This window comes from Hyperoodon ampullatus (genome assembly GCF_949752795.1).
Source record: "Hyperoodon ampullatus genome assembly, chromosome: 2".
Taxonomy (NCBI): domain Eukaryota; kingdom Metazoa; phylum Chordata; class Mammalia; order Artiodactyla; family Ziphiidae; genus Hyperoodon; species Hyperoodon ampullatus.
Genome location: NC_136915.1, coordinates 46,555,130 through 46,838,587, shown reverse-complemented (window position 1 = coordinate 46,838,587; position 283,458 = coordinate 46,555,130). Strand labels below are relative to the sequence as shown.

Here is a 283,458-nt window from a genome sequence, read left to right as displayed (position 1 = left end):
TCAATTATTTTGTCCATTTGTTTTTCTCTCTTCTCTCCCTCCTATTCCTTCCCATTACAAATGCGTCTTGAGGGCAGGGGTCATGACTGCCTATTCTTGGTAGTCTCCTCCGTGCCTAGCTACAGCAGGCACTCAATAAATATTTGTTGGATGAATGACTTAGTAAACAAATAAATGAATCAACTGGATCTTCAAAGATCTAGAGCCGTGCTGTCCAATACAATAGCCAGGAACCACTTGTGGCTATTTAAATGTATATAAATTAAAAGTGAATAAATTTAAAATTCAATTCCTCAGTTGCACTAGTCACATTTCAATCGCTCAATCTCTACATGTGGCTCGTGGCTACTGTATGGGGTATTTCCATCATTTCAGAAAGTTCTATTGGACCACGCTGCTCTGGACAACCTTAAAGGCAGAGAAGGTGGACAAGGGCATTTGGAGCAGAGGGCACAGCATGGACCCAAACCTACAGGTGAGAGAGAGCATGGTGACGCCGTGCTCTGGAATGAAGAAGGGGGCACATGGCTCCATCTTTGCACAACCCTGTTTGCTGTTAGAAAGTTTGGCCTAAAGTAGAGAAGAATGTCAGAACTGGGAGAGTCCTAAGAGACAGCTGGTCCCATCCATTTCTCTTGGAAGTGGAGAGTGTGGCCCAGAGAGAAGATACTTACTCAAGGTCACAGAGAAAGTCACATGGATGGGGCGGGAACCCAGGCCTCCTGACTCCCAGTGCCTCAGGAGTCAGTTTCCCCCGACCAAGTTCATGGACCCTTCTCCCCTCCTTCCTGGACCCTCTCCCCCACCACAGCCAGGCCACTGAGCCTGAAGAGCACCCCAGGCCCGTCCTGGTCCTTGGCACTCACACTGGCTGCTTTTATTCCTCCTTAAAACATCACAAACCCTCCCCCTCCCCCGCCCCAGCGTCTGACCCCTAGAAATTTTAGACATTCCAAGGAGAATAGCTGCTTATAACCATTTGCTAATTACGTGTATGGATGTCAATTAATTCATTTAGCTAATTACCCACTCGATGGGCACCACGCACCAAAGAACTGTAAAAGACAGGCATATGGTGAGAGAGGGGGCGATGGTGCTCACTCAGCATGCAGGGGTGGGGGAGGGAGGGCACCAAGGCTGCAGCAGCTCCCCACCCCCAGATGAGAGGAGGGAGGCAGCTTAATGGCTGGGGGGACGGAGCTGCTGCTGCCGCTGCCATAAAGCATACTTACGGCTTTCCACTAACAGTGCTGGGAAAACACATGCGCACACCCACACACACTCATGCGCACAGAGAAGCACACGTTCATATATGCACATTTCCGTTTACACACACACGTGCTCACAAACACAGCATGCACATATCCATAAGCACAGTACACATGCACGCACGTGGACACACACACACACACGGACACGTGGGGTCATGTGGAATGAATGCACAGACATTTTCTTCAAGTCCTACCTTCATTGGAGGCTGGAGGGTGGGAATTCTCTCTTACTGCACCCAACTTTAATGGAAAGCACTGTGCTCAGCCCTTCCACATAAGTTATTTCATTTAATCTTCACATAACCCCACAAAGAATGAGCTATCTTCACTTCACAGATGAGGAAACTGAGGCTCAGAGAAGCCAAGACACTTGCCCAACGCCACACAGCTGGTAAGTAGCAAAGGTGAGGCTAATCCCTACACCTCCATGACCACATGCAGCAGGGGTCAGGGGAAGGGAAAGGGGGGGTTTCTTTCTTTTTAACATATATTTTTAAAATTTATTTATTTTTTAAAATTTATTTATTTATTTATTTATTTTGGCTGCTCCGGGTCTTAGTTGCAGCACGTGGGATCTTCAGTTGTGGCATGCGGGATCTTTCAGCTGTGGCATGCAGACTTCTTAGTTGTGGCGTGCATGCTGGATCTAGTTCCCTGACCAGGGACTGAACCCTGACCCCCTGCATTGGGAGCGCCAAGTCTTACTGGACCACCAGGGAAGTCCCAGGCAAGGGGGGTTTTCATCTGTTTGCAACTGGTGGAAACAACCAATTGTTTCTTGGGAAAACAACCTCTTTTAGGGGGACCAACTGCTTAAGGAGTGAGGAGAACGTTTGTGCCACAAAGATGAGAAGAAAAATTGAACACTGATGAGAAACAACATTGATGGGAGGAGAGGGAGGAACACACTTGGGACTCTACCACAAATGTCATTCTCACTGGGAAAGGGATCTCCTGTCATCCTCAGCTTCGTCCCATGAGTCTGCTCTGAGGCCACCTCTGTGCCAAGCCTGGCATTCGGGACACAAGGTAAAGATCTGAGCTCACAGCTCGGTGAGGCAGACAGAGGGACATAGGCTGTCACCAGAAGAGCAAGCATTCAACCTGGCTGTCTGGATCGAGAGTCCAAACTTTCCCCATGTTCCATGCTCCCTCCTTCTTCCTGCATTCCAGGGGCTGGGCCCCAAGGCGTAAGATGAACCCCTTGACTCCCTGCAGAGGACTCTCGCCTCCTCTTTCAGGCCTTCTCCCTGAGGGCCTTCCCTGGCCCTTCACACCCTTCGTCATCCTCATAATGATGGCAGGGTTTGGCCTACCCCACAAGACAAGAATGAAAGTTTCTCCAATTTTAGGGAAAAACAAGAAAATTCTCCAACACCCCTCTTCCAGCGTCTCCGTTTACCAATTCTCATGTCCATTGACCAAAGTAATAATAGGAGACCACAGTTAGGTGATTCATTTATCCACCTATTCGATAAACACTTCAGAGAATTCCTCTGGGCTAGGACTGTATGGTTTCAAACACTCTTTTAAGCCAACAAACAAACAAAAACTTGCAGCTTCTGCAATCTCTATCAGTTAAAAGTCTTTCTGTTAGGGTTTCCCTGGTGGCGCAGGGGTTAAGACTCTGCCTGCCAAGGCAGGGGACATGGGTTCGAGCCCTGGTCTGGGAAGATCCCGCATGCCACGGAGCAACTAAGCCCGTGCGCCACAACTATTGAGGCTGTGCGCCACAACTACTGAAGCCCAAGCGCCTAGAGCCCGTGCTTTGCAACAAGAGAAGACACCGCAATGAGAAGCCTGCGCACCGCAACAAAGAGTAGCCCCCACTTGCCGCAACTAGAGAAAACCCGCGTGTAGCAACGAAGACCCAACGCAGCCAAAAATAAATAAATAAAATAAAATAATTTTTTTTAATGGTTAAAAAAAAGTCTCTCTGTTGCAAGTGACAGAAAATCCAACACAAATTTCAGCAGAGGGAATATATTGTCTCGGATACAGAGAAGGCAAGGGGTACCGCAGCTTCAGGCACAGATTGATTCAGGGGTTCAAGCAACATCATTAGGACCTGCCTCTCTTTGTCTCTTGTTCTTAGTCTCTCCCGTGTGTGTGTTGGCTTTGTTCTAAAGCTGCACTTGGTGACAAGCTTCTCTTCCTCTCAGATTCTAGTCCACCAGGAAAGAGAAGCTTTTCCAAGAGCTCCTACAGAAGCACTGGGATTGGCTGTGCTTGGATGGGCTCAGACACATGCCCATCTCTGAACCAGTCTCCACAGCCAGGGGGATGCCATGCTCAGATTGGCTGGATCCAGGGGTGGAGCTCCAGCCAAACCTCTTGAACAGAGTAGGGACAGGTAGAGCCCCAAATGTTGTCAGAAGAAGGGGGAAAGGACAGAGGACTAGGAGGCAAGCTACCAATACCCACTACAATGTTCTTCTAAGTCAAGGGTCCCCAACCCCTGGGCCACGGACCGGTACCAGTCCATGGCCTGTTAGGAAATGGGCCACACAGCAGGAGGTAAGTGGTGGGCGAGCAAGCAAAACTTCATCTGTATTTACAGACGCTCCCCATCGCTCGCATTACTGCCTGAGCTCCACCTCAAGTCAACATTATGGTAAGTTGTATAATTATTTCATTATATATTATAATGTAATAATAGTAGAAATAAAGCACACAATAAATGTAATGCACTTGAATCATCCCGAAACCATCCCCCGCCCCCCCCCCCCAGTGGAAAAATGGTCTTCCACGAAACCAGTCCCCGGTGCCAAAACGGTTGGGGACTGCCGTTCTAAGCATTCAAGGTCAGAAGGGTAGGAAGTATCAGCCTCGTTTTGGAGCTAAGGAAACTGAGGCTGAGAAAGGAGATAAGCCTAATAAAAATTATCCAGTGAGTAAGGGATTGAGCCAGGATTTGAACCAATTCCTCTCACTTCCTCCTTGAGCCCTTCCCCCACAAACAAGCACCCGGCAGCACTCTCCAGGCATCCAATCTACAGTGAATCACCTTCCTCAGTTCTGCTGTCCGCCAATCAGGAGTCTGGGCCACCAGGGCCTCCTGACTGCCTGGGAAAGGTCTCCCAGGCTGGGGACTCCGTGAGCGGCGCCTGCTCCAGCCATGGGGCACCCCCCCCACCATGCCCCTTTGCACTCACTCCAGGACGGGCAGAAAGCCTCAGCGCAACTCTCCCCAGGCTTCTCTCCGCCCAGGTGTGGTAGGGGACAGTCCAGGAGGGCAGGACAAAGTGGGGCCTGTTCTGGCCATAACACGCCCTTTCCTGGCTGCCTTCCCCGCCCTGTCTCACTCTCCTGCTCCCCTCCCTGCTTCCTGGGGTCACCTCTCAAACAGGCTTGCCTTCGAACCCTGGTCTCAGGATCTGCTTACAGGAAAATACAACTTAAGGTGCCCCCATTCTTCTATAAAATTAGGGTACAGGACGCCTGAGGGGGGTTGGCTAAATCAATGATTGTCAAATATGTTTTTAGTAGAATGCTTTTTCAAATGCTCTTCTTCTCTGTCTGGCTTTCATCCCTCTCCCCCTCCTAAAATCCAGGCCTCTCCCCGCGCCACCCCTCACCCCACTGAGTTTCAGGTGTCCCACAACCCTTTTTCTCATGCCGGATCTTAGTTCCCCGACCAGGGATCGAACCCGTGCCCCCTGCAGTGGAAGCGCGGAGTCCTAACCACTGGACCGCCAGGGACGTCCCTCCCACAACCGCTTTTGAGTCTTGTGAATCCCTCAGCCCCTGGCATCTTCTCAGTCAAAGGCATTTTCTTCTCTGCCAGGTCACGTGCTGAGGGGAGGCGGAAACGTTGGATCCCTTGGTGAGGGAGGGCCAGAGGGAGGGCCTGGAAACGGTTACAGTTCACTCCCTCCCCGAGCATCTAAAAAATCACACAAATTCCACACCTCAAAAACTGGCTTCTTGTCGAAAACCCTCGCTGTGTCTACATGTTCTTTCTGATAACATAACTCTGGCCTAAGTATGCTACAACAACTCTCGTGCCACTCACTGTGGAAACCTGTACAAAATCCTCTTACGTTACCCCAGAGAGTGCCATGCTGCAGGGTCCAGGCTGGTTTCGCCCCCATCTTCCTGAGGGGACGGGAGAGCTCTATCTTTCTGTCTTGTTTAATCGGCCTCCCCACCCTCTCCCTCTCAAGGGTCATCTTCCCATCTTCCTAGGGTGTATTTGGAGATAGAAGTTATCCATTATCATATGCTGTATAGCAAATCACACCAAACTTAGTGACCCAACACAATACTTTATTATGCTCCCAAATTGTCTGGGTTAAGATTTCGGGACGCTGGGCCATTCTCACTTGGGTCTCCAACGTGGCTGCAGTCAACTGAAGGCTTGACCAGGCCCAAGGATCCACTTTGGAGTTGACCTGCTCCCACAGCTGGCCGGGAGTGCTGGCTGTTGGCCCAGGGCCTCAGCTCTGCCCCATGTGGGCTTCTCCACGGGCTGCTCGAGTGTTCTCACGGCCTGGCAGCTGGCTTCCCCAGAGCAGAAGAGCCAAGAACCCAAGGCAGAAGTTGCAATGCCTATTGTGATCCAGTCTCGGGAGCCACATGGTCACTTTCATCTTATTCTGTTGGCCACATGGGGCCAGCCCGGATTCAGTGTGGAAAGAACCGCACAGGAGGTATGGGTCAGCAGGCCATCTTGGAGGCTGGCTACCACAGGATGCTTCACTGGAGGCCTGTCCACCCCCAGGCAGTCTACACTGCCTGCTCCCTGAGTTCTGGTCCCGCCCCGATGCACCCCTCCCTCCACAACCAGCATCCTGAGTCCCCGGACCACGAGACTGTGGTGTCTAGTAATGTGTACTCAGGCAGCAGAGGCACACAGGCCAGAGCAGGAAATGTCTCCAAAGCCCACGTCAGGCATCGCTGTCATGACACTCATCAGCCACTCCCCTCGGCGCTCCTCCCTGTGAGCAGAATACAGGGTTGCTTTATGTCGTTTAGTTATGGGATAATTTGATATGCAGCGTCAAACAGCTCACTCCCCCTGTCTCCAAAGACACTGCATTTTAAAGCGGTGATTCTGCCCCAGGCTGACCAGGTCCACGGATATCAGGCTCCCCGCAATCGTATCATTCAGATGGGGCACCCCTCCTCCCACGCAATGGAGAACAAGCAAGAGGAGTGGAGAGGGAGGCCAAGAGTGTTCGTTCCAACACACCTTCAGCCTCGGCTGCAAGGGGAAGTGCAGACAGGAGGAGACACTCCTGCAGCCCACACCCACACACCTGGGCCTTGTTTTTCTCCACCCCTGTGCCCAGCTGCCCATGCACAACCCCAATTCCTGTTGCTTTTTCAAGCAATTGAGCCCTTCCTCCTCTCCCCTCCACCCTCGCCCCAGGCCTCGAGACAGCATCTGCAAATACGCAGGGCCTGGCTAAACGAGAGCCTGCCATGCAGCCTCCACTCTTGGCAACACAACGAACCAGCAGAAGCTGGGACATTACAGCTTGTTCCTGAGCTTACTGAATGAAAGTGGCCGACTACCCTAGGAACCAGCCCTGGCAGTGGGGTGAGAGGGATAGGCTGGAGGGGCCGCAGGTTGGTGGGGAGGGGGTAGGAATTTTCTATTCCTTGAGTTTGACCACACCTGGAAGGAATAGCATCAAACTATTTTTAAGCCCAAAAGGGGATTTCTTGGGAGGTCACCAGGATAGCCCACGGAGCAGGTAGAATCTTGGCAGGGGCCTTGGGAACTAGAACGTAAGCCAAACTTTTAAGAATGAGGATGTCTGGGGAACAGGATCGTGGAAGACATACTTCCTCCATACTGTTTGGATTTCTTTCTCAGTAATCATGTATAATCAACAAAAATAACACTTCCATTTAGAGAGACAAAAGCTTTGAAGCAAAAGGAGTGGGACGCCCAGAGCCCCACAACCTGTGCCCTGACTCAGCTCCCATCACAGGGCCTTGGGACACCTCCACTGCCTGATTGCTCAAGATCCCCCAGCTCAGACCTACTGTCAAACGCTAGAATCTGGACCTGTTCGGGGTCTGGGCCCAGCCTCACCTGCCCTGACCTGGCCCAGGATGGCAGCCAGAACCTCGGGGCCCCACCAGCACCTCACATGCCCAGACCTGGCCCCACTGCTGATCTTCTGCCTACTGACAAATGATCCTGCCCTTCCCACGAGTTGTGACTCCTGAGCCCATCCATCAGCTGCCCAGCCGGTGCAATCGGAGTTTAATGATGTCATGACAGGAGTGATTACAATTGTTAATTACCTTTCAGCCATCAGCAGCTTCTGCAGGCCCTCAGCCATGTAGCGGCTACCACGGCCACCCTGTGCCTGCACAAACCTCTCCTGGCCTCATCGACCACCCTGCTGTGTTCCCAAAGGCCCTGGGATATGGGGATGGGCATTTCAGAGGAGGATTTCAAGGCACCAATTTGTCCCCCAGACCTTGGCACTCCGAAGGCCTGAGCGCCTTCCTCACTGGTTTAATTGATCAGGGTCCTGAAGGGAAACACTCACCACATCACTATCTGCTCACGGTCAAGGGCTCCTCACTGCCGCAGCATAAAGTCTAAACCCCTTAGCTTGGCATTTAAAATGTTCCACAAAGGAAGGTTCCTGCCTTCCTCTAGTTCCACCTCCCATTACTCAGCTCCACACACCCCACTCATAGAACTGCCAGCCACGCCACATACTTTGCCAACCCCAGGCCTTTGCCTATGCTGTCCCTTCCACCCAGAAAGTCCTTCACCCATGGCTCCATGCATTCAATTCCTACCTGTTCTTCCGGGCCTGCCTCAATGCTAACTCTGCAGGATATAGTCCAGATCCTCCCTCCCGCCCCAGGCCCCAACCCCAAGTAATTTTGGCCTCCTGGGATCTTCAGAAGCACTTCACCTGACCCTCCTTTCCCACACATCAACTCCCCGGTGTAAGTGAGGTATGTGTCCATGTCCTGTCTCTCCCACAGCAGTGAGCGCCTCAGGGCAGGGCCTCAGCACCCAGCGCAGGGCCTGGCGTGGAGTAAGGGCTCAGAATCAATGGATGGGTCTTAGAGCTGGCCCAGGAGGGAGGAAATAAAAATGGCCCAGAGAAGGAGGCAGCATGTGCCACTGCTTCCTCTTCAGGGGTGCTGTGCCCACGTCCAGGCCCTCACCACCTAACACAGGAGTAATGGGCCGCTCACTGGTCTCCCCGTAGCCCACCTCCACCTCCAGCAGCCAAAGCAAGCCTTCAGCTGTGAATCAGGTTCCGCTATTCCTTGGCTTAAACAACCCCTAAAGGATAAGTCCCTTAGTTTAGCCTTCAAGGATCTTCACGGCCATAGCAGGTACTTTTAGTGCTGCCTGAACGGCTCACCGCCACCCCTCTCCTCTGAAGACTACACCTCCACACACGGGCCAAGGCCATGAACACCATGTGTGTCCCTCACACCCTCTCCCCCAGTCACAGGTGACAGGGCCCCACTGGACCTACCTGGTCCAAACTCAGCCAATTAGATTCTCTCTCTTCCCCTGGGAACTGAAAGGTATATAAGTGCTTCAGAGCCATGGGGAGGTTATCGTCCACTTGGAGCCCAGAGAGGACGAATGAAAGGGAGGAGCATGAGGAAGGGGCAGATGAGGGGTTCAGAGAGACAAAAAGATTCCAGGAGGCTTTGTAGACCACGCCCATCCCTCCCCCAGACCCAGTTCCATTGGGTTCCAGCAGAGGCTCCCATCTCCTTAAGCACTGTCCTTTTCTCTCACGCTGGTTTCTGTTAAATGCGTAAAAGATGGAGGAAAGTTTGCTCCTCCAGACATGTACAGTGTGGAACAAACATCATATGTATTTGGAAGAAATACTCTGAAAAGCCATCTAGGGAGCAGTAGGGATGGGGTGGTGGGGATGCTGCCCCCTGAGCGGCAGGTGAGAGCATCTTGCTGCTTCTAGATGCGGTCTGCAGTAGGGGTTCCAGAGAACCAACCATCTCCATTTCAACCCCAGCCCTGCCACTCACTCACGGTGTAGGACTGGACCAGCTCTCTCTAGCTTCATTTTCCTCATCTGTAAAACGGGCATGCTGATAAGAACAGTGCCTACCTCAAGGGGGTTTTGTGAGGATTAAGTTAATATGTGGAAAGCACATGGTAGTGTCTGTTTAGGGTAAACACCAAGTGTTAGCAAAAGTGGGAGAAGGTGTGGCTATAAAGTGCCTGGAGTCCTGAGGTAAACTCAGGTGTGCAAATTTAAGCCAGGATCTGGGGCACAGGTGAGTTTGAGAAAAAAAGAGCTTAAAGTGGATTATTCACCACCGCGTTCCTGGGGGTGTCCTGGGCACAGAGCAGCCCAAGTCCCTGCTCTCACACAGGTTCCATTCTAGAAGGGGACAGGCAATCAACAAAGGCCCTGCAGATGAAGACTACAAAGACAACAGCAGCCAGGAAGGTTGGGTGGTGGGGGCTGAAGGGGGATGGCTGGAGGGCTTCCCTGGATCAGGCAGGGACTGAAAAAGGACTAACCACTCCAGGCACCAGCCATGCAGAGGGAAGCTGGCAAGGAGGGAACAGCAGTACCAAGGCTGGCGAAGGTGAGCAAGCTGTCTGTGAGAGGGCAGGACGGGGCAGAGCCCCCGGGCAGGCAGCTGGGCAGGGGCACAGGGAACAGAACATCTAGTATGGATTCTGTTAGGCTCTTTGCTATAAAGCAGGAACAGAAAGAGCCTCGTCCATCTCTGCCTTAACCTGCAGTCCATCCCACTTGCTTATGAACAATTTTGGGCAGTTCAGTTCTCTTTCAGGAAATAGGGGAGGTTCTGAATGGAGCAAGGGACTAAAACCAAGGCAACAGGGGCAAGGTACCCAGTAGTGGGGCAGGCCCCTCCAAGACTCTCTTCCTCCAAACTCAGCCCTTCCTAAAAAGGGTCCACAAAATCCCATATTCACCCAGAGCCCAAGTCTGGTTAACCTGCTGCAAGAAAGAAGCTGAGAGAACTCACCTTTGTCCTGTTTTCAGCAGGTCTGCTCCCTCAGTGACCTCTAGTGAGGAGAGACAGGGGCACTGGTTTGGGAGTCCAGCAGACTGGGTGTCAGTCCTTGCTTGGCCACTTGTGTGCCAGATGCCCGGGCAAGTCTCTCAACTGCCCTGCTGTGGAAAATTGGGGTGACAGTTCCTGGGGAAGATGAGCGGGCCTTGCACACCATGCCAGAAGGTATCCACCTCAAAAGACCCATGCTAGTCGTCCTATTTTCCCTCCTAGGGGACAGAGTCAGTGGGACAGCATCTTCTCCAATCTGAAGAGCAGTGATAGCTACCCCTTGATGAGTGCCTTCCGGATACCAGGCACATGCTAAAGAAAAAAAATAGCAATAAATACGTTAAAGAAAAAAAAAAAAGAATGAGTGACAAGTGGAACAGTTTTACCACTGAGCGGGTCACCCAATCTGGCACAGAGTCCAGGATCTGAGGGATTGTGACTTTGGTGAAGGAGAAACAAATCAGGGTTTTTTTGTTATTTTTTTAAAATAAATTTATTTATTTTATTTATTTTTGGCTGTGTTGAGTCTTCGTTGCTGCGCACGGGCTTTCTCTAGTTGTAGCTAGCGTGGGCTACTCTTCGTTGCAGTGCACGGGCTTCTCATTGTGGTGGCTTCCCTTGTTGTGGAGCACGGGCTCTAGGTGAACGGGCTTCAGTAGTTGTGGCACGTGGGCTCAGTAGTTGTGGCTTGCAGGCTCTAGAGCACAGGATCAGTAGTTGTGGCACACAGGCTTTGTTGCTCTGTGGCATGTGGGATCTTCCCAGACCAGGGCTCAAACCCGTGTCGCCTGCATTGGCAGGCAGATTCTTAACCACTGCGCCACCAGGGTAGTCCAGGAATCAGGTTTTTTAAAGCCAAATACCAAGCACTGCTTGCCCTGCTTGAGGAAAGCAAGGCCTCTGAACTGCCTGCAGCATGGGCTTGTCAGCAGGCATTTGCTGCGTGTGAGGGGCCCATCTCAGGATCATGGCATCTGCTGTGCACAGGGCATACCGGGTCTGGGTTATGTGGCCCAGTAGGTCTGCCCCACTGTCAGCAGGCCAGGTGGCCAAGGCAGGATTTATCACCCTGTACACAGCTCTTCATGCATTATCACTGATCCTCAGTGATAACCCCACAAAACACAGCTTCTTATCCCCATATTAAAATGGGAAATTGAGTCCCAGAGAGGTCAGGGATTCCCCTCCCCCCAAGGTCACAGGGGGGCTTAGATTTGAACCTAGATCTGTCTGGCTGCAAAGTACATAACTGTCACATCAAGCCACAGAAATGCCAGTTCTGTAGGGATGACAAGCAGACAGTAGGCAAGCTAAGCTCAGAATCCTCAGAAGTTTGAGGAAGAGGGGCAGGCAGGGAGGAACAAGGCCAGAATGCTGGAGCCAGGGTTCCCTCCCAGGCCCCTGGGTCGCTGGGAGGCTGCACCAGGCTGGCCCAGGGAGAAATGTTGGATTGCTCCCGGACTGCACCAGCCTCCCGCCTCCCCTCAGCACGCCCCGCAGCAGGGGGTGATTTTTCAACCCGGACTTTCCAACCTCACCCCTCCCCGGGCGGCCAGACACCCAGACCCGCACAGCCCACCGCCAGCCACCCCTGCCTCCCTCCTGGAGCGGCTGGAATTCTGCAGTCGCTCTGCAGACACCTCCTGGTGGAAACAGCTCATTACGGGATGGGGTAAATGCGCTAGAACATTAGCTTAATAAATCAAGCGCTTCCGGAGCCCCGGAGCCGCTGCCGGGCAAGGCTGGCCCCCGCCCTCCCCCCATCCCCCTCCACCCCACCCCACCGCCCTCCGCCCACCCACCCCTGCCCCGGTGCCCACCCACCCCTGCCCCGGTGCCCACCCCCTCAGAGTTGGAGGAGGAGGAGCCGAGAAGCCTGGGTGAGCAGAGGGCTTGGGAGCTCGGTGGTACTGGGTTTGAATCCCGGGGCTGCCACTTGGTAGCCTGCAACCCAGAGTCAGGAAGGGCCTCCTGGAGCCTCAGTGTCATCATCTGGACAATGAGGCAGTAACGGGCCCTATTGACGGAGGGCTTCTATGAGCGGTGCCCTCCAGCTGCGTGAGATCCAAGAGGCCATTTCATTTTTCAGAATGGTGAGATTTAGAGCACGTGGCCGGGTTATTTCCAGTCCTGCCAACCCTCTGCCCAAGGTCACTACCAACCCCCTGGCACCCACCTCTGCCCATAGAGGGTACTCTACAATGAAGAGAGACCTGCAAGGTAGCCAGGTCCTGCAGGGTGGCTGGACCTGCAGAGCAACAGGCATCACCTCCTGGGTGCCCAGCAGCCTGGCCACCCTACCAACTCCACCCCCTCCCAGACAAGGAAACCCCAACCAATGGTATAGGGACTGCCAGGGACCAGGAGCCCCAGGTTTCCTGTAGCCTGCTGCCCCTGTGTCCCTGCTACACACCAAGGCCTTTGCAGTCTCTGCTCCCTGCCATGATCCTGGGGCAGTTCAAGGGCTGGCCCCAGCTGCCTTCCCTTCTAGTCCTGGCTCAGATGTTAACCCACTTAGGGCCTTCAGAGAATCCCTCCCTCCCTGGACCTCAGTTTCCTTCTCCGTGCAAGGCTTAGCCTAGAGGATCCTAAGAAGGCTTCTGCTTGCCACTCCCCTCTCCTCCCCGCTGGTCTAGGCAGGGAAGGCCGCACCTGAGCTCCTTAGCAAGGAAAAACCACTGTCTAGAGAGCTAATTCCTCCTGCTCTCTGTGGGGTGGAGAGAGGGCTAGAGCCAAAAAAAAAAAAAAAAAAAAAAAAAAAATTCTATTACTAGACCATCTATTTGTCAACTCCTCCCTCCCCATTGACTTAATTTTCTCCAGCCAGACCCAGAGTCAGAGGAGGCAGAAGGAGTGAGCCCGCAGGCCCAACAAGGGAGGGAGAAAAGAGAACTGCAACTGCAACAGGGAGGGGGGGGAGAGGAAGCCCGCAAATGGACACAGGGATCAGCCTAGTGGAGCACATCAAGCCAGGAAGCCTCATTTGGGCCAAGAACAAACAAGCAGCACCAGAGATGAGGAATAGTATTCCTGTGTGTCTAGCCCTGCCCAGGGACTCAGAGCAGCATCGCTTCCTCCAGGGAGCCTTCCCAGATCTCCCAGTCTGGGTTAGGAGCCCCCCTGGGCTCCCACACCCCTTTGGTTCCCCCAACACCATGCTGATATGGTCTGTTAACTTTCATTTATGCAACAAATATCTGTGGAGCATAGTACATTCTGGGCTATCTACTGGGGATAGAGCAGAAAACAGAGACTACAGCCTACCAGGAAAACTGATAATAAAATAAGTATAAACCCATTTGGATTATCTATTGCTGTGTAACAAATCATATCAAACCTTCCTGGCTTAAAATAACAGCAATCGTTGTCTTCCCTCTCGGGATTTCTGTGGGCAAGGAATTTGGAAAGGGTACAGCTGGGCTGTTCTGGCTCAGGGTCCCCCGTGTGATGTAGTTAGACAGCAGCTGAAGATGGAACAGCAGAGGGCTGAGCAGCTGGGGGATAGCCAAGCACCCTTCTCTGGACTTCTCCACATGATCCCTACATGTAAAGAGTTTGGGCTTCCTCACAGCATGGCAGTTTTAGGGCAGTCATGGCAGCTGGCTTGCACCACAATGAATTCTCCAAGAGAACAAAGCAGACATGCTTGGCATTTTTATGACCTAGACTTAGTCGTAAAAATAATGTCACTTTTTTTTTTTTTTTAAGATTTAAAATTTATTTATTTTTGGTTGTGTTGGGTCTTCGTTGCCACGCATGGGCTTTCTCTAGTTGTGGCGAGCAAGGGCTACTCTTCATTGCGGTGCGCGGTCTTCTCCTTGCGGTAGCTTCTCTTGTTGCGGAGAATGGGCTCTACGCACGTGGGCTTCAGTAGTGGACTCAGTAGCTGCAGCATGCAAGCTCTAGAGCACAGGCTCAGTAGTTGTAGCGCACAGGCTTAGATGCTCCGTGGCATATGGGATCTTCCCGGACCAGGGATCGAACCCATGTCCCCTGCATTGGCAGGCAGATTCTTATCCACTGTGCCACTGGGGAAGTCCCCAATAGTGTCACTTCTGCCACACTCTGTTGGTCAAGGCAGTCATCAAGGTCCACGCAGGTTCAAAGAAAGGACACACGGACCCCATCTCTTGATTTGATATTAGGAGGGTCAAAGCCATATTAAAAAAGGAGCATATGGGAGGGGATTATATTATTGGAATCATTTTTGGAAAATACAATCTGCTACAAAACCCTGTTTGAATTAAATAAGATCACCTCTGACCCTCCATTCACCCTTGGAAGTTAACTCCTCCACATTTCACACTTCTGCACATTATCCAGGGACTGACTTGTATTTCCATGATCACCAATTCCAAATTCTTGCTTTCGCTGTATTTGCTCAATTTCTGGACTATCTCACTGGCCTGTGGGTGCAGACTTTTGTCATAAGCCATGAAACTTGGCCAGAAACTCACCTGCTGCCTCCATTTCCACAAAACACTCAGCTACAACAAATGAGGACATGGTGGGCTTTGTTAAGGGTTAAGGAAACTGAGGAGTAGTTCCAGTGACTTGAAATTGAATATTAGACATCCCTGAGCATAACTGAAATTTATTCTTGGGGCTCTTCACTCTACAGACCTCACCCTATCTCTTATCTCCTCTCCTTTCTTTCTTTCTTTTTTTTTTTTTTTTTTCCCTGCCACACCGTGCAGCTTGCAGGATCTTAGTTCCCGGACCAGGGACTGAACCTGGGTCACAGCAGTGAAAGCCCAGAATCCTAACCACTAGGCCACCAGGGAATTCCCTTCTCCTCTCCCCTCTTCTCTCTTCCTCAGCCCTTCCTCACAACTCCATCCCTCTCCCAAATTTTCCCCAGGTAAGCTAAGCAGTTCTCCAAGACCCCTTGCCCTAAACTTGGCCCCAGGCATCCTTTTGGAGGCCCAAAGGGCCTTCCATTTTCAGAGCTGCCTTCCCTAGAAGGTAGCTGTGGATTCCATGATGCAGTGATGAATTTTTCCTCCATTACCCAAGCCAGGACCATCAAGCGGGACAGGGGCTCTAACAGGGAAGGACTTTATGTGCAGCACCTCATTTAATCTTTGGAATAAGTCTCTTCTGCCTAGTCTGCTTTCCTCACTGCACCATGAGTCCTTAGAAGCAAGAGCAGCACAAGTCGTTTGGGTCCTTGGAGCCCAAACAGGGTAAGCACTCAGGGAAGACTTATGAAATGACAGCATTTGGATGGCAATGCCACCCGGGACCAAGGGCAATGGTTTGCCAGAGCTCAGGCCTTTCATGCCAACCTGACCTCCCCATCCCCAGAGGACAGACCTGCTCTGAGGCAGGTGCTGTAGGCTGTCCTCAATGCTGGTTGTGGAGCCCCTGACAGGAAGACAGGCCAGGAAACCCAGCAGAAACATGTGCGAAGGACACAAGTAATTTCCAGAAGGAGAAGCCCAAATGGCCGACAAGTGCGTGAAGAGCTGCTTATACTCGCTAACGATGCAAGAAACACAAATTAAAGTGCTGGCACCTTACATTCATCATAGAGGCAAAAATTAGAATGGTGGGTAATACCAAGTGCTGGCAGGCATGCAGGAGGTAGATGCTCTCACATGCTGCTGGTGGGTCATCCTAGAAAGCAGCCTAACAATAGTTAGAGTAAAGTTAAGTAGGCGTGTGTCCCGTAAGGTAGGAACTGCACCCCTGGTGCACCCCCGGGTATGCCAGGGAAATGCTCACACAGGTCCACAAGGGACTCATCCATGATGTATACAAGGGTGTTTGTCAAGGAATTATTTATAAGAGGGAGAAATTCAAGGCAATGTAGGTGTCCATCACCAGGGGGTAATGAATGAGTAAAATGGGGTGGATGTATGCTCAGAAAGCTATAGAATAACAGGAGGCAACAAAGAGCTCTTCAAACATGTAGTGTTGAGTATGGGGGGGTGGGAAGGAAAGATACAGAATGAGACCTCTGGCACCCAAAACAACTCTACAAATTTTACAAAGATACATGTATATTTAGGAATATATATGGAATTCACTGGAGTGGGTGCTCATGGAAAAAAAAGATTGGGGGAGGGGACTGAGAATAGAGGGTGATAAGAAGGGAAAAACCCAACACATGTTCTGTATTTACTGTGAGCCAGGCCCAGTATTCAGAGCTGTGTATGTATCATCTCATTTTATCTTTGGAATATTCTATGAGATAGGTACTATTAATAGCACCATTTTTTTCAGATGGGAAAACTGAGGCTTAGAGAGATCGTTATATTGTCCAAGGTCACACCGTTGTGGAAGTGAGTAGAAGGGCCAGGTTTGGACCCCAGGCCTTGGCCATAGTGTTCACCTCCTCCCCGACCTCTCTGCCTTCACCCCAGTCCACGCTCTGCTGAACTCTGAATTCAGCTCCATGAGCCCGGCCCTGCCCCTCCACCTCGTGCTGTGGCCTTGGGGTGTGCACTAGGCTGCTGGCATTCCAACCCCAGCTTCCTTCAGACCCTGCCTTTCTGCTGTGTGTCTCCATACCCTGGGACTCCCCCTCCCTCCAGCTCTGGCCCCTCCAAATCCAGCCTCACATGAGCCAGCAAACAACACCCCTTGCCCCCCTCCCGCAAGAACGGATTCATTCCTCCAAGAAAAGCTCAGGTCAGCACTCTCTAGAAGCCAATGGCTCCTACTGCCTGTACACTGAGTCCAGCTCTATCCGGGTGTTCAAAGCCCTCCACAGTTGGACCCCGCTCACCTGAGAGCTTCATCCCCCATTATTCCCCTACATGCTTCTGACGCTGGCTCCACACCAGACCAAGCTTTCACACCCACCTTGAATGTCTTCGCTCAGCCCTTCTCTGCCAGTGGGACCCCGCAATCTGTAGGAACCACCTTCTCCTGGTAAGCCTTCCTGGGGCCTCCTGATGGCTTAGTGGACTAGAGTGATGGCAGACCAACAGGGCTTAGAGAGAAACCACGTGGCCCTGCCTCTCACCAACTGTGTCCTCCCTCTATCTCTCTTTTTTTTTTTTTTTTTTAGATGTTGGGGGTAGGAGCTTATTAATTAATTTATTTATTTTTGCTGTGTTGGGTCTGTTTCTGTGCGAGGGCTTTCTCTAGTTGTGGCATGCGGGGGCCACTCTTCATTGCGGTGCACGGGCCTCTCACTGTCGCAGCCTCTCTTGTTGCGGAGCACAGGCTCCAGACGCGCAGGCTCAGTAGTTGTGGCTCACGGGCCTAGTTGCTCTGCGGCATGTGGGATCCTCCCAGACCAGGGCTCGAACCCATGTCCCCTGCATTAGCAGGCAGACTCTCAACCACTGCGCCACCAGGGAAGCCCTCTCTATCTCTTTTGTAATAACAGCAACAACAACAAAACATTTCTCAGAGTCTTTTCAGACATGACAAATATGTGCTCTGGCTGCTTTCTTTTTTATTTTTAAAAATTGATGTGTAACTTACATGTACAGATTTTAACTTCAAAAAATTCAATGAGTTTTGACAAATACCTTCATCAGTTTGATAGTTTCCCTTCCTGAGTCACAGTTTCCCCATCTACAAAATGGGGTAATGTCAACCTTATAGGGTTGTAATAAAAGGGAACAGTAATAGGACAAGTGGCCAGCACAGTGCCTGGCACACAGCAGGCAGTCAGTAAATGTGTGTTACTACTATTCTTCACAAGCAGCTTGTACCCAGTCTTCAACCACAAAAACTTAAATGAGCATCTACTCTGTGCCCTGGGGATGTATGACCTAGAGACCCAGGGGAAATCAGAAATGGAGGCTACCAGCCTCCTATGGATTATTAAGCTATACTGAGACAGGTGCTGTGATAAAAAAAAAAAAAGCACAAGGGACAATGGGGTTTGAAAGGAGGAACCCAGTTCAGTTTGGGGGATCAAATAGGGCTTCCCAGATGGAGTAATGCCTGAGTGGCATCTTGAAAAAGTTAACAGTTGGGCTTCCCTGGCGGTCCAGCGGTTAAGACTCCACGCTTCCACTGCAGGGGGCACGGGTTTGATCCCTGGTCAGGGAACTAGGATCCCGCATGCCGCATGGCCAACAAAAGAAAAAGTTAACAGTTGAACGAAGATAGGATTCCAGGCAGAGCCAATGGTATGGGCACTGCTCTGATGGTTGGACGGAACACAGTGTACTGGGGGGACAGCAAATAACTCAATGGGCTGGAGTAATGGGAGTGTGAGGGTTGGGCTGAGATGAGTTGAAGAGGCCAGCAAAGGCCTTGAATGCCACGCAAAGGAGAGGGCTTGCCCCTCAGGACACCCAGGAGCCAACAAAGAGGTTAAGAGCAGGGCCACTAAGTGTATATTTTAGAAAGTCCTCACTGTGCCTTCTTCATTCTGCCTTGACCCGGTTTATTCTTTATCTACCTCAGTCTACAAGCTCCTTGAAGGCAAGAACCATATCTGATTTTTCTTTAGATCCTTTCTAGAATGAGGCAGGTAAATAAAAATAGTCATTTCTGCATTCCCAGGGCCTGGTTTCAAGAGGCAGGGTGTTCGCAACATGCAGTCCAGCCCAGGGCTCAGAAGCCTCTTGGGGCTCCCCAGAGACTGCACGTGGAAATCACGGCTCCTTAGGCCAGCACACAAGGACCACCTGGATCTGGCTTCCTCTCCAGCCACATCTCTCCCCACTGCCCTCTCCCCTTACATTTCAGCTACACCATCTTCAGTTTCATTAAGGGTCATGCTCTCTCAAGACTTGTGCTTGCCTGGGACTTTCCTGGTGGTCCAGTGGGTAAGACTCCACGCTCCCAATGCAGGGGGCCCGGGTTCGATCCCTGGTCAGGGAACTACATCCCACATGCATGGCACAACTAAGAGTCCACATGCCGCAACTGAGACCCAGCACAGCCTAAATAAATAATTAAATTTAAAAAAAAAGACTTTTGCTTGCCCATGCTGTTGCCTGTTCATGCCTCTTCCTGGACTGTCTTCTCCCTTTGCCTCTGTGTATCTGACCAATTCCTACTTCTCCCTTGGGACTTAGCGCAAGCGTCACCTCCTTCAGGGAGCTTTCCCTGATTTCCCCCCAGGTTGGGTGAGGGTTCTCTTAAGACCCCAACTGTCATTATACCACTGTGCTTCTGTGTGCTCTCTGCAGGGAAGGGTGGTCTTGTTCACCTCAGTATCCCCAAGGCCTGGCAGAACCTGACAGTGACAGCCTGTGCAAGTCCAAGGAGCAGGGCAGGCTCCGGAAGTCACATGCAGTATCACTCGGACACAAAAGATGCTCAAAATGAGACTGTCAAGGTGGAAAGGCCCAGATCACAGAGGGTCTCACCAGCCTGGGGTTGATCTCCAGGGCAACGGAAGGCAGGGCATGGACTAAAGCAGGGGAGGATGTGCTTTGTGGCTCAGAAGGCTTCTTGCAGGGGACAGTGTGGAGGAAGGCTCAGAGGGGCCAGTTTAGAGCTCCCTGTAGACCAGCAGGCCAGTAGATTAAGGTGGTGGCTGAGGGACGGGGAGAGAGAACAACTGGGAGAAAGGACCAGACTTGGTGCCTGATTGTTCGTGGGCGACAAGGGAGAGGAAGGAGTGAAAATGACTCCTGGTGCAGCTCCCCTCATCTCTAGGGAGAGAGGAAGGAGGCTAGCAGCCAGCTCTGACACCAGTCACCTTGGACACAAATAACCCCCAGGGACCCTGCCCCCGCTGCGCCGAGCTGCAGCCTCTGACAGTGCCCCCCCCCACCCTATTTTCCCAAGGGGTTGACTGGACCTTCTGCTGGCTCCTTGCCCACCGTTCCCTCCCGCAGGCTGCTCTGTGCCTGCCGGAGGGGAGGGGCGGCCGCAGAGGCCCTGCTGGGAGGGAGGATGGGCGAGCTGAGGAAACCAGCCCAGCAGACCCCCAACTGAGGAGCAAGGGAGAGCCAAGAAGAGAGGGCGTGACAGACAAAAGAGGAGGAGGAGAAGTACAGAGGCACCAAACACCGGAGACACAAGATGCCTTCCTGATCCTCTTGCCCACCCCCCCATTTTAGAGATGGGGAAACTGAGGCCCAGAGATGGCAACAGTTTAGGAGCCTAGAACTGAAGTTTCAGCAGACCCACACTCTTCTGTTGGAATCCCTCGGCCTGGAGCAGCCACCTCCACCCTAGCCTGGGTATAGAGCACCACAGCCAACCCCTCAAGTGGAGGGCTGGCCAGCTAGCTGAGCCTATGATTCAGTCCCCCTGAAGTCCTCATGGTATAGAGGGCTGGACTGAAAGACAGGGGGCTTGAGTTCTCACTCTGCTGTAGGACTGATTTCTCATCTGTAAAACGCCCTATACTGCTTCTGATAAACCTCTCTACAAGGAGCCACTGAGGGATGAAGGAAGACTTTGTGAATCTAAAAAAGCCACAGAACCCCAGGAGGACTGGGCAAAAACCCATGTCCCTTAGCAAGTCGCTCCCCTCTCCTGGACTCACTTTCCCCAACTGCTCAAAAGGGTGCTGGACTCATTGATCTTAAAGGTCCAATCCATCATTGGAAGTCGGTAGGATGCACCCACTGTCGGACAAAGTTTTAAATTCTAGAGCCAACATAAAACCTCACGACCGCAGAACTGGCGCTTGGAAGCCCTCTTCAGGCCTGTCACGGGTCACCGGGGGAATCACTGCCACCCCTGCCCAGGTACTACTGGCTCCGTCCTCAAGGCCCCTCGCCACCTCGGCTGCAAACCTACAGCGGTGGCCCCTAGGGGGCAGTGTTGCCCCGAACTTGGGCCGCCGCGGCTGCTGCCCCCGCCCCAACGGGCGCCGGGAGAATACTTGAGTTCTGGGAATGTTTGACACCCCCCAGCACACATACCGCCCCCCGCTGCCAGCCCCAGCCCCAGCCCCGGGGGCTCCCGCGCCGCTCGCAGCCCCGGTGCGGACTAGCTGCTGGCTCTCCCACCTCTCCCAGCAGAATACACTTCGCAAGGACAGGGCTTTTATTTTTGTTTTCTCGCAGGAATTGGGGTGGGGGGCAGGTATTGGTCTCAGGCTGCTCGCGCGGACTAGGATGTCTCTGTGCTCAGAGATCCGAACGAGAAATTTGTGGGGAGAGGGTGCTTGTTCTCCTAAGAACCTGTCAGCTGCTTCCCCCGTCAACCACGTATCCCTTTGATAAGGGGTTGGCGGGCATCCACCTCCTCCCCCAGATCCTTCTGCAAGGATCTCCCAACCCCGCCAGGAAGCAGTCCGAGGCGGAGGGTCGGGGCTGCAGGGTCCGATGTGCCCGACCCCACCACTAGCTTCGCCTTCCCCAGCTCAAGCCCAGGGCCAGGGGCCGGGACGCAGCCCGCGTCTGAGGGGCTTGGTTTGGGGGGGTGACTTCTGCTGCTAAGTACCCCCACCCCCCAGCCCCAGCTGCGAGCAGCAAAGTCAGGGTCTGGAGTGAAGACGGTTAAGGGGAAACGCAGGGAAAACCCCATTCAAGTTTGGTCCAACGGTTTAATGGAGGGGGGGGGGAGTAGGAAGAATTTAAAAGCCCCGAACCCACGAAACAGACTTTTTAAAAAATTATAATTGAAAACATCTCGAAGTAAGGGCCGCCAGGAGCGGGCCAGCTCCCCCCCCCCGCCCCATCCCCCTCTCCTGCTCCCCGGAGTCCGATGAAGTCATGATAAGTAGGCTGCAAAAAAAAAGGGGGGGGGTGGCTTGGAGGGGCTGGGGGCACCGGGGTCCCAGGCTGGGGCCCCGCGCGGACACAGTTTGGATACTATGGTTACGCGATCCGACCCAAACAGCGAAGGCGGACAACAATAGCGGCCGCCAGAGGAGGAAATTCCTTCCGGGGTGGACGGCGCGGGGGGAGGGGCGCCTGGCTGGAACGCCGAGGCGGCGGCTCGGCCAATCAGCGCGCGGCCGCCGGCGGTTTCAAGGTGCCCCGCGCCGCGCGCCCCCACCCCCTCCCACCCTCCTCCCACCCCACCCCCCCGCGCGCTCCGCTCGGGCGCTGGAATTGCTGAGACGTTTCCCTGCACGCGCCCGGGTAACCCTGCGGGGGCTGCTACCCAGGCCGACCCCCTCCCCAGCCCTTCTCCCCGCCCCCCTCCCGGAGCCCACCGCCCCGGGAAGACTGAGCGTTCCGCTGCTGGAGTTGCTTGCAGCTGAGGGAGGTGGGGGAAAAATCCCTCCAAACTACCCCTTTCTGTGGGGTTGGTTCCTGCACAAGCCTGTTTTCTATTTTAAAGCATAGAAAAGAAAAAATGAGAGAGGGAGAAAGGAGAGAGAGAGAACGGGGAGAGCGAAGATCCACCCCAACTCAAGAAGCCTGGGAGGCTCTGACCCCTGCCTGCCTGGCCGCAGGGGCTGTTACATAAGTTGGGTTATTGATATTGGCGGCCCTGGCCGGGCATCTGGCATGCAGAGGTCCAAGGGCAAAGCTGGCATTTAGAAAAGCCCCCCTCCAGTTACTGTTACCTGCTTTATACTGGACCAGAGGAACCAGGGGCTCCTCTCGGCCGGCGTCTGGGTTATTTATGTGGTGCCCATGAGGTGACCGTGCCCGCTTCTCCCCCCACCTACCAGGGGGATTCTGTGCCCAAGTCCCCCTCCTTTAGAAGCCCCGGGCTGGCTCCCGAGCCTCTTTCCTCGCCGCCAGGCCCTCCGCGGTGCCTCCTGCTCTCCTGCCAGCTACCCAAAGCCGGTATTCTGGGCAGTACGAGCACCGAGCTGGTCCCGTTCCTTTTTTAAACTGAACCAGGTTTCTGCTTTCTGGTGCCTCCTGAGCTCGGAGCAGCACTGGGATGAGGAGAAGATGCCTTCTTATTCATTGCCTACTGAGAGATTCACTTCTCTGGAAGGCTCTAACGCTTAAAAAGTATTTGCCTCTCTCCCCCACTGTGTCTCTCCCTCTCTTCATATATAATGGGGATAGCCCTAATTCTCCAGTTCCTCGCGTGTCTCTTTATAAATAAATAATGAGATTTTATTAATTATGCACGTAGAGTATCTGCAAGCAGATTGCTCTGTTTCTTGATGCTTAATAATATTTTTTTTAAAAAAGGAAAACCCTCCACACTGAAGCTGGGTATTTTGGTGGTTTTTTTTTTTTTTTTTCCTCCCTGCAAGCAAAAACTTCAAGGGGCCATATGTCCTCCAAGGAGGGGAGAGGAAGGCAGAAGTTGGGGTGTGCATGGGGTAAGAAAGGGAGGGATTAAAGGGGTCCCTTTGCAGATTTTCCAGGCAGATTGAAGGCGAATTTCAAGTAGCCTGCTCATGTTTGTGATTCAGCTGCTGGTCTGAAAACATACCAAGGTTCGCCTGGGCGTTTGTGTGCTAGGCTGGATGGGCAGCTGTTAATAGTAAACAGGAAACCAGCAAGAAGAGAGCTGGCTGCAGCCCAGTCCCTCTCCCAATTCCGTGCCCCACCTCAGAGCCCCCAAACCCCTGAGCTCTCAAAACACATTGGGTTTCTGCGCACTTGTGCATCAGTTTTTTCCTGGGTGCCCAACACAATTCCTGGCACATAGTAAGGACTCAACAAATATTTGCACGTTGAACAAATGGAGCTTGGAGAACATACCCGGGTGGGGAATGGTTGCACAGTGGCCAGGGGCTAGGTCTTGGGGCAGTATGCCTTGAAGGCATAAAAGTTGGGGCTTTAGTCCTCAGACAATGGGGGAGGGGCTCGCCCCTCCAGATTTCTGGTCCAGGAAGTGACAGAGCAGAGCTGAGCATTAAAAAACTAATCTGAGCGAGGGAGACCAGAGAGAGGTGCAAAGATACAGGCGTCATTAGGCGGAGTCAGTATGGCTAGAGAGAAAAGGATACGGGGGTAGCCTCCTACCTTTAGCACATGGAGATGAGGGACTGGGAGGGGTCAGAGGTGAGCTTTGATTCAAAACATTCTGGTTCCAGTTCTAAACAGCAAGTCTGCATAGAAATAGAGATTTGAAGGGTGCAGAGATGAAATGCAAGGATTGCTATAGAAGAGTCACCTTAGACTGAAATTTTAAAAACAGAAAAAAATAGAGACCCCAGAGGAGGCACATATAATTAATTGCCCGTCAGGTTGTTTGTCCAGGAAATTATCATTTGGGACGCAGAGACCCCAAGAGGATCAGGGGCTAGTCGGGGGTCCCACAGCAAGACCATGGCCCAGCTATCATATCACTCCACATTTTTTGTCTCCTTCTCAAGTAATTTGCCCTACACGCACCTCATAGAGAAACAGTTTTCTCACCCAGCCCAGGGCAGATCAAGCTTCACGACAAAAGGGTTAATTAAACTGGGTGTGTGTTGCGCAAGTTCAAAAATATTTTATTTTCAAGGGAGAAGTTCTGGATGCCATTTCTCCTGCCTGTGAGAGGTCTATATATCACCAAGGAGTTAAAACATAAAAATAAAATTGTGCTGGCTGAGGTTACCACAAAGCTATCAAGCTGGGTCTTGTTCCCGGAGTCCTGGCATCTGCTGTGTAATTTGGGGAGCACTGACTCTCCCAACCGTGGGTGGGGGCAGCTGTCTGACTCCTCTCTTTGTATCCTCCTAATTAAAAGGGACCAGGATCCCTTACCACATGTGTGAAAGGACGTTTCTTGCGCCAAGGAAAGGCAAGGAGATGCAGATGCTATGGGCACTTGAGATTTGGGGAGGGGGTACCCGGATCCAGCATGAACCCACCCCACCACTTCCCACCCATACCCCTGGACCGGATGTGTCATGACCTGCTGTGTGACCTGGAGCAAGGCTCTCAGTTTTCCCACAAATTAAGTTAAGGAAGGGAGAGGAGGTTGGTTGAAGATTAAGGATCCTTCTCGCTCTCTGCTTCTAAGATATGGGTCCAACAGGACCTCAGGGCTATCTTCCCTCGTGGTCTGTTGGGATGGAACCTCTGCCCCCATTCAGTCAACATGCCTGTATCCTGCCCCCAGTTCCAGTTGTGGGCCAAGGTCCAAAAACACAAACCACCTTTAGACCACAAAGGTTCCCAAATTGTAGACATGCCCAAGCTCCAATAGACAGTGTCTCCCACACGCAAATGCAGCAAAACCCTAGGTTCAGACACCATCTAGGCTGATAGGTCACCAAGCCCAGCTCACCTGGGATGCACATAAGCCCTCTACAACATCCCAGGCTAGTGTTTGTCCAGCCCCTGCTTGACCTCGCATGACAAGGAATGCACTATCACTTATGAACCCTAGCACAGTGTACCACTTACTGCGCCTGTCCACCACGAGGTCCTGCTAGTATTTCAAAGCCAGCATGTACCAGGATGGAACTCTTGATGTTGTGCTCGATAGACCTGGTCCTCTTCCACTTCCTCCCATGTATCCTGGCACAGGCAACTGGCACCACAAACTAAAAACTTAGGACTTCTTCCTGATTTCTCACTCCCCCTCCAATTAGTCAGTCCCCAAGTCCTGACATTCAGCCTTCTTACTGTCTCTTCAGTCAGTCCCACCTCCTCATCCCCACTGCCTCCTCATCACTCACCTGTATGGTAGCAGCTGCTTCCTAGCTGGTCTCCCTGTCTCCTGTTTAGTCCCATCCAAATTACCCTCCATGCTGCCTACCAGCGGGCTCTTTCTAAACCCTTAACCTGAATATGACACTCCTCTGCTTATAAATAAATGATGACTTGAGTTGCCCACATGACCAAACTCCAAAATTCCTTAGCACAGTATTCAAGGCCTTTCTCGATGTGGTCCAGACACAATGAGATCCCATCGCCTACTCCTCCCGGCAAGTTTACCTCACAACGCAGCCACACCGAATGGCGCGCTGTTCCCCGAACACACTTTGTTCTTTCATGCCAGTGTCTGTCCATGCAGTGCCCTCCACCTAGGACACCCCTCTCGGCATTGAAGAAAGAGATGAAAAGTACAGGTTCCCTGCCCTAGAGGAACCCACATTCTAGAGCTGCACTATCCGCTATGATAACCACTCACCATGGGGACCGATTGAGCCTATGAAATGTGGCTAATTCAAATGGAGGTGAGCAGTAAGTGCAAAATACACACCAGATTTCAAAGACGTATTATAAAAATAATAATAGTAATGTAAAGTAGCTTGTTAATAATTTGTTTATGTTGATTCCATGTTTGTCATATTTTTGATATTTGGGGCTTAATAAAATATATTAGTAAAAGCAATTCCATCTGTTTCTTTTTACTTTTTACAACGTGGCTACTAAAGAATTTAAAAGTACCGGTGTGCCTCCCATTTGTGACTTGAGGGGTATGTCTGCGAGACACTGCAGCCAGGAGTACAGACGTGGAAACCAGTGGTTTGAATGATGATGTTGGAGAGTGGCGATGGGGCGAAACAGAGTGCTGGAGGCCAAGGTGAAGGCAGCGCCCCCCATCTGATGGCGGTGAGTTTAGGCTTGCCAGCACGGCCGTGTCCTCAGACAGCACCTGGTCCAGCTGGCACACAAGGACAAGTGCTGGCAGAAGCAAGTGCAGAAAGGGAGGTAAGGAGTCCACTCAGAGCTCACTCAGCTCCCCGCCAGGCACTTTCTCTGGAAGCCATCCCTGACCCCCCTGTCATGTGCCCCAGCCTGGGTGAGTGCTCCTGAGGGCTCCCACAGCCCCTCTGCTTCCTTCCCGGTCACAGCACTGAGCAGTCTGCGCTGTCATCACCTCTGATGCGTGTGACCATTGCCCACCCTCCCCGCTCAGGCCTGAGGGCGGGCAGCACCTCACGTCCTCACAGTGGTGTCCCAGGGCTTGGCACGGGGTGGGGGGGGGGACCTCAGTGAATGTTTGTTGAAAGTTGAACGAATTCCTTCGTTCAACAAACGTCCATTGACCCTGAGCGACCTTTCCAACTACATCCTTCCACAACCCCACACATCCTGAAACGTGCCTTCCACCAACCAACCGTATGAACCCACGTTGCTGCCCAGAACAGTGACGGTGCTGGGTTTCACTGAGCACCGACCATGGTTACAGTACTAATGTAGGTTATCCTGTTTCATTTTCTCTATAATCCTGTGAGATAGATTCCCTATATCCCCATTTCTGTACAGGTGAGGAACTTGAAGCTTAGAGAAGTGAGGTGACTTGCCCAAGACCAAGGTCACTCGGTAGGTCTGGATGGAGCTGACTTTCACAAATCCACCCTCCAATCCCCAGGCCTACGGCCTAAGACAAGGCTCATGCAGGGTTTTCCAGGGACTATCCCGGTAGACTGCTCTTCACCCTCTCCCTTTACTTGCTTTCTCCTCCTTCTCCCTCTGTGTCTCCAGCCTGTGAGAAGGCTGCGTTTAATGCAGACACCAGCAGTAGGGAGGGCCCCTACCCCACACCCTGTGCAGGGGAAGTGCCTCCCCCCAAAGGCCGCCCAGGGCTGAGCACCCCACCCCCAGCTGAGGAAGGGAGGAGGGAGAGAAAGAGAAACCCACCGGGGCCTCTGGGGCACAGCCCTGAGGAGCCCCGGTGTTTGGTTTCAATTAGGAGGACAAATTCCAGGAAGCCAGGCCAGTGCTGGGGGCGGGGGGGTGCTCAGAGCAGAATGAGGAGGCCCCTGGAATCTGGCCGCAGGAAGAGGCTCCCTTAGCGTGAGGGGCCCACTGGGGAAGAAACCCGGCCCCCAGGGCCCGTTTGAGGTCCCAGTTCATGGCTACCAACTAACAGTGTGCTGTCAGGGGTGTGGAGAACATGGGTCAGGTGCCTGGCACCCAGTAGGCTCTTGTGGGCCCAGGAAGTGGGGGCCAGCAGTGCTTCTGTTCATGCTTACACTGTTCTACACGTTCCACCTCGGGTCGTGGGGAAGGGTGCCTGGTGGTGGACGATGCATCTGCTGCGTGGCAAGCTGAGCGCTGGGCCCTGGGGCCCCCAGATGACTGAAGCTGAGAGCTCGTGCACAGTCCAGGAGCGACAGGTACAAATAACTGCCGTGCCACGTGGCCGACATCAGAACAGCACCAAAAGCAAGGCTCTGGAGGCTCAGAGGAGAATGGAAGATCCAAGAGGGAAAGAACCTCATCTGTCCTGTTTTTGCTAGTGTCCCCGGCCCCTAGCATCATGTCTGGCACAGAGAAAGCACCCAATAGATAGTCATTGAATTCATGGATGAACTCTTCTGGGAAATCTCAGGGAAAGCTGCTTAGAAGAGGAGTGCATCTAAGCAGGGTTTTAAGAAATGAGTCAAAGCTTGGAGTCCAAGAAAGGGAAAAAGGGCATTCCAAGCAAAGGAAATAGTTGATGCAGAGATGAGGCAGCAGGGAGCACGTGGCAAATTGTTCATTGGTTCACTCATTCAACAAATATTGGGGCTTCCCTGGTGGCACAGTGGTTAAGAATCCACCTGCCAACGCAAGGGACACGGCTTCGAGCCCTAGTCCAGGAAGATCCCACATGCCACGGAGCAGCTAAGCCCGTGCACCACAACTACTGAGCTTGCATTCTAGAGCCCATAAGCCACAACTACTGAGCCCGTGTGACACAACTACTGAAGCCCACGCACCTAGAGGCCATGCTCCACAACAAAGAGAAGCCACTGCAATGAGAAGCCCGCGCACCACAACGAAGAGTGGCCCCTGCTTGCTGCAACTAGAGAAAGCCCACGCGCAACAACAAAGACCCAACGCAGCCATAAATAAATACATAAATATGTGACTCTTTAAAAAATATATATATATATTGATGTGGATGGACCTAGAGTCTGTCATACAGAGTGAAGTAAGTCAGAAAGAGAAAAACAAATACCGTATGCTAACACACATATATGGAATCTAAAATAAATAAACAAACAAACAAACAAATAAATAATAGCTCTGAAGAACGTAGGGACAAGACAGGAATAAAGATGCAGACGTAGAGAATGGACTTGAGGACACGGGGAGGGGGAAGGGTAAGCTGGGACGAAGTGAGAGAACGGCATGGACATATATACACTACCAGGTGTAAAATAGATAGGTAGTGGGAAGCAGTTGCATAGCACAGGGAGATCAGCTCGGTGCCTTTTGTCCACCTAGAGGGGTGGGATAGGGAGGGTGGGAGGGAGACGCAAGAGGGAAGAGATATGGGGATATATGTATATGTATAGCTGATTCACTTTGTTATACAGCAGAAACTAACACACCATTGTAAAGCAATTATACTCCAATAAAGATGTTAAAATATATATATATATTGATGGTGCACCTGTGACGGTCCAGGCATTGTGCTCTGCAGATGGCTGTGGCCAGACTGGAAGGGATGAGCTGTAGGAGGAGGCAGGGGCCAGACCGCAGTGGTAGGAGTGGGGGTGGGCTTGTGTGTTTTGTAAGGGAGTCAGGACTCTGCCCTGTACGGTATGGTGGGGGGGGCCCTGAAGGGGTTGATATCTTCTGGAAGAAATCATGGTAATATAGGACTAGGGCATGGGAGGGGTCCTACCATGCAGATGAGGAGCCTGAGGCTCTGAGCTATGTTGGCACTTGCTCAGGGACAGCTAGGTAGGCAGTAGCAGAGCTGGGCCTCTGGAGTCCCACAGCCCAGGGCTCAGCCTCCTGTACCAGGTCTCTCAGCTCTCCCCCAGTCCAGCCCCACCCTCAGTCAAAATCCTGGGACTCTGGCTCCAGTTGGCTAACTCTCTTTCTGGGTACCTCTCCTCCTCTCTCTGGACCAAAGGGCTTGGACTAAGGTAGAGTCTTCCAAAGTGTGGGTCGGGTCCACCCAGTGGGATGGGGGATGAGGTCAGGGAGGATGCAGACCTGGCCACAGACCATGGAACCTCAGCTCGTTTCCGGAAAGTTACTCCTTTTTGATTCTTGCTCCTAAGTCAAGGAGAAGGAGAAAAGCCCATTTTGAGGCTGGAATGTCTTTAACGCCTCTCTGATGCTTGCTAACCTCCCTTCATAGCAAAGAGAGAGGCTATCTAGCAAGCAAAAGTTATCTAAGCTAGAGCTGCTTTGTTTTCATTGAATTAATTCTTGTATTTACCTTCTGTTTTTGGAAAGCCAAAACAGAGTACAAATAGTTTCTTTTGTTAAAGTTTGGTAAAAGTGAGTTAATTGGGCTTCCCTGGTGGTGCAGTGGTTGAGAATCCACCTGCCGATGCAGGGGACACGGGTTCGTGCCCCGGTCCGGGAAGATCCCACATGCCGCGGGGCGGCTGGGCCCGTGAGCCATGGCCACCGAGCCTGCGCGTCCGGAGCCTGTGCTCCGCAACGGGAGAGGCCACAACAGTGAGAGGCCCACGAACCGCAAAAAAAAAAAAAAAAAAAAAAAAAAGTGATTTAATTTAAGTAGATGAGGTAAGAAGATACAGCAAAAATCATGGAGGCGGTACTAATGACCAGGCTTTAGGGACATCCTGGCTGGGGCACCTCTGACTCTTCAGTTCTGACATCAGCCATTTTTCGAGGAAACTTAGAGTTTAGGTGCTGCAGCACGCGGGAACACGGACCAGGGATCGAAACCGCGCCCCCTGCAGTGGAAGAGCGCAGTCTTAACCACTGGACCACCAGGGAAGTCCCCTGTTCATCTTTTTTACTTTTTATTATTTATTTATTTATTTATTTAGCTGCGTCGGGTCTTGGTTGCAGCACGCGGGATCTTTCGTTGCAGTGTGCAGGCTCTTCATTGCGGTGCGCAGGTTTCTCTCTAGTTGTGGCGCACGGGCTCCAGATCACAGGCTCAGTAGTTGTGGCGCACGGTATGTGGGCTCTTAGTTCCCTGACCAGGGATTGAACCCGCGTTCCCCGCACTGGAAGGCGGATTCTCAACCACTGGACCACCAGGGAAGTCCCCATCTTTTTTAAAAAGTGGGAGAATGGGACTTTCCTGCAGGTCCCGTGGTTAAGACTCCATACTCCCAATGCAGGGGGCACAGGTTTGATTCCTGGTCAGGGAATTAAGATCCCACATGACGTGTGTGCGGCCAAAAAAAATTAAAAACATAAAAAGGAGAAGGTAGGAATTTCACTGGGCATTTCACAATGGAATTAACTCTATTTACCGAGGAATTTCCCTCAGCACACTGCAATGCCAGCTGCAACACTCTGACCATGCCCTCCATGAAGGTGGGGATGAGGAAGGTAGCCAATCCTGAGCCATTGTCAATGTGCTTCTCATGATTCTGGGGGTGGTCTAAGGAGGGAACTGTCTTTCTGTGTGTCCCATCTACCTGGCTGATTCCTACTCCCCTGCTGGGGAGCCCTTTCTCAATCCCCCCAGTATCCCCCAACCTGAGTCAGGGCCTCCTGTGGGATTCCAGCTTCCTTAGCATCCCAGGCACCCTAAGTCATGATTGCCTGTGTGTGTGCCTACTGTCCCATAGATGGAGAGACAGTGCCTATGTTGTCTCTACATCCCAGCGCCCAGCACAAGGTCTGTAAAAGCAGATGCTCAATAAAGCTTTGCTGAATTGAAGAGGGTACTTTTTAGTGTGCATGGTGCTGACATTAGTTCCAATCTCTCTGGGACCTTTCATGGGATTACTTTTCCTCTGTTGAGTCTCCTGAAGGGAAAGCTGCCTGTGAAGAGTAGTGAGAGGCAGGGGAAATGTCAAGATGTAACATCAGATAGATGTGCGTTCAAATCCTGCTTTGCTGTTCAACTGATTTAGCTGAACCAGCGTATTGTTAAAGGGGATCCTAATCCCTACCACAGAGGAAGATAGGGCATGATGAATACAGGAAACAGTGTGAGAAGAGCAACATCCATGGGTCAGGGACACACTTGCTTATTAAAACATGGAAGTGTTAGAACTGTAGAAAGTGCAGAAAGCCCAGACATGTGGGGGAACTCATTCTGCCCAAGGGACTGAAGCAGGGAAAGCTCTCTACTTGAGGGGACTTTTGAGTTGGGCTTTGAAGGATGAATACGAGTCCCCCGTAAACCGAGGAAATTGAGATGAAAAGGCAGAGTGTCACATAGGGAGAGCACTCCCAGCCTCTACATGGAACTACAGCAAGAAGAATTTTAGTTAAGAAGAAAAAAGGACTTCTCACTCCAGAGCTTGGGGACAATTCTAGTCCAGATTTGACTAAAGGTGTAAAGTGGCCCAAGAAGGGTCAAGGGCCCCTTCATCATAAGTCAAAGGCCAACTTGTCCATCCCCCTATGGCTAAGCCACCCAATTACTTTGTCCCTAAACCTGCTTCCTTTGTGCTAGAAGGGAGTCCCTCCTTAAGTGAGGAGGGGAAGAAGAAGGAGGCTCCCCTCTGCTTCCTGGGTTTAGAGCCAACAGTCTGGGCCCAGGGCCAAGCAGCCCCCTTCCCTCCCTCTCCAAGAGCCTGATCCCCACACTGCCTAGCTCCTTCATTTCTCCCTGCAGCCTTGATCCAGGGCAGTGATACCAAATTGGAAAATAAGCCCCCTCTCCTGGGCCGGGGAGGGACAGGAGGAGGCAGGGCCCATTTTCTAGGTCAGAACGCCTTGTCCTTGCCCTTCCTCCCCCAGCCCATGTTTTTCAAAACTAGACCTTGGGGAGAGAGGGAGAGGGGAGAGTGTGGATGCTTTTGTGTGTGTGACTGAGTGTGTGTGTCTGTGTGGAGAGAGGGAGAGGGAGGGAGAGAGAAGAGAGCCTGGGAGTGTGTGTGTGGCTGTGTGACTGCGTGACTACGTGCAAGAGAGACAGGGGTGTGTGTGTGTGTGCGCGTGTGTGTGTCACTCCAGCAGCAAGCTGTACCTTAAAGGCACAGACCCTGCCTCTGCCCTGCTCCACTCCACCTCCACCCCAGCCAGAAACACCTCCCACCACCATCAGCTGGGAACCAGAGCCAGCCAGTCCCCAGTGACTCCTGCCGGAGAGAAGAGAAGCAAGCCCCACTCCTTGGCTGAGGCTTTGAGAGCTCAAAAACGGGTCCTAGAGGAGGAAGAAGAGAGGGGCTTTATCCCTAAGGAAAGGAGGGCCTCCCAGAGGACGGGGGGCTGGTGTGGGCGGGAGGCCCAGCTCTGGGCCAAGACTGCCTGGTTGAGGGTCCCAGCTCTTCACTTACTCAGGGCGGGGTGGGTGGAAGGAGGCCACAACCTCCACACTCTCTCACAGGGCGGGGACTCCTCGGGACAGAGCTGTGCAGCAGTCCCGGTTGGAGACCATGGGCGTATGGGTGGTGGCAGGACACCCTCGAGGGCAGGCGAGAACGCCCCCTCTCAGGTCAGGCAGCCTTCCTGCCATCTTGGCAGCTGGAGCGTGGAGAACCAAGAGCAGGGGTGTTTGTTTTCTTCCCACAGCAACCTGCCCCTCCCCCCATGCTCACACAGGGTTTTGGCTCCAAGGCAGGAGGTGACGGGTGGAGCACTGAGAGGCTAAGACCTGGTTTCTCATTCTGCCTTGGCCTCCGACTCGCTGCCTGACCCTGGACAGATCCCCTAGCCTCTCTGGGCAGCCGCTGCCTGCTCTGTGTAATGCAGACATTGGGTTCAGAGAATCTACCAGCTCTTCGGGCTCTGACATTCCCTGGTTCTGGGTCCTGTGACGGGCATCACGCGATGAGAACATGTCTCCATTGGAAGAGGATCAGAAATTACCCAGCCCTGAATCCTCCCGGCCCTATCCCAGAGCCACAAAAAAGTAGGGTGCGCTTAAGTGTCCATGAAAGTTTCCTGGTCCACCTCCTCCATTTCACAGGGGAGGAAACTGAGGCTGGGAGGTGGAGGATGAAGGTAATGATTTGCCAGAGATGTACAGGGACTGGGAGCCCAAGCCAGAACTGGAGCCCTGGTCCCCTGGTCAAAGGGGGTTCCTCCAGCTACTCCTACTCCCCTGAGCCCGAGTCACCAAAGAGGCAGCAGGAGCCAGGAGGTCGGGAGGTCCGGAGGAGGAGGAACAGCTGGGGGTGCGCCCAGCCGCCCCGGCCCCGCGGGCCCCTTCCGGCCCCTCCCCCAGCCTGCGCACTGTCCTGCCACCTGCTCCCCCGCCCGCCGGGAGGGGCTGCCTCCCCCCCCCCGTCCCCATGGCAACGCGCGCCCCGGGCCGGCCGCCCTGGCCTCCTTGCCGCCGCGCAGCCCATCTGGCCCCAGGCCCTCCCCAGCTGGGTCGCCTGAGGCCTCGGCCGCCTGGGGACCCTCACAACACCCCAGGGGCCGGAGACCAGGGCTGGAGCGACAGCACTCATACTACCCATGCCAGCACCTGGGCTGGCTGCTGGGTTCATGCTGATGGGTCAGAAGCCACCCTGCCCTGCAGGACCTCACGTTCCAGAGAGAACCCTCCCCAAAATATCCACCCAGTGTGGCAGGAGAGACAGCCACGGGATTAGAGGACGGCTTTCTGGAGCCAGCCACCCTGGGCTCAAATCCCCAAGTAGTGTGACCCTAAGCAATTTACTGAACCTTTTCCCCATCTGAAAAATGGAGGTGATCGTAGAACCTGCCTCAGAGGGTTGAGGGTTAAATGGTTCAATAAAGAAAAATACATGGAGTTAGCACTCAATAACTATCAGCTGTTGCTATTACTGCGGGTGGCAAGTGCAGCAAGAGAGAGCTGGAGCCCAGGGTAAGGGGCCTAACCCAGCCTGGGGTGGGGGGTGTGGGGATGGGCAGCATGGGTGGCTTCCCAGAGGAGGCCATGCTGGTTGGAATCTTAGGAAGTAGCAGTTAGCCAGGAAGCAAAAGGGAAGAGGGGCCAGCAGCAGCAAAGACAACGAGGTGAAAAATAGCAAAGGGGAGAGTGGGCGTGGGGGACGGGGGACTTACGAAGCCCCTCAGTGTTGCTAGAGAGTATAGAGGAGCTTGGCTTTTAGTCTTAAGGGCACTAAGGAGCCACTGAGGAGTCTGAACAGAGGCATGACATGTCCCTTGTTTTCTTAGACATCACTCTGGCTGCCATACATTCAATGGCTTGGAGGGGCCAGTGGTCCTTTTGAGAGATGGTGAGGCCTGAACAAGGGGAGATGCAAGCTCAATGGAAGGTGGGGACCGATTCATGGCTGTTAAGGAAGTAGACATGGCAGGATGGTGAGCTGTGGACCGATGCGGCTAGACAGGGCAGAGTTAAGGATGGCCATGGACACTCAGGCAATTGCTTTGGGCACTGGGAGGGCAGCAGGGCCAGAAGAGGGGCGGGTCTGGGGTTAGGGAGGAAGATGATGGGCTGTGAGTGTGGAACAAGGGCACAGGAGGTACTGCCCAGCTTGAGAACGTTTGACTTGGGAGCCAAGACACCTGGGCTGGAGAGACCAGCATGGGAGACATCAGTGCCTGGATGGTAACAAAGAGGCAGCAGGGGGTAAGGACACTCACCAGGCCACATCCTCTTGCACAGAGAAGAGGACTTTTGCTTCATGATTGAATTCTAAGCTTTGTTTCCCTGGGACCAAGTAGAATCTGACCAAAAGAAATTCAGAATTTTGACCCAAATTCTATGTGTGCCATTATCTCTTTCTGATGTTGTGGGGTTTGGGAGGGGCAAGAGAGTCCAAGGAGACAGCATGTAGTGCGGAGCTGTCCCAGCTCTGTCATATAGCAGCTGTGAGGTCTTAGGCAAGTCTCCTTGCCAGCTGGGTTTCCTCCTAGCTACCTCCCTTGCAGGGTTATTGTGAGAATTAAACAGGTTTCTGGACACAAAGCTCCTGGCGTGGCCTCTGGCCATCCTTGTTAAACATGCAAATTCCAGGAACTTCTCTAAGACCCAGGAGTATGAATTTCCATGGGGGAGGGCGGGTGGTGGGTCTGGGAATCGGCAGGCAAAGCTGACCCACCATTGGATCAAAGCTTCTAACTACCACCCCGGGACTTCCTTGGCAATGGTCCCTCCATAGGGCAGTCCACCCCTAACACTTGCGGCCTGGGGCAAGAGCTCAAATGGCAGGCCGCCTGCCAGGTTCCTCCTTCTCTCCCCACCTGCTTCCTCCCTTCTGCAAGAGTCCTTGTGTTCAGACCTGGGGACTCAGCCCCATGTCCAAGCTCACAGGAGCACCTCCCCTCCACCCCCACAAACAGGTTCCTTGTCCACCCCTCAGGCCTAGGGTTGCATACACCTGCAGCACAGTCCACTGGGAGGACAGACCCAGGTCCTGGGAGTGGGTTCAGGATGCTTCGGGCAGGGAATTCCAGATCCCAGGTGGGCATGTCCCCTTGGTCCCAAGTACACCTCACCTTGCAGGGAGGAGTGGGGCTGCAGGAAGGCAGAGGGGAGCCCTATATAACAGAGTTCAGAGCAGAGGCCCAGCTGCCCAGGTCTGCGGGCTTCCCTGCCTCAGTTTCTATCAGCCTTTCCCACCAAGGCCCTCTGGCCAGCCCAGTGGTTCCCAACAGCCAGATCATGGAGGCTACACTCATTTGTCCATCTGCCTGCTCCCTGCCCAGCTGAGGTCACCTCAGACTTTGCTTCCAGCCTCTGCTGACCCTGAGAAGTATGGGGTTCTGAGGCCTCCCACATAGCTACCTTGTGGGCCATCACAGCCTGTACATGACCAGTCCCTGGCTTGTCATGGGAGGTTCTATTATTGTTCTCCCTTATTTAAAAAAAAATTTTTTTTTAATTTTTATTTATTTGGCTGCATCGGGCTTTAGTTGTGGCACAAGGGATCTTCGTTGTGGCCTGTGGGATCTTTTCAAGTTGCGGTGTGTGGGCTCTTCGTTGTGGTGTGCACGCTCCTCTAGTTGTGGCACATGGGCTGTAAAGCGCACAGCCTCAGTAGTTATGGTGCGCAGGCTTAGTTGCCCCGCAGCATGTGGGATCTTAGTTCCCCAACCAGGGATGAAACCCTCGTCCCTTGCATTGGAAGGTGGATGCTTAACCACTGGACCACCAGCAAAGTCCCTGTTCTCCTTTAAAAATGAGGAAAGAGAGGCTCAGAGAAGGCAAAGGAGCAACTAGTATTATAGAGCACCTACTGAATACCAAGCATGAGGTAGGTGTTTTAAAGACATGACCACCCAATACGCCTGTCAGAATTATCCCCAATTTATAGGAGAGGACACTGTGGCTCGGGAAAGAGAGGTAACCAGCCCAGGGTCACCCAGTTGGTAGGAGGCAGAGTGAGAATTCAGACTCAAACTGGTCAGACCCCCGAGCCCAGACCCCAGGGATACATAGTAGGCCCTCAGGAAGTCTTGCCAAGAGGAGCTAAGGTTGATTGGAAACCTGGGCCTGCAGTCTCCTGTGAGGGCCACGGAATGTGAGGAATGTCCACCCCCAGGTCCAGGCCCTGGGCAAAGTGACCTTTGGGGAGATAAAGTCGAATTCCAGTACTCAGGAGACCAGCAGAGGCAGAGCTGGGAGAGCTGGGGTGGTACTGCCAGGGACCATGGCCAGCTGCAGCCGGGCACCGGCCCCCTGAGCCAGTAGTTACAACCAGGGCATGTGATGGGGGACACTGCTATACCCCTGCCCCTGCTGTTACCTCAGTTGGAATCTCCTTTCTCCTACTTTGCCAATGACACCTCAGTCACTATGCCTCTAACCCTGTCCCCAACTGTCACCTAAACATTTCTACTTGGAGGGCCCTGGGGAACCTCAGCCATAACTGTCCAAACTCACGGTGCTCCTTGACTTCTTCCCACCATCCTCCCTGGGAATGCCACCTCCCTGCCCCAACTTGGTTGCTCAGATGTCAGGGTGCTAGCCTTGCTTCTCCCTTCTCCTCCTCACTCCATCCAAACTCAATCTCCTAACATCTCTACCCTCTCCTTACTGACTCTGGCCTCCAGTCTCAGACCCTCCAACCCATCTCCCTGTGGCAGTCAGTGCAGAGTTGCCAGATACAGAAAATAAAAATATAGGACTCTCAGTTAACTTAGAATTTCAAATAAACAATGAATAATCTTCTTAGTATAAGTATAATATTGCATGGGACCTATTTATACTAGAAACAAACTATTTGTTGCTTATCTGAAATTCTGAAATTTACCAGGCATCTTGTATTTTACCTGGCAACCCTAAGCCAGCGTGTACTTCACCACTTAAAACTCTCCAGTTGTGTCCTGGGGGCAGAGAATGGAGAAAACTCCCATGTTTGGAGCATTTTTTCCCCACTGGTCCTTCTCTGCCAACCTTCAACTACCTTTCCATTTTCAGAAGTCACCTCCTCCAGGAAGCCTTCCAAAGAGTTGTAGACTGGGTTAGGGGCTGCTCTGTGCAATTAGAGGCCCCCATACTTCCCTTATCAGAGCCCTAAGTGCATTGCTGTCTCCCATCAGTAAGAGGTCCATGAGACCAGCACCTTGTCCTTTTGTTCACGGTGTTCCCCAGCCCCTAGCACCATGTGTGGCCCCAAGAATAACTGCTGTGGAACCCTGGCTAAGACCACTGCCTTCTCTGGGCCTCAGTCTCTCTAGCCAGATGAGACAAGTTCCTCTAAAACGGCCTGTGAGGCTCCTCCCAGCTCTGATGCCTGCCCATTTCGGCCACCCTGCATTTTGACCCTGGAGATCATGGGCAGGGGTGGCGTAGGGGGCAACTCTGAACTCAGCTGGGAAGACCTGAAGACCAGCCCCAGCTCTGCCTGTTTGCCGCCTCAGGCAAGTTCCCCACCCTCTCTCAGCTTGACTTTTCTCCTCTGCCAGGCTCTATGGAGGAGGTGGGGTGGAGATCACGCCGCCTGCCTGTAGGGTTGTTAGGAGGTTGAAGTCAGAGAGGTCAGAGAGGTAAGGCCTGCAGCACAGAGCCAAAGCCGGCACTTTGGAGGCCCTCAAAGAACACCAGGTTCCTGCCTGCTCTTCCCATTCAACTGGAAGACCTAAATGCCCAGGAGGGACTCAGGCAGTGGGGGCCGCAGGAGCTCCAGGGAGAGGAGGGAGGGAGAAGCTGAGCTGGGAGCATTCAGGCAAGACTTTAAATCTGGTCTTCAATTTATTTATTTATTTATTTTTAAAGGGCCTGAGCATCTTCCCTGAAAGACTCAGAAATCAATCCAGCCCAGCAGAGGGGGACAAGCTGAAGTCAATCAATCTCCCACTCCTTTGTGGGTAGGGGGTAATTTTTCAGCCTAAGTGGAAGGCAGGGAACATGTGGGTGTAGGGGGAGCAGACTTGGGAGACCTGGGTCCAGGGAGACACCAAGGTGGGGGGCTTTTGCAGCCTTAGAGCTTCCACAATCTCCTCTGGACTCCCCAGGCCACCCCAAATAAACATGCAGCTTGAGGGAGAACAGGGTGCTCACTGGCTTCAAGACAAGCTCATCCCCCACCGTCATTCCAGTCCCCTTTTGAGCGGTGGACCCAAGAGGTGGGGAATTACTGGCAGGCCCCGGGGCCACCCAGCTCTAGAACCCACTCTTCTAGTGCTTGGACAGGGCCTTCCTAAGGACACTTTGGGGCAAGGAGGGGGACGCTCCCTTCCAGGACAGTCTGGGGTTCTGGGGGGTGAGACAGCAGTGAGTAACTCAAGAGCTATGAGCCCCCATGAAATGAATTCTTGCCTCTGAACAGGAATCTGAAGACAAGGCTCTCTCATGCCACCTCCTTCTCCTCCATTTCCTGATCCCCGGCCCATCTCTCCCAGCCTCTGCTGAACTAGCTTCCTGTGGCCCATCAGTCAGGCCTGATCTGATCTCAAGACCAAAGAGGCAAGAGGAGGCAGGGAGGGAGGAAGAAAGGAAGGGAAGGAGGGAGTTGGCCTCCAGGGAACCCCGGTCAGCACAGCTCACCATTGCCACCACGGTCTCCTAGGGCTCCAACCACCCAACATGGCAGAACCTATTGTACAGGGGAGCAAACTCAGCCTCCAAGAGCCTCGACATTGTGACAGACACGCAGCTGATAAGGAGCCAGCCTTCAGCCTAGGTTTCCAAGGTGAAACCCGGGTGCTTCAACTGAACCCAAGGAAGAAGAGAGGCTCCCACATCCTGAGGCTGTGAGGCTTAGGTCTTTCGGGTCTGAAGCCAGTCTGAGCAGGCAGGGGGGCTGGACTGGCCAGTCCCTGTCCCAAACAGGCTCGGTGACCTGAGGCAAGTTACTTCACATTTCGGAAGATCCCTTTGTCCAGTTAAAATCTGTCCTGGAGTGACCTTTGCCCTCAAGGGAAAGCGGATAGGTTCCTGGGCTTTGGAACTGGACTTTATTTCAAATCCTGGTTCTGCTCTTTCCTAGTTGAGCGGCCAGGGACAAGTCACTGCCCTCCTTGACCATTACTGCCCATCCCTGTGAGATGGGGTGATGAGACCATTACATGGGGTTTTTGGAACATCGGGAGAGCACAGCGCTCAGCACCTTTGAGGGCTTTGAGGGCTTTGAGGGCCACAGCTGGTGGGCGAGGGGTGGAGAGAACCCAGTGAGAAAGCCTAGTGATTGTGATCTGTGGGACCCAGGCCTACCAAGTTCCCACCTCCTTGCTATGGGACCAGGCAAGTGGCTTTCCCCCCACAAGAGGCCAAAGCGCTCTTGGACCTGGGAGGGCACACTAGAGACTCATTTGTCTGACCTTTCACGCTCTTCGACCCTCAGAGAACCTAACGCAGTCCTGGCCAGTACACATCCATCCTGCTCTGTTCTTCCCCATGCTGGCCCAGGCTCTAGTCTCACCCTACCCCCAGAACAAAAAGGACATTTGACATTCTTTGTCCTGTGCAGACTCATTCTCTGAGTGTAGGACCTACCAGGCCTTGCAGCTGGGACCTGCCGCCTCCCCACTTCCCCCAAGTACCCCGCCCCCCCCAGTCCTGACCCAGCTCTCCCAAGAGTCTAGAGGAGAGGGAGGGAGGGAGGGAGGGAGGGTCCTTAAAGGAGCAGTCTGCTCTCAGAAAGTATTCCCCACCCCCACCATCAGAGCTGGCAGGAAGGAAACCAAGCGGGGGAGGGGGACAGGAGAGGTGTCCAAGGAGATTACTGGCATGTGACTTGTTTGGGATTGGAGAGGGGCCTAAACTGGGGCTAAAACCTACTCTTCTCCTGGCTCCCACCCAAGGGCTCTTTCCATTAAACAGTTTTTTTAGTATCTTTTAAAGGAAATGGTCCCAACCCTGCCTTGATTTGCTGTGTGACCTTGGGTGAGTTCCTTTCCCTCTCTGGGCCTTGGTCTCCCTTGTATAAAAGAAGAGAAGGAACTGGAGGATCTCTCACATGAGAGATTTCCTTAGCCAGACCCTGGCCAGGTGCTGGAATACCAGAGTCAAGTCATGCCCCCAGAATCTAGTCCTAGGATTCCACCGGAAAGAGTCACAAACTGACTTTTAAGGTAAAAGCAATATGTTTCCATGAAAGTAGGACCACCCCACCCCCATCCCCACTGCCAAATGGTAGAGGAGAACTAACCTCCCTTCCCTCAAACTGATACAGTCCTGTAAAGACCTCCAAAACTACCCCTGCCCCTTCATCTATCAATAGGCTTGAGAGACAAACAAACCGAATAGTGTTCTCCCTTTACAGAAAATAAGGCACACAGAGGACAGGCCCCGACCCGCCCTGGGAGCTGGTGTCTGGAAGCGATGCCTGAGCACGGAGCCCAGTGGGGAGAGATGGGCGATGGATATTCTGGTCGAGGGACCCAATGAGCAAGGGAGACGCACTGACACAACTTGCTGCGGTTCCTTTGGCTGGAGCTTGGGGTTTGCCGGAGGAGAGCAGAAAGAGAAGGCTGGAGGGTCTTGGCTGCCTGGCTTAGGAGTTTGTCCTCTGGGTGCTGAGAAGCAAAGGGGGGATTTTATGCCAGGCAGTGTTTGCTCACCACTGCTGTAGTGAAGGGAATGAATGGTGGGGGCCCAGGCAGAGACCAAGGGACAGCTGCACACACAGGTACCTTCTGACAAAGGGGCCCGAGGAGACTCAACACGCCATGGGGGAGGAGGAATGGAGCAATTCCTCCCGGGAAAGAGGGGAAGTGAGTGGGGAGATGAAGCAGGGGAGAGGAAATGAAAGATTAAGCGCATAAAGGCCATAAAGCTCAGAAACGTCCAGGCTGGATGGATTCCCGGTTTATAGATACGTTTATGTTCTAGGATGCCCAGCCAGGCCTGATACCCCTGCAAGAGCAGCCACCCAGGGAGGCAAGGGGACACGGGGCGGGAGGAGAGCCCTCATGCCGCTGTGCTCCTCTCTTGCCTCCTCCCCTTCACCTACCTCCTGCTCCTCCAGGCTGGCTGACAGCCCAGCTGGAAGCAATTGTGGGAGCCTCCAGCCTGGAGAGCTGCATCCCACAAAGGGCCCTGGGAAATAGCAGCCCGCACCCCAGACAGCCTGCAGCCCCCTCCCCCCTACAGCCCCCTGCCCGGAAATTTAAAACAACTGCTCTACACAGTCTTAAATCCTCCAGGAAGGAGCTGGAGTTGGCAGGAGGGAAGCATGAGGCTGGCCAGGGCCCTGCCTGGAACTCCCTCTCTCTCTGCTCCCACCCTGAATTCCCCCAGAAGACTACCTTCCACCTGCCCCCACCCCCAAAGTCTTGCCATGGGCTTCCCAGGTCCCGGGCTTCCTATGCTGGTGTTCATTGCAGGGTACCGCAGCTGCAGCCTGTTGGAATCACCAAGTAGGCTGTGAGCACCCAGAGAACAGAATGGTCCTGAGCCTGCTTGTCCCCAGCATCGGGTGTACCACAGAGCGAATGCACAGTGTATACATGCAGAATGAACAGATGAAGCCACCATGTGACCTTGAGCCATTGCTTGGCTCTTTGGGACTCAATTTCCTCATCTATCAGATGGGCATGATAACTTTTTAACCCAGTCTACTTTCCAGAATTGTGAGAGTTAAGTGAGAATCTTTATGCAAGATTTTATGAACCGCGAAGCTGATGAGTCACAATGATTCAATTCTTGCCTTCCTGGCCTCAATTTGCTCATCTGTAAAATGCAGGCCTGAGTTAAGTGCTAGCTAGGGTCTCTCCCAGCTTTGATATGATATTCTGAGACTTTCGCCAGTGATGAGGATGCCCAAACTTTCTTAGGTTCCTTAAATATCAGCTGGGTGGTAGGGGAAGGGAAGAGGGTGAGGTGACAGGGAAAGAGCCCTGCCTAGGGTTTAGAAGGGCACTATTTTAGTTCCAGCTTGGGCCCTGACTTGCTGTATGATCTTTTCTGGGCCTTAGTTTACTTCTCTGTAAAATGGGTGTGAGTGGACACAGGATGCCTGAAGTGACCTCTAGCACTCAAGTTCTATGATGACAGGACATTATCCAGAGGACAGTGGGGAGCTACTGATGGGCTTTGAGCAGGACAGTGGCATATACTAAGAGTCGTATTTCAGAGCACCCACTCTGGCAGTGGTATGGTTTATGCGTGGAAGGGTAAGGAGTCTGGAGTCTGAAGACCTGGACGGGGGCTACTACCTTTGCACAGGCAGCAGAAGATAGCAGCCTCTGTGCCTTTCCTCATGCCATGCCCCAGGCCTGGGCTGCCCTGCCTCTTCCCAATATCTCCAGCTTTTTAAAACTCACCCATCTTTAAGACACAGTTCAAGGACCACCTTGTCTATGAGGGCTTCTCAGATTATCTCTGATGCAGTTACTGAACTCCTCCTCTGCCATCCAGTTTCCTAGCTTTGCGTACCTTCATCATAGGATGAGTTTGAATTATTGGTGTGTGTGCGTTTGAGTACATGCATGTGTGTGCACTCTTGCCTGGGCTGTGAGCTCCTGAGGTCAGGGTGGGTGCCCCGTCCCTTCCCATATCATTTCCAGCACCCATCACATGGCTTGGCCCAGAGGAGGTGCTCAGTACATGCAGAGGACTGAGGATGCCAGAACATCCTACTCCTTGAGTCCACCTACAGGGTAGGAGACTGGGCTTCAGCCCCAGCTTAACTGCTAACAGCCCTGTGACCATGGGCCAGTCACTTCTCTTCTCTGGATAAAGGTCCCTTTTGGCCACATGGGAATTATCTCCATTGTTCATTCTCAAGTCAGGACTCTGAAGGGAGGGACCGTCCTTGGGCTTCTTCCCTGGCACCTCTCCTCACTCAGCATTTCCCTTTCTGTGCCCTGGATTACAGTGAGCTGTTACAAGTATGACTCCCACTGGAACGTGAGCTCACTGAGAACCTCACCCCTGGGTCCTGCACAGTGCTCTCTGCTCGCTCAGGGGGTGCTCAACAAGTCTGTATAAATGTCCACTGCTTGGTCCCAAGAGAGGGTGCCTAGTAGGATCTCCATAAACAGTGATGTGAGATCAAACGTGCACCTTTGCAGGAGGCCAGGAGCCTTCATTGCCCAAGCCCCGCCGCAGCCCTGCCTCTGTCCACCCACCGTCCTGCCCAGCCGTCCACCTGAGAGGTGTGGGGAAAGGGTGCTGTCAGGAGATGGATCTTCAGCCAGCCCTGCTCTGCCCCAGGCAAGCCCTGCTCGAAACTCAGCCAGAAACCCCTTCCCACTCCCCCACCCCCACGGGCTGGGACAGACCTCAGCCAGCAGGCCTCCCAGCTTTGATCAATACAGGGCAAGCAGCCAAGACGGCTGCAGGCTCCATCCTCCCAGGAGGCCCCAAGCTCAGCCGGGGTCACATGGGGGAGGGGGCTGCAGCCTGGCTCAGGGGCTGGGGGTGGGGTGGGGTGGGGCAGGGCAGGGGAGAGCAGGAAAGGCAGGCATCACTCACAGAATCATTCATTCCTTCACCCACTCACTCCTCTGCCCACATATGTTGTCCACAAATATTTAGTGAGCATCAACTATGCACCAGGCACTGTCGTCGGCACATGGGGACACTGTGAGGACAAGACAGCAGCTTTTGTGGAAATGAATGTTCTAGTGGGGAAGAGAGACAACAGATGAATGAACAAAAATAAGACGTAGTTTCAAAAGGTGATAAAAATAAAATAGGGTAGGGTGACAGATCGGGGCAGCATTGCCCATGCTGGCCAGGGAGGATGCTTAGCTGAAACTGGAGTGTTGATGAGATGCCCACCAGGTGGCTCAGATCAGACTCCCGAAAGCAGATGCTGAGATGGAGATTTGCCTGCAGGCAGCTTTTTGGGTTGCTCAAGGCTGGACACGTATGGGCCAGGGAGGGAGGCAGAGCAGAGTTAAGGGAGAAGCTGGGCTACGCTGCAGTCACAGCAAAGGCCTCCGCTCAACCCATGGATCAAGGAGCAAGGATAGCCTTTAAGAGCTGTCCCAGCTCCAGGCAACCAGGACGGGCCTTTGTACCCTCACACTGACCAGCCATTGGGTAGCTGCCCCCAGGAAGGGGCAAGACTTTGAGCAAGCCAGTTGTCTTAGCAGAGAGTCATTACCAGAGTTTCAACTGACAGCTGCTGCCAGCAACACTCTCAGCAGCTGGGGGAATGAGGACCTCAGCCCCGAAGGGAGACGTGGGGGGCACACCTCAGTATCCACTAGGCGGGCCAAGATCTGGAGGAAGAACATTCCAGACAGAGGGCACAAGTGCAAACTCCCTGAAGTGGAAGCGAGCTTAGCCTGACTGAGGCACAGAAAGAAGTCCAGCGTGGCCAGAGTGTGCCTGAGTGAAGGGGGCGTCACAGGACAGCAGTCAGAGAGGCAGGCAAAGGCCAGTCCAGAAGGGCCTTGTGAACCGTGGGACTTTATCCTAAGTGTAAAGCATCACCCCGGGAGGGCTTTAAGAAGAGAGCGATCTGATAATTACCTATTAACACTACCCAGGCTTCTGGGTGGAGAAGGGGAGGGCAGGGAGGTGGGCGGGGAGAGCAGTTGGGAAGCTGTGGGAGGGTCCAGGTGAGAGCCCCTGGTGGTTTAACTATGATGGGCAGGAGTAAGCTACTCGCCAGGACTGGGCAGTGCTGGGAAACTTCCAGAAACCTCTGGGGGGCGGGGAGGTTCTGAGCAACAGAAGTGTTGCAACTCAGAAGTGTTGCTATTGGCACGAGATAAAGCCACTGCTCATCCATTCGTTTATCTAAAATATGTATTGATTGGGCATCTGCTCTTTGCCGGGGACTGTGCTAGGAGTTGGGATTACAGCAGTGAAAAGTACAGCCATGGTTCTGACCTCACGATGCTTATCGTCTGTGGGGGGGGGGGGGGGGGTTGGGCGGGGGAGATGAGTAGAAGCCAAACAAGGAACTAATTGCTGTTGGGATCAGTGCTCTGAAGAAAAATCTGGATTTCCTCCTGTAAGCAATGGGGAGACACTGATGAACACTGATGCTTTAAACTTTTTTATGTTTTGTGTTTTTTTTTTTAGTCTACTTAAAAACAGTAGATTGTCCAAATCTTAAGTGCACTTCTTAATGAATTATAACCACCACTCAGATCAAGATTCAGAACATTTCCAGTGCCCAGAAGGCTCTTTCATGTGCCTCCCAGCCATATCACCTACAGAATAACCACTATTTTGATCTCTGTCACTACATATTCATTTTGTCCGTTTTGGAACTCCATATAAATGGAATCATATAGTATGTACTTGTTTGTGCCTGGCTTCTTTTGCCCAACATCATGTCCAAGGGTTTCATAAGTGTTGCTACATGTAGCAATTGCCTGTTCTTTCTCATGGCTATATAATATTTCACTCTCTCTATATGTACATATATATATACACACACACTATATTTTATTTATCTATTCTACTGTTAATAGACATTTGGGTCATTTCCAGTTTTTGGTTATTATAAATAATGCTATGAATATTCTTTTTTTAAAAAATAAATTTATTTCTGGCTGCGGTGGGTCTTCGTTACTGCGCGCGGGCTTTCTCTAGTTGCGGTGAGCGGGGGCTACTCTTTGTTGTGGTGCATGGGCTTCTCATTGCGGTAGCTTCTCTTGTTGTGGAGCACGAGCTCTAGGTGCGCGAACTTCAGGAGTTGTGGCACTCAGGCTCAGTAGTTGTGGCGCAAGATTAGTTGCTCCGAGGCATGTGGGATCTGCCCAGACCAGGGCTCCAACCCGTGTCCCTTGCATTGGCAGGCAGATTCTTAACCACTGCGCCACCAGGGAAGTCCTAGCACCAGTTTCTTTTTTTAAATACCCCTTTTCTTCTAATGAATTGTCATGGCCCTTTTGTCATAAATCAAGTGTTCATGTATGTATAAGCCTATTTCTGAGTTCTCTGTTCTGTATCATTGGTCTGATTGTCTACTCTGTGCCAATACTATATTGTGTTAATTATTAAAGTTTTATAATGAGTTTTTAAGTTCTCAAGTTTTGTTCTTCTCCAAAATTGCACTGTCTGTTTAGGTTCTTTGCATTTTCATATAAATTTTAGAATCAGTGTTAAAATTTAAAAACCTGTTAAATTTTTTATTGGAATTACATTGAATCTACAGGTCAGTCTGAGAAGAATCAGCACCTTAACAATACTGAAATCCCCAGCTATTCACCTGACAACTCTCTATTCCTTTAAACTCCATCTGACCCTCGGGCCAACTTAGATGCAGCTCCTTGTGAACTTTCATTGTACTTTCTATACATTTAGGTATACTGATATTGTGTATAAACTTAGTAGACTGCATAGTAAACTGATTAGATGTCTGTATCTTCCTTAAGAGGTGATCACTTTTTTTTTTTGGCCGTACAACATGACTTGTGGGATCGTAGTTCCCTGACCAGGGATTGAACCCAGGCCCTCAGCGGTGAGAGCATGGAGTCCTAACCACTGGACCACCACAGAATTCCCCAAGAGGTGACCTCTTGGACTACCAAGTCATCTTTGTATCCTAATACTTAGTAAAATACATAGTATATGGTAAGTGTTTAATATAAGGTTAAACACCTTATATTGAATGAATGAATGAATGAATGGATAGAATCCAAGTCACTTTACATCTCAGAGGTTGTCACTTTAATCTCTGCCATTGCCTTCACTCCTAATTCTGCAATCTGACCAGTTCATCAAAGTAAGGAATGAAGTTGGAGACAGAGCAGGTGGACAGCTCAACCGTTCAATGCCACAGCTAAAGATAGAACTCAAACTGTATACCCTACTGTCACTGAGTTAGTGAGAGCAACTCCATATATGGACCTCATATTAAAAATGGGGTGATCCCTGGCACGTTCCATGGCAGTTCTTAGCAATAAAGCTGCTTATCATTGATATGAGAATTATTCCTATTTGAATGCCTCATAGGAATAGGAATGAAACATTCACTGTCCCCTTGCTGTAGTCCTATCACTACAATAAAAGAAAAAAAAGTACTAAGTCTTCCAATCTATGAACATGGTATATCCCTCCATTTATTTAGGTCTGCTTTTACTTTCTGAAGCACTAATTTAAAGTTTCAGAGTAAAGGTTTTACACATATTTTATTACACTTATTCTTAGGTATTTGATGCTTTTTTATGTTATTATAAATTATATTTTCAAATTTCATTTTCTAATTGTTGCTACTGTAGAAAAATATAATTATTTTTGTATATTGTCCTGTATCTAGAAACTTTGCTAAATTTTTTTTATAAATTTATAAATTTATTTATTTATTTACTTATTTATGGCTGCCTTGGGTCTTCATTGTTGCGTGTGGGCTTTCTCTAGTTGTGTTGAGTGGGGGTTACTCTTCGTTGCAGTACGCAGGCTTCTCATTGCAGTGGCTTTTCTTGTGGAGCATGGGCTCTAGGCCTACAGGCTTCAGAAGTTGTGGTGCGTGGGCTCAGTAGTTGTGGTGCGCGGGCTTAGTTGCTCTGCAGCATGTGGGATCTCCCTGGACCAGGAATCGAACCCATGTCCCCTGCATTGGCAGGCTGATTCTTAACCACTGTGCCACCAGGGAAGACCTCCCTTTTGGTGTTTTTTTAAATGCTTATTGAATTCACTGAAATACAAAAAGTACCTTAAGAAGCTAACTCCCCAGGGTGAAGCAAAGTCCGTGTGAGTAGCTGGGCAGAAGACTTAGCAACACCCAGGCCTCCCAGGGATGGTTACACCATGCACATGTGAAGCCACTAGCAGGAATGCAGAAACCTCCCTTTTTACATGGATCTCTGAAAAGGAGAGGATAACTTGCTTAGCAAATGGACTATTCTTCTAGAAACACTAGGGCAGGGTGGTGGCCACATATCTTACTCTGCCCATTCAGCTTTCATTCCCCTTCTTTGGTGGCAAAGCCTGCTTTTCCTTTTGGAGGAACTCGCTCCACCTTCCTCTTGGTTTTGATGAGGCTGACCTCACGCTGCCTGGCTGATCAGAGCATTCTGTGGCCTTTGAGCACAGGGTTGGGGGCCTGAGGTGGTCACTTGATCCACAACAGACCAATGAGAGGAAAATCTGGGATTCTTGGCAGAGCTACCAGAAGGGAATGCTGCTGTTTTGTGGGACTTACCAAGCTGGAACCATCAATGGCCATCCTGGAGGCTTTTTAGGGAGAGCCTGTCTGAGAATGAAGCTGACACCAAAGGAAGCAAAGCCAAGAGTTAGAAACACATGCTAATGGTGATGTTTGAGGGCCTGGACCCAGCCAAGCCTGCTGCCAGAGCCACCCCTGGGCTTTTCAGCTACATGAGCCAAAAAATTCCCTGCTTTGGTTAAGCCACTTCGAGTTAGGTTGCTGTCAAATCCAGATTAAGTCACTAGGTGTGGGAATCTTTTTATTTCTCAAAAGTCACATTAGGAAAAAGCAATTAAACTGGTGATACTGGGGGTCACCACAGAGAGTCCCTGGGTGCCTGTGGGACAGGGCTGGGCAGAAGATTTACTTTCTTCATATCTGTCCAGTTTTATGCCTTTAATTTTTTGACAATTAGAATGTATTTTCTGTTTATCTTTGTTTTTGTTTTTTGGCCATGTTGCACAGGTTGTGGGATCTTAGTTCCCTGACCAGGGATCGAACTCGGGACCCCAGCAGTGGAAGCATGGAGTCCTAACCACTGGACTGCCAGGGAATTCCCTGTATTTTCTGTTTAAAAAATTCAATTGTTTACATTCAAGCCATATAGCTTGTTGTTGAAAGAACAACAGTAATAGTTTACTCACTTACCTAAACACATTTCCTTATTTCCAAGTTATATTATGCCATTTTAGAAAATTTGAAAATACCAAAATATTGTAAAGAAGAAGAATCAAAGCATCTGTAACTCTGCTATGGTTGGCATTTTAAGATATTTCTTTTTAGTCTTTAATTACTTTTCATGTTTTGTTGTTATTCAGTATTATTTAATACCTATAGCAACCCCATGAGATAAGAACCACAAGTGCCCCATTTTGCAGAGGATAAAACTGACCCTTAGAGAGGATAAGTGACTTGCTCACTTATTCAGAGCTACTAACTGGTGGATACATAACACACAGACACACACCTCACACACACATAATTTGAGGAAAAAATTGTCTCATACTATATAAGTAGTTTAGATTTTATGTTTTTCACTTAAAGTTATATTATAAATGTTCCCCATGACATTGACTGTTTCTTTAAAACATGATTGTTAATGACTGCAAAATATTCTCTGATATGGCTGAAGCATTATTACTTTTATCTCACCATAACCTCTGGCTATTACAACTGTTTCAATGTTTCTTTCTTATTCATTTTGTTGTGGTAAACTCTCTAGTATGTGAAAGCTGGTTTCTCTGGTTATCTGTTCAAGTTAATCCCCAGAAGCAGACTTACTGGGTCAAGGAACAGGAATTGTCTGCCACCCTGCTCTCCAGAAGGGCTGTTCCCAGGGACAGTCCCAGCAGCAGCCATGAGCGTGTCCTGGCCACCACATCCTCACTAGCATGAGTCACTATTTTACTCACCTGCCCACCCCCCCCATTTCCATGACATAACAAGTGTCCACCTTTGCACTTACCCTTCTTGTGTAGAATGTGAAAGGTCTCAGATACCAACAGGACAGCAGGCTTCAGAATTTCCTATTACTTTTGTCTTTATCACCTGCAGTTTGGTCACAGGTCCTCACTCCAAGCCTCTCCTCTAGGTTGGAAAGAGAAGACTCTCTCTTGGTTAAGAAAATCCAAACATAATTAAACAAATGGAAGAAGTAGTTGGGAATATACAAGACCATGAAGAGAGCAAGTTGCTAGCAAAGTGTGTGCTCAGGAATGAACACATCTAAATTACATTCCAGATAGAATCAAGATTTTAACATAGGGACTTCCCTGGTGGTGCAGTAGATAAGACTCCACGCTCCCAATGCAGGGGGCCTGGGTTTGATCCCTGGTCAGGGAACTAGATCCCACATGCATGCCGCAACTAAGAGTTCACATGCCACAACTAAGGAGCCCATGTGCTGTAACTAAGGAGCTGGCGAGCTGCAACTAAGGAGGCTGCAAGCCACAACTAAGGAGCCCGCCTGCCACAACTAAGACCTGGTGCAACCAAATAAATAAATAAATAAATATTTAAAAAAAATATTTTAACATAAATGATGAAATTGAAAAAGTGCTAGAGGAAAACACAGATGAATTATTTCATAACCTAGGGAGGGCAAAGACTTTCAGGCATGACACTAACCTAGAAGTTGTTAGAGAAAAATATAATAAATTTGAGAACATAAAAATATTAGGGCTTCCCTGGTGGCGCAGTGGTTGAGAGTCCGCCTGTCGATGCAGGGGACACGGGTTCGTGCCCCGGTCTGGGAAGATCCCACATGCCGCAGAGCGGCTGGGCCCGTGAGCCATGCCCGCTGAGCCTGCACGTTCGGAGCCTGTGCTTTGCAACGGGAGAGGCCACAACAATGAGAGGCCCGCGTACCACCAAAAAAAAAAAAAAAAAAAAAAAATTAAAATTTCCATGTGGCAAAAACTCTGTAAACAAAGTCAAAAGACAATATACATTATATATATATAATATATATATGCACTATTATAACTTATTTATAAACAAAAGTCTAATTTCATTAAAATATAAATAATTTTAATAATTTAATGACTAACAGACATAAAAGTAAATAAAGGATATGAACAAGCTATTTGCATAAAAACAAAAACAAATGGTTAATAAACACAGTAGAAAGATGAGCCCCTTACTTATAATTCAATTAATTAATGCAAATTAAAACAATGAGATACCAGATTGTCAAGATGGTCAATGAGATCCCAATGAGATATCAGATCCGTCAAGATGAAAAAGATGGCTAGAATGTTGACAAGGAGGAAAGCTAACTGGAATGTTCATACATACTTAGCGACTATATAAATGGGCATAGTAATTTTGGAGGGTAATTTGTTCTCCTATGCTATGCAATACTATGAAGCTGTTAAAAAGAATGAGATGTCCCTATATGTAATATGAAAAGATGTCTAGGATATATTGCTAAGAGAAGAAAGCAAGCTACAGAATAGTATATATAACATGAATTCATTTGTTAGAAATAGAAAGGATATATACATAATTTGTGTTTAGAGGTATATAGAAATATTTGGCAGGATATACAAGAAACTTCTACCTATTAGCTGTTACGGTTAACTGAGGGGGTTTAGGTGGGAGGAAAGGACAATGAGGACTTTTACTTTTCACTTTTTCTGTACTATTTGAACTATTTTTTACATCACACATATGTTTTATTTAAAGTATGTAAAACATGCATACAGGAATATTATTTTCCAAATTAAATCCTCAGTGGCTTCCTTCTTCCTTTAGAATCAAGTACGACCCTCCTAGCTAACTCCCACCATTACTCTTCACCATGTCCCCTACTCACCATGCTGCTTTACACCTCTGTGATTTTGCTATGCTGATTGCTTGTCTCCCATTCCCTGTTCCCCCGTCATCTGCCTGGAAACTCCTCCTCATCCTTTAAGACCCACCCAAGCACTTCCTCCTCTGGGCAGTCTTTCCAGATTTCCCATAATAAAATACTCACTTCCTTGTGATACATTACACATCCCTTTATTTTAGCTCTTATAATTTCCTATTAAACTTTATATTTGTGTCTGTCAGCTTTATTAGACACGGGTACCTAATATCTAAGCTTAGTTCACGTTTATAGACTGAAAAAATGAACACACCGCTTGGAGGGTCTCTGTTCCAAGACTCTTAAGTCTTTACTTGCGGTTCTCTCCCTGCCTTTCCGTCATGGTTCCCTAAAAGTGATACCTGGTCAGTGACCATCAGTACTATCTCTGCTGAAGAAAGCTGGATTAATGTATATGCAAAGCACGTGCACACACACACACACACACACACACAGAGAAATTCATATGTTTTAATTACAGTGTGATTCCATCCTGTGCCCGTAAACTCATGAAGCCCCCCACCCAGGGCTGACACCTTGTTCTAAGCAGGCTCTCTCTCACCTGTGGTACATTAAGGACCCTCTTCCTTTTTTGGGGGGGGTGATGGGTATGCAGGCCTCTCACTGTTGTGGCCTCTCCCATTGCGGAGCACAGGCTCTGGACGTGCAGGCTCAGCGGCCATGGCTCACGGGCCCAGCCGCTCCGCGGCATGTGGGATCTTCCCGGACCGGGGCACGAACCCGCGTCCCCTGCATCAGCAGGCGGACACTCAACCACTGCGCCACCAGGGAAGCCCTAAGGACCCTCTTTTAGCCTGGGAGCACACCCAGCCAGGGCTGTTGACGAGTCATAGGTATGTCTTTGCTGTTCTCAGACAGGAGTATGGGTGAGAAAGGCAAGAGTGTGTGAACCCCTCCCTTTAGGAGTCCAAGTGCTCTCTTGGATTCAGGGAGGACAATAAATGGGGGGAGCACCCTCAGAAGACATGCCTCAGCCCTCCAACTTTACCAAGGGACATTTCAAGAAACACCACAGGAAAATGTTTTGTTATTTGCTCTGTGACAGTATTTGAGTTTGCTCTCTGTGATGTCACATGTTGCAACCATTAGCATTTTTTTAAATCTTAAGCAACAGAAATAGACAAACGTGAGCCTGAAAGGAGTCCACTGGTAGGCTATGATGTGGCACGCAGGTGGACCATCAGGCCTTGGAGAGGACACCGTGGGTATAGTTCTGGAGGTCCCGGCAGCAGGAGCCAGCAGACAGCCTTCCGAGGTGTGTATCAGACATCTCTCTGCCTGGCTCACATCCTCTCAGGTTCCCTTCTACTGCCACTGTGGTCTTCTCTGCAAGCGTTTTGACCCAATTTGCACTGACAGTGCTTCATCTCAAAATGAGATGCACCAAAGCCTCTCACTTCCTGCCCCAAGCTTCTCTCAGGCTGCCACTTGTGGTGCCCGTGGGAACTTGCTGGGCATGCACTCAGGGGCCACCCAGGGATGCAGGGGTGAACATCTTTACCCAGTAGGGTCAGGAGTCAATGGACACTGGTGTTTCCCTTTACCCACCTTGTAGGCTGTTCTGAGACTCACATTCCACTCCTCAGAAGGTTCCAGTGGACTGGAGCATCCAACGTGATAACCTTTGGGTTAGATTTCTCTCCCCAGTTCCTCTCTCCTGCTCCTTGGAATCACTTCCCAAATATACTTCCTGCACAAAAGCCCTGCTCAGGCTCTAAGTTCAGGGGAGCCCAGACTATGACAAAACTTCATATTGGGGGATGGATGATTGATTACTTTGCTTGAGACAGGTCAAGGTTCAGATTCCAAAGCAAGCATTTAATTGTCCAGGCTTAGATCATGGTCCATCCTTTGATCAGAATGATGGCAGCCCCCCCCAAGACTCTATCCAGTGGTGGAGGGATAGTTTCCCAAAGCCAATCAAGATGGTTATCAGAAGAAAGGCGAGAGATGACCTTTCGTAAGCTTGCCTACACTACTAGTATCTTGAGGCACCATGTACGTACTATGTCTAAACCGAGCTCTTAACAAATCTTGGAAACACCCACACAAACCTTCTTCTGGCATTACCTTCTCAGTACATGGTATCACCATCCTCCCAGATGCCCAAGCCTGAGCCCTGGGAGGTTGCTTCATCCCCTCTCTTGTCCACCACAGCCAGTTCATCACCCAGCCTGGTATCCAACTCTGCCTCCTTACTGTGTCTTGACTTTCTCCTGCTCTCCAACTATCTCACTGTCATTGCCCAATCACCTCTTCCCATCTGCATAAGACTTCCAACTGATCTCCCTACCCTAACACACACACACACACTCTCTCTCTCTCTTTCTATCTCTCTCCCTCCTGCAAATTGTTCTTACCTATTAGAGTGATTTTCCTACGATACAGATTTGAACACATCACTTTACTGCTAAAAACTCTTGGCCAGCTCCCCACTGCCCTCAGGATGAAGTCTTGGAAACCTCATGGCACAATCTTGTCATGACCTGGCCCTACTGGCCTCTCCGTTGTCAGCCCTTGCCATCCCTCCTTCCCATACAGCTTCCCCTGCAGCCACACTGAACTACAAGCGATTCTCTCTCATCTAGTCCTGGTGCCTAGAATGCTCCTCTGCAAGAGTGAGGATTCTTTCAGCTGCGAGTAACAGAACACCTTGACTCAAACTGGCTTAAACAATCAGGAAATGCCACTCTCACTTGCCATGGAGGCAAGGTGGGTCCTAGGCACTATACAATTAGCAGCTCAAAAATGTGCAAGAGTCAGCTCTTTCGGCCTCATTTCTCTGCCACCCTTGGGAGTAGATTCATTCTAAAATAGAATCCTCTCCAGGTTGGAAGAAGATGGCAGTAGATTCATACTTCACTCCTAGACATGACAACATTGACAGGAAGAAAGAGACCATGCCCAGTGTCTCTTTATTAGGCAGTTGGAAACTCTTCTTAGGAGCCCCCTAGCAGACTCCCCCTCACCTCACATTGTTCAGGATTGGAAACACGCCCATTTCTAAACCAATCACCAGCAACAGAAATGAGGTTATAATTAGTGGAAGAGACAGGGGTGGGGGTCAACCTCCATGACTACAACACCTTCCCAATTAATGTGTCTGGCCAATTTATTTCAAAACTCAACTCAAGTGTTATCTCCTCTGGAAAGTCACCAAATAGAAACATTCTTCCTCTTATGTGTCTGTCACCATCACCACCACCACTGCTACCATCCTCACCCTCAGACTGTAAGCTCTTTCACAGCAAGAAGCGAGTTCTTATTTACTCTGTATCCCCAGTGCCTAGCTCAGGGCTGGCATAGGAAAACCTCAATTAATTTGTTGAATATTTCTGTAATTTAAAACACTCTATTCTTTTATTGGCCATACCATCCGGCTTGCGGGATCTTAGTTCCCCGACCAGGGATTGAACCCAGGCCCACGGCAGTGACAGCACAGAGTCCTAACCACTGGACCGCCAGGGAACTCCCAAAAACTCTATTCTTTAAATGAAAATGTATTTTACCATATACTCTCTCTACAACCAAATTTTTCCATTTAACAATACATTATAAAAATCTTTCCATCCTATTATATTGTTTTAAAATAGCTACATATATTTCATAGTATTGACACACTGTACCACAAATTATTTAACCAACCCCTGTGAGTCTTTGGTCATTTAGATTGCTTCCAGTTTTTCTGCATTAGAAACAATGTTGCGGTAAACTTCCTTTCACATAAATCTTAGCCACTAAGATAAATCCCATAGTTCCCTATGATAAATCCCCACAAGTGGTGTGTGGTCTAAAAAAACAAATGGTTGCAAATTCTTTGATACTCCTCCTATCAAGTTCTCCCACCTGAAATCTGGGAGAACTTGTGCAGCTTTAACCACTAAAATACAGCAAAAGTGATGCTATTTGACTTCTGAGGCCAGGTCATAAAGATTCATGCAGCTGGGCTTCCCTGGTGGCGCAGTGGTTAAGCATCCGCTGGCCAATGCGGGGGACACGGGTTAGAGCCCTGGTCCGGGAAGATCCCACATGCCGCAGAGCAAATAAGCCCGTGCGCCACAACTACTGAGCCTGCGCTCTAGAGCCTGCGTGCCACAACTACTGAGCCCACGCGCCTAGAGCCCGTACTCTGCAACAAGAGAAGCCATCGCAATGAGAAGCCCATGCAACGCAACGAAGAGTAGCCCCTGCTCACCGCAACTAGAGAAAGCCCGTGCGCAACACAAGCCCGCGCGCAACAACAAAGACCCAAGGCAGCCAAAAAAAAAAAAAAAGATTCATGCAGCTTCCACCTCGGAATTTTGGAAAGAACCCTCTCAAGACTCTCCCGTTTGAAACCCAGGTGACATATGGTGAAATGTCCAAGTCACACAGAGAGGCCACAACAATCCTAGCCAAACCTAACTTTTGAGTCATCCTAGCCTAGGCACCAGATGTGTGAGAGAAGAAGCCTCTGGAATATTCTAGCCCCAGTTGTTGGAGTCTTGCTAGCTGAGTCCCCAGACACCATGGAACAGAGGATGGCCATCCTTACTGTGCCCTGCCCAAGGTCCACAGAATCCCTGACTATGATAAAACAGCTGTTGTTTACACCACTAAGTTTAAGGTTGTTGGTTATATAACAATAGTACTCAGAAAACTGGAAATTCCTCTTCTAAAGAGCATACACATTTTAAAACTTTTGATTCTTTATTAAATACTTAATAAAATTTTACAACTCAATGGAAGAACACTTTTGCTTCCTTTGAGAAAGTGCCTCCATGACACAGGGGGGCATATGTATATCTGGGTTGATATCTTGAGCAACTACACCAAAATGCTTTTGATTGGGTTCTCTGGAAACTGACTGACCCTGACTTTGAGAGTTGTAGCTCAAGGTTTATTAGAAAGTGCTCTTAGAAGATATGCCTGTAAGGAAGGTAGGAAGGCAGGATTGGTCACAGGTATAAGCTGACTTGCAATGTGGCTGTAATCGAGGCCTCAGCTGATCCTACAGAAAGCCCTCGAGCTGAGATGGCCCTTCAGAGGTGTCCCAAATTGAAGCGAGGTAGCTGGGCACGGCAGCTCCACATTAGCCACCCCTGGGAGGGGGCAGACCATTAGGTGAGGACCCCTGCAGCAATATTTCAAGCAGCTTAGGATGGGTGGGTCAGCTTTAAAGAAGAGATCTAGGTGGGGACCAGAGTATCCACTACAGAGTGTCCCCTTGCACTGTCCTGATCCATTTGCTTCCGTGAAGTTTGACCCATTTGGGAATCACTTCTCCAAGATTCCAGCTGGGTTTGTTTCCTGGGAAACTTGAAAGAGAAGGGTTAGTAGGGTGAACTACAGCACCAGCTGTGGAAGTTAATCTCAAGACTACAACTGATACTAACAATCACTATTCTACCACATGATCTGGATTCTCCTCACCCGCTAATATCTCTTCTGGTTTAGGCAACTTTCCTGGTGGAGACCCAGACCCTCAACCATAAAGGGTCTGAACCCCACCTTACCACACTCTGCCTGGCTTGTTCATGTTACCATGAAAGCCAGGCATGTAGCACACAGGACGCCCCTGTGGATCCCCTGAGCGTGACACAGATTCTCCTCTGCTCCTACTGTTTAGCCATACCTCCTCCTGATGACCAGGGTCAACCACCTCTGCCAGGATGGGGATTCCTCTCCTTGCTGATGATCTTTAGGTCAAGGAGTTCAGAATAATCAGGCAGCAGCCATATTTGAAGTTCATTGTAACACTTCCTGTGTCCCCGATGGAAATGTGACCCCATTTGGGACCTCTAGACCCTAAGAGCAGGACTAAGAAGTTCTACTTGAAGGGGAAGGGGGGAGGGTGTCACTTTGGGTGAAGTAGTTCCCTGCAGCCAAAGTCAGTTCCCAGGGAGGCATGCTGTTGTGAGCTGTTGGCAGCCAAAATTCCCAGAAGCTGAGGGATGAGTGCATTGGTCCTGGAGAGGACATCTCAGTGACGCACCATCACAGTATCCACTGCAACATCTGAGATTCATTCTCCTTCCCAGAAAATGGGAATAACAATGGCTTATTGGCAAGGGTATTGGTGAGGAAATAATACTGTATATGTTAAAAATACCAGATTGTACTCAACAAATGTAGTTTCTATCCCCTTTGTGTCAAGAGCTCCATAAGTGATGTTTCCCTTTTTGCCTTGGCCAGTGAGGAGCTTATAGCTTTATCTGGTACTCAGTCCCAGCAGATGTATCATTCTTTTTTTTATTATTTATTTATTTATTTATTTATTTATTTTGCGGTATGCGGGCCTCTCACTGTTGTGGCCTCTCCCATTGGGGAGCACAGGCTCCGGATGCGCAGGCTCAGCGGCCATGGCTCACGGGCCCAGCTGCTCCGCGGCGTGTGGGATCTTCCCGGACCGGGGCACGAACCCGTGTCCCCTGCATCGGCAGGCGGACTCTCAACCACTGCGCCACCAGGGAAGCCCTGTATCATTCATTTTTATTCTCTTTTTATTTCCCTGGTCCTGCTTTCTTTTCTCTCTTGAATTAACCTCAAACACAATCCCTTTGTTGCAAGCTTTTTGAACTGGAATCATGTTTGCAAAGTAGCAGAGGATAAATAAATGCCTAGTAGAGAAACTTGCTGCTCTGAAGACAGTTCTTTCCCAAGAAGTAACAGTGCCTCACCTACAACACCGCCCCAGCACCTTGCTCAAACCTAGCCAAGCACTTTGCTACTGGGTCTTTGATTTGTTTTGGCATCTGCCAGCCAACTAGCACCTAGGCGTGGGAATCCCTTCACTTAGAGGGTGACTCACAGCTCTGACAAGCTGAAAAAAATTTTTTTAAATGGAGTGATTAGTGTTATCAGGCACTTCCATCGCTAAAGTCACTGCTGGTAATCTCTATTCCCACTCTCTTTCCAGAAGGAACCCTCCATTCACCCGCAGATGGCTCACTTAGCAGTCCCGTGCTGCTCTCGGAATTGACCTATGTAGAGAATAGAATGGGGCATATGTGGCCCAGATGTTGTGACTGAGCTGGGTCCTCCCATCCAGGCTATCCATTGGGTTTGAACCCAGCCCCAAGGCATTTGGGGGGCTCCGTCCTGGAGTCTGTAGGCTCCAGGTGTGCCTGGCCTTGTTTTCTGCCATGACACCCTTTCACTGTCTCCCAGGATAATTCTTGTAAGCAAACGCCTCCGTTTCTTCCCTCCCTCCGTAGGAGGCCTCGGAGTGCCAGTGGGGTGCCACACCTACTATTCTTGTTTCCATGTCACTATACAAGATGAACCACATTCATGAATAACACTTCCCTGGAACTCGCATCAGAAGACACTCTTTTGCTAAAGGACTTCACATGTTCCATTGCTCCTGGCTCCTGGCTCTCCCCACCACTCTCCCACTATTTGTGGTTCTATGTCAAGTTCGAGAGCTTGGGGTGTCCTGGATGAGCCTGGGTATTTAGCCTCCCAGAGCAGGGGTTTTGCTCCTATAACTTGCTTCCTCTTGCAATCACATCGTTGCCTAGCAAGAGTGAGCACCTGAGCTTGTTCAGGGAAGACTTATGGGCTAGGGCTCAACTTCTAAATTTTGGGTGATGATGCCAAGAAAATGGCTGGAGTCAGGATACCCAGGATCCAGTCCTCACCCTGCCTCCTGCCCGCTGGGTCACCTGGTAAATCATTCCTTCTCTCCAAAGCCAGCTTCCTTCCCTGGAAATGGGTGAAATAACACCCACTTTTAGAACAGCTGTGACAGTCAATGAGCTAACATGTAGAAAACTAATATCATCTAATAGTTCCTGATCACACAGCAGGCCAGGTACTTGGCTAAGCACTTATAGCTATTATCTCATTTAATCCTCCAACAAACCTAAAGAGTTGGTGTGACAACTTCTATTTGACAGACGAAGAACCCCAGGCTTACAGAAGGTCAATGACACAGCAGTAAGGGGCAGAACGAGGCCTCACACTTAGGCCTCTCTGACCCCAAAGTTAGAGCTCTTAACCACATAAGACCGGCCTTTACTCCCAGCACAGCACATATTTCATATATCTTTACTCCATTTTTTTTTTTTGGCATATCCTGTGTCCTAAGAGAGAAGTGGAAATGGTATTCACTGAGCATGTACTATATGTGAAGTGCTTTATATACTTTTCTCTAAATCTCACCCCAAAAGGATGGTATCCTGACCCCCATTCTCCAAATGAGGAAACAGAGACTCAGAGAGGTCAAGTAGTTTGCCCAAGGCCACACAGAGAAGAAGGGGTGGAGCTGAGGTTGAACCAGATCTATTGCGGGACTCCACGTGGTGTTCCTCCATCACATCCCACTATCTCTCAAGTAGGGGCTGTCTACAAGGCTGGTTACCTATGGGTATACAGCCTCTTTCTCTGAACCCACCACATACTGTCTCCTCATGCTTCTAGGGGCCTAAAACACCTCTTCCTGGGGCAAAACCGTTGTCTTCCCCCAGGGCCCCAAGAAGAAACTTTTAGACAGGCCTCTGAAGAAGGCTGATGGTGACTAGGGTCACACAGGGCAGTGAGTGGCTGCCTCAGAACCTTTCCGTACAGCAGGTTACTGGGAGGGGCAGTCTTTTGGCCCTGGGAGGGTCTCACTGGTCAGGAGGGGCACTGGGCAGAGGAAGACAGTGACTCAGGAGCCAGCTGAAGGCATTAGAAACAAATTGCTGACTTCCCAGTTTTGCTGTCAGCTGCCCCAGTGCCTAGTCCTGTTTATAATGGTAATTGGGGGTGGGGGGAATGTGTGTAGGCAGCTATCTGAGGGTTGAAGCTGAAGGCTTAAAGTTAGACTTCCTAAACCCACATCAACCTAGGAAACATTTACAGGAAAGAATGCCACAGATGGTTTGTGTGTGTGTGTGTGTGTGTGTGTGTGTGTGTGTGTGAGAGAGAGAGAGAGAGAGAGAGAGAAAGAGAGAGAGGGAGGGAGAGGGAGGCCGGCAGCAGCTGTGAGGCAGAACAGGGAGAGAGGGAGAGAGAGAATGAGAGAGACTGAGCAAAAGAGATAGACAAAGACAGAAAAAGAGAGAGAGAAGCAGAAGTTAAAAGAAACACAACAGTAGCTGGGCCAAGAGAGGACAGAGAGAGGAGGAAAAGATAAGCAGCAAGGGAGAGAGAGAGAGAGGAAAAAAAAGAAGACATATAAAAAGATAATTCATTTGACAAATGTTTGCTGAGCACCTACTACGTGCCAGGTGCTGCCTTAGGCATTGTGGATGCAACAATGGACAAAACAAAAAACCCTGTCCTCGTGGGTCTCTCTAGTGGGAGGAATAGAGAAACCCAGAGAGACAGGTAAAAACCCAGAGAAGCCCACAGAAAGACCAAGAGGCAACTGTATGGAGAGACCCAGAGACCGAAGAGGCACAGAGGATAGGAGTGCAGAGATGGAGAGAGCAGTGGAGCGCAGGACAGAGACAGAGCAGAGGGACGTGAAGGTGTAGGCTGGGAGTGCGGGTGGACGCACAGCATTCCAAGGGTGGAGAGGGCACAGCCCAGTGGACAGTGCCGAGAAGCCTTTCTCTTGCTAGCCTGCTCTGGGCTCCCCCTCCCCATTCCCAGTGTGCTTGGGGGCAGGTCCCCAGCCCTCAGTGAGCAGGAAGCAGATCTTGGGTTCCAGTGACATCAGCCTTGGAGACTGTGGGCTGCTCTAGGGTCAGGATCCCAAGTGTGACCCTGAGATGCCCAACAAGCACGTGTGAACTTCAGGTACTATCTTCTCATTATACGGATGGATGGGTGAACTGAGGCCCAGGCTAAAGAGGCAGGAGGGCTGCTGGGCTTCCTGGGTTGGGGGCAGTGCCAGACAAATGACAGAGTGCTGACCTGGGAGCCAGGGCTCCGTTTTTGAGTCTGGCTCTGCCTGTGATGCCTGGCTCTCCTCCTCACAGAGCGGTGGAGGGTGGGCTGCTACCACCGTGGAGTCTATGAATCATGTGAGAGTAAGTTTTGGAAGAGACCCGCGTTTGAAAGCCGGGACTTTGACAGTTGCTGATGTCTGTTTCCGTGGAAACGGAGCTCAGAATGGGAGAATGAGCTGGAGAGCTCTGCTCTGAGTGTCCCAGATAGCTGGGGAAGAGGGCAGCCACCACACCCTCCTTCATCTGTGGGCTCTGGAGTCCTCAGCGCCCCAGGGGCTGACCCCACGGGAGGGATGCCTCCCAGGGACATTGGACATTGACTGAACGCTCACTGGGTGCCCCGGCCCAGAGCCATGAATGACTCGGATGAGGAAAGCCTCTGGTCTACACAACACTCACCCTCAGGATGGACGTATTCTGTCTGAGCACAGATCCTTCGTTCACTCAACACACATGTAAGCTAGGTCCTGGGCAGCACAGAGGTGAACAGGACACAGTCCTTGGCTCCCTTCAGGGTCCACGGGTGCCTATGCTGGGTCCCAAGTTCTCACAAAGGCTCTCACAAAGTCAATGCAGAAGGTGCCGAAGCTCCCCGGTGCCCCTTCCTTGCACCATGCCACCCCCTCAAACTCCCGAACCAACTGTGGCACTCTGACCTGTTAGCTGTCCTAGGCATCATGCTGCTCCCTTGCCTGGAATCCCTTTACCACTGCTGGGCTGCCTAGCAAACTCCTACTCAACCTTCAAAGCCCCAGCTCCAAGCTTAGCTCCTCTGCAAAGCCCCCTCCACTAGACGGTAAGTACCTCGAGGGCCCAGTCCCAGTCTCCTCATCTCATTCCCAGAGAGGTTCCCATCTGTGTTGGCTGCTACCGTACCATCTTCTTAGGGACTTTGCTCTAACGTCATCCTGGACCTCCACTCAGGACCTCTGGCCTCTCCCTCTCTACTCCATCCTTCCAATCAGCATTTACACAGGTCTAGTCTCTCCTGTCTTCAACCCAAACACAGCAAAGCTCCTTACCCCGAGGTGCTGGTCTGTCTCTTACCCCCTCACAACCAAACTTCTTGAAGGAGCAGTCTGCACTGATTGTCTCCGCTCCCACATGTCCATCGCCATGATCTGGCTTCTGCCCCCATCGCTCCCCTAAAACTGCTCTCACCAGCCCACCATGCCCTCTACAGAGCGCTGTCTGAAAGCCATGTTCATGCACTCTGCTACTCAACCACTGTCAGGCATTCAACATCCTCCCTGCAGCACTGTCTTCCCTGGCACCCCTCCCCAGGCTTCTTCCCCACTGGCCCCTCTGGACAGGCCTCCTCAGCCTCCTTCACCAGCTCCTCTTTCATCAGACCTGCTGGTGCTCCTCAGAGCTCCATCTCCAGCTTCTCCCTGAGAGCACTTGTCCACTCCCATTGGGGTCCAAGGAAGGCCACCTCCTCCAGGCCACTGTCCCTGACCCCCCAGACCAGCTGAGCTCCACTGCAATATGTAAAATGCCTGTATCCTCCATCATGACACTTGTCATGTTGTATCATAAGTACCAGTGGAGTTGTCTGTTGCCCCCATAGGCTGCAAAGTCCCGGGGATCACGTCTACCCCTGGTGCCCAGGACACTGGTAAGCGACGGGCTGCAGAGCGAGACAGGAGCCAGATGGTGAAGGACCTTGAACTTTTTTTTTTTTTTTTTTTTTTTGCGGTACGCAGGCCTCTCACTGTTGTGGCCTCTCCCGTTGCGGAGCACAGGCTCCGGACGCGCAGGCTCAGCGGCCATGGCTCACGGGCCCAGCTGCTCCATGGCATGTGGGATCTTTCCAGACCGGGGCACGAACCCGTGTCCCCTGCATCGGCAGACGGACTCTCAACCACTGCGCCACCAGGGAAGCCCTAGGACCTTGAACTTTTTTACTGAGGACCTTGGACTTCATCCTGCATGAGATGAAGAGTTTTAAGAGAAAGAGTTTTAAGCACTGAGGAGTTTTAAGCAGGAGCGTGCCATGGCCACATCTGTGCCTTAAACGCATCTGTCTGGCTGTCAAGGAGAGGGCGGATGGTTGGGGGAGAGTCTGAAGGCAGGGAGATCCACTGGGGGCTGTAATCCAGGGCTGGACTGCAGTGATGACAGTGCAGGGAGGGGCTGGGGGGAGTGGACAGAACATGGGGTGCTTATTAGATACAGCTGACCAACCCTGGTATTGGCTGGGGGTGAGGAAGAAAAGGAGCAGAGATCCACTCAGGTTTCTGGCCCAGGTAACTGGCTAGGTGCTGGTGTGGTGTACAGAAATCGGCGCTGAACAGGAATCAGATAGGGAGAAAGAAGGAGTGCAGTTCTGGATACTTGGATTTTGAGGCACCTGAGGAACATCCAGGTGGGAATGCCTTGTAACTACACAGACATGGTGCTGAGAAAAAGCTCTGGGCCAGGTTCAAGAGTCATCGTCATGGAGGTCAGGTGTGGTCCATGCCATGTGCATGGCTGAACTTGCCCAGCGAGAAAGAGGTCAAGGACAGAGCCTGAGAGATGCTCATTTGCAGTAGAGTGTTTCTGTTTAGCAAACATCCACTCCCTTTCTGTGGGAGGCATACTCTTCCCTTCCCTACTGAGGCTGGGGTTGGCCATGTGACTTGGGAGGAGATGTGATGCTTGCATGGGTTGGCTTGGCCCCTGGTGCTCTTTTCACCCACTCCAAAAAAAACATGCCAGGCAGCCTCTGTCCCTCAGCCTGGGTCCGGGCAGGGGAGACCCACGGAGCAGGTTCAAACTGCACCCTGAAGCAGAGCCATTCAGTTGACTGCGGACCTGTGAGTGAGAAATAAACGGCTTTTATTATAAGCCACTGAGATAAGGGGGCTCTTTGTTATGTAACATTGGATTAGCAATAGCCTGACTAATAAAATTTTAAGAGGAGGCTGGAGAAAAAAGAATCCTTCAGAGGATAACAGGAGCAACAGTCAGAGGGGAAGGAAGGAAATCAGGAGAGAGCTGCATTCCTGAAACTGTGGTAGGAGCGGGTTTCAGGAGCATCGGGACTGCTGATGCTCCGAGGTCTGCACTGTTTGCACCACGCCAGTCTTCCTCCTGACAGGTTATGCTTGGATCACCTTAGCTACTCTTCCAGGCCTGAATCTAAATTCCAGATGTTGATGACTCTCAGAACTACATCTTCGGGGCAGGCTGCTCTCCGGGGCTCCAGGCTCATTACCTACCTGTCTCCTGGATGTCTCCATCTGGACATCCAATGGGCTTTTCAAACTCATCACATCCAAGACTGCCCTCTTCATACTCCCCACCCACAGACCTGCTCCCCCACCTGGATTCCCTGACTGGCAGCCCCGTCACCCACGTCAGAAGCATAGGAGTCATTTTCAGCACCCTCACATCCTGTCAGCTACGGAGCCCAGGAGACTCCCATCCATCAGCTTCTCTCCACCTCACTGGCCCAGCACCCCTCACCGCAGCTGCTGCTGGGTCCCTCACTGCATTCCACACTTGGCTCTTCCACAATGGCCCCCTGAGGGCTCTTTCTGAAGCAGAAATAGGTCACCCCCTGGTTAAAGCCCCTGCCGGCAGGACAAAGACCAAACTTCTTAGCATGACACCCAAGGCCCTGAATAGTCCAGCGTCAGCTGAATGAATTAATGAATGTCGTCCCTTCTGTCCGAAACACATCCTACACCTGCCCCCCACTGCCTAACTCCCACTCAAACTTGGCCCCCTCCAACTTTCTCTGACCACCTCCCACTTCATCCCCCCCCAACACACACATACACACACTGGGCTAGTTTAAATGCCTCCCACCATTTTTTTTTTTTTTTTTTTTTTTGCCCGTGTTGGGTCTTCGCAGCTGCTCGCGGGCTTTCTTTAGTTGCGGGGAGCGGGGGCTACTCTTCGTTGTGGTGCCCAGGCTTCTCACTGCAGTGGCTTCTCGTTGCGGAGCACGCGCTCTAGGTGCGCAGCCTTCAGTAGCTGCGGTGCGTGGGCTCAGTAGTTGTGGCGTGCGGGCTTTGCTGCTCCGCAGCATGTGGGATCTTCCCCGACTAGGGATTGAACCCATGTCACTGCAGGCGGATTCTTAACCACTGCGTCACCAGGGAAGTCCCGCCCCCCACCCTTTTTGGTGCCCCTTTTGAGGCCTCATGATATCTTGTATTGGACCCCTCTTGTGCCCTGCCTCATAGCTCTCAGCCCGGTTCTTTTTCCTCTCTCTTTTTTTTTCATTGTGGTAAATATACATAACATAGTATTTGCCAATCTTAACCATTTTAAGTGTACAGTTTAGTGGCATTAAGTATATTCATATTGTGTAATCATCATCACCAGAAATTTTTCATCTTCCCCAAATAAAACTCTGTACCCATAAGACAATAACTCCCCATCCCTTCTCCGTCAACCCTGGCAACCAGAGTTCTAGTTTCCATGTTTATGATTTTGACTACTATAGGCACCTCATATGAGTGAATTCATACATTTGTCCTTTTGTGTCTGCTTACTTCACACAGCATAATGTCTTCAAGGTTCATCCATGTTGTAGCATGTGTAAGATTTTGTATTATTTTTTCAAGGCTGAATAATATTCCATTGATTGGATATACCACATTTTGTTTTTCTGTTCAGCTGTTGGTGGACACTTGAGTTGTTTCCGTCTTTTAGCTATTGTGAATAATGCTGCTATGATCATTGGTGTAAAAATGTCTGTTTGAGTCCTGCTTTCAATTCTTTTGGGTATATATCTAGAGGTGGAATTGGTGGGTCACATGGTAATTCTATGTGCAATTTTTTGAGGAATCACCATACTGTTTTCCATAGTGGCTGCACAGTTTTACATTCCCACCAACAGTGCCCAAGGGTTCCAGTTTCTCTGCATGCTTGCCAACACGTTATTTTCTTTTTCTTCCTTCTATAAGAGGCATCATGACGGGTGTGAAAGTGGTCAGCCCATTTTGACTCCAGCCATTGCCTCGCTTGCTGAAGTATTACCCCACAGTACCTCCCCTCAGCTGTGGGAAAGAGCTCTTGTTTTCTGCTCCAGGGATTCTCTGATACCATGGCAAGAGACATCTCCTGAACGGCTGGGCATTCTGCTCCTGCCACGAGGACTAGCTATCAATAACTCCACCTGGCAGGCTCCTCTCTGCTGCAGAGACTTCCCTTCCCAGCCTGGAACATTCTCCCTTTGGTGGTTCACTCTCACATAGCCTTTAGAATTCAAACGTCGCCTCCACAGAGAAGGCCTCCCTGACTACTACCCCTTCCCCCATGGGATCATCCTATACTTGGCACAGTTTGTCAGAACGCGTTTACCTGTGTGCCTATGGAATTAACCCTGTCTTTCCCGCTGGGCTGTAAGCTCCAGGAGGAGACCACGATCATCTTATTCACTACTGTATTCTCAGCATCTACCACGATGCCCAGCCCATGCCAGATGTTCAGAAAGCCTTTGTTGGGTTTCCCTGGTGGCGCAGTGGTTGAGAGTCCACCTGCCGATGCAGGGGACACGGGTTCGTGCCCCGGTCCGGGAAGATCCCAGATGCCGCAGAGCAGCTGGGCCTGTGAGCCATGGCCGCTGAGCCTGCGCATCCGGAGCCTGTGCTCCGCAACAGGAGAGGCCACAACAGTGAGAGGCCCACGTACCGCAAAAAAAAAAAAAAAAAAAAAAAAAAAAAGCCTTTGTTAAGTGAATTATTTTATTCAACATTTAACACATTTTTATTGAGAACCTGTTCTAAAAGTGGGGATAAAACTCCCATGCATAGTGCTTAAATTCTAATGAGGGAAATAGGTAAGAAAAAAATAAACAAACCTATGTCAGGTGGTAATGGTTGCTATGGAGAAAAATAGAACAGGATAAGGAGTGGGGACAGGAGCCATTCCACAGAGGTGCGTTAGGGAGGGTTCCAGTGATGTTTGATCAAGGACCTAGAGGCAGTAAAGGAATGAGGGAAGCCTTGATCTGGGGGAAAGTGTCCCAGGCAAAGGGAATAGCAGGAGCAAAGGTATGGCAGGTGAGTGAAAACAGAGGCATGCTGGTCCAAGGCAGGGTGGAGGAGGCAGGGAGGAACCCTGTCACGGGACTGGATAGTTTTACTTTCAGAAATAAAACCACAAAACAACACAATCTAATTCAATCTTTTTTTTAAATTAATTTATTTATTTTTGGCTGCGTTGGGTCTTTGCTGCTGCGCGTGGGCTCTCTCTAGTTGCAGCAAGCAGGGGCTACTCTTCGTTGCGGTGCACGGGCTTCTCATTGCGGTGGCTTCTCTCGTTGAGGAGCAAGGGCTCTAGGCGCGCAGGCTTCAGTAGTTGTGGCTCGTGGGCTCTAGAGCTCAGGCACAGTAGTTGTGGCACACGGGCTTAGTTGCTCTGCGGCATGTGGGATCTTCCCGGACCAGGGATCGAACCCGTGTCCCCTGCATTGGCAGGCAGATTCTCAACCACTGCACCACCAGGGAAGGGAAGGGAAGCCCTCTAATTCAATCTTAAAGTCTGGCATGCTGAGCAAGGAATGTTCTTATTCTTTGTAGGAGCTCCTTCTTTACACTGTCAGGTACCAGGGCTCTGGCCTTTGGTGTGATTTCAGCCACCAAGTCATCAACATTAACGTGTTCTAGTCCTTTTCCTTTAATTACCTCTTTACAGTGTGCCTTCAACTGATCCTTCCAGCCACATTCAATTAATTTAGCTCTCAGCAACTCTTTGAGGCGTTCTCTTTCTCCAGTTTCTATCAACTTTTGGTTAATCGCTGCTCTGATCTGCTCATCTTTGTTCATCTTACTAACCACCATCACCGCGGGCGAGGGCCGTCCCTTCCCAGCGACAAAATGACCCTTGTGCTGACGACCGTCACCTACCACACTCTTCAGCTGCCCGGACCTAGACCCTCCATGGAGCCTTCTCCTTGTGTTCACGAGAATGAACTCCAGGCTGGGGCACTCTGGACAGGAGGTGAGGGAGGTGTAGCAGGAACCGGGGAAGGGGCGGAGCGTCAGCGTCCTCGCCCCAGCCATCCCTGGCACGATCTTGCTTTGTATATTTTTGTACTTCCCAGTGTCCCTGGCTCGGGGCTCAGCACATAGTAGGTACTTTCTAGACAGAACTAAACCCATCCAAGAAATTGCCTAAAACCCATTTTGCTACAAGGTGGCTCAGGACATCAGAAGGCATCCTCAGAAGATGTAAAAACACATTTGATTTTAAACTTAAATCCTCTTCCTTCTTCCTGAGAACCTCTCTGTTTGCTGGCTCTGCTATGCTAATAACATCAGGAGTAATCATCTTTTTCGAGTTACAAAATGTTACCCCAATTACTACCTCCTCAGAGCCTCCACACAACCTTCACAGTAGTGACTCTCCATTGTCCAGAGGTGTCAGAACCGTGGGCTCGGCCAACACCGACGGACAGCCCAGCAAATGATTCCCCATCAGTTCCCTCATTTAACATCCTCATTTCACAGACAGGCTCAGAGAGAGAATATCATCTGCCCAAGGTCCACCAGCGGGGCCCTGAGCCAGGCTGAAGCCAAGTCTCCAGGCCCTGGATTTTGCACTCCTCCCATGGAAGCCCCCAATGCCCTTGAGGAAACTTCTGCTAAAACTGGGGCTGACCAGCCTGGGCCTGAGCCTCTCTGGGCAGAATTACCCAAGGAATTGACCCGAGGTGCCTCCTCAAAATCCCAGGACCCAGTGGGCAGGAAGGGGATGGGCTGCATGCTCAGCATCCATTTGAACGTCCCTGGGCGCGGTGTGGGGGACAGTGGGGCAGCCCCCAGACTCCTAGCAGCTATGGGGAACACAGAAACAGAGCTGCAAGCCAGGGAGAGGAAAAGGGATCCTCTGTCATTCTTGGCAAGCACAACCTCCTGGGTTGAGCCCATGGACCTGAAGCCTCATTCCTTTAAGTGCCACCTTCTGGAGGCCTGGCCCCCACCAACCGGATCCCAGAGCCCAGGATTTCTGCCCCCCAGTTTCTGGCACCTGAGTGAACGAGTGGTCATCTTAGCCTAAGCTTGTAATTCACCTCTCCTTCCCCTCTTCCACCCCACCTGCCTGTCCCTCCACATTCTGGTCACTCAGTTACTCACTTGTTCTGTTCCTTTCACCACTGTTGCTGTACACTGGAGGTCCACAGGTGAATGATGATCATTCCCTGACCCGGAGGAGAGGCGCTCACATTCCTTTGGGGGAAATGCACACAGGACCACACCCATGCACAGAGGCCAACAGCAATAGGTCATGGTCAGGGAGAGGCAGAGGGGCCACCAGGGGATTTCTAGCCCAGACCAGGAGCCCAGAGATGGCTTCCTGGGAAGGCTTTCCCAGGCTGGATTTTAGAATATTAGAAGTCTGTCACAGGAAGAGCCTTTAGGGCAGAGGATTTCACACCAGTGTAAGCAACATGGCGTAAGGATTTCTGCCCAGATTATTACCCAGTGCCTAGAACAGTGCTTGGTACATAGTAGATGCTCAATAAACATGTCCTGAAAGAAAAAAAAGCAAGGGAAGGAAAGAGGGAAGAAGAGAGGGAGGGAGGAATAGAGAGAGAGAGGGAGAGGAAGAAAGAATGTGTATAGGGTGGATGTGTAAAATAGCTTGGTGTATTCTGGGAACTGAAAGTACAGTAGTTGCAAGCTGCTATAGTTTAGGCTGTGGGGCTGAGCTGGGGGTGTGGCCTTATCTAATCTTATTGTTGTTGGTGTGCATTTCTTATTTCCTTACCCGTCCCAGAGCTACTTTGGGGATGAGCTCACTTTTTCCTTTCTTGTTCCCCGTAGCTCCTGGTGCGTACATGGAGTGCTAACTGCACACAGGTACTGAACCTGTGCTGGGTGCTGGAGACACACAGATGACTCAGAGTTAGTTCCTGCCCTCCCAGCCCCCAACCACCTCTGGCTGGGGAGACAGACAGTAAACAAATGGCCACAACAATGGGCAGAATGAATGGAGAGCTATTCTGGAGGTTCAAGCAAAATGAGACCAAGCAGAGGGTTAGAGGGATGGGTTTTACTCCAGGAGTGAAAAGCCGGGAGGTTTTTATGGAGGAGGCATTGGAGAGGATGCAAGCCTTAAAGAATGAGCAAAGGAGGGGGCTGGGGTGGGAGGCACTCCGGGCCAGAAGATGTGGGGTGGGGTGGGGAAGGTGGGAACTGGGGGGGTCCAGTGGGGAAAGATAGCCTGGGGGAATGGATGGGGGACTTGGGGTAAGTGAAGAGAGAGTGATTGTGCCCAAATTTCCCAGGTCTGCCTGCCTATCAAGTGAGTCCTTTGGCTTCTCCAGAGAAAGTGCCATTCTGGGGTAGGGTGTTTGCTTCTGATCTGACCGCATTTTGGATCACTGTGCTAGCAACTGCACACCTAGTTGGGGCTGCTCAGTGGTCCTACTTCCTGGGAACCCATCAGCTCCCCTCTCTCCAGCAGGCTGGGAGGTTATGGCACCCTCCCTTCTCGCTCTGCCTGGGCCCTCCCACTATCTCTTTTAGGTCCACCATGAACCTACCAACATTCTGTGTCAAGCCCCAGCAAAGGGAAGACCACAAGGACAGAGAGCCTGGCACAAGTTCCCCAAATGCATGCCACACCTGCTCTGAAAGGAGGTGCTTGTCCTTTTTTCAGGGTGGGGAAAGAAAACTATAGAAAGGAAATCTTAGCATCATAGAACATCAGACTCTCAAGAGATATTAAAGATCCCCCTTCCCATTTGACAGGTGAGGAGAATGATGCACAAACAGATATACCTGTGTTGCAGCCCTAACTCTGACACAGCATGGCCAACTTGGTAGAGCTGTGATGCAGTAGGGCCAGAGAAGGGCAGTGTTTTCCTTGAGCTGGGACCTAACCCACACTCATGACACTCATAATTTGTGGGCCTTGCAGACCCAAGATGAGTCAGGCTTCTTGTGAGTCAGGCTGTTGACAAGCCATTCCTGGCCATTCCTAGCCCATCAAAAACAGAAGTCCAGGGGAAGGGTATGAGCAGGCCAATTTAATTAGTGTGGGCTCTAAGGTACCTTAAGTTAGCCCTATTAAATTAAACCGCCTGGGGGAAAAATAACTGTAATTATTTCCTTCTCTCCCCTATCGTTGTATTTCAACTCCCTCCCAACCTCCATGCTTCTCTCATTCACAAAACAACCTTTAAACTGGGAGCTAGCACAGACAGCCAGAGACTAGGGTTCAGTTTTCCTTTTTCTGCCCCCTTCCCCTTCCAGCGCTAGGTCCCAACAGAGAACACAGCGCGTCCAGAAGCGTTGGTAGGGCCTGGCTATATTCTAATTTAGGGAGGCTGCTACACTGAGCAGAACATTATTCCAAAAATGCACCCAGAGTCTCCTTCCTGAACCAATGCAGATCCGTTTGCTGCGGGGCATTTCTTTTTAAAGCCCCTTTTTCTCTCTTCGACAAATCAAAATAAGCAAAGTTTAATGGTAGTGAATTATACTTGATTTTGTTGAATCTAGTTCTGAGTTTCCCTACTTGAAACGTGTTTCCCCAGGACACTGACCTATCCTTTAATTGTTTGGTGCGAGGCATGTTAGGGGGAGGGGCGTTACTTGTTTATTGGAACAGCGCTGTTAAAAAAAAAAAAAAATCAACCTAGGCTAACAGTTTCAAGGCTCCCCTAAAGATGTATCCAAACAGGCAGCCAATCAGCGCTTACACAGCTTTTTCTGCTTGACTCTTTTAAAGAGACAGTGCCGACAGTGTTTTATCACATTTAAAGAGAACCGCGCTCTAAAAACAGTCTGAAAATGGGGGAGTCTTCCCGTTTGGTTGGTTTCTCGTCTTAAAGAGTCTCTAGTGAGGGACACTCAGTGTGTCTTCGGGTTCTCGCCGTGGGCAGAAAGGAGTCAGCAGCAAATAGCTGGGTCACTCTGCCAGCCCCCCCCCCCTCAATTTCCCATTGTACACCTGGGTCACTGACAATGGAAGCTTCCCCTCCCCCCACGCCTGACTCTCGTCCCCCGCTCCCCAATTTAGCTCCATTTATTTGAAGTTCGCAGATTTCTGTGGCGCGCATTCCGCGTAGCGAGGCGCCCAGGTGACGCCCCCCTACCCCGGAATGGCACCATCATCTCGTGGAGAAGCCGAGGGGCTAACTTGCTAGGGCGGGCAGACCTTGGAAATTTGGGAGCAATCACTCTCCGTTCTCTTAGCCAAAGTCCTCAGTCCCTTCCCCCAGGCTCCCCAAAGCAGTCCAAGGGCCATTTTCGCGCGACTCCACTTTGGGGTTTTCCAAAGTATTTTAATGATCTAGTAAAGGAACAGCCTCGCGCCTCGGCGCCGGCTCGAGCCGCCCAGTTCTCAGCGTGGAGCCCCGGGCCCGGCGCTCCGAAGCCAGACTGGGCGAGAGGGAGGATCGGGGGCGGGGCGGCCAAGGCGGGGACGGGTGGGAGTCTGGGGAGGGGGCCGAGGTCGGAGCCCAAGGGGAGGGCAAGCGAGGGGGAGGGGGAGATAAGGGCTGGGCCGGCGTAGGGCTGAGGCTGGGGGAGGTGAGGGGCAGATAAGGGAAAGGGACGTGGCAGGGGGGAGCCGGCGGTGCTCCGCTCAGGGGTCCGCGACCCCTCCCCTCCGACTACGCCGCAGCGCCCCCCCGCTCCCCAGCGGTCCACGCCGCGGAGAGCGCCCGTCGGACCCTCTTCTCGCGGGGGCCGGGGGACTAGAGCTCCCCTGTCCCGATTCGTGTCCCCTCCCCACATCTAGAGAAAACAGAGGCTCGCACACCCGGCCCCCCCTTCCCTCCCGCCCCCCACCCCGTTGGCCCGCAGGAGCAGGAATAGCGGCTCCTCGGTGGCGGCCGCAGCGGGGACTGCCGCGGTCGGGCGCTGACAGGGCGTCCCTCCCGGGCCGCCCGGCCCCGCCCCATCACGCCGATTGGCCGAGGCGCCTATCAATCACGGGACGTTGACGCCCGCCTTGCTCCCTCGCCCGGGTAGCCACGTTCGGTTGAGCTCCAAGTAGACCAGCGGCGGCGGCGGCGGCGGCGGCGGTGCCGGAGGAGCTGAGGGAGACGCAGGCTGAGCCGGGCGGGCGCGCGAGCGAGCCAGTGGGCAGCCGGGCCGGCGGGAGAGCGGCGGCGGCGGTGGCACCGGCACCCCAGGCCGAGCCGGCGCGGGAGGAGTTCCAGGGCGATGGGGCCGCGGCCGGGGCTGACGCTTTGACAGCTGGAAAGAGCGCGGAGCCAGCGCCTGGGGGGGAGGGAGGGGAGCGCGGCGAGGAGAGCGCGAGCGAGCGAGCGAGCGAACGCCGGGGAGGGGGCCGGGAGCGAGGGGGCAGCTCGGGAGCAGCCGGAGCGGTAGCGGCGGCGGCGGCGGCGAGGCTCGGCGCCCTCTTCTCTGCAAACCATGTTTGCCAAAGGCAAAGGCTCGGCGGTGCCCTCGGACGGGCAGGCTCGGGAAAAGTAAGCCCTATTTTCCAAGTGGCGGCCGCGCCGCTGCCGGGCTGCGGGCGGGTGGTGGGAGGCAGGTGGGCGGGCGGGGGCTGCTGAGTCCCGGGCCCCGGCGCCGCCTGCTTGGCCCCTTCCCGAGGCCGCGGCGGGCGGCGTGGGAGAGCCCATTGTTGGGAGGCGGCGGAGGTTGGGGCGTCTGGGGGCGCCGCCGGGGGAGGGGGCACTTGGTGGCCTTGGGGCGTGCCGGGCGCGGGGGCCCGCGGTGAGGGATGGACGAGGTCCCGCGAGCGAGCCTGGGCGCTCGCTCCAGCCGGGGCGCTCGCCGCGGTGACGGCACTTTGCCCACCGGGCGCGGGCAGGGGGCGCGTGGCTTCTGCAGCCCCGAAGGCTCCTTTTGTCCGCCCGCGGCGTGAGGAGTGCGTGCCGGGGGCTTTGTTCGGCCGGGAGCGCTCTCCCTTCCCTGCCCTTGGCCTCGCCGCCGGCCCCGCGCCCTCCGGGGCGCCGGGCTGGGCAGGGACGGCGGCGCCGGCTTGGCCCTAGGCTTGGGGGACAGTTGTTTTGGGGGGAGGTGGTGAGGGCGGCGCTTTGCTGCCCTCTCCAGAGCTCGCGGAGCACTCCAGAGTCCAGGACTGAGTCTCCCCGGACTCTCAAACGTGGGGAGAGGGTGGGTCGGTGGCAAGGAGTGGATTGGGAAAAGGAGCGAGGCTCGGGGGTTGGGTGGCTTGCGAGTTTGGGAGACCTAGGTGGGTTTGGTCCCGAAGCTACTTGGAAGTTCAAGTTCGGGGGCTGCTCTCCAGCCCTCGCGGCTTGAAGTAAACGCGTTTCCTCGTACCCACCCCCTAACTGCTCGTACCCGTGGCCCCAGGCAGGACCGAGCTAGCTGCTCACCTCTGGTCGGGGCCACAATGGGACAGCACGGACAGGGTTGGAGGACAGGCTTGGAGGCCAACTGGCAAGGTCCAGGAGCGAGCGCCCGGTGTGGTCTGACGCTTTCCCTCTCTCTCTCTGTGCCCGCTACCCACTTTCCAGGTTAGCTTTGTACGTCTACGAATATTTACTGCACGTAGGAGCACAGAAATCAGCACAGACCTTCTTGTCGGAGGTGAGTGGAACTCCCCCCATCATCCAATTTCTTGACACTCCTCCTCCTCCTCACTATTCTTAAAGCCTTTGTTTTCTGGAGCAGCCACTGTGGCCACCATTTTGAATTTTTATCACCTTTTGGCATTTATTGTTAGTTGGTCTTCACAGCCTTTTGGCTCTGGGAAGCCCCTAGCCCACCTCTTCTCTCTGCTCCTCTAAGCTGTCTCTGCTCTCTCCTTTCTAGATTCGATGGGAAAAAAACATCACGTTGGGAGAGCCGCCTGGGTTTTTGCACTCGTGGTGGTGGTAAGTTTGTGTGATAGTTTTGTGTGTGTGTTTGTTTTGTTCTGAGCCCCCGGCTTCAAGTGAACAAAGATGCGAGGCCTGGAGCGGGTCCCTCCATGCCTTAGTCCCCAGCGTTGCATAGAGCAGGGTGCCGTGGGTCCCTCAGGACTGGCAAAGGAGGAAGAGGGCAGACGAGGTCGGTGCCTAAGTTTCTGCCTCCTCTTTGCCCACTGTTGAAAACCCTACTAATCGTGCCTGGTGTTTGCCTAGAAACTCCGTACTTTTACATCTCACTCTGAGGCGCTGGGCATGGGCTTGAGAAAAAAAACCTGCATGGGTTTTTGTCAGTTCTGCACGTTGCTTTAATTAGAGGGAGTGGGGGTGGGGTGGGTGGAGGGGCACCAGGTCTGTTTTACAACTGGCCTGCCCCTTCCTTTTTCTTCTGTGAGCTCAAAACCTTGAGAGAGAAATCCATGGGGACCTTTTCCAGGCACCCTGAGAAAGAGCAAGAAGGGGCTGCCACTTCCTTTAAATATACTGATTCAGACCGACTGGACCTCCCCCCTCCCCCCACTGCTCTAAGTATCCCTAAAACCACCAAGTTTCGTTTTACTGAGAATCTGGCAGAGTGCCTGTAGTTGGTAGATGGGGGCTCTCTCTTGTCTGTGACCCTCTCCCAGGCCCCTGGGCCCTGTCCGGGTGGGACCACCGCCGGTCTGCTCCCGGGTTTGCAGCCCGCAGGAGGGAGGCTTGGGGTCAGCGGGAAGGAGTTGCTGTGAGTGTAAGACTTGGGTGTTTTGTGGGACCGATTGGTGGAGTCTTTGACATCCTTTTCAAAGGGAAAAGAGAGCAGAGTGGCTTTTGATATTTTGGTGAAGTTCAGGAAAACGGAGTGCCCTGTCTTGGGATCTTAGCGCGTTTACCTGACCGCCAGCTCGCTGGGGTAACTGTTTCAAGTGTCTTTGAAATGCACGGGGATGAAGTGTCTGTTCTAACTTGCACGGAGAAAATGAGGTTTTAATTGCTTTTGCCAACCTTGGAACTGCGGAGTTGGAGGCATTCGGTGGAAGGATTCTGTCTGTAGGAGTGGGTGGTAGGTTTTCTGGGGCAGCTTTTGGAGAGGAGTGTGGGGTTGGAGCTGGCGGGTCTGTCCACCGTGGATTTTGCAGAAATTTAGGCTTTTGAGTAAAAGTTACTCAGAAGGGACTGGGGAGTTTGTAGTGTTAGAAATCTTTAGTGTGTGGAGGAAGTTAGTCAGATGTGTGCAGCCTCAGAGCACAGAAAGAAATGTTCTCGAGCCTCCCTCTGCAGTCAGCAGAAGTCCCCGATTATCCTGTTCTATCCTTAATCCCCGGCAACTTCTCCAGCCTTATCTCAGCTCCGGGAAGTAAGAGTGTGTCATGCTGGGCTCAGGCAGTGGTGGCTCTGTGATTTGACACCGAACGTGGCTTTTGGGGTGGCAGGAAGTGGTGGAGCTGATCTGAAGAGGGCCAGGCTGCGTTCTTCACGCACCTGGAGTGAGGTGCTTGTCAGGTGACTGGCAGAGCTGGCTGTTTGTGATGGTGACAGGAGCACTGGTCTGGTAGTCAGACTTCCGCTCTGGTGCACGTTTTACCCTTCAAGCGGGTTCCTATCCCTGGGCCTTGGGCTCCCGACCTGGAGAGGGTTTCTAAGGCCCCTTGTTGATACCAGTGACTACCCTGTGTTTGTATAGGGTTTTACTGGTTGACAGAGGATTTGTATGTCTGTTTTCACACAATGCAAAGTGTTGGGGTGACCATACAAGAATCATGGAGGGGGGATAGGCAGGGAAATCCGCCCCCTTCCTTTTGCTGGACAGGTGGTTGTCTGAGGAGGGCCCTATTTCAACGTGAAAGAACGAGATACTTGGTTATCCATAACATAACCTTTGGCTAATTGATACATGTTCTTTGGTGGGCAGGGGAGGAATGGTTTCTGTATGAGAACACCTTGGGGGAGGGCCTGGTTGAGAGTCGGGTGGGCTGGCAGGAGATGGGGGTGTGGGCTCTGGGGTGAAGAACCTGTAGATTCCCTTTATCGCCAGAGTCACCCAGTTTGCTGTGCATATGAGTCATAGTCCTGACTTTGACAATTTAACCTTTTTATGAAGTGCAGCCATTTTGGGTGGAGGTGGGGGGTGGTAACAGGAGCACAGATGAGACAGGCATGGATTCTCATCCAGATTCCTGTCTGTCCCATCCGGGCATCGGTGGGTGGGTTACCCGAACCTGCTTGAGCTTCAGTTGCCCCATGTATAACGTGGGGATAAAATCACCTACCTTACAGCGCTGTGGTAGTTACAAGCAGTGTCATGGGCATGAGGCATCCAGCACATAGTAGGTGTCTGATGGATGAGAGCTGTTACTCTTATTACAAATGCCAGGCTGTCAGAGAGGTTGGGTCCATTTTGTTGTTAGGCTGAGTATGCCCAATGAAGGCTGGGAAGCTGGGATTGAGCCTTGGGGAGACGTGGTGCTGTTAGCACCGTGCATTGTACACTTGCTGTTGGGCACACAAGTAATAATTAGTAACCTGATCTTATTTTATTTTTCAACTTGCAGCGTATTTTGGGACCTTTACTGTGCAGCTCCTGAAAGGCGAGACACTTGTGAACATTCAAGTGAAGCAAAAGCCTTTCATGATTACGTGAGTAACAAATTTTTAATCCTGGCGATAATTGCAGGGTTGGATAACTTGAACTTCTTTAGTACCAAAAGCAAATACACAGCCAACTGGCAGTGGTCTTTGTTTTCTCCTTGCCTTTCTTTTTGTCCTGCCCACCTCCCTGCTGCCCTCGCCCCGTACTCTCCTCCAGCAGCGGTCTAACTTGGTGAAGGGTATTTCATAATGTTATAATTATGCAGAAGAGTGTAGATCCCTATCTGGAGAATTAAATGGTGTTATGCGGGGCTCAACCATGTGGGGTTTATGTTCTGTTTGGGCAGTCCCCTGGAAGGATGGTGGGGCTGAGCCTCTTTGGTGCTGGTTTATGAAGAAGTTGACCACAACCAAGAAAAATAAAAAGTAAATATGAAACTTGTGTTTTGGAGTAGAAGGTGTGTTTGAGTGACAATTTGGTGAAATAGATTCTTAGGTTACTTTCCAGGGAGCAATCTTCCAAATTATGTTTTTGGAGGGGGGTGCGTGTGTGTGTTTATGGCGGGGGGCTTGTGTTGTCCATTCAGACAGTGTGTACTTTGAGGTCCTTGGCTGGTCCATAAACCTGTGTTGAAAATGTTCTTGTGAAGATAGTTTCATCACATTGTAGTGCTTTCTACTCTATCATTCATTCTCCCTGGATGAGTTTCTTAAGATTTATGAAATGCTTATAAGAGAGATGTCTGCCACATGTCCATATCCCACCAAGGTCCCCTTAAAAAAAAAATTGGACTATAGTTGGGGTGGAGTCAGACTTACGATCAGATGAAACAGGTTAGGATATTCTGGGGGGGATGGAAGGGGAAGTGCCTGAAGATCTTCCCAGCCTCCTTTGCTTCCTGTTGGTCTTGTAGAAGGTTAAGTGTGTGTGTGTGCCTGTATGTGTGCACACACACGTGCACTTAAGAGGTGATTTATTGGATTTTGCACTTCTGCATGAGGTAGGAAGAAATGGTCCCAAAGCTCTAGGGCATGGAAGTTGGTTTTTTGAACGTCATCAGAGCCCACCCACTTGGCCAGGCCATCTGCATCCCCTGCATGCAGTTTGAAACTGTCCTGGGAGACCAGAACCCATTTGGTTGAGTTTCACAAGTGGTCGGATCCCATGCCACAAGTATCTTTCTGGTGAAAATTTCTCCTTGTAATATGAGGACTTAGAGACTCCCCTGGGGGCTCCCTGGTTTTGAGAATATTCAGTGCGATGAAATTTTGCTATGACTGTAAGGTTAATACCCTTGGAGTGGAATGCTGAGGAAATTGACCAGTTCTTGTGCCCTCTCCAGGGTTGAAAAAGAGAAGCTGCTGAATGGTTCTTACGGCCTGGTGAAGTTTTAGTAGTACAAGGTGAGAGGGCTGGTTCACTTGTGATGTGGTTCTTCTGGGAAAATCGGTGGTGATGATCACAGAGTTTCCTGGCGTAGAGGCTGAGTTACATTAGCCGTATAAAAATAGTTGGTGAATTTGACTTTTCTACCTAGTAAAAATCGTGTGTGTGTGTGTGTGTGTGTGTGTGTGTGTTTTAACCTGTGGATGGCCAATTCCTGTGTGGCCTGTATTTGACAGCTATGCAAAATGGTTTCATTTTAGAGTGGGGCGGGGGACGTACCTATTTCCAGTCACTCTCTTGATATAGGATGTCTGTGCTATCTTTCAGAGAAGTTAATAATTTTTAACTAAGTTTGCCTCTCTAGTACATGACGTGAGACTCTCTTTGGCAATTTGTGGTTTGGTCCGCCATCTTGGAACAGTATGGTGGTAGTGAACGTTTACATGGGTTTTCTTTCAGTGATTTGCTGAGGAAGGGCGGGAGAATTGTGTAGAGATTGCTGAGGTTGGTGTAGACATTTAGAAGAAGCTACCAAGAGCTGAAATCACAGTGACTGAGGCCCAGGATTCACAGATCTTGGGACCAAAACCCTTTCTCCTGGATTGGGATCCACTTGGTGTCATGTGGCCTGAGAGTCAGGTCATGTGAAAGGAGGGATGGAGTGATGAATGGGGATGGGGAGGGAACGTCTCTATTGTGAAGGAGTTAAGGGGGGTGGGTATTGAGTTGCAGGGGTGAAGGAGAAGCAATGGGAAAATGAAAAAATATTTAAGAAAATGAAGAAAAGGAACCCTCTTTTTCTCTTTGTCCTCCTCAAATTTTCGTGTGTTCTCTCCATTCTCATGGCTACTATCTTGTTCACCCTTATCTTTCTTGCTAGAGTTATTGCTGAAGCCTCTTTTTGGATTCCCTTCCTTTTGTCTGGGGTGAATGCCTCTCTTATCCGTCACGTCCTGTCCACTTTTCAGCTTCTTTGTGGAGGACCTTGGTGATAGTTTGCTGCACACCCTGATCACTCCTTCATCTCAGTGTCTATACAAACCACCTGTACAAAGCCTTTGTTGGTGGCTTTCCATGCGCTGGGCCCCTGTGCTGGGCACTTTAGCTTCAGGCTCTCATTTCAAGCTGCCAGTGGCCCTGGGAGAGAAGACATGTTGCTAACTCCATTTTGCAGATGAAGAAACTGAGGCACAGAGAGGTTATCATAGTTGTAAGAATTAGGATCCAAACTCAGGTCATAACTGACTCCAGAATCTGTGTTCCTAACACTGCCGAGACTTGGCTGCACAGGTCCATGGCAAATGTCACCCGTTTGCACCTATTCCTGCTAACTTCTCATTCAGGTTTGTCTTTCTAACCACAGCTTATTCATTTTTTCCATGCCAGAGACCATTCGTCTAAGAGCTATTCATTTCTGTAGCTCCCACAATACCTTGAACATAGTAGGCACGCATGCTAAATGAATGAAGGTATTAAGGAGCTATGGGTAAGAAAAAATACTCATTTTTGGGCATTTTGGTAATTTGGATAGCCAGTAGAATATTGGAAGATGTTCTTTTAGTGACTTGTTTTTGCTGGGTCATCTTGAGCCAGGTGATTTTAATGTGGGTTGACTAGTTACCTTAAATCCTTTTTAGAAGATAAAGCGGAGTGTAAATAAGAGCATGCGGTAACTGGCCTTCTGTTTTCAATCAAGGAGATTCAGAGATTCTCATGGTTTGTCCGTGCAGCTCAGATATACCCGCCTGGGCCTCGGTGGGTAGTGAGTAGTGAGTGTGTGTGGGGCATGGGTGAGGAGGGACTCCTGTGGGCCTGGGAAGGTCCTCATCTGGGAAGATCCTGGTCTCAGCTCTCCTAGCGAAGTGAATTTGTGTTCCTGGCCAGTGGTCTCCCCTTCCTGGTGGTGGGTCAGTCCAAGCCAGGCCACAGGGCCGGGAATGAACCAGGTGACTCAGCAGAGGGAGAGGGGGTTTAAATTTTCTCTGAATTGGTGAGTTTTTATTTGAGTCACAGTCTATTTTCCTCCACACACCTGGAAACTTCAGTTTGCTTGGCTTATTGTGTATAAGCCGGAGCACCCTGATGTTGACCACACGTAATGAAGAGCGATGCAGGGTTTGGTACCCAGAATGTACTTTTCTGAGAAATTGGTTTACCTGAAGTCAGAAGAGGCCAGAGGCCATGGGAAGAGGCTCTCAGGGACCCTGCCTGTGGTTTCCTTGCTGTTCCCCTCCGGCCAGAGCAGAGGTTCTCTGGTGAAGCCCTTGGGTCCCCTTGGATTCTCTTAGATGCCGAATGTCTGTCTGGTCCTGGCCTTTTGTGGAGTGGACAGTCCCGCCTACTGGCTCAGTGCCTTTGAGTTGAAGGTGCTGGAGAGCAGTGACCCTCACATTGCTGTACTTTTCAAAACGCTTTTTCAGTACATGGTTGTGGTTTGGCTTCACAGCTGCCTGTTGGTCAGGTTTTATTATTTAATCTCACTCCCATTTTACAGATGAAGAAACTGAGGCCTAGAGTTTAGATGGCTTGTCTGAGGGCATGTAGCCAGGAGGTGGCAGAGCTGGGACTAGACCCCACACTTCCAAATTCCACCTCTGAGCTTTTGACAACCCTCATTTGATACAGAACTTGTGCGAAACAGAGGGAAGATATTATCATTTGACCCAAAGTGTGCCCATGTATGGTCGCTGAAGAAATAAATTTAGCAGAGAATTAAACTAAAGCCCCTGAGAGGTGAATTGCAGAGTCACTGGCAGAGGTGGGACCTGGCCTCCGAGAAGGGAGTTTGTTATGGTGCGGTGGCTCTTTTGTCAGGGAAAATGTGATAAAAGCTATGGCCTTTCCTTCCAGAAAACGCATGTATCCCCACTAGGGAGACTTTGTACATGATTTCAGGAGGTTCATGGCTGCTGTCCCCTCTGTGATCCCCAGTGAAGAATGTGGGGTGCCAAGTGGATGTGGAGTCCCATGACCTTGGCGAGTCGTGGGCCTCACTTTCCCTGCTCTGAAGACCTGCGGTCCCTTTCAGGTCAGCCTCAGTGGGGCTGGCTCTCTTAGCCCTGTGCTCCCCCCAGCAGGACTCAGCTGACCCCCCTCCACTCCCAGCTGTGAGCCTGTGTCTCCAGGCAGGTTGGGTAAAGTCGGAAAGCGCCCCAGAGTCCTGGGCGTGGACGGGAGCTGAGGTATTTGTGGCTCTGTGGCAGGGGTCCAGCGTCCTTGGTGGGTTTGAAATAGCAAAGTGATATTTGAGAGGGCTCTCCTTGGATGTGCCGAGCTAAGGTTCCTTCCAGGCGGGGAGCGTCCCTGACTGCCAGAACCCTTTGGGGGCAGGGGTGTGAGAGGGTGGCAGCGTGGGCAGGAGCGGGAGAAGGCCGCAGCTGGGCTCTGAGGAGCTGGGGGCGTGCTCTCCCCCGCGATAAGCCGCTCTAGCTATCTGCCCAGAGGTCCTGGCAAGTTCACGGCGTTGCCTTTGGCTCTGACCCTTGGCACCTTGTGTGGCAGATTATAAAAACAAAACATACACACGGTTGCTTCCCCCCCCACCATTGGAGCTCAGACTGTGTGTTGTGGCCTTTCTTCGGGCTCCCACCCTGTTTGCTGCAGCTCCTCTTAACCCCAGAGGCTGCCAGCCTCCTCTATCGGTAGCTAATTAAACACTAAATGAGTAACTGGAATTGCTTTTTGCCAGAACCCGGGCAGTGTGGCCATCTTAATGGGTTTCAAGTGGCGGCAAGACCCCAAATTGCAAATCCTTGCCCTTTATTTCAAGGCGGGAGGTGGGGCGGGGGGAGCAGGGGGGACCCAAACAAAGTTTTTGGCAGTGGTCACTTCATTTGAACTCCAAGACCAGCCGTGCGCTCCAGTCTGTGCATAATGCCATCTTTGTTAGCTAAGCCTTTGCAGACTTGGACCAAGAGTTAGCTGTGTGCCATTCACCGCTCTGAGGGAGCCGGGAGACACCCAGCTCGATTTTCCAAGGCAAGCTGCTTCTGTAGCGGGGACCTCGGGCCAGAGCCTCCTCGCCCCTTCTCTTGACCTTCCCGCCTCTGTGGTGAGTGTGTGTGTGTGAGCTTAAGAGGGAGCGGTGGAGGGGAGGTGCGTGTGCTTGAGGGCCTGTCAGCCAAGATAACAGAAATGTTACACTAGCTGTAGCCTTTATAATAGTGTCTGGGGCTTAGAGTATTTAGAAAAATTAATCTTTTTTAGCTTGGTAATAATTCTGACCACGGCACAAGGGCATTAGACGATTCACATAAACTTCTTTAATACATGTTGCTGGGGGCTTACAGCAAATAGACAATGATGATTGTTTGTTTTTGATTCGCCAGGGTAATGGGGTTTTTTGTAGCCTTGGCAAGATGAGTTTTAGGAATGTTTCTCTCCCATGTTATGCTTCCCTCCCCCCCCTTGGGCCCTGAATCCTCTGGATTTTGAAGGGTTTGGGTTCTGACTGGTGGCTGGGATGCACACCTGAGTTCCAGTTCCTGCTCTGTCATTTCCTGGCAGCGTGGACTTTTGGAGCCTTGGTTTCGCCATCTGTAAAATGGGGAAATGGTGAATCCTTTATGGGTTTGTTGTGAGGGTTAAGTAGGATTATATATATAAAATGGTTGTCTCTCTGTGGCCAGTGCTTGGTGAGTTTGTTTCCTTTCTTTTTTTTTTTTTTTTTTTTTTTTTTTTGCGGTACGCGGGCCTCTCACTGTTGTGGCCTCTCCCGTTGCGGAGCACAGGCTCTGCATGCGCAGGCTCAGCGGCCATGGCTCACAGGCCCAGCCGCTCCGCGGCATGTGGGGTCTTCCTGGACCGGGGCACGAACCCGTGTCCCCTGCATCGGCAGGCGGACTCTCAACCACTGCGCCACCAGGGAAGCCCTCCTTTCTTTTTATATCCCCAAAGTTTCCCCCAGAACCTTTTAATATGATGGAGATAACAGCATGTTTTTCTGGAAGAGCAAGTTGACCCTAGGGAACTGGATACATTAATTTCCTGATGATGCCCTCCGGTGCCTGGGCTCCTCTGATGTGTCATGGAGTCCTCCCCCAAATACCAGTGTCTTGTCTCCCCACCCCCCAGACCCCTGCCAGGGACAGAGCAGGCGGTCCTGGCATAGGCTGGCACTGATAAATGCTCCCCTGTGACGTCTGTGCCCCTTATCTGTGTCGGACAGAGTGGTCCTGTCCCACTCCCGTGTGTGGCTGCCGCGTTGCTGAATGGGAAGAGCTTGCAGCTTGGCACGTGCAGAAACCTAGATGCAGATTTCGGCTTCACACCCCTTGTCGGCTGCGGGGGGCCGCCACTTTTCAAGGTCTGTTCTCTTGACTGTAAGGTGGGCACAAGGGTCGTACTTGCTCAGCCCACTGTGGGGGTAACTGTGAGAAAGGCATGGAAAACTGTCCAGGGAAGGTTTCCTGTGCAGGGCAGTGCTGTGTCAGTGTTTGCAGGGATGACCAGCCTCGAAAGCCCCGCAGTTGGGGGTCTTGTCTTTGTCCTCTTTTTTTTTTGTTTGTTTTGCGGTACGTGGGCCTCTCACCGCTGTGGCCTCTCCCGTTGTGGAGCACAGACTCCGGATGCGCAGGCTCAGCGGCCATGGCTCATGGGCCCAGCCGCTCCGCAGCACGTGGGATCCTCCCGGACCGGGGCACGAACCCGTGTCCCCTGCATCGGCAAGTGGACTCTCAACCACTGCGCCACCAGGGAAGCTCTCTTTGGTACATACGTTGCCCTGGGCGGCCTCGGGCCTCACTTGACCTTTGGATTGAGTGAGGAGTCCCTAAAAGGGCCCTTAAGGAGAAGGTGAGGAAGGGGTGTGTCAGCCATTGCAGGTCCACGGGAAGCTGGTTCTGGGTGCCCGAGGCCTTGGTCAGCTGGCCCCCAGACCAGGAGCAGAAGACACTGTTAAGTTTTTTTTCTTTCTTTTTTTTTTTTTTTTTGCGGTACGCGGGCCTCTCACTGCTGTGGCCTCTCTCGTTGTGGAGCACAGGCTCCGCACACGCAGTCTCAGCGGCCCTGGCTCACGGGCCCAGCCACTCCGTGGCATGTGGGATCTTCCCGGACTGGGGCACGAACCCATGTCCCCTGCATCAGCAGGCGGACTCTCAACCACTGCGCCACCAGGAAAGCCCCCACTGTTAAGTTTTGAGGTGTTGATTCAGTCCAGTTACTGAGTGCCCGCTCTGCTCCGTGTCCAGTGGATGAGACAGATGCCGCCCAGGATGTGCTCGTGTGCTTAAAAAGCCTTCTCTTTGGAGAGCCCAGGATGCAGAGCATCACGACTGGTTGTGGGAGGAGGTGAACAGCCCCATTCCCCTGTGGTGGCCGGGAAGGGTATTTAATGTAGTATGTGTAGGTAGCAGGGTTGCAGGTGGTAGAATTGGAGGTCACGTCTTACAAGGAGGTACCCTGAGGCCCAGAGGGGAAAGATGCCCCACCTGAAGTCATCAGTAGGACTCAAACCTGTAAACCGTATCAGATTCCATAACTCTTTCCTTTGCCCTATGCTGTCTTGCTGTACTTACAAGCTGTGTGAACTTGGGCACCTTAATTAATCTCTCTGTGCTTCAGTTTCCTCAGGTGGAAAATGGGGTTAATAAAGTATACCTGCCTCATGAGGTTGTTACAAGAATTAAATGAGTTTATGTATGCACACACACATTAAACATGCACACACGTGCACACACACAATACATATTGTGTCTGGTACAGCATAAGTGCCATAAACGTGTGCTATTGTTTTTTTTTTGTTTTGTTTGTTTGTTTTTTTAATTTTGTCCATGCCACGCGACTTGCAGGATCTCGGTTCCCTGACCAGGGATTGAACCTGGGCCACGGCAGTGAGAGCACTGAATCCTCACCAGTAGACCACCAGGGAACCCCCTGTGCTCTCATTCTTATTATCTCATTTCAGGCCTGGTATGAGTCTTGGCTTTCTGATGGCCGAAAGGGGGGACAGCAGCAGAACAACACTGGTGTGAGAGGTGTGCTCCTGGGATACGTGACCCACCTGTTGGTTGATTAGCACTCTGGACCCCTGGGTTTGAATCCACCTTCTTCAAGCAGCCGCGAGTGACTGGGGGTGGAGTTCATACATGCAGCCTCCAAACCAGCCCTGCTGCTCGTGAGGATGAAGTGCTGATGCGTGGACGCTCCTGGCCAGCACCGGCCTGTGGTGTTCAGTCAGTGTCCATTCCCTACTCTTGTAGCTGTTTCCCTTGCTCTGGGAATCTGGAACTTCTCCAGGCCCCTCTGACACGTCCCTGGTGTTTCTCCTTGGTACTTGAGATGGTTTTTTTGCTCCAGCCCTGCTGTAGAGCAGATGCCAACCTGGAATGTGGCTGCCTCTACCAGGCCTGCCAGGACCACCCCCAGGGGAACACCCACCTATTCTTCTGTCTTTCCGCCCCGGGAACTCTGTGACTTTTACTCATTTGCTATTTGCTGCCTGGAAGTAGAGGGATGGGGGTCGAGGTTGTATCTCTTCCTCTCCCTCTTCTAGACTGAAAGCTCCTGAGGGCAGGAGCCCTTATCTCCACCCCCTTTCTGCTGCCCCTGCTCCTGGGGCCTGTTGCAGAGTTTTGAGTAAATCCTGAGGGTGGTGAGCTGGGCTCCAGGCCTTGAGAAGCGAGAAGGGTTTGATCCCTGCCCAGGGATCAAGTATGTTAAATATGCGTTTTAATGGAGATGGACAAGTGGTGAATGGTAACTGTGAGTCGTGACCCGTTATTGCTTTGTGAAATCAACTTAGTGGGTCACGAACTGGAAATTACAAAAAAAAAAGAAACTCTGGGGCTTCCCTGGCGGTCCAGTGGTTAAGATTCCGCACTTCCACTGCAGGGGTCACGGGTTTGATCCCTGGTCAGGGAACTAAGACCCTGCATGCTGAGCAGAGCAGTGCAACCAAAAAAATCAAAACAAAACAAAACAAAAAAAGAAACACTGTATTGCAAAGAGTAAACATAAGCATTGTTTCGGGAAACTTCTGTTTTCAGCAATTTATGGGTGCCTATAAGTAAACATGTGCCCTGGGTTTTCAATGTAAAATTTGCCTTGTTGTGGGTCTCAGTCTAAACTTTGAAAGCCGCTTACCCAGAAAAGGCTGAAGTTGAATCTTGGATCTTATAGGCTGTGTGACTTTGGCCAAGTGGCAAGCAATTGCTGACCTCAGTTTCCTGATGGGTAATAAGGAGGGAGTCATTCCCACCTCTGAGGGTTCTTGGGAGAATTGATTCCCTGCCTTGCTTCCAGGTGGTGCCTGGTGGTTCCTGGGGACCTTTGCCTTTCGTTTTTGCTGCCGTATTCTTAGTTCATGGAGCCTGTGAGAGGTGCCCAGCAGATGCTTGCTGAGTGCTGAACAAGCAGTGGCTCCCACTTGAAGTCCGTTGCTTGTTTCTGCTGGGTGGCAGCTCCCTCTGCCCGTCTGCAGTTGAGGTGGCAGTGGCGGGGGGTAGTGGTGGTGGTCTCCAGCCCCTCGTGGTGGTTGTTTTCTGAACATCTGCAGGGCTCAGGCTCTGGTCGCAGCAACAATCTTGAGAATAGGTCTCAGGGCATCCTGTCTGACCCAGGTTGGCCCAGCCTTCCAAATTCCCTGTCCCCTCCTGGTGACAGCTGTTTGCACAGCTCCGAGGCGGGCTTTGTGTCCCCCGCTCTTTGTGTGTTTGGGTGAAGTGCCTGACATTTCACTTCTGTTTTACAGTCCTCTGACCTTAAGAAGCACAGCTGCTCCCTGTGGCCCCCGTCTGAGGCTTTCCTCTGATCCTTCTCTCCCAGTCACAAAAGGCTGTTTGAGAGAACAGGCTCTAGGGTGGCAGCCTTCCCTGCTGCCCGGGATGCTGGCTGCAGCTTTGCGAGTTCTTGGGATGGACAGAGCGTGGCTTTGCACACTGGCCCAGGATAGCAGTTGGCTGGTGGGCAGTTATTCCTGTGAGCCTGCTGCATGCATGGCCCTGTGCTGGTTGGTGATGGGACTAAGGCAGTGCCACGGACAGCACAGAGGATTTGGACTTGGATAACCGGGGTTCAGGTTCTGATTCTTTCAGGTGGCCTTGGTTAAGTCATTTGGCCTCTCTGAGACTTGGTTTATCTGTGATAACAAATGATGTGAAACAAGGCTTGGTTTTTTTTTTGCCTCTCAAGATTTATTTTGAAGCCAGGTGAGAGCATATAAGAATGGTTTGTAAACTGTGGTTTATTTCATATGTGAACAAATCATCAAATCATAGAACATATATCAAGAAAGAGCCTCTCAATTTACAGAGGGGGAAACTGAGGCTTGGGGTAGAGTGGTAGCAAATCTGTGACTGGATGGGCCCCTGATCCCCGTGGCAGCCACTGACTGTAGAAAACCTGCACGTGGGAGGTTGGCGCCTGGGTCTGCCTCTGTGCCATTCGGTAGGAGTTTGCAGCTTTCTTTGGGAGATGTCGTGGGCTTCCCTTGGCTTTGGCCGTGCGGCCAGTGCTGAGGGGGCAGACGGCTCAGTGGGCAGGCCTGGTGCCGGGCGTGTGCACGCGGCCGCTCTGTTCTGCTGTCTTTTAGAAGGCTTCCAGGAGAAAATGTTATCCTGTCTCTGGAGGCCCTTCCTCTTGGCAGTGCCCACTGGTGTTACACGAGCGGTTCTGGCCACAGCTCTGGGCGCAGGTTTCCCTGCGGGTCTCCGGGCTGCGGAGCCACTTCAAAAGGGGATTTTACAGCATGACAGGGAATTTCAGCTACCGTGTTATCTCTGAATTGGCCAGTTGATGGTTTCAGCAGAGCATTTCAGCATCGGGGAAGCCAATACAATTTGAGTTAGTCGTGATGGCTGCCACTTTAAATACCACAGTGACTTTCCGTCAGCGGGCTAACGTGCAGCACAGGGCATCGCAGAAAACCTGATCACTGGAGTGCTTCAGTCGATTCTGACCCCAAGCTACGGAAAATGAACTTAAATCTAGTGGGCTGTCGCCACGTACTTTCTTCGGCATTATTTTGCTAGCAGCATCTTTGTCAAAGGGAACTGGAAGGGAAAAGAGCAGGTACAGATCACCGTGTTTGCCTGTGGCCTCACCCGATTTGAGGGAGCAAAGATCTTCCAGGGGGAGTGAGCCGCTGGGAATTGGGGTGGTAGTTTCCTGGTGAGGGATGAGTTACTAAAGTACAGCATCGTGGTTTAATAATGATGACTCTCTAGTGAAGGAAACTGGTGTTTATTGAGCACTTACTATGTGCCAAGTTTTTATTTTTTTAAAGTGTTCTTATTCCGGTCTCACCCTGTTCAGGCTGGGTAGGGGACAGGACATTCCTCCCATTTCATGAAGGAAGAACTGATAACAACGAACAATAATTGAGTGCTAACTGTATGTCAGGCACCTTTCTAAGTGCTTTGGGTTTTATCTCATGTTGTCTTCAAAGCAGCCCCGTGGGTCAAGTTCTGTTTTTTTTTTTTCCTTTTAATTATTATTTTTATTGTTTTTGGCCGTGCTGCGTGGCATGAGGGATTTTAGTTCCCCGACCAGGGATCGAACCCATGTCCCCTGCAGTGGAAGCACAGAGTCCTAACCACCGGACCTCCAGGGAAGTCCCTAAGTTCTGGGTTTTTTTTCCTATTTTGTAGAAAAGGGAACTGAGGCAATAGAGGGATTCAGGAATGTTGAAGGTGTACTTAAACTAAAGTGTTCTGCACTGCTCTACCGTGCTGTTTCCCTAAGAGTTAATACCAGATTTGGCATCTTTGCTGCTTAAGTAATTGGTGACCCACTGCCCAGCCCTGGTGGGTCTAGGTAGCAGGACTAGGTGGGAGCGGTCCCAAGGGGGCAGATGACCTGAAGCCCTGTCTGTGGGTCTTGTGGTTCCTTATCGGTGCTGTGCTTCCCAGAGGCATAGGGGCTGGGCTGGTTTTCAGTGACCTCACCCAGGAAGGAGATATTTTGCTTCAGGCTCATCCATATACCTTAAGGAAGAGTTTCCCCATCTCTTCACTTTTAAGGCTTCCTTTTATTAATCCCCTACCACCCCGTGTGGACTCCGTGCTTGAAAATATTTCATTTACAAATAGATTATATACATTGTCACCATTAATTTTACTGAAGACATAGGAAAAAACAAGAGCTATATAGTTGCTGATTAGAGCATTTCATCAGCTCAGAAAAAATTGGGCATTTGGGATTTATTTCAGTTGAGGTAGACCTGATTTTGGTGTTGAATTAAAAAAAAAAAATCAGCCCGACTCCAGAGTCCGTGATGTTTTTGAGAGACCTGGCTGGAGTCCTCAGGCTGGGAACCTCTGACTTAACGTCGGTGCTTTCCCCACCTACCTAGCAGTGTAGGTGGCTCCTTCTAGCTGTGTGCTAGAATGGCCAGAGTTGGGCTCTGGTGGAAGAAAGGGCCTCACGTTCTCCCCTGAGAGTCAGGAGGGTTAGAGGTCAGAGTTTGCTCTTAGGTCATCTACCAAAGTTCAGGCAAGGCTCCCCTGTGAGAGAAAATGTGGGTTGGAAGATGGACACCACAGGTGTAAGCTCCTGGGTGGAGAGCTCCCACCTCTGGAGGATGCTCCATAGCCCCCACCCCTACACTCAAGTACCATGTTCCCTGCTGTTCTGAGCTGGCATCCAGTGGAGGAGATGGATGACTGGACTGTGAGTCCAGAAATCGTTCTTCTCAACCAAGCTTCCCCACTTATTAGCTGTAACCTTTGACTGGTCATTGTCTTCTTTCTGGGCCTCAGTTTCCCCATTTGTAGCATGGGGACAGGGAGGGATACAGAAGCGATTTCTGATGTAGCAGTGACCAGCCTTTATTGCACACTTACCCTGGGCTAGGCGCCGTGCATGGGCATGCCGTCTAGTCCTATAACTCTACAAGGCAGGGGCTGTTTTTATCCCAGTCCTTGGATGAGTAAACTTGAGGCTCCAAGAAGTGAAGTCATTAGCCTTGGTTATGAAGTCATTAAATAACAGAGCACAATTTGAACCCAGGGCCCCATTCTTAGTCTTGGAGCCACACCGTTATTTTAATAAACTTTAGGATGACTTTGAGAGATGAGGAACCTTGGGGGAAAAAAATGTTCTTAGAAAGAATTGAATCATTTCTGTAGAAACCCGTAAACGTGTGTCTTTAAAAAAAAAAAAAAAAAGATGTTAGTGACAGTTTGCTTCCCAGTGAGATGAATGCAGATAAACCTATTTTGACTGTTAACTTATTTTGTTGCTTAAAAGCCAGTGACATGTAGCGTTGAATTTATTTTTCTTCACAGCGTTTAAGTGTTTGCCCCTTCTTGAGTGACGTGTGTGAATCTGGGAATTGCCTGTACTTTGGGGATCGAGGCCGCTGCTCACACTTCAGGCTTTTGCCTTGAGAGGGGCGACTCGGGGGAGGATTTGTGCGGGCGCAGGGTGGAGCTGAGAAGTGGCTTCCAGCCACGCGCTTACCTGAGTTTCAGGGTGCTGTTGGAGCCAGAGCTCACTCCGAAGTTGGGGTCACGGTGGAGAGCTGATTGCAGGAGTCTCTGTGACTAGAAGCCTAAATATTTATTCTGTTCTGTCCCTAATGAAAACAAATTGTCAACAGTTGTTCAGTAACTGACTAAATTAAAATCTGTAATTAGTCAATTGGATTAAAGAGTTGGCACAACCTGATTGTATCATGCTGGTTAGGTTATTAAGAGAAAGGGTGTGATTTTTAATTACTGAATGCTAATTTTGACAGTTTCAAAGAGAAACAGACGTGTTTCTCCCCCCTTTTCCTAATTTTGAATGGTTTGGAAAGTAAAGACACTCGGTGTGTAAATTATGTTTTTTTGAAGGAAAATAATCCGAGAAGGCCCTTCTGTAGAGTAGAGGGATTTTAGTTAAGAGGCCACATTGGATTTGGTTGAAAGAGTTAGTTGGAAATCCTTCCTTTCTTGAAGGAAGGATGGCCCGGCGTTTGGCAGCTTTGCTTTTGCTTTGAATGAGAAGTTGGATTTCACATTCAAGCAATTCAGTCATTGAGTTAGAGTTCTTTTTAGTGTCTCTCCCAGTCTCTCACCTAAAGGGGGTTTTCTGACCAGCGTCCTGGAGGCGAGAGGCAATAGGAGACAGAATCCAGTGAGGACACTACTGTGTGTATGAAGCACAGTGGGACCGCAGAGACACCACCAGCACATGTGAATGACATCATCAGACTTTTTATAAAGTATTTTCTGATATGCTGAGCAACCCAGTGGGAGGGACAGGAGGAATGAAAGTTCTTACTGCTCTCCTTTACAACTGAGGCAAGTTTAGAGCTGGGGCAGGAGGTGCCCAGGTGTGGAGGGTCCAGGCGGGAATGGGCTGGGGGCTGGTGAGGGAGGAGGGATGCCAGCAGACGGGCAGGAAGGGAATTCTGTTAGGTAGTGGTTGGGGACAGACAGAGGCCAGAGAGGAGAGGGGCTTTTTGCCGGGGAGGAAGATGGAATCAGAAAGTAGGGCCTGTTTATGGATTTCAAGGTTCAGAAAGCCAGCCAGAGAGTTGAGGACGAATTGGGTAGGCCAGTTTTAAAATGGAGCAAGTCCTTCTTCCTGTTTTGTTTTTCTGGGGGATGCTGTGTTGTTGCCTCCGCTGCGAGGCTGGAATATGGGTTGTAAGCAGCCTCGGAACTGGGAGTGAGGTCTGAGCTGCTTCCAGCCACAGACCCCAGTGTATAGCCTGGATCCCCTCATCTGCAGAGGGGTCCTCCCTTCTCCCCCGCTACCTCCCAGCTCCTGGGAGTTCACGACATGGTCTGCTCTGTAAGGTGCTAGGCCCGTGGGTCGCGTTAACTGGAGAACCTCAAGCCTCAGAGGAGGTCTAGGGATCACTGCAGGAAGGCCACCCAGCCCTCGCTTCTCCTTCCCCAAGTTCTGGGGGCAGCGAGAGGTTAACCTCGGCCGCTGGGCTGCCAGCTCCTTGCAGCCCTTCGGGCAACCTCCCTGTCCTGGGGAAAGCCGCCCTAGACCCTGTGCGTCCAGGAGCCACACGAATGGTGTCATCGGTGTTGAAGCACAGGCTCGACTTTCTGCTGGCTGGGTTTTCCATGATCCTTTTTGGAAGCACCAGTTAACATGGCCTTTTTCAAGCACCAGTTTTCAAGATTTAGTATTAGAGCTGCTAGTGATCTAGAATGAGTCATTTTTTCTTTTTGTTTTTAAAGGAAGCAATTTTGCTTTTTGTGTCTGATGGATATGGCAGGGATGCTGGGAACCAGGGTGCAGAGAACTGGGTAAAGCCACCTGGGTTCAAATCCCTACCTGGTCCTTTACCACAGTGTGACCTGTGCCAGTTGCTTTACTTCTGAGCCTCAGTGTCCTCATCTGTAAAATGGAGATTGCACTCAACTTGCAGTACTGTTTTGCGGCAGTGGTGCAGAGTGCCCTAGGAGATGCCCGGTAAGTATTTCTGGAATGCCTGAATGAGAGACTGAAAGGTAGCCAGGGTTCTTGGGAAGGTATTCCTTCTTAGGGAGCTGTGTTGGGTATGTTTAGACGCATGAGTAAATGAGAGGAACAGAATAAAAAGCAGGAAGTATTTACAAGTGGTAGATTGGTGTGTGTTCTGAATTTGGAATTTCTCTTTCAGACGCAGGATCCACAGCCAAGGTTAAAGAGGTGGTGTGTGTGTGTGTGGGGGCGGGGAGTGGATTGTAGCAAATAGAAGAAAGGAAGTGACAGTGCTGGGAGAGAGTTTATTTTAAAAGCTTCCCCACTGATAGATTTGTAGCTCTGGGTAAAGAGGGAAGCTTGTAAAACTTGATTCATTTTCTTCCCAAAGTCTGTTTTTGGTGGGGACTGGAGGTGAGGATGGAGCTTCCAAGTGCTTTTAAGTTAGAAGTGTTTGTGTGTCTCCAGTGCACACCATGTGCAGGGCCAAGAGCCGTGTTCTCACCCCTGCTCCCTGCCCCCAGACCATCTTTCCCTTCCCGGAACGGAGTGCCGGTTGCGGGGCTGTGCTCTGGTCTCATCTAAGGATGAGCGAGGACTTCCTGCACTTGCGATGACTTCCTACTTCCTTCCTGGCCTACGCTGTCCAGAACAGATCGGATTCGCTCTTCTCTTTGGATTAGGAAACACACCCTCCCCCGTCCCTGCCCAGGCCTGCTCTGGAGACATGGACGAGCAGCTGGGGTGACAATTGGACAGTGAGGAGCTAGGGTGTGTCCTAAACTGTAGGTCAGCTGGGGTGACGATTGGACAGTGAGGAGCTAGGGCGTGTCCTAAACTGTAGGTCTGTGTGAGCTGTTCAGGAATGAGAAGCTCCTGCTCCCAAGAAGCCACTGCAGAAATGGAAAGGTGGCCAGCAGGGAGAGCTGAGGAGGTGGTGGACCTTGATGTTGGAAAAAAATTTTGGGTAGTTTGGAATGTTTCTGTGTTTGAAAATAAAATTTATGACTGTGTATTTCTGTCATTAGGGTGGAGTGTGAACCCTGAGACTTAGATACAGAATGTTGCCAGGCTATAGTTAAGGAAAGGAAGGGCCAGGCTACCTACCTCAGGGCCTTTGCACAGGCGTTCTCCCTGCTTGGAGCACCTCTCTCCGTTCTCTCTCTCCCTGGGGGATCCCTGTTCATTGTTCACATCTCAGTTTAGACGTCACCTGCTTTTTGTTTTTTTTTAATATTTATTTGGTTGAGCTGGGTGTCAGTTGCAGCAGGTAGGCTCCTTAGTTTCAGCACATGGGCTCTTTAGTTGTGGCATGCAAACTCTTATTTGCGGCATGCATGTGGGATCTAGTTCCCTGACCAGGGATCGAACCTGGGCCCCCTGCATTGGGGGCGTGGAGTCTTTTTTTTTTTTTTAATCTTTATTGGAGTATAATTGCTTTACAATGTTGTGTTAGTTTCTGTTGTACAACAAGTGAATCAGCTGTAAGTATACATGTATCCCCATATGCCCTCCCTCTTGAGCCTCCCTCCCATCCTCCCTACCCCACCCCTCTAGGTTGTCACAAAGCATCGAGCTGATCTCCCTGTGCTACATGGCTGCTTCCCACTAGCCATCCATTTTACATTTGGTAGTGTATATATGTGAGTGCTACTCTCTCACTTCGTCCCGGCTTCCCTTTCCCCCCATGTCCTCAAGTCCGTTCTCTACGTCTGCGTCTTTGTTCCTGCCCTGCCACTAGGTTCATCAGAACCATTTTTTTTAGATTCCATATATGTGCGTTAGCATACGGTATTTGTTTTTTGGGAGCGTGGAGTCTTATCCACTGCGCCACCAGGGAAGTCCATGACATCACCTAACTTTAAGAAAATTCTCACAATCATCTTTGAGCCCATGGGGTAGGACCTGTAAACTCGGGGGCTTGACACCTGCTGGCTTGATACCCAGTTCATATTTGTGGACTGGAAGAGTGACCAGGAAGAACCCCCGCCTCCCAGGGCCCTGTCTCTGTGTTTGAGCGGCTCCCTGAAGCCTCAGTGCCCTCAGAACATGTCTAAGTGTGGCTGCCTGCTTTGAGCCCTGGCCTTGGTATTTGCCTCTTTTTTTTTTTTTTTTTTTTGGCCACACCGTGTGGCATGCGGGATCTTAATTCCCCGACCAGGAATCAAACCCGTGCCTCCTGCATTGGGAACGTGGAGTCTTAACCACTGGACTGCCAGCGAAGTCCCTGCCTGTCTTTTCCGAACTAGGTTTTTGACGTTGATGGAGCCTTAGACGTGAAGTGTCCTCAGAGATGTGTGCAAAAATGACCAGTATTAAATTATCCCAACTTTTGCCAACATCTGAGGCCTCTCAGGCTGAAAGCCCTGTGACTCTTCTCTTGCCCAGTTTTTGCATTTTGTGAAGAGGATTGAGGAGTGGGTGGGCAGGGGTGTGGTCTGGAATCCTGAGCAGTGTTACTCAGCTGGAGTCTTAGGGGGATGTTAACCTCGGATGATGGGAAACAGCCTGGTTCTGATTCCTCTAACTCCCCCTGCTTATCTGCAGGAATATTTTATGATTTGACCCCCTGTAATTCAGGGTTGGTGGCGATTTTATCAGCCCACACAAGTCTACAGTTGACCTTTGCATTATCTGAGAAGACTTGTGTTTACTTAGCCACGGAGGATAAACAAGATTCCAGGGGGCGGCTCAAGACTTGGGCTGTGGTTTTTTGTGCAGCAGCAGTGTGGCTTCTAATTGCGAGTGGCTCTTATCTGTGCTTCAGGGAAGGTCTGGCCACACCCTGTCAGGGGCGGGGTGGGGGGAGTGCTTCTTTGGTTCCAAGCTGGCCATTCAGGCTTTTCCTAGGACATGAAATGCTCAGTCCCTTTAAATCACCCCTTTCTAGTAAGGCTATCATAACGATATCAGTTCAGGAGAACACTTTATCCAGAATCCACTGAGGGGTCAGTGCACATACTTGTTTTTCCCAGGTATTCATCTGGTCAGTCTAGTCTTTCCTTAGAATTGCTGGTGCCCCTGAGATGTGGCTCCAGACAAAAGGACATGGGCAAATTCTTTGTCCTCAGAGAGCTTACAGACTATTCTTCCCTTTTATCTGGGGCTCATGTGTTTTAAGATGCTAACCGAGCATCTTTAAATGGGAGACATATCCTGCAGGTTCAGATGGGCCTTTCCCCCAAGAAGGCACTGGAATGCATTCTAGCCTCCCCTCCGCTGCCGCCGCCAACCGGAAAACAGCCGGGTCACCCTTGTCTCCACCTGCCCCAGCCCCCTGTGTTGTGCTGGCCGGCTCTGTGATTTTTGGACTGGTCGCTTGAAGATAACTTGAGTGTTTGCTTCTTTGTCTGTAAAGTGATGGTAAAGGATACCTTTGTGGTCCCGGCATCTAGTGTGTGGCTCCACGGAGCCAAGCCATCCAGGACCTCGTCAAGGTGTGGCTAAGAGTTTGGAGAAAGTGATGATTTGATTGCACCTTGGAGACAGGAGAGGAGTTGGAACAAAAATGTTCTTGTACGGCTGTTACTCTAGTGAAAATTTTTTAAGAATTGGTTACTGGAAACACAAATCCACAAGGACATAAACTAAAAGAATGAAGGGTACGCTGGTTTTAAGGAAGCTTTCAGGGGTCTACGTTCTCTCCAACCTGAGTTAAATTTCCTAGGCTTTACCAAAAACACAATCCCTCTCCTTGCGGTTGGGGGCTGGGCATTGCAGCCAGGCCCAGGCCACCTCCGAGGCACAGGTGCCTGCCACAGTGCCACCCTTTCCGGTGAGTCAGTGAGTTTATCCTGGAATATCCCGCCCTGGGGAGGGCCAGGGTCACGGGCTGGGGCCACTCTGGGCCGCTGTTTCTCAGGAAGCCGTGTTGGCCCCATCCAGAACTGCATCTCAGACTCGAGATACACGTGGCTTCTTTCCTACTCCCTTTTTTCTTCCTGAATATGTTTTTTAACTCAGAGCATGTGTCACTGCAGAGTTCTTTTCACGAGGACAAAAGCTGGTTCTGATCCAGAGCCGACTGTGGCCTGATCCTTGGTCTGATTATTTGGCGGGGCAGTTGCTGGGGCTTGACCAAGGTGTAACTGGGACTCAGCGTTGGGCCAGTGGGTGGGGAGAGGTGAGGAGGAACCGTGAGGAGGTGGGGAGGAGCTGCCGTGACAGTGAAGGGAAGGGTCGGGGGAGGGGTGATTTAGCCTGTCCAGGCCACAGACAGCACCACTCCCCTCCGGAACAGCAGCATCTGCTGCTCTGGGTGAGGATCTGCCCCTGACCCTGACGCAGGAGCCACGGCCACCACCAGCTTGGCCGTCCAGCCCAGCCCCAGACCAGACCACACAGGAGGGAGGAACCTGGAGCAGCTCTCCCAGCCTCTCTCTGGTTGAGTGGCCCAGCTCCCTTCTTCCTCTTCTGGGTGCAGGCTCTACCACTCCTCAAGCCCCACTGTCCCCACTGCGAGCCTAGGAGTGTCCCACCCCAGGCCCCAACAAATGCGTGAGCCCCCAGTGCCTGGCGCACAGTCGGTACTCGTAAAAGTCTTGGTTTAAAACAGCGTGCGTGAAGGACTTGACGCGTTATGAGTGATGGTCTTTTGGGAGGGCGGGGACCGTACTGCCGCGTGTCGTGCCCGGCGCATCGCAGGTCCTCCACTCTTTGGGTGAATGGAGTGGTGTCCAGAGAAGCAGGGCTCTGGCGTGGGCAGCAGCGTGGAGGGAAGGAGCCAAGCTTGTTTGCGTAGGAGGGCTGTGGTCTCTGGAGGGGGCTGCTCCAGTGGCTCCTGGCTCTCTCCTCCTGTCCCTCCAGACAGCCTCCTGGCCTCACCCTTTTAACGGCCCCTTGGTTGGCTGGTTGGCTTGGCCTCCGTGTGGATGTCAGATCTGCTTTGTTAATGTAAAATGCGAGGGCCTCCTGTCTCTCCCTTTACTAAAATCAAAATCAAACCCAAATTGAAATAAAACAAATCAGGAGGTGCAAGGAAGACAACCCCGAGGTTTCCCTCACTGTGGCACTGAGAGCCAGACATTCAGGGTCTTTCTGGTCTGACCTTGCCCGCGTTTCAGATTTTGCCATCTTTATTGCAGACCTCGCCTTGGTGCTTGGCACGTTCACCGTCACTACAGATTAATCATTACAACCTCCCAGTGAGGTAGGCAGTGGTGTAAAGGGGAAAAACCCCAAAGGACCAAGCACGTGGGATTTTCGAAAGCATCTGAGGGTGCAGAGGGGCCCTGTGTTGCTGGTGAAAGCCCCCGCAGACCAGAAAAGCCGGCACCTTGCTCCTACCATCTTGCTCCTGTAGAGAGAGTATCACGTCTGTCACTGGCTGACACTTTGAGGGTTTTTCTTTTCTCCAAATAAATAATTCTTTGTCTCTCTTCAGGGTGGCAGATCAGGGCTGGAGAGAGGCAGCCGATCAAAGGCAGCCTTGCTGACTTTGAACAAGTGGGCTGAGGAGGGGGTCTGGACAGGGCGGGGAGGGGGACGATGACGAGGAAAACCAACACACTGCAGAGGCAGGAGGAGTGACACCTGAAGCCACCACCTCCTAAAACCTGTGATCATGCATTTCTTGCCTGGGGATGTGTGAGTGAACTATTAGGCTCAGTGGAGAGTTCCTTCCTCAGAGGAGAAAGCGGGCTCCCTTTTCCTGTCCCTTTGTCTCTTGTCGCCTTTGTCCCAGCCCTCCAGCTCTGAGGCCTCCCCTCCCCCCCCACCCCACCAGGTTCCTTCCTTTGTGCCCCCGCCACTCACCAGCGAAACTTACCTCGGGCCTCCAGCCTGCCTGAGGCCCCTGCCTCCCCTGCTCCCCATGAAACAGAAGTAGCTGTAGGTCCTGGCCTGGCTGTCATCACGAGGACTCCAAGGAACCAGGCGGGGGCCTTGGCCCCCAAAGGTGGTGGTTAGTTTTGAAGGTTGCCACTGGCTGTTGGCAGCCCCTTCGGAGGGAACAGTGTTACTGGGGGCATCTTCTGCCCTAGTTAGAGCGGTCTGGGGCTGCAGCTGTAGCGGGGGGACCCTCTTCCCTGGTGAAGCCCTTCTTTCTCCTGCTCTGAGTGGTCTTGGGCCTTTTCACTCATGAGTTCTGTGTGCAGCCCCTAGAAATAAGGACATGCTGAACTCTAAAAGAGCGGAACCTACACTTCTGGGTACGGAAACACCCACCTTTGTTAAAAGATTGTGTTAATTATCTTTAAGCAAGCGTTAGCAATCACCTGGGGGGGGGGTTAAGCAAAGATTGGGGGAGAAAAACTGAACATTGGGGAAAAACTCTATCCATTAACTTAATTTGCTGAGTATGTGGGAAAGGATGGGCTTGATTCTGTTTTTCATGATGAAAATGGGAACTTCAGCGTTTGGTTTCTAACCTGATGGCTTCCTGGGTGGTGTGGCCCAGCGCAGGAAAGAGAGAGGGGCCTGAGGCCTGCAGAGGGGGTCGCTGGAGTCTGTGTGCATCTGTGAGGCAGAGGAGAACTGTGGCTGGTCAGTGTGGCTTTGTTGTTGCTGGCATGGTTCTCCCTACTTAGAATGTTGGAGTTCCTAATTTAATTACACGTGTTTAAAATATGTCCTAGAATGCGTAAATTTAGAAGTATTGTATTCTGCCCTCAACTTGCATAAAAAGTATTTTTCTTAGTTTTCACATGCATTTTTGGCATCAGGTCCTAAATGCTGTCACCAAAGCCACTTTTTATCTTCTGACCCACCTTTCTAATGTGTATCATCCACACTCCATCTCAGTTGCTTGAGATAACGTGTTTTCAAATTTACTTATGATTTCTGTCGCTAGGAATTTTATCCGAAAGCCACAGGGACCCATGATAAAGTTAAGACAGTTGAATTTGTAAGATTTGTCTCCTAAGTTTCTGTTGCTGGAAATGCTCCAGCAGATAGGAGACCCCAGTTCTGATGCTGAAGAGTGAGAGGGGGACACCCTTCCTGAGCGTCCCTGTGTGACCCTGATATTTCTCTGAGCCTCATCGTCCTCCTCTGTAAAAAACAGAGGATAACAGTGCCTAAGGCTCGCTTCTCAGGGTTAAGTACGTGAGGAACGCAGGACAGTGCCCTGTATATAGCAAGCACTCAGCAGATGCATCGTTGGAGGTTGGACTGGTTGGAGCACTCTGGCCCTTCTGGTTTATAGAGTGACTTTGAGGGCTTATCAGGTGAGGCCTGGGGGCACCCTTGTGGGGAAAGCCGGGATGGACCGTCGTGTGTTTTGGGAGTGGGAACTTTCCAGGGGAAAAGGAACGGGGTTGCAATTTCAGCTGATGAGAACCCAGTAATGGGGTGAGGTGAGGCCTGTGGACCCCTCTAATCGTCCCTGTGGCCTGTCCTCTGGCATTCCCAGAGTGGAATGTTTTAAAAGTCCTTGGTTTGGGGCCCCTGTGCCCAGGAGGTAAGAGAAGCCTTTACCAGTCTGTAGTTGGGACTCAGGAAACATTTAGGCTTTGTTTTTTAATGATTTTTATTTCAAAGCTGGCATTAGCTTAGCTGGAGGTGTAATAGGCGCTGGGTTCTGCGTGTGCCCACAGATGTCTGTCATCATTGTTGTGGTCATTGTTTGCCATCTTGGGACTGCGGGTGACAGATGACACTCACACCCCCCAGTTCTTGGTTGGGATGGAAACTCCTGGGATGGACAGTGGCCTCGGTGTGTGTGTCATGCGTGCCCAGGTTTACGGGGCAGATTTGCATCGCCATTTGTCAATAAGTCCTGCTTTGAATATCCACCTCTGATGTGCCACTGGTGGAGGAGCTGGGATTCCCAATTTAGACGCTGACGGTAATCTGAAACTGAAACAATCAGAAGTGTGTATCTCATGAAAAAAAGAGGGGGGTTATTAACAGCTCGGGCAGGAAGTTGTCACCTGGCTGCGACTTTCCAGGTGGATGGCAGGGGTCCAGACTGAGCTCATGTGGAGGGTGCCACCTTGAAGCCAGTTTTCCCTCTTCAGATTATTGTATTTCGTTGGGAGAATTGGCGAAACGAAACGGAAACGGGCGGTGTGTTTAGTTACTTTGCGAAGCTTTGAGCGATGCATCCCTTCTTCCATTTGTGAACTTGGTCCCTGGGTTAGCTGTTCCTGGCCCCAAAGTGAGAAAGTAAAATGGAGAAAGAGGCTGGCAATGGTAAAATCGGGATAAACTTAATTTCAAAAGACTAAAGGTCTTACGGGAGGGGGTGGGGGACAGGGGCCTGTTTCTTTTCTGAATGGGTAAGGCCTCAGGGTCCGTGTGTGTGTGTGTGAGAGAGAGAGAGAGAGAGAGAGAGAGAGAGAGAGAGAGAGGGAGGGAGGGAGGGAGGGAGGGAGAGGGAGAGAGGAAAGAGAGAGAGACTGACAGACAGCAGAGACAAACCTAGAGACCCAGAGCGAGGGGGGGTGGCTAGGAGTGGTGGATGGCTCAGGCTGGGGGGAGGGGTCACTATTTGCATAACTGTTGCTCTTCGGGATTGTGATGGGGGATGGGAGGCTAGCACAAAGGCGCTTTCCTCCCTCTCCCCTCCCTGACCCCTCCTTTCCCTGCCCTGCTTCTTTCCCTTTTCTTCCCCTCCATCCCCTCCCCTGCCCCTTCCCATGCCAGGCCCCTGAGCCTGGTCAGCACCACCTATACCCCCACTAATGGCACAGGGTTGGCCTTGCTTTTGTTGCCCAGTGGACAGGGTTTTACTGCCCCGTCTCCAGTTGCAGGCAGGGCTACCGCAGACGCCTGTCAAGTTAAGATAAAGTCCAAAAGGAAGGCCTCTGGCTGTGCGCGTCTCTCTTTAAAAGGCTGGTGCTTTATAAAAACGGTTTCTGTGTGAGCTCTCAAGTTCTTGCCCCCATCATCTTTTCTGCCTAGAGGCTGGAGGCTTTTGGAGGGAGGCCATGTCTGGTGTCCCCTCACATAAAGTGGTTTTCCGGGGCTATTTCCTGTGACCCACAGCTTGATACTTGCTGGAAAGGAAGGGGGCTGGTAGCTGGGCTGTCCCGTAGCAGCTTCAACCAAGCCTCAGGGAATCCCACAAAGATGAGGTAGAGACCCGTGTACCAGCGTGGACGCGAGACTCATCCCTGCAGACCCTAAACAGTAGTATCTGGTGGGTCCACCACGCATCTTTGCTAAACCAGTAAACGAATGGGCGCATGTCGTGTGACCCCCAAACAAAAATAAATACTACCTAGCAGTTTGTCATCCACTTCTGGGCTTTTCTGTTTAGCATGTCTGTGTATCAGGTGCCTTCTGGGAGGCCCGTCTCCCTGTCTGGGCCTCAGTTTCCCCATCAGTAAGATGGTGGTGATATTTCTTGGTCAGGCTGTCATGAGACTCAGCTGAGATGCCCCATGATGATTATTGCCATAATGCTGAGCACATTGAGCCCTCCAGGCTCTGACCAGAGCGTCCTCCCCGTCATCTGGGGACATAGGGACAGAAGCAGGCCCTGAACAAGTAGAGAACCACGTGGCAGAAAGCTGCTGGGCAGTGCGGGAAGATGACCTGAAGGGGCAGGCTGGGCCAGCATCCTCTGCCTCCCTGTTTGTTTTGCCTCAGGACAGGGTTATCTGTTGTGAGGTCAGACTCCTAGGTTGTACTGAGGAGGTAGGTGCCTATTGCCATTGACATCTCCCCGGGGGTGCCCCCTCCCCCACCCCATGATTGATCTTTGTACTTATGCTCAGTTTGTGGTCCTTTCACACAGTGAGGACTGAAAACGTTTTAAAGCAAGTTCATGCCTTAGCGGCCAGTTAGCTCCCTGACACCCCAAGTTGGGTTGGGTGGGGATGGTATTTGAGCCATCAGCTTCACACCCCTCTGGGTTCCTGCGGGGCTGGGGCTGTGTGCTTGGTATTCCTGGCAGGTCCCCTGCGGGGAGTGTGGGGTTGCTTGGTATCCTTGATGCCAGGCCGGGTGGAGGATGGAGGAGAGGGATGGGGAAGCTTGCTCCACGTGGTACAGCTTCACTGACTGCTTGGTTTCTCTGAGCCTCAGCTTCTTTACCTGTGAGATGGGGAGAATGTAAGTATCCATTGCAGGATGGGTTGAGGGTGGTTGGTGAACAAATTTCACTCTGGAAAACGTTAGGTATTTGGCATTGATAATCCCAGAAAGGCTTGGACAGGTCAAGAACTGATGGGTGGGAGGGGTAGGGCCAGTGGTGCTTGAAGGAATTGATGACGCTGCCCTTCGTGGCTTGCCAGCGGGATTAATAACAAAGGTCACTGGGATGAGACAGCTTTCCCAGGGTGTTTGCTCAGAGGGGCCATCTTCCTGGAGCCCATGCCCCCTGGTGAGTAGCTGTAGGAGTGAGGGGTCAGGCCTGCCAGCCACCTGGCTGCTCTGGCCACTGGCTCCAGTCACCCCGTTTGCTGCCCACCACCCGATGCCTGCACACATTCCCGCTCCCCTGCCTCTCAGCTGCTCCTAGAAAGCTGCTTGGACGGCTTGGCACCCTCCGAAGGTGGGCTCCCAGCCCCACGCCCATTGGCCCTTTGAGCCCTTCAGGCAGCTTTTCTTGGGAACTTCCCAGGTGCTGGCTCTCAGGGGAGGCATCAGTAATAGCCTGTCTTTCCTGTCGAGTAGGCTTACAGTCTAGTAGAGATGATGGAATGCAAGCAATTAATGGTCGCTCCAGCTCCAGTGGTCCCAAATCCCACACAGCCCGGAACTGGCTCAGCCCAGGGTACTCAGCCTGGACACCTTGGTGTGCAGCCCCTGGGTATAAATGGGTGGTGGGGGAGGGGGTCTGCTGAGCTAGGGTGCCGAGAGGCATTCCTGTTTTTTAAAAACACTTGCTGGGCCATCTCAATGCATCCAGGGCACCCCCAGAGGCCTGATTGACTGGATTCCCTTAACCCTTCTCAGCTCTATAACCAGAATCATGGAGAGCGGCACCCGCTTTTTATAGAAGTGGAAACTGAGGCCCAGGCAGGGAAGAGGCTGCTTTGAGTGACGGAAAGGGGCCCCAGAGGCTGTTGAAAATTTCCCTCCAGCCCTTAGCAGCGGGCTGGTAGGTCTCACCTTGCTCCCAAGGCCGTTACCATTAGCAACCAACTTCCCCTGTTGGTTCTGGGGGCCCTCGAGGGGAAGAGGGAAGAAGGTGGAAGCCAGGCTGTCAGTCAGTCAGGTGACATTTGAGTGTTTGTGTCAGTGGGTTAGGGCTGGTGACACTGTGCGGAGGGCCGGGGCATACCAGAGTCATCCAGTGCACAGGCGAGGTCTTGCTACTAATTGTTCCCAGTACTGGGGAAATTACATGCAGGGACGCCTTGCTTTGTGCAAAAAGATGCCTTCCCCACCCCCCACCTTATACACACAAAAGAAATTTGAAGAGAAGCAAAGACAAAGTAAAGGCTAAAGTAAGGTCTACTTAAGTCAGGCAGACTTTGCTCTTGTCCTAGCCCAGCTGTTCTCCAGCTTTGTGGCCTTGCATTAATTGCTTGGCCCCACTGAGCCTCCGTTTACTCATCCATAAAACAGGGATCAAGGCACGGGTGTCCATTAGCAGTGCTTAGCACCGCCTGACACCCCTGAGCCCTCAGTAAGGGGTTGCTGCCCTAAGAAGAATTGGCAACCTGTGGTGGGTGGGCTACCGTTTATTGAGTGACATCTAGGTCCTGCCAGAGGCTTGACACCCAGGGGATTCAAAGCTGGGTGAGGATCAGGTTGGTTGTCATCCAGAAGGGCAGACAGATCAATTGACGATTGAATAGGCAGGTCATGGTCAGTGCTGGGAAGGGGACACAGGCAGAATCTGAAGGCAGCCCAGAAAGGGGTGTCGCTGGCTGTTTCAGGGGCTGGGAGGGCTTCCTGGAGGGGACGTTGCAGCTGGGCCTCAAAGAAGACAGGAGAAAGTGGAGAGGAGGGCCTCCGAGGCAGCTGCAGAGCTTCGTCTTGGAAGATGTGGACAGTGGACGTTGATAGCAGCTGACATTTCTTCAGCTCTTAGTCTGTGCTGGGCCCTGGTCTGAGTGCTTTGCATGTGTGAAGTAATTTAATTCCCATAACGGACATTGTGAGGCAGATGTGATCCCATTTTGTAGTTCAAAAACTGGGCCATAGGGAAGTTAAAAACGTTTTCCAGGCTCACACAGCATGGAAGACCTAGTGTTCAACCCCCGAGACTCAGGCTCCAGAGCCCACACACAGGCTGCTTGAGTCACTGCCTTGCCCTACAGGACCCAGGACTGGTTGTTGGGAGATAGATGCTCGTTAACTAGTGGTATGACCCGCTAGTTGGGCAGGTGGAGGAGTTCCCCACCTCAGTTTCTTTATCTGTAAAATGAGAATCACCCATGTGCGTGAAATGAGATGAGGTTCTTGGGTGCAGCGTGCTCTATGGGCTTCATTCGCTGTCAGCCCCAGCTGCTTGAGCAGGCCATGGTTGCAAGGTAGCTGATATTCAGTCTTCAGGCAGCCCCCTCCCCAGCCCCTGCTGGCTGTCCTTGTTCGGGAGCCTGTGGAACTGGGGCAGGATTAGATGGAACCATGGACAGAGTGCCCAGCACAGCACTGGGAGGCCATAGCCCCTGGAAACAGTAGTCATTTTCATGATTCTGTCTTATCTCTTCATATTAGTAATTACTATTGATGGTCTGCTCATCAGTCCTGTGGGGTGATTTTAGCCACACTTTATAGAAGAGGAAACAGCTTCGTGGGTGAATAATGCCTCCAAAGTCACAGTAATTGGCAGACACACTGAGACTCCAAATTGGGCGTGTCACACCCCTGCCTATGGTCCTGTGGTACATCACGGGAGGGCTCCAGCAAAACAGGGCTTCCTCGGAGACGGCCTTCCAAAGCACGCTGGTTGTGTAAGGTGAAGCATGCTCACGGCATGTGGTGTGCACACACGCTCTTTCTCTCACTTGGGTGCTTGAGCTCGTGAGAGTGTCTCTGCTCTACCAGCAGCACAGGGATCCTGTGTGCCGGTGTGTGAGCACACCCTAAACCCAGTCCGGACCCTGGGCTACTGAGTCTTCCAAGAACAGGCTGCTCTGGCCCAGAGAGTGCGGTGTTTACCTGCAGGGCGACCCGTGTGGTTATAAAAACAAAGCAGTGGGAGAAGTGTCCATAGCTTAGGGGTTGCCTGGAGACCCCCCCACCACCGGCCCTCTGGTGCCCCTGTGGGTGGTCTTCTGGCAGCCACATCATTGCTCTCCTCCCACCCCACCCTGCTGGGAGGAGGTGGTTGGTCCCATCGGTTTGCAGACTGAGCCCTGTGGCCTTGCGTGTTCCCATCTCGGGCCCTGTGTGCCCACAGCCCTGTGCCAAGCAGCAGTGGGAAGAACCAGTGAAGACACAGGGATCCCAGCATCCCTTTGTCCTGTGTGACACAGCAGAGAACCAGGCTCTGAGCCCATTCCCAAGGGGAGATTCGAGGCTCGCCTTCCTGAGGGCTGCCACTGCTCGCAGCCACCACGCTCGTGCTAATTCTCTGTTGATTTAGAAACCTCTTCAGGATCGTGTAGTGCCTCGGGGCCACTCTTGTGGAGAGGAGCTGTAATCCCTTAAATATAATAATCCCCCGCGCTGGACATGTTTAAGAACAGCCTCCTATACATGAGCCCGTTGGCACCCTCCCTCCAGCAGTCCTCCGGGGGTGATGGACCAGGCTTGTTATCCCGTGTTGTTGATGAAAAGGCAGGTAGGTGGCTTTTGTGACTTTCCAGAGTCACAGGTCCAAGTATATAATGAAGCTAAGTGTCAGAATCCAACCTGAAGGCTAGTCCTGGCGTCCAGGACAGACGGCAGATGCTTGGCACACAGGCTGATGCTCCTCACTCAACGTCACATTTTGCAAGTGGATCACAGTAACTCTTCCTTCCGACCTGTGTTCAGAATTCTTTTCAATACAGCATTTTAGTCAGTCATCATCAGTCAAACCACATCGGCATGCGAGATGAGCTCCTTGTCATCAGTGTCACACTCCAGGCTGGAAGTTGGCCAGTGACGTCGTGCGAGTTTCCTGGCCCTTCGAGTTTCCAGATAGGTGAAAGTTGGATGCAGAGCGTCACTGAATTCCAGTTGGAAGCCCCGTACCTGTCTGACAAAGCCAAGCACCAGCTTCCAGGAGGGCCTTGGAGGATCTCGTAGGGTGTGTGGTGTCTGACTGGAGAAGAGCTGCTTGAATTGCAGTGCCCGCTGGCCAGCCAGAAGTGAATGGATGGGGGGACGAGCCAATTGCCAAAATGTGATTGAACCCTCCTCGTTGGAGGAAGCACGAATGCCCTTCTCTTCCAGACACCCTGAGTTCCACTCCACATTTTGATTTCTCTTCGGATGTTCCCAGGATGACCTTTCAAACCACGCAAGACCCTCCTAGGATGTGGCGATCCGAGCAGTGGAGGAGTGAGAAAGTCGGGGTGTGTGTGGCTGGCATGGCGTTGCAGGTACCATCCGTGGGAATCCTACCTCGGCCAAAGTGACAAGGTCGAGTTCTGAGAAAGGTGGGCGAGTCTGAGTTCTAATCCTGTTCTGGTGATCTTCACATACCAGGTTCGAGCTTCAGGTTGAGTTTGAAGTCCTCATTCAAGTTGAACCTTGGATTCTGCAGCTGCCCTCGTATAGCTGGACTGTGAGCACAGGTGACCGCAGTGCTTCTCCTCCTCAGCCTTTCCTCCACGCTGAGTCACAGAAACTGTGCGCCACGGTCACCTAACTAGTGGCTCTCTTGTTTTGATCGTGTAACTCTTCAAACGTTAGCCGATTTCTTGCTGTCAGCCTCCACATGGATATTCTTGACCTTGGTTTTCAAGATGCCTTTTCATCCATCCACTTAGTTGCACAGTCCCTCTCATCTCCCCCAGCAGTGTCGCCACTGCTCCCTGCCTTCCTGCCCATAGGCAGGCTCCTTGGTTCATCCCAATCCTAAACCCGCAGAGCCTCTTTTGCAGTAAGTTCAGCTCAAACCCTCGCCTTTTCTAGATAGCCTGGCTTGGCTCGGCCCCTCCCTTTGAGAGGACTTTTTCCCACCTGAAATACAGATTTAAAGAAAGTCAACTGTAATGGTTAGAGGGACCTTACAGGACATAGGCTTCAGGAGTTTTTAACTTACTTTCTTTTTCTTTTTAACTGGAGAGCCCTTTCTTTAAATGAAATCTTAGGTGGAAGGCCAAATAATAAAACAGAAAAACAGAGCCATCTACCAGTTTAAGGGGAGTGGGGTGCAAAGGGTCCTGCCTGCTGAGCTTCCCACCTTTATGCATCCCCCTGTGGCCCCCATGGCCCTCTGATTTAGTCCAGCTCCCAGATGGAGAGGTTGTGCCCAGGATAAGGAGATGACTTGGCTGAAGATTCCCCAGGAAGTGAGAGGCACGGGCGTCCCCAGGCCTCCCACCCACATCCAGGGTGCTGTCAAGCTGTCAGCCTTCCCCAGCTCTGTAGTGCGATGTTCAGACATGTTTCAGTAAAGGGCCTGCTGCAGCCGGATCTTGTGGGAAATGCAGGGTTCAGCAGATTCTCTAATGTAGGGCTTCTCAAGAGTTTGCAGTGCATTAGGATGCATTGCAGATCTCAGAAGTGGGATAGGATATAGAGGGTGGATAAACAGTGTAAAATACGACGAGTCTGACAGCTATTTGACCATAGGACCTCATCTCGTTGAGGAATCCTAAAACTTTCATAAATAGTACAGGCTGGGAGATGACTGGGTTGTGAGTTAGTCCCCGATTTTTTTCGAAATACGGACAACTGTGGGTCCAGTCGGCACTCACGTTTTCCTGGGTTGTGTCTCCATCCTTTAGAGCCGTCTGTCTTTCTTCACTAAGCACCTGTTTTGTTGGGTGAAGGACTCCTGTAAGCCTTTGCCCTTCCATGTCATTAGATAGTTTCCATCTTTTTCAGTGATCAAATATTCTGCTTCTTGGATGTGACATAATTTATCAGTCCCTCTCTGGAACATTAAGATTGTTTCCAATTTTCTCACATTGTAAACAGCATTGTGGTGAACACCCTTGTGGCTAAGTGTTTGTGCACATATATGTGATGACGTTCTTAGACGTGGAGTGGTTGGGTCAATACGGTATATATACAGCACACTTTAGAAACAAAAACCTGGGGACTTCCCTGGTGGTCCAGTGGGTAAGGCTCCGTGCTCCAAATGCCGGGGGCCCAGGTTCGATCCCTGGTCGGGGAACTAGATCCCCCACGCATGTCGCAAGTAAGAGTTCGCATGCTGCAACTGAGTCCGCATGCCACAACTAACAAGCCCATATGCCACAACAAAGATCCCGCCTGCCGCAACTAAGACCTGGCACAGCCTAAATAAATAAGTGTTTAAAAAACAAAAAACAAACAAACAAAAAAAACAAAAGCCTGTCAGAACTGCCAGCACATTGCTTCACAAGCTGAGTTTCACTTGCCGGCTTTGTCCCTGGTGAAGTTACTCATGAGTGCCTTTGGAAGGGGCCGACTGCAGAGATGGCCTAGCCCAGGAGCCAGTGCTTGGGAAGTCAGAGCCGGCCTCCTGTCGTTGGCTGTGCTGCCCTGTATGGCCTGTCTGGCCCTGGAAGGCTGGGACCAGGCTCATTCTTTGTGCTCTCACCCTTCCGATGTTGTCTCCGGGGCATGGCTCCGTGGGGACTTCATGCATATTAATTGATTTAGATTTAGATGCTTTTCCCTGTGTAAGAGCTCGGTAGTCGAGACCCATTTATCTGAATGCTTTTTACATCCCTGAAACCTTGCGTGAGAGGCACAGATTGGACTGCAGAGACAATGGGGCATCGGGGACCTCACTTGCAAGGTTTCTGTCGCCACTTTTATTGCCTGAATCTTGCCTGACTCCAAAGTGAGGGCTGGTGTTCTCAGAAGGGGAGTCTTGGGGGTGGGGATTTATGGGCAGGAGTGGTTGGTGGCATCCTTTTTTTCTTCCTTTCTTTTGCCCAAGTAGATCATTTTGGAGAGGGACCGACTCATGGATATAGATTAGGAATAGACTAGGATTAACCCTTCACAACCAGGGGGAGGCAGCCATACTCTGGCCTCCTGTGGCCGAGTGCTGGAGCAGGACTTTAGAAACTTGAACAGGGTCCCTCCGCTGTAAAGAGAGGGGTGGTATTGGGACTGGAAGACACGTTTGTCTGAATCCAAAGCCGGTTCTTCTTTTTTTTTGGTTGGCGGGGCTGAGCCGCGTGGCTTGGGGGATCCTAGTTCCCTGATTCCCCGACCAGGGGTTGAACCCAGGCCCACGGCAGTGAAAGCGTGGAGTCCTCACCACTGGACTGCCAGGAAATTCCCCAAAGCCAGTTCTTACCATGCTTTTTGTCCAGGAAAATTGAACACTTCTAAAGTTTTATTAGAATTAAATCTGAATGGTTTCAAGGTCTTTTATTTATTTATAAATAAACTATAAATAAGCTATAAGTGCCATCAGAGAGGTATTAATGACACTTGGAGCTCCAGCCTCCAGGAAAGAGCAGTTAACCCACAAAAGGAATTCGGGAGGGCATTCTGGAGGAAGTGCCCTCCAAGAAGGAGGGGTGGGGACATTAGTAATGTTATTTAGCTCTCGCTTTGTTCCATGCAGTGTTCTCAGTGCTCCATGTAAATTAAGTCATTTCACCTACACCAATAACTATGAGGTCAGAACTAGAATTAGTTTCCTAGATGAGGAAATTGAGGCAGAGAGAGAGGTTAAGTAACCTGCCCAAGGTTACACAGCAGTAAATGTCTGAGCCGGGATTTGAGCATAGGCATTCCATGCTCTTAACAGCTGGGTTGCACAGCCCACCAGATTTCAAGGAGACTGTGGCCAGAGCAGTAGAGGAACAGTGTCAACAAGGCTGGGGAGCAAGGCAGCTGTTGGCAGATCTGGGAAACAGCAGGGTGTGCAGGCACATGGGAGTGGTGGTTCATGATGCGGTTGGATGGGGTGATCGCAAGCAGATCAGGGGGCATCCAGAGTCCCCAGTTCCTGTCATCGTTGGGCCTCATCCCACCCTAGCTCTGTCACTTGAGTGGAAGGCACCTGCCCTCCCTGGCATCCTCCTCCATGGGAGTGGCCACTCCCAACGCCTGGCTTCCTCCCACAGGCCACTCGGGAGCTTACAGGCAAGCTTTGGGCTGCGCAGTTCCTGAGCCGTTGTCTTTCACTTCAAGTTCTCAGATAGAAGATTAGCTATTATCGGCATTTTGGTTATTGCTTTTTTGAAAGTAATTTAAGAACATCTTAACTCCAGACCTGTCTTTCCACTAGCCATTGCACACCCGCACGCACACGTATGAAAGCATGCCTTGCCTTGCTTTAGGGTGCCATGTTGGTGACACGACAGAGCATGTGCTCACCTCTTGTACCCGTGGCTGCCACGGCCCTTTCAGCATTGTGTGTGATGCCCTTGCACTTTGATTGCTTCACCGCACAGCACAATGGAGCCTCTGTCAACATGCCAGCTAATTAATTTTAACTTTGTGATGTTGCTCCATCTCCATGCACCGTTCACGTTGTCTGGTGTTTTCCCGGTGCAGATTCAAGGAAAGGTCTGGAAACGGAGGATGTGGATTCTGACCCTCCCTCTGGGCCCCTCCTCCCTCCTGCCCCTTCTGTGAGGGGACCCAGGGGGGTCCTTTCCATCTGCATTTCCCTCTCTGCCTGATTTTCCACAGCTGTTTTGGGGGAAATGCTGGGCACTCCTTTTGGGAGAGGTCTTAATTACTGGGGGGTGTTAAAATTGAGCACAAACCTCACTAATTTGGTCTGTTCGAGGGCTGAATTGTGTGAGAACCAGGAAAAAACTGAAATTGTAGACAACTGGTAAAAAAAAAAAAGGCTATTTGGGTTTGGTACTGCCAAGTTCACTATCTGCGGAGAGGCGGAGTGCCTGGGCTGGATTAGCATATGTGCTTCGGGTATGTGGAAGGGGTATTTCTTAAGGGCTTAAAATAGTCTGTCCTATTGGATATTAATTTGCTTAGTGCATCCCATGTTGTCGTGCGCCCCTCCCCATTTTTCACATTTCTGATGTTAAACTTGGGTCAAGCATTAATATTTGTTTGTAGGATTTGGTTTTCTATTTATTTTTTTCCCTGCTGCTGGTGTTTTGTTTTGAGAAGGCTCACACTTTACTTTGTGTTAAATGGAGTCTGGGCTGAAGGGCAGGTGGGACCTGTCTTTCCAGCAGTTGGACCCTGGCAGGTACCTCCTCCTCTCCAGGCCTCAATTTCTACATCTGTAAAGTGGGGATGCTGGACTACCTGTCTGCATTCTTGGAATCCCGTCTACTACTACATCCTTTATAACGGAGTGCGTTTGACTCTGGAGTAGGGTTCAGCAAACTGTTTTCTGTAAAGGGCCGGATAGTAAATATTTTAGGCTTTGTAGATTGTATGGTCGCTGGCACCACCACTCAGCTCTGCATTGTAGCACAGAAGCAGGCACAGACAATGCAGAAATGAATGGGTGTGGCTGTGTTCCAATAAAACTTTATTTACAGATATAGGTGGTGGGCCAGATTTGGCTGATGGACCTTAGCTTGCCAACCCCAGCTCTGACGTGTTCTCTTTGGTTGCCATAACATCTTCTCATACACCAGGCTAGTCTGTAGGAAAGAAGTACTTGAATTAAGGACCGACCGCTTGAGCCTTCCTGAGGGCTGACCTTGCCAGGAACCTGGTCTCTCGCCCTTGTTTCCTCTTCTGGTAGCTGGGGAGGTGGCCCATCCAGACATCTCTAGAGAGGAGGTGTGCCTACCTCTATGCAAATCTCCATTTCCTGAAGGATTATAAGAGTTGGTGAATCCCAGGTTAAGTCCGATTAAGGAAACTATTACAAAATAATATACCTTTCCCTGTGATATACCTGTACAGTGGGAGGAAAAAAATCAAACCTTGTTTTTTGCTCTTGTCAACGTTGTGGTTTTATTGACATTAAAAAAAATTGGTGGTGCATAAGGTGGTTTCGGGGACAATTGTATTGTGCTCTCCCCCACATAACCAACATAACTTCTTGGTTTTTTAAGAGGCTGTTTCTTTGCTAGCCAGAGAAGACTGGTTAGTGGGGGGAAAGGAGTCTAAGTAAAGGTTATCCCTCTTCTTTGTAACTGTTCAATGTGGTATCAGATGGCTGATTTGGTAGTAAGATTGTCTCTCATTTCCTTGAGTTGTGCTAAATACTTTTCTTCCAGGTGAAGAAATGCTCATTATTCACATTATCGCTGAAGGCCCTGTGTGTCCTTTTTTGTGTTGGGGAGAAGGAACACTTATCCCCTTTTCCCAGATTGGTAAAACAAGGCAGCATGCAGTTAAGAGGTTTGCAGTTCTGGATTGAAAATCTCACTGTGATAAGCAAAGTGTCTTTATCATTTTCCCTGTGGAAACAGAACCGTGACTTAGCAAACAGTTTCTGGGCGTTCAGGGGTGCTGTGCTGGCGGCGGCTTCCTAAGGCCTGGTGCCTCCCTTCCCAGGAATGCCCTCCAGAGAGTGGTGTATCCTGAAGGTGGTGGCTGGGAGGATTATGCCACGCCCCTCTTTCCAGACTCCCCATGTAAATATGCAGTCTAAGTAAAACAACAGTGTGCTATGCAAACCCACTTTGAGACAATTCCCTCTGTCCCACCACCCCCATCCAATAAAATTAAGACCCCTGGGAAGTGTACAGCTCTTGTAAATATGAGGTATTGCTGTTATCTGGGGGAGAGAATGAGGGGAAAAAAAATTCACCACAGTAAAAGCACTACTAACCTCTGGGGCAGCCTAGCATGTGGCTGAGATGCTCTGACGAATGTTTGGACAGCTTAAGAAGATAAACTAGAACTTAAAGAAATAAAACCCCCTATCTGGTCTATGAAAAATTAGAGTTGAGGGCCTGCCATTTCCTGAAGCTTTCAAGGCCAGGAGCTTATGGGGTAGGAAACCTGCCATTCCTGACGGAATAACCTCTTCCCTGGATCTCTGGAGCCTGTGCCTGTGCAGGGGCCACCTAGAGGAGCAGGGGTGGGGTAGAGCTTCCACCTGTTGGGTCCTCACTCCCCAAGTGGACTGCCACTGTTTGTGGCCTTAAGAGGGGGAGGGGTGGGTCTGAGCTCAGATGCCCCTCCCCCATTCATTAGCTAAGTCACTTTTTCCACAAAGCAACCCCTGGTGACCCCCACTCTTCGCCAGGTTGTTTTGGGGACTTGAGGACTGTCAGTGTAGAGAGTCTGCGCTCCTTGGTCATGAGGAAGTTTGTTGTTTTTTTGGTTTTTTAATTTTTTAAAAAATTATTTTTGGCTGCGTTGGGTCTTCGTTGGTGCGCGCGGGCTCTTTCTAGTTGCGGCGAGCGGGGGCTACTCTTTGTTGCGGTGCGCAGCCTTCTCATTGCAGTGGCTTCTCTTGTTGCGGAGCATGGGCTCTAGGCATGCGGGCTTCAGTAGTTGTGGCATGCGGGCTCTAGAGTGCAGGCTCAGTAGTTGTGGCGCACAGGCTTAGTTGCTCCACGGCATGTGGGATCTTCCCGGACCAGGGCTCGAACCCGTGTCCCCTGCATTGGCAGGTGGATTTTTAACCACTGTGCCACCAGGCAAGTTCTTAGGAAGTTTGTTCTTACTTGAGCACCTACTTGGTGCTGGGAGTGTCTAGGGGATGCAGTGCTGGCAGTAACCTCCACATGTGCTCCTGGGAGCTCCCGGTGTAGAGTGAGGAAATGAGTGAGTAGTGAGAAAAGAGAGAGGGTTTTTTCCTCGCTAGGATATTTTTGTGGATGTGTTTATTTGTGGTCTGCTCTGCTTGTCCTTACCGTGGAGATGAAGACCTGGATGAAGATGATTAAATAAAACGCCAGCCTGCGAATGAAAAGATGTAAATTCTAAATTTTGCCTTAAGCCACCCGAGAAACCTTTGTCAGGCCTTGAACCCCTTTCTTTCCTGAGCTCTTTTAATTATTCCTCCCCCCGCCAAGTCTCTTTCCAGGAGAACTTCTGGTTGCACCCTCTTTTAGTGAGGAAGGGAGAACTGAACCCATGGTGGGGGAGATGGTAACACCTCCCAGTCAGGGAGCGTTAAAAATGAGGTGTTTCACTTTTTAATGATAACACACATTGCCTGGCAGCATCACTGTGGTGTGGTGGTCCTGAATGCATCCGGTGTGTCCAGAAGGGTCAGTTATCTTGATTTTGGCTGTCACTTCTGCTGCTCATAGAGGCTGTGTTGATATATACCACTGATGAGGGCCTTGCTTGTTTGCCTGGCTGCCAGGCTGTGGGGAGGAGGGTGGGACGACCCCTGCTCTGTGAGAACAGGCTCCATACCTCCTCTCTGAGGCCACGCTGGGACCAAGCTATCCTAGAGGCTCTTCCAAAATGCCACGCCTCCTGGGAGGGCCTAGCTCTATGGGGGCAGCAGTCAGTCTCTGCTTATCCCTTGCTGGCCACCAGAGTGGGTTGAATTGCAGCTTCAGAAGGGCTCTTGTCTTCTTTTTCAGGGTGTTCAATTTTCCAAATATTTCTCCTTCTCTGCTTTAAACTTCTGTCTGTTCAGTCTTCTGAGAAGGGAGCAAAAAGCTCAAGATGAACCGTTATATAAAAATTTATGTCTTCGTCATTAGGACACGTCAAGTTACAGATCATGAATCTTTGAATAATGATATTTTGTGGACTGGTCTTGATCATCCTTTGTCTTGAATTGGCTTCTCCCATTGAGGGTAGAAGTAAATTGTAAGGTTTAGAGCTGGAAGTGACATGGGTGCCTCTTTATGGGAAGGTTTCTAGAGCCTCGCTCTCTGCTAACCTTTACCCTTGCAAGGTGCTTTTCTATGCATTATCATCGTGTAATCCAGGCTGCAACCTGCAGAGATACCTAGGCATGGCCCCTGATTTGCAGAAGAGGAAGTTGAGGCTCAGGGAAATTCAGTGACATCCCTAAGGTTTCCGTATCCCAAGCTGAGCTGGGACTTGAAATATTTGGGCTCTAAAGCCTGTGCTTCTTCTGTGGGACCACACTGCCTCCTAGCTTCCTCCCTTGTGGAAGCACGGGGTGTGTGGGGAGGCGGGGGTGAGGACCCAGGCAGGCTTTCTCTGATCAAAGCCATTCCTAGGCCAGCTTACCTGGATCAGAGACTTTCAAACGCATTAGAACTGGCTGGGGACCCCTGAGCCCCTCTAGCGCTGTCATTTTATGGTTGAGAAAAGACGGCCTAGAGAGAAGTGAGTTGTCAGGATCATACAGTGGATATACTTGCTGATTCTTTTTAGATACTTGAGTGCATACCGAGCGCCAGTATTATACCGAGCGCCAGTATTATACCACATCGTTGAGGATAAAGCAGTGAACAAAACAGACAAAAATTCCTACCCTTTTGGAGCTCAAATTGAGCGTTCCATATTCCCACACCACTTTTCTCCCTAAGCTTCTAGATAGCTAGCTCCTTTATCCCGCCATGGACTTGGGGAAGGCAAAATAATTTTAGTGTAATATTTTGAGCTGAATGCAAAGAGATGGGTGAATCAGCTGGAGAAAAGAAGTTATGTAATTGCTTCCAAAACAAGAGAAAAAGAGATACTTGGATTACTTATTCGTTTACAGAGCACAAATTGTGTGCTGGGCCCTGTTCTAGGTCCTGAGAATTCAGCAAGTAAACAAAGCTCTGCAGGAGTTGCCACTCAGGATAATGCGCTTGATTCTCTTGGAAACCTGGTAGTGGTCGGAGGTCCCCCTTTGCCTGCGTGGTGATCACTGATTTGTGATCTGAACATTTCCCCAGGGTAGGTGGTGAGTGCTTGCTGTGGTCTGCCGTCCACGTCAACAGGCCAGGCTGGGTGCTGCTGGTGTGGGAAGACCGGGGCCAGCTCGTCCTCCTTGGATGATGAATGCTGACCCACTACATTTCTTACATAGGGTCTGCTGTCCGAACTTGTTTTCTGATCTGATTCTCTGCTCCACAGAAGCGGCGTAAACATTTGAGTCTTTACATAATGGAGCTTTTCTTACTTATCCAGCATCTCCGTCACCACCTGCAGCTTTTGCCACAAAAACACAGTGACCTCTGCAGCCGGGAAGAAGTGTGGGTGGAGTCTGACCGAGGATATTGGGGAAACCTTCTGTTTATCAAAAGCCCTCCTGCAGGTTAGTGAGAGGCAGGAAGAACATTTCCATATCCCCTTAGGAGTCCTATACTCTTTTTTTTTTTTTTTTAAAGGAAAAGCTATTTTAAAACATGAAGGACTTGAATGATCCCCTTTGTATTTTTCTCTCATCAGCATTTTATCAGTTGATAACCTTTAAAGTCCCTTCTGAACATGAGAGTCTCTTTGGCTCAGGTTTCCTCTACAGCCTCTACTTCGCCGCCAGTGACGGGGAACTCATTACCTGACAGGACAGCACATTTCAGTTTTAGAGGGTTAGAATGGTTAGAAGTCTGTATTCTTGGTATTGCCACCGTCAAGTGGAAAGACTTCCTCTTCCTTATGACAGCTTTTTCGGGGGGTTAATTATAGCAACTCATTCATGTTCTCTGTTCTTCCCATAAAACTCCTCCGCCTCCACCAATGGGTTTCCATTTAAAATAGCTCCTGTTCTGTTTTGGAAGACATCTCGCCTGGCTTCTGGCTTGCCAGTGTTCTTCTGAAAACGTAGCTTCCAGAACTGACCTCCAGCCCCTACGCTTTGGCTGGGCACCCTCGAAGTATCTGCAGTTGGCAAGAGGGAAGAGTGTGGCAGGGGCCGAAGATGCTCTTGAGTCAGGAGCTGGCTGTGATCCGCTTTACTCTGTGGTAGGTATTAAGTACGTTACCAGGCCTGTTTCCTGCTCCCAAATGCCAACAGCTCTGCCTCTTAAGTGAGGTTTAGTTTAATGCCCAACCTTACCTAAATGTTACTTCTATTATTGTTCAGAGCCGTGGGTAGAGTTTGCCTGTGTCGTTGAGCACATGGGTGGGGACGTACCAGTGGGATGCCGGCTCTGCTTGGAATCCTCCTCCTGCATCCTTTGTTCCCGGAGCCCTGTCCAGCTCGGATGGTACTGTTCTCCTGTTGTTGTTTATTAGGATGTCTTTAGAGATCAGACTGGACAACCTCCTCGGTTTACCAGCAGGGGAAACTGAGGCCCAGAGGGTCAAAGTCCACCTGTCCCTATTCTCCTGTCACAAAGCAGGTTAGCCTTTGTGGCTGGGAGCCAGGCTTGTCTCTTTTGCTGGTGCTCTCTCTGCCTTGCAGTGAGCCCCCAGCTGCACTCCCTAAAAAATTGGGGCTTTAGTTTAGCAGTTGTAGAATTGCTTATGAAGCTTCTGGTTCGTTAGCAGTGGGACTGGGATGTGCACAGAAGCCCTGAGACTTTGCCCTTGTTTTCCTCTCCACCTGAGCTTGGCGTGCTGGCCAGGCCTTAGGGGCACACATAATGAGAATCCAAGAGTTCAGGGTATCTATTGTATACCGAGGGCCTACCGTGCACGAGGCGGGAGTGGAGAGCTGGCAGAGCAGGACGGTGAGCTGCCAGATAAGAGGTGCTCCTTGAGGGCAGACAGGTGTGTGAGTCTTCATTTTTGAATGCACTGTGCCCGGCACATAGTAAGTGCCCAATAAGGATTTGTCGAATGGACCAAAGGATTTGTATAAATGAGACCAAACAATGCATAAGCTTGGTGGCAGCCTTCCCATCTGGTGGGTTAAAATGGAAAAAGCAGATTCCTTTTTACCTTGCAAATGTTCTTGGAGCTCCTGCCCTGTCCTAGACGCTACAGAGGGATATAAAGGTGCGGTCACAGCCCTGCCCTCGAGTAGGTTAGGGAAGGAGACCCTAAGATAAGGACTGTCCCATGCCTGGATGGTACAGGAGATCCCCTGTAAGCGCTGGTTGCCCACTGGCCTTGGCTGTGGAGGGTCCTTCCTTGAGGGTCCCTCCCCAGCTGCTTTTATCAGTGTCGCATGTGTAACATGGTGCCCAGATAGGTGCCTGTTAAGCGTTCAGCCTGAGGCTAATACTCCAGTTGAAGCTGCGCCCTCCTTCTCCCCAAGGGCAGGGCCCACCCTCACCCCCACCCCCACCCCATGGCCTCTCCTCGGCTCCTCTTTAACCCGACTGACCTCTCGGCATGCAGAAGGGCTGGGTGACCCGTGAACATGCTAATAAAAGTCATCACTCCTCTCCGGGCGCTGGGCCGTTTGTGGTACGTCTCGTTAATTACTTGGCAGAGCGAACATTAGGACTTTAATTCGCTGGACTGGCCTTCCTCCCAGGTGTCCCCCTGCATGGGTGAGAGGTGGAGGTGGCCAGGCCAGCCAGGCAGCAGGGGGTGGGGTGGGGGGAGGGTGTGCGGGGTTGAAGTTGCTCCTTTTTCTCTGCTAATAGTGTCAGCACCCTCTCCCTCTCCCCCCAGCCTTACCGAAGCATGGCCCATCCTGCCCTGCGTCCCCCTGCCCCACTCTCAGTAGATCCCAAGCCCTCTGTTGGGAGCGGGGCTGTGAGCTGTGTGCGGCCCAGCGGCCTCGTTTATCAAGGGCCTGCTGCCAAGGAGGTGGGGGAGGCACCGTGCCGGGCTCTCTTGGGAGATGCTGGTGGGTTGCCCCCCCTGCCACCACTGCCAGGGCTTTCGCTGGAGCCCCGTTTGCCCCTGAACGTTCCTCGCTCCCTGGCTGCCTGCTTCCTTTCCTCCCCTCCTCCTGCCCTCTTTGGCATCTCTTTCCTCTAAGTTGCCTCTCCTCTCTGCCTCCCCTCCTCCCCAGAGGCCTTTTCTTGGTCCTTTGGGGAGCCACACAGGCCTCCCGCTGGTCCGTCCCGAGGCCAGTCAGTCAGGAGCCTCTGCTCCCACCAGGAGGCCCATTCGCTCCCCTCAACTCCCCCCTGCCCCCAAGAATGTGAGGTGTGAGCTGGGGGGCTTCACCCTCAGTGGTGAAGCCATGGCCAGCGTTTTTCTGCCTCTGGGTGGTGGTATTCAGTGTCCCTGCCAAATCCGAGAGGCCGAGGAAAGTTGTTTTAAAGATACATCCTTGAAAGACCCCAGGAACTCTGGTGCCTGAGCTCAGAGAGGGCTGAGTGGTTGGCGGGGAGGAAGACTTCCTGCAAAATGGAGAGGGAGTACGGGGCAGTTCAGGGGGGCCTCCGGGCGCACCTCACAGGGCTTGCAGATGTGGGGGTCAGGGTGGGAGAAGCTGGCTCCCCTGAGCCCTGGCGCTTGGCCTGGCCTGGCGTCCGTGTCCCTCAGAGCCAGCCCGCACTGCACCCCCGAGCTGTGTGTGGGGTTGGGGGCTGGGGAGGGCTTGTTTGGCAGCAGGCGCCTATCAGACAACTGGAAAGTGCCAGTGCTTGCCCGGCCATCTGTCCCCATCCGCCTGGCTCCTGGCCGCCTTCTGCCTACCCCAGAAGGCCCGCAGTTGTCTGCCGGCGAGGCCGCAGAGCCTGGCCGGGAGGGGCAGGTGGAGGCCCATCTTGCCTTTGTTTATTCCCATCTAATTTTCGGCTCCTGCGCTTTGGATGATTTGCCAGGTGCGTGAAAAGTTTGCTGCGTGACCGCATCGCGACAGTTTTGTGGCGTGGAGGTGGACAGGAAAGGTGGATGTGTGCCGCGCTTCCTTTCCACGGTTTGTCTATTGGCTTAATGGGGGACCTTCACCCCGCACCCGCACCCCTTCCACTCCTGCTGCTGTTTTTCTTTTTTCTTGCTTTAATTTGTAAAAGCGCAGCCTAGAGCAGGCCAACTCTCCCGCCATTTGGGTTCATCCGCACACCACCCTCTCCAAGCTAGTTAAAGGGTTAAAAATTATGGGGAAGTTCAGCCGGCACTTGCAAGATATGGTTGCCGTGGCAACAGGCCTTCTAATCTGGTAGGTGACCTGAAAGACTGGAGAAGATGTAGGGGTTGGTTTGGCATTTCATTATTTCATGAGGCTGCCTCTCCAGCTGGTTTCTCTGCTGAGCTTAAAGCTTGCTGTTCCTGCCACTAGAATTACTGGCACATTCCAAAACAACAGTGTTGATGGCACGAGCAGTGCATTAATGGGGGTCTGGCCAGGCCGGGTGGGCAGAGGAGAGGGAGCTGGGTTCCAGGAGCCCTAACCTGGGACTGTGTCCCTTACACAAAGAGGGGGGTGTGGGTAAAAGGGTGTGCACTCAGGTTCGCTTTCTGCACACAATAGCTGCCTTCTTGAAACACCACCGTGTAAACTGAATCCTGTTTTTTAGTGCCCTGAGAGGGACTGACTTTTTAGGAGGATTTTAGGAGAACTTCTTTAGTTTGCCAAGAATCCTCCTTAGATTTGGGGGGAGGCTGTTTAAAGGAGGGGGAGACTCCCATTGCAATTTCTACACTTGATGCCCACCTCTTTTATTTACCTTCACTGGATGCTGTCCAGAAATTTGGTTCAGTTCAGCACATTAGCTGCGTGTCTGCTGTGGACCCGGCCCCGTGCCTGGAGCAGAGAGGCGCAGGACGGAATACCTAGTTTCATTCATTCACTTGGCAAATGTTGGTTGGATGCTGCATTTGGGAGAAGGGGCAGCTCAGATCACTGTCCTGGCGTGAGGGGCTCCAGGTATGTGAGAGGCTTCTGCCTACCTTGCCCGTTACTTTTAGAGGGACCTTATACTGAGGACAGGGAGGGGTTTTTTGGCTTGGAAAGGCATGAGGCATTCATATTTCTCAGCCCGCCTCTCTCCGAGGGGTCTGCTCTGTTTCTCCCCTTTTCCTCTTGCCTGTAATTACCCGGAAATCCGTGGGCCCGATAAATGGTACGTGTAGACGGCGTGTTCAGAAGTCCAGACCTTCCTAAACACAGAACGTGCAGAGTTCTGTGTTAGCCTATGCCCAGGTTCTGAGGTATTGCCAATTGGTGGCTCCCTGGGTTTCTCGCTTCTCCGAATTTCTCCCTTCTGGAGAGGTTGAGGGTTCCTGGGATTTGTGAGGGAATTTTATGTGACTTACTCCCTCTTCCCATCGCAGTCGTGAGCTCTCTGAAGAGAGGTCTGTGGGTTAAAGGCCCAGTGGACAGTTTGGAGGATCACTGCTTCCACTTCATGGACGCAGAAGCAGAGGACCAGAGAGGCGAGAGTGTGTCTATTTTCGGGGCTCTGGGGTCCCAGGCAAGGACTTGCCCCACACTGTACCATGCCCTTGATGGGCTGCCCACCCATGTGTGTGGCAGGTGCATGGGAAAGGTTGGGCCAGAATGTGATTCTTGATGGGCGGGAGTTTGGGGGATTAGGAGGTGCACCTACACTGCAGATGGCAAAGGGACATTCCCCCTTGTAAGACCAGGGGTGTCCATGGACAGCAGGACACACTGGCTGCGGGCTTCAGCTTTCTGGGTTCAGAGGATGGGGCTGGGGGCAGTGGGATGGGAGATTCACCCCTTGCTGGCCAGCCTGGCCTGGCGTTGGGACGCACCGGTGTTCTTGGGAGGGGACATGGTCTGCCACCTACAGCCGAGGCACAGGGTCTAGCTCATCTTCTGGTCCCCTCTGCACCACAGTCTCCTGTCTGTAAAACACAGGAATTAACCTCATCATCCCCGGCCCCTTGGGTCCCTCAGTCCATTTCCGTGGATGGAAAAAGCATCTTGGCCAAGTCTCTCTGCTCTGCTGAACCTCAGACTGGCTTCTCAGTGTCGAATGTGGCTTTAGGGTTTTGTCTAGTTTTTATCTGTAATTTCATCTAATTCAGTACATTTCAACAAGGGTTTGTTGAGTACCACCTCCTTTGTCTTTGAGCTGCAGCGTAGGGGAGAATGGGGGTCAGCCCATACCTTGGGGGCAGCGTCAGGACCCTGCCCATTTTTGTTGACTTTCATGGAGCCTGGGAGAGGGTGGTTGGAATTGGGTTCCGACTCTGCGTGTAGTTCACTTGGATCCTCCAAACTCTAGTTTTCCTATGGGGAGAGATCTTCTTGGATTGGGGTGGTGGCTGTGGCGAGTGTAGCAAGTACACAGGGCCTTTACAAGTGGAAGCATCTCAGAACAGCTAAAAGGAGAGGTCTTCAAGGTTGAAGCCTCTGGGATTGGGCTAGCTGTGTGTGTGTGTGTGTGTGTGTGTGTGTGTGTGTGTGTGTGTGTTTAAGTCACAGGGTAGAGTGGGGGGGGGAGGGGTGGCTTGAGCTGAAGATTTCTGGGACCTTTAGGATGTAAAAGTAAAGGTGACCTGCATCTTTCCCACTTTGGCTTAGATTTTGGCCCAGAGTTCTTCCTCTCACAATGGGTCTGATTTCTAGGGAAGGAATGGATCTGCCCTGTTCTAATTAGAGGGCCGAGGTCTCGTTAGATGCAAAATAGATAAAACAAACTGTGTATTCCGCTCCAAATAAAATAAAACAAACTGTATTCCGCTCTCGAGGCCCTCGGAGAACTGCCTTCACCATTGTGGGCGTGTGGGGGGAACCTTAGTGGATTCCTTACAGATGAGGAAACCAAGGGCCACGTGGGATGGTTGACCACCTGGGGATGCATTACCTGCAGGGCCGCCAGCAAAACCTGGGGCTCCTGAGGGTCAGCTCCTCACTCTCACCCAAATCTCAAGTTTCTCCTGCAGTTCTAGGGTTTGCCATTCAGAGAGTGCCCCTCAGAGTCTGCCCTTGTTTTTTGGGGGTGGATGGGTTTTGTGCTCTGCTGTGAGGGGTCCTGGTTGAGCCTTATGGGCTTCGTTGAGGTTCTTCTACCATTAGTCATCCTCTGTTTTATTTACTTATCTATCTATCTATCTATCTATTTATTTATTTATTTATTTGTGGTACGCAGGCCTCTCACTGTCGTGGCCTCTCCCGTTGCGGAGCACAGGCTCCGGACGCTCAGGCTCAGTGGCCATGGCTCACGGGCCCAGCTGCTCCGCATGTGGGATCTTCCCGGACTGGGGCACGAACCCGTGTCCCCTGCATCGGCAGGCAGACTCTCAACCACTGCGCCACCAGGGAAGCCCTTATTTATTTATTTTTTTAAATTAATTAATTTATTTTTGGCTGTGTTGGGTCCTCGTTGCTGCGTGTGGGCTTTCTCTAGTTGTGGCGAGCAGGGACTCCTCTTCGTTGTGGTGCGCAGGCTTCTCATTGCAGTGGCTTCTCTTGTTGCAGAGCACGGGCTCTAAGCACACGAGCTTCAGTAGTTGTGGTGCGCGGGCTCAGTAGTTGTGGCTCGTGGGCTCTAGAGCACAGGCTCAGTAGTTGTGGCACGCAGGCTTCAGTAGTTGTGGCTTGCGGGCTCTAGAGCGCAGGCTCAGTAGTTGTGGCGCACGGGCTTAGTTGCTCCGCGGCATGTGGGATCTTCCCAGACCAGGGATTGAACCTGTGTCTCCTGTATTGGCAGGAGGATTGTTAACCACTGCACCACCAGGGAAGTCCCCGTTCTCCGTTTTAGAGTAGGAAAAATTGACAAAGAATTTACCCCCGTATTGAAATTCAGAGCAGTTACACTGTCCGCACATTTCTGTTAACAGTAATAATAGTAGTGAGTACAATGCTGATCATGGTAGATGCTTGGATGGTGAAAAAGAGGAGTGAAATGCAGCTGCTTCCTGCTACGGATCCTAGCGAGATGAGACTCATCAGATGGTAGCCACCCACATTTTATGTTTGCCTTGTTGTGTTAACGTTGCCATAGTAAGACACGACATGGGTGACTTTCTACTCTAAAGAGTGGGAGGTGAGGGGAAGGGAGGAAAGGGTTTGGAGAAGAAATGGAGCCTCATAGGAAGTGGGGGAGACCTGGTGGGACAGTTTCTGACAAAGGTTCCCTAGGGATGTTTTGTGGAAGTTTGACTTCTTTTCACGGTGTCACTTGAAGAAGCCACCTTGCTTACCAGCCGAGAAATTTGGACCCATTTGGCTTTTCTGGAGGGTGTCACTTCCTAGGGTAACAAGTTAATTCCTTGCTAGGGGAACTAGGGCTTGAATCAGTTCCCTTCAGGCTTCCTAAGGCGTCCTTTGCTAGTTCTGAAGCTTTGGGCTTTGATGAGCAAAGTCGCGTCTCTAGGCCTTTGGTCCTTTTATGTACCTTGAGCCCTGTCTAGCCCAAGGCTGTGCAGACTGAGGCTACTTGATGTGTTTTGTCTTTCATAATACGGAAGACTGTTAGTTTGCTGGGAGTTCCCACTGCTTGGCTCACCCGGAGTTCCTTATGGAGAATAAACTTGATGTTTGGATGGATGGGTGGGTGGATAGATAGATTGGGTGGATGGGTGAGTGGGTGGCTGGCTGGGTAGAGGAGCGTGCTCATCCAGGCTGGGTTGAGTCAGGAGTCCTTCCAAAATGCCGTGTTTTGTTTGAGGACTTCTCTACAGCTGGGTGTACGGGCAGCAAGCAGGTCCCGAATCTCACGAGGGTCCAGCACAGTTTCTGATCATTCCCTTAGGGTATCTGCTGGAGATTCCTTCCTAATGCCCTGGTCCGTTGAGGAACCCTGTCTTATACATGAATATCCCACATGCCAAAGGAGTATGGAACAATGAAGGAAGACTGTTTTTTTTTTTTTTTTTTTTTTTTTTGTGGTACGCAGGCCTCTCACTGTTGTGGCCTCTCCCGTTGCGGAGCACAGGCTCCGGACGCGCAGGCTCAGCGGCCATGGCTCACGGGCCCAGCCGCTCCACGGCATGTGGGATCTTCCCGGACTGGGGCACGAACCTGTGTCCCCTGCATCGGCAGGCAGACTCTCAACCACTGCGCCACCAGGGAAGCCCAGGAAGACTGTTTTTAAAGCTTAATTTATATTTAAATTATTACAGCATTGTTCTTGAGATCTGTGAATTTTAGCGTTTGTAGCTTCAACAATTCACAAGTGACAGGAGTAATTTGTAACCTCCCTGAGCATAACTTTGATTCTTGGCCCGAGAGAGGCAGGTGGACTCACGAGTCGCAGAGCTGGTGGGGAGGTCTGGTGCTCTGTCCGGCGCCCACAGCTCTTGGGTTCTGGTTGTTTCATGCATGATCTGATTTCATCCTGACAGTAACCCTGGGAATCGGGCATAATTGCTGTGGTTTTACACCTGAGAAAACTGAAGAAATTATGTGTCCCGTACATGCTCATTTTGAAAAGGAGAAGGAAGAAAAAGTTACCTGTCTTTCCACCACCGGGACTAACTTTGTGCTAACTTTTTGGGGGAGTATTTCCTTTCAGGCTCTTTTCCTCCTCTTTCACTTAGCATTTTTGCATAATCATGTTCCAGTCAGAAAATTCTCTTTGCGAAAAGTAACTTTTAAGAAGCTGTGTAGGCTCTGTTTCTGTTTCCAGTCTCTGAGTCATTTTCGGTGTTGGTGTGCTTTTTAGAGGGTCTCTGTGTGGGGCTGTCTCCGTGCCCCTGGGCTGAGCTCACCAGGGAGCCGGAGTGTTCCTTTCAGCTCAGCATCCCTGGCTCCGGCATTCAGACCCAAGCAGGGCCCTTTGTGTCTAAAGCAGTAGTTGATTGGAGTGCTAATGAATCAATTAGAAAATTACTTGCTGCTGAGATCCTCAGCCAAAGGAGGGTTGTGCACAGTCTCCTATAACCATGGAAGGCCATACGCCTATAAATCTCTCTTGGCTGTGGCCCTTGTAAATCGCACCCCAGCCTTTCTTGGACCTGTTAATCACTTGAGAAAAATGGGACTACTACTGCTTTGCAGGGCTGCCTTTTGCTTGGCATGGTTTTCTAGCTTGTACTTCTGTCCATTCTTACACGGGTGAGAAAGAGAAGACTAGAGTTTCTAGGAACAGCGTTTGTACTGCACTTTTAAAAAGGAATCGTTTAGGGGCCATTCTCGTGTTCTTACCTGGAGTCCCCTACACCAACCCTTTGGGAGGTACTGTTGCTATAATATACATGCCCATTTTTAGGAATGGCGGAACTGGAGCTCAGAGAGGCTAAAGCATCTGGTCCTCCAGTCACACAGAGGAAGGCAGTGGATCAGCCTGTACACTGTCCCTCTGTCATAAAGCCTTTTTCACATGGATGCCCCCTGAGTCATACATCTGAGTGGGTCTTAATGGCCCCAGGTTGGGAGTGGCATGTGGGGCACAGCCAGCAGGGATGGATATGGTAAAGGCCTTTCCGGTGAAGTAGCCAGGGTTGGGGTTTGGTAAGGTTTAATCTGGGGCAGATCTAGAGTTGGAGTGACAGCCAGCAGCCACGGCGGAAGGGCCCCCGGGTGGGTGATGTACCAGGGGGTTCCAGGTGGCACCATTTTGTGTTATGTGTTCCAGGATGCTCACCGGATATGTTTGAACATGAAATGGAAATGGGTAAAGGAGAGGGAGGTTAAAGTGGATGACATTGCCATGAATCCTGACTGAAGTGGAGCCATCTCTAGATTTTGATATGTTTTTCTGGCCCTCCTTTTATGAATACAGTGAAGGCAGCACTAATCTTTACCTGGTCTCTCCAAGAGGAGCCAGCATGCTTCTCCCGAGGCAGTGCAGTGCTGGGCTCCCTTTCTGATTTGGCTTCACTGGGAGGGAACCACTGGGCACCAGGGCCTTTTGTTCCTGGCTGGGGGGGTGGGCAGGACTGCTTGTTTACGACCTCATATTCTGTCCTTTCATCTCTAGGATGTTCAGTGTGTCATGGCAGTTTTGATGCTTCTGCCTTGGACAGCCAGCGGTTTTTTCATTCGTATAACAAACATCTGAGTGCCTACCATGTGGCAGGCACCGTTGTAGGCGCTGTGAGCACGGTGGGGAACAGCACAGATGACATCCCTGTCTGTCCTCGTGGGGCTGACGTTCTGGTGGATGGTACAGAAATCTGTTGTGGACCTTGAGTCTCGAGCTGATTTGGAAGATAGGACGGTAATAATTCTAATCTCTCCTTCATAGTGGCTCTTTTTTTATACCCCACATTGTGCGGGGCGTCTTAGGTTTGCCATCACGTTCCGTCCTTGGGTGAGCTCTGTTAAGGTGGGTATTGTCACCCCATTTTTGCAGATGAGGCCTCAGAGAGCACATAGCAGGTGCTTGATAAATCCTTGTTGGCCAGCTGAATAGCGTGCAGTTTGCAGATAGCGGAGCTGGGGGTTTCTAGCCCAGCCCAAGTTCTCAACAAGATGTCAGGCTGCCTTTACAGTGCTGCACCTGTCCTGCGAGGCTGGCTTTATTTTGTGGACTGGTTTTGAGTGTGCGAGCCAGAGCCCAGGAAGATTGTGGTACAAGGTCTTGGTGTGGTCTCTAACCAACTAGATCTGTATTATCGATCATCGCTGCCACTGCCACTGCTGGAGGATGCTTTGTTTCTGGTGGTTTTATAGAAGTGTAGGTGAGATTTAGAGGCCACTTGCTTCCCCGGCGACTGCCGTCAGTCTCCTGCCCTCTCCACTTGAGGCACATTGGTACTGCCATGTGAGCTGTGAGTGTGGTAGGGGACTGAGACTGGGATGCGCCTGCCCCGATGACCCAGGACCCCAGGTGACTCTTCTCCTTAAGCGGGCACAGGTGAGGCAACGTGTGGAACCTTGGGCCCCATTCATCTGCCCAGCCAACTCTTTGGCCACCTGATGTTGACTTGGCCCCCTCAAGTTCCAGGTATTGAAAATATAGAACAAATAAAGCCCAGCTTCTGGACGGAAGCGGGTTGGCTTTCTCTTTGGGGAAGCTCAAAGTGCAACAGCTGTGTGGGTAGACTGCTCTCCGGGTGTTAACCTGCTTGGCAGGCTGTTAGAGTAGAAAGTTCCAACAGGCGTCAGGCGAGTGGGGGAGGCATGGGGCTGGCCATGGGGAGCAGGGGAGATGGGCTACTTCCTTCGCCTCTTGTCTGTGCCCTTGACCTTCAGGCTCTGTTCTGAACTTTCTCCTTTTCTCTCTCCCTTTCTGCTGACTCTCCTAATTTCCACCTACCTTCCACCCCCTCCCCACATCTTCTCTGTATTTCCTAACACCTTGTGCATTGCCTCAGACACTTCTTCGCTGTTCTCAGTTGGCAGGGCAAGGGGCAGAGTCCACCACCAAGTAAAGGTCACCTTGTGTCACTGTGACCCAAATGGGGAATGGGGACTCTGACCTGTCCCAGATGGTGTTGGTGGAAGGTCAAGGGTGGTTGCATGGTTGTCAAGGGTGGTTGCACGGTTGTCAAGGGTGGTTGCACGGCTGTCAAGGTGGCTCACGTTACCCTGAACTGGGAGGTGCAGAGAAGAAGAAGAGGGGTGCGTAAGGGCGTAGCTAGAGGTTGGCGGGTTGGAAATAATTCAGGGTGTATAAGTTTCCTAGGCTGCAGTAACAGACTGTCACAAATGGGGTGGCTTTAAACAGCAGAAATTTATCCTCTTGCAGTTCTGGAGGCTAGAAGTCCAGAATCAAGGTGTCGGCAGGGCCACATTCCCTCTCAAGTCCCTGGGGGAGAGTCTGTTCTATGCCTTTCTCTTATTTTCTGGTGTTGCTGGCACTCCTCCGCGTTCCTTGGCTTGCATCTCTCCGATCTCTGCCTCTGTCATCCCATGGTGTTCTCCCTGTGTGTCTGTGTGCCTAAATTTCCCTTATTTTATAAAGACACCACCAGTCATTGGATTAGGGCCCACCCTAACCCAGTACAACCTCGTCCTAACTTGATTACATCTGCAAAGGATCTACAGACTTACAACATAGTAGTTGATGGTTCGACTTACAATTTTTTGACTTTACAACGGTGGCAAAGCGATATGAATTCAGTAAAAAACCGTACTTCAGATTTTGAATTTTGATCTTTTCCCAGGCTAGTGATGGGCGGTAGATCTTCTCTTGTGATTCCGGGGCAGCGGCAGTGTCCGCAGCTCCCAGTCAGCCCAGAAACCACAAGGGTGAGCAAGATAACACTGACCACCATTCCATTTCTGGACCAGCACTCTCTTTTTCACTCTCAGTACAGTATTCAGCATGTTACATGAATTAGCTTTTCAACACTTCATTATAAAATAGGCTGTGTGTGAGATGATTTTGCCCAGCTGTAGGCTGAAGTAGGTGTTCTGAGCACGTTTAAGGTAGGCGAGGCTAAGTTCTGATGTTTAGTAGTTTTGGCATATTAAGTGCATTTCTACTTAATGATATTCTCATAACCCCATTTTAAGTCGAGGATGATCTGTATTTCCAAATAAGGTCACGTTCATAGGTACTGGGGGTTAGGACTTGAACATATCTTTTAGGTGGACACAGTTCAACCCACAATACAAGGCGACAGCGCCTGTATCCAGAGGAGGTATTCAAATTCCTATTTTAAGGGGCCTTAAAGATACTAATCGACTCTGTAATTTCAGCCAGTCCAGTAAATTTATGTAAGGAATCCACTATGTGCCAGGTTCCGGGCTTGGCCCTGCACAGAGATGAGATGCCTCCTGGCCCTTACGGTGAGAGGCTACAGGGTTTTTAAAAGAAAGCTTAAAGGAAATGTTCATGCAAGTGCCTCGGGGATGACCTTAGAAACACCTACAAGCTTTTCCTTCCTGCCCTATAAATTTTGAGGCCGGCTCGATCAAGCCAGGACTTACTCTCCCTGCCCTCTGGCAGAAGGAGATGGGGAAGGTGGCCGGGAACCGTGGATCTGGAGGTTCTTTCTGTGCTTTTGTTTCTTCCCTGCCAGTGAGGGTGGGACTTAGAAGGTCTTTGAAGTGTGCTTCTTGGTGTTGTCTGTTCAGGCAGCCTTGGGAGCTAAGAATGGTTTTATTGGAATGGCAAATACTGGGCGGGGTCAATAAGGAAGTTTTTTTATAGTGGCTCCTGTGTTTTTGCTGTGGATACACGTGGGTCAGCATCTGATGGCTCAGGCCAGTGCCTTGTCTTCCCTCACAGAAGTTTCCCGTTCAGGCAGAAGGATCTGACACTGAGTCGGAAAATTCTTCCCATGACTTAACAGTCTCCCTGGTCTGCGAAGGATTTCCACACAGGCAGCAGGAGTGGAGCAGAAAGCATTTGTAGCTATTGTATTGGTGAAAACCAATGTAATGTAAATAGCAAGTCTGGATTATATGTATCCTTAAGACACTGGGACTGAAAACCACATGCACCAAAAGAAATTTACAGTTGTGCATGGTTCAGAGCGCTGTCTGCTGTGGAGGGCTCAGGTGGTAGGGATACGTGTTCTGTTCTCCATCCCTCCCCTCCTTGACCTGCCCCTCCCAACCAAAAAAAGGAGAGAAAAATTAATGAGGCATTTCCCCCAATTCTGTCACCTCTTTACCAGACCATCAGAATATGTGAGGTCAGCTAGATCCGCCATCTCTTCTAGCCATCATTACCGAGAGGCAGAACTCTTTGTGTGTCGCTGAATGACCACACCACAGAGGACCCAAGGAAGTATCTGGAATGTGCTTTAGTCTCCCCACTCGCCCCCCAGAATGATACCTTTCCCATTCCCAGAGGGGCCTTCAAGAACCTGCTTTGGGCAGAAGCATAAGTATTTATTAGGCCAAGCCTGATTGTGCGCTTTACCTAGGTAGCTTTGTAAGTAGATTAGTTTCATGTCTTATTTCCAAAAAAGTTCATGGATATATGTTCATTGAGCAGGGAATTAGATAGTAAACATAAAATTCTGGCACTTCTACTCTCCAAAGATTAATGTTGTTAAAGCCCTGATTTATGTCTTGTTGATATGGCTTATTTCCTAAACATGTCCCTGCCCTCAGGAGGTAATATCTGTCCACATGGCTGATTCAGCCTGTCACCTAACCAGAGGTACCTCTTGAGACTCTAGATGGTGGATCTTGAGATTCTAGAGCCTGTGTAGCATGTGGCTTCCCTTCCAGGGGGCTTGCCCACACACCTAACTGCCTGTGGTTCTCCGACTCTTTTCTCTGGTTGGGAGCTCTTGTAACTCATGTTGCCAAGAACTACTTTCTTTCCCTTGGGGAGAGGGAAGTGGGGTGTAATCCTTGCTTCAAATCCTGGAGTCTAGGACTGCCAGGCGGACCTCATGTGTCGAGCAGACAAGCTTGTATGGAGCTATGGTTTTTAACCTTTATGGGCCCACGAGCCCTGTGAGACTGATAAACTCTGGTGCCCTCCGGTACTGCATGTTCACATGTACAAACAACTGTGCGTAATAAGCCCAGGGGTTTGCAGACCCTTTGAAACCCATCTCTGAGGCCCTTCAGAGGCAGACATGCCGCCCCCCACTCCGCCCGCCGCTGGCTGACATGGCCTCTCAGTGTCCATTTCACCGTCTGTAGGACAGTGGCAACAATAGTTACCAGACAGTTTTGCGGTTGTGACAAGGACTGTGGTGGTTCTAGCTGCTCACAATCGGTTCTTTCCCCAGTGCTCACCGTGACCCAGTGAGGGAAGTCTTACCAACCCCATTTCAGAGATGAGAAAACGGAGGCTCAGATAGGTGAAGCCATGTGCCCAGGGCCATAAAGTGAGAGTCAGGGTTGGAACCCCGGCTGTGTGGCTTTAGAACGAGTGCTGAACACCTGATTCGCATCAAGGTATATAGTAGGTGCTCAGTAAAGGGTATCAATGATATTAAAAGCGGCAGAGGGTTAGGGCACAGCCAACCTGTTGGTAGTGGGGCTCCCCGTCCCCCACGGCCTCCACCTGTCCTAAGTATCCTCCCGGTGCAGGATCCGGGCTCCGGGGTTTGTGGGGCGGGCGGAGGCGAGCGCAGATCCGCCAATCCTGGGAAATGTGTAAAATCCTGTTCCTGAAAACCGGCCGGGTTCTCAGAGTGTCCTGGCTGGCATGTTTTGCCAGTCACGAAACATGATCCATACGCTGTATTTTAGGACTCCCCATCTGTCAGCATTGGGGAGGGCTTTCACTTGACGGAGCTCAAAGCCTGCCAGCTCACCCGGGGCGGGGGGTGGGGAGAGGTGGGCAGGAAGGATCTGTGACAGCCAGTGGATCTGTTCCTCCAGAGAGGGTGCCGTCTACCTGGCTGGGGGGCCGAGAGCCCGAGAGAAGGGGTGGGGCGTCCTTGGGTGCCTTGGCCAGCAGCCTCGCAGATCCCTTTTCCCATTACTTCACTCCTTTTTATAGACAGATCCCCACTTGTTCCTTAAGCAGATTGAGGTACAGGGGGGTTAAGGCTGTTGTGCAAAATTTTGAAGCTGCTAAGAGGCCAAGCTGAGATTGAACTGAAGTCTTTAGGCTCTGTCCAGTGCTCTCTCTTAACCGGGGCTCTCCTCCTGTTTCCTGGGTTCTCTGCTCTGGGTGGTGCAGGGCTGGGTGGGAGATGCTCCCTGGGAGAGGGAGGCAGTGAGGAGAGGGAGGGGGTAAGCCTTGCTCTCAGGCCCACCTGGCAGGGCGTGCTCCAGGCCTGCACCCCCGCCCCACCCCTCCGGCCTGCTGGTGGTAGAGGAAAAAAAACACTAAGAGGGCTATTGATCCACCCTCTCCTCTGAGGGAGGGCCGCAGCACATTCAAGCTTTCTTTTTAAAAATGCATTAACCTGACCGTAAGCAGGCCCCAGTTTAAAAATAAATAAAAGTAAGAGAAGAAGCAAAACAAGTGGGAATGGGGACAAGAAAAGGGTGTTTGAAGAGGGTCCAGTTCCAGGCCGGGATGCCATGCCTGGATTCTGGAGCTTGGGACTGCTCTGCTTTGCTGTGCCCTGGACCATCTGCATCTCTCCTGACGTCTGTGCAGAGGAAATTTCCCCAAATCCAGAGGTTCCAGGAAACCCTTTGGGGGTGGGGCAGGCTGGAGCCTGGAGGCAATCCATGTTTGAAAGCCTGCCTTGCCAGCCCCCGACCTGGGCAGCTTGGTCTCTGTTTTGGCCCTCAAGCCACACTGGCCTTCTCTTGGTTTCTCAGAAGTGCCTTTGCACGTGCTGTTCTCTCTGCCTGCTGCCTGGAAGGGGTGTCCATCTCTTGCCTTTCTCCCTGGGCTGCAGGTTAGCACCTGCACTCATCTTTCAGATCTCAGCCTCAAGGGCACCTCTTGACCCTGGTGGGTCAGGCCTCCTGTTATATACCCCCAGTACTTCCCCTTTGTAGCTCTTACCACAAGCATAATAAAAGAATTAACTTACATTTTACAGCATTTAGTAATGAAGCTTGAGGAAAGCAGAGACTGGTCTGTCCTGTTTGCTAAGTATTCACTGTCCAGCTTGGCACTGAAAAGGAGCAGTAAATCCTCATGGAATGGGTGGATGGCGGGTCGGGGTCTATTCCATTTGGCCCATAGATACGGTTTGGGTGAGGGTAGAAGGAATAAACGTCATAATCAAAATTCGCTATGATTTTCTAATGTTTCCAGAGGTGTGGGCCCACTTTGAGGTCAGGATATGGTTTCAGAGTGGAGCCCCCAACCCTTGAAAGGAGGAGACTTCTGCCAACAGAGCAGTAGTTAGGATGCAGAGTCCCCGAGCTGGTGCCCCTCAAAGGTTGCCCATTCTCTTGGTGGGTGGGGAGACGTGGGGTCAGAGAACAGAAACCACTTGGCTAGGATCACACAGTAGAGCCTGTGAAGGCTTTTACTTGGGCCCCGGTTTAATTGTTAAAAGGCGATTAATCAAGCACCAGCTACCTACTGGGCAGGCATCGTTTTACTGCCCCGCGTGGTGGCACCAGTTCGTGGAAGAGGAAATGGAGGCTCTGTGAACTTTGGTACCTGCTTCAGAACACAGCAGAGGCAGCATTGGAACTCAAGTCTTTCTGATTCCATAGCCCGGTGCCTCCCAGCGAGCGGGGGTTGGTGACAGCCTTGGGTCTTGGATTGGCTCTGGTGGGGACCCCCTGCCTCCTACTAGCCAGGGGAGTTGTGACTACTTGTAGGAGCCTCCGTTGCTTCCAGCCATCTGGGCTCAGGGGGACGGTGGTTCCCGGAGACCCCCCCTCTCCTCCTCCACCTGTGGCTCACCTCCTTTTTCTGTGTCCTCCCTCTCCTCTGCTGAGGGAGCCTCAGGAATTCCTCTCTCCTCCTACCAGTCGCCATTTCCCTGGGAAGCCACTGGGGATCCTGGGAAGGTTCTGAGGGTGATGAAGCAGAATTTGCACCATTCCGGGAGTAACTTTCCATCATTTGTGGCTAAAAATAAAACGTGTCCTTGCTCCTCACTGCCTGTAGGCTTTCTTTTGGGGTTTCAGTGGGAGCCACTTTTCCGTTTGTCCCCTTTCCCCGTTGACTCTCGGCGGGTGTGGGGCTTCCCACAATGTGGGGACACGGGTGGGCTTGATGCCACTCATCACCTCTGAGAGCAGCGCCCCTGGGGCCTTTCTGAGGAAGCGCTCTGCTTCTCTGTGGCAGCAAACAGCCGCATGGTCGGGCGGGCGCTCTGGCACACGGGCCGCCCGGGGAGGTCTTCTCCCTTGGCATATATTACCACAGCCGAAGAGACAAGCCACCTTTCGAGGATTTTCTTTGTGTAGCCTGCTTCTTTTTGCTATCAGGAATGCACAGGGGCAAGAGAGATAAATTAATTTGTTCAGTTAATTTTGTAAATATTGACCGAGCCGAAGTTTTATGCCAGTCACATGTCAGGGACCCGAGGGCTTACCAACAAGCAACATGACACAGTCCCTTCCTTGAAGGCACTTATCCTCAGGGTCGGGGGAGAAAGATGTGAGCTTTCATACAGAACTAGAGCAGGGGGGAGCCCCAAAGTCCTGCTCCCCTCACCACGCTTTCTTCTAGAATTCACTTACAACGTGTGCCTGAGTGGGGAGCTAAAAGCTGAACTGTACGTTGTGCCTTTCGCCTTTCTTAAGACACTTGCAATTCCCCTCTCCCCTGGTAAATACTTTTTTTTTGAGTGTTTACTATGTGCTGGGGCTGGGCACCCTGCTAGAACTTCACTTGTTTTTATTTCATTGGACTCAACGTGCCTGTGTCATTACTACTATTGTCCTTATTTTCCAGTTGGTGAAACTAAGGCCCAGAAAGGTTAATTAACTTGCTTAAGATCCCACAGCTAAAATGTTGCAGAGCCTGGATTCAAATGTAAGCAGATTAATTCCAGAGCTCACTCTCCTAACCGCTAGCTGTATAGACATGTCCTCACTGAGAACGTCTGTCGGTTAAGCATCCACTATCTGCCCAGCGTGAAGTACTCTAAATAGATGCTTTCTCTTTAAAAATCTTCATTATGATTTCTCTTTGGCCTTTAATATTCCTAGTAACCCTGTGAGATGAGAAAGCACTCCCCAACCCCAATCTGCACACCCCCCTTTAATCCAAAGTCTCTGTAGAGGGCACTCTACTTCAGAGGCTGGAATTAAACCATGTCGTCTTAATCCAGAGCCTCTGGGTGAGAGAAGGGCCCTGAAATCATTCTGCTAACTGTAAAGTGCCCCATGAAATGAAGGGCACGGGAGAATAGGTGTGTGCGTAGAACACTGACTTGTAACACCAACCTCACGCGTCATACTTGGGGATTTCTAGCACAGTTGTCACGGCCTGGTTTCAGGTACCTGTGAAAAATTATGGTAATTAAAATGTAATTTGGAATCCCCAGTTGGCTCCCAGCAGCTGGTCCACATGTAGGAGGCTGGGGCTGTCTGTGCTGGAACAAGCTGAGGCTTGTTAGGGGTGTCACTTTGTTCTGCCCTTTGTGTTGCTGGGTAGAAGGGTGGGGGCACAAGATACAGGAGCTATTTTTACACCATTCACGTCATGTTCAGTATTACTGGATGTTTGTGGTTGGGTCCCTGTTTAGCCTCAGCCGGGAAGCAAGAACTCCCTTGGCTGCCTGGGTCTGTATGGAAACTCAAGCTCATGCCCCTTGGGTACATAGATTTCTCTAAAGGCGGAGGGACCCATTGGCTGTGCCGTCACCCTGCGTAGTTTGGAGTTGTCTTCTTAGGTTTAGATTTTCCAGGGCTCTTCGGACTCCTTCCTGTTGTGGAGGGGGCAGCATAGGTAAGAGGCCATAGGCTCATCCCCTCCCTTATTGATTCAACAGATGGTTTTCCAGTTTGAGGTACATGCTAGATCTTTTTTCAGGTACTTGCAAAGTGAAGTCAAATAAAGTATTAACCCTCAAGGGTTTAATTTTTTTTTTTTTTTAATTTTATTGATTGATTTTTTTTTTTTTTTTTTTTTTGGCTGCATTGGGTCTTTTGCTGTGTGCAGGCTTTCTCTAGTTGCGGCGAGCGGGGACTACTCTTTGTTGTGGTGCGTGGGCTTCTTATTGCTGTGGCTTCTCTTGTTGTGGAGCAGGCTTCTCTTGTTGCGGAGCACGGACTCTAGGCGCGCAGGCTTCAGTAGTTGCAGCATGTGGGTTCAGTAGTTGTGGCTCATGGGGTCTAGAGTGCAGGCTCAGTATTTGTGGCACACAGGCTTAGTTGCTCCGCGACATGTGGAATCTTCCCGGGCCAGGGCTTGAACCCATGTCCCCTGTATTGGCAGGCGGATTCCCAACCACTGTGCCACCAGGGAAGTCCCCTTCAGGGGTTTTATAGTCTGGTTGGGGAAATGGACAATAAACATTTGCTTTAGCTTATGCAAGCCGAGCATATGTGTCAGGTTCTGTTGGAGGTTCTGGGGATCCAGTGCTATCATAGTAGGGGGAACAGGGCCGGTGGGAACACAGAAGAGGGGCGCCCAGATCACACGCATGGTCAGAGACAGCTTCCTGGAGGAGGTGATGAGTTGCAGGAGTTGACCTAATGCATTGGGGGACAGGTTTCACGTGTGTACATGGGTTTATTTGCTGTTGAGCTTTATTTGTCAGTCGGTTCCTCAGTATCTGCGGGGGTTGGTTCCAGGATCCCATGGATTTGGTGGATGCCAAAATCCATGGATGCTCAAGTCCCTTATATAAAAGGGCCTACTACAGTTGGCCCTCTGTATCTGCAGGTTCCATTTCCGCAGATTCAGACAACCTGCGTATCGCACGGATGAGGAACCTGTGCCTGTGGAGGGCCGAGGGTATACATATGTGACATTATGGTTATAGTCGTTGTATCTTATTCAGTTGAGGTCCTGGAATTTTATTTTTATGCCCAAAGGGCTCGCTTCCTTTGAAAAGCACTGTATGTCAGCTAAGCCCTTGTTGCTTCAGAGGTCGGAGATGGGAGGCCAGCCTCAGCCCCACAAAGCCTGCTCTTGAAGTCTCTGCCTCCTCTGGCTTCTTGGCACTTCCTGCCCCCCTTCCTCTTAAAAGGGCAGGCCAGAGTGGGTTATTGCACAGCAGGGGTCAAGATACCCAGGTCCACAAACCCTGGGCCCTGGCCTGGCTGGCGCACAGGGCCTTGAGTGTGCATGCCAGGGACGGGCATGGGATCCTACCTGTGTATCCTGCTGATTGGGGTTTGTGGCCCTGGGGGAGGAGGGTGGTTGGTGGATCTCACTGTTTAGACCAGCTGTGGGGTCTGTCGCAAAGTGGAAGTACCAAGAAGCAGAGTGCTCACCTGAGGCTGCGTAAGAACAGGTCTCACGCCTGGAGTTTGCAGACTATGTCCTGGTTCAGTGCTCTCTCCACTTCCACTCTGTATGTATGCATTCATTCATCCAACATAGGTTCTGCCAACATAGCATCCTGCATAGCATCTCTCCTCTGCCACACCCAGGGTGGGGTGTTGAGGAAGCCAGTGAATTAGGTACAGCCCTGCCCCTGGGGTAGCTGACAGTTCTGGGTGGTCCCCGCCCAGGTGGCCACAGGGGCCTGACCCGACATGTGCCTTCTGGGACCCTCTGCAAATAGCTGGAATGTCTGGAGTGTTCCCACCATCCTTGTGAGCCACATGCTGACACTGCAGCATGCCAGGCCCTGTCTTTGGCGTGGGATTATTTGCAGTTAGTATTCCAAATGTCAAGTTCCCCTTGACTTGAGCTGAGCAGACGAAACAAAATGGCAGGCAGATTAGAAGGGGCTTGAGAAGCCTTTTAGGATTTGAAAACCTTACTTTGTTGACTTTGAAAAGCTGCTGAACCAGGCTGCTCTGCAGAGGCGGGGGCATCTGTCAGGTACCCACTGTCTTCCTGGGCCTGGGAGGGCCTGGCCAGTGCTGCTGTCTCCTTCAGGTACTTGGGAGCTGGGCGGTGCCCACTGAGCTTACACAGCAATTGAGTCCAGTCCCTTCTCCTTAGTGAGAGCAGAGAGGAGGAGCTAGAGTCTCTGAGGTTTCAGAAGGGGTTTGAGTGGGTCCCCCAAAGTAGGGGGGGGAACCTGTCAGTCAGTATCTGTTTAAACTCGTGTTTGCGTTGCCTGATGCTAAGACTGGTAGGTAAAAAGGGAAGTAGATGGCCTACCGTATTATAGTCCCTCTGAATGGATGGTGAGAGGTTTAAAAAGCTAGTGCTCACCAAAGGTGCAGAAGTACCTGGCTGGAACCTGGAGTGTCATTGCCTTCTTTCTGCAGATGTGCAGAAAGTTGTGGTAGCTGAAGCTCAGAGAGGTTAAGTAATCTGTGCGGAGCCACACAGGAAGTGGTAAAGCTGGAATTTGAGTAGCCTCTCTGGCTCCAGTGCCCATGCTTGTCCCATGACATCACATTGGCTCCTCCCTTCTCGTGAGACTCATTTCTCCTGCCCTTCCCCCAACTGCTTCCTTTTCCTGCCTGCATTCTCCAGGAATCCCTCTGTGGGTGCTGCCTCATCCAGCCTGGGACAAGTAGTAAGAGCTGAAAGTTTGAGAGAGAACCCCGCCCCCAACTGCTTTTCCGCCACATTCCAGGGGACAGAGTGCTTGTCTTCCTGGATCTTACGTGCATAGTTGGCTCCTGGGGACAGGCAGAGATGAGGCTCACGCCTTGTCGGCCCTCTCAAGGTCCCAGGAAGGGTTTGTGAATTGATGCATCTGGGATCGGGGAGATAGACTTTAAACGGTGTGAAGCTCTGTAGTCTGTGGTGGGCAAGTTTTAAGGCTGGCCCGACACATGACCTTGAACCCCAACCTTAAATTGGCCTCTGTTTCCTGCAGCCTTTGCGGGCTGATTGCATAAATGTTCTCGCATGGTGCACAGTCGCCTGGCCCCAGAGTCTGGAAGGTGGTTTTTGCCCTTTCTCTCCTTTTTCTTTGCCCACATATGCGTGAGTGCCTTTTATTCCTAAGAAACTCAGCTTTCTCAGTCCCCATCCTGGAAATATTGCTGGAATGCAATAAATCTGATTGTGTTTATGTTGAAGAAATGAAACACATTACTGTGTGGGGAGGAATGCAGGAGATGCCTTGTAAGGGGGCCGTGTTTATGACAACAGTTTGCACATGTGGCTTTATTTTTGAAAGCATGGTACCCCTCCTCCCCCTACTTCCTTGATAGAACCCTGGTAATAAGAGCTGTCTCTTGTATCCGGGTGTTGGGGTGTTGGACAAACAGAGGGCAGAGCTGGCCAAGACCTTCCCAGCTGTGGCTGTCACCTTCTTAGTTCTGAGAGTCTGGCTTCTTTGGGCCCTGTCATTTCTCGGGGTTTTCAGCTCTTCCAGGGACAGCGCCTCTGTGCTGGTTGAGTCAGAGCTGATTAGTGAATCTTCCTGCTCCCATTCCAGGTTGGAAACAACAGGATGAAATTTAATAGGCATAAATGTAAAGTCCCATAGGTGGGTTAAAGAAAAAAAAACCCAACTTCACAGGCACAGGATGAGGAAGCTTCATTTGAATGGCGAGCAAGAAAGTGACCCTCGAATGTACCAGACAGCCAGTTCTGTGTGCCAGCAGTTGGCCATCACTGAAAGAAAGTGACTCAGGCTCGCTGAATGAGGATTGTGTCCATAAGGAGAAGGATGATGTTATTGTTAATAATTCATAATAATAGCCAGGTGCTTTACACGCATTATCATTACATCTTTAAATTCATCCTTTGAGGTAAGTCAGAGGATCTTCTTTTTTTGGAAGAGGAAAAAAGAAGTTACACTGTGCCCAGTGTTACACTGCAAAAAAGTGGTAGAATCACCTGGAACCCAGAGCCTGTGCTATTTTGAGTGAAGTAGAGGGTCAGTAGATGGTGGAGACTCTGAATGAAGAAATGCTGAAGGAAATGATGGCATTTAGCTTGAAAGCAGTTTTAATAACGTCTGACTTTTGTATGGTCCTTGCTGTGTGCCAGGCACAGTTCTAAACAGTTGTGTGTGTGTGTGTGTGTGTGTGTGTGTGTGTGTGTGTGTGTGTGTGTGTGTGTACCTCAACTCCATTTATTATTTCTGTTTTACAGAGGAGGAAACTGAAACACAGAGAAGTTAAGTGAGTTGCCCAAGATGATATAGCTTCTAAGTGGCTGAGCTGGGAATCAGACCCAACTAGCATGGTTAAGTGTTCTTAATTTTTAGACCATGCAGGCTTGGGGAGACTGGTTGGGGTGGGGAGAGAGCCGACTGTGCTCTTTGTTCTTTGCAGCAGACTGTCTGCAGGATGCTGGCTGCTGTGTTTGGATCCAGGGCAGACCAGGGCCTGCGGGTGAGTGTGTAAATGCGAGAGGGTCAGCTCTCCTAAATCTGGATACCAGGTGCCTGTGGAGTAGGCCCTTTGAGGGGAGGCAGTGAGCTCCCTGCTGCTGGGTGACTCCTCACCCGTTGGGGCTCCTGCAGAGGCGAGAGGGTGGAGGAGACCACCTGTGTGGGGGACGAGAGACACCCCACCAGGGCCCACCCATGTAGCTGGCTAGCTCCCAGCCTTTTGTTGAGGACAGGCCCAGCTTTCCTGGCACGTCCCCCACCCCAGGCAGTGGTGCGTCCCTGTGGACTGCTGGAGGGGAAGTGACCTGGTGTCTGCCAGGTCCAGCCTGCCCTATTAGGAAGCCCCGGCTGTCAAGCCCAGCAGAATTGCTGACGGAGGCACCGGGAACAATGCTGCGTGGGAGGAGGTGTGTGCATGCGTTTGCTCGCCTCCTGACGTGCGTGCCAGCAGTGACACACTTTGTTTGTCCCCTCTGGTTCCCTGTGGGCACTCAGCCGGGGCTCTCTGATGCTTTTGACTCCCACTTGGGCTCCTGGTCCAGCTGCAGCTTTGGCTGCAGGCAGGGAAGCCAGTCAGCTGGCTCTAGTCCCTCCTGATGCCAGGGGAGTTGGGGACACTGGCTCTGGTTTGTCCTGATTCCAGGGAAGTTGGGAGCACCCCTTCAGCTTACATGGTCTCCTCAGAGCACTTCCCAAGGAGCCCTGGGAGCCTGGCACCTCCTTGTCAGGTCAGGGAATGGAGGCACGGAGAAGTGGAGTGACTTACTGGAAGCCACATAACCAGCGAGTATGGCTGACGCTATCATCAGGTCCTGGTGACTTGAAACAGGGATCATTTGGTCCAGACCTCTGATTTTACTGATGAGGAAACAAGGCCCAGAGTTGCAGCTTGACCTGGCCAAGGCATCTCAGGTCATCAGTGGCAGAACCAGAACTAGGACCCAGGTCTCCTGCCCCCAAATACCGCGTCCTCCTTACTCTGCAGCCCCCTCCTCCACTTTTGGTTTCCTGGCATCTCATTTCTGCTGGTGCTTCTCCTGCAGGGCTGGTGCACTGACTGTGACTGCCACATAGGTTTCCTTTCCCCCACTGCTTCCACTGCCTTCCTTGACTGCCAGTGTCTGATTATCCCAGTTGTCACTTCCTTTGCCTCCTAGGACTGGTAGCAGCAGCTGGCTTATAGGAATTTAGTCAAGTGGAGGGAGTGTAGCCTTAGCCAGGCAGCTTTGGGATCCAATCCGAGCTCTTCTACTTGTGAGCTGTGTGACCTTAGGCAAGTTGCTTAACCTTTCTGAACCCTGGTTTCTCATCTGGGAGTTAAGATGATTTGGACTAGATAACCTCCAGTGGCCTTCCAGTCCTACAGGCCTTTGACTAGTGATTTTCATGAAAGTGAGTGTGACCCACATGGACTTGCATTTGGAGGCTCTTCGGAAGGGCAGGTGACATAGACTAGTGGGATAAGGCTTGTGTTGGGAGGCACAGGGCATGCATGCGTTTAGAATTCTGGCTTCACCGGAGGACTGTTGCCTTGGCCTTGGGTGCTGGTGGGTGTTCGGGGCAAGGGACCCCGCCATTCTTTGTCCCTTCTTTGCTACTTCTTTCTCTGCATGCATGCTGTGGGCATGGACACTGTTTGTCCTTGGTGATGACCACTCAGAGTAGAGAGGTTGCCGGAGGAGGGTTGGCCAGCTGATGGGCATGGCCTGGGTCAGCCGGGCACAGGCAGGTGTCAAATCCTGCAGCCTTTCACCTGGATTGAGTGCCGCTGGATTTTGTCGTGAGAGGAACTCAAGCCCTGTTATTAGGTCTGAGAGCTCTCTACCCCACATTAGACCACAGGTGTGAGGTGCAGGGAGGGGTGTCAGCGTAAAACCAGAAGCCTTTGGCCTTTCGTCACTGTGTTCAGTCTTGCAGTTGTGTTGGCTGTTTACATGGTTTTCATTCTTTGGTTTTTGCCTTGGCTGTGAAGTTGTACTATTTTCTGAACTAATCCTGTTTCATGTAACCTGAACCCAAGTATCTGGCCATGAAGGGCAAGCTTTTTTCTCCTCTTCCTTAACAAAGGATATCCTAGACTGCAGCATCTGGAAATGATTTGGCATCTGGTTTAAGTATGTGTGCGTGCATGCACACACTTCTAGAATATAACATACCCTTACCCACATAATACGCCTTTGTCTCTCCATATACCTGTGTTCTTTCTATGTAGATGACTTTACATATGGAGGTCATTATATCGGGACATATGCTTACGTGTGTATGCATGTATAAACCTTTATTTCTACTTAGAATGAGGAAATTTTCAAGGGCTTGATGTTTGTTGTGCAGTGCAAGGGCACTTGCACTGATGGATGTATTTTTCTTTGAAAGGTTTAATAAACCATTTAGCACTGCCTTCATGACTGTAATGAGCTGTTTCCGCATTATTCCTAGGCTCTGACTTAACAGGCCTCCCAAGACCCTGTCCCCACCATAGTGTGGCGGCCCCCACCCAGAGTTGGGTGCTCTAGAGAGATGGCATGGTTCAAGGTGCCCCTTGTTGACCATCTCTTAATGGTATCTCTTCGCTGCCTGGTGTTGGCGTGGATGGGAGCCTGTCCTGGGGATTTCTGGGCCTGTTGTGTCCCTCAGATCTGGGCTCAGGGAAGGAATGTTTTGACGGCACAAGGTTGGAGCTGTGGGTTGTATTGAGATGGGGCTGCGTCAGCAGGTAGAGCCTGTGTCCTCACCTCGAGGGTGATAGGCAGGGAGCTCTGAGTACCTCTGTCCAATCTGGTGGAGGATGGCCAGGGGAGGCGAGTGAGGTGATGGTGGAGACAGAGGTCACCCCCCTCACTCCCCCATGGACTAGGGTTTGTCCTTGCTCCCCTTTGCCCCAAGGGACTGCTGGGAGGCTGATTTATAGTAACATCTTAGACTCAATGCTAGGAAGACTGTGATAACCACAAGGGTGAATAAAACAGGAATGGGCCTTGGAGTAGGCAGGTGGAGGTGAGCGAGGCCGGTGGATGATGCCTGGGGCGTGTTATTAACTCGTCTCTGAACTGCAGGTTAAGGTGGGGGGTGTAAGGTAAGGTGGGGTTGGTTACAGTCCCTCATGGTCACCCCTAATCCTCTTTCCCCTGGCACTAGTGCCCCCTGGGGTAGCCTCCCTCCGTGGTGGCAGCAGTTATATTTATCGATTTTTGCTTTTTTTCTGTTGACAATGGAATTTGGCCCAGGTCTCCCTCTGGCTCAGGTCTGATGAGAGCCCTTGAGAGTACTTTCTTATGCATTTTCAGTCCTGCCCTCTCTGCTTTGGGAACTGCCTTAGGGGAGAATAATGCAGGTCTCTTTCCTCCTTCTGCTCAAGGCTCTGGGTGGGGGTGTGTGTTAGGGACCAAATGATACCTAAGCCAGGATACTTTCATAACAGGCCATGCCATGCATCACTGTGTCAGGGCAGCAGGTGTAAACCCGGATTGTTTGGGATGTACAGCCCTTTAGTGAATGTGGAAGGTTCTCCCCGCAGCTTATGGAACATTTGACCAAAATCCACCTGAAAAGCAATCCAGGGTTCCTCCCCCCTGCCCACCCCAGCCCTAGCAGCCTGACAGGAACTGTGAGGTGAGGAGGGCCTTCCCCCAGGTCTCAGGGAGGTGCAGCTGTTTTGTGTAGAGCATTTGCTGCCGTGGCATCCAGATTCTAAGAAGCTGGGGGCTCCCTGCTTGGGATGGTGCCTCAGAACAATTGACGAGGAGCTGGATCCCTGAATTGGGTCTGGAAAATGTCCATTTCTGGTGAACCCTCACAGAGCCTGTGGTTTCCTTGAGGCTTTGTTCAGCTCCCCTGTAGCGTGTGGCCTGGGCTGAGCCTCAGGGCCCCGGGGGAGGCAGAGGCCCTTGATAATGGGCCACGTGTGATTGCAAGCCCCAGCCTGGCCGGCCGGCCTGCCACCTCCAAAACATAACTCAATATTGATTGTGCAGGAGGCCCAGACTCAGTCATATACAGTAATCCTCGCTCCTTGAAGGGAGAAAGGAAGTGGATTTGTCCCTGGTACAACATGCCTTGAAAAATGCATCTTGATTTAAGATTCAGCTTTTTGCAGCATATTTTAAAATGTCAGAGAGATAAATATGCAGGTTTCCTTATGTGTCTGCCTTGAACAGCCTTTAACAAAAAAAGTCTATCATTCATCCTCAGGGTCACAGGTGTGTTCAACCCCCCCCGCACCACCCCCCTTTGATGGTGTTGTGTGTCCACCTCTCTTCCATGAGCAGAATTTTGTTTGGGCTTCAAAGTTCCTTTCTTCCAAAAGTCCCAGGAGATACGTTTGTTTCCCAGTTTAAAGGTGTACAGAGAGTTTCCAAAATATTTTTTGGAACTTCCTGTTGGACCTGTGGAACAGGCACTGGCTTCTAGCTATTTAATCTATCAGGGGACCCTTTTCACTTTCCAACCCACCAGCCAGAGGAGCCAAAGAGGGAAAATGCATGCTCCAGCCCCTGCCCTCTGAGGCGGGCATGTACCGGCTCCTGTGGCAGTAGAACTGAGGAAGGTGGGCCTGGTGTGAGGGGAGTCCCATTCTTGTGGTGCCTTTGGCCAGCACTTCACTTCCATGGTTGGGGTAATGGTGTGTTCTAAGCTCAGTTCAGATTTGGAAGGGCTTTGGGCCACAGGTGAGGGAGATGCTGCTGGAAGGTGAATCGGTTGTGGGGTTTATATCCTGTTGTCATTGTGTGTGGCTTTTAGCAAGATACCCTGGCAGCCTCGCTGGTGATTTTTGTCCCAGAAAGAATTAGAGGGGAACCCCAGGGTTTTTCAAGATGTGAGTGTGGATGTCAAGACATTGTTAGGCTGGTTGAGGAACTTAGAAACCTCAGTGGCCAATGCAGCCTGTGCCTGGGGGAGAGCTGCCAGGGGAGCTTGTGGTTTGACAGGTAGTCATGAAAGGTTAGGCCTGGAAGGAACCTGGAAGGATCTCTCTACCCTAGCTCCCGCCATTATGTAGATGAGGAAATGGAGGCCCAGAGAGGGCCAGTGACTTGGCCAAGGTCACACAGAAGATCAGCTGCCGAGCCAGAACCAGAACCAGAGCCCAGCCCAGCCCAGGTATCCTGACCCCAGTCTGATGCTTTTCATCACCTTGATTTACTATCTCAAGTGGGCCTCACTGGTGACTCAGAGGTCCTGACTGCAGCACGTGAACAGAGCTTGGCCAGACACCGGCCTCACGCAGGGCTGCCTGCCCTATTCTGGGTCAGTGGGTTAGATTTCTGAGGACCGTCCCTTTGGCATTGAGGACCTTGCCTGTGCTCATTGTTCCCCTGCTGGGTCCCCCGTGTGTTGCTGTCAGGGTGCAGGGAGAGAGGATGGGAGGGTGGGAGGCATCTTCCTGCATGGGATCTGCCTGGATATGAGGTCGAGGTGGCTGTGGAACAGAAGGGGGAGACCCTGGGGTAAAAGCCCCCATTCTCCCTCTCTAGTTCGTCTAGTTGCTCTTCCTCTTCCCCTGAAAACCATTTTGAGGATCATAACATTCATCATGAGCTTTATTATGGGCGACTCTTCTTCATGTTTAAAAATAAACGCTGGCATACAGAACTATATTTGGTATATGGAAGTCTTTTGCATATAAATGTGCTTAAAGGACAACTGCTTTATTGAAGAAGCAGAGTGAGCCCCAGCTAGCGGGGCACGTGGGGGGTGGGTGCCGAAGGGACCCCGACTGAGGTCTGCCTTGCTCAGGACATTTGGGTTGTAGCCTTCAGTCCTGTTGAATCTGCCGTCCTTTCCCCGGGGACAATTGCAAAACAGGATAACTGGTACTTAAAAATTCATAGAAAATGTTCTTATCACAACGTCATAATTGTTATGACTCAGAAAAGTAGAATTGCCAATCCACTCTGCCTGTCTGTCCTCACTTTTGTTGCCTACCGAGTCCCCAGCAGCAGCTGCAGAATCATAAAGAGAGAGAGAGAGGGGAGAGAGAAAGGAAGAAAGAAAGAAATCCAGGGCAATGCTTTATTTATGTTAACGGCTACATTTGACTTGAAAATTCTGTCCCCTGAGCCTCGAGGTCAGCACATTACGAAGTGATTGATGGCTGTCAGGAGCGGGCAGGGCGGCAGATTGCAAAGGGGAAGTGGACAGATGATGCCCTGGCTTTCGAGGGCTTAGCAGAACCCAGGCCTTGAAAGGAACTCGGTGGAAAACAAAGCAGATGGAGAACTCTGCTTTGGCCCCTGCCTTTTTCTTTATTCTCTCTTTCCTTTTTCTTCCCTTTTCTGTTGAACGTTAGGAAGTAGGGGGGCGCACCTCCCTCCCATCAGCACACCCCAGGAGTATCGCTTTTGGGTGTGACACCGGGTAGGATCCTAGAGAGGCCGGACCCAAGAGGGCGCCCCCATTCGAAGCAGGTGTCTGCTTAAAAACCACCAGGCTCTTCCATCACGTTGCCCGTTGTTAAAAGCCCCATAAGCATCCCCCACCTTCTCCTTGGCCCCATCTTCTGAATCTGAAAACCAAACAGGGAGGACCAACTCTTGGGGCAAATCGTTCCCACCATACGATTTGGGCTACTGCGGATTATGTTTCCAGAGGGCTTCCTGGCTAATCCTTGTGTGTTTTCACCGGTAGAAACAAATGGTATCAGACTCCCAGGCCTGTTTACAGATGGGGAGACACGGGAATGATGGAGGAGCTTTGAATTTTAAACATCAGCTAATGAAATTGCAGACGGGGGCACTGGGTGGAACGGCCTGGGTATTCCCATGGAACATTTCTCCATCAGCTGTGAGGGAGAGGCCGGCCGGGCTTGCTCATGTGCTCCACAAACATTTATGGAGCCCTTCCTTCCCTGTGCCAAGAGCTGCGTGAAGTAAGAGCTCGCGGAGTCCTGCCCTGGGGTGTCCCAGCTCCGTCAAATAGAGAACACGGCCTCTGTGATGGGGACTGCAGGAGCAGAGGCACAGCTCAGGATGCTGGGGACTTTCTGCAGGGAGGAGGGTGCTGCTGACACCTCACGAGGAGGAGGGAAAGGAGCCTGACCTGGCTAAAAAAGGGAAGGCACTGGGGAGGGGACGGCATTCCAGGCAGATGCTGATGAGGGGGAGGTGCTGGGGGAGTTGGAGGTGGGCCTGGAGCACTGTGTCTCTGCTCTGGATGACGGGAGGCTGGAGTTCGTCATTTCCCCTGCCTCCGCCTTCCCCTCTCATTGCTGCTCCTGTGCAGTTGTGTCAGAGACAGGACGGGCTGTTCATTCATCCGCTAATTGTTTTGATAAGAGACTCTAATTATCCACTGCGATCATCAGATTACCCTGAGCTCCAGGAGGGAGATTTAAGTTTGAGCTGCTGTGGCAGCCACCAGCAGCACCATTTCCACTGAAAGGGACCCAGCGGTAGCACCTGGCCCACTGTGCCGCTTCCCAGTCAGTGCCTGCAAAGCCATCGCATGAAGGGGTCACAGGTGCCCGGGGATGGGCCCGGGAAATCCACCCGAAAGCACAACCTCTGATGTCAAGCAGGACTTTCCCTTGGATTATCTTTGCCACTGTGTTAAGTCCACAGATAAGAGGTTTGGTTCTGGGGATTTCAAAGCAAGGTTGAGGAGTGTGGAGAAAACCAGAGAAGAAGCAGTAATGCCTCTGATGAATTGACATCAGCAGTCAAGACAAAGTCAAATGCCTTTTTGGACCGTTCGATTAAGTTCTACTTACATGTGATTTTGGTATAAAGAGAGCAATAGGCAAAAAACAACCAGGAAGGCAGATTATAAATTAATCCAATCATTGAATCCTCCAGCAAAGGTAATGGGGAATGATGGCATCGTAATTGATCTGATACGGACTCTTACATCAGTGGGAGCTGCAAAGTAAGGGAGCATCACGAGTGACAGTGAATGACCCATGGGAAGATTTGGTAAGGTATGTGTGACCTTACCTCACAGGGCTTGTCAGAGGGGAGGCCCCCCACCACCACCCCGCCCAGCTCCCGTGTTCAGGCAGTGTCTGTAGATTCGAGAGGGGCTGGAGAGCCTGGTGATACTTGAGCTAGAAAAACATGTTTCCATCCTGCCTTCTCTCCATGAGATCAGAGGCTGGCCTGGGCTGTGGGGTCTGGCTGGGATTTGGAGGGGAGGGCGGGGTGCCGTTGCCTACATAAAGTTAGGTCCTGGCCTGAAAGAGTGGCTGCCGTGTGTGCTGGTGTCCGGGTCGTTGTCTTCCCGCTGATACAGTGGAGCTGCAATAGGTGATCACTCAGTTCCCTTTTGGCTCTACGCTCTGAAGCTCCTTTATTCTTGAGTCCCCTTCTCCCACCAAAGCAGAAAGCCAGAGAACTTCAGTCCAGCTCTCCTTGGTTCCACAGTGCCTGCCGTCTGCTCTGACGTACTTTGCTGCATCCTGGAAGAGCGGGCACTCTCCTTTTGTCTTCATATTTGGGGCTCAGCTAGCTGGGAAGTTTGGCAACACGTCAGGTCGTATATCTTGAAAACCGCCCTCCAGAAACGACCTCGTTTAGCAGATTTACTGACGTATTGGGCCTGCCTGTTCTCGAGGGCCGCCATCCTAAATCACAGCAAGTCCACTGGACTTGGACGCCTCAAAGCAGAACTTTTCAAAAAAATTTCAAGCAGGATATATCACTGCCCCATTAACTCCCTGCCATTAATCTACTCCTCCTAAAAACCTGAAGTTTTCCCAGAAGGACTGGAACGTGGTGAAAAACGGACCCATTTGGTAAATTCTGTAAATCAGGCTGGTTTTCTCCTCTCCTCACTCCCCAGCAGGCCTGCCTCGATCCCCTTGGTGATGGGATGCCTGGGATGCCACGTGGGTGGGTTAAGCTGCAGCCTCCAGGGGTTTCCGGGGAGTGTCCTGGGGATGGACAGCACTCTTCAGGGGTTGCTGCTCTTTAGGCCACCCTGACCTGTGGGATCCCTGAGTGAAGTGTTCTCTGGGTGAGGCTTGGGGCTGCCATCAGGAGCGGTTACAGAAACTTGCAGTGGGCCCCTAGCGGGGGCACAGAGGCTTAGCTGAGCTCAGTCTTGCTGAGGGGATGGGACCCTGTCAAGGACTGTCTTCGGGGGGCAGACCCCTTCACTGATTCATCCCTGATTGCTGAAGAGGGCCCTAAAGGCTAGTGAGATTCCATCCACACTTTTTTTTTTTTAAACATATATATGTATCTTTTTTTTTTTTTTTTCAAATTCTTTTCCCATTTAGGTTATTGCAGAATATTGAACAGAGTTCCCTGTGCTATACAGTAGGTCCTTGTTGGTCCATCCACACTTCTGGTTCCTATAACTAGAGGCTTCCTCCTTTTGGAAGAAGATGATATCCATGAGCTGGGACTTTGGAGCCCACTGACCTGGGTTTGAATGCCAGCTTTCTTGGTCAGTAACCTCAGGAATTCAGGGGCATTTGAAAAAGAAAAGATACGTGACTTGGAAGAGAGGGGGCCTGGGCTGAGCAAAAGGAAGACAAGGAACAGCGATGGTCTCCAAGTCCCCTGTCTCCCCCTCATCCATCCTGCATCTGTAAAATGGGGATGAAGCTCATTCTGCAAGCATGCTTGAGGATTAAATGAGTCAATTCTTGTAAAATGTTTAAGATAATACCTGGCGCAATGCTGGCTTTCTGTAAATGATACTCTGTAAATCTGGTGGGGGGCACACAGCATACCTCCCGCACCCCACTTGCTCATCCTGCTGAGATGGGCCCATGGCAGCCTGAAGGAGGAAGTCCTCTTTTTTGCTAAGTCCCCACCACCCTCCCCCCAGTCTTTGCAGTCTCACTGTACAGGTAGAAGAAGCAGAGTTGGAATGTCTCCGTAGGTCAGGCCTTTCCTGGCTCCTTCCAGAGTCAGTCCTTTTCACCTCGAGAACAGGTGAGAATTCTGTGAATTCAGTATGTCTCTGCTGTCACTGGAATCCTGGCTTCTGGAATCCAAGATGGAGCTTTTCCCCCAAGCACCTACCACCTCTGCAGGCTTTCTCCCTGCCCTCTGCTTGCCTGAAGGCAGATAACATGGCTCTGAGGCCAGGACCAGTCCTCTCCTGCCTGTTGGGACAGGGTCTGGAGAGCAGGCCAGGACAGGAGGCTGGAACACCCCCTTCTCCAGGGAAGAGGGGGAGCCTCATTCCAGCAGGACATCTTGGCATCCCGCCCTGCTGGAGGAACTGGTTTCCAGGGCCTGACTCCCAGCCCTACCTGCTGTAGGGGTCCTGGGGGCTGGGGCCACGGATTTGGTCTGTGTTTCTTGGAGTAGTTTACTTTTTCCTCCCCCTTTGGCGAAAGTACCTAGTATCTGTGCATCTCCTGGCCTTTTGCAAAGCTAATTAAGCCCTAGAGGCAGAGTTTTGGGGCCTAGATTTTTTTCTTTCCCAACTAAAGAGTTGTTTTAGGTGCTCTGGGAGCTTAATTGCCTTGCTCAAGGGCTGATCATTGGATCTGGGGGCTGGGACGGGGGAGGGTAAAGGACCCAGAACCTCTCCCCTCTGACAGCCACCCTCCTGCCTCCTGAATGTCCTAATAATTCAAATATCCTTGCCATCTCTTTGTCCCAGAAGCCTGGAGTCACCTCCTGAGTTCCTTGAAATTCTTAGGCTAGAGTTCAGTGAACAGACTGTGTGGAGTGTAAGTCATTATTTATCAGTATTGTCCCAGAAGGCAGGGATCTTGTGTGTTTTTATTCCCAGTGCCCCAGTAAGGTATCTGGTGCAGTTTTGGAGGAAACCAGTGATTGTGTGGGGTGTCTGCCCTGTGACAGGCGCTGCGTTGGACTTTCAAAGCCACCTGATAATGCCAGTTGACCTGGAGGCATAAGTGGGTTGTTGGTTTTACCTGAACGTGGCTGAGTTGATTGGGGTGCTGAGGTTGGGTGTGCGGTATGGACAGCTGACTTGTTGCTTGGAGCCCATAGCTTCTTCCTCTGTTCATCCTGGGAGGAAGGGCCTTGTCTTCTGCATCTGTTTAGTGGACACCCTGCTTGATTTGGCCTGGCCATTATCTTTCGGCATTCGGTAGGTGCCATCTTAAATTTATGTGCCAGATGCATTATTAGATGGTGGTGATAAGAACGAGCTACACTGTGGGCCCTTGAGGGGCTTACCTCCTGGCCCCGGGGCAGTGGCTTAGTGTGGACCTGGATCAGAGAAGGCTGGCCCCTGTCCACTCTGGTGGCTGCTGGCCGTGGCTGCTCACGCCACGTACACCTCAACCCAGTGATGCATTCTCCTTGCCTCGTGCCGCTTAAGATCTCAAGTCCATGAGATTCTTTAGTCCTCGTCAACACTGTTTACCATCCCCTATTGCCAGAACTGTGTATTGCTCTTTCTTGCCCAGTCCACCTGTCCCGGCAGCCAGGGACATGGGGGTAGAGCAGAGACACGTGACCAGACCAGAGCCTTCTTGTGCAGTGATCTTAAAAACTGCTCCTTGGGAGGGCTGCAATGAGGGTCGCACCTGTGGAGCTGTGCCCTCTCCCTTCCCCACTTGCAGCCTTGGATGTCAGGTGGACCTACTGAGTTTTTGGTCCTGGAGCTTTGGAAGGGGCACACGGTAGAGCAGTCGGCATTCCATCTTTCCACCCCCTTTCCCAGCCAGCTTTCTGTTTTTATGTCCAGGCTATCAAGCAATGCATAAAACTTTATGGTTTTACTCTCTTCCTTGCTTACCGAACTCCCTCACTTTATAGACCAAAGGGCTCGGGTCCCCTGTCCCCGCAAGTCCTCCACTGTGAGGGCCGTTCTATCTATTTGTACCCTGGTGGACTTCAGTTGCCTTTAACTTATCCTGCCCTGAATGATCAGAACAGCACAGAGTAGACACTCCAGGATGTTTGAATGAATGAAGGAGTCTAGTCTGCTGTCCTCGAAGGGCTCATTGTGTGCCAGTCATCGTGCTGAAGTGGTACACATCCTTCATTTGATGTGCTCAGCAGCTCTCAAGGGTTGGCATCGATTCCCCTGTTTTGCACAGGAGGAAGAGGCTGGGGCTCAGGCAAGTGAAGACCCTTGCAAGCCCCTGGCCCAAGGGCTACACTACAGTATCTGTGGTATACTTGGGTAGTGCAGTGAGAGCTTTCAGGATGGAAGCCCTTGGACGGAAGCCAGAGGTGGACACCATCCAGCCACTTGACCTCAGGCAAGTGAGGTCCTACTCGAGTTCTCAGTTTTCTCATCTGGAAACTGGAGGCACTGGGATGAATAGGGACTGCCAAGTGCCGCCAGAGTTCTCTCCGAAATGCCCATCTGGCTATGCTACACCTGTGTCTGTATATCTCAAGGAATCTCTGTCTCCACTGCTTCAGGATGAAGCAGACTCTCCTTTAATCACGGCATCCCTCATCTCTCAGGCATGAACAGAAGGACTCCTTGGAGTTCCCTGGACATTCCACATTCCCTCGCACTGCGGTACCTTTGCACATGCAGTCCCCTCTGCCCAGGAGGCCCGATGCTCCTTTTGCTTGCTTGGAGGGCAAGTGTCCCTTGACACCTGGGCTCTAGGTCCTTTTCCTAGCAAATCTTTCTGCCTCCTCAAGGTAGAATAAGCTGCTCCTTTTTTTTTTTTTTTTTTTGGCCTCTCCCGTTGCGGAGCACAGGCTCCGGACGCGCAGGCCCAGCGGCCATGGCTCACGGGCCCAGCCGCTCCGCGGCATATGGGATCCTCCCAGACCGGGGCACGAACCCGCGTCCCCTGCATCGGCAGGCGGACTCTCAACCACTGTGCCACCAGGGAAGCCTTTTTTTTTGTACTTCGTTCATTCCACACATTCACTGGTTGAATGCCTCCTGTGTGCCAGGTGTGGTGCTAGTTGCTAGAGTTACCAAGACAGCCTCTGGAGCTTACCTCTGTGGATGGAAGGTATTTATCTGTTTGTCTCCCCCGCCCAGTTTCCTTGAAGTTGGGGCCCCATCTCTGTGTCTCTGCCCCAGATTCTTAGCATCTGAATGATGCTCACGATCCTGACTTGACTACCCAGCAACTCGGGTATTAACTTTAAAACCTGTTTGGCGTTGTCTTTGGCTTCTTTAAAGTCAGACCTCTCCCCTCCTTGGTCTTTTTTTTTTTTTTGGCAGTGCCAGCATTTCTTACCTCAGAAATTGGCTCTTCTTCCACATAACTTTTACTTGGTGCTTCCCCCCACCCCAGAAGTCACTGGTATTTGCGTTGAATCTCTCCTCGCCTGGACTGGAAGCCCCTGGAGGCCAGGGACACGTCTGAGTCACCTTGAAGTCCTGTGCTCCCTCCCATCTGCCTGGGGTGAAGCAGGTACCCGGTGCTTGGGTGGATGGCAGGAGGCAGGGGTTGTTGCATTGCAGAGGAGTCTGGGAACTGAGGGAGCCCCCCTTCTCCTGTCAGAGCCTGAAAAATTGGGAGGTCTCTCCAGACTCTTGAGTTTGAGACCAGTTTCTCCACCATTAGTCTTTGTGGTTGGCTCATTCTTTGGACCTCCCAGATCACCTGCCTCCTTCAAAGAGAAGGGCCAACAAAAGAACAATAAAAACACCGGAAGCAGCATGTCTTAGCTGCCTGCCACCACGCCCACGTGCCCCCGCCCCCGCCAGCGTTCTTCAGGACCCTGTTTTACAACCTAATAAATTGATGCAGAACCTGCTTTTGGCCATTTTTCCTGGAGGTGGTCATTGTCCCTTTGGAAAGCTGGCGCCTGCCTGGAGGGTTGATCATTAACAAACTCAGGCGGGGTCTGGGTGGTAAAGGCAGTGACACAGAGAGTGGACTTGCCCTGGGAGGGGGAATGTTAAGGACCTTTCCAACAGCTGGGCTAAGAGTGGGTTCCAAGCAGTTATAGGGTTCAGCAGGAAGCTGAGCCATGAGGCAGTGCCCTCCTTCCAGGAGAACCCCTGTTAGGGGAAGACCTTGAGGGTTCCCCTGCCCTGGTTTTTACCTCCCTTCCTCCCCAACAAAAGCACATTTGCATACCTACATGGTGGCTGGTGTAGACCTGGCTGGGAGCTACACAGGGGTTTACAGTCCCATTCCTGGAGGAGCTTTTCACGATTAAACAGTCGCCATGTGAGGGGACGTGGGCTTTATCTCTGATCTAGTTCCGTGACCTGGAGTCCAGCTCATTACTTGGAAGCTCTGGGAGATGGAAGTCGGCTCATCTCTGAGCCTCAGTTTTCCCATCTAGAGGTTGGGGTTGAGGATGTAGTCCCTGCTTCTCCTGCTTGTTATAAGGATTAGAAAAAATGCAGGGAGAAGCCCTTGACACAGACTCGGTGCTAATACTGGTTGGTCCCCTGCTCTTCTCCATTGAGCATGGTCTGCAGCAGCCAGTGTGGTAATGAAAGCCTAGAACACTAAGGATTCGGCCACAGAATTGCAGCATTTGCAAGCCTCAGTTGGCTCATCTATAAAATGGAAATACTCATCAGGTTGCTGAGGGGAGAAAATGAAATCATGGGAGGAAGGTGCTGGGTATATCCTGGACAGGAGATATATATATATATATATGTGTATACACACACTTCCCATCACTCCCTCAATAAGTTTTAAGGCTATATTAACTGGTGTGTAGGTCAGGTTGGTGCAAATAGTATAATTAGTCCAGAAAATTTTTGCAGTAGGAGAGCAGAGGAGGGAGGAGGATTCCTGACTGGGGGTAGGGGATCTGGAGAGGCTTCTGGGAGGTCGTGCCACCTGCTTCATCAGAAGGAGACCTGGGGGGCGGGGGAAGGCTAGGGACGTGGTCCTTTCCCAGCACCCTGTTCCTTTAAGCCCGGGCTTCCAGCTTCTCCACCAGGAGGTGAGACTCTGCAGAGAGCTGCTTGGAAAGCTTCATCTTCCCCCTCCCCCAAACTCGGGGGGTGTGAAGATGAACTGGTGTAACTATAGCTTGGTGTTTTGGTGTCTGTGAGAAAAGCAGAATTGGCTCAAGCTGCTTTCTCAGTTAAGGGGATTTAAGAAGAAAAAAAAAAAATTAATCCAACCCTGGTGATCAATCTGACACCTTCCCTTTGAGCCCCAGATGGCTGATTGGTGCAGAAAGTTGGCCACTGCTGCTGTTGGGGAACGGAATGGTGTCTCTGTCTCTCTGTATTGAAAATGATGGCTCTCTGTACGCGCTTGCACACTATTTATAAAGACTGCCTGCCGGGTTTGGTTTTTTGGAGGGTATTTCAATATTCCCAGAAGGATCCTGTTGGTTAAATGTCATTCTTGGAGGTGTCATGTTAACAGGGCTTGAAACCAGGTTCGTTTGCCATGGTTCAGTCTCCCCCACCTCTTCTCCCCTTGCTGAAGTCCCCAGCCAGCCTGGAGATTAGGTAGATGGCTCGGAGCAGGATGGAGACCCAGGTTTTGCTCTCCTCGTACCTTAGGTCTGATGCCCCTTGTCTTTTAAAGACAACTTTAGCGGAAGTTTGGAAAGTGAAAGGAAAACATTCACTCCACCATTATCTTATCACAACTTCTAGACTTGGACAAAACGCTCTCCCGGTCTGCACATGTGTTTGTGGCCTGCTGCTTTTTCTTTTGATAAGCGTGTTTCCAGTTATTCCTAATTATCCTCTGATGGCTGCATAGGCTTTATTTAACCATTCCTCTATTACTGGATATTCCTTCCTGTCCTCCCCCTCCCCACCCCACCATTGTATATAACACTGCAATGAACATCTTTGCATTTCATTTTGGATGATTTCCGCGGAATAAATTCCCAGAAGGGAAATTACTAGGTCAGAAAGTATGGACCGCACCTTTCAAGATCCTTGTGTCACTTTGCCAGATTATTTTCAAAAGGATCATCTTCATGTATACTGATGCTCGAACAGATAAATGGGTATTCTTACTGCATTTTTACTTGTATTGGGGATTATAAAACAAGTTTTTAAAGGAAGGTCTTTTTTTGCCCTAGATGAAAAATGTTATAACCCGGACTTTCCTACTTTTTGTACCAACCACCAAGTCCAACTGCGGTGTGCTTCTCATAGTGCCAAGGGGAGCATGGTGAGTGAGTCCTTTCTGTTCCCTGACTGCCAGGGACTCACAGCCGCCCAAGAGAGGAGAGACAGGCGGCCAGTGGGAACAAAGGTAGAGCAAGGCGTGATCTTGTGCTGCTGCCTGAGCTGCCTATGCTCTCAGAGGTTGAGGAAGACCAGGAGAGCCGTGGCCCTGAGGATTGGGCACAGCCGGTGCTTGCTCTGTACGAGAAGGCTCTGGGAAGTGCCCTGGTTCATCATTTTGTTCAACAGTGTGTATAGGGCTTCCTGGGCACCAGGCTTAGTGGGGATAGGGAGATGGATAAGAGCCAGCAGTCTCTCCAGGCAGACAGAATCACACAGGGAGTTTCTATATGATGTGACAGATGGCTGGAGAGGGTGCCATGGATGATCAGGGCCGGAGTGACAAGCACTGCCGTTCTTTTGTTTTTCAGAGTTTTGACTCCCTTCTCCCTTTCCTGAGCACTGGGGGCTTCCCTTACTTACCAGCAAGGAAGGTTGGGCAAATCAACAAGTAGCCCCTCCTCGTCCAGTGCTTGTACCCAGCTGGCTTTCGACCACCTGGTATTTCCATGCTGGGAAGGGACGTTGGAAGCCAGCACCCCAGTCCCTGCTGGGGTGCTTGCTACCTAACTAGGCTCACTCTACAGACTTTTTCTCCAGAGCCCTTGGAGGTCCTTTTTAGGAAGGATCTCAAGAAAAATGTAAGGTCATAGAATATTTGTCCTGGGAAGCAGGGTTAGAGGTTTCAGGCCCAAAGGCCACATCTCTTGGTCACACTGTCATGCATAGAAGTGTGCTTATGCCCTTTTCCTTGTGGGTCTGCGAAGTGGGAAGTCCTTTATTCTTTCTGCTTCCGCACAGAGTTTGTGCTGCATGGTAGGTCCTCAGAAGAGCTCACACATTGGGTTGGTATGGTTTGTCATTGTGTGGTCACCCTCCTCTGCCCCCGGCAGAGAACCAAGTGATCCCATCTCTCCTTGCGGACTGGGTCTAGGGTTACATGTTGGGGGTGGGTGCTCTTTGGGTTCTTGGGAAGAGCCCTAGGATAGGAGGGGAAACCTGGGTGCTGGTCCTAACCCTGCTACTTATTAACTGGATGGCAAGGCCCCTCCCAGCCCCCATTTTCCATCTTGGCCCGTCTGGTACCTTCCAGGCCTGAAAAGTGAAAATCCCAGAGTTTGTGCTTACCAGCTGCCTGAGGTTTGGGAAAGCTGGTTTTGGGAAAGCTTAGCTATCTTGACCCTTAAGTAGCATCGACGTAAGACCTCTGCACAGAGGTGATGGGCAGTCTGCAGCCGTGGGGGAAAGGGGGCCCCCTAGGCCTCAGCATGTTCGTATAGAACCCCAGGGGACTTGACTGTGGATGTTAGGAAGCAGCACACAGCAGGCTTTGGTGTGGTCATCTTCCCCCTCCCCCCACCTTCCCCAAGTTCCTGGCTATGGAGCAGGGAACCTGAGGCAGGAGAGAACTGCACAACCTGCAGACTGTGCCGGGAGAACGGAGGGTCATAGGACCCTGCTCCCAGCTGCCTTCTGTTGTCTGATGTGGCAGTGACCGTAGCGCGCCCCCCCCCCGCCAATCCTTTTGAGAATAAACATATCAACAGGATTGATTACCCGATTGGTCCCTGGGCAGCTGGCTCTGGCCTGCATCTGGAGCCGATTTCTCCGCTGTCACACACCTATTGTCTTGGATTGTTCACTTCCACAAATCAGAGGTTGGCTTCACCGCCCTAACCCTACCACGACCCCCAGATGCTTGTTTGTCAGTCGAATGAACACTTCCTGCTCAATGTAGGGGAAAAAAAAAAAAAGCCTGAAGCACACGTGGGCAGCCCTCAAGTCCCCCCCTCTGCTCTGATGCAGACAGGATGTTCCCATCCCAGCCCCTGCCAGGCCTCCGCCCGCCCTGGGCCGGCCTCTCCAAAGTGGATTCAATGGGCAGGAGTTTCCAGGAAACTGGACCATCACCCCCCCACCAGAGGGGCAGCTTGGAGGGGAGGAGACACCCAGGGACTTCAGCTGTGTGCTGTCCCCAGGTGGGACCAGCAGGTCGTGAGCCCTGGCACCCCCATGGCATGGGGCTTGGTCTGTCTGAACACTGGGTTCAGGATCTAGGACAATAAGATGGGACAGCCTTAAGGGCCCAGGGAGGGTTGTCTCTCGCCTTTGAGCTTGGGGTGGGGTCTGTGAAGGGGTGCATGGAAAGGGTTCTCTGGTTCTCTATGAAATCCTGCCATTCTTCACGGCTTATCGTGAGCTTCACCCTCCTTGTGAACGGAGGCCCCCTCTGACCACTTGCCCCAAGCACTCTCCCTTTCCTTTGAAATACTACAAAGTTCAGAGCTGGTACTGTGTGCTGGAGCCCTTTTTCCTGTGGGCCGCTGTTTTGTTGCACAAGAATGAGAAAGACCAATTGGCCAGTGAGTGCTGGAGAGAGGCAGTTGGGTTTAGGCTAAGACAGACATGTACCAGTGCCTCCACCAGCTGTGGGGAGGCCTGGCTGCTGTAGATGTGAGGCCACAGAACCCTGGGCTTTGGTAGAGTAACACAGGGACTGTTTCTTTGTGCCGTCGTCTTGCTTTTTCACAGTGATGATAATTTGGCTCATTCTCTAGCTGTCGACGGATGCACAGGGCAGTGGGGCTGGGGGCAGAAGGGCTCAGTGCAGTGGGGCTGCTTTCCTGAGCCCCCCGACGTGTAGCTCCCTCCCTGAGAAACCACTGTGACGGTGGTGGTGACACGGCCAGCTGTCGTCACATCTTCCCTTGTGGGCTGCCTGCCTGGCTCTCGTGCTCCTGATGAGGGCCCTATGAGGTAGGCGGGGTAGACTCGACTGGGGCTCTTGTTCGTACCGTCCTTTATAGTTTTCCAAGGCCTTTGCTCCTCCTGTCCTTCGTGAGCCCCATAACAGTCCCACAGATTAGGCAGGGTGCTTGTCTTCCTTCACACGTCCCCCAGGGCCTGGGAGTCTAGTGGGGGTTGGAGCCGACTTTGCCCTCCAGGTTCTCCACACCACCTCGCTGCCCTCTGGCTTTTGTTGAGGAGCAGAGTGTGCTTCCGGCTCTGCCCTTCCCGTAGGTATTTCCAGCCTAAGAGGACCTTGGTCCTCACTCAGAGCTGTGGGTGGGTTTCTGCCTTGAGCCCAGGCTGCCCGGGGCCAGACTGTCACTCTGCTGCCCCCTTCTGGGGTGGCCCGTTCTCTCCCCGTGCCTGTCTCCACCTTGCGTGGCGGGAGAAGGGGGAGAGATCTGTCACTGGTGGGTGTCGGTGAAACAGACCCCAGCACGTGTGGCTTGGAAGACCTCAAACTGCTCTAGACCCTGGAGAGATGAGGATGGGGACCTGGCTCCTTCCAGCTGCCATCAGCCCTCAGTGCAGAGACCCAGACACGCAGACAGGCAGGCAGGCAGGCAGGCTCACCGTCTCCCTCGGCTCGCCTCGTCCTGTAAAGCGCAGTTGTTCCCCTGCCCATCACGTGTTGTAGGCATTTCAGTTGTCTGACAGACCAGACAGTGAAAATACCGGAAGGGGGGACCTCTCCTCTTCCCAGGAGTAGGAGAGGCAGGGCCCAGTCCCCGGCCTTCTGACTCCCATCCCGGGACACTGCCCACCCCAGCCCTGCTTTTCCACTTAGCTCTCGTTCTCCGTGGTCTGGACTAGTACTTTGCAGATCGCATCAGGGAACCACTTACCCCAATTAAAACAGCCAGAGTGGGAGCAGGAGGAAATGGGCTGGGGTGTGTTGGGGATGTTTTAGCTAATGCAGGGAGTGCTTTTTAAAAGGCAGGTAGAAAACTTTTTTCTCTTTGTAGATCAATGAAAGACCCTTCTTAAAATTAACCCCTGGAAGGTGTGTCAGTGGGCTCTGTTTTCCTATGTATACCCAACTCTGTGCAAACTAACCCCTCCCCCCCGCAAAACCTCCATACTCTCAACGCCTTTAGAAATTTCTGTGACAAAGTGACCAAGTGTTTTTTAAAAGACCTCCCCCTCTGCGATAAATGCCAGGTAGTGACTGAGCCCGCCCCCATCCCCCCACCCCGGGGAGAGAGAAGAAAGCCTGGCTGGGTGTTGAAGAACTGGCGGAGAGAGGGTGGGAGGCTGGCTGGGCCTCCCTGAAGTCCCCGCGGCCTGCTGGCAGCAGCAGGCACAGAGCCGGGCATCTCATCAGAGCCGGGCAGATGGCGTTCACCTGCTCGGGATGCGCTCCCTGGTGCTGGGGCCCTTGGAGTTGCCGGGATAATAACAGACAGCTGCCAGCTCTGGGCCGAGGTCTGCGGGCATTCAAAGGCTGGGAAGTGTGCGGGGAGAGGGAGCGGCTGCCTTGCTCGGGGGGCCTCCCCACCCGCACGGCTTTGCCTTTTGTTTTGAGATTTGTACCCCCCTCCCTCCCACGTCAACATCCGAGCAACAAGAACGTTTTAATAGAGGACAGTTCTGTTTTGGAAACGACAAGAAAGCGCCTTGTCGAGTGTGACCTGGCCTCTCCTTTGTCCGGCCTCCCCCCGCTTTGTGTGCGCCTGCATTGGGTTTTGTTCCAAGGGGCAAAGGAGTTGGACATGGATTTGGTGTGTTCCTGGGGTTTTCTTTCTTTTTCCTTTCTTGGCAGCAGCTAAGGCTTTTGGTTATTTCTGAGCATAGGGCATTTGGGGAGTTGGGGATTTTCGGGACCACTCCAGGGTCTTTGAGTTACCGTGTGGTGTCAGGAACAGTGAGCGGCAGAGAAGACAACTTTCTGACCACCTGGCGTTTTCTCAGCCCATTGTGTATGTGTGTAAGGGACAAGTAATTTCTCACAGCGCGGTCGGCCTCAAATCCTAGTAGGAACATTTCCCAAAATGTCAGTGGAACTCAAGGCTGACTGTTTTGAGAACCACCTTCGTTTCCCTTCTCTATCTGTGCAGAGAAAGGATGCTGGTGTTTCCTTGGTTACCTGGTTACGATGTCGTGGTTAAGTCTGCGCAGGCCGGCGTTGACTCCATCTGGCCTGTCCCGGCAGCAGCAACCACTCTCATTAGGCTACTTGCAAAAATGTGTATTGTTTGGGGGCCACTCAGTTTGATGGGGTCGGGTAGAAATTTTATAACCTTCCTCAAGACAGAGCTCACGCCTCACTCCTTCAGGCCGAGAGTAGAAGGCAGGTTTGCCAAGCAAACTAGTGTTGATAAGATGAGGAAATCTGCTTGATGATCTTTCGCTGCTCAAAATCGATGTGTTCTGTGTGCTTACATGCACTGTGTGTGTCTCATACAGTCTATCAAAAGTGCGGTATGGGCTTCCCTGATGGCGCAGTGGTTGAGAGTCTGCCTGCCGATGCAGGGGACGCGGGTTCGTGCCCCGGTCCGGGAGGATCCCGCATGCCGCGGAGCGGATGGGCCCGTGAGCCATGGCCGCTGAGCCTGCGCGTCTGGAGCCTGTGCTCCGCAACGGGAGAGGCCACAGCAGTGAGAGGCCTGCGTACCGCAAAAAAAAAAAAAAAAAAAGTACGGTATAACTGTGTTACAGTGGTAATCAGACCAGCCATTCATCTCCTATCCCTAATTATTCCAGATCAGTGGAATTTTTCTTATACAAGCCACTGGCAGAGATTGTCTTTTTCTCAGATATTCTCTTATTATTATTATTTTTTTGGCCACACTGCACAGCTTGCAGGATCTTAGTTCCCTGACCAGGGATTGGACCCAGGCCCCTGGCAGTGAGAGTGTGGAGTCTTAACCACTGGACTGCCAGGAAATTCCCTTTCTTATGTATTCTTAATTTTCAGAATGGACCTAGCAGTGAATCCCTGCCCTCCTGATCAGTGGCTTATCCTACTCTTTTGTTAATTTTTTTTTTTTTTTTTTTTTTTTGCGGTACACGGGCCTCTCACTGTTGTGGCCTCTCTCCTCTCACTGTACTGAACACAGTACAGTGGTGTAGGTTCCATGCAGGGTCCAGACAAAGCTACGTCGGGCAGGGAGGATGGGGGAGATTGGTTCTGCAGGGTCGGATGAGAGGTGGGGTGGGTATAAAGATTGGTGGAGAAGGTAATTACTTTGGAGTTGAGAGTGGGTGTTTGCTGAGCAGCCAGGACGGTGGGGAGGCAATGTGCCCTCGATTCTGGAGCTGGAAGAGCAGGAGGAGAATGTGATGGGAGTGTAGGGTACCCTGAGGTAGCAGGGCCGATGTGGCTTCTTAAAGCCTGGGCTTCATTCATCCTGGGGGCCGTGGGGACAGGGAACGGCTGGAATCCTATTTGAGTCTTCATTGTTTCAGCATTAGAGTCCCGAGGTTGAGTGTCAAGGTCAGTAACGGTGGTGGGCCCCAGTGGAAAAGCCTGTGGGTGTCATGTAGACCCCAGCTCTGCCAACTACCACTGTGTGATCCTCGGTAAGCTAAGCCTCAGTTTCCTGCTCTGTGAAATGGATATTCTGAAGTATATATCAATATATCTTGAGGTTGGTGGGAAGGCTGATAAAGAGAAGTGATCATAAGTGCTTGGCACCTGGAAGCACCAAATAAACATGTACTGTGATTATCATCTGTGTAATGATACTACCAGTAACAGCTCCTAAGGAATGTCAGGGTGCTGGCCTCACTGTGCCCATCCAGCATCTTTCCCATTCATCCTAGGGATAGCCCAGGTGAGGGGTGAACATGGTCGGGTGAGGCCTTGCTGTGGCCGTGGCACTCTCCTTCTGTTACACACCCTGGTTTCAAATAACCTGATGTTTGCCGATAATGAGCCTGGTGTCCTGGCCTGAAACTCTATGCCTGTTTGGACCTGTAGCTTTCCCCCAGTCCTCCAGTGGATGCGCTCTGTGACACGTGGCCGACACCGGGTGGGGCTTATCACACCAAGATGTGCATTATCGTTTTCCTCCCATTCTTTCCCTTTGCACTGCCTCCTTGGGAAGGCTCCTTGGGTTCTATGCAAGCAAGACTTGGTCCTGTCCTGGGAGGGCTTCCCATTCCAGGAGGAGGAGTAAGAAAGGAACCCAGGAGCTGCCAGACTGGACAGAACGGTGCCAGGAGTTGAGGACAGGGTGGGAGCGGGGAATCCATTCAAGTAGGGGGGAGTCTGGGAGAGGCTTCTGAGGAACGTAGCGTTTCTAAGGACCTTGAAGGTTAGGGAGTTTGCACACATGTGGAGGATGGGAGGGTATCTTGGTAGAAGATAAGATAGATGGAAGAGAGGAAGCAGCTATCAGGTAAGGGTGACTGGGCTTGGGACAAAACTGGGAGAGAAAAAAAAAGGTCTGCTAGATGGAGAACCAGATAGTAATGACCCTCTTTGCGCCCTAAAACCAAGTGAGAGTTTCCTTCTGTCTATGGTGCATCTTTTATAAAAATATCCAAACTTGAGACCCCTTGCTGCTTCTCTGTGTCTCCCAATTGCCTAGCCTGCAAAGGAAGCCAGTGGCCTCTGGCTTGAAGCTTTCTTCCATTTTTAGGAACCTTCCATCGGCCTGTGCTTGCTCACTAAGGTAACTTTCTGCTCTCCTAACTAGATCTAATTTGCTATTCTTCAGCCGTGACATCTGATAATAGAAATTTGACTCTTTATTGAATGCCTGTTGTGTGCTGCCCACTGTGCTAGGCAGTTGCTGTGACCCCATTGACTAGGGAAGGGAGGCATTTGGGGGGCCAGTGACACTGGGAAGGGAAGGTCCTGGGTCTGTGCTGGGTAATTCACATTTACCAAGAAATCTCTTGGTTCCTCATAAGGACCCTGTGGAGTAAGGTAGCAGTTCCCTTCTTACTCAGTAAACAGCCTGAAGTCTCTCAGCTTGCAAATGTAATCAAAGCTGGGATATGTTACCTCTAGCTGTGCTCCCGTTGCCACACCTCCCCCTAGATGCGCTCAGCCCTGTTCTCTGCCCTGTCTTTCTCCTGTCGTGTATGTGCTGGCCTAAGAGTCCTCCACTAAGAGCGGCACCAGGTCCCACACATCCTCGCCCCCTTCACAGTGGTGGTGGTACGGGTTTTTCTGTGTCGCCTTCTCAGCAGCTGCTGTAGTGGACCAAGGCTTATCTCAGCAGAGGACAGCTCAGGCCCAGGGGTTGTTCCCTTGAGTGAGGACCAGCCTGTTCTCTGAGAGCATCCCCAAGTTCAGCCTTCAGCCTTGTACCAACAGTATTCCCTATTAGCAGAAAATCCTGGGGTCTGGCTCCAGCGACCCCTTGGGACTCTGCTTTTCCAGCTCTGCCCCGGCTGCCCTCTTGCCGCCTGCCCCCTGTGCATGTGGCCTTTGCACATGCTGGACCTTCTGCCTGGAACGATCTGGTTTTCTGGAGCCCCACCTGCTGCACCGTTTGCCCACCCCTACTTCCCAAACCCTCATTCAGGGCCCCCTTCCTCTGAAAGGCCTCTTCAGCCCCCTGTGGCCTACATGTCTGGTGCTCAGTTAGAATGTATGTTTCCTGGTCCTCAGGGGAGACCCGCTCTAGAGCTCTTTAGCTCAGGAAATTGAAGCATTGCTGCTGTTTTCTGGAAGGCAGCTAGGTGGGTGACTGGTTCTAGGCCCCTGGAGTCACATGGAGTCATTGTTCCCAGCGCCGCACGGTAAAACAGCTTGGCTGCCTGTTCTTCTTAGTAGAAGGCCCAGGTCAGAGCCCTGCCCACTTCCCATGCCTTCTGTCATTCGGCTCCCACATACCCCAGCATGCCCTCCCCCAGTTATATTCAGATCTCACCCCTGCCCAGGCATCCTGCACAGGCTCAGGGTCCCTCCACCCCAACCCCAAGCTTCCCCCTGCCCTGTCTTCTTCTTTCTCCTTTTCTCTTATCTACATCGTCATTCATTCAGCAAACATCTTGGAGGCAGTGCTGTCCAATAGAAATAGAACGGGAGCCACAGATGTCGTCTTAAATGTTCTGGTAGGCACATAGAAAAAGGTAAAAAGAAACAGGTGAAATTAATTTTAAGAATATATTTAGTCATGAGCAAACATGTCCAAAATATCGTCATTTTAAGAAGTGATCAGTATAAAAGTTATTGGACTTATTTTACATACTTTCTTCTCATACCAAGTCTTTGGGATCTGGTCCATATTTTACACATCTCAGTTTGAACTGCCCACGTTTCAAGTACTCAGTAGCCCCTTGGGGCTGGGGCTTCCACGCTAGACCTGTGGGTATGGGGAGTTAAGAGCACGAGGTTTGTAGAGTGGTGGGCTTGTTTTATGTTGTCTCTTGACTCTGCCGTTTATTAGCATTATGGCCTTGGAGGGTGACGTCCCCTCTCTGAGCTGGTTATCTGCAAAAGCATGCACCCTCACCTCATGGGGTTGTCAGAAGAACTGAATGAGACGGTGCATTCACGGGCTCAGCACAGCACCTAGCACGTAGTATTGATGATTGTTTTTGTTGAAACAATGACCCCTTGAGTGACTACCAGGGGCTGGCTTGGCCCCAGGACTTACCCCCTGGCGCCTGGGCTGACCATCAAGGTGGTCGATACCGAAGTGCCTACACAAGGGCCATGAAGGGCAGGGAGATGGGCCTGCTCAGGACAGGAGCTAGCAGGAGCATAGAGGAGGGAGTTGGTAATCAGGAGAGGCTTCCTGGTGGAGGCGCCCCCACCCCAAGCTTACCTTCTGTCCCTTGGCCTCCAGAGCCCTCTCTGTGACAACACTGGCCCCCTGCAGCTCCTGTTTGCTAACTCTTTGTCCTGTGTAATTAGTGTGGTGTGCCTCCCTCTTGTCTCTAATTCTGTTGTACAGCATGTACTTTATTATATCAGGGTATAATACTGTGAGGCTGGCAGTTATCTTGTTCACTAATTGTTTCACGTGTCTGTCTCGTCTGCCCTGCCAGATTACCTGCTCCTTCTGAGCAGCCTGCGCTGTTTTCGTGGCTTTTGTGTCCCCAGCCAGGGAGGGCTGGGCATCAGGGCCCAGGTTCGAGTCCTGCATCTACCACGCTGATTTGGTCTGTGGCTGCAGACAAGTCACTCTCCCTCCTTTTACAAACAAGCAGGGTAACACGGGGATATTTAAGCCCCATTCAGCCCTAACATCCTCTGATTTAGTGGGTATCCCTCCACTGGTTGATCTTGAATGTGCTCAAAGTGGTGCACGGTCCTCTTTTGCTTAACAAGTAAATATGGAGCATCCACAAAGTGCCAGCTGTTGGGAAGATCATGATGAATGAGACAGATTTCTGCCCTCAGGATGCTTACGGTTTAGAGAAGGGAGCAGATTTAAAGGAGTAAAAATGTCCATATTATATTTAATCAGAGTTTTGATCTGTAGTCATTTAGAAGATCTGAATACATTTTGCAGAGCCTTGCCCCATACTGCGCACTGGAGATGCCCTCACGCGTACCGGCTGGAGGGGAAAACAGACACACGGACACATGCACAGGAAGATGTCGTCACGCACGTAGGAAGGGTCGGGGGCACCAGGCTAGAAGAATGGGGGTGGGGGGCTCCTGGAGGGGTTTTGCGCCTCTTGCCCAGAGTCCTAAGAGTCTCAGAATCCAGAGTGAAAAGCACAAAGTCGGCGCCTCCTTGCTTCCCGTGGAAGCGTCCTAAGGCTGGGGTGTTTTGCCGCTGCCTTGCATGTATGATTTGGGGGAGGCTCGGGAAGGGCTCTAAACCCAAACCAGATGAAGGCGGTGCCTGCGGGTGCCTGGGAGCTGGGGACGGCCCCGGGAGCATGTGGCTGGGTCACCCTTTATAATTACAGCACTGTGGTGAAGGCCCCGGAACCCGGGGTGACGGCGGCCGGGGGATGCCGGCTTCCCATCTGCTTGGCCTCCTTTGGCTCTGAATGGATTAGTTCTGTTTGGGTTGGAGCTTACTGTTGTGTGTGTTTTTCATCCCCCTCCCGTTTGTTCTCTCTCCCTGGCCTGAGCGCCCGCTCAGAGCTGCGAGGGTCCCGGCGCGGAAGGGAGAATTGTGAAGTGGCCATTATTCAAACAAGAAAGGGAATAATTGGAGTTTGTGTTCTTCTGGGCTTCTTTGGAAACTGGGATGTGGCTGGGGGCGGGTGGGAATGAGGCCTCAGGAAAGTGAGAAGGTGGGAGTGGCCGTAGAAACTGGGGTACAGTATGGTCTGTGTGAATGACCCCACCTGGTATGGGGTGCCCCTCAGGTTAGTTGGTGCTGGGAAAGCAAAGTTGATCTGGTGTTCTTGCAAGTGGGGTGTCTGAGTGAGCTCTAATTCATACCAGGCGATCCTGGTGAGGCTTCTGTTGCAGGCAGCTGCTGGCAGAGAATGGGTCCTATGGGCCGTGTGATGTGGTAAGAGACTCCGTGTGGGCCTGCCACTGACCTCGTCAAGGGACCTCTGTCTGAGCCTGTCTTCCCAGTCTGTCAAGTGGGAATGGTGATTCCTATCATGCAGGCTTGTTCAGGGGGGATGTAGGTAAGTGTGTAAGATACCCAGCACCACCCGGCAGACCAGAGAAGTGTTCGGTAGAACCTAGGAGTGCCCACGTCTTCATGCCACTCCGGGGACACGGGGCACATGGGGGTGTTGGTAGTGCCTGTGGATGCTGCTGGGTTTCTCGTTGGGCTCAGGCAGCTTTTGCAGGTAAAGCAGGCTTGTGGGGAACCAGTGCTGGTTTTACCTCCTCTTTGAAATAGAAGGGCCGTCCCTCTTGTCGGGGTCCCTCAGTCTCTACTAGGAGCCCTGCTGTGGAATGGGTGTTTTGGAGAGAGGGGTTGGGGAAGGCAGGGGAAGCAGCCGTGGTCTCGGCCTCTTGGAGTCCATGATTCTAGCTTAGAAGCAAAATTTTACACATGTAGAACAATTAGAGAAAAATAACAGATGGTGTCTGATCAGATGTCACCGCCCCAGACTGCCCCACACCCCAGCAGAGATAATCCTCCTTTCTCTGGGATCCCGGAACTGGGTGCAGGCCTGCGCGGTATCCTGCGTTGCGTTGGTGTGTAATTGGTCGTTCATGCCATTAATAGTGCAGCAGCACATGTTTGTTGAGTGCTTCACGTGCCAGGTCCTGTCCTCAGTCCTTCCTCCTGTTTTGGTTAAGCACCTGCTCAGGACACTTGAGCCAGTGTCTCTGCTTCGGGCCTCCAGGCTGCCCTGTGCGTTCTCTGCTGCTGGGCTCCAGAGCCCCTGAGTTGGCTCTTCCCGTGCTGCCTCTCCACCTGTCTGATGCCCCTGTTTCTTGGATGTTTCATCCTGGTAGCCATCTCCTGAGTTGGGCCTTGCTGTAGGAGCTTTTGGCCAACCTGGAGGAGTCGATGAAGACCCTGGCCAGCCACCGGTCCAGTGCTGCTAGCCAGCGGTGTGATGTTGACGCTCCCCTATCCTCCTCAGGCCTTCGTTCTCCTGACTTTAAAAACCTGGAATTGGAGTAAACCATGTCTCTGGTGTTGGTTCTGAGACTTCAGGTTTCTTTTGGAAGTTGTGTTGGCCTGGATATGCCTTTGGTGTGCCGGACCCTTAGCTGGGTCTGGAGATGCCTAAGAGGCCATCTGCCTCCTGGAATCTGATGGTCTAGTGAGAAAGACGGATGTAAGCAGATGCTGATGGTGCTGCACGGGGTCCCGTCACTGCATGTCCCAAGAGAAGGCTCTCCTGGTTCGACCCAGAGGGCTTCCTGGGTGTGGTGGCATTTTGTGTGGGTCCCCAAGAGAAAAAAAGAAGCAGAAGATGATGACTGAAAGGGAAGAGTGTGATGAGAACATTCCAGGGTAAGGGAATAGTCTGTATAAACGCTTGGAAGCTTGAAAAGACTTGCTGCGTTCAGGAAGGAAGGCGTGGGGGGTGCGGAGCCAGAGCTGTGAAGGGCCCAGCTGGGCGGCGTGAAGCTTGGAGCAGGGTCCTCTGAGGTTGTGAGCCTGCCTGTTAGTGGCCCGGTTAGGTTTGCTTGGAGAAAGGAAGAGGGATAAGGGGACGACTGGGCAGATCCACCAGCGAGGAGGCTGGTGCACTGATCCGGCCTTGAGGAGCAAGTCCAGTTGAAGGGTGGGGAAGGGGTGGCCTGGGGTATCATGTGGAAGCTGGGAGTTAGCCTGGCCTATTGAGAACTGGCCTATGGAGAATTGGGAGGATTGCCCACACCCCCCGACTCTCACACATTTTCCTAATAATTTGGTGCCCTTGTACCCAAGATGGTGGGCTTAAGGGTGATTGTAAACAGCCTAGATTTGCTGAGGGCATTGAAAAAAATTAAAAGCCACCTCTGTCTAGATTATCCAAAGATCAAAAGCGTGGTGAAATAGGGAGCACCCTGGCCTGGTCCTGGGCGTGTCTGTCTCTTACTGTGGGCCTCCATTTCCCCTTTGGTGAAGATGGCAGGAGTGGGGGAGGCATGGGACCAGTGCCTGCAGTGTGCTAGCCTGCCCCCATGACTGCTGCCTTTGTTTCCAGGGGTTGGAGGATCATGCAGGGCAGGGTGGCTCCGTTCTTGGCAAGTGGAGTGGGAAATGCCAGTGTCTTAATGCGAGTTCCAGAGGGGGTAGGGATGGGTGTGTGTGTACTCGGTTGGGTGTGCCCCTAAGCATCTCCCTTGGACAGGACATCTGGGCTCGTCCAGCTTGGAACCTACACGGAGTTCCTTCCCTTCTAAGATCTCGTCTTCCCTGTTAAACATTAATAATAACTGACTACTAAGACTGAGCCCCCAACACAATCTGGGCAGTTATCGCCTGTGTGTTTGTGTCTCCACGCCTGTCCTTGACCCAGCATGGCACCCAGAACAGAGCAGAGCATGCGTGTGTGTTTGTGTGTGTGTGTGTGTGTGTGTGTGTGTGTGTGTGTGTGTGTTTTGTTGTTGCTACTTTGGAGCCACTGCAGAATTTCTCATCACTGCCAAGCTACTTCCTCGGGATATATTTAGATAGCGCGAGATGAGCGAGAAGTGGGCGATGTGTATTTGCACAGGGATGTTTGCACACGTTGACCGTGGTGTTTTTGGAGCTGATGTCCAAGAGCTGGCTCCTTGCTCAGCCCTCCTCACATACTTGTCGGGGGCTGTGCGTACCTCCTCTCAGGGGGACGGGGTGGGTGGGGTAAGGGTGGGGGGCAGGACAAGCCTTCTCTTCCAGAGAAGCCACGTGGACCCCAAACCCCAGGCCTCTGCTCTCTCCCTCCCATTGTGAATGAAGTCGGGGTCGAGAGCTGCAGAACGAATGGGGGATGGCAGCTGTGAGGCCTGCACTCTGCCCAGAAGGGCTGCTGTCTCCTGGTGTGGGGTGGACGCCATTATTGCACCCTGGTAAGATGAAGACAGTTACTTGGTGGTTTGTATTTATTGCAAGTCGTGGAGACAACGCCGGCTTTCCAGGGTGGGGTAGGCAGGTCTGGCCCTGCACCCCTGCTGTAAGCGCTTTCTCCCACTTCCTTCCCTCCTGCCCCCTTTGCAGTTTGCCCTTCTTCTTTCGGCCTGAGTGTGTGCCATCCGCATGGCAGCATGGCATGGTAGGGCCCAGAGGGGTCTGACTGCAGCCGGGGGCCTTGGGTCCAGAGCGGTCCTCTCGGACCTCCCCAGACCTGATCAGCTTACAGTGGGGCGGGGCAGTGCTCTTCTGTTATTAAATTCAGAGCCATGGTCTGCATGATGGAGGCAGCTTTAATGAGATTAGAAAGCTTAACGGAGAGGCCAATTAAATCTGGGCCCGTACCTGTTTGGGCGGCTGTCTAAGCCCCGACCTGCATCCGGAGGCTTCCTGCAGGCCTCCTGGGAGCCTGGCTGGGGAGGGTGAGGGGCAGAAGAGGCTGCCCATCTGGCTAGCCACCCCCAGACCGGGGGCTGGTCAGGGTGGAGGCCGGACCCAGGAGGGATCTTCTGGGACATCTGATCCAGGAGCTCCCCAAAGCTGGATCCCTACAGCCTCGGGAGAGCAGCGGCTGTGTGGTTGAGAGTCCCCAGGTGATTTTTTTTTTTGGCTGCGCAGCATGGCATGTGGGATCTTAGTTCCCTGACCAGGGATCGAACCCGCACCCCTTGCAGTGGAAGCGCTGGGGTGGACCGCCAGGGAAGTCTCCCCCGAAGGTGATTTTGATATGCAACCAGGTTTGGGAACCAGGAGTTGAATCCACCCCCGTTGTTTTATAGGTGAGGGGAAGGGACTCATGGGGGCAACCAGCCAGTGACTCCTAGCCACAAGCCTTTGTCACTATAGTGTCCTCCTTCCTTTCCAGCCCCTTGGATTGTCTGGGGGCAGGGGATACAGTTGCCCTTCCATTCACACCCAGTGTCCTGTTTGTTTCTTCACATTCCTGTGTCAGGTAGGCCAGGCGGGGAATGGTGACTTCCCATTTCACAGATGGGCATGTTAAGGTCGAAGAGACCTGCCTCACACTGGTGCCAGCACTGGAGGGCCTGATTGTAGGGTTAAAGTCTTTCCTTTCCATGACTGAAGTCTTCTGGTTCCCACTGGAGGGAGTGTGGTATGTAGGTGTGTGATGACTGAACCCAGCCAGGAAGGAATGTGACCTTGTAAAGACACTTAACCGTAGTGGTCTTCATTGGCAAGATAGGTCGGATAGGAAACAAAGGAGCAGGCTATTGGGAGGATTAAGTGAGACCAGCCTCCTTTGGTGCCTACGTAGTGTGGTGGGTTATTTCTATTCCTGGGATGCAGAACCAGCAAGTTTGGGGGGGCAGAGATGGGAGCACTGAGAGGCTCTACAAGTAAGCAGTTCCCACCTGGTCCCTACAGGGCATGGGCCTTCCTCGGTGGAGAAAAAGTGGAGAGGAGGGTTTAGAAGGAGTGTCCATTCAACAGAGTAATTATTGAGCACCTGATGGATGTAGGCCTGGCACTGTTCTGGGGGAAGCAGAAACTTTACTTTCACAAACTCTGTGAAGCAGGGTGTATTATTCCCATTTTCTAGGTAAGAGTGCCAAGGCATGATGTCTTGGGAGACCCAGGTCTTAGACCTTTCCTGCCCTCCACCCAGGTCCGTGGGCCCGAGGCTGTGTCTAGTAGCAGAGGGGCTGGGGGACTCCTTCCTGTTATAAGGTTCTAGATTCAAATTTTCTGGAGGCCTGTGGATTACCCAAATCTGATTAAAAACTCCTGCCTTCAGTGGAGAAGACCAGACAGAAGAAAACCAGACTCTTTTAGACCAGATTTGCAGCAGAGTGGGAAGCTTGGTCATCATCCTTTAAGGATGGTCCTACCACATCTATGTGACTTACACCTTTCAAGCGAGGAACAGAACTAAGATTCATATTCAACCCTTTTCCAAGGTTTCCATGTTTCTCTTCTCCAGTGATTGCTTGAGAAGAGAAACATGGAAACTTTTGGAAGATAAGGCCCCTCTTTGTCCTTTTTGACATTTGGGTTTATGAGAGTATGTTCTGTTCTTTAAAGTTGCATCTTTATAAAGGAGAAAAACAAGAAGAAATTTCCCAGAAGAGCCAGACCTAGCCTTGTCCAAAAACTCTCTCACAGCCCCGAGTCATTCAGTGGTTATTGATTATTAGACATAGTAAATATCTGGATTCTACTTTTTGGAACCAGTAGTCCTGCAGGGAGATAGCCTTTGTCCATGTTATAAGGCCAAGTAGATAGTGTTGGAGGAGTCACAGAGTTTCACATGGACTTGGAAGGAGAAAAAATCATCCTTTCCAGTGCCCAGGGCAGCATGAGGGATGGATGGGTGGATGGATGGATTGGAATGGCAGACACCAGCAGGGAGGTGGGCATTCTGGGTGGAGGGGTGGCATGTGCAAAGGCTGGGGACCAGCATGTGCTTCTCATGGCTGAAGCTTGGGGAACAAGAAAAGAGGGAGGTTGGAATGGGAGGAAGAGAGAGGCTGAGATGAGATCATAGCCCTTCCATTATCTCCTTGTTTGCATTAACTCATGCCAACCCCCGCAGAGGTATTGTCTTGTATTGGGGGAGAGCATCTCAAGACAGAAGGGAAGTGTCTGCCTCTGAATTAGCCAGGGAGCTGGGGCGCTGAAGCTCCTCCCCGGGTCCAGTGCTCTGTGCACTTTACCGTGGCAGCCCTTGGTTAGGAGTTCATTGGTATTGAATGTTCCATTGGACTCCTTCTTGAGAGAGTTGCAGGTGGAAGCAGGTATCTTCTAACATTGAGTTCTAGCTCATGAACCTACTCAGGGACTTTCATGCTTGCTCTGGGCTGGGAAGCAGGGACATTTGAGCTGGGCATGGGTAGGTGACTAGGAGTTCTATAGGCAGATAAAGGCAAGGTGGTGGAGGAGCTTGTTGAGCAGAGAAAGTAAAAGTAGCACAAACAGTGGTGCGGGGGTTGGGGGTGGGTGGGCGCTGAGACTTGATTGGTGAGCTGGAGCCATTCTCAGGACATGGTAAGCATGGAACAGGGGTGCAGCCAGAGGTCCCTGTAGGCTCAGAGAGCCTGGTCTTTGCCCACCCTCCCCCCCACCTTCTCTCTGCCTCTTACCCCCTCCTTTTTTCTCTGCCCTGTCAAGTGAGGGATTGAATCAGGGAGGAGGAGGAAGAAGACACATTCCTACTGAGTGAGCTCAGGGCTTGCTCTGTGGCTTGTCTCTGATTCCAAGAACCATGTCTTTTTTAAACCTGTGGCTTGGAGGGTCCAGCTGCGAAGGGCAGTCCTCAGATTGGCAGAGGATTCCTCTGTCTGTGGGGTGCGTTTTCTAGGACACAGAGAAAGGCATCTCAGGGTGAGAACTCTGCCTTGATGTCTTCCTCACCTTCCACCCAGGCCCAGGAAGGGCCCCTCCTACCTCCACCTGTCCCCAAGCCCTGAGGTAGTGGGCCAGTTCTCTGGCCCCTCTAAGAAGCCTGTGGAAAAAGTGGCTCTCCCTGGGCCAGCGGAGCAGACATCTGCCTTCAGGGATGCTGAGAACCGGAGCGTCCACCCTGTCTGAGAATAAACAGCAGGCTCTGCTTTGGACATGGAAGGGAGGCTCGACCTCGAGGGCTGGGAGAGGTGGCTAGGTCTCAGCAGCTCATGAGGACCACGCGGTACCCTCACCTGCCCCCAGCCCACTGGACCCAGGCTTGGCTTCCTTCCAAAGTGGGAAGGATGGACAATGGCAGTTTAGCTCCTAGAGGCCACCCCATTCCCTCGCATCGCTTTTGTCCTTCTTGGAACTACAGATGCTTTGCCCAGATGTTAACCTAAGCTGTCTCCACAGCTGTCTTGGGAGGGGAGGTATAATGATGATCTCATTTTACTGACCTGACTCTAGGAGAAGGGGCCGCCCAGGTTTTCTGAACACCCAAAGCTTGGGTTCTACAGGCAGAGGAAACGGCCTGTTCTAAGATGTGTGTGGGGATGGTGGGGTGCGCACGCACACGCACGTGTGTATGTGTGATCATCGTTTGGAGGGGAGAAGGTAATTGTATGGATGTAGCCAAATGGTAAGTTAGTTGCTGACTGAGTTATCTAGTCTTGCAGTTTGACCTTGTGGACATGGCGACTATTCTTGATAAGCAGGATTCCTGCAAGAACTTGATTCATCCAAAAAATATTTACTGAGCCAGCACCTTCTCTGTGCTGTGCACACCATTCCGGCCCCCATCCCTGCAAAGACAGTTGGCTAATTTAGTAAGGAATTAACAGTCAGATGTGACAAGTGCAGTGATGAGGAACACATAAAAGACGAAGAGGAATCACCCGGGGGAGAGAGCGGAGGAAAGTGTTCCAGAGAGAGGGCCCGGCCTGTGCGGTGGGGTGGTCGAGCATATCCATCAAGTGACTTTGGGTGAAAGAAAGGCCTTGTAAGCTAGAGAGTACTAAATATATGTGAGTAGTGATAGGTTATTCTTTTTCTAATGGGACTTAAAAGATCTAATTTGTTGGACCCTGATGAAGGTCTCTCTATATAAAGACCTTCCTTTGTGCTTTCAGTACCGTATGGATTGATGGGGGGAGTTGGGGGTGGACCACTGTGGGAAATCTCGTGTATGTTTCAGAAGCCAGTTTTGGGTCAGAAGTCGCAGTAGATAAAGTCCCCTGGCCCCTCTGAAACCTCTGACTGGTCAGGTCATTTCTGGTCCTTCCAGGCTGGGCTCCTGGCCCTACCCCCTTATCAGTTTTCTCACTAGGATCCAAAAGGCTGAGTGTGCCCTTGCACGCTCTGGCCCCGTTTTGCGGGGATGCTAACAAGAAAGCCCTGCCTTGTGTGCCTGGTAGACACTCAACAAATATCTGTGGACTCTTTGTGACGACCTCCGAAGGGCAGCCCCACCTTGCCCTGCAGCGCTCCGGCCAGGCCTCAACAGGCCAAAGAAACCCGCTCTGCCAGCCGGGCTGTGTCGAGGACTGAAGTAGCGTGCGTCTTAGTTCATGCAGGACCTACCTCTTTAGCCCCTCTGCATCACTTTTGGAGCAAATTAAACAGTCCACCACCCTTAGAGGGCCTCCTGCAAGCTTGCCAGGGTAGGCTCTGTTCTAGAATGCCACCAGGCAGCGTGGGGTATGAATTGTCTTTGAGGGGCTGATACCTGTAATCACAGAATTTGAGTCAGTCAGACTGGCTGTGTTTGGTTCCTTAGGGACACTGAGTTCCAGAGCTATCACCGTTCCTGCCTCAGAGACAGAGAGAGACGCGTGCACACACAGACGTGTCCAGGATCTGTGACCTCGTGAATCCTCTTGTTGGGGGTGTTAACAGTTCTGTAAATGCCCGTCCTGGCTCCCTCGTCTCAACACCACTCCCTGTGTTTGTTCAGAGCCCCGGGGACTGGGAGCAGGGCAGGACACGGGTACTTTTCTCCAGTCTCATCCAGTGCAACAAACCTTCATTGTGCACCTACTGGGTGCCTGGCCTTGTCCTGGGAAGACTTCCTGTACCTGCTGCATTTAGGTTTGAAGGGCAGGTAGAGCAGCAGGGGAAACCGTAGGGAAGGCAGGAGCCTTCACAGAAGGAAGGGAGCGCTAGGCATGTGTTGATGGCACAGCCAACGGGTCAGCATCGCAGGGGGCCAGGGCAGTGGGTAGGGAGTAGAAGGGACTGAGTTCTGTGATCTCATTCCTCGTGTAGCCTCAGGGCTCACCCACCTTAACCCTCTCGTTTTATAAATGAGGCACCTGGGGCTCCGAGAAGGGGGCGGGGGTTGCCCTGTTCTCATTCACCTAGCTAGTTTTTGGGGTGTTACCATTGAGGCCAAGCTGTAGTGCTGTTTTGTGTCAGCTAAAGAATTTGACAGAGGGGAGGCAGTGTGGGCTTTGAAGTCAGGTGGACCTGGGTTCAGATCCCAGGACTGCTAACTTCCTGGCCTGCTGTGGAACCATGGGCAGATCAGCTCTCTGAGCTTCAGTTTTCTTTCCTGTAACATAGGGATGATAATGCCACCTGCACCCCCCCGCAAGGAGTTTGAGGGTATCAGAGATAAGTACAAAAGGGCCAGGCATTAGGAGTTACGAGTTACTGTCAGCTATTGCTGTCCTGTCACTCCTGTGGGCAGTACAGGGAGAGAGGGAAGGTGTGGCCAGAGCATGCCATCTCTGGAGAGTAGAGCCCTGGCTGAGGCCGCCTCCCTGTCCTGGAGGGCCGAGCCGCAGGCCCAGCTGTTGCAACCCAGTTGCTGGTGACCTCGCCTGGCAGATGCCCCAGGAGCCCTCCAGATGAGCTTCTCCACCTTCTGCCTCTTGGGCAGTACTGACACCTGAGCTGGAGGCAGTCTGGCATCTGGATTGCAGGCAGGAGAGCCAGCAACTCTGTCCCCCATGTGACAGCTGGGCATGGAGGGCTGCCCAAGTGGACAGCGGCAGACTCTAAGTGCCCAGCTTCTCGTGGCATTGTTTGGTCCAGCTTCCTTTGTGTTGTGACCTACATCATTCCTTATTTGCTAAACCCTCTGAGCAGGCAGCAGTAATAAATCAATTAATGACTCCAATGAGTCGTTCTGTGGCTGACAAAATAACAGTAAGGCCAACAGCTTGCATCTCTCCAGCAGTACCAAAGGACCCTGGTTGACCGGCATGGGGGACGAAACAGAGACTGTTAGCTAAATTAGCGCAATTAGTACTCGCTTTAAAGGCTTAGGCGGCATCTGCTCAGCGCTGAGCCCGTGCGCCTGCAGACCTTCCTGGCCCGTCAAGAGAGCCCAAGGAGTCCCGGCTCCTTCGTTTACACACCCCTCCCCGGCCAAGTGTAAACTTCCCCACTTTGAGGTCAGGGGACCCGGGTGAACTTTTCAGACTGTGCACCTTGTCCTGTCACAACAGAGGCTGAGCTGAGGGAAGGTGACTCTGTCCCTACTGAATCTGGTGCCAGCTGAGCAAAGTGTGGGTCCCCATTCTTGAAAGGTGTTCCAGGGGCCACACCTTTAACGATTTCTCTTACACTTAAAAAAAGAAAGTTTCTAAAGTGGGTGTTTTTTTTGTTCCCTGCACACCTCAGTCCTGGCAGGATTAAGTTGTCATTGGAACTGAGCATGTGTGCAGGCCCATGCCAGGGAATTTTCCACTTTGCAGAAGCAATGCCAGTGTTCTTGTTAAGGAGCTGTCACTGGCCTACTATGACATGTTTGCAGTTGTAAGAGGCTCCTTTAAGACAGTGGTGTGTGTGTGTGTGTGTGTGTGTGTGTGTGTGTGTGTGTGTGTATGTGTGTGTGTTTTGCTAATGGTGTAAACCAGGGCCTGAAGCTCATCTCTCTTTAAGAAGAAAATCAGCGTTGTACAAACAGCGTGCTGTTGATCCACTCCTCACTGTTCATTTGCAGGGGGGACCTATAGCCCTTAATCTCCCTTGTCTCACGTGTACATGCCTAGGACCTGCGCCCTCTGCCACGCGACCCAGCTGGGGAGGTGTTTGCACACGGGGGAGGGCACTCTGGCCGGCATCCGCAGCATAACCAGGTATTAATTACATGGGCTCCACCTCTCACACAAGCGATGCCCTCTGATCCAATTCCAAGAAGAAGCTGAGTGCTTCCTGGGATGGATGGGGAGGGCCCGGTGGGATGGTGGCCGTGATCTTCTCAGCGCAGAGAAGCCAGCTCCTCTTCCTCTTGGAAATGTTCCCACTGGGGTGCCTTTGTTTCATTTTTTAAAAAAGTAGAGAGAGGTCGCTCCTTAGAAGACTGGGTTCTGTCGAGCCGAGGACGTTGTCCTCTGATGGCCCTGACCCTTTCCATGCCCTCGCCTGCCCTGTGTTCATGGAATCATAAAAAGCAAGCGTGCCTGTCTTCCACCTGGTGCTGTGTCGCTGGCTCAGGAGTTTGAGCCCCTTGAGGAGTCATATTTAGGTTCCCTGCACCCCTGCCCAGGGTAGAGAACCGCCCCCCCTTAATAGACGATGATGAAGGGTTCAGAAAGGTAAAGTGAGGTGCCCGTGTACCCCGGCTGCTGGAGAATGGAGGGGCTGGGCCTAGAGCCTGGACCTCTCCCCTCACCCCTTTGGGCAGCATCTTTAAGCGTCAGTTTCAAAACAGACCAGAGAAGCCAGAACACGGCTAAAAGGTCTGGGCTTGACTTCCAGTTCTGCCTGTTCCGAGCTGAGTGACCTTGGACAAGTCCCTGAGCCTCTGTTTTCTCATCTGTAGTCCCTGCCGGGTTGTTGGGAGAATGGGGATGAGCTGCACCAAGGTTAGCTGGCGAGCTGGGTGGGCAGCCGGCCCCCCTTCTTTGGAAGAGCCCCCCTCTGGGGGAGGGGAAGTGGGTAGCCCCACGCCCACCCCGTCAACGAGATGGAGTGGAGCTCTGGGGAGGGCGGAGGCCGGGCGGGATTTATGCTCTGAAGGAGAAGCTGTCAGAAGGCCTGGTTCCAGGGGAGGGCTAAGATGACAGCAGTAATCTCTCACCTCCCTATCACCTTCTGCATCTCCGAGGCTTGCCGTCCTTTAAGGCCCTGGCTTGAGTGCCACCTCTTCCATAAAGTCTCCCTGATCCCCCTAATCCCCGCCTCGCGGCGCCCGCCCCCGGAGCACCTTCCCACGTCCCTCAGTTCTCTCACGGAGACTCATTTCATCCCTTAGACCTTAAGGGCAGAGCTGAGCCTCTGTCATCTCCCACCGCGGCAGGCACAGTGCATCCCTGGCGGCCCAGGAGCCAGTGTCTGCTGAACGCATGGACATGTATAAAGCACTCGTAACCTTTTTAAACTCCCCACCTCCCTTGTTTCTCCTTCTCTTCCCAGGGTAATTTGCCTATTAGATCCAACAGACTCTTCACTGAGATCTTGCATTCCTACACACACACGTGCACACATACACACACACACCCTTAGTGGAGGCCAGCTCGGTGAAATATTTGCCAGAAGGAGCAGAGTTAGAAGGCCAGTCTACTTTGGGAAGAGAAAGACATGTGGATGATCTCAGATGCAGAGAATGCCTTGTGCTCACCTTATGTTTGTAATGATGTCTGTCGTTTCTTTTCATAAGCATCAAAAAGCACACAGAACTCTCCTTGAGAACTGCAGGGGGTGGTGGCAGAGTGAGGGGGGTGCGTTATTCGGGTTTCTCAGGCCGAAATTGGGGGTGGAGGGACAGAGAGACTAAAGTTAGAACACTTAGGATAAGGCACTTCTCTGGGTCTGTTTTCTTACCGGTAAACAGCAGTGACACCTTCCCAGGGGTGTTGAGGAGTAAATCGTACCCCCCTCCCTCTCCCCGGTCTCTGGGATCAGGATGAAAAGGCGTTTGCTTCTCTCTGCCCTCTCTGCGTTCCTGCATCCATCCTCTCTGCTCAGGGGAGACAGAAGTGAGATGGGGACTTTGGGGAAGAAGCTCTGGTGTCAGGACAGCCCTCACTTGGGCCTGATGGCCTGGCGCTGCGAGCTGGGGCTTTTGTCACCCTTTCTCGGGCTGCTTGGCTGAGAGCTCAGTGTGATGCCCACTTGGTTCACTGTAGCGGCAGGACCTCAGCCGCCTTGCTTGGAGCTGAGCAGAGGCCCGGGGGCAGGAAGGCTAGCCCTAGTCACACAGCAGGTGGTTTGCAGCCTGAGCTGGAACCCTGATCCTAGGACCCTCTGTCCAGGGCTCTTTCCTCTCCTAATAATCCCCAGAAAACGCCTGGCAGTGCTGGGTAACATAGCTCTCCCCCTTTCAGAGTGGGGGCTGAGGCAGTCCCCATGGCTCTGTTGTGGCCGAGTAGAGATGAAACCCGGGTACTCTGACCTGGAGTGCGCTTGTGCCCTGTCCCCGCTGAGCCACCCTGAGGTGGCGTGGCCCACTGCTTCCTGTGCTTTCTGTGGCTCGGAGCATCTACCTCTGGACCCAGGGCCATCCCTCGGCGGCGGGAGAGACGCCCATTCCTTCGTGCATGTGACGACCCCCTGGCTATTTGGAGGCAGGGACCCTGTGTCGCTCACTCCTGTGTGTCATCCGAACCTATTTTTAATGCCAGCTGGTTCTGTCTCTTCACGTAGCAACAGCTCTGTGTTTTCTCCAAGCTGCAGAATTAGAGCCTCTGTTCTCCAAACACATTCCCTTCTGTGGTCTGCACACAAAAGCAAGAGGCCTCTTCCTTACCTTCCCCTTTGACCTTGCTTCTGTCCGTCTTGGCCTTTCCGTCTGGGTGAGGAGATTCCCTCCATTCCCTCAGCTACATCTTCAGTCGGTTGATACTGCTAAAATTCCCTCTAGGAAACTTAGCCCAGAGGACCCCAGTTCACTCCAATATTTTGCACAGAATGCTGAAGCCTCTGTCTTGATGACACCTGTGTAAGCATCCCTCCTTCCTCGGGACACGAGCATCCCTCAAAGGGCCTCATTTCTCAGTGTAGGAGTGCCCCCGCCCCCCTGAGAGTCCTCCACTGCCCAGCTGCGAGCACACAGCCACACACCACACACCACGTGCCTCTGGTGTCCTGAGTGCTTGGCCACGTGGCCTGTGTTGAGTTTCAGTCAAGGAAGGCTACACTTGGTGGTTTCACATGTGGGCCCCGTGCTGCTACATGCCTGAGTATTGGGGTGGGGCGAGGAGGGAGGAGATTTGCAGAACAAAGTTCCATTTTGCAGCCTTGTAAACCAGTCAGGAGGGGTTGGCCGACCTGGCAGGAGTCCCGCCGTTCACTCTGAGCATGTTTTTATTCAGTTTTCCAGGAGTTTCATGTGCATAGAACTACTTTAAAAAGAATAAAAATGGGTGGGGAGATTCCCATGCTAGTTTGTGAGTGAGGCTAACTGGGGGTCTCGGGGTAAGGCTGGAAGGTAATATCTTGTAGGGAACATCCCCCAGGTCTCCCCTTCTTGAAGGAAGCATGAATGTTTGTCACCTACCACAAGATACTAACAAGATCTGAGGTGGGAGGCTCCTGGGAGCTTGTCCCTTGGTCCCTCTGGACTGACCCTGTTGTTCCTTGAGCCGCAGGGGACTCCTTGCTACGGAGTGAGGAAAAGGCCCAGCACCACGTCCAGGACTTGCCAATTCCATTCGTTTGTGGAGCCTTGGGTACTCTGGTGGTGGTGGGTGGGTTGTCAGTGGTGCATTGGGATGCCTGGCGCGGGGTAAGGTGGGGTCAGGTGGGTTTCTCAGAAGTCCTGGGCCTCTTCTGCTGGGAACTCTGCCCCGTTGCCTAGAGCAGCAAGTCCAGATTCCCTAGCACAGCTTTCAAGCCTCCTCCCAGTAGCTCAGATCCCGAGGCCCCAGGTTTGAGCCCTGCATCTCTACGGGGTGGGGGGAAGGGTGGGTGGGGGGAGATGTGCTTATTCTGGGGCACACCTCCAGGGGAGGTGTCTGGATCTCCCCTCACTATTGACAACCATATTTGGATGGCAGGGGAGGCTTATAGGTGGAGTGGCATGTGTGAAACCAGCTGACGTGTGTCGGGAGCACACAAACAAGGCTGAGGGGCTGCAGGGAACCCCTAAGCCCCGGTGGCTGTGTAACCGCCCTGGGATCATAAAGAAACCCTACTACCCTACTCTTTAGGGAGAAAGCTGTAGGATGAGCCCTCCTTGGAAGTCTCCCTGGCTGTGAACAAAAATAAAATACTTTACAGGGAGGGGAATTTTCACAGCTTCAGGCAGATGTCTGAAGGCACCTCGGGCTTTCCAAGTGGACAGTATCCTGGAGGCTTGGAGGAGGCAGCTGGCTGGAGTGGTCCACACCGCTCAGTGCAAGGCCTGTTTTCTATTTAGAAAAGAATTTTAGTTAGTTTTTTAAAAATGCCTGAGTTACCAAACTGTGTGCCCTATTTGATTCTGCTTTTTAAATTTTAGTCCATGTATGCACGTATGCGTATACGGGTAAAGATTGGTGATGGGGGCTCCTAGGGGGTGCGATTGGTGCAGGGGAGAGCCCAAGTGTCATCAGCTGTTACCTGTGGACTTCGATAACAATAGGTTTCTAGGAGGTTTTTAAGTTTTGACTTCTAAGTGTTCTATAATGAATGGAGAAGTTAAAATTCAGGGTCTTCCTGTTCATGCAGGAACTGCTGTTTCCAGTCCCTGCCCCGCCCTGGGTGTATAGACTGGGCTGGGGAGAGCACCTTGGAAGAAGAGCCCTAGAGGTCACCTTCTCCAATTCCACCATTCGACACGTGGAAAGACTGAGGCCCAGAGAGAGAAGGGACTTGCCCACGGGCTCCCAGCCAGGACCCGAGCCCACGCAGGTGGTCTCTGGCTTCTGACTCCTTCCTCCCCTGCTCCAGCTGGGGAGTTCCATCCTGGGCACCTACCGCAGCCCTGACGTGTAGGCCTCTGTGAATGTCACGGGGTTTCGGTTTGGGTTTTGTGTTTTTAGAGAAAACTCACATGAGATGCTTTGCTGAGTGCTTTAATGGAGTTCTAACTCCAAGTTGGAAGCCTCAGGGAGAGGCCAATTCCTAGCAATCCGGAAAGGCCTCGGCTTCGGATGGCCAGGTTTGAGCCGGTCTTTGACTAATAAAAAGTTGTAATCATTTATTGAACACCTGCTGTATGGCTCACATTGTGCTGGGTCTTAGAAATGGGTAAAACAGCCCCTGCTGTTGAGGAGTGGGGTGAGGGCAGTGTCATGTTGATGGATGTGTGGGGGGGTCCCTTGGATTGGGTTTTATGTGCAAGAATTATTTCTTAACCCTTTTGTCACCCTATAACACTGGTTGCTGCTTTCATTCTGTTCTTTGTCCTTTTCTGCTCTTTTGAAAGTTTTCCATTAGGAGCACATGTTCACTTCAAAATCAAAGAACAGCAGTGACTGTCATGCTTTAGGACACAGAGTTAAGCACTGCAGAGCTACTTAATTTTGCAGCTGGAAGAGCCTTTAAAGGATAAGGATAAGTTATCTCCTCAGCTTCCTGACACTTGAGTCACCATTAACCTGAGCTTCCTTTCATTGGAGGATAGCAAAAGTCCATCCTCCACCCAGATGTCAATGAATTATACTATCCATTTACTAGAACCATGGTTATTCCAGCCCTGACATTCAAAGGACCACGGGCTCACTCCTGATTTCGTAGGAAAATGAGATCTTGGCGTGAGGGAGCCTAGTAAGTCATGAGCCCAGGTTCAAGTTTTCATTTAAGAGGTTTTGAAAAAATTGGTAAGATATCTATATGTCATATCCTTAATATATAAAGAGCTCTTATATATCACTAAGGAAAAAAGTCAAATAACTAAATAGCAAAGGACATGAATGATTTGCCATTTGTTTTACTAAATGGCCAGTGTAAACCGTTTCAAAAGGTTAGTGATCCAAAAGATTAAGTCAAAATACCAAAGAGATATGATTTTTTTTTTTTTTTTTTGCTGTACCTGGACCTCTCACTCTTGTGGCCTCTCCCGTCGCGGAGCACAGGCTCTGGATGCGCAGGCTCAGCGGCCATGGCTCACAGGCCCAGCCGCTCCACGGCATGTGGGATCTTCCAGGACCGGGGCACGAACCCGTGTCCCCTGCATTGGCAGGCGAACTCTCAACCACTGCGCCACCAGGGAAGCCCGAGATATGATTTTGTATCTACTAAGTTAGCAAACACGGATGCAATGCCCTGTTAATTAAATTGGTTGAATAATGATATTAGGCTCATTGAAAAATCATGTTTTCTTTGGCCATTTAATGAGAGGGGGACAAGTGCTTATGACATTATTTAACAAAATACAGTGACTAATTTTCTTTTTACTTTGCTATGTTTTATAATAGGCAAGTGTTTTATATTAAACGTTAAATGCTAATTTAAAGAACTGAGTTGCTGAAGCTTTCCAGATCTTTCTTTAAAAACAAAGCATAGGGGCTTCCCTGGTGGCGCAGTGGTTGAGAGTCCACCTGCTGATGCAGGGGACACAGGTTGGTGCCCCGGTCCGGGAGGATCCCACATGCCGCGGAGCGACTGGGCCCATGAGCCATGGCCACTGGGCCTGCGCGTCCGGAGCCTGTGCTCCACAACGGGAGAGGCCCGCGTACCGCAAAAAAAAAAAACAACAAAGCATAGTTTCTGAGCTGAAGGCTGAGGAAGAGTAGATGGGGACTCTAAGGAGGACAAGTAGAAAAAGGCCACCTTCAGCCTGCTTTCCGTATAGATATTTGTTTTCTTGTCTGTAAAGTAGGGGTTCTTGTGTCTGCCTCAGAAGGCCACCTGGGGGTTCAGGAAGAGATGGTGTGAAAACACCCTGCTCGTTTCTGAGCATCAGGCCAGATGGCCCCCGCCATCCACCCTGCCCAGGGTTGGGCCATCCACTCCATCCTTCTCACACTGTTGCCAGGAGCTCCATCTTCTCCATCCTCACCCTGAGAACAAGTCAGTGCCACATTTGCCGAATAAAACGTTTAGTCAGGGCCAGAGAGGGTTTTGGTTTTCCCAGACGTATCGCCACCCGTCTTTCTGATCATTGTCGTTGGTCCAGTCACCATGCTTGACTGGTGACTTCAACAAAGATGTGAATAATTGGAGAAAGATCACACCCTGGGAGGGTGCCTCTGTTTGGAAAAGGTGTCAGTTCTCCTCCAAATTTTTATATATATAAGAACTCTTTTCTTTTGCTAGGAAGATGACTTTTATAAACAATAGGAAGTTTGGGGGGGGTAAGTAAATAAAAATAAACAAGAAAACTTCCACTAAAGAATTGAAGGAGATAATTAAATACATTGTAAAACTCTGATCATTAGAATGGACAGGATTAGGACAGAATTTTAAAAGCTCAGGAACAGACCCATGCCTGTGTAAGAATTTTTGTCTCTGATTTCAAATGAGTGGGAAAAATTGTACTGAGCCAACTGACTGAGGAGTAAAATCCGTATTCTTTACCAGAATAAGTTCCTGAAGGATTAAAGAGTTAAACGTAAGACCGATCTCTGAAAGAACTTGAAGAAAATATAGGAGAATATTTACCTCACCCTATTAAAAAAAAAAAAAAAAAACTTTTCTGCTTCTGCTGCTGGGGAGTAATCGTTGGCTGTAAATCATGAAAAGTTGCATTTTCACAGAACCACCAACCACAAACAATGCAGCTAATGGATAACCTGGCATATTCCCCCAGGCGACCCTCATACTGGATAGTCCTGGGGCAGGGGCTCGGCCTGGCTAGGTGTGGCTTCTCCTCCAAGCCAAGGAGGTGGGAACGGGAAGACCTGATCCTGGTGTTTTGGGGTGTTCGTAACACATTACAGGATAGTTGGCAGAATCTCTTTACAGGGAGTGTTGCTTTTCTGTACTCAGAATCATTTTGAAAGGTTGGGCCGGAGTAGCCAGCCCCATCCCACCCTGTTTTTTACCTGGGGTCTGTTAAAACAGCCACTGTGGGCCTGCTGAATCCTCTTTGCTTCCACATTACCAGCTTTCCTGGTTTACAAAACACAGCCCATCCCATTGCTTAATCCTCCCCAACCCTTATGAGCCGGCAGGACCACAGTGACAGGAAACGAGTGCAGAAAGGCTGAGTGGCTTGCCTTCGTCGTCCCTTGCTAGTACAGGCAATAGTGCTTGAACCCCAATGTATTGATTCCCAGGGCTGTCTGTTTTCTTGCTGCATGCAGTGTGTTTGAGGGATTCACATATTCCCTTATTCCCTTCCACCCAAGTTGGAAGTTAGGAGTTCTGGGTCCTGTTTTCTGGCTGAGGAAGGGACAAGAGAAGTGACTCCTTCAAGGTGTTGATGGCAGGCTGCATTCGTTTCGTTTCCTGACCCCGAGGGGCTCGCTCTCGTCCCAGAGAACCAGTCAGACCCCTGAGAGATGATTGGTGATTCAGTTTCAGAGGCTCAGTCCTGGTGGGGTGTGGGAACCTTGGGGGTTGGAGGTGGGCTTCCTGCAGGAGGAGCCCCTGGGAGGTGTAGAGTCGGTGGGGAGGAGCAGGGCCCAGGTGGGCCAGTCAGGCCTGGGGCTTCCTGATCAGCCTCACCCTCCCATGTGAGCACAGGGCCAGGCACAGACATGCCGGCCACGTGAACAGGTGGGACACAGATTGTCTGGAAGGAGGCCAGGCTGGGAAGAGCAACGTCTGTTCACCCCGGGAGGCATTTGTTGAGGCAGATGTACCAGGTAAATGCCAGAATAGCAGCATTTAAAAGGAAAAGTAACGACAGTCTCCCCATCGTGCGGCCTACCTCATCTACGGCACCCAGGACCCAGACGGTGCCAAAAACATGCCTGCCTGCCCCCACCCTCTCTGGGGACGTTTCCCAGCTGGGCTGTCTGTTTATTCATTAAGTCGTGGGTATTTATTGATCTTCTCCTCTGTACAACATGCCAGCCTCTTGGAGAGGGCACAGGCATTTATGAAGCACCTCGCCTGCCCTGAAGGAGCTTCATAAAGCAGCCGAGGGGGAAGCCAGGGCATCCTTGGTTAATAACAGCCACTGTTGTTTGGCAGGGTGTGTGCACGTGGTGGGCCTTCCATTTTAGAGATGAGGAAATGGAGGCTCAGAGAGTTCATCCTTCGCCCACTGAGTGACACACCTGGGAAGGTGGTGTTGGGGGGGTGGTCTGTGGAGGACGTGGGTAGATGGGGGTGGGGTGGGGGTGGGAACTCCCCATCTCTCGATGTGGGTGCAGCCTCTCACTTTCCACCTTCTCTTCCCCACAGAGTGCAGCCGCCGCCCCGAGCCCGGTGCTTGGCAACATTCCCCCCAACGATGGGATGCCGGGAGGCCCCATCCCGCCAGGTTTCTTTCAGGTACGTGCTGGGCCCTCCGTCCTTTGCTCCTTTCACTCCAGGCCGGGCCCCGGGCAGGCGGGAGGGAGGGAGAGAGAGAGAAGTAAGTGGTAGCTCAGTTTGCCATGGTCTAAATACAGTTGCTTTATGCTGGTTCAGACCCTTCCCATCCCATCCCTCTCTCCACCCCTTCCAAAAACCGAGGAGGGGAGAAAAGAAAGACGGAGAGCAGACACCCTCCTGCATGTGCTGTGTCACTTCTGCCGGAGTTTGTTTTCTTCACACCAGCTTCGCACTCACGACACAGCCCGCCCCTGGTCTGGGCGGTGGCGGGCTGCTTCCAAGTCCTTGTAGAGCTGTCGTTTAACAAAAGGCTTTTTTTTTTCTTTTTTAAACAAGTAAACTGTTCTTTGTTTCTGTTTTGTTGCTGCTGTCATTGTCATTGTTTACTTTGCCTGTCCAAACTACAAACCTTAAGCGTAATCTAAAAAAAAAACAAAAAACCCACCATCCTGGCAGGTCTGGGAATCCTTTCCCTCTGGTTAACCACTTGATTTTTTCCAAGTGTGATCACAGACGGCGTCCCACAAGCATCTGTGCCCGTGCTGTGCCCGCCAAGGCAGGAGCAGCTCTCATGTGGGTTGAGAGCCTGGTCTTCTCTGAAAGACACCTTGTTGGGCTGTCTGGGTGCGGGGTGTGGGGAGGTGGCTTTCTGATTTGCTGGGGTGGGTGCACCTGCCTCACCCTTACCCTGCCTCCTCCTCCATCTCCGCTGTCCCCTCCGGGAACTCGTTGGATTTAAACCAGACTGAGACTGGGAAAGGCCGTCAGAGAGAGATCGGCGTCTGGGGCCGGAAGGAACTTTTATGATGAAGCTCTTGAGTGTGACATTCTTTCCAACCTGTCTGCGGCCGGGTTTGAGAATCTGCCTGAGTTCCCCACACCTTTTGAAAGGTTAGCTCCTCCAGATAAGGATATGGAAAGAGCTGTTGTCTAGAAGAGAAGGCAGAGATTTCTCTGTGTAGCTCATGAATTCAAAACTGGGACCAGTGAGGCAAAGTCTGAGGAGCCTTTGGCTTGGTGACAGCCAGAATTTCGCTCTGTGTGCATCTCGCCGTGAGCTGTGGGCCGCAGGAGGCAGGGGCTCCCTGGCACTGGAGGTATCTTAGCAAAAATGGGACAGGCACCTCTTGGGGATGTTAACGTGACTTCCTCCCAGGATGAGAGGTGACCTGGAAGACACTTCTGCTTTGCAAGGTCTCACATTATGGTTGATGTTTAACTCCCAGGAGAGGAGGGTTAGGACATGCTGCTTACCAGCCAGGAAAGGGAATCAGTGAAATATGGGTGTTCTCCACCAGAAACAGCAGGTCGCCTACCAAGGTGGCGGTGAGAGGAGTGAGAGGGATTTAGGGATGGAAACTCAAGACATTGGATGGCCATGCATGTGTCTATGTGCATTCCTAGCATACGGTCCACACTGGGACCTTGTCCCAGGATGGAAATGGGTGTGTAGGCTTCAGGTTGGACCAGACCAGGCATTGCCTTGGGTGAGGCTTGGGGTAAGGCCACAGACATTGGGAAGAGGGGCCAGACTTCCAAGAGAGAGTGAGACGTTCAAAGCCTTGGAAACCCATGAACCCAAGAAACACAGGAGCCTGACAGGCTTCTCCCTTTCCCCCAGAGGAGAAACCCAAGGGGCTACTGCCTGAGAGGGTCATCCATGCCAAGGGGCAGCCATCTTCCTGGCCACTGCAGACGGGTGTTCTGCACCCAGCTGCTGGTCTTTCCCATGGTGTTCTCTCTGGTTGGGATTTCTTTCCCAGGCTCACATATCCTCACCAGTGATGCCACGGCTGCCCTTCATACAGTGCGGATGTGGCTTTCCTGCCTAGTGGGCAGAGCTCACCCAAGTACCAGGCTCCACCTGTGTGCATCCCTCTTGAGGCTGCTTGCTGGCATCTGGGTGCCCAGTGCAGGCCACTGTGGCAGGAGAGGTGGACAACAGCCAGCTGTATTTTTTTAAAATAGGCCATCGTCTTCTTCTTTGGCCTGAGTCTGGGGCAAGGAGAGGTCTGCCTGATATGTGGGCAGCTCCCAACTTCCTGCTTTGGTACAATTGTCCATGGTTAAGGCCTAATTCCAGACATACTTCTTAGGCCCTCCCATTGACGTTCAGGGGTGTGTGGTCAGAAAGCCCAGACTGATTCCTGTCCTTATTTAGCCACTACCAGCTACCATCAAACAGAGGTAACTTTCGGATCCACCCCCGCTTTTTTTAAAAATATTTATTTATTTGGCTGTGTCAGGTCTCAGTTGCAGCACGTGGGATCTTGGTTGCAGCATGCATGATCTTCCGTTGCGGTGCGCGGGCTCATCGCTGTGGGGCATGGGCTTCTCTGGTTGTGGTGCGCGGGCTCCAGAGCATGTGGGCTCAGTGGTTGCAGCACACACAGGCTCTCTAGTTGTGGCTCACAGGCTCAGTAGTTGTGGCGCGCGGGCTTAGTTGCCCCGCGGCATGTGGGTTCTTAGTTCCCTGACCAGGGATCGATCAAACCTGCATCCCCTGCATTAGAAGGCGGATTCTTAATCCCTGGACCGCCAGGGGAGTTCCTGGACCCACCCTCTTGACTTGAGGTCTTCTCTGATACCCAGTCAGGGTGAACCATCAAGAGCTTGCTGGATCATTGAGCAGGGGGCTGTGTCCCAGCCTCTCTGCTTCCTGGGTGACTTTGGCTAGACCCCTACCCCTACTCCCACCCCAAGGGGCATCATTTCTCCATCAGTCAGATGAAGGTGGACGAGGTCCTTCCTGGTCAGGGTGCTGAACTGCTCGGGCTGGGTCACTGTTGCGGGGAAAGGATATCTCTCTGCAAGGAGGTAGTGGCTGCCCATTTCCGGAGCAGGCCGGCTCCCAACAGGAGTATTAGCTATTGATTGCCGGCCCTGACCCTCGCGCACCTTGCAGGCAGCCACTCTGATATTAGAAGGGAAATAGAGATGGTATCGAGGGTTTTATCTCCTGCCAACAATTGCACTTCTTCCCCTACTTGGTCACGGCCTGGCAGGCAGCTCTGCTGCAGGAGGGGCTTTGCACCAAGGAGGCAGCCTGGGTTGGCTGATCCAGCTTTGGCCAAACCCTATCCCAAGGTGGCCAGCCTGGTTTTCTGGTCAGGACTGTAACCCTAGTTGGTGCTAAATTTAGTTGAGGACTCCAAGGTGGGTGTGAGGGACCAGCTTTTCACCCCCACTCCTGGCCCCTTAGAAGCAACACAGAGGACTTCCTGCCTCAGGCCTCTGACTGCCAGGCTGCGAGGCTCCACTTGGGGTCAGAAGGTTTGGCCGTCTTCACATTAGGTCGCATCTGTTTGCTCTTCCTTATTCGGTGTTGGGGCTTCCGAGGTGGACAGTGCCCGTGGTCCTGTGGCATGAGATATGTTTGGTAGCAAGCTGAGGGCTGACGGGGAGATGTTTTGGGACCTGACCTGGCCACACCTCACTCTTGGGGAATATTGTGGGGTTCTACGGGTCATGGGAGACCGTAGCAAGGACATTCTAATTCTCTGTGTTCCTTACAAAAAGACCGCCTCAATCTTGGCATCCCCAGCACCTGGTGTGCACTGGGGACCCAGGAAATGTTTGAACTGAGTTTGTGTTGCTCGTGTTACTAGGAGTGGAGCCCAACCGGCCCCCACGCTCTAGGTCCAGCATTCTGACCAGGCTAGGCGGGTCCAGGGGTGGTGGTGTGGAGAGTGGGGAAGGACTTGGAGCTCTGGAGCCTGAGGACACGTGTTCTGGCCCCCTGCTTGTCCATGTGCTTGCTGAGTGACCTTGGGCAAGTTGCTCCCCATCTCTGGGCCCCAGTTTCTTCAGCAGTAGACAAAGCAGGGTGGACCAGATGGTCTCTGAGGGCCCTTCCCACTTGGATTTTCTGCTTTGGATCCAGATGGATTTTACATAATCAAGCAGTGGCATTTTTTTTTTTTTCACGCAGCTGAAGTCAGTTGGGCTGCACATCTGGCAAACTCAGCTTGGCTTTGGCCAGGCCTACTGGTCTGGGTGGGTCCCCAGCTCCTTGGCCCTAAGGTGGTTTGAAGGGAGGCGCCATCCAATGAGGATTTCTAGGTCCAGAGCTAGAGAACTGCAGGAGGGCAGGGGGTCACAGAGAAGGGAGCATTGGGTACAGGCTGTTTTTGTTCTTGTTTTGTTTTAAATTCCAATAATTGTTTTCAGTTATGAAGTGTTTTTAGACATGCAGCCTGCTTTCATTCTGATCACAGCGTTTCTGCAGAGGAGGCATGGCTGATTGGGAAAGTGAGACTCAGAAAGGTGAATGACCTGTCCAAAGTTATCAGCCAAGGGCTGGAATCAGAGCCTAAACCCAGCTTCCTGGTTCCTGATCCTCGTGTTCTTCCACAGCAGTCAGGGTCCTAATGTAGATACATGTCTGATTGTCTAGGAGAAGAAGAGAGAATAGAGAACAAGAGAAAAGGGGGGGGAAAATAATGGAAGGAGAAGGAGAAACTCTAGCCATCTTCTCTCAAAAGAAGCCAGTGTTTCCATTCAAATGCCAGCAGAAGTCATAGGTCTACAGACTGTGTCTTCTCTGGAAAAGACAGCCCTGGGGGACCCAGCTCCCTTTGCCAAGCCCAGCCCCTCCTGCTCTGAACATGCCCAGATACTTTCTGCCACGGTGGGGGACATGTAGGGCTTGACATATCCCCTGTTCCAGTGAGTCCTCATTTCTGCTGGGCCAGCCCACCCACCTTTGAAGGAGGTTGAGGTCTGCCCCAGAGAACCCCTCCCCGTCAGTTACGGGGGAGAGAGGAGAAGAAACAAATGATGTGTATAGCCCAGGAAGCAGAGAAATGATCCAGAAATAAGAGGGAGAGAGGTACACATGACCTTGGTCCTTTGCTGTTGAGATTATAGGATACACTTCTCTGCTTATCTCCCACTGGAGTAGCTGGGGTTTCTCTGGGAGAGAAGCAGCCTCAGGAGGGCTCTGATGACTGACTTGAAGTATCTGAAGTTCTGCCATGTAGAAGATATTCAGCCCTGCCTCTGTGAGGCCAGCCCGTAGATGGCAGATCCTTCTGAGAAAAGGAGGGGGAGACCACTTGAAGTCTTTGTAGGGAAGACATTTCTACCACCTGCTAATTTAACGATGAAGTAGTGAGCTCCTTGACACTGGTGGTAACCAAGCAGAGACTAGATGCCCAGCAGAGAGCCTTGAGGACTGTGAGCCTTGGGGTGGGGTGATGTGTTTCCAGGGAAGATCAAAGCCCAGCAAATGAGAACATGCCGGCAGCAGCAGCTCGGGCAGTTCGCAAGAGCTGGGCCGTTTCCTGCCTTCCTGTCCAGCGGGAAGCAGGCAGCAGCAGAGTGAGCTGACATTCTTCCTGCCAGAAAGCTGCTGCAACAGGAAGGACTACTCTGTGCTGATGAGGGCAAGTCTGGGACTAGGGGAGACTTGGGAAGAATTAAACCACCTTGTTTTTGTGGCTTTCAAAGCCTGCTACTAGGGAGGACTTGATGGGTGAGGGCCCAGATCCCCACTGGACAGCTGGTGAATCTGAGGCTAGAACCATGTGAGGCCTGGCCTGGGCTTGTTGTTAGCTCATCGGCCAGACATGGTCTCTTAAGGGCTCAGCGACCTCCCAGCCACCCAGCCGTGCTGAGCACTGCAGACTAAGGAGGCAGCCAGGGAACCTGCCCTCAGTGGCTCACACAGACTGTCTGGTGAAGGAGGCAGGGGTGATTACACGGAGGGGCCAGTGTGCCTGGGCGTGGATGTGAAAGGGTAAGTTTGGGATGGCAGGAGGTCCAGACAGACACACGTAGGACTTGAACTTAAAGATAGAGGGGAGCCGTGGAAGGTCCCTAAGAAGGGGAGTGACATGGTCCCAGGAAGAGCACCGGTGGCCTGGAGGGGCTGGGCTCATGGCAGGCTGGCCAGCGTTGGAGGTGTGAAGCCCAGGCTCTGGTCCCCATGGGAGGTGGCCAGGACTGAGCTGGAGTGATGACTGAGTGCGGTGGCTGGTGCCGCCTGCCCCCGACGGGTGACCCCTCGCTGGATGTTTTAGCTGGGGCGGGGGGCGCAGGGAGCAGGGCCAGGAGGAGGCTTGCTTTGGACTGAGGCGCGGGGTAGGGCAGAGCAGGAGGCAGGTGTGGGGCTGAGAGTCAGCCTCTTGCCGAGTCTCCGGTACCTCCTACCCTGTTGGAGCCTTCCCTCTGCAGGGGACAAGACCCCATATGTGGTCCCGTGGCTGCCCAGGCTAGCCCTCCCTGGCCTCCCCAGCCGTGCTCCCAGGTCCTAAAGTGGAACTGGCCGAAGCCCTTTCATAGTTGCTGGTGGAACACCCTCCGGATCAGCGAAGGTGCCCCCTCTGCTATCTCATTTGCCTGTTAGGTAGGCCTGAGAGCTGCTAGCATTCCCACGGTCTGGATGAGGAAAGCGAGGCTCAGGTTGGCCAGAGTGCTGCTCAGGGAAGAGAGGCCTGGGCGGGGTGTTGGGGTTCAGAGCTTCTTGATGAACTCCCTGTCTGCTGGGGAGCAGATTCCTCCCCTTTCTGGGCCGGCTCTCCGACCCCAGCCCCTTGCCCTGTCTGCTTCCCTGTAGGTGGAGGGGGTCTGATAGGTGCACCGGTCCGTGGGAGAGGACAGAGGAGCTGTGTCCCCGGTGAGCACGCCGGGTCCTCTGGGGGACAGAAGCACCCCCTCGTCCTCGTCCCCGCCCCTCCCCCTGCTGTCTGCCTCCAGACTGACAGAAGGCAGGGTCACCCCCGCTGAGAAGGATTAGAGCGGAGGCGGGGCGCCGCAAACGCTGGGCCCTGGGCCATGGCTGGAGGTGGGAGCGCTTGTTGTTCCCACCCCGAGCCCCCGCCTCTTCCAAGCTGACTCGCTGCCCGCAGCAGCGGAACCCCCCCACCACCACGCCCCTCCCGTTACTGAGATGAAGCCAGGGGCAACCTTTAAGCCTGAAGACCCCTACCCTGGGAGGTGGACGCCTGCTTTGAGTCCAGCCCCGCTGCTGCCAAACTGCTGTGTGTCCTTGGGGGGCCACCCTCCCGTCTGGACCTTAGTTTGCTCATCACTCTAGCGAGGGGTGCCCGAGAGGCCTTTCTGAACCCCTGCCACTCTGAAGCGTGTGCACTGGGCTGCTCCTCCCTTCCCTGCTGTGGACCCACTCGCAGACCTCGCCCCACGTTCACCCGGCCTATGTGGAAAGGCCAGGGCAGGAGCGAGGGGGAAAAAAGACTTTCTTTCTTGCCAGCACTACCTCCACAAAGGTCAGTCTGTGCTCGCGCCCCGCCCGGCAACCAGCCTGGTGCCTAACGTCTGCCCAGCGGCAGATGACCGGCCGGGGCTCCTAGCAACCGTGGACAAAAGGTTACTCCTGACGTGCCAGGCTGCCTCGCCCCCTCGTCCTCCCGCCCTAAAAAGGGGAGGGGGGAAGTTGCCACCGTGGCCGGTGCTTGTGCCTGAGTGCACGCGTGGGCATGTTTGCGTCTGCACACGCGGGCCGCCTTCCCCTCCCCAAAATGTGAACTCCACTCTCGCTGATGAAATGGAAAGTTGAACATAAATCAGTGTCTGCCACCCTGTTAGCTATGCATCAGCAGTCAGTGCCTGGGAGGTTTGCTCAGTAACAAAGCACCCGGCGGCTCCTCAGGCCTCGACTGCCCCCTGTTGTGGAGCCAGCCCCACACCCAGGAACGCGTGGGCTGCAGTCGGCCCTGCCGCCTGCCCCTGCTGCCCCAGACCCGTCCTGGCTCCAGTCCCTCTCCAGGGAGAGGCAGGAGAGCGGCTCCGGAGGGACCCTCAGACATGGGAGGCCCGGGGGCCGTGCTCAGCTGCTGCTCCTGCCGCCCCGGGAGACCCCAGAGGCCACGACCCCCGCTCTGGGCCTCTTCTCTTGAGCTCTAAACCAACGCCCAAATCTCTGACTTTTATGGATCGGATGCCCGAGGATTGGTGTCAGCAGCGCCTTCACCTCTGGTTTGTTAAGAGCTTGGGCTGGTTTATCCTTCTCCCCTTTGGACCCGGGTTTCTCTTAGAATTGAATTTCTCTCCCCCCTCCCCGTGCTGGAGAGCTGCTCTGCCATGGGTGCCTCCGTTCCCCCAGAAGATTTCCCCACCTCTCACGGGTGGGGGGCAGGGGGTGGAGTAGACCCTCCTCGGCTCTTGCTCCCTTCTCTACAAATCACGCTGAGCATATTTTTCCTTTTAAAAAAAAAAGATCAAATTTCTCAGCCCTGTAGCAGAAGAGGTTTGAGGAAGGGAATTCCAGCGGAATCCTGGAATTAACATACCTTGGCATTACGTGGATTAGGATAGACCCCCTGAATAAGATCGTGCTGCCCTGAAAGGAAAGTGCCCTTTGAGGAGTCTGGGCTGGGCCCAGGGCCTTGGGCCCAGACCGGGTGGTCAGAGGGCTTTCTCTCATCTTGCTGAGGTGCTCTTCTAAGAGCTGGGGACATAGCAGGAGACCCATAGTGTGGATTTTGGGTTCATGTCCTGTTTCTGCCTAGATTAACTCCCCAGCTGACCTTTCCCTGACAAGCTCCTTCCCTTAAACGAAGGCCTTGGAATCAGTGAAGCCCCTGGCCTAGGCCCACCCCTGGGTTCCAGGAAGCCCCATCTCTTGCTAAGACCAAAAGGGTGGGATTAGACTTTTTAAGGGCACGGGTGGGGCCATAGCTTTCATGAAGTGTCCGTTCCGTGCTGGGCTCTCCAAGGGGCTCCCTGACCCTGGGGACACCACTCCAGCTGTGTCTGCAGTGGAGGGGAGCAGGGGGCACGCAGCTCCAGGAGAGGCCTGGCCAAAGAGGGTTGTCAGTGCTCAGTGGCTGTGAGCAGGGGCTTTGGAGCAAGACAGCCCACTGCCACTCCTGGTGACGTGCTCTGGGCGGGTTACCCGAGCTCTCTGGGCACTGATCTCCTCGGCTGTGCTGGGAAGCAGACATTCGGCACATGGCAGTGCTTCCTTTTCAGAGCGCTGGTGAGGATTGACTATATACATACACGTATACTCGTGTTCAGTGATGGTTTATTACTGCCGTGGAAACGTGACCCAGTGTTGACCAATGGTCAGAAGCCCAGCGGCTGGACTCCTGGAGCTCCGACGTGCCTGTTAGTTCATCTGCCCCCTGTGTGTCCCATCCCTCCCTCACCCTCTCTAAACGTGCTTCCTGACAGCCCTGGGGTCATGCAGCCTGGGTTGGCACATTGGTTAGCTTGGGAAAGTCCATTAAACTCTGAACCTCAGCTGCTTCACCTGACAGTTTGGGGTGAAGATATACCCCCTACCTCTTAGGGTGGATATGAGGACACCACGAAATGATGCCTGTGAAGCCCTGCCTGGCGCGGGTAGACACTCTGGGTCCTGTGTTGTGGACACAAGCAGGGGTGTCCTGGGCTGTTCTTTTCTGCGAGCTAGAGGCCAGGATGGAGGTAGGTCTTCAGCTCAACCAAGAGCAAGGGTCGCCGTGAGTTTTCTCCTTTTTCCATAAGGAACCTCGGGCTCAGTACAGCCTTGGTGGCAGTGAAGTGTGGGAGAGGTTCGGGGTATTCTCAAGATTGATTGGCTTTTTAGTGCTTAACCCTTCAGTTAGACTGACGTTTTTGGCACCTGCTAAGCACCGGGTCTTATTTGGTCCTCTAACGTGTCACCTTCCTTAACCCTGCCCACGTGGCTGTCCCCTTGGGCCCTGCCACCTTGACTCCTTGTCCCTGGTCCACCGACAGGAGCTGACAGCGGAGGTGGAAGCAGGAAAGCAGGTTGTATGTCCAAAAGCCTCTGACTCTGTTCCTGCCAAGCTCATCAGGGTGAGCTTGCTATTGTGAGTTACTGTCAGCTCTTCCACCAGGGGGCTGGGTCTTCACTTCTGCAGTTGTCCCTCGGTACCCACGGGGAGATTGGTTCCAGCACCCCTCACCGGTACCAAAGTCTGTGGATGCTCAAGTCCCTTATATCAAATGGCCAAGTGCAGTCTGTCTCCCTGTCGTTGGGTTCTGCCTCCATGGATATGGAGGGCTGACTGTACTCCTGAGTTCTGTCACTAATGACTCACCTGGGTATCACTGGAGTTTCAGTTTCCTCATCTGTGAAACAGGAACAGCTCTACCTGCTTCACCAGCTCTGAGTTTGGGAATGTGTTCAGAATGAAAGGCAGATCAGGTGTCTGCACAAGGGCTCCTTCCCAGGGGCTGGTTTCTGGGCATGCGTTCCTTCTGCATACATCCAGGAGGGACAGCTCTCCGCCTGGCCCTGCTGGGCTCCCAGGGCTGGGAGGCAAGGCAGTCCCTGGCTCCAGGTGTTTCTGGTCCACGTGGCAGACTCCAGCCTGGGCTCACTGCAGGTCAGTGGAGTGGCTCATCCCCTCTGTCAAGTGGTCTTCTTCTTGTCAGTGGTATCCCTTCGTTAAAAGAATAAAGTCCAGGCTCTTTTTAAGACATCCAGACCTCTTTGTGGTCTAGCCCCTGCCACCCTCACCCCGTTGTTGAACCAGCTCTTGGTTCCTGGGACAAGGGCCAGAGCTTTTGCTCTCAGACCCAGCCCTGCCCCGCCCAGCACGTCTGCAGGGCCTCTTCTGCAGATTGCAGAATTCTCCCCTCCCCTTCTTGAAGCCTCTTCAGTCTCGGGTCATTTTTATTCAAGAAGACTTTGACAAAGTCTTGTCCCATCCTTGCCTCAAGGTTAAAAAAATGTACACCCCAAATGTGAATCTGATTAAGTGCCCCTTCCTCAGATTAATTATAATATCTAACTCCGAGAGACTTATTCTGGAGCTATGGAAAGGGTCTAAGAGTTTGGAGACTTGCAGTCTGTTCTGGGGCAGTGCCTTTACCTTTCTGGGCCTCAGTCTGCCCATCAGAAAAATGTAACGTTAGAAGGAGTAGACCTGGGAGGTGCAGTAGTAAACAGAAGAAACCCAGGCCCTGTCCTGTGGGGGCGTCAAGGGCTTTGGGGGCAGAAGAAGTAATGGAGCACTTCAGGGACCAGATGGCTTTTGTGGAGTTGGCTGAAGAGCACCGCCCCCCATCAGGTGGGGTTGGTGAGGGCCGTGAGTCCAGCCTGAGACTAGCTCAGATTCGGACGGGTTACATGTTAGTAGGCAAGGGGGCAGCTCCCTGGGAGTGGGGTAATAGGAAGGTTTAGTCAGGGAAAGAGGGGCTTCCTGAAGGATTCCTTGGGGCGGGGAGGATCTGAGCACAGCTCTGTGTATCAGCAGCTGCCCTGTGGTGCGGGCTGGTCGCCAGCACTGGACGAAGTACTGGATGCTCAGTATCTGTGGCTCTCTATGGGGAGGTGGGGCAGCCTGTTTCACGGGCGAGGTTAGGGAGTTTGGGAGGGGACTGCAGACGTGCCCCTGGCCCATGAATCCGGAGCTCTTCCACATGGCTGCCCCTCATGTTGCCCCTGAGGTGCTCCAGGTTTCATAGCCCACTGCCTGGGTAACAGTGGGCAGGCTTCCTCAGCCCGTCTTTCCCCAGTGTCCTGGTTCTTTCCCTCACCCCGTCCTGTTGCTTCTCCTTAGCTGAGGAAGGCAGACAAGATCTTGGGCCATTCCCCAAGCTTCTCAGGGGAGAAGAGGCACGAGAAACCACCCAGTCATCCTGGAACCCACAAAACTAAAGGGGAAACCTTGGCCAACCTTCCTGCTTCCTTCTCAGCCCTATTCTGCCCAGTGGACAGTTGGGGTTGAATTCTGGCATCTGGATTTATAGCTTCCACAGCCTTGGTCTCCCTGTCCTAGTTGGTAGGACGAATCTGTACTCTGTATCGTCTGTCTGGGCTTAAGGGGGTAGGGCAGGAAGGCTGTGTGCATGCATGTGCCCGGAGAGCTTAAAGTCAAGCAAGAATTCTCTGGGCGGAGGAGGCAGTGCCTTTTAAACACGCACCTCGCCTTCACTGTGCTGCCGTGATGAACAGTGGAGCCTGAGTGTTGGCGAGAGATGGCGTGGAGGCTGGCGGGCAGGAGCGGGATGCGTCTTTGCAGCCCTGTCCACTTTCAGAGCAAAAGGCAGTCTTTTGTTGGGGGGTGGGGGGGGAGATTTGGTTCTCTTGGCAAGGTAGGCGTGTCCTCCCTGTGTTCTGCAGGATTGGCATGGTTCTGGATCCTGGGTGTGTCTCTGCCTCTCCCACTTACCCACAGAGCCAGTCTCTGCTGCAACCAGTAGATGTCTGGGAGGAGAGAGTGTGCTATCCGGATGTCAGCCAGAAACCCACATGGCTGGGACTGGGTCTCGGAAACCCTCGTCAACATTAAAGAGGGCTGGCTGTTCAGGGCTGTAGTGTGGCTTAGTGGCGGAGCAGGTACACACTCCATGTGTAGTTAGCAAGAGATGGGAATTAGCACCCCAGTTGTGAACTCACTGTTTTCCAGTGGCCACAGGTCTTTATTTCTAACTCGAGGAAGGGCACAGAAACATCTTCGGAAAGGAATGGAATGGATGTGTGCTTCCCAAGACATAGGTCTGATCACCACTCCCTTGCATGAGCTCCCAAAGGTGTAAATGACCCCACTCCTCAGCCTGAAGGTCCCAGCCCCAGGCTCACCATCTTGTGCATGGGCCCCCCCACCCAGCACCACGCCCACTCTTGCCTCTGCCGCACAAATGCCGATCTCAGCCCAGAAGCCCCTCTTATTTCTGCTCTGCCAGAGGACGCCTGTTCATCCTTCCACGCCCTGCCTACGCAATGTGATGGTTCTGTAATCGCACACCTGGTACCTGCCTCTGTTGGAATGCTGCTGCAGTCACAGTTACACCTTGCTCTCTCCACACTGCCTGGGACTCTTTCAGGGAAGGCCAGAGTACTGCTTATTTTTGTGTCTCCAGCACTTAGCGCACACTCAGCCCAGGGTGCTGGGACCCAGTGGCTGGGTGCACTGCCAGGTGGACGTGGGTTCTGCCCATAAGTTCTGCGTATTAATGCTTTTTCCTGTGTCCCTGGAAAGAGTGCTGAGTTCTGTGGACACAGGCACATACAAAGAATCTTCAGCAGGGAGGCCTCAGGGGTTTAGCAGCAGCGGCTCGAAGCAGAATCGCCTCTCCTTGCCCCTCCCCCACCCCAAGCACAGCCTTTCAAGGTAGATAGAGCCCTTTCCTGAGGTAACCCTAGAGAATTCTTCTGAATTCACTGCATAGGCGAGGGTCAAACAGCACGAACCTGCTGAAAGAATTCAGGGTTGGAATCAAGTCCCCAGCATGTTTTGTGCTGGCGAGCGAGGGAAGAGTGTGTTCCCCAGCATTGTGGCAAGAATGAACGCAGGGAAGATGGTTAGCAAGGAGATGCTCTGGGACCAAACAACTGGTCATGAATGCTGGTTATTGTGTTATAGTAGTGAAAGATCATCTTGTTTAAGACCAATGGCCCAGAAAACCGGGGCTCAGAGATTGGTCACATGGCATGTTGGTGGGGGAACCAGAACTCAGGTTTGCTGACCCCGGATCCGGGCACTCATTCTCTTGTCGTCAGTGGGATAGATCCTGGTTCTGGTAAATAATGCTATGTCGCTGGACTTCAGTGTTCTCCTTTGTAAAATGGGGTTAATTTTTGCTTCATTTATCTTATTAAAGAGATGTGAGGTTAAAATCAGAAAGTAGATCTAGCACTGTTTGCTTTTCCTTGAGAATTTAAAAAGACTCCAATTTTTTCCCTCTTCAGTCTTGAAAACCATTACTAAGCTCAAGGGTCAGCAAACTTTTTCTGTGGAGGGCTGGATAGTAAATATTTCAGGCTTTGTGGGCCATCTGATCTCTGTCACAACTGCTCAGCTGTACTGATACAGCATGAAAGCAGTCTCAGATGATACACAAATGAGTGTAGCTGTGTTCCACTAAAACTTTATTTACAAAAGCAGGTGACAGGCCAGATTTGGCCCTGAGCCATAGGTTGCTGACTTTTCCTGTAGCTCAGCCACAGTGGTGGCCGTGCTCTTGCGGTCCTCGTGCGGTTGCTGACCCCAGCCTCCACTCTGGGTGTGGCGCAGGGCGCCAAGCCAGGACTTGGGACCAGTGAGCCCACGTCCCTGGGGCTTGGCTTTCCCGTCTGTGCGTGGGGCTGGGGCAGACTCAGGGAGCAGCATTGGGGGGCGGACTCTGGTTAGGTCTTGGACGCCGCCTGTACTTTCATTTGCCATGTTTCCTCCCTTTGTTTTGAAAACCGTCGCCTGCTGATTCTGCGTCTCTGTCTCCATGGGACCTCTTGAGTAAAACATGATCTGAGTGCCTCCTGCGGGGTGTCCTGGCGGCCCATCCCGGGAAGCCAGATTCACAAGCGCACAGACCTCTTGCCCTCGCCACCTGCCCAGCACCGTCCTGGCTCCTCAGAGAGGCACGGGGAGGAGGGGAGGTCAGCCGGGGCCTTTGCTCAGCCAGAAATCAATGAGTCCTTCACTGATCCTTGCACAGAGTGGACCCCGGTGGCTGTGAGGGTTCCTGAGGTTATGCAGAGGTGACTCCAAGGGAGACACGTCGTATACTGTCCTGCTCCTCTCACTGGCAACTTCCCCACCATCCCAGGAAGATGGGCCACCACCACTTGCCAGACCTACCCCCCTTACCTGGTGCCCACGGAGGGCCGTGATTGCTGTGGGCTCATCTCCCAGAGGCCGGCAGCCCCCTGACTGTGAGCTCTCAGGGCTGTGCTGCAGCCCGGCCATAGCTCCATGGTTGGGTGTGGCCCAGCTCAGCCCCCTCTAGCCTTGAGTTGGTAACTTCAGGGCTGTCTCCAGCCTCTACTGCCCATGTACACACATAAAGATGCCTCTTCCCCAGAGGGGACAGATAGAAGCAGGATAGGAAGGCAACTGAGTCACTGACAAGTTCGTTCCCATGGATCGAAATGAAGAAATAACTTTTTCTGAGATGCTCCTTCACCCCGCCAGGTGGTCAGCCTCCTGCCACAGGGACGCTATGGGTGGAGGCACATTGTGTTGACAGGTTTGGGATGTCGGTGGCACACGGGCACACCTTGACCCTCTCCCCAGAATGGGCTTATGGCATTTCCTGTCAGCATTCGTGTCCAAGGAGCAAATTGGATTGTCTGTTGCATGCCTGTTGCCATGTGTATAATTAATGTAATTTTATATTCACTCAGTTACAGTAACACGCCCAATGGGCGGATTGCACAGGTCACTAGTAATGCGGGTCATCCGTTTCCTGCTGCCAGTTGATGAAACCCACCCCTGCATTCTTGCCAGACCACTGGCCGGTATCCCCAGGAGTCTGGGGGTGGGGGGAACAGGGAGGAGTGGAGCGTTTTGTTTCTTAGCAACCTAAAACTTCAAGCCCCCTTTGCCCAAAGGCCTTCTGACTAAAGGCAGATTTGGCCTTGATGGTACTGACGGGGTGTTCAGCTGTTCCCAGAGCACTCTCACAGCTTTTCTGCAAGGAGAGTGTCACCTGGATTCCTCGCTCCTTACAGAGGAGCAGGGGCTGTCAGGCAGGACTCCAGCCCCAGTGCCTTGGGCTCTAACAGCCGAGTTCTCCCCACTGGCCCACCTCTGCACCCAGAAAACCTGGGACTCAGTCTCATCTCTGTTTCTTTTGAGAGTCCATGATGTCCAGGCAGGTTGAAGGCAGCTTTGGGGAGTATGGGATGGCATTTGGTGAAGGAGCCATGAGTTTTGGAAATACTAAACTTAGCACATAGCTTTTATTACCTTTCTCCTTCAAAAAAAATTTTTTTTTAATACAGATTTTCTTTTTTATTTGGTTTTTAATTTTATGGCACTGTCCTCCCTCACTCCCAAGAGTCTTTAGCTCAGAGCACCAGCGTGGTCATTCCTGTTGTTACGTTTCCTACTGGTTCCTTGAACCCAAAAGTGTTAGATGTGCCCACCCAGGGGCTGGCTGACCGTGGCTGAGGGGTCCGCCTGCTGGCCACGCCTCACTGCTCTGCTCAGGCCCTGCCCTGGACGTCCACGTGGGGACTGTGTCACTGCCCTGGAGGAGCCCACGTGGCATCCACAAATAAGGCAGGATGTCCAAAGAGGATGCCCCACGTTTGGAGCGCACCTGGCTGGGTAGAGTAGGCCAGGCTTCGCAAAGGAGGATGTGTGGGCTTTCAACAGGCTGAGGAGGGCGATCCCACAGAGTAAGTCTAGCTCTCGCCTTCCCTGTAAATGGGCTGTGAGTGGCTCTGGAGCATCAGGCGTGGGGACTGTGGAAGTTTGGGGACCTGTGACTAGCACCATCAGCTGTACCACCTCCCTGCAATACCTGTAGAATATCCCGTTTTCCTTATGAGGAAACCGGACTCACAGCATGTCCTGGAGGAGCTGGGATGGATGCCAGGAAGCTTTCCCCATCGTGCACAAGCGCATCTCTCAAGGATAGCTTCGGAGGGGGCAGTGCATAGGTGGGTACTGCTGACGGTTCTGAGGTGCTTTTCTGCAGAGACCTTGGATCTGTTGTACTCTGCTCCCCACCACGTCGATGACGGCAAAGGCACTTTCACTCAACTGTCAGCATCTAGGGGTTTAGTGGAATGGCCCATAGCAGAGCCTCCCCGGGCCCTGCCTAAGTGGCTCTCGGAGGCTGCCACCCAGTGCCGAAGTGGCAGGAAGAAGAATAAGGAAGTGCGGGAGTTAACGTATTTCCGTAACGTCTGAGGGGAATGGCAAGTCCATTAACAGGGTCTGGGGCAGAGCGAGGGCCAGACAGGAAGTGGGCAAGTCGCCTTCCTTTTCCCAGATTCAGTGGCAGGGATTTCCCGAGTTGGGGTGTCCCCTCGGCACAGGTCTCCTTGCCGTCACCCCATGGAGGCAGTACTGTGTGATGAAAAGAGTTCTGACCCGCCAGGGGCCCCCAGTTCTCATCCCAGCTCCCTGTTGGCCTCCATTCTGTGGCCTCCCTGGGCTTTGGTTTACCTGTCGCCTTCTCTTGGAACCCGTGGCAGTTTAAACCAACACTCCAGCCTGTTTGTCACTGTGTCCTCATCCTTCTCCCCAGCTAGCCTGGGAGCTTTCAGGGCCAAGACGAGTCCAATGCACTTCTGTGACCCTCCCTCACCCCAACATGGGCTGGCCAGACACATGGGAGGTCAGCACCCAGGATATGTATGTGGGTGAGTGGCTGGATGCACCCACAAGTCCTTCAGCCTCTAGGAGCACTGCTCACGGGCTTGTAGAATGGTGGACCAGCTAGGTGGCCCAGGACTCTAGAATCAGCCTGGACCCACAACTTAACAGCTTTGTAATCCAAGGCAAGTGGCTTCGCCTCGCTGAGCCTCAGCTCTGTGGCTGAGCAGTTAAGAGCCCTTCCAGTGGGGAGTTGAGATGACATGAGCTGATGCAAGTGAAGGCCATCTGTACCGTGTGGCAGGTGTGGCTTCGTTATTATTACTGTAATTGTTCCCATTTCACTGATGAGAGAAGTGCAGTCAGTGGCAGAGTCAGGATTTGAACCCAGTTCTTTCCAAACCCTATTTCTTTGCATGGATGGGGACATGATACCATGAAGAGAGTGAACCCTGGGCTGGAATTAGGTGATGTGGCTCAGCTGCCAGCTTCATCTCTGTGGCCTTGGACAAATCACATCTCTGTCCTGCGCCTCTCTTCTCCCCCATGAACGAAGAGCATTGGAAGCAGTGATGATCTTTCAGGGCCGCCAACAAACAGGTGACTGCTGGGCAGGTATGGTTCTCCCCAAGCTTCTGGTGTGACCCCCAGCCTGGTCTGGCCCTATATTCTGCTCACCTCAGATGTCTGCCCATATCCATCTCTCTGGCATGTCAGGAGGGTTGATTGGGCAGCACCTAGGATGGAAAGCGTCCAAGGTCTGTGAGGGAGATGATCTAAATGGAGCTGGATGCAGAGAGTCATCCTGGCCAAGCAGGCTTCCAGATGCACCTATTTTGGGCTCTTCTAAAGCTTTCAGCAAGTAGAAGCCAGGAAGGCCCCACTGGCAGTGTGAGGGCGGGTGGGAGCGGGGAGAGTTGTCCTGTGTGAGAACACTCAGTATTATCAGCTTTTAAGACTCCCGCCCTCTCTCACCTTCCACCTCCGTCCTCTCCACCTGCCTGCCAGATCTGTGCAGCATCTGGGGAAGAGAAAAGCCAACATCCCAACAAAGGTCAGAATCTTAAAACAAGTTCTTTTTTTTTTTTGTTTTTTGTCTGCCTCCTACATAGCCTTTTGCTTGAGTGGGTAACAAGTTGAAAAGACTAAGGTCTGTTTTCTCTAAACCTACCTGTCAGTCTCTTGTTGAGAATGCAGACTAGAAAGAGAAGAACACGTTTTTGTGGTTTAATAAAGCACAGGGCAGCAGATGCCATACCTCCTCATGGAGATGGGCAGCACGTCTGTCATCATCTTTACACGAGCAAACATTTTCCCACTGTGGAGCCCCGTTCTCAGCTCCTGAGAACAAGCCAAGTGTGCAGGGCCCTCCCTGCGCTGTTGCATCCAGTCTCAGGGACAGAACCCGGACACAGATATAGTGACGGAGGGCTGTCAGGCTGAGTGGGGGTAGCAGAGATACAGAGGATGGAGATTTGGGAGGATGTGGGTGACCCATTGGCAAAGGTGGGCTTCTGGCTCCGTGGAATAAAAGCTTTCTGGCTGTGTGACGTTCCCAGTAGTGCTGGGGGCCGTGCTAGGAGGTACATAAGCAGAGCCTGGGCAGCCTGACTGGGCCTGGGAGAGGAGCTTCATGCCCTGGGAAGGTGAATGTTGAGCTGTATCCTCGCCTATGTCCAGACTGGTGGGCTTTTCTCTCTGGGTGACTGGCTGGCCTGGGCTAGGGTTCCCGTGTCCTCGGCACTCCAAACCCCAGCTCCAAGTCAGAGGAGAGACTTCATAACCACTGCCCCCTCTCAGGGCTTACCAACCTGCTCCCCACGGCTCCCCCCAGGACAGGGAAGTGGCTGGGCTAGGGCCTCACTGACCAGCCACACTCCCTTACTACTACTCCTTGTCGTTTGTCTTGAAGCAGCGGCATGGAGGCCAAGTTGTTCCCTGTCCACTCATTAGGGCCCAGGCAGCAGGGTCCTGCAGAGAGCTTCTGGGGGAGGTGCAGAGGTGAAGCACACACACCAGCCCTGCCCTCTGGACCTCCGGGGGCCCAGGCAGCCGGAATGCAGGGCCAAGGGGCAGCTTGGAACGACAGGACTCGGGTTTGAGTGCTGGCCCTTAGCAAGGACTGCTTTGACCGAGGCCCCTGTCTGTGGCTGTCTGAGGGACTTTACTTACTTTTTCTCTGATCACTCAGTGAGTCAGCTGCTCCTGACCTCCCCTGGCTGCCAGGGTGCACAGGTGTGAGGGACCTGCCCGAGCCACACCACTGGCCCTGAGGATCATGATGTTACCAGGGGGGGCGGCGAAGGATTGGGAGGGAGGAGGTACTCCTTCCTGCCAAGAACTGAGGACCCGACAGAAGGCCTTTGCCCCCTCTTGGAGACTGGACCTCACCCTTGAACCCTCCTCCTCCGTTCTTTTCATTTTCCCTTTTTGGGGGGTTGGCTTCAAATTATCTTATTTTGTTTACATTGCACCCAAGTTTCACGGTACAAAAGACTTGCAGGTGCAAATATGTCCCGCCTTCATTAACTTCCCCTCCCTTTTTAATTTATGTGATTTCAATTTTCCTTCCCTGTACTGTTAATTAGGGGACCCTCTAATCAGTGCCATTATCACAGTGGTATTCATGTTTAGGAAAGCCGCTAAACAAATGCTTGCAAAATTGCTAAATGGCTAATTAATGTCTGTTAATTAAGAAAATTGCTCATGGTAACAAACCATGCCGTTGCTGGCAGCCGCTAGAAAGACACACACTTGTTGAAATTAGTAGCGTGGCAGGTAGGGGAACATCTGCTCCGTGGAGCTTTTGGGAAGTGAGCAGCCCCTCACTTGGCCGAGAAGCTCCAGGCCTGCCCTGGGCATGGCCCACTCGCCTCTCTCTGCACACCTCTCTCTGTCTCCGTGCCCGCCGGCCCGAGCCCACCCCTCCGCCCTCTCCCAGCTCTGGGCTTTGCTTCCTGAGCCAGCAGCAGGCTGGGCAGCCTGGCTTCGAGGGAGGAGGCTGAGGAAGGAAACCCTGCCTGGGTCTCTCAAAGAGCCCTTCTCCCTCTCTTTCTTAATGAAACCACACTCATCCCCCACGCGTGTTTTGAATTTTTCTCAACTTCCAAGGGTAGCAGCACAGCCCCCAGTGCAAAGAGTGAATTAGGGTGTGCCCTCATCAGCAGGACTGGCCTCCCACACCCAACGTCCCGAGTGGGCAGCAGGGCACTTCCCCGACTGGATTTTCATGCTTTTTGATTGTGACCCGCAGTAGAAAATACATTTGACACAGTGACCCAGTACACACACACACACACACACACACACACACACACACACACACACACATTTATAAACAGAGATTAATGAAAAGTATCTGCCTTAAAACACACAAGGCTGTCCAATATTTTCTTTTTTTTTAATTAATTTATTTATTTATTTATTTTTGGCTGCGTTGGGTCTTCGTTGCTGCATGCGGGCTTTTGTCTAGTTGCGGCGAGCAGGGGCTACTCTTTGTTGCAGTGCGCGGGGTGCTTCTTGTTGCGGTGGCTTCTCTTGTTGCGGAGCACGGGCTCTAGGTGCGTGGGCTTCAGTAGTTGTGGCCCGCGGGCTCTAGAGCACAGGCTCAGTAGTTGTGGCACATGGGCTTAGTTGCTCTGCGGCACGTGGGATCTTCGCGGACCAGGGCTCGAACCTGTGTCCCCTGCATCGGCAGGCGGATTCTTATCCATTGCGCCACCAGGGAAGCCCTCTATTATGCTTTTTATTGTGTTCCACGTTTTTAAAAACAATGGCTGCAACCCACTGAATTGATTTCACCATCCACTAATGGGCTGCAGCCCACGGTTTGACCAACTCCGTGGTTTAAGGGAATTCATCTGCTCATCTCTTCTGTGGGGAGTCGAGGCCAGCATAGCCCGGGGCTTCAGGGGTCAGCTTGGGATAGGGGTGGCTGGAATGGAGAGCCCCGTCCCACTGCTCCCACACACACCCGTTCAGGTCTGGCTGCAGGGGTCCGGGTCAGCCTTGGACCCATCGGGCTTCTCCTCTCTCTACCATCTACCGGTTATGTGGCCGTGGCCAAATCTCCTCATCCCTTGAGACTCAGTTTCGTCATTGGTGGAAATAGGAATGAGAAACCCACATCACAGGACCAATTGCAAGTGCAGGCGTGTTAATGAGTGCGCTGAGTGGGCGCCCGGTGACCGTCTCCTCCTCTTGTCCCCCATGTGTTCAGTCTCTGGCACCACCTCGCTCCTCCTGTCTGTTCCCATTCATCCATCAGGGCCCCTCCCCTCGGTAGACTGGTCACCCGGTCCTGGCCCACGACCCGTCTCCATCCACCCAGCCCGGGAGCTCCTGGAGGGCAGGGCCTCCCGGTCCTTCCGCAGCCCCGGGGGGCGGCTCGTGGGTGCCCTGCAGGGTGGGTCAGTTTCTGTGCATCCCTGCGCTCTGCCCTGATCCCGTCTCAATCAACGTATTTAACATGGCAAACTCCGCTGCAACGGCCCGCCCCCGTGTGCTTCCACAAAGGAGCTTGATTTTATTTGTCGTGCCTGTAAGTCCCCCGTGAATGTGTTTATCAGCTTCTCTCCCTCCTGCCCGCCGTTCACACCGTTGAGCCGGCGACCCAAGCAGCAGCTTGCACCTCCCCGCCAACCAGAGCCTGCACGCCCGCCCGCCCGCCCTTCGTTTTGGTTTAATTTTTGTTCTTTTAAGCTTCTCCTGCGCTTCTCCATGTGCTGTGATCTATAACCTGCCTCTACTGTCTGGCCTCACAGGGTCCTCCGGGGTCACAGCCCTCGCCGCACGCACAGCCTCCACCTCACAATCCCAGCAGCATGATGGGACCCCACAGTCAGGTAAACGCACTGTGGCTCGCCCGCCCGCCGGGGGGCGCGGGGCACCAGGAGGACAGAGCCAGCAGAGGAAAAACAAAAATCAAAATGTGCTCTAGCCATTGCCTTTGAGGAGATTTGACCAAGGAGATTTTTCCCCCCCGAAAATATCTTTTTTTTCCCTAAAGATAGTCTTCATTCCTTGGACATCACATCCCGCTCGGATATGAAACCAAAAGAAAAGGAAAACTATTTCTGTGACCTTGTCAGCGACCTTTGCGTTTTTGTTTTTTCCTCTCTCACTTTTGGTTTTGTTTTGTTTTTGAGTTTGGTTAACCATTGTTTGTAACCAAAGCTGCATCCCTGGCCTTTTCTTTGTGCACTCTCGCTGCTGAGAAAGCTTTCTTGCCCATTCCCCGCCCCCCCGCATTGAGTTAGGGCGCCCGCTGTACCCCACTGTTTTCATTGTGTACCTCCTCCCCCGCGCTCCCCTTCCCCACCCCCTTTGTCGCTGTTGTGAGTGCGTGTGAGCGCGCGTCCAGCTTTGTCTGCACGCTTGAAAATTTTCTGTACAAGTCCCTTTCCGGTTCTTTCACTTGCCCTTACCAAGAGCAGAGGTCTCCTCCTTTGCCCTGCATTGCTGTAACCGTTCCTCCGCGTCCTGTGCCAGGTCCCAGTTGCTGCCGCGGCAGGCATCCAGAGTAGATCTCCGCCAACAGGTGCAGGGTATATGCATCTATCACTCCCTCCACCCAAAGGAAGTTTTGCCCGAGGGAAGAGGCCACCGGGAGGAAGAGAGTTTAAAAGATGACTAGTTGTAACAAAACTGGACTTTGTGGAGAGGAGCGCATTTCTGTCTGTCACCGTTGAGTGCAGGCTGTCATTGAACTAATGCCCTGTAATTGCAGCCTTTTATGTCACCGCGATACGCAGGCGGCCCCCGGCCCCCGATCAGAATGGGAAACCAGGTACTGTACCTTTTCATGTTCTCTCCTCTCACTCGGCCACCCGTGAACCCGGCTGGACTTGGACTCAAATCACAATCTGAGAGAAGGGCTGGGAGGTGGAGGGACAGTTTTAACGTGGGAGGCTTATAAACAGGTCCCCATGCAGCCCCTCTCAACATTTCACCTGTCTCTACCGGTGGGCTGTGGGCAGCCAGTTCTGGAGCAGCAGGCCGGGAATGCAGGGTTTCCACTATTCTAGAGAAGGTGGTAACGCCCCAGCCCCTCCCTTCCAGCCCCTTCTTGGAAAAGGGTCTTCCTTCTTAATGAAGTTAATTGACAACGTGCATTTTTTCCTGGAAGCTTTTGAGAATTGCCAAGGCTGGTAAATATAATCCTGCTATTAAGGGGAGAAATGGCCAGTAGGAATGCTTAGATCAGGAGCCTGGATGCAGCGAGGAGGACATTTGTGAGTTTTTAAGCAATGTCTGCCTGCTTCCCAGACTCAACTCAAAATAAGAAAGGATTTGTTCATGTAATTAGAAAAGTGGTCTGCTTACGGGGAGGGGTTTCCAACCTGGAGTTGTGGGCCTTATGCTGGCCCATTAGGGTTGGCACTTCGAGGTGGTCTGGATAAATCGGTCCCCAGCTGCCCTACCTGATTCAGCCCATCCAGGGGCGGGAAGAGAGCTGCAGCGGTAAAGAGGAATTATCTTCTTTTTAGGGTAGACAGACTTAAAAGAAACTTTAAAAATCAGGGAAATTTCTTTTCATGCCCATACATATTTGTATACATAATTCTTAGAGTGACCTTGCAGAAGCCCTTCAGAAAGTCTGACTAGCAGTGCCAGTACATCCAGCCCTTGTTGCCTTTGGAGCTGGGAGTTAGGTCACCAGCTAGATTGGCATTACCTGAATGTGATCCCTTTCATTCTCAAGGCTCTGCAAGAAAACTCCTGAGTGAGACAATACAGGGACTTTGGAGAGATGCTCATAACCAGGGGACTCCAATTTTAAAGTTAAATAGCCTACCAGTTTCCACTATTCTTTTTTCTCCAAAAATCTTTTCTTTCCTGTTTTCTCTGACACGAAGGGGAAAAATTCGGACAAGAATTAGAGACCCAGCTTTTTGAGCAAAGAGGGACCCTAGGATGTATCATAGATGAGGAAACAGAGGGTCAGAGTGGAGCAGTGACTTCCTTAAGTGTCTCAGTGAGCTGGGCTCGTGTCAGTCTTCAGCTCCCGGCCCAGTGCTGTTTCCTCTCCACCTCACCAGGTTCGGTTAGTTTTCATAGGTGTAAAAGTGCTGCCCCTTGCCTTTGATTTTAACGGGCCATCAAGTGGGCCTTCTCTGCCATCACATGCACGGACCCCAGCAGCAACTTTCCCTCCTGCCCACCCAGGGCTCTCCTTAGCCCAAACTGGCCTCTGCCCCAGGGACAGAACGGATGCTTCCTTATCATAATTGTGGCCCTTCCTCCATCAATTAAGGGACATGAGAGGAGATGCTTGTTTCTATTTATCAATTAAGCATGAGCAAGTGCCCAAGAGGGCACATGGAGAATAAATCCATCATCTGTACCTCGCATTACAAATCAGTCGGGCCAACCTCCCCACCACTCCCCCATTGGAAATCTATACCGATTTCCAGCTTCCTGTGGACTCAAGACATTTCTGTCCTCCAAGGGGGGATGTGTCCCTGTCCCAGGAACTGACCCTGGGCTTCTCTTGGAGAGTGCCTCAGTTGGGGCTGCTGGTCTCACAGAAGCCTCTATGCCACCCGTTAGCTCAGCCTTCCCCAGGGCAGGAGGAGGAAGCAGAAGCAGCTCAGGCCCACGTGACCTCCTGGGTTAGGGCAATGAGTAGGGCACTTAGGGAGACCGGGAGCTCAGGGTCGTTGACCTGGCCCTAAAGCCTTGCAAGGCCGTCCTCCATCTGCCTCCCTGGCTAGGGGGTTGGAGTCTTGTACAGAGAGAGCATTGTGGTGTTTCAAGCCAGGGTCGATGGGTGGGCAGTGAGCAGTGGGGTTCAGCAGGGTTAAGGAGAGGAAGGCTAGAGTCTGGGGTTGTCAGGCAGCCCTGACATCACATCCCAGCGGAGCCCCTACCCCACCCAACCTGTGGACTCAGGCAGGTAGCTGAGCGACCCAGCAGATTCTGGTGGGATTTGTCCATTCACTGGGCAGACACTTCCTGCGCCTGCCCCATGGTGCTGTAGGCGAGGCGCTGGCCTACTTCCAGGAGCCTGTGGGACAGCCCCAGAGCATCTCTCTCCCCAGCGGGCCCCAAGGGTATGTGCACGGCTCGTGCTTGTAGTCCCATATATGAGCCGTTATTTTTCTCCTTTCTCACGCCTGAGGGCCTCAGCCCTTGCAGTGTGGCCCCTTTTACCTTGGTTCTTCCCTGGTAGAGGAGGCCCAGACTGCCTTATTTCAGGGTCACTCCAGTGAGGGAAGTGACTCCTGGGTCCCATCTGGGCCTCCGGGAAGCCCTGCTCTGCTCCTGAGTTCTGACACACAGCAGGGTTAGGGGAACCCAAGGAAGAGCCTCCGGCCAGAACTGGTGGTCAACACTGGGCTACCTGGAGAGGAAGTGGTTGTCCAGCCCCCTACGGCCGCTCCATCAGAGTTAGATGGGGGCTTACCAAGGCCTGGGGTGGGGGTCTCCCGGCACCTCAACATCCCAGGAGCCCCCAAACCAAACAGCCTCAGTGGCAGGTCTTCTTGTGTCCTCTCGGAGTCCTGAAACCAGGCTCGAGAAATATCCCAAACCCCCAAGTGGGCAGACACAAACCAGCCAGGTGATTCAGAGCTTGGGAACTCGGGGGAGGAAGCAGAGCTGGGAGAAAGCAAGAGGTCGGAGCAGCTAAAACCCAGGGCCACAGAGAGAGACTCTCTGCAGCCCCAGGCAGATGGAAGCAGCAGGTGCCAGATGCCACTTCTCAAGCAGCAAGTACCCGCAGGCTTGCATGGCCCTCCCAGAAGCCTCCCCCTCCCCAGACACACACACACACACGCCATTCTGAAGCTGAACAGTGAGAAGTTGTCCCTTTGTTTCCCACCACCTCATTCCAGGACTGGTTTGGAGTTTCCTTTTGGGCCATCCGCTCCCCACTCGGCCATCATCCCTACAGCACAGTTGGGCGGGGCTGGGGGACCCGGGCGAAGCAGGGGGTGGGGGTGGAGGTCCCCATCACAGGTGCCCAGCTTTCACAGAGGCTTTCCTCTCCAAGCCAAGGGCCCGTGCTTAGTCCTAAGGCATGGGGTTCTAAAAGTGAAGCTCCCTTTCCCTCCCCCTCCCCCAGCTCTGCTTTCCTCTTTTTTCATATTGCAGCTGAAATAACTTCAGTCTCAAATAAATTGCTTTGAAGGGGTTTTCGTAGCTGGTGTGCCAAGCGTTCACTCAGGAAACCCCTGGCCCCGTCCTCATCTTCTCTGTAGTAGTCACACCAGCATGTGCCACATGCACCAGGCCTTGGGTGGCAGGTTGTCACTCAGCATCCTGCTCACCCTCTCCTAGAGGCCTCCTCTTTTCCACCCCTGGGGTCCAGAGTCCTGGGTGTTCTTCCTGGCTCTGCCGCAGGTGACTGAGGGCTGACTGGGGGCCCTCAGGCCTCTGGACCTCAGCTCCCTCATCTAAATCTCAAAAGCCGCCTCCTCCCCTGCCCCCTTGAAAAAGGACGTCCCACGGTGGCAGGATTTTAGCTAGTGGGTCTCGGGTCCCCACCGTTGGGAGTTGGGGATAAAACGAGTTACATCTCCACTCTACACGAGGCAAAGGAGAGACAGGGTTTGGCCTAAACTGCATCAGCTGGAGTTTGGGTGGTAAAAGGGAGGGAGGGAGCAGTGCTGCCTCTGAGGGGGTGTGGCTGGTGGCCCAGCCAGAGTGTGCCTGGGCTCTGGCAGGTATATAGACCTGCCAAGACGGCAGCGCTGGGCCGTGGTTCTTCTCCCAAAGATGAAGCACCCATGCTGACCCACCCATGCTGCAGTTTTCCGTAACACCAGCTGGAGCTGACTGCTGCTGCCCGGGGACCCCCCAGCCGGCGGGCAGCAGGAGCGGCCTTGGGGAGGCCATGAGTGGCCCTAAATAGTCAGGTGGGGAGCCTGGGCAGGCAGGTGCATTCCCCTCTGTCCCCAGCTCCGGGGAGCAGCCACTTACCTCGGGTCTTAACGTTTCTTTCAGCCTCCGGGAGGAGTTCCTGGGACACAGCCACTGCTGCCCAATTCCATGGATCCCACGCGACAACAAGGTAGACAAGGCAGAGTGGGCACGGGCGGGGGGGGCATCAGGAGGGCTCCCCCCACTGTCTGCCGCCACCTCCTGCCACTCACGGCTCACCCGCTCTGTCACGCAGGGCACCCCAACATGGGAGGATCAATGCAGAGAATGAACCCTCCCCGAGGCATGGGGCCCATGGGGCCCGGCCCGCAGGTAACCGACCGCCTGTCTGTCTCTCCATGTCCCGGCCATCTGTGTGCACCCGCCTTCTCTCCTCTTTCCAAGTCTGTTAGTCTTTCCACGTCTCGCAGCTCGGAGGGGTGAGGGGAGAGGGCGTGACCAGGGCCCCAGCGGCCCGTTCTGCCCACAGCTGGGCAGCCCACCTGGCAGAGTTGAGGGGACCCCCAGCGAGCTGGGGAAGAGGAGCATTTGGGAGCCTTCCACGGGAGGGATTTGAGGCATTTGGAAGGCAGGGGTCTGTGTCCCCAAGCAGCGGTGTGGGTCCCCAAAGCTTCCTCCCACCCTTGGGAGGTAGGGTGGGCCTGAGCTGGCTCAACGGTCACAGTTTGTTGGGACCCAAGGCAAGATATTGCATTATTCTGCCTGCAACTCACCAGTTGTCTGAGTTTGGACAAATCACTTTCACCTCGGTGGCCCCAGCAGGCCTCAGTGTCCCCCCCCAGTCCAGTGGGGGGTGAATCTGTAACCATGGTCCTTGGTGGTACCACCCAGCTGCGAGGAGCCAGGCCGGCCAGGGCCCCGGCACTCCCTTCAACTCAGAGCTTTTGCCATTTTCATATACCAAGCTCCTGCCTAAACTTTCTTTTGCCCAGAGGGGCTCCACTGCCAAAAAGGACAGTTTAGAAACCTCTAGAGGAAATTACCTCAAGTGCCCTGCCCACCCCTTTATAGCAGCAACACAGTGGTCGCTCCTTGGGATGCAGCTCCATACCCACAGGTCCCGGGTCCCACAGCACCATCAGGCAGGGGTCTGGCAGGCCATTCCTGTTCCAGCACCTTCTCACAGTTGGCTCCCGCTCTTCTGAGTGTTTGAACACGGCTCTGGGTCCTGCAGGCGCTGTGGCAGAGAGTTTGCTGTGCTCTGCCCTCCTTGCGAATTCTCTGGTATCTGACTATCTAAAGCCAGAAGTCTGAGTAAGGAGAGGGGCATTTCACAGTGAGAGCAGGAGGATTTTGTTCTAGGGTGTTCCTTCCCTTCTTTTCTGCCCTGCCTGGAGGCCTCCTTTTCTCTCCCACTCCTGCTTGTCGGTGCTGGGATGCTCTGGGCCCCTGCACAGGTTTCCGGTTCCCTGGGGGTGAGGTCATGCCCCCACTCACGCACACATGCCTCCCTTTTGGAGGAAGAGGCGTCTGCCACACCCCACAGCCCTCCACTCTGTCTGGAATTGTATTTACAGTACACCCAGCTGCCGCGTTCTTCTCGGTGATGGCTGCAACATCTGTGGCGTTGAAAGATTCTTAGGGAGGTCCTTGCCTTTCGTTGGCCCCTTAATCCTAAAAGGAAGCAAGCCCACACCAATTGCAGCTCCAGTTTTCTTTTCTTTCCTCAAATCCCCCAGAGCTTGTGTTTTCACCAGCTCCTTTTAAGCTACCAGAGTGGCCCCTTCCTGCCAGGCGGCCGGCTTGAGCTGACCTCCGCAGGAACCCGTGGGAGGGGTGACAGGGTCTGAAAGCCAAGTGTTCCCTCTCCTGAGTCAGAAACTCTCAGATTCCTCAGCCACACACTAGAGATACTCTTGGTGTGGAAATCAGCAGTGGCCTTGGACTTCCAGGATGTCTGGGGGGTTGGGGGGGTGTCTAGGGGACACAAGAGGATGGAGTACTCCACCACCCACCCCTCTTGATTCTTGGAGACTGAGCAGCTGCATCTGTAAAATGGGAAGGAGACCAGTACTTCCTTGTACGGTTGCTGAAAGGAGGAGGCTCAAGTTCTTGGCGTGATGCTTGGCCCAGGGTAGCCTCTTAGGAATCAATTCGTGTTTTCCAACTTGGGGCCTTAAAACCATAGTTCAGGACTCGAGCTGCTTGGGTTTGGTGATTGCTTCGCGTTTCTTTTTATTTTTTCTGGCAAAGGCCATTAACACTTGTTAAGTCTGTAGTAATACTGAGGTTCTGGAAGCTGGGAATGGATAATTATCAGACGGACCGAGGGCAGAGTGTCCCGAAGTCTAGGACTTCCTCCTGGCTTAGCGGGAGTTTCGTCGTGTCCATGTCCCTGAGCAGCAGTCTGGCACACTCTCATGGCACGTTTAAAGAGGGTGGGGGTCCTGAAGGCTGAGGTCTTGCTGAAAAGGGCCCTCCTGGCCTCACCAAGCAGGGTACAGGGGTGGAGCTCTTGTAGGCTAGCAGGTCGGTGCCCAGAGGGGAGGGAGAGGCTAGCCCTGCGGTGAGGCCAGCTGACCCTTTCCACCCTGCCAACCTCAGGGGCTCTGAAAACATCTCTCCTTTTTTTTTTTTTTTCTGGTTTTATTAAGATATAATTAAGATACAGCACTGTGTAAGTTTAAGGTGTACCGCATGATTTGACATACATACATCATGAAATGGTTACCACAATAAGTTTAGTGAACATCTATCATCTTATATTGATACAGAATTAGGAAATAGAAAAAAATGTTTTTTCCTTGTGATGAGAGCTCTTAGGATTTACTCGTAACAGTTTTCATGTATAACATAGAGCAGTGTTCATTCTATTTATCGTGTTGTATGTTACATCCCTAGTACTTACTTACCTTCTAATTGGAAGTTTGTGCCTTTTGACTGCCTTCATCCAGTCCTCCCCCCCACCTCCTCAGCTCCACCTGCTGCCAATGGTAACCACAAGTCTGATCTCTTTTTCTATGAGTTCATTTGTTTTTGAAGTATAATTGACCTACAGCACTGTGTTAGTTCCTGTTACACAACATAGTGATTCAGTATTTCTGGACGTTTCAAAATGATTGCCACAATAAGTCTAGTTACTATGATGTGTCACCATACAATGATATTATATAGTTATTGACTGTGTTCCTCACACCATACATTTCATACCCATGACTCATTTTATTTTGCAACTGGATATTTCTACCTCTTAATCTCCTTCACTTATTTGTTTCCTCCCCCTCCAGCCCCACCCTCCTCCCCTCTGGCAACCACCCATTTGTTCTCTGTATCTGTAACTACTTCTGTTTTGTTACTTGCTTTGGTTTTCTGTTTGTTCATTTGCTTTGGTTTTTAGATTCCATGTATGAATGAAATCATACAGTATTTGTCTTTCCTTATCAGACTTATTTCACTTAGCATGATGCCCTCAAGGTCCATCCATGTTGTCACAAATGGCAAGATTTCAGTCTTTTTTATGGCTGAATGATATTCCTCTGTGTGTGTGTGTGTACTACATTTCCTTTATCCAAGATGAATGGATAGGTTGCTTCCATATCTTGGCTATTGTAAAAAATGCTGCAATGAACATAGGGGTGCATGTATCTTTTCTAATTAGTGTTTCTGTTTCCTTCCTTTCCCATGTCACTTGTGCCCCTCTGGGTAGGGTGCAGTATTAAATTCCAGAGCCAAACCTCCCTTAGAGCAACCCAGATGTCCTCACCAGCCCCTCACTGGGGGCAGAAAGACCTGGCCTTGAGTGAGCCTGGGTCTCGGCGAGATTGGGGTATGAGATGGATTGCAGGTTCTGGGGTCAGCCAAGGAGTGGGCATCGTAGAGCCTGGAAGTTTTAGACCCCCAAGCTGAGGGTAGGGAGAGGACAGGATCTACCCCCCAAGCCTTTTCTCTCTGTCCCCTGAGGGTGCTGCCCTGATCACTCAGAATGGACAGGAAAGGGATGAGCTTAGTGCTAGGAACACCGTCCTGGCCTCAGCTCAGCCTGTTGGGGCCTCCAGTCCCTCATCTGCAAAATGGGTGTCCGGTGATGACCTCACAGGGCTCACCGTAGGGCTGTGTGAAACAACAGCTGTGAGAGAGACCGCAGCACAAGGCTCCGCAAAGCATTGCACGGATCCCATCCCCTCCTTAGAACCTGGGCCCAGGGAGGGAGCCCTGTCTCTGCCATGCCTGGACTGTTAAGAAAGGTGACCAAGCCCCTTCAGGCAGTCTTTAGTAAGCACCACTGCATGCACAGGGCCGTGCTGAGACTGGACACAGAGGTGGGAAACCTTCAGCCTGTTATTCCAAGTGGAGAATAACATTGCTAATAGTGGGGCCACTCTAGAACTTTCTGAACAAAGAATAGGTACAGTGTGGTCTTGGGGCTACTTTACAGGTTTCAAAACCGAATGGAGTAACATCATACTTTCTGAGGTTGTGTATCATTTTGGCCTAAATGTCACAAAGGAACCAGCAAACTAGGCATCACCCTGCCCTTTGCCCTCAGTGCCTCAGGCAGATTTTATTCTGGTTTTGTGAAGCAGCCAGTGGCGAAAAGGAGGTAGTATTTCCACTTAATTGTATTCTCTCTTTAAAGAATTATGCCTATGCCTGTGTCAGGTGAGAACTTCTGGCTCAGTTTTTCTTTTTTTTTTTTTTTCATCTTTATTGGAGTATAATTGCTTTACAATGGTGTGTTAGTTTCTGCTTTATAACAAAGTGAATCAGTTATACCTATGTTCCCATATCTCTTCCCTCTTGCATCTCCCTCCCTCCCCACCCTCCCTATCCCACCCCTCCAGGCGGTCACAAAGCACCGTGGCTCAGTTTTTCAGAAGTGAATCCTGTTGGGGTGAGGCTGAAACTGGCAGGGCTCTGAAGGCTCCCGTGGATGCCACTTGCAGCGCGTCTGGTATTCTGGTTGGGGTGGGGTCAGCACAGCCTAGAGTCAGATCGCCAACCTGGCTTGTCTGCATTTGAGAATGTTCAGGTGAAGGATAATCCACCATCCCTAGAGACAGTCCTGTGCCACCAGGAGAAGCTGCATCTCCCCACTGAGCCAGGACAGCCCAAGCTCAATGCCTCTGAGCAGAGACCCCAGAAGGAGATGGAAGGATCGTAAACCAGGCCAGGGCACCCTGGGCTGGTGAGGAGAGAGTGGAGCCACTCAAGGCACTTTCCCTGGTGGCTCCTCGGAGACCTCCCAGTGGGGCTGGCCAGGCTGCTACATGACTAGAGGTGGTGGAGGGCCGACCCAAAGCCCAGGAAACTGCCCAACAAACTGGAGACCCCTTTGACAGGTCTGTCCTAAAGACTATTCTTTGGGGCGCCAGGCAACATCAAAAAAGAGCCCCTGTGCTGAGGAGTTGCAGGAAGCAGAAGCAGGCCCCAGCCCCTGCCAGCTGCAGGGTACCTTTCTGCATCGCCATGGACCTTGCCCAAGAGTGCAGAACTGAGACCAAGAGGGTGGGGCCTGACCCTTTATAGTTCCTGACCACGGATCAGCCCCTCTGTCCAGGGTCTGGGGTGCCCTCGTCGGGACAAGGTGTAGGTGTGGGGAGGTAGGCAGACATACACATGCACACACCCCTGTGGATGTGGCCGGCTCCACGGCTGCACCAAGGACTCCTCCCAGGTCTCCAGCTGCCCCATCCCTGCAGAGTAGTGCTGAGGACAGAGGAAGAGGCGGTGTCTGGCTATGGCCACACCTCAGAACCCAGTGCTGCGGGCAGGTGGGCACTGGGAGAAGAGAGAACCATTTCTACTGAGTCCGTGAAACTGTGCGTCTAAGCCCTCCCATCCTCTGTGAAAAGGCCAGTGTCTCTGATTTGAAAACTTGCCTCCAAAACCTGACTTTCAGCCTTCCTTTCACCCCTGATTTACTGTATGGCCTTGGGCGAGTCTTTGGCTTCTCTGGGCCTCTAGCTTGTCATCTATGAAGTGGGGGCATGTAAGTGGCCATCGGGGTCTGGGCCTCTGCAGGAGGGAGGACCTGGCAGGCCTGCTCCCTCCTGGGCAGTGGCTGTGCTGGCTTTCGGGAGTCTCCTGAGGGGGTCGGGTTAGGGCAGCAGGTGGTGCACCCGGAGCCTCCCCCTGAGGGACTGTGTGTCCAGACATCTTTCAGGAGTGAGCACCCTGCTTAATCTCCTCGCCGTGCTCTGCTGCCACGTCCTGGGCTCCCGCCGGCCCCCAGGCCAGCCTTCCACTGCATCCCCACAGTGCCGGCTACTCTCCTTGGTGTGAGAGAGAGCAGGATGCAGCTGCAGCCCCTGGAGGAGATCTCACTCTCTATCTGGAAGACCTTTCTGATTGGCCAGGCTGCACACAGTGGAAGAGTGGGCTGCCTGGGGAGGTGGTGAGCTTCCTGTTCTGGAGCAGCGGAAGCGAGGCTGAGATTTGTACAGGGGATTTAGTAACTGCACGTGGGCTTAGAAAGGGCCCTTTAAGACCCCATGCTTAAGGCAGCATTAAAGGCTTTGGCGTTTGCTCTGCCAACATCCCAAATCAGTACACACCTCTGAGGGCTGAGGGAGCACTTCAGAGCCATCATTTCATTTGATCCTCACACAGCCCTGTAAGGGTGGGGGCTCTTTGTCCCCATCTTATGGACGAGGCAGCACAGCGGAGGGGTTGCAGCTCTGAAGCCATGATCATAGCTGCACGAGGGGCCATCACTCTGCTTCTGCGCCTCAGTGTCTTAATCTTTAAAGTGGGGATAGTAGTGAGGTTGTGGTGGTTAAATGTAGGTGATACTAAGCCCGTAGAACAGCCTGGCACCGAGGAAGCATTGTTATTTGTGTGGTTTGCCCAGAGTCAGGCTGTGCTGGGGCAGGCTCTCCGTGTTCTGACCTCAAATCTGTGGCTCTGCTCACCTCGCGTAGCATCGTCCATAGGGAGGGACTGGCCCCTTTGTTCACTGATCTTGCGGCATATTTGCTCCAGGGCAGGTGAGTGTCTTCCGGCCCAGGGACTCAGCCCTGAGCAGGCACGGGGGATGCCAGCTGCCCCGGCTGCCCTCCCCTCCCTCCCCCCACTGCAGGCCTTGCTGTCTGCCAGCCAGCCTGGCGCTGCTGCGGTCATTGTGTACACCCTGTCTGGACACTCTCACTCCAAACCCCTCTCTGGGTGATGAGGCCAAGGAGGTGGTCCTGAGATGGTCCCTGGCTGGAGAACCTGCCACCAGCCTGACGGCGGCTCTGTTTGTCAGCTCTGGCCCTTGAGCCTCCTGTTGTGTCCCCACTCCCACCCTCCTCCCCGCCTCCCAGATGTGTGGTGTAGAGAGCAGACCCTGAGGCTCGCAGATCCAGGATTAAACCCCGGCAGAGACATTAGCTGACTGTGAACTTGGGCACATCTTCCTCCCCCCAGACCCTCAGTCTCCTCTTCTGTAAAATGGGAGCAATACCAGCTTCATGGCATCGTTACAAGGTCCAAACCAGAGACTGTATGTGTTATGTGCTCAGTAAAAAACAGCCAATGCTGGCTGTTCCTTTGCCATCAAAATTCCACCAGCCTACTTTCTCCTACAAAGGCGGAGCTCAAGCTACAACCAGCCTCATGTTACTTTCCATTCATTCACTTCTCCACTCCATTGATGATTCAGTGCCCAGTCTGTGCCAGTGCTGCCACTGATGTGTGCAGTGACGGGGGATATGAAGATCAGTAAGATAGAGTTCCCGCCTTCCAAGGGGTTCAGAGTCCAGTGGGAGAGATGGACATGTGGCCACGATCATAAGCCAGAGTGCTGCAGGCCGTTGGGGGAGGACATCACAAGTCACTCTGGGAGTGACTAGGATGGAGCAGTTAACCCCACGGGATGGAGCAGGGAAGGCCTCACAGAGGTGGTGCTGTTTGAGCTGGGTATTGGAGGACGTGTAGGAGCCTGCCAAGTGGAGAAAGGGAGGCAAGGTATTTATTCCTGCAAAGAAAATAGCTCTGGAAGAGGGGCGTCGGGGAGCAGTGGTGAAGGAGATGAGCCAGGTGAAAGGCCTGGGTGCCTGGTCCGGTTGCTCTGACCCATCCCACTGCCATGGTGGGTTGTGCCGAGCTGAGTTGGGACTCCTGCAAGTTTCCAAGTTCTGTGTAGACTCTTCTCTTAATGGAACGGTGATTCCCTTGAGCAGGGAGACAGAGTTTTCCTCCTGCTCCTCCAGTACTGTGCCTGTTGAGGGCTGCACGTGCTGACACCTGCATCGGGTGATGATATGGAGGGACAGCCCAGACCCGGGGCAGGGTGGGGTCTGCAGATGCCCGGCCGCGGGACAGGCCTTTTGGGAGTGTGCCTCCCCTTCCACGTGCAGACTCAGCCCTGCCCCCGCCTGCTGGCCATTTCTTCTCCCCAGATTTCTAAGGTGGGTGGTGGTCACCAGCTGGTCCTGTTACTGAGTCTCTTCCCCTTTCCTGCCTGAGACCTGAGGGCAGGTGCCAACCAGCATCATGAGCTCCTTCCTGGATGCCCGTGTGCTTTCAAGAGACCCATCCTGAAGCCCCTGAAGATGCATCTAAAGCTGTGACTGTCCCTCTGTGCTGGCTTGTCATTGTGGTCCTGTCAGTTGGTTCCCACCCCGCATTTTTTTAATGAATGTATTACTTTCTCATCAGATCCTTTTCACAGACTAACCCTCTCGCTTATGTTCTGTTTGTTTTTCCCCCTCCTTCTCTCTCCGGTTCCCCTTCTCCTTCTCATAGACTGACGCTTGGTTATCGTTGCAGAATTACGGCAGCGGCATGAGACCACCACCCAACTCCCTTGGCCCCGCCATGCCCGGGATTAACATGTAAGGCCAACCACCCTGCTAGCGGCTCAGAGCCCATGGCTTTCCCCACCCTTTGCTCCCCCTGAAAGACTTGTGATGGGAGTAATTACTGGCACCTCTCTGGACCTCAGTCTCTCATCAGTAAAGTGAGGATGTTGAACATACCGGTGATGAAACCACATACACCCCCATATAGTGTTTGTCTGTGCCAGGCAGTCTTCCAAGCTTGCTACATGGATTAGCTCACCCAATCTTCATGATAACCCTGTGAGGTGCTTATTATTATCCCCTATTGACAGATGGGGTAACTGAGGCACAGAGAGGTGAAGTAACTTGCCCAGGCTCACACAGCTCTAAGTGGCAGGGTCAAGATTTGAAGCCCTGTATGGTTGATCACTCTTTCAGTGCTTCAGTGGTGTAGCCTCTTTGCGGTAGTTGATCCCTATGGGAATCTCTGTATTCCCTTCCTAGGAAAATGCATGTGCAGAGGAAATATTATTTTCACAAATTTTGCACATAATTTATAGGAATCTATAGATTTCTACCCACAGAACTACACATTATTACCCCAGAACAGCTCTAGGAGTGTATGAAGGACTTCCTGCTAGTGATTTCAGCCCTCTTGTTCTGACCCTGCTGGCACCACCCCCTTGGTGCTTATAGCATCTTTTTCATTGTCTCCATTTCTCTCTCTCTCTCTCAGGGGCCCGGGAGCTGGCAGACCCTGGCCCAATCCTAACAGTGCTAACTCAGTGAGTACCCAGGTTGGCGGGGGGCTCTATCTGCTAGGGATTGGGTTCTAGGGTGCAGGGTGGTTCCTGTCCCCAGGTTGGAGGTGTCATGGGGAGTGGGACGTGGCAGGATTCCACCTGATGCCTCCAAGGAGAAGCCCACCTGTAAGGGGAAGGTTGGGAGTGTCATGCTGGGGCCATCAGGGGCTCTCCCCGCTGCTCTGCAGAAGCTGAGGTGTGAGCTGAGAGCCGGGCTCAGAGCCCTGTCCATGTAGAGGCTCCTGCCAACCTCCTCTTTCTTGGCAGAGCTGGCTTCCAGCACTCAGAGGAAGGAGCTGGGAAGGGGCTTAGCACAGACAGTCCAGGGCAGGAGGCCGGGGGTGGGGGAAGCTCTCACTTTCCTGTCCTAGAACTGGAGGGTCTCCCGCGCCTATGGCCCCCCAAGGCTCCCTGCCAAGGCTCTCAGGATCGGTTCAGCATAGGAACTGGATTTGGCTCACATCCCTGGCCCCCCTAGAGACACTAACCAGGTGGCTCAGTGTGTTTCCCATCAGGAGTGGGGTTGTGTCCCCCAAAGGATTTGGAAGGTAGAGGAGGTGTCTCTGAGGTGTGGCTCATCCCCCTCTTGTTTCTAGATTCCATATTCCTCCTCATCACCCGGCACCTACGTGGTAAGTGTGTGCAGGTTTGGGGCATTGCATGCCTAACCTCATGTGACTGTGTGTACAAGAGTACTTGGGGCGGGGGGGCCCTGTCTGTTTCCTTTCACAACATATTCTGAGCACAGATTCCAAACTGTGCTAGAACTTGCTGTCAATATTCAGGTATCTGTACTTTCTGGTGGCCCAGAAGTCCCCAAACAAGACCCAGAGTTGGGACCCCCATTCGGGGGACTGACCAGTAGGCAAGTCAGCTTCCACTACAGGCCTCTGGTTTCACCGGTCCCCATGTGTGTGAGCACACATGCACGCCCACAGCTACCTCTTGGTTTAAAGAAAGGACAAGGGGAATCCAGTTCCCCCAAGCCTTAAACACCCGGGCCCTGGGTGAGCACTGGCTGCTGACTTGGCTGGAGCTCAGTGGCCTCTCCCCACGTGTGTCATCACCATGGGTTTTTTACCGTGGGTTTCTGATGTCAGTTTTTATCTCATCTCCAGGGACCCCCTGGTGGTGGCGGCCCCCCAGGAACACCCATCATGCCTAGTCCTGCAGGTAAGAAGGCTGGGGGAGGGGTGCCGCTGAAGGAGTAGGGAGTCCTGGAGGGGCCTGGGTGCAGAGCCAGGGCTTGCAAGCCACTCTTCCTGAGCAGTGCGCCCCCCACCCGGCATCTTGGCACCAGGGATTTAGTGGGCAGGAGGCCCCGGTGCCCCCAACCTGCCGTGTGGCCTCAGCCGGGTCACTCCTCATCTCCAGTGAAATGACAGGGCAGAGCAAGGAGACCCGGAAACAAGGGGTCTCACCGCCTTTGGCTCTCGCTGGTCAGAGAGAATCCTGTCCTGGTTGTCATTTCTCTAGATGACTGAGAAGGGGCTTTTGGGTTCTGGCATCCTGGGACAAGGACTCTACAGCGTGATGCCTCTTGAGTGTCTAGAGCTATTGGCTTCTGGTCCTCTGTATCAAAGATCCCTTTTCCCCTTTAATCAGAAGAGGGCATGTGCGCACACCCACACCACACCACACCACACACACACACACACACACACAGTATCACAATTGTGTTTTTTCCCAGCTAAGAGTAGCGTACCATCAACTAGAAGGAATTCAACATACTATCTTTACCCACCCCCAAAATAAAAAGTGAGGGGTAGTTGGATCTCTGGTGCCTGCTCCTGATATAAACATGTTAGCTGATTTCCTAAGGAGACTTTTCTGGCTAATTGGGGACACGGAGGAGTCCCTCTCTCCCATCCCTTCAGCTCCCCGTAGCAGGGAAGCTGCTCAGCGGCAGGGGTGAATCTGGCGGTGACCGTGATATTCCCGCTCCTGTTCCCTCTTTCTCCTGCTGCATTTTTATGAGCTGCATGACCTACATTCAGACTGGGTCACATTAAACCACTCCATATGTTACTGCGTCTCCAGCCCCATCCCTGCCTCTCCCTCCTACCCCATCAGCTTGGCAGGGTGGTCCCATCAGCTTGTGGTGTTTCTCTTTCCCAGTTTGATTAACACTGCCGGGCGGGGTTGGGGGAAGAGCACAGGTGGTGGTCTGGCCGCCCCTGCACTGCCAGGCAGTGTCTGGGGACCAGATTTGGTTTGCGATGGGGGAGACGGCTTTGCCGTGTCCACATTGGTATCCAGGCACCCTGAAATCCTTCCTTTCAGGGTTGAGTGGTTTTCACAGTTGAATTTTCTGCGATTAAAAACTTTGTGAATCTTCATTAAATACAAATTAGCCAGAAAATGGTGGTACTTAGAGGAAATTTTAGGTGATAAAATACAAAAGAATGAGTTCAAGTGCCATGAGTTTGTTTTAATTAAGAAGTGAATTAATCACCCCGACTTGTGGGTTTCCACTGTTCTACAGATTCAACAAATTCCAGTGACAACATCTACACAATGATTAACCCGGTGCCGCCTGGAGGCAGCCGGTCCAACGTAAGTCAGCTTCTAATAATTTACACATCAGGTACTGCGACAGATCCAACTGACTTCGTCGGCTGAGCGGAAAGCAAGCTTAGCTGATGGCAGCCATTTGTTACCAAAGATGGATAAAATAAACCATCAGAAAAGTGATTGACTCTTGGGCAGCTTGGTTCCCATTTCATAGCTGGCAGCGGGTGGGAGAGAAGTGGGTGGGCTGATTCCCACACCTCTGGTCAGAGTGGGGCGCCCAGCCTCACGGTGGGGACCCCTGCTGGCCCGAGCCGGCCGTTGACGGGGAAGAGCAGCAGGCTACAGGTGGGCCTGGGCCAGTCCCTGCTCGGCTGACTGTCTGTGCACCTGGGCGATGTCTTAGGTCCCTATCCTTGGCTGTGGAGCTTTGGGGGGAGGCCCCCGGGGGCCTGCCTGCTGTGTGCCTCTGGGAGCCCTCAGACCCCCCCATCTTGTAACCTCTCTGCCTCTGCTCGGGCCCTTCCCTCACCTAGAAGCCACTTCCTCCCTTCTTGGCCTCTCAGAGTCCCAACCTGCGATGATGTTGCCGCTCAAATTCCACTCGTTCTGAGTCCTGCTCACCTCCTCCCTCTCGTGTTCCCGCGCCCATGTCAGGACTGGACTGTGCAGTGGCGGCCTGTCTCCCTCTCCCGGCTGGGAGCTCCCTAAGGACAGGGCTGGTCTGACCCACAGACAACCCTTCCTTGCCAGGCGGGGGAGGTGAGTCCCACTGGCCTTGCCCTCCGGGAGCTCAGGGTCTGGAAAGGAGGCTGTCACGTGACCAAATCAGTAGTTTGTGGGCTACAGAGCCAGAGGGCGGGCTTGTGGCCCCAAGGTTGTCTCGGGCCCTTAGGGATGCACAGTTTGGTTTTGCCAGTTCGGTGTCTGATGTGCCTCCTGAATCACCCCATGTGTTAAATCCTGATTATGGGCTTCCCTGTGCTGGCCGCTGCGTGTGTTTCATCCTCCAGCAGCCTCTGGGTGAGGGTCATTGGCCTGCCTCCTGGGGGTGCTGAGAGGGACCTTACCCGGGGTCCTGGGACTGAGAAGTGTGGGAACCTCGCTCCTCAACTGCTGCTCCACCACCCATCTCTCCCCTTCTCCTGGGCAGCCAGCATCTCCCATAGCCCCTGCCTCTCCCTAGGGTAGCCGGCCATTTCGGGTTTTAGCACTGAAAGCCCTGTGTCCTGGGAGATGACTTCCCAGGACACAAAAATCCTGGGTTTTGGCAATGGATGCAGGTTGGGCAGAAAAGTGTAAGACCTATATAGTGGCCCCAAAGACAGGACCGAGCACGTGAAAGTGGCATAGACTCCCCACTTCCCATGGTTGCCGTCACCGTATTTTCCTGAGCATGGATGCCAGCAGTTGTGGTCTGTGGCTCTCAATGATGGATCATCCGTGTTGCATCATTCGAGGGGTACGACTCAAGCGCGCTGCATCCGGGCCCTGGCGGAGTCCACCTTTGACTCTGCTTGCAGCTTAACTGTTTGTGTCAAGATAGTGCAGTTTTCATTTTTCACATTGTGAGTATCACGATCATGTTTTCTGAGAGCTCAGATAATGAAAATGAGAACGATGAGACCACCAGCACCAGCGTGACCCCGACACCTCCAAAAAAAAAAAGGGCTGAATGAATTTTAATGACAGGTGTGAGGACACATACAACTGGGTCAGGGAGGCAAATAACCCAAACAGAACATACTGGCAAGTGTGCCGAAAAGGTGAGAAGGGGTGTGGGTGGAGAAAGGGTGGGAGAGCGCATTGTAGACAGAACTGCACAGTCTGGGACGAGACAGGCACATCCTTCTAAATCAATCAGAAGTTTTGTGCGTCTTCCAAAGAGACACCAGTGCTCAGTGCAAAACAGCGGCTGCCACGTTGGCCGGGGCATGAACACCGTTGGCCCTTGAATGAACACCATCGCCATGTTGCTCCATGAACTGAGAAGGTTACATTTCCTGACTCAGAGGCTGCAACTAAGTCCTGTGGGTGAACAGAAGGGGGAATTTTGATGACAAGTGTGTTGGTCCTTTAGAGCGTGCAGCTGATTCTATTGCATCTTCGAGAAAATCAGGGAGCTTCCTTCATTATATCACATGGTTCATCACACCGTGGCAACAAAACAGTCTCCCCAGCTTTTAGGTACTTTGACTTGAAAACTGGAGCTTCAAATCATAATCTTGATTTCTGCAAAGAAGATGTTAATGAAACTGCAGAAAACAAATAAAAGATTGTTGTTCTCCATGTCCAAATGCAAACCAGACTTAGCTCGTTTATCTGCATATGTGGCAGACAGTGCAGTTAATTTGGCAAGTTTCATTTAGTCTATAAACTTCTTACCTGTTAAATGCCCCACACACCTTGTCCCCGACACTGCTGTCAAGGGGGGAGATTTGCTTACCTTTGATAATCCAGCTTTCATGATGAAACGTTTTGGTCACTTGTCAATTTGATCAAAACCTGCAGAAACACTTAGTGAGATTTTTGAGTTTATAGAAATGGAGAGAGCCTTGGACACACGCCTACAGATGGCTGTCATTGTTGCTGGCCACAGAGAAGATGTTAAAATGTCAGCCTGCTGTGATGCTCTTCTCTGATTTGGAAATAGGATGAGATGAGAATGCAGAAAGGAATGACAGTAAAATAGAAATGTAGTTGCTGCTTCTCCAGAACTGTTTGATGATCTTTAAAGAGGCCATGAGGAGCCTAGATGAGGCTGAGTGGACGGCACTTGAGCTGTTCAGGTTCGTGGGGGGTTGTGATAAAGCCTCATACAGCCAAAGTAATGCCTCACCTTTGGAAGTGAGGCTGCTTGAGGACTCAAAGTGTCACCAGTAAGGGCAGCCAAGTTAGGACTTTCCCAATTTCTTTATTAAAACTGTAACTTATTTAGAATCCAGCTTAGATCTCACAAGTTCAGATTACCTTTGCGCTTTAAAACCAGTTTCCCTAAGAAAGAGAGGTTTAATCGATAATGATATCCAGTGTGCTCGGAATGTTTAGAAGTGATGGCCATCGTAGGCAGGCATAGCCCATCTGATGAGCTCCTAGATGAAAAGGGCCTGACTGACAAGCAGCTGATCTTCCAAAACCTGCTTGTAGATACAAAGTGGTTGGACATCTTTGGAGAGCTGGAAGCGATTCCTACAGATCCCAAAACCTGAGCACGTAAGCAAAATCCTAAGCACTCCACGTGCAGATGTGTTTGTTTTGTTTTTTTGGCTGCTTTGGGTCTTTGTTGCTGCGCGTGGGCTTTCTCTAGTTGCAGCAAGCGGGGCTACTCTTTGTTGTGGTGCGCGGGCTTCTTGTGATGGCTCCTCTTGTTGCGCAGCATGGGCTCTAGGCGCGCGGGCTTCAGTAGCTGTGGCTCGCGGGCTCTAGAGCGCAGGCTCGGTACTTGTGGCGCACGGGCTTAGTTGCTCCGCGGCATGTGGGATCTTCCCGGATGAGGGATTGAACCCGTGTCCCCTGCATTGGCAGGCGGATTCGTAACCACTGTGCCACCAGGGAAGTCCGTGCAGACGTGTTTGTGGAGAGGATAGTCTGGTGTTACCACGTTGGACTGACACCAGGGCCTTGATAAGAGCAGAGCGGCATGTCAGTGCATTTTCCATTTGACTCTGTATTCAGTTTTGCCACTACGTGAAAGGAAAGAAGGATGCCCGAGAGCCTGCAGGCAATTCAGGGAAGTATTAGTGGAAAAGCAAGCGCCATTTGCCCTGTTGGACCCCTGAAAGCAAGACGGGTCCTCAGCGGCTCTAATGGACACCACCCCCACCACACACACAAAATCGGCCAGGTTCTTGCTTTGGCCATGTCTTCTCACACTGGCATGGTCTGGTCCAGAAACGTGGCCTCAGGAGGTGCCACCAGTGTTCCCATCAGTACACAGAGGATATAGGACTGAACGATCTTCCTTGAATGGATTATCCAAGACATCTACCCAATGAAAGAAACAGTGCTAGCTTTTTGTACGTAGAACCTTTTTTAAAATCTTAAAAAAAAAAAAAAAAAGGCAGAGCAAAAATATCCTATTGTGATACAGGACAGAAAAAAATGTCAGTTTTTAGAAACTAAATATAGGTAGTATCTGTTTAATCAGTCCTATTGTATTTAGGTTCTCTTTTGAAAAAATCTTACATGTGTGTGTTCAATAAATACACAGTAATATAGCCTACAACATTTAAATATCCAGTAAAGAGTTGAAATAATATACTGTGTCAGAAGACAGAAATATTATAAAAGTGTTGTGTTTTTTCCACACGTCACTTGTTTAACTAGTCCTACTGTTGCCCCTGTTCACTAGTTCAGCTGTTCTTTAATAGCATTTAAGTAACAGAAAAGTAAATAATACAGAATAAAGAAGTGGTGCTGGGACAACTGGATATCCACGTGCAGACGAATGAAGTTGGACTGCGTCCTTACAACATATACAAAAATTAACTCAGTGTAGACCCTAGGCCTAAATGTCAGAGCTAAAACTATCAAACACTTAGAAGAAAATGAAGGAGTAAATCTTTGTGACCTGGGTTAGCAAAGCCTTCTTACCTACAACACCAGAAACACAAGTGACAAAAAAAGTAGCTGCACTAGACTTCATTAAAATTTAAAACTCGAGGGGCTTCCCTGGTGGTGCAGTGGTTGAGAGTCTGCCTGCCGATGCAGGGGACACGGGTTTGTGCCCTGGTCCGGGAGGATCCCACATGCTGAGGAGCGGCTGGGCCCATGGGCCATGGCCGCTGAGCCTGCACGTCCGGACCCTGTGCTCCACAACGGGAGAGGCCACAACAGTGAGAGGCCTGCGTACCGCGCAAAAAAAAAAAAAAAAAAAAAATTTAAAACTCGTGCTTCAAAGGACACTGTCAAGAAGGTAAAAGGACAACCCACAGAAAATATTTGCAAGTCATATGTCTGGTAAGGGACTTGAATCCAGAATATGTAAAGAACTCTTAAAACTCAATAATAAAAAAAAAACCAACTTAAAAATGGCCCAAGGGGAATTCCCTGGTGGTCCAATGGTTAAGAATCCAACTTGCAATGCAGGGATGCCAGTTTGATCCCTGGTTGGGGAACTAAGGTCCCACATGCCACGAGGCAACTAAGCCCACACACCACAACTACAGAGCCCGCATGCCACGACTACAGAGCCCACGCGCTCTGGACCCTGTGCCCCACAACTAGAGAGAAACCCACGTGCCACAACTAGAGAAGAGCCTGCGTACCACAACTAGAGAGAAGCCCACGCGCCATGACGGAAGAGCAGCTAAGACCCGACGCAGCCAAAAAATAAATTTAAAAGTAAATGGGCCAAGGATCTGAATGGACATTTCTCCAAAGGTGTACACAAATAGCCAATAAGCACGTGAAGAGATGCTCAGCGTCAGTTATTAGGGAAAAGCAAATGAAAACTACAATGAGCTATCACTTCACACCCACTAGGATGGCTAGAATCAGTAAGATAACGAGCGGTGTTGGCGAGGATGGGAAGAAATTGGAACCCTCACACATAGCTGGTGGGAACGTGGAACGTGAAGTGGTGCAGATGCTGTGGAAAACAGTCTGGCAGTTCTTCGAAAGGTTAAACAGTTACCCTGTGACCCTGCAATTCCACTCATAGGTATCTACCCCAGAGAAATGAAAGCATGTCCACACAATAATTGTACACAGATGTTCACAGGAGCATCAGTCATAATAGCCAAAAAGTGGAAACAACCTAAATGCCCATTGACTGATGAATGGGTAATTAAATGTGGTATATACATACAATGGAATGTTACTTGGCCATAAGAAGGAATGAAGCACTTGACACATGCAGCAACATGGATGAACCTTGAAGACATTTTGCTAAGTGAAAGAAGCCAGCCACAAAGGTCACATATAATTCTTTTGTATGAAGTGTCTAGAATAGCTAAATCTGTAGAGACAGAGAATAAATTAATGGTTGAGTGGGCCTGGGGATTCAAGGTGGGGGATGGGGAGTGACTGCTAATGGATGCAGGTGATGAAAACGTCCTAAAATGGATGGCGGTGATGGTTGCACAACTCTAAATACACTAACAACCACTGAATTGCATACGTTAAATGGGTCAGTTGTATGGTATGTGAATCATATCTCAAGCTGTTAAAAAGAATAACAAAAATACACATAATATGTAATTTAAGATACCTGTTTGTTAAATATACGTATGTTGCAGTAATAACACATGTGCACAATTGTTTATTACCACATTTTGGGATTCTTTTGGTCTGGTATGACTGCGTCTGGGTTTGGCTCCTTAAAAAGTTGGTCACCCTCATCCTCCTATCACTTGGGTTCATAAGCATGAAATTGGTTGCCGGATGGCAAAATGTGCCCCAAAGCCTGCAAGTGGCCCTGGGAGGCCACTGGGGAGGCAAGGATCCTGCACCCACGGGGTGTGTGAGTGGGCAGCGGGGTGAGGAAGCGGCTGGTGCCCCAGCCCCTCCCCTGCAGTCTCGTCACATCGGTTCCTCCTCCAGCCACGCCGTGCTGCCACCTGCTAGGAGGCCTCTTTCTTCTGCTCAGGCAGGACCCCTGCAGAGAGCAAGGCCATGGTCCATCTCTGCCTGCCCAGAGTCTATCCCTCAATTATTTGGGCGCTCTGCCTCCTCCTCCGTGCAGCCTGTTCTGATTTCTCTGCCCTTTCCTCAGTGCCTCTTTCTGAAGCTGCAGCCGTGCTTTGTCTGCAGCTCTCTTTGGATCTCAGCATCCTGTAGGGAAGTTGGGTGTCCGTGGCTGTGCTCCTCCTTCAGACTGAGGCCCAGGTGTGACTCAGCTCTGTGTCCTTAGTGCCTGGCACAGGCCTCCATTCTGCCACTTCGTCCCCTGTCCACCCTGGAATCCAGTCTGTATCCCTGGGCCTTGGCTCTCCAGACTGGGCTCAGCCATCCCTTGGTGGCCGTGCGATGTGACCTCTGGCCTTTGGTTGCTCCTTTGCTGAGATGGGGGGGTTAGTTCCAGACAGACCTGAGGAGGCGGGTAGAGCAGATTACACGTCTGGTGTCTGGTCTGTCTGCACCGTCAGTTCTGCTCATTAGTGAACTCCCCAACACAGTCCCAGCGAGAGAAGTCCTGCCACCCACGCCCCAGCTCCCCACACGTTTCTGAGGAAGAGCCTGGAGGAGGCTAGTGTGATGGTTCCAGGGCCAGGCTGCCCACGGTCCAGCCCCAGCTCCTCCATCTCTCCTACTTGGGAGATCGTGGGCAAAGCATGGTCCACTCTGCTTCAGTCTCCTCATCTGTAAAATGGGGAGGAAAAGCACTAATGTTTTTGTTTCCTGGCCTGGCAGTTGGTCACTCCGTCTGTGTGAGGTTCTCAGCGGCGAGCCCCGCACGCTGCCCCAGGGATGGAAAGAGCCCGGGATGGGATCCAGCAGGCCTGGTTTGAGAGCTGTCTCTGGGTGGCCTTGGGCCAGTCCCTCTCTCCAGGTTGGTTTCCTCCCGTGGTGCATAGGAGTGAGCGCCTCTGCCTTGCACAATTCCTAGGGCCGAGGGGAGGCACCAGCTCCGGCCTCCTGGTGTTAAATTGAATGCCTGAGTGTGTGAGAGTGGCCCCACCAGAATGGAAGCTCCCAGGGGATGCAGCTGGGCATGGGAGCCCTGCGAGGGTTGCAGCCGAGCCAAGAGCCCACTCAGCTGCCACGCTCTGTGCTTCTCCCACAGTTCCCGATGGGTCCAGGCTCGGACGGCCCGATGGGGGGCATGGGTGGCATGGAGCCACACCACATGAACGGCTCGTTAGGTGAGTCAGCGCCCTGACCTCATCATGCTGCCCCCCGCCCGACCCTCCCGGGAAGCCTTCCCTGCCTTGGCTCCTGGCTCCACTAGGCCGGGTCCCCACAGGAAGATCCCAAGAGGAAGATGTTGCCTAAGTAGAAGATCCTCTTTGCAGAGATGTTTGAGCTTGGGTGGAAGGGTTTGGAGGCCCCTGCACAGAAGGGTGGGCAAGAAACTGAACTGGATTCTTTTTTCCTTTCAGGGTCAGGTGACATAGATGGACTTCCAAAAGTGAGTGTGTATTCCATGTCTCCTTCCTGACAGCACCACCCAGAAAGCCTTTCCCCCATCTGGGGGGCAGGTTGCTGGGGGCACGGGGCTTACCTCCTCTGCTCTCCCTGCAGAATTCTCCTAACAACATAAGTGGCATTAGCAATCCTCCAGGCACCCCTCGAGACGATGGTGAGCTAGGAGGGAACTTCCTCCACTCCTTCCAGAACGACAATGTAAGTGTGCCTGCCACCACCCTCATTTCACCCCTGGGTCCTCACCCTATCCCCTGGGGCCTGGGGCCTGTTGATTTAAGTTTCAGTCTCCTGGCCAAGACCTGCCTGCTGGGCCAGTGTCCTGGCAGCTGTGTCGTGGGCCTTTCACCTCGGTTATCTTTCCACACAAAGTGCAGAGCCCTCACCTCCCCCACCCCCCTCCCCAGCTGTGTGGCGCTGACCCCTGCTACCTGAATCTGACCTTCCCGAAGCATCCACATGGAGGCGCAGCGCCTCCAGCAATGAAGAAGCTGACGTGGCTGGACGAGCCCTGGGCTCTGGCCCACTGGGTCTCTGTCCCAGTCTTACTTCCTCCTGTCCTGGGGAAGGAGTTTCACGCAACCAGTGACTTCCCGGGGTCTCGGTGCCGAGGAGCTGGCCGTCTCCTTTTTCACATTGGGCCTCTATTTACAGTGTCATCTGAAGAAACGATGTCATGGTTAAGAAGCTTTTGAGAACCCAGGCCGGCTCCCACCCCAGGGCACCCTGTCTGTGCTCCGGCTTGTCAGACCCCCGTTCTCTGCAGTCCGTGGCCCCATTAGGGGAGGGCAGGGGCTGCTGCTGCTTTGCTTGGAAAGAAGGGGTGATTTGGAGAGGGAAAGGGGCCAGGGGAGAGGAGTCAGGGACACGGGCTGGTGCCAAGAGGTGGCTCCTAAGTCCCGCCTGCTGGCCCCCTGCCCACCCAGTGCCATCATGGGTGTCTCAGCCCAGCCATCCCCAGACAGGCCCAGTCCAGCTCTGTGCAGTCAGACCTCCACAGGGCTCTCCCACACCCTTGCCCTCATGACCCCCCGCTTCTCTGCTTCTCCCCTTCCAGTATTCTCCAAGCATGACGATGAGTGTGTGATCCCCCCTCCTCTTCTCTGAGACGCTGAGAGAGCCGGCATTGCAGGCGGGAAGGTGCCAGAAATTATGCAAGAAGAAGTGAGGTGTCATTACCCAGGAGCTGGGGGAGGGGCATCTCCTGCTCCCCCTCAACCCTCCCCCTCCCCTCCCCCAACCTTTCTCAATTTTAGTTTCATGCAATAAAAAGGCCGAACTTTTTATTCCATAAAACATGAAGGACAAAACTCAAAAATACATTTCAAGTCAATGACCAGAAAAATCCCACCCCTTGCCCTTTCCCAAAAGGACCTTTTATGTACATGACACATTTTTGTTGGTTTTTGTTTGGGGTTTTACCGTTGTTGGGATTTTTTTAATTTGTTTTCAGGGGGGTTTTTTTGGGGAAAAATTTTTAAAAATGGAAGCTTCTAGCAAGCCCCCCCCACCCCAATCAACCTCTTTGCTTTCTTCTTTAAAAAAAAAAAAAAAAAGGACAAAAAAAAGCAAAAAACAAAAAACAAAAAACAAAAACCCAAGCCCTGTTGTCTGTCTGTACCCAAGCCCTTCCACCAGGAAAGCTAGTCTAGGTGTGAGATCTCACCTGTCTTTGTAGCCATCTAAAAATAATAATAATAATTATAATAAACTGGGCAGTTTACAATCGGTGGTTTCTTTCAAACGGCCTTTTTGGGAAAGAAAAAAGGAGTCACCCTTTTCCACTTGGGGTTTTTGGTTTGTGCTGACGGGCAAGGGAAGGGCAGGAACCCGTCTTGTTTCTGCTTGGTCTCCTGGCGAGGTGGCGACAGCAGCTGCACAGCTTCGACCCCAGACCCCCTCCCCCGTTACGTGGCCGGAGGGGCCAGACCACCGACCGCTTTCAGGATCCCGCCCCAGTGGAGCTGTGCTGCGACCCAGTGGCATGCACTGTGTTCCCAGGACTGCTTCCTCTCTCTTCTGGACCTCTCCCCGCCCAGCGTCCCGCCCTCCAGCCCCCTCCTCAGCCCCCACCCCAGTCTTCCCAGTGAGAATCCTGCCAGCGGGGTGGTGGCCTGGAGCGGAGTGGGGGAGGCCGCCCCGACAGGATGGCTATGACCTGGGACATGGAAACTGTGACCTCCACGTTCTCATTCCTCAAATCGTCGTCCTCGTGTGTGCGGGCAGTGGAGGGCTGGAGTTTGGGTTTTCTTTTGTTTTTTTCCCCTCTTGATTCTTCTTTTTCAAAAATGGGATATTGACCAGAATTGCTCTGTGTGCACTTGGAACTGGACAGAGAGACTTTGGAATAGCTGTGGGGGGCGGGGGGACGCCAGCAACCAAACAGATGTACTGTTTCCGGTCCTGTTTTTATTTTCAAAAACCGGCAAATGCGACAGTGGAGCCTGTCCCCTCCCAGGAGGGGTGACTTGTGGCCTCCTTCACCTCACCACCCCCCATCGAAACCTCTGTGTCTTGCCTTGAAGACACCAGAATTCTTTGTACATTTACACCCCTCCTGCTCCTCCTCCCCTGTAGCTGGTCTTTGTTTTCGTCCCTCCCTTTCTGATCCATGTATATCATATTATGTGAGATATCATCTGCCTGAAAAAAGACCTTGTGCGGATTATTGGGAACATTGTAGCTGTTTCTGTGTTTTTTCTTACCTTGTAGTCTGGTTCTGAATTAAGAGAGGAAAAAAAAGTAATTATGATACATTGTAGTTTGTGTACGATATATGTTGATAACGTTTTATTAAAGGGACATCTTTTTTCCGCAGCCCTTCCTGACATGTTTGGGGGGAACGTGGGTTGGAGTTCATTATACTGATTACAAAATGCCAGGCAACTGGTTGGGCAGAATTTTTGTTCCTGGTGCAGGGCAAGATTTTGGTCTCTGCTGTTCAGGAGTCGGCCTTCTTTTCCTGGGCGTGTTAATCTCCTGTGGAGAGTTGGGGAAGATGGGAGGACACTGTCTCACTTCAAATATTCGGGGACATTCTAAAAGGCAGTTGCCGTTTCTCATCTCGCAAACGCATTTTGGTTTGCCAGAGTATATTTTTCTGGATAAGGTTCCCGGTGTGCTGTTTTCAGTGGAGAGTCAGCATCGGCTAGGCTGGCCCCATGGGCTGCAGCCATGCCCTGCTTTCTCCCTTCAGGTGGAATTTGCTTCACAGGTCCTAGGGTGCCAGGCCACAGGGGCATTGAGTTTTATTTTTTCACCTCCAAGGCAACAGGGAGCCCTTGAAAGATTTGAAGAGTGGCACAGTTTGACTTGAATTTTTGAAAACAGTGCAGGCCGCATCCTGGAAGATGGTTGGGTGGGGCTGGACAGATGCGGGGAGACTCAGTCCCAGCTGCCGTCTAGGCAAGAACTACTGCAAGCCCACCAAGTCAGCAGCTGTGGATGCTGATTTGAACAACATTTAGAAAGTAGAACTTTGTGCCTCCCTGGAGCTCTGGGGCCAGGCCCGCAGCAGGAGGGGAGGGGAACACACGATGTCTGAGCAAAGTGTGGCTTCAGCCTGCCTTTACAGAGTGTGAAGGGACCAGTTTCAGATCCTGCAGGATCTGTGTGGCCCTGAGCATGTTAGTTCATAACCTCTGTCCTCAGTTTCCTCATCTATAAAATGGGGATAATGGTTTACCTATCATGTGGTGGTTGTGAAGATAAGTTGACATTTGTAAAGTGTTTAGAACAGTGCCTTTTTAAGTAGTAAGAGCAGCAGTGTTAGCTGTTGGTGGTATTACTCTTTTGGGGAGCATCTAAATGGGTGTGATGAGGAGTAGCTGGGAGAGCCTAGAAAATTCCATTTGTCCTTCCGTCCTTATCGGGGAATAAGGCTTCCTAGGCTCTTCCTCAGCACAGACGCCTTTGAACTACTGGGAAAACACTGTTGGACAGATGAGGAGACACAGGCTGTTACTGACCTGCACTGACAGTCCTGGAGAGGTGTTTCTTCACCAGCACTGAGCATCCGCCACGTGCCAGCCCAGCGCTGAGCAAAGAAGGTGATGACAGGCAAGCACCCACTCCATACCCTCACTGCCCTTGTGCTCCCCAGAGCAGGCCTCAGGCGCAGGTGGGACCAGTGGCCTGGAGAAGGGAGCCCAGGTGACAGGGGCCCCTGCAGAGAGGAAGGAAAGGGCCCCCAGCCTGTAATGAGAGCCTGCTGTGTGCCTCACTGCCCACCTCTGCTGGGGGCGGGGTTCGAACACCGGGCACCCTAACACACCCCTCAGCCTGTGATTTCCCCCAGCACCCCCCGAGTTGCCTTTGCCACACTCATGGCCCTGAGGAGGGCTGGTTTGGGGTCGGCCTTCTCAGCAAGAGGTCTTTGAGGAGAGGACAGGCTCCTGTTCCCCCCAGTGTTTTCACCACCCTGCCCTGTCCAGGCCGGGCCAGATCCAGGTTCTGCAGCCAGGATGAGGGTCTCGGAGTGAGAGGCAGAAGGTGGGTATCATTCCTATGCTTTCACAGAGGAGGGCTTTAGCCCATCACTGAAACCTGGGCAGGAGTGGACAAGCCAGGCCAAAGGCCCCAGCTCAGCAGCTGCTTTCATACTACTCATCACTACCCACAAGAGTCTAATTCTAGAGGCCAGCCAGCCTGGGGGTCAAAGTGAGGGCCTTGTCCTTCCTGGCTGGGCACCCCTCCCTGGATCCAGAAAAGGAGAGCCTTGATGCAAACTAGCCGATGCCGGCAGGGCCTGCCTGGGGCAGGGGACAGGTGTGTGTGGAGGGGGCTTGGAAGGGGTGGGTCAGCAACTACCAAGGCACAGAGCCAGAGCAGGACTCCAGTTTGGGCTCAGCTGGGGCCATTCAGCCTGATGCCCTGGGTGACCCTGGGGAATCTCTGACTCCCAGCCTCTGCTGTCCCTTGAGGATTCCACAGACTCCAGGGGCCTGAGCCCAGAGTACATCCCAGGCTTCTGTGAGGGCTCTGCCCTGAACGGAGTGGAGCTGGAGCTTCCCTGGGCTCACTGGGCGGGAGCGCTGGAAACAGAAGACCAGACCAAGCGACGGGGTGCTGAAAGAGGGTCCATCCTGCCCTGCGCTGGCACTCTCCTCTCCATTCCCAGGTGTCTATGGAGCCCCAGTCTTTGGCATCTGTTACCTGGACATTCAGCTACCACCTTGGTTTCCTGCCTCCATCTCAGCCCTTCCAATACCACGAAGATCTAACTCACTTCTGAGCATCCTTAAACTCTTCCACCCATCCGTTCACATATTTATGGGGCACCTGTTACATGCCAGGGACTGTCCTAACACTAGGGATACAGAGGGGGAACAAAACGGCTGTGGGAGGCTGGCGATGCCCGTCACTGAGGTGAGAGGGGCTGCGCGGAGAGCAGGTTGAGGTGATGCCCCACGAGATGCTTGCTCAACATCCAGGTAAAGAAGTCAAGCAGGCAGGTCTCGGCTAGAGAGATACTTAGAGAGTTGTTGGCCTTCAGATGCCCTTGAAAGCCATGAGACTGAGATCATCTGGAGAGTGAATGGAGAAGGGCCCAGGGACTGGGCCCTGGGAAACAGGAAGAACCAGCAAAGGAGGCAGTGAGGAGAGTGAGGTGCCCGGACGCCAAGGGAAGCAAGCTGCAGAGAGGAGAGTGCCGCACACGGCCTGGGATCCAGGGCACGCTCCTCGCCTCATTCAGGCCCTGCGGGCCTCTCCTGCTCGTTCTCAACCCTCAGCACTGCATGCTCCAGTGACGCAGAACTCCTTAGGGATCGCTGCCCACTGGGGCCTTTGTTCCTGCTCTTCCCTCTCAGCACGCCTGTCCTACTTGCCCTTTAGAATCCAGCTCACGTGCGCCGCCTTTCAGGAAGCCTTGTAGGCCGAGGTGAAGGCTTTCTTTGAGCCCCCGTGACCCCTATGCTGTAATGGTTCACCGTCTGCCTCCCCCATCAGACTGGGAGTTCCTCGAAGCCTGGGACCATGCCTGAGTGTTTGTCCCCAGAGTGAGTGGCCCAGCACGAGGCCTGGGGCCCAGTAGGTGTTCAGGGAGTGTTCACGGAGTGGGTGGATGCTTGCTGAGTAGTCACTCCTGCACTCCTCCCCACTGCATGCTGTCACCTGTGGGTAGGTGCTCAGGTGTAGGGAAAGAAGTGGCCTTTATGGCTTCAGCAGATCCAAAGGAGACTGACTACTCTGTCACTGCCCACCCGCCAGCTGGGAACTCCTGGAGGACCATGTCTCATTCTGTATCTCTGGCTCCCAGCACAAGGCCTGGCACACACTAGGGACTTACAAAAGGAGCTGAATTGCTGGATCCCCTAGAGGTCTGTAGTGGGGAACCTCAGGGCTCAGTCCCCAATTCTAGCCTATTCTTGGATTCCATCAGCCCAGCTGAGGATGAGGAGACAGATGTGTTTTGTGGGGTGGGTGACAGAAAGCTGGGCGGGGCTACGCTGCTCCTGACAGGCTAGACTCTTGCCCTGGGCAACAAGCCCGCCCCATGGATACGGGCTTTGGGTATGAGGAGACATGGCCATGTCGTCTGGCATGGGATAGACTGAGGATCTCAGGTGGCAAGAGCCAAAGCAGTGTCCAGAACAGGGGAGAGGCTGGCCTCACCCCACCCTGCCATCCTCAGCCCAGCTAAAGCATTGGGTCCCTGCTCTGTGATACAGCCTGGAGCAGGTGGCCGAGGTAAGCTGTGGATTGAGAAATGGCTTAGAGGCTCAGTGGGAGGCAGACACTGGGCTATTTGGCTTTGAGGCCTATTATTCCCAGCTTCAAATCTCCCCGGCTCAGAAAGCAGATGGGGGTGTGAGGCCCCAGCAGTCAGAGCTGGGACCCCTGAACTGAAGCTAAAGGAAGGCATTCCTCCTGAGGTGCGAGAATGCTTAGCAGCCACAGTGAAACAGGCTGCTTCGAGAGGTAATAAGTTCCACATCGCTGGAAGTGTGTGCACCAGTGGGGAGGGGAAGAATAGGGGGCTACCTGTGTTGGACAAGGGGGCGTTGGTTCCCGGGGTCTCAGGTGGAGGGCAGAGGGAAAGATAAACAAACCCCTTCTCAGGAGCAGAAATGGGGTCAGAACCAGCTCACCCTGACTTCTAGGTCCCTCCCAGCTTGTCAGCTGTTCCATGACCTCTACGAGAGATCTCCATAGACTCTGCTGACATGACTCGTATTTCTTCTGCTGAAGACCACACCAGGCCCAGTTCTGCGAGCTCTGCAGAGAAGGGCGGGCTGGCGGTTGCAGGCTGGGTTCGGGGTGGGGTTCTGGTGGCGGAGCCAGTGCTCCAGCAGGGCCTCCCCGCCTCCTCGCTACTCCACAAACACACCAACTGCACGCCCACCTCAGAGCGGTCGCGTTTTCTCCAGCGCCTTCCCAGCCTGCCCCACACTTCGTTCAGTCTCTACTCAAACACTACCTTCTCACAGAGGCCTCACCCTGTGAGGTAAGGGCCGACACACCCCGTCCCCAGCTGCTGCTGGCTCGGTGTCCCTTCCTGGGTGCTGTCCTGGTCCCCAGGGGACTGCCTCACCCAAGGTTTCACCTCCTCCCAGGTGGAGGCCAGTGGCCAATGGCTGACGTGGGACCTCAAGGCCCCACACTTGGCCTAGATTTGGGATGGCTCTGAAGGGCCACCCGGCACCGAGCTCTCTAGAGGACCCGCGGGGGTCTCAGCTCCCCTGCCCAGTCACACCCTCCTCCCTTGCTCATGGGTCTCTGGGGAGTGCGCCCCAGTAAGCCTGCTGCCACAACTCTCCGCCTCAGAGTCTTGCCTTCCGATCCTCTGATATACCTTTCTTTCTGCACCGTCTCCCCACGTTGGAATGTAAACTCCATGACAGCAGGGACCTTGTTTTGCTCGATGCTCTCTACTTGGGGCCTTGCCTCATGCCTAACACATGCTAGATGCTCACAGACACCCATGGAACGAACCAAGTGGCGAGAGCTTATCATCCTGAGCTGAGGAGTGGACACTGGGATTCTCTGCAGGTTCCCAGACATCTCTGGGGAGAAGGTCCCTATAACAGGGTGGTCTTCCAGCAGCCAAGCAGGTAGGCCCCATGAGTCACAGTGATTTGTGTATTCATGTTAAAGGGAAGACGGTATGAGACACCCAGGTCACATACACACTTTAAGGGACTTTGTCCCGCCACAAAAGAGGAAGCAGGGAGATGCTGTCTAAAGCCCGAGGTGACCCTGGCCTGCTCCTACGCCAGTCTCGGGCCTGATGCTGAAGGACAGAGCCCAGCAAGTCACAGAGCCTCTGGCGAGCACCTGCCCTATGTCCAGCCTGAGTCAGCCTTGGGAGAGGACAGAGATGGCCTAAAGGGCCCCCTGAAGTAATCCCACCTTTTCACGGAGCTTCTGAAAACCTCTAGACCCATCTACTTGAAACCTCCTGGTCAAATGCAGCCTGTTAATCCCAAAGTAGGGAAAACCTGAAAGGGAGGTGCTTTATTCCCACTCTGCAGATGAAGAAACTCAGGATCTGAGTGGAAGGCGGAATATAGGAGACTCTTGGAAATGGCGTTCCCCAGTCCACTGATGCCTGCCGGAAATGAACTGAGCTTTCTAATGGATCAACATGACACTTAAATACACGACCAAATGAGAGTACGTTCACATGTGCTCACAATGCCATTGTCAAAATTTTGGTTCCAAATGCCTGTTGCTTAAATGTCCAAGTCCCTATAGGGCGACTTTTATACTAATAGTGGGACATCCCCGTCCACCCTCCTCACACAGTCCTCCTGCTTCCTTCTCCCAGACTCGCTCTGACTAGGTGAGTACTCTGTTCTCAAGTCTAAGGCCAAATAGGGCCTGAAAATCGTCCTGTATTTCCTCCCTCCCTGTGTTTGACGAGGAAGGTAAGAGGGTGGGGAGGATAAGGTAGGTGGGCGTTTGGGACTTGGGGAGGTAGGCACAGCTCTATGGAGGAAGCAGCTGTCATCACATATGAACTAACCAGTTCTTCACACTACACCACGTGGTGTCTGAGCCTCAGTCTCCTCACCTGCATGGGGAGGATAGAAACGCCAGTCCTGCCTGCCTCACTTTGCAGACCAGCTGCAAGGTGCTTGAAGGGAGAGAGCAGTGGGTGCCAGGCTCCACAGCTTAGCTGCAAGGTCACAGGGGACAGACCAAGGCCAACCACTAGGGCTGTCCTCATTCCAGGGGCTGGGATGAGCACCCAGGCCTGCCCTGTAACACGGGCACCCTTCCAGGGCAGTCCTCAAGCTGCAAGGTCACCTGCTGACGGCCCACTTACTTGCAGCCTCCGACCCACACGCTCAAGACCCAGGCTGGCTTCGCCCTCTCACTCCCCACTCTCCCACCAGTAGCAAGGGGGCTTCCGCCCCCTCAGCCTGGCTTCAAGCCACCACCATCACTCACCCAAGAATGACCGCAATGGCCTCCAGCTCTACTCGGTACAGTCGCCCTGCCAACTCACCCTCCACACGCCCATAGAGTGTTCTTTAAAAAAATCCCTTCGACTCAGCAATTCTGCTTAGGAATTTATCCAATGGCTGCGCTGGCAGAAGTACTCTAAGATACGTGAACAAGGATGCTCACTGCAGCATTATTTGTAATAGCTAACAACTAGAAATAACTCGAATGTCCATCGACAGGTATTAATGCAGCTGCTCAAAAAAACAATATAGCTCATATATGCTGATGGGGCAAGATCCTGCGATCCCAAGGTATTAGGTGAAAAAAGGAAGGTGCAGAATGGTCTATAAATAGGATGACACTAAGCAATGTACATATATGCATCCTTATTATACATATACATTTTAATGGCGCTACATGAGAAACTCTAAGTTGTGGTTACCCTTAGGGAAAAGGACCAGGGTTGCCGTGGGTGGGGGCACAACTTTTATCTGGGGAAGCCTGAAGTGCCAGCATTCAAGGCCCTTGAGAGCTGGCCCCTCCAGCCTCTCCCCCGCCCTCCCTGCGCTCCCCATTTCCAACCACTCCCCAGTGCTCCAGGATCTTTTTCGCCTCCCTGCTTTTGCACACCCGCCGCCTTCCCCAGTAACCCCTTCAAACACACCACCACCAGCCCAATCTGTCCTTTTCCCGGTAAACCCTGCCCCGCCCAGCCTAAAAGGTACCTTGTAAAGTGGAAGGAGCACAACCTGGGAGTCAGGGACACGGGGCTGGAAACAGCACTGTTACGGATGGAGGTGACATGGGCTCCCGGGCCCCTCTTCAGAGTGATCCTCCCACAGCAGGAAGTGTCCTGGCTGCCTGCGCTCAGTAAAGTCCCTCGGGAATCACACTCAGCCCAACAAAGCCACCCCACCCGAGGTCTCTCCCGTACTGGGAGCAGTGTTATCCAGTGACTGGTGACAAGTCACTGGTGTTTGTAGAAAGGCTCAGCACCTCGGCTCCGTGAGGACAACTCTGTTCCGGGGGCCCACGGAGCCGGGAACCAGCCAAGGCCTCAGGTGCAAACTCACTGAGCTCAGTCCCTCCTCCATCCGGTGCTGCTATCATCACTCCCCACAGGTGCTGATCCTCAAGGCTCTCCCCAAGCTTTCCCCTGCAAATCTCCATCTCAGGGTTTCCTAGGGGAGTCGACCTACAACACCAGCTGCGTGACCTTCAGCAATTCCTTACACTATCTGCACCTCCTCATCTACAGGGCCCAGAATGCTGCCCGGCACACAGTAGGAATTCAACACTTTTCTTGAATATGGAAACATTTACCTTGCAAGGGTTTTGTGAGGACTGAACAAGATGCTGTGTATAAGCTGCCTGGCCCAGAGCAGGACTTGATGCTATCTGAACAGAGGCCAGCTGAACCAGGGATGTTCTCAGTCCATTAACCAAGGTACTAGTGAGAAATTTACAATGAATATTCTATTCAGATCTTCTGCAGTCATTGTGGAATGTGTCCACAATTTAAGTAATGCCATAGAACCTAGCGACCATCACAGAACACCTAATATGAAGCAAACAGTGTAGGTCATATTAGCCTCATGTTTCAGATGAAGAAACTGAAACTCAGAGATGAAGATTCTTATTTAAAGTCACAAGGTGGGTCACGGACAAAGCTGGGGTAGGTCAGGTTCCAGGGCCAGCACTTGTGCGGAGGCAGGCTCATGGCAAGGGCCCGCACGCAACTGTGGGTGCCCCTCCTGACGGCACCCCCACAACAAGCACAGGCTCCAGTGCACCGGAAGGGCTCTTTATTGTCAGCGAGACCACCAGCCAAAGGAGCCCTGGGCTCCGAGCAGCCCCAGGCACCACCCAGGCCCCAGGATCCTCAGGGGGAGAGGGACACAGGGAGCTCCAGGCCTCAGAACGGTCCTTGGCTCACACAGCGCCGTGCAAATACAGAGCTAAAAACTTCCTGAATGTCTCTGGCTGGAAACCAGTCGGCCCAACAGGTTCCTGGAAAGAACACAGCCCATTAGGATCCTGCTACTAGGTTTAATGGCAGCAATTAAAACAAAGGTCGGTTTCATGCAAATCCTAAGTGCCTGGATAATAACTGTGTCTTTCTCTCACGACCAAGGAGGAGCGCTGGGGAGCTGGTGCCAAGAGATGCTGGGGGCGCTGGGCTAGCGAGGAGGATATGAAGCATCCCAGAACCTTTCAGCCAAATCGTCTGTTGACATGGCCCAGATCCCTAATCCTGCTCACCTCAACCACCACAAACAAATGTTCTGTTGCCCCTTTTAATTCCCAGGGACAATAATCCCTCACTCCTTCCACACACATGCATCAGGCACCTTCTCTGTATCAGAGCTGTGCCCAGTGCTGGAAACCCAATAATGACTTGAATCTGGCTCCCACCCTCAAGGAGCTTCCAGCCAGGTTTGCAATAGTGATAATACAAGGCGATGGGCCTCATAACAGAAGTAGGAAAAGGATGCTAAGAAAACAGGGGAGAAAATAACTAACTCGTTGACTTCCATGCATGGAAGAGAGCATGTATGAATGGGTCTTAAAGGGCAAGTACAACAGAATGGGCCAGAAAGAAAAAGGAAAGGAGACTTCAGAGAGGCCAGTACATGCACTGGTCCAGAGGCACGAATGAAGGTGGGAAGAGCCAGGGCGAGGCTGGAGCCCAGGGTCCGTGCTGGTGGAGGTGGGGTGGGTGCGGGAAGAGACAGGTAAGGAGGGGTCACGTGACCACACCAGCACAGGCCTGGCACTAAGTCACTATTTTGGAAGGAAGAGGCTGAAAGAAGAGGACCTGAAGACGTGAAGGGGAGAGGGACAGCACAGCTAAGAGCAGAGGGACGCGGAGGAGGCTGGTGTGGCCGCACAGGTGAGGGACAATGAATGGTGTCTGGGGCCAAAGAGAAGGGACCAGACCAGTAGGCATTTCAAGGGTAAACAATATTGACAGACACTGGAGAACTCATCACTCCACTAACATACAGATAATGTTCAAAGGCTCAACAACTACATTTAAACAAATCTACTCAGGCCCTGTGTGGGACATGGCTCGTCAGCCACAGATCCAGCAGCACCCCACTCTGTTCTCTCTCATCCCCCAATCCTGTTTTGTCTCTTCAGAGTGCTTATCACTGCCTGATATTACATTATGATTCTATTTAGATACTGCCACTGCCCACTACACAGAACACAGGCCTGGTCTCTGTCAGCTGAGCACTGAAGGTGCAGCAGGGAGCAACACTGCCATGGAGGAATGAAATGAATGCATCATTCACGGACTCAGCCTTTGAGGAGCTCAGTGCTCGGTTGGACAGAGGAGAAGAACACATAAACAGATAACTATAGGACGGCAGCATGACTGCGCTGTGATGGGGGGACCCAGGGGCTATGGGAATCCACCCAAGGTACTTAAGCAAGGCTGGGATTGGGATGGTGGGTCTTTATGCTAAACCTGGAATGACAAATAGAGGACAAGCAGATGACAGAGAAATGGGGGAGGTTGGGTGGGGGAGAGGGAGGAGGGAGCAAGAAGGAAGCAGCCTCCTCTGTAAAGGGAACAGCACCTACTGGGATCCTGAGCTACTCAGGCAGCAGCGCGTACTGGAGAGCTACAAGGAGCTGGGCATGGTGGGCGCTGGGGAGCGTGGGAGGTGATGTGAAGAGCGGGCTGGGGTCCAGGGTGGAAGGCATTGTTTTAGGTAATGGGCAGGGCTGAAGTATCCCTCCAGGCAGAGGTCCCGAGCGTGAAGACCCTAAAGCCGGGGCCCCACTCACAAGCATCCCGTCAACCCCACGCCAGGCTCACTCTGGGGAGGGTGAGTCCTGGCCCTGGGCCCATCACCAGGCCAGAGGCGGCTGGACTTACCACAACTGTCTTCCTTCTGACCACTGGGAGACACCAAAAATGCTCATAGAGGAGCTGATCCGAGTCTACCCAGACTAGATTCTTGACACCCTCATCAGAGGCCAGATCTGTGGTGTTCAGCTGTAGCACCAGGAACTGGAAGACACGTCCATCAGTGCCCACACTTTGCACGACTACTGGCTGCTCCAAAACCTTAGTGTCGTTCTGAGAGGAAAAGAGGACAAGTAAATCAAATCAGAAATGGTGGGGTAAAAGGAGCAGCACAAACCAGGCAATTTCTAGTTCTGGCCTTTGAAATAACCCCCCACCCCTCTTTAGTGGTTCCCCCCGCAAGACACTGAAAAGAGAATGCGGAGTTGAGGGCACTGTTCAGGGCCAGGCCTTCTCGCCCACACCCAGCCTGGCTCTGCCTGGCCTCAGATGCCTCGTGGCCCCGGGGTACCTGCTCTTCAACTTGAGCACATTAAAGTACTAATTCCTGCCACTGAGAGGTGATTGCCAGGCAAGCTGCACAGTACAGAAGGATGAGCTGGGAGGTTAATGACGGCGAACCCCTCAAACTCATGGCTGTAACCTGACGGTGACAACAGTGACGTCTATCAAATGTTAACCTGGAGGGTCAATTCATATAATATATATAATCTCATTCAGCTCTCACTCCATCTGACAGTTGAGGAAACAGACTGGGTGAGGCAGTGACTCATCTGAAGTCACAACGATGTGTGGCATCAGAACCTACAATGGCTAGTGCTAGACCAGTCACACTTTCCATCTGCCTTACTTTACTCCTCAGGGCTGGGCATCTGGAATGCCCTAAGCCCACCGGCAGGCATCTCACCTGAGCTTCAGCCTCTCAGTGCAACTCTGAGTATACGTCAGATTCCTGAGTGTCCACTCCAGCTGTGTCGGCCCCAGGATTCCACCAGTCAACACATTTGCTGATTACCTCTTTCAATTAGTGCCACTTGGTAACAGTAATACTACTAGCAACCATTTACTGAAGGCCTCTCATGTGCCAGGCATCACACCAGTTCTACATAAAGTCACCTCTAATCTCATAAATCCAGTGGTATATACCCACTTAACAGATGAGAAAACTGAGGTTCAGAGAGGTGGTATAATTTGCTCAAGGTTACGCAGGATCAGACCCCAGGCTATTAAATCACTTGGAATCTTATTGTTCTGGTCTACACCTAGTGTCCCACTGTATCTGATAGTAGCTCCTCTGCCATTCTCAAAAGTATACCAGTCTGGATGACAAATCATGTTCACCCGACTGAGCCTGCAGGAGTCCAGTTTGGTGACTGCTATCCACTGGACAAAGATTCAATAGGCAGGCCCCATGAAGCAAAGCATCCTTGATTCAAAGATGCTGCCTACATTCACCGCTCCAGGGCTGAATCTGACATTAGGAATAGCTAATGTCAGACCTCAGTGTAGGCCACACTGGGACCACTGGCCTTAGAAATACCTGTTTTTAGCTGCATGAGAAATAAAAAAGAAAAGTACCTCTAAGTGTTAGCTGAGAATTCTGTATTGACTCTTATCTCCCTCTACAGATCAATAAAACTGCAGGTAGTACATAAATTTCTCAGCAATTTTACCTTTTACACAGAGGCTCTTCCCATAATTGCTCAACTTCACATCCCCAGGAATAATTTGTACCTGGAGGGGTTGGGGGAGGCCTCCTCTCCTACCCAACTGGGTGGCAATTAGTGACAGCATTGCTACCCATGCTCTGCTGGCACAGAAGCTACAATGAGCCTGCAGGCCTGGGACCTGGCATGTGACTATCTCTGCCTCCCTATCCTTGCCCAGAGTCAGGAGGCAGCATGTCCTTTGAAGCTGGAGAGATCAGGGCTCCAATGCTTGCTTCCCTACTCATTAGCTGTGGGATCTTGGGCAAGTTACCAAACCTTCCAGAGCCTTCAGAAAGTATGTCAGAGAATGGGAATTAAGATAACCTCCCAAGGACTGGGAAGACACAAGAAGGTCATATAAAGATGTGACAGCTGCTAATCTCTTAGCTGTGTGACCTTGGGGAAGTTATTGAGCCTCCCTGAGCCTCAGTTTCTTCATCTGTAAAATGAAGCTAATAGTATCTGCCACGGGGGGTTGCTACAAGGATTAAATAATGCAATGGTTCTCAAATTTTAGTGGAGTGTTTTTCAAACTTGAGCTTGTACCAGCATCACCTGGAGGGCTTGTTAAAACAGACTGCCAGGCCCCACCCCCAGAGCTTCTGATGCAGGATGTCTGGGGTGGGTCTGAGAAGATGCATTTCCAACAAGTCCCCAGATGATGTTCACGCTGCTAATCCATGACCATATTTTGAGAACCACTGCTATAAAGAGCCCTAATTAAATGTTTGGCATGTAGCAGATGCTCAATACAGGCAAGGTCCATACTACTCTCTATCTCATTAGGCTAATCACACTGTACTTACCTGAGACCAAGTAAGATGGGAAACAGAACATTCTGAAGTTCATCACTCCTCCAGGAGGGACTTAGGCTCTAATCAAGACCTGGGAGCCCGACAGCAGCCCTCAAAATCATCCCTCCCCTCCCGCCCCACAACACATACAGAAACCCAGGGATCTGGTGTCCCAGGCCTGCTTGGGGACTCCCATGTTGCCATCCCCTTCCTGGAGGCCTTCGCTCCCCCGCCAGGCTTTCCTCCAATCGTGGGACAGCACTGTGTGACAACCACTCAGCCTGCATTCTGTAACATCTAGGTCCCTGAGACCTCCTCTTAGAATCAAAGGGCTACCATCCAAGTGGTATCTTGGGTCCTCAGAACCTGTCCTGAGTGGGCAGGCAGGTCTGGGCCATCTCCTGCTTCACTTCCTCCTGCCTACCCGATGGAGCCTTGTGCTCTGGGCTCCAACAGTACATAACAGAGGCAGTGTGCTGGAGCACAGACAACTGAAGCCTTAGGAGTTGGGTTCACCTAGTCCCAATCCTTTCTCCACCACTTACTGCTCTGTAATGCTGGACAAGCCTCCCTGGGATTCAGAGGCATAATCTGAAAAATGGCGATCGCGATGAAACCTTGTGGGTTACTGTGATAAAAAAAAAAATGAGGCATCTTACGTTAAAGACAAGCACATCGTAGGCCCCCAGCAGATGGCAGCTCATCTCTGTAGGGTGAGTGGAAGTGCCTCTCCCTAAAACTCCTCAGTCAAGCAAAAAAATAAATCCCTCCATGCCCCCTTTCCTTTGAGTAGTGTAAGGCAGGAAACCAACACAATGTAAGGCAGCTTGGTGGTCTTCTCCACATACGTACCCCATAGAGGAGCCGAGCCTGAGCCAGGGCATTGCCAAAGGCAAACAGGATCATCTTGGCCCGCAGCTGATCTGGTTGAAAGCGGTGTGGTCGTAAATTGGCTGACTCCAGCAAATACAGGGTATGGGGATAGGGGTAAGGATAACCCTCCCGGAATCCTGCAAGACATGTCATCATGTGGAGGGGTAGAAGAGATTAATCAGCCTGCCCCAAAGCCTCAGGGGAGCCACCCGACCTCAGCTTAGTGCCAGGCACGACAGAGACTCAGTAGAGGTAGATATTATCACTATAGCTTAGGGGCTGGCAAACGTCAAACTGCCAGCCTAATCTGGCCCATTTTTGAAAATAAAATTTTTACTGGAGCACACCCACACCCACTCATTTACATATGTCTATTATGTAGCTGTGACGGAGACCATACGTGGCTTGCAAAACCTAAAATACCATTTGGTTCTTTACAGAAAATGTTTGCCAACCTGTTCCAGGTGATTCTTGCAGGCTAGCTCTAACTCCACCCCTTTCTCACTCATTCAAGCACACAGATGATAGTGATATTAGAAGGATAACCTGAAATCTATGGTAATTATTTTTTTAAGAAGCACATCACTTGCAAAATTCAATACTTGATTATTAGTAACAAATGACTTGCCTCATACCTCACAACACTATGCTGAGCATCAAAGTTCAGCACTTGTTCATCTCAGCCACAACCCTGCCAGGTCACCACTGCTTCCCCTACATGGCCATGAGCAAACCCTCGGAGGCTGGGGGCTTCTAGAGTGAGTGACCTGGATTAGCGAAAGTGGGTGAAACAGAGTCAGAAAGAGGCTGGGAAAGTGTGGGCTCTGAAAATCCCAGAGAAGAGCACGACTTAAGAAAAAGAGACATGACTTTCCTGTCTGCCTCAGCTCCTCCGCACGTGTGAGTACCCAGCACTCACTCTCTGCCAAGCTCTAACACAGGAACCACGAACAGAGCCCACGTGGTGCCTGCCGCTGCCTTTGAGGGGCTCACCAAGTCTAGAGGGGAGACAGACAGGAAAACTGATCACATCCACACAAAGGGACATGTCAAGACATGAGGGAAGCCAGGGGGCTGTGTGAGGACAGACGAAAGGCCCCTGACCAGACTGCGAGGTTGCAGAGCATTTCTGGGAAGAGTGAGTCCTAAGATGAATTGTGAGGCTGGAGAGAGGGTTAGAGGGCAGATGTGAAGGCCTTCATGTGATAAGCTAAGGAGTTCAAACTTTATCCAACAGGCAATGGGGAGGTGGGCACGGAGAGCAATGGGATTAAATCTGTGTTCTGTAAAGACTACTCTGGGGCTTCCCTGGTGGCACAGTGGTTGAGAATCCACCTGCCAATGCAGGGGAGACATGGGTTCGATCCCTGGTCCGGGAAGATCCCACATGCCACGGAGCAACTAAGCCCGTGAGCCACAACTACTGAGCCTGCGCTCTAGAGTCTGCAAGCCACAACTACTGAGCCTGTGTGCCACAACTACTGAAGCCCACACGCCCTAGTGCCCGTGCTCTGCAACAAGAGAAGCCACCGCAACGAAGAGTAGCCCCCACTCTCCACAACTAGAGAAAGCCCGCATGCAGCAACGAAGACTCAATGCAGCCAAAAATAAATAAATAAATTTATAAAACAAACAAACAAACAAAAGACTACTCTGGAACGGTGAACTAGAGGGACCAGAGAGAAAAACAGCCTGGGTCAGACTAACCGGTCGAGAGGTTGTGGTAATAGGCTGGATGAGAGACAGTAGGGACTGACCGAGGTGTAGCTGTGGAAAGGGAGAGAGGTTAAGGAGAAAGGTGCTGCCTTAATGACTGAGTGGATGGCAGGAACTGCAGGCCTGCGCAGCCTGACTCCCTAGTTTCTGTCTTGGCTCACTGGGGAGGTGGTGGTGCTTTATTTGATGGAGGTGGGATGAAGAGCCCCATTCAAGGACTGTGGGGCTTCCTCCATCCTAGCAGGAGGTTGGCAGAGTTTACAGGGTACACAGAGAGGGGGTGCCTTTCAAGGGAACTATGAATAAAGGAAACATCTGATGCCTGGTCAAAAGCCCCTCAAGCTACCCATTATAACTGATGTAACAGAATTACTTCTCAGGGGTCAAAAGTAAAGTCAGCCTTTGAGCCAATCCAAACCTCCCTGAGTCTCAGTTTTCTTGCCTATAAAATGGGGTTTACTGGTACCTATCTCACAGGGCTGCTACATGGCTCTTAGGAGAAAATGCACATGAGGTGCCTAGCAGATACTAAGCACTCAGTGTTTCCTTTCTCTTTGCAGAAAGCTTGTCCCTCATCTGCACATTGCCTAAAAGTCAAAGGCTTTGATACTTACCTGTGTCGTCCTTCACATCATAAACATTGCATTCCTGAAGACCCAAAGTGGGAGATATGGGATAGAAGGTCTCAAGAACATGGTTCTTAGTAGCTTCTACTTCCTCTCGGGAGGCTATGGGGGGCAGAGGATCCTTGGCATTCAGTCGGGCTCCACTGGAACCATGGACCTGAATAAGAGTAGACTCTAAAGGGGGAGAAAAACGATTAGTCTAACCTGGTCTAAAGCCTTAGCGAGGCAAAGTCTAAAGTTTTCATCCTGCCATGCTCCTCAAGTCTTTTACAGCTTTACTATCTAATCTGCCTCATCACAGAAAACAGAACTTTGGAAATTCATCCTTGTGCTTATCATGTAAGCAGGTGAGCCTCCTTCACTTGATGTCCGGGTGCCATCCTCTGCCTCTGCTTCTGCTGGGCCTTGGAGTAGAAAAGGAAACATCAGATCCAAAGGACTGAGTGGCCTGGCTGAAGTCACAGAACAAGCATGTAACAGGACTGGAGTTGAAATGAAGGTCACATCATTCCTAATCTAGTGATCTTCATTCTAAAGAATAGAAGGGGACATGAGAACAAGATGGTGGAGAAGGACCTGAGCTCACCTCCTCTCACAAAAACACCAAAACAACTAACTGTTGGGCTTCCCTGGTGGTGCAGTGGTTGACAGTCCGCCTGCCAATGCAGGGAACACGGGTTCGTGCCCCGGTCCGGGAGGATCCCACATGCCGTGGAGGGGCTGGGCCCATGAACCTTGGCCGCTGAGCCTGCGCATCCGGAGCCTGTGCTCCGCAATGGGAGAGCCCGCAACAGTGAGAGGCCCACGTACTGCAAAAAAAAAAATACAACAACAAAAAAAACAACTAACTGCTGAACAACCATCGACAAAAAAGGACTGGAACCTACCAAAAAAGATATTCTACTTCTAAAGACAAAGAAGAAGCCACAACAAGATGGTTGGAGGGGTGCATTCGAAATACAATTAAATCCCACATCCACTGAGTGGGCGACTCACAGACTGGAAAATAATTACATCACAGAGGTTCTCCCACAGGAGTGAGAGTTCTGAGCCCCACAAAAGGCTCCTCAGTCTGGGGGTCTGGCATCAGGAGGAGGAATCCCCAGAGCATTTGGCTTTGAAGGCCAGTAGGGCTTGCGTGCAGGAACTCGACAGGACTGGGAGAAAAAGAAATGCCACTCTTGGAAGGCGGACACAGGGTCTCGTGTGCACCAGGACCCAGGGGAAAAAGCATTGACCTCATAGGAGCCTGGGCCAGACCCACCTGCTGATCTTAGAGGGTCTCCTGGGGAAGTGGGGGGCCGGGGGGCAGCTGTGGCTCACAGCGGGGTCAAGGACACTGGTGGCAGAGGTACTGGAGAGTACTCATTGGCGTGAGCTGTCCTGGAGGCCACCATTTTGATGCCAAGGCCTGACCCCACCCAACAGCCCACAGGCTCCAGGGCTGGGATGCCTCCAGTCAAACAACCAACAGGGCGGGAACACAGCCCCGCCCATCAGCACACAGGCTGCTTAAAGTCTTCCTCAGCCCACAGCCCCCTCTAAACACACCCCTTGACACAGCCCTGCCCGCCAGAGGGACAAGACCCAGAGACACCCACCAGTGGGCGAGCACCAGTCCCTCCCACGAGGAAGCCTGCACAAGCCTACATGTAAGAATGGACACTATAAAACTCTTAGAGGAAAACATAGGAAGAACACTCTGACATAAATTGAAGCAATATCTTTTTTGATCCACCTCCTAGAGTAATGAAAATAAAAACAAAACAAATTGGAAACTAATCGAACTTAAAAGCTTTTGCACAGTAAAGGAAACCATAAACAAAACAAAAAGACAACACACAGAATGGGAAAAAGTATTTGCAAACGATGCGACTGGCAAGGGATTAATCTCCAAAATATACAAACAGCTCATGCAGCTCAATATCAAAAAAAACAACCCAATCAAAAAATGAGAAGATCTAAATAGACGTTTCTCCAAAGAAGACATACAGATGAACAAAAAGCACATGAAAAGATACTCAACATCACTAATTATTAGAGAAATGCAAATCAAAACTATTAAGAGGTAGCACCTCACACCAGTCAGAATGGCCATCATCAAAGTCTACAAACAGGAACTTCCCTGGTGGCACAGTGATTGAGAGTCTGCCCACCAATGCAGGGGACACGGGTTTGAACCCTGGTCTGGGAGGATCCCACATGCCACGGAGCAACTGAACCCATGCGCCACAGCAGCTGAGCCTGCGCTCTGCAGCCCGCGAGCCACAGCTACTGAGCCCGTGTGCCACAACTGCTCAGGCCCGCACTCCTGGAGGCTGTGCTTGGCAACAGGAGAGGCCACTGCAATGAGAGGTCCGTGCACCACAATGAAGAGTAGCCCCCGCTCACCACAACTAGAGGGAGCCCGCGCACAGCAGCAAGGGCCCAATGCAGCCAAAAATAAATAATACAATAAGTAAATTAAAAAAACAGTCTACAAACAATAAATGCTGGAGAGGGTGTGGAGAAAAGGGAACCCTCCTACACTGTTTATGGGAATGTAACTTGGTACAGCCACTATGGAGAACAGTATGGAGGTTCCTTAAAAAACTAAAGATAGAGCTACTACCGTATGATCCAGCAATCCCACTCCTGGGCATATATCCAGAGAAAATCATACTTCCAAAAGATACACGCACCCCAGTGTTCACTGCAGCACTATTTACAATAGCCAAGACGTGGAAGCAACCTAAATTTCCATCAACAGAGGAATGGATAAAAAAGATACATATATACAGTGGAATAATGGTACATATATACAATGGAATATCACTCAGCCATAAAAAAGAATGAAATAATACCATTTGTGCAAGATGGATGGGCCTAGAGATTATCATACTAAGTGAAGTAAGTCAGAGAAAGACAAGTATCATATGATATCACTTTTATGTGGAATCTAAAAAAATGACACAAATGAACTTATTTACAAAACAGAAACAGACTCACAGACTTAGAAACAAACTAATGGTTACCAAAGGGGAAAGGTGGGGGGTAGGGATAAATTAGGTGGTTGGAATGAACATATATATACTACTATATATAAAACAGATAATCAGGGGCTTCCCTGGTGGTGCAGGGGTTGAGAATCTGCCTGCCAATGCAGGGGACACGGGTTCGAGCCCTGGTCCAGGAAGATCCCACATGCCACGGAGCAACTAAGCCCGTGTGCCACAACTACTGAGCCTATGCGTCTGGAGCCTCAACAGAGGCCACGACAGTGAGAGGCCCGCGCACCGCGATGAAGAGTGGCCCCCGCTCGCCGCAACTAGAGAAAGCCCTCGCACAGAAACGAAGACCCAACACAGCCATAGATAGATAGATAGATAAATAGATAAATAAATAAATAAATAAATAAATAAAACCTCACCTCCTCTAGGAAGCCTCCCCCAATTCTTTCCATAAAAAAAAAAAAAAGAAAAACAGATAATCAACAAGGACCTACTGCAATAACGTATATAAGAAAAGAATCTGAATAGATATATGTATATGTATAACTAAATCACTTTGATACACACCTGAAACTAACAAAACATTGTAAGTCAACTATACTGCAATATAAAATTAAAAATTAAAAAAAAGGATTAGTTAAGAATAGTTTTTATCCTAAAATAAAAAATAAAAAAAACATTTGTTAAGGTGTTAATCCCGGGTTTCTTGAGAGAGGGACTGACCAATGCACTCTTCTTCCTGTGTTCTCTTTCCAATGAGCCTTGAGGCCTGGGGATCTCTGTGGGCTCAGAGGCTGTGGGTTCAGACCTTCCCAGGCACCTGCGTTAAGCTGGGGACGCAGAAATGAGTGACAGTAACTCTCTGCTTTCACGGAGCTGGCTAGGGAGTACAACAAAAGTATGAAGCACACTCAGAGATAGCAGAGGTGGGGAAAACTGACCTCTTCTGGGATGCCTGAGAAGCTTCCTGAAGGAACCAATGCCTCTAAACTTGCTTCTGAAAGATGGATAAGAGCAGAGCTTCTCAACATTGGCGCTCTTCACATTTTGGACAAGGTAATTCTTTGGTGAGGGAGGCTGTCCTATGCACTGTATATATCTGGCAGCATCCCTGGCCTCTACTCACTAGATGCCAATAGAACTTCCACTACCAGCCCCGGCTCTGGTTCAAGTTATGACAAACAAAAATGTCTCCAGACAATACCAAATCCCCCCTAGAGGGTAAAACCGCCCTTGTTTGAAAACTGCTGTGTCAAGAGTTTGCCAGGCAAAGAAAAGGGAGGAAACTGTTCTAGTGAAGGAGGAGTAACATGTTCCACAACACAAAGCATGCTGCTCCATGGCAGAGCTTAGGGAAATAAGTCCAGATAACTGGAGTATGATATGGTAGGAAGGAGGGATGGAGAGAGAGAAGTACTGAAACTACAGGCTAAGGAGAAAGGCTACCAAATCCAGGAAAAGGGCCAGATTGCCCTCAACAGCTCAGAGTAAAAAAAAAAAAAAAAAAATAGAGCCAGTCAGAAAGCCTCACTTAAGTCAGATTAGCATATTTGCCACAGGGAGACACAGGTGTATGAGGAAATGAATTGACATCTGACTGAGCAGCAAGCCTGCTTGCTGTGAATGTGTCCAGATGCCCTTCATAGAGGTCCCCACAGGAGGCCAAATGCCATCTGGAAAGACTCCTGGGGAATGGCCTCCTAAGGATTCTCCGTGGGGTCAAACCTTCCTCATGGTGCTTGGGTTTTGAGAAATACAAACCAAATACTACAAATCTCAATGTGATGGTAACTGACCAAGGCTGATGATCCTATCTGTCTAAAAACTGGTTCAGCCATAGCAAAGATCAATAAAACTAAAAGTTGGTTCTTTGAGAAGATAAACAAAATTGATAAACCTTTAGCCAGACTCATCAAGAAAAAAAGGGAGAGGACTCAAATCAATGAAATTAGAAATGAAAAAGGAGAGATTACAACTGACACTGCAGAAATACAAAAGATCATAAGAGACTGCTACAAGCAACTATATGCCAATAAAATGGACAACCTGGAAGAAATGGACAAATTCTTGGAAAAGTACAACCTTCCAAGATTGAACCAGGAAGAATTAGAAAATATAAACAGACCAATCACAGGTAATGAAATTGAAACTGTAATTAAAAATCTTCCAACAAACAAAAGTCTACGACCAGATGGCTTCACAGGTGAATTCTACCAAACATTTAGAGAAGAGTTAACATCTATCCTTCTCAAACTCTTCCAAAAAATTGCAGAGAGGAACACTCCCAAACTCTTTCTATGAGGCCACCATCACCCTGATACCAAAACCAGACAAAGATATCACAAAAAAAGAAAATTACAGACCAATATCACTGATGAAGATAGACTCAAAAATCCTCAACAAAATACTAGCAAACAGAATCCAACAACACATTAAAAGGATCATACACCATGATCAAGTGGGATTTATCCCAGGGACGCAAGGATTCTTCAGTATACGCAAATCAATGTGATACACCGCATTAAAAAATTAAAGAATAAAAACCATATGATCATTTCAGTAGATGCAGAAAAAGCTTTTGACAAAATTCAACATGCATTTATGATAAAAACTCTCCAGAAAGTGGGCACAGAGGGAACCTACCTCAACATAATAAGAGCCATATACAGCAAACCCACAGCAAACATCATTCTCAGTGGTAAAAAACTGAAAGCATTTCCTCTAAAATCAGGAACAAGACAAGGATGTCCACTCTCGCCACTATTATTCAACACAGTATTGGAAGTCCTAGCCAAAGCAACCAGAGAAGGAAAAGAAATAAGAGGAATACAAACTGGAAAAGAAGAAGTAAAACTGTCACTGTTTGCTGATGACATGATGCTATACATAGAAAATCCTAAAGATGCCACCAGAAAACTACTAGAACTAATCAATGAATTTGGTAAGGTTGCAGGATACAAAATTAATGCACAGGAATCTCTTGCATTCCTATACACTAACAATGAAAGATCAGAAAATTAAGGAAACAATCCCATTTACCATCGCAAGAAAAAGAATAAAATACCTAGGAATAAAACCTACCTAAGGAAGCAAAAGACCTGTACTCAGAAAACTGTAAAACACTGATGAAAGAAATCAAAGATAACATAAACAGATGGAAAGATAAACCATGATCCTGGATTGGAAGAATCAATATTGTGAAAATGACTGTACTACCCAAAGCAATCTACAGGTTCAATGCAATCCCTATCAAATTACCAATGGCATTTTTCAGAGAACTAGAACAAGAAATTTTACAATCTGTATGGAAATACAAAAGACCCCAAATAGCCAAAGCAATCTTAAGAAAGAAAAACAGAACTGGAGGAATCAGGCTCCTTGACTTCAGACTATTCTACAAAGCTACAGTAATCAAGACAGTATGGTACTGGCACAAAAACAGAAATACAGATCAATGGAACAGGATAGAAAGCCCAGAGATAAACCCACGCACATATGGTCACCTTATCTTTGACAAAGGAGGCAAGAATATACAGCAGGGAAAAGACAGCCCTTCAATGAGTGGTGCTCGGAAAAATGGATGGGTACATGTAAAAGAATGAAATTAGAACACACCCTAATGCCATAAACAAAAATAAACTCAAAATGGATTAAAAACCTACATGTAAGGCCAAACACTATAAATCTCTTAGAGGAAAACATAGGCAGAACACTCCATGACATAAATCACAGCAAAATCCTTTTTGACCCACCTCCTAGAGCAAAGGAAATAAAAGAAAAATAAACTAATGAAACTTAAAAGCTTTTGCACAGCAAAGGAAGCCATACACAAGACAAAAAGACAGCCCTCAGAATGGGAGAAAATATTTGCAAATGAAGCAACTGACAAATGATTATCTCCAAAATATACAAGCAGCTCATGCAACTCAATATCACAAAAACAAACAACCTAATCCAAAAATGGGTGGAAGACCTAAATAGACATTTCTCCAAAGAAGACATACAGATGGCCAACAAATACAAGAAAAGATGCTTAACATCACTAATCACTAGAGAAATGCAAATCAAAACCACAATGAGGTATCACCTCACACTGGTCAGAACAGCCATCATTAAAAAATCTAGAAACAATAAATGCTGGAGAGGGTGTGGAGAAAAGGAAACCCTCACACACTGTTGGTGGGAATGTAAATTGATACAGCCACTATGGAGAACAGTATGGAGGTTCCTTAGAAAACTAAAAATAGGACTATCACATGACCCAGCAATCCCACTACTGGGCATATACCCCGAGAAAACCATAATTAAAAAAGATACAGGTGGGCTTCCCTGGTGGCGCAGTGGTTGAGGGTCCACCTGCCGAGGCAGGGCACAGGGGTTCATGCCCCGGTCCGGGAGGATTCCACATGCTGCGGAGCAGCTGGGCCCGTGAGCCATGGCCGTTGAGCCTGCGCGTCTGGAGCCTGTGCTCCGCAATGGGAGAGGCCACAGCGGTGAGAGGCCCACATACCACAAAAAAAAAAAAAAAAAAAAAAAAAAAGATACAGGTACCACAATGTTCACTGCAGCACTATTTACAATAGCCAGGACATGGAAGCAACCTAAATGTGCATCAACAGGTGAATGGATAAAGAAGATGTGGCACATATATACAATGGAATATTACTCAGCCATAAAAAGGAATGAAATTGAGTTATTTGTAGTGAGGTGGATGGACCTAGAATCTGTCATACAGTGAAGTCAGTCAGAAAGAGAAAAACAAATACAGCATGCTAACGCATATACATGGAATTTAAAAAAGCAGTACCGATGAACCTAGTGGCAGGGCAGGAATAAAGACACAGACATAAAAGAACGGACTTGAGGGCACGGGTCGGGGGGAAGGGGAAGCTGGGATGAAGTGAGAGAGTATACACTACCAAATGTAAAATGGATGGCTAGTGGGAAGCTGCTGCATAGCACAAGGAGATCAACTTGATGCTTTGTGACGACCTAGAGGGATGGGATAGGGAGGGTGGGAGGGAGGCTCAAGAGGGAGGGGATATGGGGATGTATGTATACATATAGCTAATTCACTTTGTTGTACAGCAGAAACTAACACAACATTGTAAAGCATTTATACTCCAATAAAGATGTGGGGGAAAAAAAATTGGTTTGGCCAACAGCACTGTCATTTAATTAGCATGTGTCCTCCCTTACTTGGTATGCAAACATCATACCCACACCTCAAGAACAGTTTTCTCAAGTATTTCCTGTTTCCTCACACATAATGTGAAAGGAAGATAAATGTGCCTGGACCTCTCCTAACCTTGGGTTTTAGATTCTCCCCACAGACCACTCTACTGTGGTTTCCAATTCAATTCCCTCCACATCCCTCCTCCAGCAACAGCTCCAAATGGGGCAGTTTAATTAGAGGTAATACTTGATAATGGGCCAACAAGTACTCCTCTATTAATGAGGTTCACTAACTTCCTTAGTGGTGCCATTACCTCTACAAAGCTGACTCCTTGCCAGGAAGTCCATACTCAAAGGGCAAGTTGGAGAAACCTGACCAAGCAGATGTCCTGAAAACCCCAAATTACTCCACAGCTGGTTTCCCTGCTCCAGGATTCCACCAAAGACAGCACTTGTGATCTCAGAACATCCCTAAAACATCTGAGATTTGGTATTAATTCACCCGTCCCTTCAGTCAGCACCTTTTGTGTGGCATGAACTGTAGACACTGGGGACAAAAATGAATATGACACAGTCTCTACCATCAGAAGTTCAGTTTAGTGGGGCAGACAGAAAAGATGTTAGATAATCACAATATAGTATAATGTGTGTCATGATAAAAGTAGGGATATGGACACAAGGAGCACAGAGCTAACCTGTGGATTCACATGGGAAGGGGGCTTGAGCTGAGTCATGCAGACACGTAGAATTTAGTCAAATGAGGAAAGAAGAAAAGAGCATTCCAGACAGAACGTACAGCACATGCAAAGGCAAAGCTTGATGCCAAAAAGCTGCAAGTGGCTAAGTGTAAACTGGGAATGGATGTGGGGGCAGGAGAGCAGGAGATAAGACTAGAAAGACCAGGTGGTGGCCAAATCACAGAAAGCCTTGGATACCACGATAAATGGTCAAGCTATTGCGAGACAATAAAGGATTTGAAACAGGGAAGGGACATAAGACAACCTGCACTTTAGAAAGATCATTCTAGCAGCTATGTGGAAAATGGATTTGGAAAATGAGAAAAGCATGAATGGAGTAAGAAGGCTCTTGCAGTAGAATACGAGCTTTGGAGTGCAGATTGTATGTTTTATTACTTCCTTATCTTCAACATTTAGGCACTGAGAGGCACTCAACAGATACGGTTTGAATTAAGTCTTGAAAAGAAATGATTAAAAAAGAAAACAGTTGGGGCTTCCGTGGTGGCGCAGTGGTTGAGAGTCCACCTGCCGATGCAGGGGACATGGGTTTGTGCCCCGGTCCGGGAAGATGCCACATGCCGCGGAGCAGCTGGACCCGTGAGCCATGGCCGCTGAGCCTGTGCATCCGGAGCCTGTGCTCCGCAACGGGAGAGGCCACAACAGTGAGAGGCCCGTGTACCGCAAAAAAAAAAAAGAAAAAAGAAAAAGGCTGGGTTATGGCTAATGAAATGACACTGAGGATGTCATTTCAATGTCTGAGCCACAAAACTGGACCATGAAGGATGGGAGTGAGAATAGGTATGGCAGCAGGGAAGGGAATATAAGCTGGTGATGGGGCTAAGAGCAGAAAGACAATGAACAGACAAAGGCTTTCTGCTATACAGGAGGACCAACCTCGATTCCAAGTGGTGGATAACGTGTTGTTTTGGGCACAGATCCGTCTGGCCAGAGAAGGATGCTTGAGAATCTGGGATTTACACAGCTGTATCAGACTGTCCACAATGACTGGGCTTGGAGAAAAGAAGAGACATTTGGAGATGTAAAGCAACAGGCTGACTCCAAGATCCATCAGTTGGAAACCTTATTGACTTGGGGGAGACTTACCAGTAGGTCTCTCTCTTGGGGATGTCTTCAGTAGAGTGCCAGAGACGAGCGTGAAAGATCACATTCAGAACACATTCATCTTGGTTCTCTATGTGGTTCCTTGGATCGTCAGCAAGGCTAAGCACTTTCTCAGGAAGGCCTTCTATTAGCTTGGTCTTGGTAAGCCAGAGAGCCTGCTTTACACCTTTAGAGTCATCAGTCACAAAAAACCAAAACCAAAAAAAAAAAATCATTCAGGAAGAGATGCTTACCCCTGCCGGGTAGCATTTTGGGGAAAAAGCAGCCTTGAGAGAGAGATGGGATTTGTTCCGACATCTGAGGGGTCAGAACTAAAATAAAGAGAAGCTATGAGAGCCAGATTTCAACTCAGCTTCAGGAATGACTATCTAAAGACAGTTAACAGTTGATTGAGGCAGTGAGTACTTGCCCCAGGAGGAATTCAAACAGCCACTAAGATGGCTGAGATCATGAGGCTGAATCTTGCAGGCAAGGATTTGTTTGTTACCTGCAGAATTCAGACCCCAGATTACAGGACTAGATCAATAGATGCCAACCTCTCAAAACCTAGATCCTTTCTATTAACCCACACCCTAGTCCCTGACTGGAAAAGCTCATGTCTGCCAAATATACGTCATTTAACAGATATGGGCCCAGGATTAAGTGCGTACTGTTCTATCAAGGGAAAGAGCTTTTGGAAATTATGGAAATAACTTCTGGATCATGAATAACTTGAGGAGCCCTGAGTTTGGGAGCACTAGATAATCTTTTGCATCTGACTCTGAGATTCTGTAACAAGCTATTTTATAAGCAGATTTTTGTATGAAGCCCTATGAAATGTACTGCTGTATTCGTCAAAAGAATCATACTGAGGATCCTGCTCAATTTATTATGCAGGGTCCTCCCTGAGACCTTCTGAACGTCTCCCTGGTCTCTGTACAGGAAGGTTGGGCTTTTCCTGGGTAGAGTACTGTTTTGTCTTTTGGACATGGTGAATTGCATAACTCACAATGTTTCTCTATACGAGGGGTCAAACTTTTTCTTAAAGGGCCAGACAGTAAATATTTTCAGCTTCTGGGCCGCACAGTCTCTGTCATAACTACTCAGCTCTGCCACTGTAGCACGAAAGCAGCCATAGGTAATAAGTAAACAGGTGTGCATGGTTTCGCTATAATAAAGCTATTTATAGAAACAGGCAACTGGCCTAGTCAGCAGACCCCATCTCTGTACCATTTGTTGACTGCTAGCAAGCTGAGAGTCAACTTTGGGGCTCCCCTGGACAAGTACAGCCTCACAGAATGGATTTTTTGTATTCATTGTTTCATTTTTCCTTTGTGCTGATCCCCTCACCTATTTTTAATTTAATCTGGCTGTGCTACAAAATTTCTGTAAGATGCCCAAAATACTCTTCAGGAAAAGAAGGAGTATAAATAAACTAAAAGATTGGATTCAGAGTGCTTAGTCTCTAAAAACTAAACTAATTTAATGCCCTTACTCTCAGCGGGATGGGCTGTGGTGCAGGCTACTCATCCCAGTTGAAAAAACATCACTCGACTCAGAAATATATCTTCATTTGAAAAACTATGTCTGGGATTAAAGCAAATTTAGCACACTTTGAGGGAAACACCCTCAGACAATTTCTTCTGTGGTGATAAATGAAAGGTAATGAGACCTTTCACTTTAAGGCTCATACGACATCAGAAACACAAATATTTAGAAATGTTAACTTCTGGATTTTGTGGTGCAGCAGAAAGAACCCTGGACTGGGGGTCGGGTAACCTGACTTTTAGTCCCAACACTGCCACTGTTCCTTAAACTTGAAAATGCATAAAATACTAAGAATTTATGGTTCACTAGTATATGAATAATATGTAAGAGCTGTCATTTACTGAACATTACCATCTACTCAGGAGCTTTAACTACAAGTTGGATGGGATTTTATGGAATGGAGGATGAAACTCAAGAGACTAAGGAATTTGTTTCAAGTCCCAAACCTCGTAAGCAATGGGGCTGGGAGGAGAACCTGAGTCTGTCTATGTTAAAGCCCATGATCTCTCCATTACCCCAATCTGCTTATCTAGCCCTGTATCTTGCAGTTTTATTACAGACTTTACAGAACCTCTCTGCATATGGTGAAAGCATAGGGTTTGTTTTCAGCCTAGTCAAACAAGTTAACCTTAACTTCTAAGACACAGCTAATGCATTTCATCCACATGGTAATGTTACCAGGGTCACTCAAGGGTGCCAAGTCTTGTGAGGTCCTTCACAGCACCCTGTGAGGATACTGGAAGTGTTTAAAGGCCAAAAAAACAGCTTTCAGGAATGGGTTTGAGCAGCTTAAGAGGCTGGCCAGTTGACATAAGTTTTTTTCAAACCTGGGATTTATTATCTGGCTTAGTCCCCAAATCCTGCCAGGTCTCTTTCTTTCCTAATTACTTACTGGAAAATTCTGCTCCCACTTACCTGGACCATTTTGTGTTTTCAGGACCTGTCCTAACCCCACTCTGATTTAGGGACTAAGGAAGAATGAGGAGGAAAAAATGGGTAAGAGGACTCTCAATAAACAACCCCTTCCAGGGACTCTGGAACATAATTTCTGGTACTGCCCCAGACATACAGATGGTTTTGGCTAAAGTCATTTTGACCTGTTCTTAGTGAGAGTGAAAGGGAGCAGAAGTGGACTAGATGGATTTTAGGTCCAGATCCTTTCCCTGAAAACATCTCAGCTCTGACCGTTGACAAAGGACATCGACCTGGGCAACCAGAGGTGTAGCCCTGGCTTCACTAGTAACCCACAGTGCACCTGTGAGCAGATCACTGGCAAATCACTTCCCCTCTGTCACAATTACCAATCCTAATTACCAATTAACTTGATTGACTAGCCTGAAATGAGGCGATAGGCCTGCAGATTAAGTACTGTTTCTGTTGTCTCTTTGCACTATAATCCCCCTCCAACTAGTTCTCAAACATAGTTACATCTCCAGGGTGCAAGAGCTGGGTCAATGTGAACCACCTAGTCAAAACCACTCATTTCACAGGAAATGGAGGCTCAGGAAGCTTCAGTCACTTGCCCAAAATCACACAGAGGGTGAGGGGCAGGGCTAGGCCTAGAAACCAGATCTTTTCACTTGGCCACTAAAACTCTAATACTCCCTCACACATACTGCTATTTACATCTCACTTAATCCTAACAATTCGCATAAGATGAGAATCAATATCGGGCCATTTCGCAGACGGAGAAACCGAGACCCACAGAGTTTCAGCGTCTTGCCCAAGGCCACAGAAGGTCGGGGTCAGTGCTGGTAGAGGACCAAGGTCCCCTCCCGCCCGTCCTGGGGCCTCACCCTCAAGGAGGCGGCAACGCTGGTGGAAAAGGTAGCAGGCCTGGTCTTTGTACAGCGGGTGCTCGTGAAGCGGGGGCAAGCGGCGGAACTTCGAGGGCGTCCAGCCAGGGTCCCAGGGCGGGAAGATTGGCCGCGCCAGACCGGGCATAAAGTGCATCTTCCCCGCGTAGGTGATGGGCTCCAGTCCAGGAATCTCGTACACTCTGTCCGGGGGAGGAGGCTCGGGCTTCCGCGTGGAGCGCACGCCCCACTCGTATGCCCCGCGTCTTGGGGCCCCCCAGCTCCCAAGACCGAGCCGCCCGGGGCGAGCAAGCGCCAGCCTTGCTGACCTCGACGCCAACGCCATACCGATCCGGTCTCTTCAAGACCTCCACCTGGACGCCGCCATCTTCCCGCGCTCAAGGCCTGCTGGGAACGAAAGCAGCCGAACGCCGAGACTCGTTTTATGAGTGGCAGCCACTTTAACCAATCATCGTCAGGACATCCTTGTCTTGCCCCACCCTGCAGGCCGTCAGCAATTTCCCACAGGTGGAACCCTGCCCGCCTCCCCGGGGAAGCGCAGGAGGGTAGGTGAGTGGTTGTGATGGGGAGGGCGACTCGGAGAAGAGATTAAGGACTTCAGGCCTGAACTCGGGACAGCCTTGATCGCTTACGAGCAATTGGAGCTTGGGCAGGGCACTTCCTTCTGAGACTTAAAGTCACTTGCTGTAAAAATAGCGATAGAAATGCCTAAACTAGCGCATCCGCTCAGCACCCGGCGCGCGGTGGGTACGCCGTAAATTTCCTTGCCTCTCCAGCTCTTCTCACGCGGAGCCTGAGTGTGGCCCTTGCACCACGCCGACCGCGCTGCACTGCACGCCTCCTCCCAGCGCCCAAAGTGAGTTCCTTTCCTCGGAATGTCGCGTTTCGCCTCCTGGAAGCAGGGCCAGAGCGGCGGAGGTGTACCTTGCTCCTTGCGCAGCACGTATTTATCAAATGCCCACTGAGTGTCAGGCACTGCTGAGCATCGGGTTTACACTGGTGAATAAAACAGATGTGCGATGTAGAGCGTACAGTTTAGTGGGAGATGCAGACAGAAAGCAAGTAAAGTAAATAAATAGCAATTGCAACACACACCCACACTTCATATCCCTTTTCCCCAGTTACTTTTCTCTTCAGTATTTACCACTAACATAACATGTTTTCTATTTTGATCTTATTTAATCATGCTCTCACTGGAATATAAGATCCATGAGTGCAAGGGTTTTTGTTTCTTCACTGCTGTGAAGCCTGCTCCTAGACCAGTACCTGGCACATAGTAAATACATGTTTAATGAATGAATACATAATAATGTGATGAATAAGCAAATAGGGTACCTTCTAGAGAATGAGAAGGGGGTGGTTCAGGGAGGGCTCTGAGGGCAGGTGACCTTGAAGCAAGGCCTGAGGGTGAGGAGAGTCATCCAGGCAGAGGCAACAACATGTCAAGGCCTGGCTTCTTAGACTGAAAAGGTAGAGGCTGAGAGAAGATGTGAACCTGGTCTTTAAAATTCATGACTGACGTGGCCAGCTTCTCTACTAATTTCCAAAATACTAGGGAGAGTGGGATTAGTAAAACATGGGGAAAGTAAATTTAAGGCAAAGAAGGCTAAATAACCCTCACACTGTACAGCAGTTTACAGTTAATAGGGCTCCTTCACTTACCTCACTTTATCTCTGAAAAACCTTTGGGAAGTAAGAAGTCAGCATATAGAGGGAATCAGATCTCATTCACTCTTAATACAAACCTGGTACATAACATGCAAGAAAAATGGGTTGAACTGATGTGACACCAAGCTAGGCTGCAAGCTCTGTGAAGGTAGAGCCCATGTTTTATTAACCTCTGCTGTATCCCAGCACCTAGCACTGTGCCTGGCTCCCAGACCTTATATGTAAACTGAGTACTCACCACTCACCTGAGCCTTCCATATGCCAGGCCTGTGCATGGTGGTAGAATACAGAAAGAATAAGATACCATGCTTGTCCTCAACGGGTTCTCCACCTGCTAAGCCTTCCTGAAATCACAGAGCCAGCAGTAGAACCAGGTTTCCTTTCCTCTAAAGAGAAACCTTTCCTCTATAAGAGAAAGATTTATTGCACACAAAGGAACTACCCTTCTAAAACCAATGATAGTAAGTGGTAAGAGAATTTGGACAAGTTCTGATCAGGAGAACACTGGGCACCACACAAGGAAATGGGATTGTATCTAGTAGGCAGTGGGGAGTTATTGAAGCTTGCTAAGCAGGGGACTGTTGTGATCAGAGCTGGTGGGAGGTATGCTGATTGATGGTGTACGGGGAGACTGGAAGCACATTGTTTGGGCCCATGGGAAGCTCCAGTGTAAATGGGTGTGGAAAGCAGGAAAAGTGGGAAAGATCTTAAAGGTTAGGGCTCCTGGGAAGTGATTGGTAACCAAGAAACAGGACTTCACTGTCTTCTAGCAGGTGTGGTGGTTTGCTCCTCCGCTTTTCCACAGACTTGGCGCACACCTTGATTCTAGCACTTTATGCACGAATGAAGCTACTGCCCTTGGGAGGCTCCAGGGTGCCCATAAAATTCAGTGGCAGTTTGGCAAGTTAGGTGTCCCTGTTCTGTGCCAGCCCAGTGCCAGGCACTGGGAATTGGAGATGAAGACACTCTCCTTTGCCCTCTAGAGCATGAAATCCAGGGTGAAAGAGCAGCCTGGAGTCTTAAGAGACCAGGTATGTGCACTAACTTTACCACTCCAGCTTCCTGGCCTCAGTTTTCTCCATTGTGAAATGAGGAAGAGCATGGCCTACTTATGTACAGCTGTCGAGAGGACTGAGTGAGGCAGTGCATCTATTCTTATCCCTGTTCTTAGCTGTTTAGTGGATGACTCCTCCAGGACAGAGATGAGTGTCAGTCACCTCTGTGTCCCAGCACCTCATTCAGCAGCCCCTGCCCAGTAAGTGTCTAAGAGGCAGGAATGAATAGGAGGAAATCAAGGACAGGATCTTTTATTTTTTTAATTTTATTTATTTATATTTTTTAATTAATTTATTTATTTATTTTTGGCTGCGTTGTGTCTTCATTGCTGCACGCGGGCTTACTGCGGCGAGCGGGGGCTGCTCTTCACTGCCGTGCGCAGGCTTCTCATTGAGGTAGCTTCTCTTGTTGCGGAGCACCGGCTCTAGGCACGTGGGCTTCAGTAGTTGTGGCTCGTGGGCTCAGTAGTTGTGGTTCGCGGGCTCTAGAGTGCAGGCTCAGTAGTTGTGGCAAACGGGCTTAGTTGCTCCGTGGCATGTGGGATCTTCCCCAACCTGGGCTCAAACTCGTGTCCCCTGCATTGGCAGGTGGCTTCTTAACCACTGCGCCACCAGGGAAGTCCAAGACTGGAGCTTTTGGAGGAGTGATGTTTACATCAAATAATGCTCTGGGACATCAGACTTCCCCTAAGTTCTGTTCTCAGACAAGAGGGAGAGAAGACCCTCTTTTACTTTGATTTGCCTGTGAATTTTTTTTAATATTTATTTATTTATTTGACTGCACCGGGTCTTAGTTGCGGCACGCAGGATCTTCATTGCTGCATGTGGGATCTTCATTGCGGTGTGCGGGATCGTTAGTTGTGGCATGTGGGATCTTTTAGTTGCAGCATGCAGGATCTAGTTCCCTGACCAGGGATCGAACCCAGGCCCCCTGCATTGGGAGCGCAGAGTCTTAACGGCTGGACCACCAGGGAAGTACCTGCCTGTGGAATTTTCAATGAATAGTTTCCTCACAGGTGAGATGACCAGGTCTATTTCTATATAAACTGTATAGTTCCACATATAAAGACAGAGAACCTTGAAAAATCCCAAACTGCCCTCACAGAAACATCTCAAAATAAATCATAACCATTTAAATTTTCCTCCCTGATCTTTCTTTCAGACAATGTTTACCTAATGGCCCTGAAACCAAGCTCCTTTCCTTCTTGCCCTCCTTTCATATAACATCCATATTTTTAAATGTACACTGTGCTAGTTCATAAAATGAATAAAAAACAGGTCTCTGCCCTCAAGGAGTTCACAGTCTCAAAAGAAGAGAAAACCACATAAACATGTAATTTCTGAACAGTGTGAAATGCTATAGGGTAGAGATTCATTCACTGGAATAGCATTTATTGAGCACCTGCAGTGACCAGGGCTGGACCAAGTGCAGTGAGTGCTGCAGGAAGCAGGAAGCCAAGCAGGCCTTCAGAGGCTCCAGCCTGTTCTCTTCCTTTACCCCCTCATCCCTCCCTTGTTGTCAGTTACCCAGAGCTCCATCTCCAGACTCAGGTACCTAGACCTATTTAATCCAACTGGCAGCTGGATTTTGCCCTTGGATGTCCCACAGGCACTCAGTTTACCTCAAACTGAACTTAACCATTTCCCCCACTTCCTCTTTCCCCTAAAACTCAACTTCTCTTGGACCCACTATCCACCCACGGATCCAAGCCAGACACCTGGATGTCCCTTCAACCCCTCTATCCCCCTCACCTGCTCACTTCACATCATCAGTCTCTGTGTCCTGTTAATTACTGCTTCAGGATTTCTCTAATTGACCGCGCTGTCCTCTCGTCCTCCCTGAAGCTCCCCTGGTCCAGGTCCTCATTACCTCTCACCTGGACCATCGTGACTTCCTCTTCCTCCTGTTTTCCTGTGATTGAGGAACAATATGTTCTGAAACCAGACAGAGCAGAGTTAAAGTCCCAGTGCCATCATTTGGGGACCTTTGTCACCCTGGGTAAGTTATTAAACCTCTCCAGACCCCAGTTTTCCCATCCATAAAATGACACCTCCAGGACTGGCCTTGTTGTAAAGATTCAATGAGATGCAGCAGTTTGACAGGTGACTCACCAACAGGGGTGAGTGAAAGAAACCAGACACAGAAGAATGCATTCATATGATTTTGTTTAACGGTAGAAACTAAGCAAAGCTGATAAATAGTGGATAGTGTTGCAAATAAAGGTGGCACAACTAAGGAAAAGCAAGGGGATGATTGTATCGAAAGTCAGGGTGGTGGTAATGGGGAGCGGGGGTGTGATCAGGAAGGAACACAAATGTGTGGCTTCTGGGATGCCAGCAAGGTTCTTTTTACTTGAGTGAGTGGTGCTTACGAAAGGGTTCTTTTCTTTATTTTTATTTATAATTTATCTATAATTTATCTATAAGTTATAACTTTTATAAATACTAAGTTGTACATAAATGTTGTACTTCATCATTTAAAATATTTTAAAAATTCAGTGAGATTTTCTATGTAATCTTAATCCAGCACTCCTCAGAACACACGAAGAGGTCAAGAAACCATGGTTGTCCATTCCGATCACTGTGCCCTGTCTCCCTCCCTCCCCAACCAGGCAGCAGATCCCAGGACTGATTCATCCCTGTCCCCAGTACTCACACAGAGCTTGGCACCTGCAGGCTTCAGGGAGAATGAGCAGAATAGAGATGACCAGAGTATAACCACATGTTTTCCCTCTCCCAGGCTGGCAAGGGAGCAGGGCCTGGGCCTACTCTGGAAAGAGCACCCAGTTGCCCGCACCCCCTGCCTGACCAAGGCCCACTGACAATGGACAAGGGGGAGGAAGACGACGATGAGGAAGCCTGGCTGCAGCTTCGGCCGGTGGAGCCCTTGCTCTCCCAGTGCTGCGGCAGTGGCTGCTCACCCTGCGTGTTCGACCTCTACCAGCGAGACCTAGCAAGTTGGGAGGCAGCCCGAGCCAGCAAGGACAGGAGCCTGCTGAGTAGAGAAGAGACACAGGTGAGGGGGAGCAGCGTCCACCTGGCCTCAACCCTATGCAGTGTACCTGCTCGGGAAAGCTTCCTCTGACTCTGTACAGCAGAGAGAAAAGAGTGGGCTTAATGGAAGCAGACTGACCCAGGTTCAAAGCCTGGCCTTGAGCTGGTGAGTGGGGCATGGGGCAGGTGGTGAGGGGAGGTCCCAGGAGTGAATTGGGTGTGGGCATTTTACAGGAGAGGGAGATCTGTGAGTCGTGGCATTCAGAGAAGACTTCCCGGAGGAGGTAGAGGTGGGGTGGAATATTAAGGACAGTGGCCTGAGACTTGGAAGACATGAATTTGAGTCCCTGCTCATGGTGTGACCTTGTACAACTAAGTCACTATCTTCAGGCCTCAGTTTCCCCACATATAAAATAAGGATATTGGATTAGATCATCCGTTAGGTCCCATCAGTTTCTAAATTGTGCAAATCTGGATTTTAGCAGGTTTGAAGGATGGGTAGGTCTTTCATACATTGGAGATGAGTGTTCTGGATAGAGGGCACAGCTTGAGCAAATAAAGACTCACAGGTAGGAAGCCGCAAGGTATTCTTGGGGATACAGAGAAAAGTCTGGTGTCTGATGCCTGGGAGATAAAATGAGACTTGGGTCCCATCCACAGGGCCCTTGAGTGTCCAGTTAAGGACCTTGCACTTTATCCTGGGGCTGAGGGGAGCCATACAAGGCTTCAGAGCAGGGTGAGCTCAATGTAAAGTATTCTGGCATTCTTAGAGCCTGAAAGGGAAGTAAGGGGGGACTATGCTATTACAGAGAAAACTTATTGGCCTTGATAGCCTCTCCTTGGGGGGAGGATGCCCATGGATGCTTGCATGTCTCTTGAGTCCCAGCTTCTAGCTGTTGAATCTTTTCCTGTTGCAGAGCTGTCCTTCCAAGCTGAGCCCAGAGACCTTCCTAGCCTTCTGCATCAGTGCCACAGACAGACTCACTAAGGACACCTACCTTGTCCGGTTTGCATTACCTGGGAACAGCCAGCTCGGCTTGCGGCCTGGCCAACACCTCATCCTACGGTACACTCAGGTAGTGGGAGGACCCAGGCTTTGCAGCCCTGCTCTGCCATTTGCTAGCTGTGTGGCCTAGGGCAACTTGCTTAACCTTCCTTAAACCTCCATGTGTCATCTTCAAAATAAACATAGTAATACATGACTCAGAGGGCTCTTGGAATTGAACTAGATAATGCATTTTCATAATAAATAACAGTAACAGCAAACACTTTTTTCGCACTTAGTATCCAAGACACAGTTCTTTGTGCTCATATGTATAAGCTCATTCATTCCTCACAAAATCCTGTGTGGTAGACACCATTATCATGCCCGAGAGGAAACTGAAGTCAGAGAGGTTTAGTAACTTCCCCAAGATCACACAGTTAGGAAACGTTGGAGCCAGGATATGAAAGCAAGCAGTGTGGCTCCAGAGCTTGTGGTATTAATCTCATATGATTAGCACAAGTTGATAGAGAAGACACTGCTGTTGAAAATAAGGGAGTTGCCCGGTATCACACAGCTAATAAAGATTCAAACCCAAACAGCCCGCCTCCTGAGTTACAGCCTTCACTCCTCTGAATTTCCTTCTTCCTTCCAGCTTATTTTTGTACTCTCCTCCCTCCTTGATCCCCACCTCCACCTACACAGGGACAAGGCCCTTTGGGACCCCCAGATGGAGGTGACTGCCAGGCAGTTGACTCTCTGGGTCTGAAGCTCAGCAGAGAAATCTGAGCTGCAGACGTGGATCTGGGAATCATCCAGGTATATTGTTGTGCCTGGATGGCATTTGGGAGCATGTGGGGCATGGGAAGAGGGAAGGAGGTAGGACCGAACCCTGGCAACTCCAGCATTTATGGTGTTGGCAAGAGGAGGCAGAGCCATCAAAGGAGACGGAAGGTATAGCCAGTACTTGCCTCGCACTGACCCCTGGTGTTTGTGCCCAGCTTGTTCTGGCCTGTGGCCTGGCTGACGGTCCTTAAAGGTCACTGTTCCAGCGGACAAGAGGGGCCACAGGACAGGTCACAGCCCCAAGCAACCCTCCACCCATTAGTCAGGGATGCCCAGAACTGCCTGCCTCTAGTCTGGCCCCTCTCTGTCACTCCAGTGACATTCCTAACACATGCAGCTGACCACATCCCTCCTCATTCAGCCCCCTTCTGGTACTCCACAGTGCCTCCCCAGTGACACTGTAACCCAAGGCCCCAGCCTCCTTGCCCACCAAGTTCTTCTCCACACACCCCCCCAACCACCCCCATACGTGCCCCTTGTTCCAGCCCCGAGGTCCACTCGCCAGTTCCTGGCTTGCCCTACGTTATCCTACCTCTAAGCTTTTGCCCAGGCTGTTCCCTCTGCCTGGAATTACTTTACTTCCTGCCCATCGTTACCTGTTAGTGGCCTCCTTGTCCTTCAAGACCTTCTGAGCTCAAGGTCTTCGGAGGTTCCCTAGGTGAGAGTGCCTGTCACTTTTACCTCTGTCATAGCAAATGTCACAGTGCCCTTTGCATCCGAGCCATGCCATATGTTCTGTTTGTTATTTCCTTGTTTTTTCTGTAAGCATTTATTGAATATTTCTGCCCAACTTTTGATACGTTGGGACAGGCCTTTTTAATCTTTGCATACCTCAAAGAAGAAAATTTTATACATAGTAGGGCTGAAGAGAGGAATGCTTAGGTGCTCCAGGGAAGCTCTGAGTAGTGGTAAGGAACCCAGACCTGGAGGCAGACAGAGCTACAGGTGAATTCTAGCTGTGTGACCTCAGGCAGGTGACATCCCTTTTCTAAGCCTTGGTTTCCTCATTTTGGTTATTGTTTGAAATAAATGAGATACTGCATATAATATGCTTGGTGCATCATAGGCATTTGCTACAACATGGCTGCTCTTATTATTACTCCTGATTGTGCTTCTGCCCCCTTGTTGATAACACTGGAGGGGATTCATGCATGGGGTCAGGCTTTGGACTAGGGCACCTTTGAGGATCCTTTCACTTCTGATGCTCCTGGCATGCGGTCATGTTTGATAAATGTTAAACACTTGTTAAATATAGTTTATTTTATCTTGATCATTCTGTGGTCGAGGAGAGGTCAGGAAAACCCCCAGTGATGTCCTAAAATAGCTCACATCATCAGTGTACTTTTTTTTTTTAATTTATTTTGGCTGCATTGGGTCTTCTTTGCTGCACGCAGTCTTTCTCTAGTTGCAGTGAGCAGGGGCTACTCTTTGTTGCAGTGCACGGGCTTCTCATTGCAGTGGCTTCTCTTGTTGTGGAGCATGAGCTCTAGGCGCGTGGGCTTCAGTAGTTGTGGCTCGCGGGCTCTAGAGCACAGGCTCGGTAGCTGTGGTGCACTGGCTTAGTTGCTCCGTGGCGTGCGGGATCTTCCCAGACCAGGGCTTGAACCCGTGTCCCCTGCATTGGCAGGTGGGTTCTTAACCACTGGGCCACCAGGGAAGCCCATCAGTGTACTTTTTGAAGCACTTTTTCATCTGTGACCCCTGTGGAGCCACACAGCAGGGGCATAGACAGTTGTCCCCATTTTACAGAAGGGGCAGCTGAGGGTTTAAATGACCTGCCTGGGGTCTCACAGCCAGCATGTGGCAGTGGGGGAGCCCAGTGCTATTTTCTTCTGCTCCATCTTGCCTGCCCCTCAGTGAGAACCACTGGGGATGACTGGGCCCCCACCTTCACTTTCACCAGCCTGGCACAGATTCGATACTCTAAGGGTTTGTTGAATGGCTGACTGCCTGACTGAGTGCTTCTCTTTCCCAGAGGGATAGTAGATGGCTTAGAAATTCAGAGAGCCTATACGCCCATCAGCCCTGCCAACGCAAAAGGATACTTTGAAGTTTTAATCAAGGTGAGCCAACTCACATGGATGCTCTAAGAGGCTGTAGACTGGACCTCCATTTGCCAGCTTGGTCAGGGTGGGGCACTTCCCTCTGACATGGGAAAAGCCAGCGCTCACATGGGAGGAGGCTGACTTGAGGGAAGAGCAAGGACAATGAAAGAGGCCTTTTCTCATCTCCTCCTTTCCTGGGGAGAGGCTACTGGTCCACCAACAGAGGGCATGTTCCTGATAGATTTTATGAAAAACAGGCTTGGACTGAGAAAAGTAAAGCTGTTCCTCCTCACCTTCTTCCCTATTGATGGAGCGTAAGCACTGAGCCGGGGAAAGGGGAACCAAGTCATGTGCACCTACTGTGTGCTGGGCACGGGTGTCCAGGGAGAGTCAGACACGGCGCCCGCCCTCAGGCAGGGGCCAGACTGGGACAGTGCAAGGTGGTAGATGCTGTGACAGGAGGCCCCAACCCAACTCAGGGCAGCTGGGGCTGCAGGGAAGGTGAGCTGGGCTTCCCAGAGGAAGCTGTGTGTCTGAGCTCTATGTTTAAGCTCAGGAGTGGGAAGGAAGCTCTGAGTGCTGTATCAGCACGTACAGCGGCAAAGGAGGCATGATTTGGGGAACTGTTAGTCATTTGTCCTGGAACACTTTTGTAGGCAAAAGATGGGACATGGAGGACCTTGGGGGCCAAAGTAACCTGAAATCATCTCGCAGGTGGGTTGGCAGGGGTCGGGGCATTTGAGTTGGGCCTTGAGGAAGTAATACAAGTTAGCAGTGGCATTCCAGGGGGACAGATAACCGAAGGCAGGGAGGGGTGAAATAGAGCAGGGTCTTCTGGGAACTGTACCCAGTCTGAGTGGCGGGAGGAGAGTTGCTTGTAGGGGCAGCCGAGATGGGTGGGGAAATTGGCAGAGATGAGATGAACAAAGTGGGCTGGATGCAAAATATCCCAGAGACCCAAGGAATAGGCAACAAATGTATAAGACGTCATGAAGGTCCAATTACGTGCAAAAATAATTAGGTTGAACTACATGAAATTGCTGACATGCTAACATTTTTGACTTACAGAAACAGCAGTTTCATATGGGTCAGCCTAATACATAGCTCTAGATCATTTCCCAAATGGAATCCTAGGGAACACCTATATTTAGGAATAGTTTTCACATCCTTTGTCTCCCTTGTAGGACAGGAATTATCCCCATTTCACTGATAAGCAAACTGAGGCTCCAGGAGTGCCTGAGGCTCCCCAGGTAGTAAGAAGTACAGCTGGTAGGTGAGCCCTGGCCCTCTGACTCCTGGTCCCCAGCACCGTCTCTGGCTTCCAACCATCCCCGCCTGCCTTCAGAGCTGGAGTATTTATTCCCTCACACATAAGCTTGGATGGGATCCCTTTTCCACGCAACTGTTTGTCTGGGAGATTCCACAAATCCTCTCCAAATGGCCTGCTTCCCCAAGCTGCTTGTCTGGGTGTGTTTCTATTGAAAGGATAAGCCTGGAGACAGTTCTTCAGGGCAGCTGGATCTCTCCCAGCTGCAAGGCTGATTTTCTCCTTCATTTACCGGAAAGCCTCTCTTTAGAGAGATGCTTAATCATCCCTAAGCCGCTGGCTGGGAAGATCTGGAAATGTCTTTGCAAATTGGGAAGGCAGGCAGGTTTTGTAAGGTTTACCCTCCCATGTAGATGGGAAGGAGGAGCTCTCATTTCTCTGGCACCTTCTGGGCACCAGGTACTGCTTCTAGCTCTTTATTTTAATTACCTCATTTCAACCTCATTATCACCCTGCAGAGTAGATCATATTCTCCCCACTTTACAGATGAAGAAACTGAAGCCCAGAGAGATGATGTCATTGTCCCAAGGTCTCTAGGGTAATATGATCTCAAGTGGAAGAACAAGTTCAGTGTCAGTTCTGTTTAACAAGTGTGTATTGAGCATTTACTCTGTGCCAGGCTCCATATGGGTGCCAGAGGCACAGAAAAATCCTTCCTTTCTCCTTGAGTGCTATCTGTGCCATAGGGCCACTAAGGCCACCCCTGGGGCTGTGCCTCCCCGAGACCGGGGCCACAGAACAAGGTGTGTGCTGAAATATAGCCTCCAGCAACTTAGGAGAAAAACTGTAGCCTCCTCCCCAGACCTCTTCAGGTAAGCGGAAGACTTCCCTTGCTTTATGCATGTGGTGCCCAAGGAAGGCAGGGATGGTACCAGAAGTAGCTGTGGGTGCTTAAAAGCATGTATGGTGACCAAAGCCCAGTCTCTCCTTCAAGCCTGGTTATAATTTCTCCAGACACCCTTCCTGGGCTGTCTTACCCCTGACCATACCACACCTGATGCCCAGAATTCTCTCTGCCCTTCTTCCCGCATCCCCAGTGAGTTTGAGTCTACCCAGTCTTCAAGGTCCAGCTTAGCTTCCCCCTCCAGGAAGCTGTCCTCGATCCCACTCCATTGGAAGTGACCGCACCTCCTCAGGTCTCTCCTAGCACTTCATCCTTCTCACGGGGGGTTAGGTAGTCTCTGCCTTGTATATGTCTGAGACTTAGGTCCCTCTTAGATTGTGAGCTCCTTGAAGGGAGGGCCTGAATCTGGGTTCATTCATTCATTCATTCATTCGGATGTTTAAGTCCTTTCCATGATTCAGGCACTGGCTGCCTCCATGGAGCTTAAGGTCCAGCTGTCTCCCCTGCAGCCCCAGCACGGTGCCTGACACAGAGTCAGGGCAGTGTGCACTTCCCCCATGGAGGAATCCCCTCCACAATCTTCACTTTTTTCATCCAGCCAGAAGACAGTGCAGGGATATGCAGAGATTGCAAATGAGGCGGACACTAGCCCGTAAATATATTTGGTCTTGGCCTGCACGGTGTTTTAAAATTTTGAATTAATTGCCAACATTTCAAAAATGGGAAAATTTTCACAAAAATATGGATTTCCTGCCCCTCTTAGAGAGTCAGAAGATCTGGCATCGCTGGCCCCGCGGACTGTGTACTGGAATTTGCAGAGTGGTTTCCTCCTTCAGAAAGAGTATTCACTCACCAATTTACTGTAGTCCCCACCGCTCACTCTTGTCTCCCTGACGCTGAGACTGTTAGTTGCCATCAGTCATCTCATACCCAGTTCTTCACTCAGTTATGTTACCCACATGGCCATTGTAGTGATTTAGTTTGAGACCTCTGTAGTTAAGGCCGTAGGTCTTATGGATTCTCATCCCAGTCTTACCATTTACCTTCTGTGTAAGCTTCTTGGCCTCATCTGAAAACGGGGAATGACAGTACCAACTTCATGGATAATTAGGATTAAATGAGAACACATGTAAAGCACTGGGAGTGCAGGAAGGGCTCCACTTTCGAGGCTGATGTGGTTTGTATTGACAACATGTGCCTGTCTTAATGAGGTCTCCCTTCGTTTCCTCCCAGTGCTACCAGACAGGGCTGATGTCCCAGTATGTGGAGTCCTGGAAAGCAGGAGACACGGCTTTCTGGCGAGGACCTTTCGGAGGCTTCTTCTATAAACCAAACCAGGTCAGTGCCCGCACTGAGTCCTCAGGAGACCCCTCCCAGCTTAGCTTCCAGGAATGTGGTTCTCATGTTTCAGGTCATAGAATCTCACTGTGCCATTCTTCTTGAGCCCAAACCTAATCCCAAGAGTATCCTTGGGGTTGGACATGGGAGGAGATGGGAATAGGCGCTAAGAAACAAAACTGCCTACCCATGTTCCAGAACCATCCTTGCCTGCCCATTGCTTGGAAAAATTCAGACTGTGAGCTAGGTATTTAGGGCCCTTATGCCATCTGACTCTCAGATATCTTTGCAGTTTCACATTCCATTTACAAGACTATCAGACCACTCCCTAAATACACCCTGTGGCTCACTGCTTGGGAACCCCCTGCTTCCCAACCCAGAGGCTCTTCCCCTCATCTTCACGGCATGTTCACATCCTCCCCTGACATTCCCAGGAAGAATCAGTAATTTCTCATCAGTCGGTGCATATCTGGAAAGCAGTTTGACAATATGCACCAGGAGTCTTAGGAATCTTCACACCCTTGACCCAGTGCTTCCACTTCTGAAGTCTGTCCTATGGAAAGAATCCAAAATGCTGCCTCTTGCATATGTTCATTGTGCCTTTATTTATAATAGCAAGAAATTGGAGACAACTGAACATCCAACAACAGAACAGTTAAGCACACTGGGTTACAGATACGTGATAGACTATTATCTTGGATTTTAAAATTATGTTTATAAATGATGTTAATGCTTAAGCTGTAAGATCAAGTGACAAACACTAGGTAAACTGAATATACAACGTTAGGAAACTAAGTTAAATTGCACAGAAAATATATATATATTTTTAAAGAATTCCTTTTCTTTCTTTCTTTCTTTCTTTCTTTCTTTTTTTTTTTTTTCTGGCCACACCGCATGGCATGCGGGATCTTAGTTCCCCGACCGGGGATTGAACCCAGGCCCCCTGCGGTGGAAGTGCAGAGTCTTAACCACTGGACCACCAGGAAAGTCCCCAGAAAAAATATCTTTTAAAAAAAAGCAATAAAATGTTAGCAGCTCTGGGTAGTGGAATTATGGGTGATTTTTATTTTCTTCATTATGTTTTCCAAATTATCCATAATGAGTACCTATTACCTTTATAATTAGGAAAACAAAGCAAAACAAAAATAAATGGAAAAGAATGAATCATTTTTCCTCTCCATTCTTTTTTTTTTAATTGAAGTACAGTTGATTTACAATGTTGTGTTAGTTTCAAGTGTATAGCAAAGTGATATACACACACATACACACACACACACACATCTATTCTTTTTCAGATTCTTTTCCCTTATAGGTTATTACAAACTATTGAGTACAGTTCCCTGTGCTATACAGCAGGTCCTTGTTATCTATTTTATATACAGTAGTGTATATATGTTAATCCCAAACTCCTAATTTATCCCTCCTCTCCCTTCCCCTTTGGTAACCATAAGTTTGTTTTCTATGTCTGTGGGTCCATTCTTTTTGTTTAATTTAAAAATAGCTTTGGGCTTCTCTGGTGGCGCAGTGGTTGAGAGTCCGCCTGCCGATGCAGGGGACACGGGCTCGTGCCCCGGT

The 283,458-nt window shown here is 51.4% G+C and overlaps 4 protein-coding genes across 10 annotated transcripts in view; 2 read left to right on the top strand and 2 right to left on the bottom strand.

Moving 5' to 3' along the window:
- Positions 1 to 68,945: 68,945 nt before the first annotated feature.
- Positions 68,946 to 69,251, bottom strand: LOC307049269 (transcription and mRNA export factor ENY2-like; the record flags this gene model as incomplete). The annotated part of the gene is made up of 1 exon (XM_079698723.1): positions 68,946 to 69,251. The coding sequence occupies one exon, from the start codon at positions 69,249 to 69,251 to the stop codon at positions 68,946 to 68,948; it is 306 nt and encodes a 101-aa protein (XP_079554849.1).
- Positions 69,252 to 74,804: 5,553 nt separating this feature from the next.
- On the top strand, positions 74,805 to 239,302 carry SSBP3 (single stranded DNA binding protein 3; the record flags this gene model as incomplete). 7 transcript variants are annotated; one of them, XM_079696915.1, is made up of 18 exons in its annotated part: positions 74,805 to 74,860; positions 75,878 to 75,950; positions 76,176 to 76,237; positions 78,799 to 78,883; positions 189,398 to 189,487; positions 211,263 to 211,343; positions 212,228 to 212,287; positions 216,448 to 216,514; positions 216,620 to 216,696; positions 225,076 to 225,140; positions 225,823 to 225,871; positions 226,486 to 226,521; positions 227,008 to 227,062; positions 228,375 to 228,445; positions 236,127 to 236,205; positions 236,443 to 236,471; positions 236,585 to 236,686; positions 237,543 to 239,302. In XM_079696915.1, the coding sequence occupies 18 exons, from the start codon at positions 74,805 to 74,807 to the stop codon at positions 237,570 to 237,572; spliced, it is 1,167 nt and encodes a 388-aa protein (XP_079553041.1). In that variant the 3' UTR covers positions 237,573 to 239,302. The 7 variants fall into 7 exon arrangements, with proteins under 7 accessions (XP_079553041.1, XP_079553045.1, XP_079553044.1 ...); XM_079696919.1 differs by lacking the exon at positions 211,263 to 211,343 and having other exon boundaries at positions 75,878 to 75,911; XM_079696918.1 differs by lacking the exon at positions 211,263 to 211,343.
- Positions 239,303 to 247,666: 8,364 nt separating this feature from the next.
- Positions 247,667 to 269,124, bottom strand: MRPL37 (mitochondrial ribosomal protein L37). Its single transcript, XM_079728462.1, has 7 exons — positions 268,764 to 269,124; positions 265,423 to 265,606; positions 265,213 to 265,328; positions 255,405 to 255,590; positions 253,054 to 253,211; positions 249,768 to 249,971; positions 247,667 to 247,888 (listed from the first exon to the last, which is right to left on the bottom strand). The coding sequence occupies exons 1-7, from the start codon at positions 269,107 to 269,109 to the stop codon at positions 247,811 to 247,813; spliced, it is 1,272 nt and encodes a 423-aa protein (XP_079584588.1). The 5' UTR covers positions 269,110 to 269,124; the 3' UTR covers positions 247,667 to 247,810.
- A 2,314-nt stretch (positions 269,125 to 271,438) lies between these two features.
- The window catches only part of CYB5RL (cytochrome b5 reductase like), a gene marked incomplete at both ends in the record, with an annotated part of 18,673 nt that continues 6,653 nt past the window's right edge, over positions 271,439 to 283,458 (top strand). Inside the window, 5 exons of the mRNA XM_079698427.1 lie at positions 271,439 to 271,483; positions 274,248 to 274,523; positions 275,419 to 275,567; positions 278,305 to 278,392; positions 281,779 to 281,883. Of these exons, the coding sequence (XP_079554553.1) occupies positions 271,439 to 271,483; positions 274,248 to 274,523; positions 275,419 to 275,567; positions 278,305 to 278,392; positions 281,779 to 281,883 (663 nt within the window). The remainder of the gene's footprint in view (positions 271,484 to 274,247; positions 274,524 to 275,418; positions 275,568 to 278,304; positions 278,393 to 281,778; positions 281,884 to 283,458) is intronic.

What these genes read in the sequence shown, in the direction of transcription:
- MRPL37 (XM_079728462.1), bottom strand. Translation starts at nt 269,109, where the DNA reads ATGGCGTTGGCGTCGAGGTCAGCAAGGCTGGCGCTTGCTCGCCCCGGG. An exon ending in CCCAAGAGAGAGACCTACTG is followed by an intron (nt 265,329 to 265,422) that starts GTAAGTCTCCCC and finishes CTTTTCTCCAAG; the next exon opens with CCCAGTCATTGTGGACAGTC. An exon ending in TCAGAAGGAAGACAGTTGTG is followed by an intron (nt 247,889 to 249,767) that starts GTAAGTCCAGCC and finishes TGTTCTTTCCAG; the next exon opens with GAACCTGTTGGGCCGACTGG.